This window comes from Scleropages formosus, chromosome 8, assembly GCF_900964775.1.
Source record: "Scleropages formosus chromosome 8, fSclFor1.1, whole genome shotgun sequence".
NCBI classification, from domain to species: Eukaryota; Metazoa; Chordata; class Actinopteri; order Osteoglossiformes; family Osteoglossidae; genus Scleropages; species Scleropages formosus.
The window spans coordinates 24,176,938-24,465,295 of NC_041813.1; the positions used below are offsets into that span (position 1 = coordinate 24,176,938).

General features: G+C 39.6%; 1 protein-coding gene across 7 annotated transcripts; it reads left to right on the plus strand.

Moving 5' to 3' along the window:
- Window positions 1-85,990: 85,990 nt before the first annotated feature.
- On the plus strand, window positions 85,991-229,944 carry LOC108937241 (neuroligin-1). 7 transcript variants are annotated; one of them, XM_029254226.1, is made up of 8 exons: window positions 85,991-86,135; window positions 87,060-87,066; window positions 115,394-115,403; window positions 124,197-124,242; window positions 129,156-129,308; window positions 224,473-224,658; window positions 227,162-227,951; window positions 229,083-229,944. In XM_029254226.1, exons 1-8 carry the CDS (start codon window positions 86,006-86,008, stop codon window positions 229,888-229,890), a joined length of 2,130 nt encoding a protein of 709 aa, XP_029110059.1. In that variant the 5' UTR covers window positions 85,991-86,005; the 3' UTR covers window positions 229,891-229,944. The 7 variants fall into 7 exon arrangements, with proteins under 7 accessions (XP_029110059.1, XP_029110055.1, XP_029110058.1 ...); XM_029254222.1 differs by lacking the exons at window positions 87,060-87,066; window positions 115,394-115,403 and adding an exon at window positions 86,652-86,711 and having other exon boundaries at window positions 124,183-124,242; XM_029254225.1 differs by lacking the exons at window positions 87,060-87,066; window positions 115,394-115,403 and adding an exon at window positions 95,476-95,483.
- The last annotated feature ends 58,414 nt before the right edge of the window (window positions 229,945-288,358 follow it).

Genomic DNA, 288,358 nt, shown 5'->3' on the forward strand with positions numbered 1-288,358 from the left:
TTACGTTTGCCTTGAAGTTAAACTGGCAGCCTGTGTCTTACGATAAAGCAATTTTGAACTTGTAAATTTGTATGTTTCTACCATGGGGTTCTCACCCACCACGCCACAGAAGTCAATGTATTTTAATTAATGCTTTATTTGCATCAACAGACTTATTGTCCTATCACCTCAGTCCAATGCTATACTTTTGTTGAATAATCATACTGTTCTCATGACATTTCCAATAAGAAAGAAACAGAAGAACAACATGTAGAGAGAAAATATTAAGAGATAACGGTTAATGCCTCCAATGAAAATGATGCATTTTTTTTTTTTTTTAATTTAAGTAAAGGTTTATGGGGTTTGTGTGCTCTCCCCATATTTGCACTCCATGCCGTGTGTGGAAAAAGGCGTTGGAAAAACACTTCTGTTGTCTCTCTTGCTTCTGAAACGATGTGAGGAGTCAGTTTTCACCTGATGCTGCTTCCATCTTCCATCTTGGGTGTGATCATGCAACACTTTCTAATGACTTCCCGAAGGGTGTCCAAACATTCCAGAATTCCTTAGAACCGTCTTGCAGATCTAATGTTGTTTTAAGTGGAAGAAATTGAAATTGTCAGCTATCCACATATGGATAACATTACAGATTGAACTTGTGGTGGAAAGCACAACGCGCACACACACGCGCACACGCACACTCTCTCTGAAACCGCTTGTCCCAAATGGCGTCGCGGTGAGCCAGAGCTTAACCTGACAACACAGGACACAAGGCCGGAGGGAGAGGGGACACACCCAGGACAGGATGCCAGTCCATTGCAAGGCACCCCAAGCAGGTCTCAAACCCCAGACCCACCAGAGAGCAGGACCCAGGTCAAACCCGATGTTCCACCGCGCCCCCGAGAGCACAGCAATTTAAAAAAAATAAATAAATCAAGTTCTTTCCCAAATATGTGAGAGTTGTGACCCTATGTACCGTAACATCAGCAAGAAAAAAAGTTTGGGTTGTGATTTAACAAGAAAGTAGATGAGGAGAAATCAAACTCTTTGTTAAAGTTCTCTTGAATGGTTCTCTTGAATACACCTGCAAAAGTCCTCTTAGAAATATGCCTACACAGCTCTCCTTTTCTGCTTAGAAATGTACACATCAAGATGTATTTGTGGGTCTAGGGAACTTGCAAAGTTTCGCTGTTGTAAGGAAAAGGTGATGAGGCTGTAGTTTTTGACGACCCCCCCCCCCCCTTTTTTTTTTCTTTTTTTTTAAATTTAAAAAAAGCCATGTGAACAGAAAATTTGCGTACTTATAGTTGGACAGCTATAACTGAACGTTAGCTATAACGGAAATAACTGTGCCCTAATTCTGTGGAAGAAGCAGGGCTTGTGGTCATTAGCAATTTCTCTGCTGATGGTGAACACATATAAGTTGCTGATAACTTCTGCCTTTTGGGATCAGTAGTCAGTACCAAGGGATCCAGTCATCAGGAGATATGGCGAACACCAGCATTTGGCAGAGCTGCAGTGACAGATCTGGAAAATTTCCTCAGATGTGCTGTTGCTCCTCAAATTGTTCAAACAATTGTGTTTCCTAGAACAAAATATGGATGTGAAAGTTGGAATTTAGAAAAGAGGATGGGGGGGATGAAACATGGACTCCTTTGAACTGTGGTGCCAGGGGAGAGTTTTAAGCATAGTATACACTGCCATGAAAACAAAACAGATGGATATCGGATCAAATCAAATCACAATTCCTACTAGAAGCAGAAATGCTGAGACTGAGGTTATTGTACTTTAGACACACCATGTAAAGATTGGATTCTCTCAGATACTGTAAAGCTCAGGAGAGTCAACAGTGAGTCGATGGCACAGAGTCTTTAGCACAAAGGTCCTGGAAGTGACCCGGCAACAAGATGCTCAGCCAGGAGGCAAGATAGTGTAATTTAACAGTAAAATGACACTGAAACCCCACTGAGAGACCTTGTAGCGGTGTGTTTAGTCATTGCCTGAAGGTCAGGGTTTCATCTTGGGGCATCAAAACATCACTTTCTTCATCCCACTTGAGGACTGTCTGTGCCGCTGTTGTTCCCAAGAGCAAACTCCAGTCTCTGTTACACATACGTTGATATTTCTTACCTTTTTCCAAAAAAAAAAAAAAAAACAAAATTGGTCTACTATAATTAGGCCATTCTGGGAAGTCTCTGCTGACTTGTAAGTCAGTAGAAATGCAATCAAGAACATTTTAATTCTAATTTCAGGCTTTTGTAATTAGGACTGAGGCTGCTTGAAGGTGCTGTCAGTTCTGTTCACTCGTATTTTTAATTTATTTTTTTAAACAAAGAAGCTTTTTTGTTCAGGATGACAAATGGACATACTGAAATTAGTAATTACAAATAATTTATATGAAATAAAGCTTTAATTTTAAGAATGAAGAGGGCAACAGTCTCTGTTATTCTTACCTTCATTATTTACCTTTTGTATTTCATTCCACACACGTTCTTTATCGTCCTGCCTTCTTTCAAGGGTGTCCATGACGTCTGTCATTAGAGCCTGCAGCTGTGGGAAGGAGATAAAGATTATCAGAGCACAATTCGCATCCCGTAATAATTCTCCAAACATGCAGACTTAAAAGCTAATTAAAAAATCATTTGTCGGATGATGATTTTATAACATCTCATACAATGAGCACTGCCATGTTGTCGTCACTCAATTATGGAAAAAGAGGGCAAGGATTCAAACAAAAGGTAATGGGCACAGGAGAACAATGGTCAATTTGACAAAATGCACTGTGTTCATTATTACCAAAGGGAGTAGTTCATACACTCTTATTTTTCTTCCTGTTTGATCTATCCGCACGCTCCAGCTATGAATAAGAACAAAATATTTTTGAGAAACAATATTCAACTTGCATATTATTCTGAAAAACTTGTAGAGTCTGAATGTCAACTTTTACTATTCTGCTGGTAGAAGGGATATTTTTTTCTTGCCTTCTATTAAATCAACAAAAAGCAAGGTCTGAGCTTTTCTGCGAGCATTTCACAAAACTATATGCATGCTGAATTATTAAAAGATTCCCTGGTGGACTGGGGGGGAGTAAAAAGTCGGCTGGCACGCTTCACAAATAAACGTCAAACAAAAGACCGCTGTCGAGAACTACTGAGCGAGGTGGTATTAAATGAGCCTGTCGAACTGTGCCCCTCACTCCCCGCAGCTGCCAAAGACACGATCAAAATAGACCAGCTTGAAGAATGCGTGGAGTATGTTTTGCCAGGCTTCTTTTTCTATGAGCTTTTATATCACCTTTGCAAAGGACCCTGCTTATTATCACGTTTTCTGCAACTGTTACAGCCCCAGGCATCTAGGGGTAGCTACAGTGTAACATGAAATGAATGGTGACCAGTGGTAACAAGGAGCCAAAATCACATGTACAAGAATGAAGTGCTAAGTGCAGGTTCTTTTACTGTGCTAATTAGTACAGATGTTAAAGTGATTATTTACAAGAACGGAAAGCCACTTTCCGAGGAGAAAGGAACTAAGACGGCATCAAAGCCAAGAACTTAGTTTCACTTGGTTTTCCTGTCTCAAGTCAGTAGACCACCCTAGTTATAGACAACAACACAAAAGAGTTATCGGCATCTATGATGCCCTACCTAACCTACTCTACCTACCAATAACCAACAGTACAGAGGGTGGCACACGCCTCCTTCCTAGTGTCTGGACAGGCTGCTGAAACCTGTGTGTTGGGTATGTAGGTGATGTGAGGTCCTTACTTGTCCCCTTTTCCCCAAGATAATGCCGCAAAGTCGATAAAACGAATCATCACAATAAACCAAAGAGACACATAAAAGACCAAAGTCAATGGAAAAATATCAGCCGAAGATCATGAGCCAAAAGTCTGGGGTTCATTTGGCAAATGGTGGGGTTTTCAAGGCGGGAGGGGGAGTCTGGAGGTGATTGGCCTAGTGGGAGGAAGTGACAACACGATTGATGATGATGGACAGGGATGACAGCCAACGGTAGACGACGGACCCGTACAGGAAGTTAAAAAAACACAGAGAAAAGAAAAACAAAATGCTGAAAACCTTTGAAGGGATGCCACAGCAGCAATTTATGTTAATGTCAGTAGGAGTTCCACAGAAAAATATAGTGCGCTCACCTTTAAATCGAAACCCTTAGTTCTAACAAGTCTTTGAACTCACCTGCTGAGCCCATATTAACGTCCTGACAATTAAAAGGGAGACGCGGCCTTCAGTTCGCAAGATTTTGCTGCAATATCGCGTAAATCTCGCAGCATCGATCACGATTAATCTCACCACAGTGCAGCACTAATCTAGTAAAGAGGCAATTATGTGTTTTCATCACTGTATACGAGAATGAGATTTATGTTGCCCCTTCCAGATCTCCTTTGCACTCGCATATGCGCACATGAGGCTCCTGCTTTTGTTTTTCCATTTTTATGAGTCATAAATATTCAGAGCAAATCCCTGCTTATTGGCGTGCATAATTTAAGACTTTATTAAAACCGCTAGCCGCGTTCCTTTGCCTGTGCACTGTTAATGCTCTCCTTGATAATTCCATAGCCGGCCCCGAGGTGATGCTGCGCCGGTGAACTTCAGAGGCGTTGTTAAGGTCATGGAGTTCCCACTATCAGCACATAAAGCTAATATACATTTTAAAAAGGCGAGGTGGGGGAACAAAAAGAAAAACACTTCAGCATGTGGCTGGCTGATGTCCTGCAGACAGGGTGCGAGTGTAAGTTCAGCCGGTGCCTGATGCATCACTTGGGACTGCTCCCACCAACTCTGCGCAGCTGGCCCAGGTAATCGGTGTAATGCAGCTGCTCCATGCACCCCGACCCTGTCGAGAAGCTGGCCTGGTGCTCAGCAGAAACATGGCACTGTGGGGAAAACTGAGTGCGCTAGCGTGGCAGCCACACTTCGCACCTTGTTTGCAAATTTCCGTCCCACACTACGGGTATCTCTCATGTTGTACAACTGTTTTCTTTCACTAATGCATGTTTTTCTTTCGTTTTCACAGAGGTCGTTTCATTTCTACCTTCTTTTGCTGTTATTTGTTACTCAGCATTACGGATCACTGACAATAAAAACTTTATTCCTTCTGCCAATTTTTCAGTTTAATTTCCGAGTAGCTACAGGATAAAAATAATAGAACCTGGGTGCAAGTTGTGTTAGTTATTCTGTTGCCCAATGTCAAATGATGGAGCCAGATATTTAATGCATCATTATGATTCTTTGCGAGAGCTTCGCTTGGTGTCCTTGCTCTCCCTATTGGAACTTTTTGCTTCCAGGGACTTTACCCCAGGCTATAGTCACCACTCTTTCCTTCGGACTGAATACTGTTGATCTGGAATCTGGATTTGGAGTCGTCTATAAGAGAGTGAACAGGTCCTGTTTTCAGGGTTCACACCTTCTGGGAGGACAAACTCTTGCCAGAACTCCTAGCATTATAACAATAAGTTTATCCTGTTTCTGTCTCTGTTTTGCTGTGATCCATTGGTATTCAGTTCTGTTATCAAAAAAAAAAAAAGACAGTCCACCAATGATTTTAAAAGTATCATGAAAAGTTCCATACGTAGAAAAATAAATTATGATTTAATGACATTTTTTAGTATTTTTTGAAACCTTAACATCTTTAATATCTATAGTTTAATACATTTGATTTCACTATCAAACTGACAGTTGGGTATGTTCCTTTTTATTAAGGATAATGTGCTCTAAATTTCCACTAAACTTATTTTCTTTGGTCCCGTTAAGGTCGGCCTGTCATTATTCTTGTCATTCATCCTCTCACGGACGTATCTACTTCAAGTAAGAAAACAAGAGTTTCCATCTCTGCGCATTTTCACAAGATCTGATGGGGACTTGGCCTTTTTTTTTTTCATAATCTGCCACTACACCGGCAGCACAGTCAGTTGTGCTATTGGTGCATATTTATATTTCCTGTATTTTAAAATATAAGCAAATTACACGTCATGCAATAGAAGATAATGCACAAAGTAGCTATATCGTATCATTTCCAATAACGATACTATGGTGTATACTGGCATTACGCAAGTTAATTATTATGATCTCATTACAGCAAAATAGCAGGACTGCAGCTCAAAGGTCCAGATGAGATGCACATTTTAATACAGAGCTGATAGAATTTCCTCCGCTGTTGAATGCCTACAGAGTAAAAGACTAATTGAATGAAGATTGTGTATCTCTGCATCTCTGCTGCTGTAATTGAATCAGGTTTGGCCAAAACACGATAGGAGGTGTGCTTCTTTGTATGAATTCAGAAGCACTTTGTTCACGCAGTGCACCTTTGGAATTCAATAATGCGCGAGCTGAATTATTCAAAGGTGTATGGAAGGACAATGTGGTGGTAGGAGACTGGGCAGTGTCTGTGGCAGTGGGTGGTCTTTCGGTGGCCTGAAGGACACATGGTGTGCAGCGTCACAATCGGGAAGTGCAAACCTGAGACATGCTAAAACTAATGAAGCTCATTGAACTCATTGTGAATGGCAAGAGCACATGATTCAATTTTTTTTCTCAAAAAAATCACAAAATCAGACTGATAGTCACACCATTCCTCTCTCTTTCAGTTTATTGCTTCAAAGCTTACAGCATGAAATTTATTCACCAGGGTAATTTTTGCCTTAGCAAGGGTACAATAAAGGTACAGCATGGGAACCAAAGAAGTTTTTGTTCCAGTGAAAATATTGGCCTCAAGTCTAGGTTCTTAGCTACCTGCTGTTTTTTTTCTTTTCTTACGGAGGCAGTTTACCACGGTACAAAAATAAAAAAAGCATTTTTCTTTGGTCATATGCAGGGAACAGTTGTTAATGTAACAGACAAATTCACCTCTTGAAGTTCTGCGGAACGGTTCCCGGAAGCCGAGAGACCACTGCTCCATCTGTCGCTACATATCGATGGCGGGGTTTTGGTGTAGAGAGATGAGAATTTTAAAAGTGAATTTGTTCCATGAGACGTTGTCAAACAGTGACAGATTCTGAAGAATCTACAAAACCGAAGAAGCAACATGTTCCATTCTTCAGGCTTCAGGCAACAAAATGTTCCCTCAGCTGTAGAGAATAAGCTGTGACTGAAGAGCACAACCAAAGTTTATCTGTAACTCTTTCTAAAGGAATGTCAGCAAAATCTCAACTTTAAAGCTCTATCCCAATTTTGGCTCTTTTGGTGAAGCAGTCAGGCAGCACAGTTTAAAAAAAAAAAAAAAAAAAAAAAAAAAAGAACATCTTGACAGGCTAGTGGAATATGAATATGGAATTTGAAATATGTCCAAATCAATCTTTTCTGTCCTGCAGCATGATGACTTCTAATGAATTATGTGTAACAACTGGAAACTTAACCAGCTGCTTCTGGGATAACTGATGTTCTGTGATAGCATTTTTACAGTGTTCTTGACATGCTGGTGCTTAGAGCTGATTTCATCTAAGCAGCAGACCTCCTGTTTACCACCACCTGGGGCCAGACGGAGAGCTCAGTCTCACCGTAAACGCACCGTATAGTCATTTCTAACTTCGAGCACCCACCCAATGAAATTTAACATGAACAAAATTCCCCTCCGTGGAGTCATTGAAATGCTTTCAATTTCTTGACACATTTCCACTATAAATGTACCTTGCTTTCCTCATATATACTCAAAGGTGAAGCGCCCCACTGCTGCTTTTGACACAGATGCAACATACAGAGTCACAGAATACCGTAACAATGCTTGACGTGATTAAAGCCAAGGCTTCGGCGACCAAGGGCCACCCTTCGATTTGATCTGAAGACCTTCTGCTCCTGCTTCTTTGATATATTACACAAATGCATTGATTTTCTTGCCTCTTTTTAGAACAGCATGCTCACCAAGGCAGATCAAACTATGTCGACCTCTTCAGCACTCATTGGCAAGCGAGCCATTGACAGTACGTATCAAAGTTGCGTGATGCTCGCCTCACTGACTCCACATACACTAAGGTTAATTAAGAAACATTGTGTTGCACCGATCGATGCATCCACTGGCCCCTGGTGAACTCTTGGCCATTGAAAAAAATGGAACGCGAGCCCTTAAATTTGGCCGTTTAAGGTGAGATGTTTACTGTAGAATGGTTGCAAGGCTGTTGTCATTAAGGGATGAATCGATGAATTAGGTGAGAAAATTGCCTTAATTCAAAATTAAGAAAATCAGAATAAACACAATGGTTGTCTTACTGCATGAAATACATGGCACAGTGGTTTTGAAACCCTTGATTTGTTTTCAAAGCAAATGTGTTCATCTCTTGGCCTGAAGAAGAGTGTAATTTAAATAAATAAATAATAATAATAATAAAAAAAAAAACACAAAGCTGGCAATTAAAAAAGATCTTCGATTGAAAGCATTCACAGATATTCCCAGGATCCTTCTGGCGGCATATTTTAAATTTAGTGTGAGCCACCTGCAGCATCAGCTAAGAGGCAAACGGTAGAGTCAGTCACAGCCGGTCTCCGGAGGCCCCCTTTGTTCTCTGTTTTAAAGCGGTGTGTGGGTTTTCGCTGGTGTCCTCTCTGAAGTGTCAGGACATCGTCGATGACACATTGACAGAAAAACTGGCGAGACACTGACTTTCACACTTTTCGCTCCACGTCAAGGGCACCAAGTTGCGTATTAAGTTTCGAATGTTTGCGTAGCTCTCTTTACATAATGCTCGAAAATTTTACTCAAAGTTTCCTCCCAGTTTTGTTCAAATTGCCTTTAACTGGCGGCAGGTTTGTATTTTACACAGTGACAATAACTAGATGCACTTCATGTTGAGCAGTTGAACCACCCAGGGGACTTGAATTACCTGCTGTGTTTAGAGCACATGGGAAGTCAAGCAGAAGTCGGATCTAATATCCACCTTATATTTACCTGACTCTTTTCTCCAAAGCAACTTGTAACGTTAAGGTACTTGAAATTATTTACCCATTTATACAGCTGGGTAATTTTTACCGAAGCATTTCAGAGTAAATACCTTGCTGAAGGGTACTACAGCTGGAGGTGAGACTCAAACCTGCAACCTTTTTTGGCTCTAACCGCAACGCTACCAGCTACCTTACACGTAGCATACAGTATAACATTTTGCAAACATAGTATTTCATACTTTCTATCACTTACACTGTTTTTTATTACCAAGTTATCTGCTTCTGTCTCTTCCTAATAGTGCCTGAAGAACTCAAATTCTCATAACTGCTTTTTGCCATCTCGGCCCTTGTTTTGATTTTACCCAAGGTAAGGGTTGCGTTGTTTTTCAGTGTAAAAACTGTGAGACGGGTAAAGAAGAAATGAGATGACTTTCAATCTGGGGACTCGAGTTCAAGTTGTTTTTTATTGTAATTCCTCTATACAGCTTGTATACAGTAGAACGTAATGTCGTTTCTCCAGAGGCCATGGTGCAACACAGAACATAGCACAAGACAGTAAATAAGACTGCTCCTAGTGCTGAAGGTACCGCCTTTGAGGAACGGTCCAAGGTGATGCTCTTCTCTCGTTTTGCTCCGTGTTACATTCTCTTTGCTTTTATGTATTCTGACGAACCACACAACCTTTTACATGCATAGAGCAACTGCTTTGTCGCACCATGAGATCGAGCGCTATCTGTGTGCGAGTTTGCGTGTTCCCCAAGGACATCTGTCATAGGTGGATTGGTGACTGTGTGTTTCCTATAGTGTATAATATGTGAGTGAGTGTGTGACTGTTTATGGTTGCTTGCATCTTGTCCAACATGTGCTTTGTCTCAAACCCCATGCTTCCAGAATACACTCCAGACCACGTCAACCCTGGAATGGAAGAGCAGTTCTCCAGTATAATGGATAATGGACCTATAGGAGCATAGTTTATGCAACACAAAAACACTGTGATAGAATTAAAAATGAAACACAACAGTTGCTAGATGATGAGAGGCAAGGTACTTGGGTAGCTGTTAGGTGTTTGTGAGGCATCCAGAACACTGTAGGTTGTGGAAATGCAGCCTTTCTGAATTGAAGGAACTGCCTCCTTGCAGAGAAACCCTTTCTGACCCTGAACCATGGCTACCCCAGAGGAAGTCTTTTCTGGGCTTGTTACCCTGAGATGGGATAGAAGAAGTTCTGCCAAACAGCAGGAAACTTCAAAGGCCCCGAGAGATTTCAAACTTCAAACTTTAAAAGCCGTAAGAGATTCCCAGCGCGATGTTCGTGCCCTTTTCCCCCTGTGTTTTTCCCCAACCAGCCGACCCCCACCCCGGCTTTCCAACAGCCTCCCTTGAAAATGGCACCGAAAACCTTCATGTGCGCTCACATTCCACAAACTCAAGTGAGCAGTGAACACTCTTTGTGGTGCTGAGTTAATAACTCATTTAACCAAGCAGCATTTTAAAACACAACCGGGGAGCATTCAGAAGCAGTCAAACAGCGGGCGGTGGGGGTCTTTTTGCAGTTTAATGCATCCCACAGCAGAGTTGAGGTTTTAACGCTGGAGGCGCAGATTTCATAAATAATTATAGATTTTTCACAGAAACAAATCAAAATGGAGCATTCAGACAGGAGTGGGAATGGACCGTGTTTGACCACTGCTGCCCAGTCCTGCTGGATTTCTTTAAAAATGGTTTTGAATACAGGGAAATTGTGGTCTTTTAGATGAGCTTGTTCATGGTCCCTATCACACTTCTGTGGTCTTGCTGATTTATCATGTGTTCTTGTCTGGCGGTCATTCAGCTGACCAATAGGAATTTGAATACAGAATACAGAAATGACTGTAAAAAGTGCTGTAGGTCTTGACTGGAAAAGTGGTAGGTTTGTGCCATGACCCATAGCTACGTGGAAGCAGAGGGTGTCCGTGGGTGCTGCTTCCAGAAGATCTTCTCAGTCTTTTCAGTTCTGCTGCATCCTCAAGTCCTGATGTGTACGTAAGAGGAAAAAAATTACCCTCCATTGTGAGATATTCCTCCAGGATTGCTTAAATAAATGGAGGGGGATTGGCTCGTAAAGTACCCTTGATCTTCTGTCTCTGGCACACTTGGGGTTCGGGGGTCAAGAGCCATCAGGATAGAGGCTTTCAAGACAACCTGAACACTAGAAAGATTTCCAATTTCACAAACACATTTTCTGAGACTCACTTTAAAAGCAGAAGAAATACATTTAAAGTCAGAATCTTTACATTTTGTAGACCTTCACAATGTGCATATGATTATTCTCACTTGATAATATTATAGTTCGAAACTCTCTAGAGGGTCATTTTTTAAGGGAGAAGAAGTATTCATACACCCTGTGAGGTGTGGTGTGGTGTGTTTTAAAGAGTGTTTTGTAGTTTGCCTTTATCTGATTTGAATTTTCTCAGGACACAGGCATTTTATAAATGTGGTATTGTTAGAATTTTTATATGTGAAACATTTAACTTAAGATTAGCTGAACATTAGATAAAACTGGATAAATGTTGGTGTGTGTATATATGTGAGAAGTACAATGCCAAAAAATCTCCCTAGGCGCTTTTCACCCAGCAGAAAGTCACAGTTAAGGAGGTCTCCTCGGGTTCGAGCTCTTGTAAAGTGGCTTATATCAGCTAAAAGACATACTGTAATCTTTAAGGCTTCATATGAATTACTGACCCTGAATATTATTAAAACAACAAGATGAAACAGGTCAGCGCTAGAACATGAAATAATACTTAGTGGAAGATTTTGTTGCTTTTCCCTGGGATAGTTGAGGAGATCAGTGCCTGACTTTGCTTTTTTGCATCAGTGGATGCAGTTAAAGTGCATAAGAAGTGCTCCATTTGTCTAGAAAGCGGTCCTTCTGCAACAGACTGGCTGAGAGCCAAGGTCTTGGCACTTTGCTTTGTTATCGCACAGAGTTGCAGACAAACAAAGAGTGCCACGCTGAAAGAATTTGCTTCTGGAGCCCTTTGCTGGGTGTCATGCTTTTGGAATTGTTCTCCTTTGCTAAAATAAAAAATAGGCACATTGGGATGAACACTACATGGGTGCCAAAATGGAAAGGTACTGTGAATCAGCTATTCGAGCTTTTGGGAGCTGTGATATTAACAGTGAGCTTTCTAGCCGTGGCCAGTGACTCACAAACACAGCTCATACAATACTCACTCATCCCCTCTTACTTGGTCTCCCAGGATTCCTCTTTTTTCATGTAACGCTAAGAGATTATATACAACTTTCCATTGATCGGTCTGGATTTTCATGTGTCCAGTTTGCCATATGAGGTCCAGGCCTGGTGTGATCAGCATCTGAAAACTGCAAGAGAGACCTCAAACTGCAAAACTGTCACATGTTAGTGTTTAGTTTTGATTAATGATGTCAGTGTACAGCTATTTTTTTTATTGTAAATTTCACCATACGCTGTACATATTGCTTTTAGTGTATTATGAGTGTATTGTTATTCTTATTGTGTTTGCTGTTTTAGTGATTTATTTTTTTTATGTGTGGTGTCGGTGACCCGTTTGCGAAGTGTGTCCAAATTGAATTTCTAAATGAGCCAATGAGGCTGAAAAATCATATTTTGAGGCACTGAAGTGGTGTGGGAGGGCAAAGCTTTCCCATAATCCTTTCTAACTTGGCACATACTTGTTGTGTTATGATGTTTAAAAGCTTTTGTAATGTTTTGTTGTTGTATTGTTAATGATTGATGTGCAGGGAGGAGCTGCTTGAGCTTGTTTTGTACTATGGACTGTAATATTTTGTTACCCACCATGAATATCTGTGCTCTCAGAAATCCAGGTTACAATCTGATTCACCACTGGGCAGAAATTCAGACAATTCCAGGTTCTCTGGGCTTTCAATAATGAGGCACAAATAATTTTGCAAGTGGTTTATTAAAGTATTGTACACTTTACGCATTGCAGACTGCCCCCATAACCCCCACTCTACCATATTATTTATTCATAAAACAGACCATCTAAGGGTCTTCTAAACATAAATTATTATTTCAGAAATTTCCACAAAGTAAAAGAAAGGGAAGGCACTAAATGTGATATAATAGAATAAAAATAAGAGCTAAAAATACCATATTCTGAATAATATTTTTATGTATACTATATGTCATTGCACTATGTTCTTCGAGAACAGCACATCTGAGCAAAGCAAATGTTTCCTTTTTAACTGCAAAAATTTTTGCAAAATGTCATGCTTCCTTCATCATTGCGAGCCAAATATGTAATGTAATGGAACGCAGCCAAATGCAAATGTACAGTAAATGCAAAAGGTTGATTGCCTTTATCACTGCTTTACTTTTTGGTGCTTATGGTATTTATCATTGTTTATAAGGTGGTGTTTGTTATTACAAGGTTTTGTGTGTGGTTGTTCATTTTAACAACTATACCAAAGCATTTACATGGTGTAATAAGACAAATTATTTCAGTTTATAGTAACTTGGGAATGACCATGTTTGCACTTTCACATGCAGTGCATAGGCTACTGATCAGAGCATCACCCCATGGGCACATTCACACCGGCCGGACCACCCCACTAGCACTATGTGGAAGGATGGATGAAATTCTGCTACTGTACGCCAGACCTCCACAGAGACGGTATTCCAAAGGGAGGACTTGATATTGCCTGCTTTTTCAGGGTGAAAAATGCACCTCTTTGAGGGCCGTCAAGATAAACATAAACAGAGCTGAATTTAAATCCGTATGGGATGGTAATGAAGCCAATAGAAGCAACTTGATGTATACAGAGGAACCAATCCTGCACTCATCTCCCATCAAGCAAATGCAAATCTAGGTTCCGATGCAGATACAAACCACTTCTTAGGTCAAAGCATTCATTTCACCTTGACAGAAAATCTTATTGAGGTAAATCGGGGAGGAAACCAAAATATGAAACACAACACAACCTTATGTATATACAGTAAATATAAAAACATATATACTGTAAATATCCTTCTTTTGCATACCTTTCTTGATACTGTCTATATACTATTTGTATATATATATAATATATTTATTATAGTACTAGATGTGTATCTTTATAAATCTAGAGAAACATATATAAAGGTATAGGATGCAATATTCTATTGTGAACTTTTTCAGCCAAAAATGATGTATCTCATAGACTATCAGATATTATTGCACTGATGTTGCATCAGCTGCTCAACTGCATCTTTGTATATCATTATAGAATTCAGATTATTATAATGGTGTCAAAATGGCTATTTTTAACTGTAATGGGTAAGTGGGGCCTCAAAGTGTTGCGATGGTTCACTTTCCTACGTATCGCATAAGTTTTATTTTGAGGAAATCAAAAACATTTTTTGTCAAGTTTTTGGAGTTATATTTGTCAACTGTTGCCTGTTAGGGTGCGATGTAGGCACTGCTTGATAATAAATAGTACTGCAGTGTAGTGAACGTGCACGAATGGATATGCATATGTAAATTTTCATCTGTATTGTATATGAGTGAATATCAATAAGCTATATTAAAGGTGTTCGGCGACAAGGCTGGTGCATTGCTCCCGGGAAGTACTCATGTGAAATTTAGGCTTGTTCCTTATAAATAGTTTACTGCTATGCAGGATTCTGACTGATTGATATGCGTGCAGCTACCTCAGTCGGCAGTCTTTTAAGCAATAATCCTTCATTTGCCTTTTGACTGGACTATGAGTCTCTCCTTGGGACTCTGACCATCCATTCTCACCTGCCAATACAGTCTGATGAGCTTGCTTATATGGTGCCCTGTGGCTCGCGCCCCAGCACACGTAGTCAGCACTCACGGCACCCCCAATGACAAGGACAGAAACGCAGAGACGGTGTCAGACAGCCTTCAATCAGAAGGAAACATCCGTGGGCACAGGAGAGAAAGAGCAGCAGCAAATTGCCAGCCCAGGGAGGTGGGGGCGGGGGGTGACGAGATGAGACGCTGTAGGACCCTATAGACACCCACACCACCATGCTAGAGACTGGTGTTCCGTGTAAACATTTATTGTTCCTTCCTTCTACATATGCGGCAGTGACAGCTGTGGCACGTAGAAACAATCTCAAGTGCACCTTGGCATGAAGAGAGATAAAAAAAAAAAAAAGCCTGTTTGTTTTGTTTTTGTCTCATACCTACGATGTCAGGCTAAGTATCTGTCAAAAAAAGGTGTGGCGCTCTGCCAGTGAAATCCTATGCATTTTTTGTGGGAGCTCAAAGAAGTGCGTGTTGCCAGCACAGCATATTGTTTGTGCATTTCACACGGAAGCCAGTCGGAGAGAAGGAAAGAGCCAAAGAGGCGGGAAGGAAAAAGTCTTGCACATCTTGTGCACACTTTAAATTGTTTGTCGTTACTAATTGTTAAAATTTTTTTTTTTTTTTGGGGATATACAGAGTAAATGTATAACAGGTTTCTTTTAAAGCCGTAAATATTTGTTAATGTGAGACATGCTGTAACGGTAACTCATCTTGAACCAAAACCCTCCAGTGTTTGTATTTTTACTGCTACATACTGTGTTGAAAAGTAAATTCAAGAATGGTCTGAAAACTCACCTCTTCTGCACTCACTTCGCCCATGATCTCTCAAAGCTCCTGTATGGTGTAAATGTTCATGCACCGTAACTTTATGATCATCCCCAGATAACCCTTTATACAGCTACTCCTGCATTGTACATAAATGTTTGTGTACCTTATTTAAAAAAAAAAAAAAAAAGAAAAAAAAAACTAATAACTGTGGGAAGGTCATCAGAAATCGTCTATTTTGAGTTTTATGCACCTACTTGAGCGATGAACATCGGTGCAGAACGTGGAAAGAAACAGTTTACCTAAGAATCACACATCTTCAGATTTGTCTCTTTCTCCTAATATAATGCACAAATTGTATTTTCAATGAGATGTATGGAGAAAAGCGTCTGTTAAATGAATAAGTGTAAATGTAGATCTATCTATCTATCTATCTATCTATCTATCTATCTATCTATCTATCTATCTTCCAGCACCCTTGAGCAATGCTTTTAATCTAATCCACCACAGTACAAATAGATATGTCCACAAATGGGTAAAAAAAAAAAAAAACAAAAAACTTTAAGAGATTTGTTTTCTATAGAAAGAGTCGTGCCGCTTGCTGTGAAGTATTTCACATTTATTTTCAATCCCATAAACGCATAGGCAGGAGGTATTGTTGGTAAGGACATAAGTTGCTGGAAGGAACCCTGTAGCTGCACCTAGGGAAGACTTGGTTAACCTTAATTATTGTATAAAATATTGATTAGTATTAATGGGTATAGCTGTAGGCGCTGTAAATCTTTGGGTACAAACACATCTGTTGCTATCCTACTACTGACAGCTTATCAGACACTGTTTTTGTCACAATGTCACCCTTAAATTTCATCTTGCTTCACATGACAAAAAGCATTAAGGTATTATGTGATGTCATTAATGCAGAAATTAACACATAAAACTGCCTCATAATTAAGCACAATGAACAGAGATGGGTAAGAATGCTGGCAAAAATATACCAGTTTATTTGTTGAATTTTGTCTCTTTCAATGACACAATATTGCAAAATTAAGGCACAGAACGACCCTAAATATGATGAGTTAAGATATTAAGTGGTGCCTTAAAAGTTTTGGTAACACTAATGAAAATTAAGTCAGTTTCATTCAAGGAGGGGACAAAATCCTTGCTTCAAATTCTTTATTAAAGGCATACTCTATTTTTTGAAGCACATTATTGCCTGCTCTGAAATTTACCTGAAATTTAGCTTTTGTTCGAATAAGTACCTTTTATAATTCCAACTCATTTATTCACCAGTTACTGTAAATGCAGCTTAGTGCTGGTCATACGCAGGGTATGGTACGCGTATGGTGTTACTGTATGTATGTAGAAGGAGACCATTCCATGTTTTCCCTTTACTTGTTCACCTTTGGTCAGTGCAGCTCAGCCAGTTATAAAAGTGACTGCTTTCCTTTCTACTCTGGCTTGAGAACTCTTCAAGATAATATGTGCAATTAGTCACAAATGATATTGCCCAGTGGAGTAAACCAGGAGCACCAAACCATGGCCCCATAATATGGGTGGGAGTTGCAAACTCATTTTTGGGAAGGGACGTGTTTTGTAATTTTTCCGGAGGGTACTTGATGTTAAATATAAAGGAAATTACACAGACTGGATATAACAGAATCATAGAATCTGAGAATTATGAAGTACAAAAGCTCTTTATTGACATACAATACATATTATAGAATTGTCTTTGTTCTAGTGCAGGTTATTTTAATATCTATGAAACAGTCCTGTGCTTACTGAAATTATTGCTCACTCACTCATGGTAACAATTTGTCACGGTGACGGCCATCCACAACCTGTGCTGGGGACTACGTACGGTTTCCTTACTGCCCGATGGAGGCAATGCGTTAGAAGTGGCTGTACACCGCCTCATGGAAAGTGCCCACCCTTATCCTGGGAATATAACATTATGGCGACTGTGTTATGAAATGTATATTTATTATCTGTTTAGAATCTGGATAGTGCTAAGTACAACTAAGGCTGAGATGTGGTGTATAAGACCTTAATGCTGAAAGTAGTTGTACAGCCCCTGTACATTGTGTTTAGGCTTGTTATGTTATCTCTTGTTTAAACTCAAACATTATGAATAGCCCAGCACAATGACTGAACTTTCGCTGGCACCGCATTTCTGCGTTTGTTACTTCGCCGTCCAAGAAATGGCCCAAAGCGCTCTCTCCGACAATACCTTGTCCTAGGTCAGGGGACATAAAGCGTTGTGCTTCGCGATGGGTCCTGTAGACGGACAAGACAAGGTAGAACTAACTGAGCAACATAAAATATGAGGTTCTTACTTGAAATGAGCAAAGCGCAATTTTGTTATTCAGAATCTTGTCACGTTACAGCACGCTACATTTGCATACAGCTATGGGGAAGAAAAACAGGGTGCCAATAATGTAAATTTATCATTTAATCCACCTTTCTCAGCAGCTGAGGTAAAAAGGCAATAATGGTCGATAGCGCATTAATGTAATGGAACTATCCTTTGAGGGATGAAATGGAAACCAGATGTGTTCGGAACGCTTTAGAAAGTTTGAATACCCCAACTTTCCCATTTCTGCACGTTGGTCGTCTAGCGTTTCGCATGTTGTCGCTCTGACGGCCCTTTCGGTACGGATGCCTTTAAAGAAATAAATCACTTATTTTTGGGCCGGCGGTCAATATGACAAAGTTAAACTGAATGCGCAGCCAGGGAGTCGAGTTAATTTTAAAGTTCTTGTTATTTCTCTTGCTCTGTCCACATGGGGGTGTAGAACAATAAGATGTATGTCAGAAGAACAGGGTTTGGGGGGAGGGGTTGGCACAGCGTGGAGAAAGATTTCCAAGCTGGGGACCTCATATCAAGATAATAACAAGTCTGACAGCCAGGGCCCTTTTGTGACTGCCAAGCAAAAAGTGTCATTAGGGGTGGTGTGTACAGACTTTAGAGTGTGACAGACTATTATAGATGCTAGAAGAAGGAATGTGAAAGTGAGGTCACAGCAGTTTCATTGGCACCGGGAGAGCGGTGGCAGGACACACACTGGCATGCAAAACACACAATGGATGCAATGATCCTATCCCTCTTGGAGGTGAAGCGTTTACTGACCAAAAGCAGGGTTTTATGAGATGCTAAAAGAGCAGCAACACACTTTGGCGTGGAAATTAATCGTTACGTTTATTTCATAAAATGGGCGATATGCAGATATTTAGTTCCCCTGCAGAATTTTCGTCGCAAACCTTGTCCAAGGTCTCCAGCAAAGGAGACCAAGTGCAATGAACCTTTTTAAATCTCCAAATGCAAGAATGTAGTAGCAGAATATAATATTTCAAAGGCATAAATGAAGCATTGAAAGCATCTTTGTGTTACTTATTAATCAGACCTTCCTGCCCTTTCAAAGATGCTGTTTTATTAGACTATCTCAATTATTTTTATGTTAGAAGCATCTTGTAGAGAATTACTTTGTCAGGTAATAAATGGGGTAATTCACTGATGGAAAATCATTGCAATAAATGAAGCACGAAGCAAACGTTCCAGGAATTTTCATTCAGGAATCCTAGTTGCTGAAGTTGAAAACTCGTGAAATAGAATATCGCTGTTATCTCGATCCGTCAGCAGAAAGTTTTGAAGCTGTCCCCTAATTACATAAATTGATTAACTTAGTTAGTACACTTCTAACTGCACATTCTCAAGCCGTCATGCCAGGCGCAAGAGCCTTAAGCTAGGCAACTAGTAATAAATGAGGTATTTCTATTAATTTCATGCATAGAACTAAATCACAGCAACAGAGACGGAAACAGTAGACCTAGAAATTGCAAATACATTAACCTAGCATGCAAGCATGTCCAATTTACTGGATTAAAATGAAAGCATGTCAGAACTCTTGCTACAAAAGGAAACTAAGCAAGAAAAAGAACATCAGAACACAACACATTCCGCCAACTATATACTAAGTGCTTTTTCCTCACCACTTTCAGATATATTTTATGTATGCATTGCAAAATGCTCCTGGCTGATTGCACTTCTTGAGGATTACCGCTCATTTTTGTTACACGATTTTACACCATGTCAGTCCTTCACCACTTAGTAGACAATCTTACAAAAGTATATTTAGGTATTTGCAAAAACAGAGTTGAAGGGAAGGGGCCAGACTTGGGAAGGGTAGCAGTCAGACAAAACAACCTAGACATACGGAAGGCAGTGACAAGGAGGAAGGTATGGAGAACTACCTAGATGAGATCCACTGTGAACCAACACACTACAGTCCATCTATCCTCGATTCCATTATCCAAGCGAGCAGTTATTGTCATAATAATGTTGTAAAGTTTAGGAGTATGGCATACTCGAGACAATGACTGACCCATAGAACCTCATATAATAACAGCATAATCAAGAATTTCTTCTTTGTGCAAACTTGTGCTAGTGAGTGGTATCAACGGCCAATCATTTGTACCTGCCCTGGTACAATGGATTCCTATAATGAGTTGAGATGAAAATATAGGTGTACAAACTTTTCATCCCAGATAACTGGGCTTCTGTTAAATTGTTAAAAAGCATAAATTTCAAGCATTTGTTTAAAGTGGTCACTTATCCCATTTGTGTAATTTAAATTAGGATAAAACATGTACATCTTAGTACATTTAAATATAATTACAGTATTTTCTCATGTCCTTGGTGAGGGCAGAATTGCCAAAAAGAGAGCACTGGGCTCATGGATGTCTTGGAGGTAAAGTCACAGACAAGTACCAGTGGAAAAATGTCAGTGTTCTTGTGGGAAGTGCAGAACATTTGTAAACCCAAGCACATAACATAAACAATAGGCCTGAACACAACTACCTGCCATACACATCAACACCTTTGTCATCTCAACTCTCTTCTGTCTTTCTTTAACTGTACCCTTGAATAGCTTATGTGCGAGAAGACCCACCCCTTTTACAACGTAGACCATACCATATTTAAAATTTACCAGATTACATGTCATGATGTAACATAATCAATACAGATGCACAAATACACGTTGTGTATCGATACAGATGCACAAATATACATTTCACACCAATAGTTACCACAATTACCAGTACATCTGAACACCCCTGCCTTAATGGTACATTCCCAGAAAAGGGTGGACACCTCCCACGAGGCACTATAAAGCCAGTTCATTGCGTTGCTGCTGCTTGGCAGTGAGAAAACAGTAAGTAACACCCTAAAGAGGCAGAAACAAGCAAAGCTAAGTACTGTGGAACTGCAGATGTATATGGTTATAGAAGCAGTAAGTGCATTTTTTCATAACAGCAGGAATTAATAAAATTTACTTTACCCAACACATAATTATATCAACTATCCATAGCAATAACTTTCTTGAGAAGACCAGTACAAGGAACAAACAACCACATATGTTTCCAACCCTTTGAAAATCATGTAAGGCTGTAGCCAATAAAAGACAAATTTAATCTTCCTTTATTTAAAGGAGAGACCCTTCTATTTGCGGCCACTGATTAGGATTTATTCCTGACTTTAGTGCTTCACTGGGATGCCCGAGCAACTGGAGCAGCACGGCTTTCCTAAAAGGGTTCAGGAAATTGATGGAACTGAGGCACATCCTCGTTGAACATGCAGATGACATTGCAAATTAGAAGCGAGAACAGTTCTTGGAATTAAAAGGTCAAATGTGACATCGAGTCTCTACAATGAAACTAACCGAGACTTATTATTATTGTACAGATTGTGTAGGACAGAACTGCCATTAGGTCGATTTCCTGGAAAACTGACATCAAGATAGCGTTATACACCTTTCATTTGTTTTAAATTTATTCCATTTTAAAAAATGTAAAAAATATTGGTTTATCAATATTGTTCACAGGTATCACACTCAAAATTAATTATTTTTTTCTCGTAACGTGTTATTTTGCAGAGTCAAAAATTCAGTTTTTCTGTTTTAAGAGCACAGCAGTGGGTCAGAGCATCATCATAAAGACAAAGAATGTATCGAGGCATTGGAAATACATCCACCTACCTAAAAGAAGCACAAAAGATTAAGTGTTTTACAGGTGCGATCACGAGATGAGTTATTTATGAAACAATTCTAACTTGACTTGACGTAATCTGAGACAATCAGTGGCTTCTCCCGTAGTTATAAATACATGTCATAGAATAAATTTTCACCTCCCAGCTCTAGGGCTGCAAATCTAAATCTGGCCCCTGCTACGTCTGTGTGCTCCATGTGCTTTGTCTGTTTCTGTCGGCTTCTTCCCCAGTGCACCTTCATGCTCATCTATATTGTGTCTGCGTCTGCATGGGAAAAGGGAAAAGATGAATTGTGCCTCATTAGGCCGAGATCTCCCGTACCAAGATTACCAAAAACGGATGTGCGTACATCGTATTCTACCCTGATTGGAGATGGATTGAAATGTGAAGCGAAATCACCTGAAATAGTTACGTTGATTAAACTGATAATATTAGCCGACTAGAGACGGCAGAAAAAAGGAAAATCTGTAAATTTGAAGCAATCCTGAAGCACAAAAGTGGTTTAAAAAAAAAAAAAAAAAGAAGTTTTTCGCAATTTGAAGCAGGTCTTTGAAGAGGTGTATTTATTCCCAGATGAGCGGGGGTCAGTGAACAGCCCTGGCGTTCAAGCTCCCATGGTGCCTAGCACTGGGGGGTTTATATCCGACAGCTTCCCGGCAAACGCAGCGGAATATGAATTCAGGCAATGGTGTCTCTTACCGGAAATAAAGCCCGGCAAATTAATTGCACATTCTTGAGACCTTAAATATGCTTGAGCAGACAAGAATAATTAAAAAGTCCCTGACACAGTGGCCATGATAAAGTGGAGGAAGCGCCAGGTCGAGTCCAGTGACACGGCCATACCGTGCGAATAAAAATTTCTCTTCCCCGAATGAACGTGGGCTGCTTTGTTTCCCCCTCGCCTCTGTTTACTGAATAATTCACCGGGTCGAAACATTACGGCTATCGAGCGTGAGGCCCATTAACCTATAAAAGCAGTTTGTTCGCCCGTCTGCCTCGCAACTGTTCATTGCCAGGTCTCCGGTGCGGCGTATGAACACCGCGCACATTATCCGAAGCTCAGGGAAAAAACTCGGCCCTTTAAGGAACTCTTTGGAAGAGGTTTTTAATGTACTTTCGGAAAGGAAACGCTAACTGCAGATATAAGAGGGGACATCAAACAAGAGCAAAACGGGCAGAAATAAAGAGCTCCAAGTCGTCACTCAGCAAACTATGTTGAAAGCACTGCGCTCATACCTTTCGTAAATCTCACTACAAATTTACCATTTAGAGCATAAAAAAAAACGCTTGCATCTATCTTTTATTGAGTAACTACTTGTTAGAACTCCCAGATACAATCTACTTGTATTACTTTCCTAACAGCGTTTACTGCAGATTGATAAATATTGATGTGTTTTATATTAATATAGAAACTGTTTCATTAGGTAACGCAGTAAGATTTTTGCTCTTTTAAACCTTTATCTGACACCTTTTTCCAAGGTGACTTGCAATGTTAATAAATCGCAGAGTAATTTCTAGCAGGGTATTAATACTCTATGAATGCAGGGAGAGCGGCGTATGGAACCAAATAGGGAACCTTCAGATAAGAGAGTATGGAAAAAAGCCCTCCAACACTCTGCTGCCTGCTACCCCAAGACTTTGCATGGCTGCTGGCCTTGCCGTCGCACACGTTCTGGCTGTTGAGTTGCATCCTTTAAATGACTCGCCACATAGATCCGGGAATGTAATGAGAAAGGGAAATCTGCAGTGTCGGCTTCCCCTCGTTCTGACACGCTTAGCAGCTCAAGCACTGTCGTCCTCCTCCGAAGGTCTTTGCTCTGCTGACATTACGAAAGGCTGATAAGCGAACCAATCACCTCGTGTATAACAGCCAACTCTAATGTTCCGTCAGAAAATTGTCCTGTGGGTTTCATTATCAAAAAGGGCCCAAGATCGAGCATCCAAACCCACTTCCGGAAGACACTCCAGCATGAGCCGTTTTTAACATGTCATGGAGTCACCTCATTTGAAACACTTGATCCTTGGCAGCAAGGACTGGCTAGGACATCATCTCTGTGGGTAAATGATGTGACATTTCTATTAAAAAAGAACCCTATTAATGTTTTGTAATAGAAACTTTTTCTGTAGAAAAATCCTTTTGTTCTTTGCCTGTAAATCCACTGTTTTCCATCTTAATAGAAACAGAACTCTGCGGAGTCATATCAAAAATTTCTCCCTGTGATAGTGAATGGCCTCAGATCAAGTCCTTACCGTATGGCTAATAATAATACTAACGATAATGGTAGTAATAATGGAGGTTAAATACGGAGAACAGGAGGAGCACGCAGACATTGAGCTTAATGGTAATACTGAGCATTTGATTTTCTTTTCAGTACATTCAACCCCAGGAGCTGGCCTTTAAATGTAAAACAACAAACAAACACCGTCATCAGGCATGGTTTAAAAAGGCTATATTTAACTGTGTTGTTTTTCTGCATTCATGTCAGCCGCCTAAGAAACCAATATCCACATAACCTATTTAGTAGGAAGGTACAAAACTCTCTTTGATCAAATTCCACCTTCACCATCTCTTCAAAGCAGATGACTGTGAGGTACAGTTACACAGAGAATTCACGGCGCTCGAGTTAATCTCAGCTGAACAGTAATGATGCGCACACAACTAGAGGACTAAACAAAACTGCCGAGTTACGCTCCGCATCCCTGGGTTTTCAATGGGACAACACCCCAGGTGCCTTTTTGGCACAGGTCATTTCTGAAACTGGAATAGCGAAAACCTTTCTTAAAAAAAAAAAAAAAAAATGTTCTACTCAAAATGTAGCTGTATGCAGAGGTAAAGTGTAACAGGCAAATAGATGAAATCAGTTGCATGTAAGTCTAAAAGTATCCTGATCAATTCCAATGTTTTTTCATTTATACCACATTCCTGTATGTTTCTGAAGTAACGTGCTTGTAATTATGCATATCCACAAGTACAGATGGTCCCGATTTACGATGGTTCGACTTCCAATTTTGAATTTAGATTTCTTCCTGGGAAAGCAATATGCGGAGCGATACTCTCTCATGATGCAGGGCAGCGGCAGTGCTCTGCATCTCCCAGTCTGTCACGTGGAAGTATGTATTAGGTGTATTAAGTGCATTTTCGACTTGGGACGTTTTCGGCTTACGATGGGTTTCGTGGAACGTAGCCCCATCGTAAATCAGGGACCACCTGAACACACAAACCCACAGCTATACCTGAACTCCTTACTAATATTCTGTTGAGCCTTATGTATCACAAAGATATATCAGGGTGAAGATAGACTACAAGTAGCCATGAAATGTTTATAGTTCCGTCATCAGATCTAGCACAGTTTGACATTTCAATTGATTTTAATTGCATTGTATTCTGATATTTTTACTGTACAACTCAGATTACAAGTAAGATGAAGCTGACTTGCTTTTTCCCAGCTCTTCAGCACTGTAGTAAGGATTTTAGCATCCTTAATATGTGAAAAAAGTAAATAAAATAAAAAAACTAGAAACCCACAACTTAATTAAATACATCCAAAGCTATTCAGTGTCTGTTACAAATTGCTTTGCGGTACATTGTTCCCTGTCCAGTATAGTTTTGCTAAAGGAAGTGGAATGATCACACTTAAATGTCAGATCCAAAAATCAGATTCATTCCTTTCTACAAAGCCTTTTTTGGAGGTTATTATATCACTCAATCTATTCTGTCACAGAGAATAGAATGCAGTTTCTGTTATTAAACTCGCACTAAATTGTGCTCTGATCATTACAGAGGACAGAGAAGAGAAGCAAATTATGAACAGATAAAGGGACTGATGAAGATTTTGCAACAAAGGACAGAAAATATGAAGAGATGAAAGTGATAACCGAAGAGCGGTTAAGAGAGAACCATCAGGACTTCCTGAAACTGGAAAATTGGAAAATGAACATCTGAGAAGTAGAACTTTGTTCAAGATAAAAAAAAGAGCCGAATTAAACTGAATTATGGCATCCTCACCCCAAAGAAATGACTGATAACTGCGAACAGGGTGGTAAGGGAACATTCTTTGAATGTTGTGTCAGAATAGGTGATGGCTATACGCCAAAGCATGTATTGATCGAGCCCATCAGCTCTTTAGGAAAAGAATGGAAGAGAAGAGTGATGGACTCCTTAAAGAGAGAAGGGTTGACGGAAGGGATTGTAAGAATAAGGAAAAAGAGCAGGTCATCGCTAGAGGGTGAACTTTGGCGGTCGGGGATACACAGTCTGAACAAATGGAAATGATGAGGAAGGTGGGAAGACAGCGTGTGAGACAGGTGAAGAAATAATCGATGATCAAGAACAATTAATCACTTGTCTGTGCTGTCATTTTTTTCATCAATTTCTTTGAAGGCTGTTAAATTGTCTGCGCTGCTATTTCTCGTGCATTCAAGAATTAGTTAACCTTTATTGCAAGTGTATCACTGCGGCACACTTTCTGTGATGTCAAAAATAAGTTGTGTAACATTTCCCAGTTATATTTATTGCTCTACGAATGGCTCAATTTGTCGAATAACGCATGTGAAAATGAGATGGAAATGAAACCCTATTAAAATGTAAAAAAAAAAAAAAAAACAAAAAATATTTGTAATTCTGTAATATTAAGATTAATCAAGACTTGAAAAGTAATCCAGGTGAAGTAAGAAGGAAAAAGGCTATGTTTATCACAAATATGTCCATAAATCCACCATTTACTGCTTTTTTTCCTTCTGGCCTACTGTATAACTCTATTTAACCGCACTGTCTTCATACACAGCTATGGAGTCATATTCACGCTGCACATGGAGCTCTGCAGGGTTGGGGCTGGTACGGTATCTGGCTTTTCCTCCTGCTTAAATTGACATGACCCTTTGATCGTACTTAAGGCGTAATTAAAGCATGGGCGTACCCTGGTAATTAAAGTACTTTGAAGGGTGCTCTGTAAATAGCGACCCTGGTGAATATCCCTGCTGGATATCCTTATATACTTTCCAGAGAGCAGAGATTATCTTTTAAACATCGCATCTTATTGTCGGTGGACCACTGCGATATGGGATGGTAGACGAGAGATTTTTAACAAAGAAAAAAAAACTGTAACATGAACTTGAACTATTGTGCCAATTTCATTCATGTCTACCTGGAACCACATAGTAATTCTTTCAAAAAATACATTTTTACATTTTTAATAAGGTTAATAAGGCTTTTGTAAGGTTTTATGTGCAGCAAGTCTTCCATGTTATTTATTACTACATATCTTATATCTCACATGGTGCTGATGCCTCAGAGTTCCTGAGCTGTTTGGTGGGAGTGGGGTTCGACTCAAGCTCTGTGTGTGGCGTTTGCGTGCTCCCCTGGTGTTTGCACCCCTAAATAAATAAATACTATACAGGCACTGCTTTTACTTACAGGGATCTACATAAGCACTTCACTATGAGCATAGAGGAGGAAACGGCAGCAAGATTAATCATAAATAGCTGTAGTTTGTTGCAATTATAAATATACTACTTTACAATACACACTGCGATAAAGGTGCAAAATGCCAGATCCTTTGGTAGGACCTGGATCCCAATAATGGAATCATAACGCATTCAAGTGTGATATGGGTTATGATGTGCACTTCAGAGGCTGATTAAGGACACCTGCTGGGGTAGGGGAGGGGAGACTATGTTTATGCCATGTTGTTTGAGTCCTTGTGTCGCCTTTCCAGAATTGAGGGATTGGACCATGTGGTGGTCAGGATGATAAGGGTCTCTGATGATCTTCCCTGCTTACTGCCTGGTCCTGGAAGAGTAGAGGACCTGGAGTTTGGGCAGCTAACAACCAGTGCTCCTCTCTTCTGATTGGATAATTCACTGTGGTTTGTATTCCGTGTGGTCATGTTTAATTCCAATATCTACTATTCCAAAAACAGCCAATATATGAGTTCGTGTTCTTAATCTATAGATCAAATAATGTGGATTCTTTTAAAGTACCACCAATCCCACAGCAGAATACAATTGAGATGAAATACGGGAGAATGAAGAATTCTTCCCCGGAGAGGTACTTTACCATAACAGCTACATCAGATAAGTGGAAGTCATGTCGTTCAGAAACACGGCTTGAGGTGATTCTAAAAGAGTAGTAAAGAAAACCATGTTTACACCACGACAAGAAAGAGACATCCTTTTTGCTTCAGCAGCAATCCATTTAAAGAGATTTTAAGGTCCGTTTAGATGATTTGCTCCATGTTACCATTGGGTGTTATTTCTTCATTGGCATTTTCGCTCAGCCGCTGCTATTTCTGCTAAAAACGTAGAAATTCAGGTCTTTCTTTCCCCTTTCCCTGAACCAGGGAGGGGGTGATTTAATGCTAAGTCAGGTCTCCACATACTTAAGTAACAGGCGACAAACGTGGATTCAGTGAAGTCGGCAACCTCAGAAACGTCTTCATAATCAGCACTAACGGATTTCCCTAGAATGGTGAATTTACAGCAGCGCTAGAAGAAATGAGTATCATTCATCAGCTCTTCTTTTCACACTTTAACACGTGCATCAGCAGCTTCTGTTCAGTGGCGCACAGTTCCAGTACATTTGCCCTTATCCATTTAGCGAATACTTTTCCCCAACAAAACTTACGACATTAAGCTACTTAGTTATTTACTCATTTAAAGAATGGTGTGATTTTTACTAGAGTGATCATATGCCAAGTGACAAGCGTAGAACCACATGAGGTGGCATTTGAACCCAGGTCTTTCAAGTATGAGGTGGTGGCCCTAACCATGATATAACCTGCTGCCCTCCAGTACAAATGTATTCTCAGATACTTACTTACTTACTTACTTACTTATGCCTATTACCCCTCCTGGGGCATAGGCTGCCGACAAGGGCTCTCCAGGCATCTCTGTCCTGGGCCAGTTTTTCCAGTTGTCCCCAGCTGTGGCCCATCCTCTTGACTTCTGCATCCAGGTGGCGTCGTCATGTGTTTTTTGGCCAGCCTCGCTTCCTCTTGCTTTGGAGGTTCCACGGAGGGCTCTTCTTGTAGTGTTTGAAACTGGCTTCTGCAGGGTATGGCCGATCCATCGCCAGCGTCTTTGCAGGATATCTTCTTCTACTGGTTGTTGTCCTGATCTTTGCCATAGCTCTTGACTGCTGATGATCACGGGCCAGTCGATTTTCAGATACATTATAAGAATATGCTTGAACACAATGCTCGCACACATTTTATTGGTTCAAACTTATCAGTGTAGTACATATTTCTAACTGGTAATGAATTAAAAAGCCTGAAACATGTAAAAGATACTTGGTGGTCTCTCCTGTGTACAGTTTAACCAGCCAGGTTTTTGCTCTGAATTATTTTAGATTAATATGCAGGCAGTTCTTTCAACCTTATACCCTCTGTCTAGAAATAAAAAGCAGAATGGGGTAAATGAGATGGGAGTCTGCCAGTGTCAGATGTTCGAGTCTGACACACGTTACTTCTACGACAGGCTTGAGGAATGGCTCATTTCGACTCGGTGATTTATTTAGACGTTCCGTGTACCCTCTGAAACAGTGTAAATAATAGTGCGCCCAGACTTTCAATAATCATATATATTATCTTGAATGTAAGCCACTCATGATTTATCTAACTTCAGCAAATTAAGCCTGTTGCCATAGGCGAAGCTAAACAAAATGGGGCCAATTTAGAAGTCTTGTCACCTTAGATGTAATTAGCACTGGCTAATGTGTATGGATGGTATGGTTGTTCACTTATTCTTTTTTTCTGTTTTTTGGGGGGGCGGAGATTGGCAGGGAGGCATTAATATTTAGCTCACTTGTTCACCACCAGAGGGCATGTTTTTTTTTTTTTTTTCTCATTAAGCTTCTTAATTCAGTTTGCATGAATAAGATGTTAAAAATCCTGATCTTCAGTAAGGAAGCTGCTGCATGCAATGTGTACTATTGAAAATACTCAGTAAGGTAAAGACATAAATAGTTGAATTAATGGTAAACTTTCATTTAATGGCAAGGTCATCTAATTAACATGGGTAACATGGTTGTTATGGAATCGGAGCCAAAGGACACTCGAAGCATCGGGGCTGAAGCACTGCCGAAATGGTATAGGTTTATTATGAAGTTTATAATAAGTGACACATTGGAAAGGTCCGTAGTGCATTAAAAAAGGCTGTTTATTTGATTACAATTCCTAAGCCGAGATATTACACAAACAGGATTCTACATGTTGCTGAGTTATATAAGCAGAACTTTATTTGAAATAAAGAACAGAACATATTCAGCAGAAGAAATTGTTTTTGTCTCTTAAAAAAAAATGATACTTCAGCACCACAACTTTTGCACTGTAAAATACCATAGGGAATGAGCAACACACCACATCCTATTTCTGGGGAACAGGGTTCAAGGCATGTTAAGTGAGCTGCCAAGTTTCATTGTTGAGGTCCACCAAAGGGACATTTAAACATAAAAAAGCGTCGCTAAAATGGCCAGCCTCCTAAAGGCGTCCAGGAATGGGGAGAAGTGAGAGCACTGTGAGGACAGTCGCAGATAAAATAGCAGTAACAAAGTATTATGTGAGAGTTGGCCTCTTTTCAAGTACATTGTAATACCAGGTTTAAGCGCTGCCTTCCCGACCCTTTCCTTTTTCGAAATGACAGAAAGGTCTCCCCAAGGGCTTAGTTTGCAGAACTCACTCTGAATTGTTAATCTGGAAACTCAAAGCTCGAATTCCCTTGTCCTTGAAACACCACAGCGATATTATCATTAACATATTCACATAATGTACAATTCATAACAGCCCGATGCCATACTTCCATTATTTAGAATGCATCGTATTAAAAAATTACGATGCATCAACAATAAAACTCCATGAAGCCCAAGTGTTATAAAAATCATTTTTTTTCCCCCACTTTTTATCTCTGACCTGGGTGTGAGATGTGTCGTGTATTACTGTAACGAGTTTTCTTGAGTGAGTGGCAAGTAGCCCAGAAACTGGTTCCTCACATTTATATAGTCTTCTCCTGCCTTACGAAGGTAATTAGTTCCTGAAAACCCCTTTGTAAGCTGGATTCTCATAAAGGGAAGATGTAATTTCCACTAGTTTGTGGATCGATTAAAAAAAAAAAAATTATGCGTTCCTGAGTTCCAAAACTGACACCTATTTAAACATTATAATTATTGTGACACAGCATAACAGTGCACTTTTCTTTCATTAATTACTCTATAATACAGAGCGGCTGTTTACCTGCACTCATTCCGTTCTTTGGTAGCTATCTCACTCTGTACAACGAAAAAAAGGCCTATAAACAAAGCATATCTGTATATTGTGATGGTGCTGTGGGGGGAGAAGTTGAATTTCCTAAATGTTAAGAGTGTGTTTTTCAACATGGTTGAGTCAGTTTACCAGCTGAATGACTTCCTGATTCTGGCTGGTTCTCTCTAGTATTTACATCACATTTCCCTCACTGTACATGGTGTGAAGTGTGGTGAGGGTGGACAGCTGTGAACGAAAACTGTATGGTCGGCAGGAACCAGGTCATGGTTTTGCGACACGACGTGTAAATTTCTGTCGGGAGGCACGAAAACCAAATCTGGTAGTTGTAAACGTGAAAAAGTCACTTCTCGGCCTTTTGGCTAAGATCAAAGTGTAAATTGGAAAAGTGCCTCATAAAGCAGAAGTAGGGGTGTTAAATTAAACTCTTCATAAAGTCAAATTGTCATTTCTAAAATGAGCGTATCTCAAGGTATGGCTGTACTTGAAATTCCTTTTTCGAGCCTGTTGTAATTGAAAAAGTTAGAAAAAAAAATAAACTGCTGTAAATGAAAAAAATTTACTTGAAAAAATGATTTAGCTGTATTGTGCCATTATTGCTTATTCCCAGTGAGTCACTCCCAATGGCTTGACTTCATGTTAAATATTATCGAACAGTTAAGCACCTTGTCAAGTGCACTTTCTAGGACTACAACCAACAACCTTTACGTTGCAACGCAATTTCCCTTAAGCACTATACTCGCACATATATTGATGGACAGTCGCAGTCACAATTTTGAATACACTTGCTGGAAATTGGTTTTTCATCATAGTTTGTGGTTTGATTGGTCACTTTGAGCAGGAAATGAGCCCATTTGTCTTCCAAGCTCTTTTGCAACAATTCCTGGAAATGTAGGCCACTTCTGGGTTATTTCGCTTTTTATTCTTCTCACCAGTTTCTCCCAGACAAGTGTTGTTCGGGCTTCCCAGGAATACTCAGACTTTCGGATGGTGCTGTATGCATTGTCACAAAACTGATCACCGGATCACCTTTAAAGCCAGGTAAAGTCACTCGGCAACATGCTCACCTTTTACTTGACCTCTACATCTTTCACATTTAATGACGCGATAACTATCTTCAAATGTAGACGTTTCAGAATCAGTTCAAAAAATTGAAGACATTGCTAAAAGATGTGCATACATCACAATTTAGTTATCTATTCCAAGGACAAAGGTGCTCACCATGTAATCACATTAGATTAATTCAGAAGGACTGAGATGACACAAGAAAACCCCAAGAAAACGTTCTGTGATCGCTCTGTAGTCTTAACCCGCATGTATTTTGCATAGTCTAAGGAAAAAAGATACTAGGTAGATAGTCCAGTGAAGGCAGTCCTGTCACAAAAAACAGAATAAGACTTGTCAATACTTTAAGGACACTGTACACACAAGAGACAAAATTGTGCGTAAAATCTGCATTCATGAAACTGAAATAAATACACTGTTTTCCATGCTATGAGATCATACAAGAGTTCTGTTTAAAAGTCTAATTTTTTGTCTGCCAAGGATGCTTTAGGGCTTCTTAGGAGATTCTCTTTGCAGTTTTAATTCAAAGTTTTGAAGCCTTTAATTGGAAATGCTTGCAACCATTTTACTTGGGGAAAAATAGAAACGATAAATAATAATGTAATATATTTCTATATAAACTAAACAAATAATTAAATAAATAAAGGCCAACTTCAGTGAGATTTAATTTAAATAACAAGTACCTCCAGTGCTGTGGTGAAACGACTAGCTGCTATGCCATATTTCTTCTGCCAGTAGTATGAGTCGGCATCTTGTAAGGCAACAAGGAGCCATTTGTCAATTTGAGGCAGAAAGCTGAGATTAGGTCCACTTGGAGGGCTCACTATTTCAGAGCCTTGACACATTAATTGTGAGGCCGGGGACTCTGTGAGCTGGCGTGTAGTGCCTAGTGCGACGCCGTACACTAACCCTACCTCTGCCACCACAAGACTTCGGAGAAGTGAGAAGATGCTGGGCCGGGGATTTGATCTGTTGCGTGACCCCAGCTTGACTTGCTTCTTAAGTATTCCTTCCCCTGTGCTCTTGATCCTCTCTTTCATGTGATGTATACCATCCTTTTTCTTCTGTTTGTGTTTTTGTCCTTGTATCCAGTTAAACCTTGGATCATGTTGGAAAAAGCTTTGTTTTTTGCGCTTCCCTCCAAAATTAGGCAGCCCGTTATAATTGTTTATATGGTACAACACATACATGATCACCTGATGTTGGATTACACCTTTTAACCAACCTCATTCCTAGTCAAGTCCTAGCCTTGTGTGGGTGTAGATGGTGGTGTGGGGCTCCTGAATCTGGCATTTCACACTCTTTGAGCTTTATTACAGTTTGAGCCATTCGTTTCCTACAGCTGGTCAGATCTGATCGCACACAGCGCAGATGTACATAATATGAATAAAAACTGTAAAATTCAATGACACTGGTGATCACTGATTTCATCTGCTCTCATGCCCAGTGTGGAGGATGTTGTGAAACCTTAAGGCAATTGGATGAAAGAAACCATATTTGTGATTGCAAATGGGTCACATCTGACCGAAACACAACCTGAAGGTTAATGGTTTAGAGTGGCCCTTCAGGCTTTAATTTTCATTATTCCTTCTGAGTTCTGCTATAGATGCTTGCCTTGAGATCTCCACAATGGACCTGAAAGAGATCAAAGATCTGGACTGACCATAACTCTTCTCTTAAGGGCACATATGCATATAAGAGTGTTCAGCTGGTTGAAGCTGTAAAATGTTTCCTCACAGCAGCTGCAGAAAAGTGTTTCTGATTCTCCTTGTAGAGCAAGAGGTGCAGAACAACCAGGTTTTCAGAAACCATGTAGGAAAAGATCCTTCTACAGTTGCAAATGGAAGCTCCTGGTTTTCTATAGTCAGCAGAGCGCGTGTGCTGTAAGCATCAACAAAAAGCATGAGGAGGGAACTTGTAAGTTGCTAGACACCATAATTTGACAGCAGAGCACAAACTGCTCATGACACCTAACAACACCTGTTTGCATCCGTAATATTGCATGGAGAAAAACCAATGGACTCCAAGACTGCAGGAGTGTGACATGGTCTGACAAGATGTCATTTGTCATTTCTTCCACAAATGAATGCTTGCATGTATCGTGGAAGTGGGAGGAGGGATCGTCACCCTTCGGTACTAAACTAGTCTGCAACAAACGCTGGCCGACATATCGTACACGCTAAGTATAACATGATACACATCAAGACCTTTCAATAGGTTTGTGCATCAATATCAATTTCTCCATGTTATAACTCATCAATATCATAAAAAGAAAAGCTAAAACCAGCTCATTACAAACTTTTTCCATTTTTCCCTGAGCACATGCAACACAAAAACAGGCGATATTTAAGGCCACGTAAACATTACTTGCCTAAAAGCAGACAAGGCTTGTGAGTCGATACGTAATACATTACACGTTATGCATATCATACACATGAAATGACATGACGGGGAGTGTTTTTCTGCCCCGAGTGTTTGTGTATGACCTGAAAATACAGCCAGTGAAATGTGTGAGCCCTATAAAGTAACTTTACCGTTTGAAATGAATGAGTGATTCTCCTGCCGACACTAATTAATTGGGCCCCTACTTTGTCTGATGGCGTCGGTTAGTTTTTGGGAGCTCAGCCACAAGTACATTTTTCTTGTACATCTGTTCTTTTGTAACAACATGGGTTGTGTATGTTGTTCCTAGTTAAAACCCTCTCATGCGTTTCTTACCTTATTTGTATTCGTCTTATGTTTCTAAACACTCTGCTTTAAATAGGTTTTTGTCCAGCTTTAATGCATGTTATGTTGATTAAGCACACGGCCCACATTTCCACGCTGGGATCTAATCATGCCGTAGAGAATGCTTAGTTTACCTAGGCTCATCAATGTCAAGATGTGTCTGTGGCAGTAGACATGATATTTTATTTGATTTTATTTTATTTGATTGTATTGTATTTTTTTATCTGGCTGTGAAATTTTGGTTCTGCTGCTATCAGTGGCCTTTTCTTGCGGTCTTACGATTACAAGTGGGCAAGACAAGCAAATGATATGCACTGGATTCCCCTTGACCCTATTTTATCAGACCAACATAGGTGGCGCCTTAGTAAAAATACAGTGTAAAGTATATTGCATTGATACATTAAAGTTACCTTTTAATGTGTTCACCTGCCATTGAAGGTCTAGCAAAAGACACAGTATAGATTTCACATGACCTTATTTTTATGAGTACATAAAGTTGTAATGTTCTTGCTTTAGCGATGCAATTTGGATATCACGCTCGATTTGAAAAGTAACTGTTAATACACTTGGAAATCTGACATCCTAAGGACTAGACATCATACCTTCATATCTTCCCTAAACTATGAGCTTTTTTGAATAAATTCTCCTTTTCCCCCCATTTTTGTCCAGTTTATTCATGGCCAGTTGCCCAGTTCTTAGGTCTTACACTTGAAGGGTGACACCCATGGCAAGTCAATTTAGGGAAACCCAGGCACACTCCTCTTCTGATGTGCACCATCTCGGAGGTAGTGGCAACAACTACGTTACGTTGGCCAATATAGACAGTGTGAGGTCCTTTGGCTAAGGTGCAGACACAGCGGTTAATACATATGTTGTATCCGTCAGTATTGACGCAATTTGAGTATCGCGTCAAACGTTGCAAAGTGTCTGAGAACGCAGCAGTGCTTCCTGTGAGGGGTGGAGTGATCATTTATTGTTCAATATTCTGATTGCAGGGGGAGCGGTGGCGCAGTGGGTTGGACCGGGTCCTGCTCTCCAGTGGGTCTGGGGTTCGAGTCCCGCTTGGGGTGCCTTGCGATGGCCTGGCGTCCCGTCCTGGGTGTGTCCCCTCCCCCTCCGGCCTTACGCCCTGTGTTGCTGGGTAGGCTCCGGTTCCCCGTGACCCCGTATGGGACAAGCGGTTCAGAAAAGTGTGTGTGTGTATTCTGATTGCGGTTTCTCGTTTGAGAAAGAATGGGTACTTGATGATATTTATCTGTCCTCAGTAGAACCCTACTCAGGTTCGACTTAGTTCAGCAGTTTGGGTGCCCTGCTATTGTTCTCCGGAGTTTTAACATTGAAACCGATGATGCTCAGCTGCATTGACAGCGGCTTGCTATTTTTATAGACATCACATAACACGCTGTGACACACTACCTCTCCAGCAGCTTGGTGACAGATGTAAAATATTCCCTCTGAGGAGAGCCATGCTGCCATTTGTCTCCAGTGCAGGTATTTAACATTCAAACCACTCAAGATAAATTAATTTACTGCGGAATCAACTTCGGATTATACCCACACGTCTTGTGTTTGCAGCTGCGGAATGCCTGCCATCCTGTGGCTCTGGCAGCGCTTCCCAGCTGCTCTAATAATTTATTACACACTGACACACATTCTCCTTACTAAATGTATTAATCCCCATAGCTGGTTTTGTTTTTCGGAAAGCCACTGAACGTAATTCAGGAAGCTGAGAGAGAATCCTGTCTCTCTGCACATGGACAGGGGAATGTGTCATCTTGATGGTTAAGAAAGGTACAGTATGTTTGAATGTAAGTACAAGATCAAATCTAGTTGATCAAATGTATTCTTTACCGATCTGATACATGCATCCATACATAGATACAGTAAGTACTATGAGTATATTGTATATTTATACTCAACTGTACATATATATGTACATATGTATGTATCCATATAAATATATATGTTTGTGTGTATGTATGTATATATGTCTATATGTGTGTGTGTATGTATATATATATATCTTCATTAATGTTTTTGCATAAGTTACTGCTCCATAGAGTTTTTGACCATTTCACATTTTCGAACAATGTTTCTGTTTATAAGTGAAGTATGTGAAAAACTTTAATAGTTAATATCGTAGTCAGAGATCAAATATCATGAGTTCCAGCCAGAAGCCTGTGTAGGAACCTAATTTCTCAAATAGACATTTCAATTAACCATAACACTGAAAAACACAAAGGGCAGTGTTCAAACTGAGAACTACATCATGACCAACTTGAAGGATCATTTGTAATAGCCTATTAATTTCAAATCAATAATACAGCACTGGATACTGATAAAACATGTTTCATTCATTGAAAATTTTAAAAAAAATTGACTCAAGGTTTGAAATAAAGTGTGTCCAGTCTTTAAAGCTGTACAAATATTCATACAGATTGATGCTAATGTACACATAATAATTTTCACCTGAGTATGTTTCACTTTTGCTTCAAATTTGCAATGAAATGGCTGAAATTTTTCCGGCAGAATACACACACACACACACATTTTCAGAACCGCTTGTCCCATACGGGGTCACGGGGAACCGGAGCCTAACCCGGCAACTCAGGGCGTAAGGCCGGAGGGGGAGGGGACACACCCAGGACGGGACGCCAGTCCGTCGCAAGGCACCCCAAGCGGGACTCGAACCCCAGACCCACTGGAGAGCAGGACGGTGGTTCAACCCACTGCGCCACCGCACCCCCTCTCCGGCAGAATAACACAAGTTAAATATTATTAAGTCAGAAGAATTAAGAAGAAGTACCCTTAATACAGAAGGAATATCTAGACCGATAAGTGAATTCTTTTCTGAATAATAGGTAGAGGTTACACTAATCTACTGTTGAAATAGTAGTTCATATTAGTTGTATGCATTGCCTTGGCTCACGCTGCCAATTATCCGTATAAAACCGAAGACGACGATGTCCGTGAGCTCGGCCTACAAGAGAGATTTACGTATTTCTCTTAGCATTCATAACTGCAAGAGTATTTTTTTGCCAGGGAAGACGTTTTAAACTTTGAAAACTCTCCTTATTAACCTGTATTATTTAACTTCTCAATAAATAGAGGTAATCTTTAAAAGACGTAAAGTAGAAACAGCACTTTTATGCTGTAAATGTTCTCTGAAATGACATCTACAGTATGTAAGTGAACCAAAAGTAAACCAAGATTACTGCGATCAATTAACTGGCAGTAAAGGCATCGGTAATGAAGGAATCACCAGCTATTTTTACAGCTGTACATCTGTTATCATTAGGCAAGTGCTCGTGATGTGCTCCTCACGCTGCGACTCAATTATGTTTTCTTAGTTATCTGCCCGAATTAACTAATAATACAGAGCCGCAGACTTGACATATCAGGTAGATGGCCAAAGGGGGTAAACCGTGTTACTTTCAGGTTGAACTGCCAAAAGAAGTACAAAATCTGACTCCTAACAAGCATTCGAGCGTGGTTGTTACGAAGATGAGGACGACCTGTTTGAGAGGCCAGCTGTGTTGCCTGCAGGGGAAGCAAGAGGAGAGATGATGTGCTGACCAAGCATGGAAATGTTTTTTTGTTTTTTTGATATACAAGGTTCCACTTGCATCACACTCTTTAAGTACCATGGAGGTCAGAATCATTTCAATAGAAATTTTGCACTGAGAAATTGTTACCGTTTTGAAATTATGAAAGTGCTGTTAGTTATGTGTCGTTCTAGTTTACTGCAACCTCTGAGAAACCAGGTTGCACAGAATGTAGATAAGATGCTAAGAGGACTGAAAAACCTTTTATTTTTCTCTCCATAATAATAATAAAAAAAAAAATCACTCTACTAGCTGCTAACCTTCTCAGTATCTGGTCCACCACAATGGAGCCAGAACCGAGAACCCATCTTTGTTTGATGCCTTCTTTTCAAGCGGGTATTTTACCCATCTGTACTCGGAAATTTTTTTTTCCAAACCATTCTGTTACTGCTTTATCAGCAGAAAGTATAAGCCACTTTGCTCACTTATTTGACCTGCCTGTAATTCATAATATTGCCACTGAGAAATAGTAAACTGAGTTAAAGTTCTTTATTAAATAAATGAAGCTAAGTTTAAAAAAAAAAAAATGCAAAATAAACTAAAGTAAAAATTATTGTATGAGACTAATTCTGATTTAATTGATTTAGATTTTAAGTGATTTTCAGAATTCATGGAGATGTGTTTACACTGAAAGTTGAAACATTTCCCAGATACTCTTGGTTAATTAAAACTAATTAGGGAGATGCTCGAAATTACTGAAAGGTAATTTTGTGATGCAATATCCTGTTTCTTTAATACTGCAATTCTCTTCAAAGTTTTTATAAAAGAAAAACTCCGAACACGAGATCTGTAGTGTTTTTTACATCACGTACATGGTTTATTACACTAAACCGGGCAGTAGTGTACGTTTTAAAATTCCATTACATCAGAATAATACGGTATGAGATGAGCTTTTTTTAATACTTGTCAATTAGTTTGGCAAAGGACTAACAGTGTGGTTGTTGCAAACGCTTCCATAATATAGCTTTGCAAATGTCTCCTCCGTGCCCCCATGCCAGTAGTTGTTTGTTCTGATGGCAGGCTGACAGTACCGTGGTTCTGCTGGTACTGGTAGTTAAACTTTGGCTGGTACAGTCACAGTCTATGAAGTACAGTGTGCAAAGTCTGCCATCCTCTCCCATTCACCCGGCAGCACTAATCCGTACTTTTTTCGCAGCACATGCGCCACCTTACTCCATCCAAGAGCCAGCCATCCATCCATCGTCAATAACCGCTTGTCCCAAGGGGGGTCGCGGGGAGCTGGAGCCTTGCCCAGCAACCCAGGGCGCAGGGCTGAAGGGAGGGGGGACACACCCCGGATGGGACGCCAGTCCATTGCAAGGCACCCCAAGCGGGGCTCGAGCCTCAGACTCATCACACAGCGGGCACTGGCTGAATCTGCATTGCCACCATGCCCCCCCCCCCCCCCCCCAGTCCGAGAGCATACATTACAAATTCTATTACCTCAGTGTCCGTGCACTTGCAAGAATACGCGAGCCCTAAGAGGCTGTAACATTTAAGGTTCTAGTTACTGTAAGCTGTATATTTTATTTCAGGTCAATACTTCCAGGCAGTGTTGTGCATTGAGCATCTCATACATCTGTGTTTCATCTGTCTTCTGTCAATAATCGTAATGCTCATGCACAGTTATCGTCGACCTCCAGCAACTTGGTGCCTAAAATAAATAGAAGCATTAGAAATAACCCCAGACCCCCCCAATTATGTGGCTTTATTTTCTCTCCGTAGTTACAACTGCATCTTTTTTTTAACCACTTTGTTTAGTACTTGGTAGTTTTACCCAAAGCAGTTTAAATATTTTAATAGTATAATATTTGGATAGTTTACCAGTGCAAATCAAGATAGAGACCTTGTTCTCATCCTCAACAATTCATTGCTCCCTTCATCCCCTCTCTTCTCCTCTGTTACACACCACTTGTCTGCAGCTCATTCCTTTTACTTCTTCCATTTTTAGTTCATCGCTCTCCTCTACTGTCTTCCCATCTATATTTAAAGCCAGCAGCATCAACAGTCTCTGGACCCGAACTCGGTTGAGAACTTCAAATCAGTCTCTTCTCTCCTTTTCTTTGGAAAAACTCTGGAAAATGCAGGGCCTGTGCCCCGATCTTCTAATATCTCCATATATTCACATCGCACGGTCCGTCCCCATCACATTTGTTTTTACCATCTGATTCAAATTACATAGGCAACTACACATATAACGCACTTTGCCAGAATGGTGGTATCGGATAAATTAACTGCGCAACGAGAGTCACGTTTGTTCATCTAATCCTCTTTCTTTCTGTTCTGAAATGTGCTTTTGTTTACTCCAAGTTCCCATTTACTCCAAGCATCTGTTAAATGAGGAAATGTAAATGCAATGTGATTGGGTCCTACAGCAGAGCTCTGCCGAGATTTAGAGCAACAACCTTCAGCTTACCAGCGCAGGTCCTTTACTCCTATGCTGCTTAAAATGGGACTTCAAATTTGCTTTGCTTAGCTTCGAAAAACTGAATATACAGATTAGATGTACAGTGTGATCACAGTATTGCAGCAAATTTCCTCAGATATATGATCTGATAGGGTACATATGAATTTTAGTGCCCAACAGAAGAGCAAATAAACCTTTGCCAGTGATATTGCAGGTCTTTGTTGATTCGGTACTACAAATTCAAAATTGCTTTGGACCTCCTGAAGAAGGCAATGAAGAAAATATGTGTCCCATATTTCAAAAGCTCTCTACCTGTGCATATTGAAAGTATCAAAACTACAAAGAATTAGAGTTAAACATAAACATAAACATAAGTATAACATAAACATAAAGTATACATAAGTATACTTGAATAGTTTCACTCCCTTGCCATAGCTGCTTGTCCTGGTCAAGGTCACAGTGGTTCAGAGCATATCCTGGATTCACTGACCAGAAGACTCAGGGGTGGATGCACCCTGGATGGGATGCCAGTCCATCACAGGGTAGTCAAACACACACACACTTACTCACCCATTCGCACACTAAGGGCAATTTAAAATCACCAATCTTCCTGAACTGCATGTCTTCTGACTATGGGAGGAAAAGAAACATATTTGACTACTCAATATCAATTTTCGCTCGATTTTGATTTTTTTGCACGTATGGAGTATTAGCAGGTGCGGTGGTGCAGTGGGTTGGGCCACAGTCCTGCTCTCCGGTGGGTCTGGGGTTCGAGTCCTGCTTGGGGTGCCTTGCGGCGGACTGGCGTCCCGTCCTGGGTGTGTCCCCTACCCCCTCCGGCCTTACGCCCTGTGTTACCGGGTAGGCTCCGGTTCCCCGTGACCCCGTATGGGACAAGCGGTTCTGAAAATGTGTGTGTGTCTGTGAGTATTAGCAGTAGTGTCACTTAAAGTAACAGGAAATTTTATATTGAACAGCTTTTCGGTATCTTTGAAGTATCACGAGAACGTATATATACTTGTTGTGCTTAATAAAACATAAACTAATTTAAAATTATTTAAGAGAATCTTAGGGAAGATCTTGAGTGATTTGTCACACAAGTTACATTATGAACTTCTTAATGCGCCACTGACGTTCACTGACTTCCCTCTAACCTCCCAGGGTAGAAATAAACAAGCCCACGCCAACAGATGGACATGAAAAATAGATAAATAACAGATGGATATTTACAAATGAAAATAGATATGAAGTTGCATATTGCATAATTCATTGATGAATTTCAATGAAACTGGACCTTTCAGTCTTTCATTTGAGCCATAGAAGTTTTTGCTTTTTCATAGTCTAGATATGATTGGAATGTACAGTATACAGTATGCACCACTTATATGCTTTATAACCTCAAGAAGCCCCATTTTAAATATTTCCATTGATCCAGGTGGTAATGGTTTAAATTCTAGTGTAATTTTGGGACAGCTGGTTGCATGTTGATTAGAACCGCTGCCTTTCCATCCAGAGGACGTAGGTTTGAGTCCCACCTACTGCTGCAGTGTGCTTGAGCAAAGTACTTACCCTGAATAGCTCCAGTAAAAAGTAAAAGGGCAAATAATTGTAGGTAGTTCAAGACTGTAAGTTTCTTTGGGCTTAAGTGTCAGCTAAATGAATAAATGTGTGTGTTTTCTGTTTCTGGCCGGGAAGAGGTGCTCTACCTGCTGCTAGTCCCTGAGCCGTGGATGCTCTGAAGGTTGGGTTGTGGTAGCGCAGACTTCTGTACGGCTATCACGAGGGGCCCTCTGCGGAGTGGTGCTTGAGGCAGCGGTAGGATTGTTCATCCTTGGTATTGAAGTCTTCAGAACTGGGAAAAGGCCGTGAACGGGAGCGCGGTACAGCGTGGTGAGATTGAATGACTCAGCTCCTAGTCAGCAGCGCAAATGAACGTTCAACAGTCTTGCTGGAAAACTAAGCAAAACATGGACTCAAAACCATCGCTCCACCCCAAAAGAAATCCTTTACAGGAAATAGCTAGGAAAAAAGTTTTAAAAAAAAAAAAAAAAATCTGATATACTCAACCAAAAAAGATTCAATTTTGATCCCCCCCCCCCCACCAGGGACAAGTAATCACACATGTAAGCATAGTTGCTGTAAATTTGTATTTTTGGACCCTTTGCATATATTACATACATTCAATTTCTATGAAAAAAATGTACCCACAACAAGATCTAGGTTCAACAAGTCCTTCATTTCTTTTGCTTTGCATCTGTGATTTCCAATTTAGGCAAAGCATCACAACTGAAGCAACTGAAATCCAGAAGCTGGAACATTGTGCATGACTTTTGGAGAATTTCTTTGCGAATTAAGTGTCCCCAAGCTCTGTCTCAGTTGCGCCTAAATCGTTTTGCAATACATACACAAGCCTACCAGAGGACTGCTGACTCTCGAGAACTTACAAAGTACCTTTAAAGTGAACCAAATTGCTTATCGGCCATCCTTTCTTTCCTCATTAATGTGATAGTAAAAATGTAATTAATATTAAACAGGTCTAGTCTGGACTGGTGTCCCCGTGACCCCACATTCCTGTTTATAATAACAGTGAGATTGAAATAAAGAAACTCCCCTCCCAGGAATGTTGGTTTACTGTACAACATCGCAGACTGGATGAACAGAAATAGATTATGTTAAAAAGATGAGGTTGGATGTGAACGACTGGGTGCAAGTGCACAGGAATGCGAGGATTTTTATTAGTTTTTTTTTTTTTTTTTTTTTTTTTAATAAAAAGGCCTGTGTTTCGATAGTTCTGTCAATGGGAATGCATTCATCATGATCTGTGTAGCTCTCACTGTGTAGCACGGTGGGACTCGCAGCACGGCACGATCTGTCACGGTTATGGATAGTCTTGGTGGGTGAGGTAGTTGTACACTGAGGCAGCCATTCCGGCAGCCCCTCCCCTGAGAAAATGTAATTATTACATTAATAGCAGTTACACTGCAATTTCACGTCCAACTCATTGTTCAGTGGACCACATTTCAGAAAGGAGTTTTGAGCAAACTAAATACAGTAATGCAAAGTATTTTCATATGTCACATGAACAACATATTTTGTAATTAGAAACTGACATCAGCGGTGACGATTTTGTGAGAATGTGTTGTGTTTGGAATTTAGCCGTACGTTTCGGGTTCAGGGAAATCGGAGCATTCATTTCTTTTGCATGTTTAAAGCACTGATTTTTAAGGTTGCGCTATATAAAACCATTATCTTCCACAAGACTGACAAAGCAGAGAAGAATCCTTTCACAATGAGTGGGGGTGGAATCATCCATCAATTTTCGAAACCACTTACTAAAGTGAGGGTAAAGGTAGAAAAGAAATGCTACAATGGAGAGAAATTGTTGCATTAATGCTAGACTAGTAAGTATAATAATAGTTTGTGATGTTTCTTTTTTCCCCTTTAATATGTTTGTGCTTTTCACAAAGAAAATATACAGAGACAGCTTTAATTGCCTAAAATTAATATTCCATTTTTTGCATTATTCATTGGTACACCCTACATAAAACTTTTAATTACAGTTAAGAATTTTCACACAAACCTCAGAAATTAAGTAGATTAGCCATCTATAATCATTTCATTGTACAATGGTGTTGTATTTTGGTGATGTATATTGTCAGAGGCTATAAATGGAATGACCATGCCCCATAAACACAAATTTTGAAGTTTGTCTTTTTTGTTATTCAGTTGACTGAAAAGATCAGTTTATTTTAAGCTGTGGTTTAACATATGACTACATGATTTAGTCCCACATGAAGCTAGGATTTAAGGGTCATGATCATGTCTATATAGTAGTTTCATATCTTCGTAACTAAGGCCAAAACAGACATGTATAAACAGTGCTATCCATCTTTTACACCCATGTCCTTTTTTTAATTTACAGTAAATGGTCTGCTCTTTGGATGTCAAATTATGTAACTGGCCAGTTAAAATAAATCAGAAATAATGAAGATACTGCAGTTTCAAAATACGATGGATCTCAGAATTCTGATATAATTACTGTGTTATAAGGAAAGTAAACTTTTATGGTAAGGCATTTGATTAACTTTTTTTATTAGGTTTGCAATAGTTATGACTGCAATGAAATGGAAAAGCAAAGACCGAGTGATAATTTCGATGTCCTTGTCAAAAGGGCAGCAGGTAGTGTCCTGTTTAGGGCTCTGCTCCTCTACATGTGCATTTCTTCATTTAGCAGATGTTTTTCTCCAAGGCAACACACCACTTCACTCTATCTATCTATCTATCTATCTATCTATCTATCTATCTATCTATCTATCTATCCTTATCTGAACCCTGACTCCCTTCAGTGAAGTACTTAAACTAAACTGATACAGTAAGAATACTGTGATTTGTAAAATGGATAAACCGGTGTAAAGTTTGCTTATCTAACAGTGTAAGTCACCCTGGGCAAAGTGCCATGCTAACAAGGTGAGGACTGGCAGTTGGCAGAAATGATCGGTGGGATTCAAACCTGGCTCCTGAGTGCAAGTGGCAGCCATAACCACTGCGCCACCTGCTGCATTAACAAAATATGGTAAGTATGCAGTTTGAGGACAGCACAGTACATACTGTCATAATAATAGGGGAGTTGTCTTGCTGAGGTTGGAGAAGGCTGTTGGGTCGAATCCCGCCCCTGGTACCCTGAGTAGACACAGTGAGAATACCCTGCTGTATAAGGGGGCTAGTTATTCCAAGTGGTCTTGGGCAAAGGCCTGAGCTAGTAAGGGTGAAGGATAAGAGCAGGAATAAAAAAGGCGGCACCGTGTGTTCCCTTTAAGCTCCTCGCGCGAACCCCTCGGACCCGCTCATGGTTAAAGATCTGCGTCACGGCGAAGTGCGGTTCTCGGCTCGCTCTGGGAACAGTTCGCACCCGGTGCCTGCGGACCACACGGATACCAGCTTCTGGAAGCAAACACTTGTTCCCAATTTATGCCGCGCACGGTAGGCTGTTTGATCGAGTCCCGAGCGGAAAGCTGTGCGCCGTTCTCCTTTTTTTCTTTTTCTTTTTTTTTTGTTTTTTTTTTTTTTTTTTTTTTTGACCGGACTGCGAAGCCCCAGCCTGCGGGGCCCCGCACTCGCACCTTCAGCCGCGGAAGCCATGTCGTCTATGCAGAGAGGGGAATAAATAAGAGGTTTTTTTTTCCCACTCTTTAACGAGCCGTGTTTTCCGTGCAGCGGAGGTCGGCTCTAGCGAGCGGTCGCTGGCGCTGCGCGCGCACTGTCCGGCCACGCGCACCCGCTCGTTCCTCCTTTCCCCGGCACCGGAGCGGCGGCGGCGGCTGCGCGCCTCCTCCTTGCCTCCTTGCCTCCGTGCCCCCCGGGATGTGTGGCACCGTTTCCCCGGCAGGAAAGACGAAGGGACACATTCTCTTTGCGGATGGATTCGATTTGGTTTCATTTGATTTGATTTGATTTGATTTGATCTGAGCGAATGAAACCGGAGCAACATTTTGAGAACCAGGTGCGGTCTTCCTTCCTCTCTCTCGCTGCTCGTTGTAACGTGAGCTGAAAATCACGACACGTCCTCCTTTCCTCCTGGGCAGCGCAGAGCCTGGACGTGGCGGCGCTGAAGCCCGAAAGCCGTAGTTTCACGTAAAGCCGGTCGAATACTTGAATCATGGAGATGTAAGGAGGTGGGTTTTCGCACCGATCTGCTGGAATAATTTGTCCGCAGCCTGAGCGTCACTCAGTACCGAACTCCGCGTTCACTCTCCGCGCTGCGCGTACGTGTAGGCTCCACTTCTCCCTCTTATTTATTTATTTATCTCTTCGTTTCTTATATACTTTATTTCACCTGCTTTTCAGTCTTGGGGAATCGATGCTTTAAAGAACACATTTTTTACCTTCTTTTTTTTTATGTTGTGGATGAGCGCTTCAATGATCCGTTTAAACTCCTCGCGCGGAGCACAAGTGTCGACAAGAGGACCCTCGTTTTTTTCTTTTTTCTTTTTAGAGGTTAAAAATGAATACTTTTGTCACCGTTCTGTTAGTACTTTACTCTTGTTCTACTTCGCATTAGTGTCAGTCCAGTACTAAGAATAGTTGGTTCTGTGTAACAGGACGGGTCGTTATTCTTCAGACATCATTTTGAGGGAAATAATTTAATATTCTCGAAAATCCGATGGAATTTTGGTGTCCTACCCGGAATCCAAGAAAATCTTTGAATGAATGAATGAATGAATGAATCATTGAATGATGCCTTCGCGTTGTTTAGTTGGTCAGCCAGGTTGCTGTGTTGAACCCGTGTTCCTGCCAGTGCTACGTGTTACTCGAAAAATCCGCAAGAGTCGTTTCCTAAAGGCCCTAGTAGAGGAAATAGGAAATGTCAATAAAAAAAAATAAAATAAGATGTACCAAGTAGCTAAGTAAGTGCGGCGGTATCTTGGGCGCACGTGGTTCTTTCTTTTGACACTGTTTTGTGCGGTCGGAGAAGGATTTCGGGCGCGCTACATATTTACTGTAAATGTTGGCAGGTAATGGGAAGGATCCTGTTAAAGGTTGGATACATTTCACTGTACAATCGGATACACTGAATCGCCACCCCGCGGAGGTGTTCCCGCTTGCGGCCTGTAGGGGGCAGTGCAGGTCACACATTGAATGACTGCGCTCTGGCATGAATCTACTTACTACTGACAGCTGTAGTGTAATTGCAGTACTGTTGTAAAATAGTGGAGTGTGATTTATTTTTGCGCTCTAGCTGTGTATCTTTATCCCGGGGATATTCTTTTCTTACTGAAATGAATCATACGTGGAAATGCTATACATTTAATAATAGAAAAAACCCAGTGACCAAGTTTGACATCAAAAATTATATGTATATTCTTGTGTATAGAGATGTGCTGTATTGGCAGAATAAATTAACTTTAATTAAATGACATTTTTAGTGGGGGAATATGAGGTATTAATGATCGTGTCTATAGTACACACTGCTCTCATTTGGTTGACATTTTGAATATGCGTTTTTTATTGTAGTCATTTTCTCATGATGATTTTCTGGAAGAAATATGCACTTCTGTCAACTTGTAAAAGTATTTAAAGGGTTATTCTTGTACTCCCTGTCTCTGCATTAGGGATTGGAAAATGATTCCGTGCTGGGCCATGTTTAAGTTATTCTCATCAGTTAATTGGTCCATTTACGAGTAAATCATGTACACAACAGTACAACATTTCTTCAGAGTAATTGACATAAATTGTTCAAAATTGTTGTAAAATCTGAGCTTAGTTTCCTCATTGAAAAACTAATCACATTTTGTTTTTAAAAATATGTAAGACTATAGAAAAGCAGAAGTAAATGAATGAGCCTTTTTACAAACTGAACTTTTTGCATTTGAAGTGTGTCACTATTTAAATGTATGTTTTTTTTTTTTTTTTTTTCTGAGTGACGGTTGAATACGCATGTGTGATTTTATGCTTTTTCATGTAGTGTATTCAATATGGATAACAAGGTGAACAGAGCTGCTTCTGCATCACAGTTTACCATTAGGCCACACTTTGTTGAAATTAATTATCCTAGCTATCCAAGAAATCGTTACATGGTGGAAAACATGATAATATCAACCTTTACATTCATCTAGTGATTTATGGATGTTTTTATTAACAACATGCTATGGCTGGAGTGTTTCTGTATTGGTCATTTAGTAATGCAACTAGACTGCTGGCAGTGCTGTCAATGCAACCCAGCTGTATTTTTAATTGCTTAGCTGTCTTTTAAGAATCTGGGTTATTAACTCGTACAGGTAAACTGGTTCAGGTTCAAGACCTTGTTCAAGGCACTTAGAGTAGGCATCCATCCTGCAAGAAGGGACTCGATCCATCAACCTTCAGGTTATATGTGTGAACTGTAGTACCTGCTTTACTGGATCTCTCCACATCCTCTATATTTGGTATATTTGTGCCCAGTCACATTTACTTCCATCTTCCTACCACTTAAGAAACCTGAAGAGTCTCCTAAGAAGAGTTAAATCTCGTCATGCAGTAACAGTGAGCAGAATCGGTGGCATCACAATCTGTGACACTGGGGACCAAAAATATTAGCAAATGGAATCTCACACACACACACACTATGGGCAGGTTACAGTCACCATTCCATCTGAAACGCATCTCTTTCAGCTGTGGGAAGAAACCAGAGCGCCTAAAGAAATGTGAAAGTTAAAAACTCAGTCTTGTGTCGTGTCAGTGGAAAGGAATTTTTTTGGGAAACAGTTTTCATCTCTCCTTTATTTGATTTGTTGGTCATTTGAGTGTTAAAAAGAATTAAATAATCCTTTAATGAGGGAAATAAATTTATATCTGCAAAGTGATTAGGCTAATTAATTTAATCAGTTCATCGCTGCTGAAAAATGAGAGTTGTTAACCAGTCTGTTCACCTCAGTGGATATGAACATTATCAAGATGTCAGCTGGGGACAAAACAGACTAAATTTGTGGCCCGCAGTGGCCACAACTGGCCGCATTTGAGTTAGGTCCTGGGATATTAATTTCATTAGTTTAACATCAGATAGAACAATAATGAGGGATTATAATAACTAATTTAACAACAATATGAGAATTTGCAATAATATAGAAATTTTAAATATTTACCTCATTTTATTCGTACAATATGTTAAATCCGTGGGTGTAGCTTTCGGCACGTTGTCATGGAATAACGGAAAAATACAACTCCAATGGAAATAATTATAATCAATGTACATGTAAATGTAAATAGTCCTTTGAAGATCTCAGTCCTCAGGTCTTACAGTGTTTACATTTAGCCTGAAGAATGGGTTAGCTGAGGATCAGAATTCCTTGCCTGATGTGCGTCTGCTCCGTGTTACCTGCAAAACAGTGGCGATTAAACAAAATACAGGAAGGAAGCTGTTTTTCTCGGAAATATTCAGCCGCATGCCTCCTTAATTAACAGAGCGCTTATCTCGTCCTCAAAAGCAAAGTATCCTCTGTTTAAATAATATCACTCATTAGGACTCCAGTCACGTCACCTCCAGGCAACCTGGAGACTTCTGCTTGTGCTTTCCTGGTGCCGTTGTGCACAGCTGGAAATTTCCGAGCCCGATCAATATGTGAGATACCTGTTCGGTAATTAGCTGCATTATCATACGCAGTTGCGTACAAACTCATGAATTGAACTCTTTTTCTTTAATCCGTGCAGATGGGTTGATTATTTCTCTATTATATATGATATGGGTAGAAATAGCCACTTACGTTAGCATGGCTTGGATGCACTTGTGTGTGTGTTGGTGCAAATGGAAACGGTTTGAACTGCTGTGTTTACAGTAATGACTTTTTTTTTTGTGGTCAACCTGCTCTCTTACATCGGAGTGTTTAGGAATTGGTGAGACGCAAAGGTGTTTTTTTTTTCATTTTTTTTAAACTGTAGGCTGAACTTGTACTTGATCTTACATGGGAGTTTTGGGTCATTGGGATAAGTTGCTTTTTATGGGCTGACATCAGTTGAGCGATACACTGCAAACACTTGAAATGGATCACGTTTCCTCTAAGGACAGGTGATTTATAGTACGCGGTGCTCTAATTGGCACCACTTCTTAAAAGGATTATGGGGAGGCTTGGATGGGATGATCTGTAACCTTCCGCTCCCCATTGCCAGATCATTTATGCTCACCTTTAACTTACATCAACGGATCAGTGACATCAAATAGCCATGTAGCCCTGCTGCAGAAAAGACGCCGATGAGTCATATCATACAGTAACTGTCAAAATTCTTCAGATGAAACTACACGGTGGACTTCAATATCCAGTCAGCATGTAATTATTTTTAACAAGGTTTAAGTATTTTCAATTAACCGCTGTACAAAGATCCCCAAATGTACAATTTTTCCATGTCATCTTGCACGTGTCATAAAGGTATTCGCTGAGCAACGTTAACTGGATATTTTGCACATGATGAGGCTCAAAAGGAGACAAAGTAAAGTGAGACTTGACGGTCCGGCTGCTGTTTAATTATATGCAACTTTGATCGGGATTTTTCATTTCTCCTGCTTAAATGTTTAATCTGATATCAAAAGAAGATGATTATAAAGCTCGACATATGTCAGGGCGTTACATGGAAGTGTAGTGCTTAAGCGCGCAGTTTTGTAACCGGAGCGTCAAGTCTCCATAGGGGCCTAGCTCCGGCATCCTTAGGAGTTTTCATTAACTGCGATACCTTGTGAAACATATCCAGCTCTGTCTAAATGTATGAACAAACACAAAGTTGTTGTTATCCAAAACAACAACGTAAGATGGAGGAGGATGCCGCCTGGGACCTGGAGAAGAACTATGTTGCCGCTCTGAATCTCACGTTTACATTTACATTTATTCATTTAGCAGACGCTTTTTTCCAAAGCGACGTACATCTCAGCAAAAGTACAATTTATGCAATACATTGAGAGAAGGAGACATAGCTGCAGACTTGAAAGTCTCAAGCAAACCTAATTTGTTCACATGATGTGTTACGTTAATTATTTGCTCAGCAGACCGTTAAGCTAAGTGACTTACACAGCGGACAGTTAACATTTTTGTACAGCTAGATGTTTAATGACGCACTTCATGTTGGAATGTCATCTGCATGTGTACGACAGCGGCTCCTTTGAATGTGAGCTTGGAAATTGCAGTTTATTATTAATTTTGCCGTTCAAAATAAGTCCAGTAGCTCAGCTTTGCGGCATGAGTCCGAATTTTAACTCTATTTTCTTTCCATTTTGACATGGAGTTTTAGAGAAGCAAACAATAATTGACACCATTCTGTTACAGGAAGGCCTTCAAGTTAGTGTCTTCGAGAAACTCGTGAGCACCCTCTACTGGTTGGTCGGCCATCTGCAAGTAGTCAGAAGGCTACTCGCAGATAGCCAACCAACCAGTAGGGGGTGCAGAAAGGCTTTGCTTTGTGTTTCCAGAGGTCAGCCATGGTTCGCTGTTCTAGTTGGCATTCGCTCTGTGAGATCTACATCCCGTGGAGTTAGAAGACGCCACCGATCAGTCTGGCGGGGCGTTTACTAAAAGAACTCGCACCCTGCCTTTGAGGCATCCAGACAGACGTGGGTGTCGATTCAAAGTCTGATACAGAATTAGAAACAACTGGGATTAGATGCAGGGGGGTGAAAAATGCACAGAAGCTCTTAATCTGAATAAAAAAAAGGCTTTGTTATGCGTTCCCTTTGACTGTTTTTGTAGCTCAACAGTGTTCATCTTTATGGAAAGCACAGAGGATTTTTATCTTGAAGAAAGTTTTTGTTCACGCTGCCTAGTTGCGTAACACGTGGGTCCTTGCTGAGAAGCTAAAATAGAATATTTTATGAAATTCTAAATTTGGCTGGAAATTTACAAGCAACAATGCATTCACATATTGAAATTAGACCTTAAGGTAACATTTAAATAAGTTTATTTATTTAATTACTCATTAATTTATGGGTTCAGTTATTCATTTGAATTTATGGTTTTTAGTGCCGACATTTGCACATTAATGGGGCTTTTTAAAACACAGTTTAAGTGAACCTGAATAGCAAATTTGGGGAAAAAAAGAGATGTTGAATGAAAAATGTAGTCTACAGGCAGGTTTGCCTCCCGCAAGTATATTAAGAGGACGGAATATAATTATGGAACAATTTACTTAACATTAACAGTCTTTTTGATATAATGGTCATGAAGTATTGAGTAAATTTGTAACAACAGCTCTGATTTATGTATGCATTCAATACAGCTGTTATTCCAATGGAAGCCAGACTGTCTTTTTAACCCACTCTTGAAAAGGGAGCTAATATCCATTTTTGCTTGAATTTAATCAGTTAATCGACTTAAAAGACAGTTGAAAGTGCATCATTTATTCATTTTTGATCACCACTTGCCCAGTGCAAGGTCACAGAGGTCCAGAGCCTATCCTGGATGCACAGGGTGCCAGGCATGGTACATTCTGAATGGGATGCCAGTCTGTTGCAGGCCTTTAAACCGAGGTATTGAATTTGTTTCAGAAACATTTATTACAGCATCCTCAGTTTCAGATGGAGTCGATGGTGGCCGTCTGTGTAAATGTGCCCCTGCTATTCTCAGTGAGTTTAGGGAAAGCCTGAAAATTTTCTGAGGCTTGTCTGATATGTTCCCATGAGACTGAAAAAAGGGGTGGTGGGTCTATAGGTGGAATTAGGCAATTATATTTTGAAATATATTGAAATACTTAATGGTATCTATAAACTGTTTTTGGCAGAAAGTGATATGCAGGTATCTTTAAATCATTTGAAGACATCTTAAAATCTGTTTGGCACATCTCCTGGACACAGCTAACATGCAGGCATTTCTCTGAAGCAGTCTGAAGGCATCTGAATATTAATATCATCCCCGTAGGTGTCTGTAAAACAATATTTGAGTTTCTTGAGATAGTTTTCCAAATCTTTTAATTACACAGTTGTTTTTTAGTTTTATAAAAGCCACTTTTAGAAATTTATAAAGAGATCTTGAATTGTTTAGATGCAGGATCCTGAAATGGATATATCTGTTTTCTTTAAAAAATCCAAATGACAGTGTGGTATTTTTTTTTTCTTTCATGTCCCCAAGGTTTCTGAAAGTTAACACTTTGTATTCCAGTTTCGCACAACCAGGCGCACGTATCTCTGCAACGGCTGCTGTAGAGTTTTGCATAAATATCTGTGACTACTGCAAGCATATCACATACATCCACGCCTGATTGCATTAAATTTTCCTCGTTTTTGCATGAAGGAGGCAAGCGGCGACCTGCTTGAAGGCCGGTGAAGCCACGCATAATTTAACACCTGGTTGTGACTATCAGGAGGTGAAAAGCCTCAGTGTAAAAGGTGAGGAGTCATTCTTCCTTTACTCATCTGAAGCTTTCAATACCTTTAAGTATTGGAATGAAAACCAAAACAAACCTTGTAATCCCTCTCAATAGTGAAAATTGTCTATTAATAACCCTACATCCCAAGCAGATTTTTCACTTGCACTGAGGAACTGGTTCATTGCAGGAAAGCTAATTATCCTAATTGTTTACTCTCTAATTCTTCTCCTATATAAAATAGCCAGCACTCGTCAAATTAATTGGTTTGCTCTCTGCTGAAGCTGTTGTACCCCGTTTTTCCCCATGACGGGTTATGTCTTTCCTTGCGTTCCCTCCCGAATTCAGACAACCTTAATACACAGTCAAATATTGACTTGCATTGTTGGGTGCTCTCAAGGTGTCCTCTTGGATTTTGTGAGTTGTGCAGCAGTTTAACATGTTTCAGTCCTTGCTTTATGAAGTTTTTTTTATTTTTAAAATAATTCACCTCCCCGACTGCATCCGAGAAAGTATTTACAGTACGGATGCCGAGCTGACGAATAGGAGAGCCAGGGTCACACGTCCATAACGGAATTCGCGTTTTCAAACAGCTCTTCAGGCTCGCCACAGCTCTCGACGTGTCTGCAATACGACTCCGAAGTCAGCTGCTTTGAAATGTTCAGCTGCCGAACAGTCCGCACCTCTCCGCCTGGGAAAGTAGGGCGAAGGGCTGATAGGTATGTCGATCATGTCGTTCCTGGCTTTTTAGGTCGGCCCGGCCAGCCCTCAGTCCAGGGAATAGATGCTGGAATGGCCACCGGCTGTGTGGAAGTGGTTGGACATGAAAACATAATTGCAATTTATAAAGGGAGCAGGACGACAATTCCTGGATCTCGTGGAGCAACCATTTTACCATTTGCTTTTAAACCGTTTATTGCTTAATGTGCTTCGAGGGTTGTACGCACTATGCATAATCTCTGGACAAATCCAGGCAGTCTATAAAAAGCTCAAACATTATCAAAGCATGTTTTGGAATTAAGATTTATAAAGTGCCCTGAAATGAAAACTGAAGGGTGGTATATAATTTGAGAGGATTTTCCATGAAGGGGTCGAATAGTGAGCGGTCACTTTGATTTCTCTGTCCGAACAGGAAGGCTGGATTAAATTTTTGAAATGGCTTTAAACCAGTGCTGTGCTTGACAGACGTTTGGCTCTTAAAAATAAATAAGGTTAAAACACTTACGGTGAAGGAGTGGACTGCATATTACAGGTAGTTAGGGTGAGGGAGAGCCTTAGGGTTGGGATTAGTATTAAGGTAAGAATAGGGTCAGGGATATTGTGAAGGAAAGGGTTAGGGTTTAGATTATGGTTAAGAAAAGGGTTAGGATTAAGAATAGAGTCAGGAAGAATGTTAGGGTTGGGAATAGGTTTATGGTTAGGAATAGGGTTAGGGTTTGGATTATTGTTAAGAATTGGGTTAGGACTAAGGATCGGTTTAGGAACAGTGTTAGGGTTAGGAATAGGGTTAGGGTTTGGATTATGGTTAGGAATTGGGTTACGATTAAGAATAGGGTCAGGAATAGTGGTTAAGGTTAGGGTTAGTTTTCAAGTGTTGTCATCCTAAGGTTCTATACTGTGTATTCTTGGCCTCTCTACAGGTGTTATTTTTCTTTGTTCAGGGGAAATAGAACCATGGGAATAATTGACAGATCATAACAAACTCATGGCTCAATTAAAAATGACCCGTCATTCCGAGAGCTGTGTTTTTTTTTTTTTTTTTTTTTTTTTCTCTCTCTCCAAATCAAATACTTTGCATTTTTTTTTTTTCTGTAGATGTGTTTTTAAAGAGCTCCCTAAATAACGGTGAAAGACTGTTTTAGCACTACAGCCTCCTGCAAACAGCTTCTTATTTTACACCTTGTCAGGAACTAAAGCTTGCAGTAGGCTGCCTCGGGTTTATAGGGGCCAAAGCCTGCATTCACACTAAGATTTCAGAAGGACATGCGACGCAGAGTCACAAGCCCTTCAGAAAGTTCTCATTAGCGAATGTCCGCGTGCGCTCTTTACTGACGCATTGGTATTCGGCGACCGTAGCCATGCTCATGCTCTTGATGATATCATCTGAAGTGCTCTTCGTTGAATGCTGCCCTATAGTTTACTTGTCCTTACAAAAATTACCCTGGATCGGGGCCAGGTGGCCGGGCACCAGCCTGCATGCATACTTGACCCGAGAACACTATCAGAATTTGCTGACAAGCATTCTTCGGCTGTAAGCCCCGTCGAGGATTGGATTATGGAGGCAATAATATCTACCGTACAGGTAGCCCCTCCCCCAGTGGACAGTGCAGCAGAACGGGCTAAAGACAGGCAGCTGTTCATCATTCCAGATACGGAGAGTGAATTGGGCTGGCAGGATGCTGCTGAAAATTATATTAAAAAAAAATAAAAAATGCCTGAGCCTGTGGTTTCGGACATGGGTTTGAATCCTGCTCAGTGTCTGTGAAGTTTGCGTGTTGGCTGTGTTCGCATGGGTTTCCTCCCACAGTCCAAAGTCAGTTGTTTCAGGTGAACTGGCAACTGTACTTTCTGTAGCGTGCGTGCGTGTGCATGTGTGAGAGAGAGAGAGAGTGAAAGATTGTATGTGATTGCAGTAACCTGCTGAGTGCCCTAGGGTTCCAGGATAGGCTCTGGTTCACCACGACCCTGCACTATACAAACAGTTACTGATAAGGAATGGATGCATTGCAACTGAATAAATACAGAAAAGAACAAATCCGTGTTTCAAAGTAATCACATTTTTGATATATATACTGCATATGTATATTTTAACAAATACATGACCTTTAAAAACACCAAAGAGCTGAGATTTTTTTTTTTTTAAATGGTGTGAGTATGAGTAACAATGTTTAAAATATCACAGTTGCAGGAGTTAGTGTGTATCATACTGCAAAATGTGATTGTTCCAGTATGAAGTGTTGATGGAAATGTATTTTTGGTGTTCAGTTCACACTTAATCTGTGCAGAATGTACAGCGAAGTGATTGTAGTGTACCGAGAAGGTGTGATGAGCTCTGTGCCCAGAACCAGTGGAATTTCAGAGCAGAGCAGCTGTACCTGCGGGGCCCAGTGTCACGCTGATGCCTCAGACAGTCCCGCGTTAGGATCGCTCCCAGTGCCGGAGACTTCAGTGGCACACGCCGTCAGCACAAGAGCGATCGCTGACATCACCACCTGCAGCCTTCCGCAGAGAAAACAGAACAAGGAGAATATTGATAGGTTTATATCTGACAGTGGAATCTACCTGTATGTCTTACTGCAAAGTGCCCTGCAACATACATGTATTCATATATATGTGTGTGTGTGTGTGTGTGTGTGTGTATCCATATCCTCACCTACATACATTAATATATAAAACTGGGCATTAGTCAATTATTAGTTTTCAGCAATGTCAACTGTTTAGAGTCAAGTGTGAAATGCTTCGCGCTGGTGCCGTACCTTCCTCCGGCGTCCCAGTTTTTGAAATTATAAAATGATCATGCTTGCGCTTTCTTTTCTTTTTTAAAAAACCTGTTCATTCCAAGTTTGCATACTCCAGCTGTTCAAAATCTGTGCGAACCATTTATGTAATTTCACTGCGTGATATAGTGTCTTGAAAAGCGTCGGAGTTTCGGCCAAGATGAGATGCGGAAAATAATGGAGGTAAACTGGCGCTGACAAAGACGGAAGCAGATGCAGATGGTGGCGTGTGGGACATTTCTCTGAACCCAATGTGTGGGTGAAAGGAAAGGGGAGACGTGAAATATTACACGATTAATTTTGCAGCTAGTGAGGCCAATGTGTAAGCGTCAAGAGGGATCCGCGTTCCCTGGATGTGTCCTTCTTCAGCCCCCAGGCACCTCTCTAAATTGGATATAAGAACGTGACCTTCTGTTGCACGTTCCACTCCTTTTCTACTCCTCTGGGTAGGAGGGGAGTTGTTGAGGGGTGGAAGTGCTGGGATTTGACCATGCACCTCCTGTACTCGTGTTTTTGCTTTCTAGGAAGGAGGCCCCTCTCCTCCACATGGGCCCTGTGCCAGAGAGGGTGTGTGTGCCAGGCGGGTTGCTGCCAGCGACGCGGCACCGTGTCTGGAACACTCGCGTCTGTGTCCGCCGTGGCCTGTTGTCACCCCAAACAATCAAAGTGCACATGCAGCCTGAAATATCCACTAATTATGGTCATGACTGATGGCACGGGTAGCAAGGATGCCTTACAGCATCTGACTCTGGTAGGGTGTAGGTTTGATTCCCATTTAGTCTGGATGAGGTCTGCGTGTTTTCCATGTGCTAGCATTTGTGGCCTTCAAGTGCTCTGGTTTCCTCCCACACTCCAAAGACCAGTTCACTGTTTCAGGTGGATTGCTCACTCTGAATTTTGTGTGTGTGTGTGTGTGTGTGTGTGTGTGTGTGTGTGTGTGTGTGTGTCTGTGGCTACCATGCAATGCGACCCTGCACTGGCAAAAGCACTTAACGATACTGTGTGTAGTCACAATCGCTAGTCATTAGACCAGTATCCGAATTTTAATTCCCAGCGTTATATTATAGACCGTAATCTCTCAGAATATTACCTGCACAAAGGATATTTTCTCAGAACTTTAATTTTACTTTCTGCAGCAATTTTAAATAAAATTAATATATAATAATATATCAAAGCCTTCAGAGCCGGGTTTTGACTGCATCACAGTGCATGATACTTTGTAGTTACTCTGGTAAGGAGCCAGAAGTGCTAGACAATAACAGGATTATTTGCTGCTGTTTGAACGTACTCTATTCTCAGAAGTGACTCGTGGTCTGGGATCATTGTCTGACTCGGGATGCTGCGTACTTTGCTTTTTGCCGGGCTTCGTTTTGCTGCTGATAGCGGCACAGGATTTACATTTTTAAATGCGCTTCTTGGCAGGTCAGCTGAATGTTCAAGTAGCTGAAGCAAAGCATCTGCAAATAGGAAGCGGAGTTTGGACGAGCTACGCGGTAAACGCAGTGAGTGTCCTGTACGCTCCCTCCGCTGCTGGCATCTCCAGGCGCTGCGGAAGGCATTGGTTTCCATGGCTTTCCTTGCTGAGTGAAGATGACTGCTGACCTTGACCTGATCTCAAGGACGAACACCAGGAAATCAGCAGGACATTTGCTCTCCTGAGGATGTGGGCCTGCAGAAAAACTCAAATGCCTGCAGATGATGTGCAGAAAAACAAAGGCACTGGCAGTATGTCAAGGTAAAGGGCAGCACGTGACATAGTGGTTAGAGCCATCACTTTGGAATCCAAGCACCAGGGTTTGAATCCCTCCCTGCTATAGTGCCCCTGAGCAGGGTTCTTACCCCAAAGTGCTCCAGTCAAAATTAACCTGCTGTCTAAATGGGTAAATAATTGTGAATAGCTTTATATTGTAAGTCACTTGGAGAAAAGTATCAGGTAAATGAAAATGTGAAAAATGGAAACACTAATCAGAACCACAGTCACAGCTCTAAAAGTATCAGTAAAAAGTTATAATGGTAATTAATGTATCTAGTGTAAGATAACAGTAAGTGGATATTAAGCTTTAAAATAATATGCTTAAGAAACAGCGTAAGATGGAGACAGTTTTACGTAGGCACGAAAACGTGCGGAAATGCCCCGTGAGTCGAGTTGGGGTATTCAACGAAACTCCTTGCGAAGCTGAATTCTCGTACCTTGAATGGAAATCTCGACGTGTCACTCTGTTGGCGAAATATTATGCGAGGGGAAATAAAAAACTATGCCGCCGCAGGTTCAAAGAGGCCTAGTTAGAAATTTGTGTTGACCGTCTTCTGTAGTCATGCGTCCAAATGTGTTACGGTTCTTCCCGAGACTGCTGTAGACGGGTCTGAGGGACACACACAGTGTGTGAGTGAAGAGGAGAGGTAGGACAGGCCTTAAAAAAGGGCGCCCGGCTCAGTCGAGTATGCCGACGCGGGACTGATTGAAAGGGGATTGGGAGGCATTACCGCATGAACTCACAAATATATAAACCCTTCAGCAGCTCCATTTGGAAATGTCACTCTGCTCACCTGGGAATAGATTACAGGCTGATGGAGGGAAGGAGGGAGGGTGGGAGGGAAAGAGGAGGGTTTTAATAAAGTCTGAAGGTGTATTTTGGAGGGTTGGAGTAAGGGAGCAAATGGGCCGTCGCTAGGACCGAAAGTACCCAGCACCTTGCTGCCACTGGAGTTGACAGCCCCGTGGGGGGTAAGTGGTGAGGAAAGCACACCTAGTGCTTTCGTCCCCGTCCCAGAGCTCCAATGAGAGGAGACCAGAGGGGGTCAGAGATAGCCCTCTGGAACCCTCTTAGAAAAAGTGATCAACGACCGGATCTCAGACTGATGGCTGTGGTGCGAAGGCTCGCTCTAAGGGTCTTGGGATTTTGGTCCTCCACACATTGCCTGCTGAAAGTATTTTTCTCTTCCTCCCTGGAAGGGTGGGTGTTGACTCAACCGCTTGGTTCAACTTTCTCGGGCATGGCGCCACGGAGGGGGACGCGAGGGGCACGTTACAGATGCGAGCGCTCCGATTTTCGTCAGACACACGGGATGATATTGACTCGGATCTGCTGTTCGTGTCCCGGTGGAAGGGAATTTCCAGAGATGTTGCCCCCGGGAAAGAGGAATATGATTTTTCAGAAAACGGTTGTAAACCATCTTGGGTTGGCGCAAGTGGACATTGAAATGGTCTCCATGAATCACCCTTTGTACAAATCATAGGAGCCATGAAAAATGGATGAATCTGAATGTGAGCTTCATGGTGTTATGCAGGGAGGTGCGTAAAGAAATAAGGCCTTATTCTACCCCCCCATCACATCCACATTCCATGATGAATGAATGTCCTGCCATTCGAAAGCAGTTGGCTAAGAGGTTGTATAAATAGTGCTGATCTTGTCCTTCATCCATTCCCACTTTGACAATAATGGACATCATGCCTCTTTGGTGATGGGATATTTTACCCTATGCACAAACCGTGGCTCTGTGTGTTATTTATGCATCGAGGTTCTGAGGCATTCCAGTTTATTTTACGCTTCCGAGAGCCCCGCTGCAGATTGTTAGCGTGGGACTGCAACAGTTCAGCCCTCCGGCGGGAATAAATGACACTGGGAACGGAGCGTTATATTCAGGCTTCTTACTCCTAAGTGTAAAGGAGCAGATGTGATCTGACCTTTCGGCACACCCTTGGAACCATGATTTGATGTGCCAGATAACAACTAAAGTGACCCTTTTGACACAGATTGGATCAGGTTTTTGAAATACGGTATCTGAACTCTTCAGCTGTGTGTCATAGTGACTCGGTAAGCTATTCTGTCTCCAATTACGTTTATTCACATTTATTCATTTAGCTGACGCTTTACTCCAAGGCAGCTTACGATGTTAAGGTTACAATTTTTTACCCATTTATACAGCTGGGTAATTGTACTGGTGCAAATTAGGGTATGTACCTTGCTCGAGGGTACTTCAGCCAGAGGTGGGGATTGAACCTGGGACCTTTGGAGGCAGTAGCTCTAACAATTGCGCTACCAGCTATCCCCAGTTTGCCGTTTATGTATTTTTTTGTGATATGCCAATGATTCTAAATGATCTGTAATGGGTGAATGTGTTACCCTGGACCGGTGTCACGACCGGGGGTGCTCTGTCCGGCCTCGTGCCCCCATGCTTTCAGGATCGACTTTGGACTAGGTTGGTACTGAATTTTGTGTCAGTGGTTTTTGTAGATTTGCAGAGCTGGTTGTTTTTGCTGGCTCTTGTTCATTGAATCATTATCAGTTTTATTTACATCAATCTTGCTGACAATTTTCTCTCAAGTGTCTTAGAGTGATTTGCATATTTTTGTTATTTTTAGTTTATTTCTAAAAAGAAAAAAAAAATAATGGAAGGTTCTTAGAATTTCTTAAACCAGTTGAAATATGTGACTCGGAGGAGTAATAATAAGAATAATATTTTTTTCCTGGCTAATTAGGGTTGGGTCCTGTATAAATCCTAACAGGCATAAGACATGATCACATAAAAAGTCAAACTGGTACATCCTGCTTTTTTCTAAAGCAACATACAAATGTTAAGCTTCTTTTACAGATTTACCCATTTAATACAGCTGGGTAATTTTTACAACATCAATTCAGGCTAAGTACCTTGTGCAAGGCTACTGCAGCAGGAGGTGGGATTGGAACCTAAGTCCCTAGAGTTCAAATCAGCAGCTCTAATCACTATGCCACTTGCTGTTTGTGATTTACTCTTCTACATCTTACAAGCATGTCCTCATTGTCCACATCTTGGAAATATTTGCTGTTTTATGACAGCATTACTCCTTGTTAGTGTAACTAGAGTTTGAATTCGAAGTGTTGTTTTGAGGAGAAACTTCATGTGCCCCTCAGACTGTTGTCATCTGTTTCTCTTGGGTGGGGTATGATTAACCTCCACTCCACGTCGGGCCGCGCTCTGGAATGCACAGTCTTCCTCGGGTGAGTCAAAATAGCAGGTTTTGTCCTTCTGGCGGCTGAATTCAGGTCTGATGATATGAGGACTGAAGATCCGATGGGTTGCGTAAGAGATTAGGGACAGAACATTGAACTGCTTTTCTTTTTTTCTGCAGTGTTGTGGGTGAGAATTAATGGGCCTCAGCAACAGCTGTAAGGGAGTAGAGAGTACCATCTGAAAACAAGTGAACGGTTCCAGTCCAACTGGGGCTATTATTACCGAGTCTATATCTATTTCATTATTTTGACTATGTCTGTCTGTCTGCTGTTTGATGTTATTTGCATAAAAGTGAGATAATAATGCAGTGTGACTTTTTTCTTTTTAGGTTTTAAAAAGGATGAACAAGTTTTTTTTTTTGTTAATTCTTTCTTGACATTTGTTTGCATAGCCATGGAAGATAAAATTTATTTCGAAATCAGTGCGTGTTTTCCACTGAATTTGCAGCGGACGCTTCTTTGAGGCTAACGGTATGCAGGCTTGGTTAGTAAAGTGAGTTCACAGATGTGACGTGCGTGTCCTTCTTTATCTTTGCCGATTTGCTGAGCATTATACTTTTTTCGGAATGCGCTTACTGAAAATTATTGCCTTTTCTTATATGACTGAAGCCATGAATTCGCATAACATCCACACGTGGCAGTAATGGAGCATGCATGGTTTCACAAAACATGTCTGCCCATTTGCATTGGATCAGAGGGAAGTTGTTTTTCTTCTCCATTTAGCATTTCCGTGCAGAGTATTGTTCCTGATTGCCAAGATCTCAAAGGAAACGGGGTAAAAAGTGCATGAATCGCAGCTAGGACAAGAAGAAATGATATGCTTGGCTTGAAACTAAAAGCGAATGTCCCTTTCAGCTCAGTGTGTCTCGGTCTTTCTCTGTTGCCCTTGTTGAGTCAAATGGTGCGCTGGAGTAACACCGCTATACACTCTCCACTTCCCTCCTAACATGCCTTATCCGTGTCACCCCACAAACACTTTTTCCGAACAGGTCCGTCCTATTTACATTTATTCGTTCAGCTGATGCTTTTTTTCCTCAAAACAAGTTACAATGCTAACCAGTTCACAATTATCCACCCATTTATACTGCTGGGTACTTTTTACCAGAGCAGTTTAGGGTAAGTACCTTGCTCTAGGGTATTACAGCTTGAGACGTGAACCTGCGATGTTGGTTTCCAAAGGCAGCAGTTTTAACTGCTACACTACCAGCAGCTCCTGGATGACGGGTGGTTTCTGACTCGTTCCTATTTACATTTCAGTTGTTAATTTATCCCTTTTCTCCAAAACAACTTGGAGAATTAAGCTACTTGCACTGATTTACCTGTTTATACTAGTGGTTAACTTTTACCGTAGCAATTTGGGGGACCTCCCTCAAGGATACTACAGCAGAAGGTGGGATTCAAATCTATGAGCCCTGGCCCTTGAAAACAAAGGTGTCCAAGCAGAAACTGGTGGATATGAACTCTTCCAAGCGTACGTTTTTTTTTCCAGAATCAGCGCAGTTGGATGCCCTATGCAAATAAGGAGCCTTACTTGTGACTACTTACCCAGTAGCTGAAGGATGTTCTCTGTGCATTATTTAGTAGCTGGGCCATTAAATAAGGAAGAATTTCTCTTTGTGGTTTCGCTGCCGACATCATTCAGCCTGTCGTTCTCAGCGCTGCCTTCCTCATACACAATTTTTGCAGCTGTGAAGCTCTAAAATAATAAACAAGCCTTTCTGTGCAGAGGGCTGTGTCGTACCATAATGCTAGTATTTTTCATTTATTTATTTATTTATTTATTTTTTTTTTCCCCAGAAGTTGTTCATATTCCCAACCGTCATCAATGTGTGTTTACTGTCCCTAAGCAAAAGAGTTCAGAACCATCATGTGCATTAAAAAAATGTACTCTTGGCAGTTGTACGAAGGGTCACTGCACTGTGATGCTGTTTATGAACACTGTTTATATACTCAGGACTTGTAGAGGCTGTGTTCATTATTGACATTTTTTGCTTTCAGAAAGAGGCTGTGAACATGTTTTAGTCAACATGTTTCTTGGCCTCTGTACTGCACTGAAGTGTTAAGTATTCCTCCATAGTGGTGCCATTATTTACGGTGTACTAGAATTTTTTTTTTTTTTCCACCATGAAGAGGCTTGGTGTACATGCTGTACTTGCTATATAGCCATTATTATTACTAATTCAGTTATTTGATGCTTTTCTCCAAAGCGACTGACAGATTTGGGATTGTACCCTAACGTACTTTTTTTTACCTATTTATAAAGCAGGGAAATTTTTCATGGTAAATACCTTTCTCAAAGGTACTGTGGCAGGACCTGGGATTCCAACACAGGTCACTACTTGAATACATGTTGATTGTTGTGGTGGGTATTCCGCAACCCAGATTGAGGGCAGAAATGAATGTAACATGTACCGTGTCGTTTAGTTTAGTCTGTGGATGTAGGATGTTGATTGACTGTGGAGAAGATCTGTAAATCCAGTTTTTCAGAATTACGGTACTTTATGTACCTGGAGGTCTGGTGAAATATGGTCTTATTACAATGTATAGGTTTACTTTTGGCAAAGGGCTGTTGGTCAGAAAAGTCACAGCTACACATCAGAAAATGCATCTCCCAAGTAACGCGTTTGAGTTCTTCGTCTGTAATGGCAACGATGCGGAGATGATGACCCACGCCGAGAATAAAGCGCGCGCGGTTCTTCGCTTTTCAGTTTCCAAGTTAATCTGCCAATATGGACTGTGCTCTGAGATTTACAGGCAGGTGCAACAGCCCGAGCGACTTAAAATGCTTCGAGTTTAGCCTGTGCTGTTGTGCATAAATTGTTTTAGAGCCTTGGAATTCACGTGAAGGAAGACATACAGTATATAGTCTGAGAGAAGGTCTTGCTCTTATGGCCGATTCCCTTTGGAGGGTAGGATAGGATAGATTAGCGTAGGGTAGAAGAAGTTATGGTGGGAAAGGACAGGAAATGCTTCATTAATCCCTTGTAGGGAAACTGTCGCAATGTGAAGGTGTTATGAAAAAATGCAATTATGATTTTTATATACAACTTTGAAAGAGAACATGATGTTTTCTTGCAACAAGGATTTTTGCCTTTTCCAACACGAAGCCCGTGCTTCGTCTCCTACCCCCCCACCCCATTTTACAGTTTGAGATTCCCCCAAATGGCTGCCACTTCATCTCTCTGCTGTCCATTTTCCCCTGGCGTTTACCTGACTTCTGAATTAGACTGGTTCTTCAAAACTTGTATTCCACAAGTTTGAAGAGCATGCGGTATCCATGGCAACACCAGACAGCCGTCTTGGTCTTCAGAAAAGGCATTGTAATTTTGAAACCCCTTTAAACAGCTTTAAAGCCATGTAATGCTAATTGATATTCTAAGAGTTAGTGCTGCTAGGCTTCACTGGATGTTGGAACAAAAGTACGGGGTACTCGAGTCAAAGTGAGACGTTTGGAAATGAAGTCTAACACGATTACTCTTATCTCGCAGGGAATCTATTACATGAACATTCCCTTTTCAGATTTTGTAGTTCTCTAATATGTAGGTGTAAATGAATAAGTAATGCTCCTTTACCGGCATGTAACTGGTGCTTTATTGTTTAAAAGGCGGACCTTTTCGCCTTGTCACAGCCAATTTCGTCAATACAGATTCAAAGTCTAATGGAAGAAAGATACTTAACTACTTCTTGTCGACGTTTTACGTCGTTATGAAGGATAGGAAATGTTACGTATTTATCAAATTTCAGAACACAGACAAGGGTATCTTTTACTGAAAGGCACATTCTTTCAAGGCGAAATCCAGTTAGGTGTGTTTTATACCTTTAGGCCTTTCTGTCTCTGGGATGTTCATTTTTCACTTTGTATAAATGGATTATGCTGCTCTGTGAAGTTCAGTATCCTATGGGATTGATAAATTCAACAATGCCTTCTTCTGTATTGTTTCCCCCCTACTAAAGTTGCTAAAGAAGACTAAAATGGTTTAAGAAAGTTCCTGGCCTGCTGTTCCCCCTTGTTTGTCAGAAACCAAGCAAGATATCTTGAAAAAAAAAATTTTTTTTGACATCAAAGAACACAGAAATCCAGGTTTCATAACCAAGCCTGATCAAGCCCACACCCTCCGTGCTTCGGAATACAAACTACTGCAGTAAGTGCATTGAGGGAGACATTGAGGGAGACAGTCTGCCTCTTCCCGACAAGGGCGTTAGAGGACATTCGGTGTCAGCTGTAGCTTTTTTTAAGGTTGCGCGGGGTTATCTGTGTTCTTTTGCCGTTTTATTTTACGCATTTAACTTTTTCAAAGCACATTCCGTATTTTGCTGTGTGTTTCGTTACACTCAGAAATTATTTCTGTACTATGCGTGTCTTAGAGGTTTTATGTTATTATAATAATCATTTATTTATTTAGTAGGGGGCGTGGTGACGCAGTGGGCTTGGCCGGGTCCTGCTCTCTGGTGGGTCTGGGGTTCGAATCCCGCTTGGGGTGCCTTGCGACGGACTGGCGTCCCGTCCTGGGTGTGTCCCCTCCCCCTCCGGCCCTACGCCCTGTGTTGCCGGGTTAGGCTCCGGTTCCCTGCGCATTTATACAACCGGCTCATTTTTACTGGAGCTATTCAGGGTCAATACCTCGATCAAGGGTACTGCAGCAGGAGTGGGGCTCAAACTGGCTCCTTCTGACTGGAAGGAGTCAACTCTAACCACCTTTGTAAAACACAGCTTGAAATGTTAATAACGCTTGTCTACTTTTCTTGCGGCAAAGTTTCTTTATAAGGATTGAATCTATTCAAATACACAGTTTCAGATGCATCACACCAGGTACCTGAAGGCTCTGAATGACGTGAGAGGACTTGAACCACCAGTCTTCTGTGAATGACAGCGTAGCCATGCGTCATTCTCTGGACTCTCTGCTTCCGTGATTCAACGCTGATACTTTCTAGTCATGTATTTATTTTATTAATTCTTTTGTCAGTCTTATCTTGCTCATAAAGAGTGAAATGTCTGCATGTTGCTACTCTCCAACCAAGTTGTTTTATTGCAGGGTATTGGTTGGTGGATCACACGAAAAGGCGATGGGACTGTCTCAGATTAGACGGTGCACTTTAATTAGTGAACAGCAACATGAATTTGACAAACTACAGTTTTGTTAAGTCTTATCTATTTTAATTTTACTTATGAGAAAGATAAAGGAATATATTAGTGGAATAATCTTTTAAAGATTTTTGTTTGATCCTCTTCACCTAATATCTGATGGTGTAATGGACAGATCTGTTACCTTGAAATTAATAGACAGAGGTTTAAATCACTGCTCCTGCTGTTATACTCTTTAGAAAGGTTATTACTTTGAATTTTTGCAGGAAAATATACCAAGCTGTATAAATGCTTAATCACTGCAGGTATTAATATTTGTAAGTTGCTTTCGTGAAAAGTGTTGGATTTCTTTAAAAAAAAAAAAAACGTCTAAATGTGACAAATTTGACTTCTATCTGTTCTGCTTCATGCTTCTCCGGATTTCTACATGACCTCTGAACCCTTGGCTAAGGAAAAAAGTTGTTGTTAATAATAATAGTAGTAATAATAATAATAATAATAATAATAATAATAATAATAATGATGATAATATTCCTGCTGAAAAAAATTGAGTAATTGTACTTACCTTCTTATACAAATTTAACACCATATGTTCTCTTTGAAAAATGGTGAATGGTCTTGGTGAATAAGGTGTGTGGGCCGATAACACTACATAGAGTTCGTTGGAAGTCTTCCTGGAGAAAAGTGTCTGGTAAATAAATGTAATTGTAAAAATGTCACCTAAATGAATAAATGTAAATGAAATGGTAGCCAAACACAGCTATCCGTCCAAACTGTTTCCAGCAACGTTTGCTTTGAGCTGGTGCTTTAACTACCTGTCCAGCGGGATCCGCGGCAAGGGTTCAGTCTGTGTCAGATGCAGCAGCGCTTGTTGCTGACCAATGAGCAAAGTGCATATGTAAAAACCCTCCAGCTGTCAGTGTTTTTTTTTTTTTCTCTCCCCTCCCCAACTGTCCCACTTGTTGACCCTGCAGCGTGATATAAACAAGATTTAGTGCCTGGTCAATATGTGCCAGGCAGCAACAACTCTGCACAGCCCTCATGTAATTGGAAAGAGCTCCTTGTTTAGGACTCATGGTTGAGGTAAACCGAACGCTCCGCTTATGTCTGCGGTCAAAACGGTTACTGATCCCCTCTTGCTTTGCCTGTGATCACCTTCCTGTGACATATTTTAAGCAGCGTGCAATAATTTTTCATTATCAACGGTTTGTGTGTGTATGTGTGTATGACAGGTGAGTGGTATGTGAAGACACCTTTATTTATACCTTCATTTGCTGCTTATTCCGTAGAATGATTATTCCGTCATTATTTGGGCAACTATTGCCTTATTATTTGAGCAAGTATCCGCTGCTGTCCTTGGCACAGGCTCTGAAAATTGAGGTCTTATTCCCTGAACCATCAATCTGAGTCATTTCGTAAGTACACGTCTAGCGGGAACCTGCGGCTCTTGGAAAAGAGACAGATAGTGCGCATGAAGGACCGAGATGTTAAAAGCAAAGCAAAAAGCCCATCAGGAGAATTAGCTGAGAAGATCATGTGGGACCACAGCAGCTCCCAGGAGGATGTTCTGCTCAGAGCAGTGGAGCTGTGTGCTCCGCAGGATTCCTATGTATTGCATGTTCAAGAATGCTGATTATAATGCTTCCTCCTTCTTAATGTGATTATTCCTGTTTGGTGGGAATATACTTATTGACTTTCCAACTGTGTACCTTTGGTGCCTTAGGGGGACATGACCAATTATTTTCCTGAATAATTTTACTGGTACGATCCAATCCTCTGTGTGACTATGAGCCCAAGCGAATAAGTGCTCTCCAATGATAAATCTGCATTTATTGTCAAAATATTTTTCTCTTGCCCCGATAAGTACGACCATATCTTGAATTTTGCAACCCTATCCGGCGCACACAAAAGCTCACGTGACTTGGATGATAATCCTTACCGCACATTAAACAGTTGTTTTGTTTCTTTGAATGCATCCTCACTAAAATATTTGCATTGGTTGCCATATTCGCTCCATGTTCTTGCATTAGTTCTGCATTCGTATGACGGTCCTTTTTCAACGCGGCGGTTTTTTTTCCATGTCTGCAGAGACTAAATGCTGAGCTAACATATTGTATTCTCACGTAATGGTGAAAGGAAGATAAATTACATTTACATTTATTCATTTAGCAGACACTTTTCTCTAAAGCGACATATAATTCAATAAAATAAATTACTGTGGATACAACTGTCATACCAACCTGCGAAATACACACACACACACACATTTTCAGAACCGCTTGTCCCTTACGGGGTCACGGGGAACCGGAGCCTACCCGGCAACACAGGGCGGAAGGCCAGAGGGGGAAGGGGACGCACCCAGGACGGGACGCCAGTCCGCCACAAGGCACCCCAAGCGGGACTCGAACCCCAGACCCACCGGAGAGTAGGACTGGGGTCCAACCCACTGCGCCACCGCACCCCCTACCTGCGAAATAGTTTAATATAAGTACTGCATACACTCACTAGCCTTACTTACACTAGCCATGACTAGTGGGATAGGCTCCAGGCCTCTGTGACCCTTCCTTGGGATAAGCAGTGATTGAGCAAGTATTGTATGCGATGTATATATTTATATATTTATAATGTATTTGTGTGCATATATGTTATTAGGAAGAAGTATGAAATAACTTCATAAGTTATGTGAATGATATGTATGCAATAAATATGTTATTTCAGACTTCTTGCCGTTAATGTGGCCATTCATGATGAATGCAATTTTAGCAGCGTAGTTTAGGAGTCTCTCATTTGTACAGCTGTGCCTTCAGCTAGGTTGTGGTTTCCAATGTCCCGCAAAGACGTTCCTGTGATTTTTTTTTTCTTTCAGCTATGGAGGGGAAGACTACTCTTCTTTGTGAACAGACAGTGCCCACCGCTCTGAAATAATTCTGGTTTTTAAGTAAAGGTGCAGGGCTGCCAGCTGATCGCCAGTGAATGTCGGTTATTTATAGTCAGCCCGGTTCTGTGGTTGCAGAGGAGCTGGACCAGGCCCTGGCACCCAGGCAGCCAGGCACAAGCCGCACATCGGGGCTTCGGGACGGCTCCGGTTACTACGGTGGTTTGGCACCGGGACTCCCCTCTCTGCAGGGAGCTCCACCATGTGGTCCTGCTTTTTATCTGGGCTTTGGCATACCTGCTTTTGCCCATACACATAGATAGATAGATAGATAGATAGATAGATAGATAGATATACTTTATTGATCCCACACGGGAAATTATTATGTTACAGCAGCAGAACACAAGTCAGATAAATACTTGCAATATATATTTAGAAAACATATACAACAAGTGGAAAAATACAAGTTAAAAATACAAGATAAAAATATATGTGCAATTATGTATACTGTTGGAAAAATAAAAGAATAAAAAGTATATTAAAGAAATTAAAACAGTATGTAGTGCAACAGTAAAGTGCAAGTTGTACAAAACGGTAATACAATCAGTAACAAGATGAACTAACAATAGTGCTGAATAGTTCATCTGTCACACAGAGGTGAGCTGTTGTACAAAGTTATTGCGAACAATAGAAATGATTTCCTGAACTGTTCTTTACGGCAGCGGAGCTGAATGAGTCTTTTTGAAAATGAGCTACGCTGTCTCTGCAGCGTGCTGTGCAGTGGGTGGGAAGGAGTGTCCGTGATGGAGAGCAGTTTGTTCAGTGACCTCCTATTCCTCACCGACTCAAACGTCTCCATGTTCTGTCCAATGATGCTGCCGGCCTTACGGATGAGCTTGTTCACCCTGCCTGCATCTCTTGCGTTGATGCTGCTCCCCCAGCAGACCACGGCAAAGTAGATGGCGCTCGCAACAACAGACTTGGGTGTCAGTGCATCTACGGTCTCCTGGATCTCTGACTATCTGTCAGGCAGGCCTCAGTTTGTACGGCTGGGGAGCTTCCGGTCTGATGTTTTGGTTAGCAACACAGGAGCAACACATAACACTGAACACACACCCACACACACACACTCTTTCTGAACCGCTTGTCCCATACAGGGTCACAGGGAACCAGAGCCCAACCCGGCAACTCAGGGCATAAGGCTGGAGGGGGAGGGGACACACCCAGGACAGGACACCAGTCTGTCACAAGGCACCCCCAGTGGGACTCAAACCCCAGACCCACCAGAGAGCAGGACCCGGTCCAACCTACTGCGCCACCGCGCCCTCCTAAAACTGAACAATTACATGTATATGTTGTATAATTACATGTATAACTGCATAATTACACGTGTGAGCCTGTACTTAACATGAACATTCAATTACATGAACAAATACTAAATATAAGGCTAAACAATTAACATGATGCACGTAAGCTGCTTAAAAAACCAACCAAAAAACAAAATCTTCAGAGGTTAATGGGCCAAGGAGTTGACTTTCTTCTTGTGTACGTAATTACATAATTACTTGTTTGGGACAGTTGTGCTTTTCTTTTTTCTCACATTTTGCACAGCTTGATGTTTGGCATTTTTCTCTTCTCGACAGCACATGTAAATGTTTCAGTCACATTGAAATATTCAGCAGTGCTGGATTTAACAGCAGGGAGTTCTTCTTACCCGTTACATACCACATGTTGCCAATTACAGCATCCCCATTTTCATCACTGAAAGCCGAAACGCGAATATGGTGAAAACATCCGAGGCTTTATGCATGTTTCTTATGACATTGCTTAAAAAAAAAAAAAAAAAAAAAACTGGAAGAAATGTTTAAACTCCATTCTAAGTGAAACTGTGTAAGTCACCTGTTTGGATGGGGCCTCTTTCCATATGGAGACATAATGGAAAGACAAGTGGAGCCATTTGCCAGGGTTTGATAAAATGCATATCCTACTTTTGTGCTGTTCATACATCTATTTTATTTATTTTCAAAGTTTTACAGTTAAGCTCATTCTTACTCATTTTTCTTAACTGTCCTGGTCGGGCTCGTGACGATCCAGAGTTTATCCCAGAATCACTGCACACAAAAGTGGAGGAGGGTACATCACAGTTGGGACATACTCCGCAATGACACAGACCAAGCGTCCCGGTTTACATTTATTAATTTAGCCGATGCTTTTCTCCAAAGCGAATAATAATGTTAAGCTGTTTACAGTTATTTATTTATACAGCCTGGGTAATTGTACAATTTAGGGTAAGTGCCTTGCTCAAGGGCACAACAGCGGGAGGTGGGATTCAAACATGCAACCTTTTTATGTCCATAGACAGCAACTCTAACCACTACACTACCAGCTGTCCCTGATGGCAAACAAAGAAACATAAATAACTATAACTATATTAAACTGATTCTTGAAATGAACCCTGTACATGTGCTGGAATGTGTCATCTACCTACCGTTTTTACCACTTCTTTTCCTTCTATAATTTAGCATTTAATTTTTTCAACTTGTATTACTTATTACTTGTTTTTGTATTTAAACATTTGTCTTTTCTTTAAGTAAGTAACATCCCTTTTAAATGTGAACAACCTAAGCGGCCCATACTCCTTGCTGAGCAGGTAGGGTTCCGAGAACCAACAAGGGGGTGTAATTGACATTGTTCGCAATCCTCCACAGAGATCAGGACCCTGTGAGCAGCTCAATGCCGCGCTTTCATCAGGATATCCGCTAGCAAAACGTAGCTTTTAGACTCAGTGGGTGGAATGAATCAAAGACGAGGTCAGGCCACTGCTCAGCTGTTAATGACTGCAGTGCATTAATGTGAAAAGTGCATTAAAAACTTTCAATAGGCTTCCTAGTTGCATGTAATAAAATATAACACATCATTTAAGGCATGCAATATTCATGAAATGATATGAGACGAGATGATGGCGAAGAAAGACAGACATTGCTGGGCTTTATTTCTCTCAAATGGCAAGTGTGTACTAAAAAGATTAAATGAAATATGAAAGGTAATAAAAGCCTTAAGATATCTGAAATAGTCTTGATGGTGGTGAACCGTGTGTGCCGTAGATGGAAAGTCAAGTAGCTCCTTAGTTCCCCTAGGAAAGAGCTGTCTTGGACTCCCTGTTGGCATCCAAGAAAGGTTCCCTTCAGCCTCATGTCCTTTGCAAGCTTCCCTGTGCTTCTGGGATAGGCTCAGGACCACCACGGCCCTGTGGATGGATGGTTGCAAATGCATGAGGCAGACTGCCAGTTTAACAACAAAATTTATGTAGTTCAGTCCTTCTGGAGTATCAGTGGAGCTGGTCTTCTAAAGGTTGTGGGTTTGGGTAGCATAAGGACTTCTGCCGCATCCTTGGAGAAAGTTTTCAACATACAATGTTGTAATGAGTGATTCAGTACTGCAAAAGGGTCACATTACAACTCACACTGGAGGAAAACATCTGGTAAAAAATGAAGTAAGAAAACCTATAATAGTTAAGCATTTCTGTATTTGTTTGATTACTGATTTTTGGACTCTGATGCTTTGTGGCGTTGGGTTGCTGTGAAAACTCATTTGAAGGCTCCTTCTGCTAAATCCGTTTTGGTATAAATCTATTAAACATACCTATCATCCTGAGGAGGATTGTTAGAATTATTAGACAGAATAATTTGGTAACTTTTTAAAGGAATTATGGATTCAGTTCAAGATGCCACAGTAGGGTATTGTTCGCTGATTTGAAAAAAGAAGTGTGGGGGACACTTCCAAATAGGCCACAGTTACTCATTCAGGAACTGTTGCTCTGGGTTGTGGCATTTCATGTGGCCGCTCTGATGCTTTTCTTTCATTTGCTTTCTTCTCTCAGACTAATAGGATCCCAGTCCTCCTGTGTTGTGTAAACTTTGTTTGATGGGTTCTTGTGCTATAAAGAAAGACAGGAGTGGTATGACTAGGGTGCCTAACAGTCCGTGAAATGGAACACTGGCCAGAACTCTGGTCTTCTGGATCAGATTCAACCTCTTCATGCATTCCGAGTCAAAAAGGAAGAAAGTCACAAGGTAAGCCTTGTCAAAGCTGTACTCCGTCTGGGGCAGCTGGCACCCTGAAATTTTCTGCGTTCGAATCTATGTCTGGCTCTTGTACCCTTGATCAAAGTACTTGCCCTGAATTCATACAGTAAGAATCATTGTTGTTGTCAGATGCCATTGAGTCATTGGCAACTTCTAATACCATCTGAAAAGTGTCCTTAGGAACTATTGTCCTCCACTTGTGTCCTTGGGGTTGAAAGATGTGTGCTCATTGTTGCTGTGATTGAGTCCATCTGTCTGCATGCTCCTCTTTTTCTTGTAACTTTCCTGAGCAGGAGTTTATTTTAAATGTAATAAGTTATACAACAACCCCAGTGTCATGAGAGTCTCAGCCTGTTTTTTTTTTTTCTTTTTTTGTAGTAATGTGGGATGGCACGGTGGCACAGCGAGTAGCACTGCTATCTCACAGCGCCTGGATGGTACGAGAAGGCATGGGTTCGATCCCTGCTCAGTCTGTGTAGAGTTTGCGTGTTCTCCCCGTGTCTGCGTGGGTTTCCTTTGTGTGCTCTGGTTTCCTCCCACAGTCCAAAGACATGCTGTTCAGGTTCCCCCATAATGTGTGATTGACAGAGAGAGTGTGTTCCACTGATGTATGGACAAGAGGCACATTGTAAGTAGTTGATCTGGCAGTGTAAATCATATATAAATATTAATGTAACCCCCATGTGATTGTCATCCCGACAGTCTTTGGTATCCTTAAAACTGTCCTCCAGCACCGCAGTTCAAAATAGTCCATCTCTTTCCTATACCCTTTTTTAAACATCCAGCTTTCACACACTTACTGCATTTACAGAAAATACCATAGTTTGAACAATTCTTTTCCGTCCATCTACACATCTGAGGGCCTTTTCCAGAACCTCCATTGGAGACAGTAAGAACGCCTGCTTCATAAATGTTTAAACTTTTTAGGTTGCCTCGGGGTCGGACTAAGGTGTCAGCTAAATTAATACAATAGGCATCATGTCACCGAGCTGCTGGTGTGAAGGTTGGAAGCAGAAGTTGAGCAACGTTTTTGCCCTTGGCTGCGAGGCCCGAGCGCTGGCCGAGCGCTGGCCGAGCGCTGTCTCTTTAAGAGCGCTGACGCGTTCCGCTGCAGTTCGTCCGCAGGCCGCTAGGTGTCCCTTCGCTCCGTTCCTGCCGGCTCCTCCACACTCGTCGTGCCGAGTGAGGGAGCGGAGGGACTCGGAGGCTCCCCGCGCAGCGCTGCCAAGAACCCAGGAACAAACATAATAATAAAAAATAAAAATAATAATAGTTTAAAAAAATCTCGTATTGCTCTGAGGTAGTGGCGCGTCCTCTATCTGGAGGAAGGTGAATCCCGTGTCGTTTCTCAGGAGCAGAAGCCGACTGGAATAAACCGCCCCAGATTTATATTTTTATTCTCATTTTTATTTCTAAGGGAATAACATGGGCAGATGATGCTTGGCTTCCCGCACCCTGCCGGAGCGAGTGATCAGGAAGTGACCAGCAGCTCCCAGTGTGTGACCTCAGCTGTCAGACCGGACAAACGGACAAACTCGTCTCGCTGCTAGGAAGACTTTTATTATTTTTTTTTTTCTTTAAATAGACAGAAAACACAAGAATACACAGTTTTACTGTAAGTAACGGGAGAAGAGAGGGAGAGCTGGACGTTTGTTTGTACTATTTTTTTTTTTTTAATTTCTATTTTATTCTCATCATCAGTCTTGATGGCGGATGCGGGATAATAAGCAAAGTTTTCACCCTCTTCAGTTTCCCTGCTTGAAATGCACAATAACTCGCAGGGAATATGTCTTTCCGTACTTTTATTCTCTTACGCACGGGGCTCTTCTTCTTGTGCTCGATCTGAAAAGGGCAGATTTTTTTTCCTGCTATGGAATAAAGCAGACAGGCATAACTTTTTAAAAAAATATTTTTTTTTTTCGTTTTTTTTTTTTTTTTTTTATTTTTGACATGCACACATGATCATGATATGTGATATATAATCGGAAAAATTAATCGCGTCGCCCATCGATTTCCCCACGAAGGACCGGCACGTGAGTATCAGTATGCCGCTGCGGCGCTGGTTATTTAATAACAATCAATCATAGAATAAGGTGGATATGCCGGCCAGATGAATGTAATAATTTGCCAAAAAAAGAAGCGTTATGAGACATGCGGGCGTCTGCGCGCGCTTCGGAATCGATATCGCGGTGCGCATCAGACACGATCATATACCATATTATCATACATCATACACCAGCACACACCGTTCGTCGCACACCGGCTGAAATATGCATGAGTGGCGCGTCGCTCTCCCCGTAATTCGGACCCAAGTGTCCGCATTATCTTTATTGACCCCCCCATGTGGAAATATGAAAATCCAAATGTGCGGCCACCCAACACCACCTGCAGCCCTTGTAAGAGGCTTAAGCGGAGCAGTTTTAATGCAATGAGGGATGAGTTATTCATCTCCGAGAAGAGGATGACTGCACATGAGTTATTCATCCCTCTTCACTGCTCGGCAGCCTGAGAGACTGACATTACTAACACAAATCACTGCATGTTAGTGAGTGGCCTTATAATTAGGGCTTAGGGAGGAATGTGTGATTTCCCAGTGGTTTTCATTTTAAATATGGATTTGAAAATGACCACCACAGAATGATATATATTATATGCATAGGATATAGCAAAATAATAATATACTCCCTCCCATCGGTCATAAAATTGAGTTTTATGTACTGTTTAGAGACTATTGAAGGGTGTCAAGGGTATTCTCCAGATGAGATGAGACATTGTGTGTGTGTGTGTGTGTGTGTGTGTGTGTATGTGTGTGTGAATAGTGTTGTATGCATTTATCTGCATATGTACTCTGCTTGCAAGTGTGAGTTTATTCTTGGAGCTCTTCTGAGTGACTGAGGACCCCCAAGGTGTTGGTGTTGAACTTCGGCTTTCCTCCTTTGACATATTACATGTGAGCACTGGATGTCTTACACCATGTTTTTGGGTTGATTCCCTGAAGCATCCTTCCCAAATCGGGTGCCTTTTAATCCAACAGCAGTGATGTAATTTGGGATCACTGAAATGTAGCTTTTTCCAGTAGTCCATTTATTATTATTATTATTATTATTATTATTATTATTATTATTAACTTGAAAGCTGATTGTTGCTGGGTGTGAGGACTTTGTGAGATTCACTGACTCAAGCAAAACTGGAGAAACTAGACAAGCTTTCTCTCGATGGCTTCTCTTTTTTTTCTTTTCTTTGGGCTTTTTTTAGCCCTTTGGCTGAGGAATTGCTTTACAGTTAATCGTACAGGTTTCCGAAACTTACATAATATGAGTTTCACATGTTTTTTTTTCTTTATTCTATATTATATTTAATTTTTTTTTTCTTACATTTTTGAGTATGTCCAGCAGTGTCTTGTTGCTGTTCAGGATCCAACCAAGAGCTTCAAACTACCAGATCTGTACAGGGGAGGGAGCTAGTTCATAAACAATGAGGCAGTGAAAGTTTTCCCTCAATGGCCTTTTCTTAAAAATCTAATTCATCTATAAAACATGAAGAGCGAGAGAGAGAGTATAGTTCTTGTTTTAACTGCCTGCTGTTCAAATGTTACACTTCATACAGGATATTTCAACACTGGCAAAGCAGTAGCAGTCAGCACAAGTGATATGGTTGTTAGAAAAATACCTCTTAGTTTAATGCCATCTTTTCTGGAAAAGTTTGTGTCAGTGGTCAGCCTTCGAGCATCATTACGTGGCGTTTCGCTCAGTCATCATTGTTGCTGGCTGGGACAAGATTTCATTGTGCTTCCCTTCATGATGCCCCTCCCCCGCACTTGAACTGTTGCTTGATTTGATTTTTTTTTTAAATACCGGGTCCACATTGAAGTGGGCAGGCAAGAGCTGTGAACCATCGAAAAGTATTGTATATTGTGAAATTGTAAAATAGAAAGCAAGGAGTCTGCAACGTTTTCTGAGATGCATTTTTAGTTCATAATGTAACCCTTTACGTCCCGGGACCTGTGCAACCCAGAGCTTCAGTTCTGCAGCAAAAGAAGTTGCATCCAAAGTTCTTAGTTGTGTTTGCACCACAAAGATGCACCTCCTTGATCTACGACCGCAGAGTTGTGTCAAAAATGGGCTCTACTCTTTGGACAGAAATTAATATTGACCTGCAGTTTCTTCATTCTCCGTAGATTCTGCTCGATTTGAACAGTTTTTCTGTGTTGCTCTTACTGCAAGTAGCTGCACTTTGCCCTTTGAAGGATAATCATGCAGTACAGCATGTCTCTGCAGCAGCTGAAATGATCAATAATATTGTCCTGCAACCTCCTGGACAAAACTTTTTCTGTCCATAAAGGAAGTGAGGCAGTTAAGAAATAAGTTCATAATTTCAAGTTAGTAGTCAGTGTCAATGTGGTTCACCCATAGTGTGTGAGTGACAGAGAGAGAGAGAGAGAGAGAGAGAGAGAGAGAGAGAGAGTGTGTGTGTTCCACTGATGTATGGATGAGTGACCCAGTGTAAGTTGTGTATCTAGCAGTGTAAGTCACCTTGGTGAATAAGGTGTGTGGGCTCATAACACTACATAGAGTTCACTGGAAGTCATTTTGGAGAAAAGCATTTGTTAAATAAATAAATGTAAAACATCAGTGAGTCATAATTAACAAAGAATAAATACTGCACATCGTGTGATGTTGTTTTGGATTAATAATGTTTTAAATGAGTTTGATTGAGGGTGTATGTGGCTTGAAGTGTAAAACAATTTCAGAGAGACTGGTTGGGTTCGTTTTTGTCGTTTCTCTCTTAAGCAAAACGAAAACATCGTGAAGCTTCGTTGGTTTGAAAGAGTAAACACGGCGACTTTGTTGCCCAGGACCTTCACGCACTTACTGCTTTGTTGCTGTCGTAGTTATTCCTACAGGTGTTAACGCTGTACTTTCGGAGAGTATCTCACATGAACTTCCTGCAGTGGCGGCATTTACCCAATGCTGGTGCTACTTACCCTGGTGCAGCATACCTGATATAGTTTACCACATGTAACCCTAACTCTAAGTTAGACTTCTCTGGCAGTTTTTACATTTCTATTTTGATGATTTCAGTTTTCATTCAGGGGTAGTGTATCATATAATAATAATAATAATAATAATAATAATAATAATAATAATAATAATAATCATATGAAACATCTGTCATCCCAGTGGCTAGAATGTCTTCAATGGACATATGTAGATAGATATACCATAACTTTAGTGCCACTTGAATTGGTATTGTTCAGCAGTGTTTTCTTAGGTTATCAAGACATTGTCTTGGGCATTTCTATTAAATGTAAAAAGAAGTGGTGTAAAAGCTGAAATTTGTCATATTTATTTGTACGATTGTTGCACTTGTGGTGTAATCGATGGATAATTTTGTAGCTTTGATGCTTTCGTAATGCCAGCATGAATTACATGCAGGAGCAATTAGCGCTGAAAGATAGGTACAGTAGTCCGAGCGACGAATGGCTTTCATTGGTGTTGACATGCAGCAGGATGTACCATCTTTTGAAGGATGGTTTTTAACACCCAGCTTAATGAATGAGCAGCGCCTGTCCGGCCAGACTTGACCTTCACTTGAGATCAAGCTTCCTCTTCCAGGCCCCCGGGGCAGGGGCCGTCTGTTGCTGGTCCCTCTAAAAGAAACAAAATTAAGAGAAGTGGAACAGCATGTGCTTGGACGTTGGATGTGCCATAGGCACTAACTGCCTTAATGGCTGTCCGTTTGGTCGAGCCCATAGGTCGATCTCCTACACCGCTCCCTGTTGCATCACCCACTCTCCTGGGCTCCCTTCGCTAGCTTCCCTCTAGGTTGGACATAGCAGCAGCACATTCTTTTTAAGGCCTGATACGGTATTTGCAGGTTTTACCACTTCTCTTGGACTTCTCATATTTTGTATTTGCCCATGCAGTCATAAATTGGTTATACCTGTGTCTAGGAATTAGAATTGTAATTGTAATTTTCTTCCTGAACTCCAAAGAGCTGCACAGGTTTCCGCTAGATATCTCTCAATGAGAACATTCTTGAAAGACAACTCAATGAGAGTATGCTACAATTTCCTGCGTTAGTTGGCAGCAGGTGGCATTGTGGTTAGAGATGATGCCTTCCATTTGAAGATCCAGTTTAAAATCTCACCTCTTGTTATAATACCCTTGATCAAAGTACTTCACTTGAACCGACACAGTAAAAATTAGTCTTCTGTATAAATGGGTAAATCGTGAATAAATTAATGTTGGTTTCAGAGAAAAGCATAAGCATCAAATTAATGTAAATGTCTTCCATTTAATTTTCATTTTGCTTCTTAGGATTTCTAAGAGGTCTCTGTGACCCCAAATGCTAAGGAAAAGTTGTTGTTGGCATTGTTATTTTTTACTACCATAAATGAGCTCAAAAATCAGATAAATATACATTATCGGAGTAATAATTATCACAATAATTTTAATTGCAATACCTCAAGTGAGAGAAAACCAGTGTACTTTACTGCCCTTGGGTCCAGCCCTTACAAGGTTCTACATTTGTACAGCAGTATGTTGGCTGTTATTAATGTTCCTTCAGCATGGTTAAGTCCCTAAGGTGGCACAGGGGGGTAGCGCCAGTGCCTCTCAGCACCTGTCTTGTTTGATCTGATGTAGGGTCGATCCCAGCTCAGTCTGTGTGGAGCCTGCATGTTCTTCGGGTGCTCTGGTTTCCTCCCACAATTGAAAGTTGTATGTTTCAGGTGAACTGGTGACTCTGAATAGTGTGTCTGCTCTCTAAATAGGTGAATGACAGTAGAGAGTTTACTATAGCACATCTAAGAGTGTAGGTCACCTTGGATGATGGTGTCATTCAAACGCTGCTCACTGTACGTGACTTTGGAGGAAAGCATCTTTACTAAATGTAAATGCAGCGTACTTAACAAGCCATGCGATAATTATTCCGAAACAAGGGAACTAGCTCGTCGGTTCGCACGCACATTTTAGCTGAAGCTGGAAACTGCGCTAATTTTGGATAGCCTGACTTTGGAGATGTTGCCTGGGCTGCATTAGCAGGAATGTAATCTAACAACACAATTCATCAGGTCGAAAGAGTATGATAATGACTTTCCCACGCACCCCCCCAGCTTATCCTAATACCCAGTAGTGAGCGAGATAGTGGGAGTCGGGGGCACTCTCTGTGGGCACTGCAGTGGGCCATAGCCCAGCCTCTTGGTGGGGATTTTTCTTTCAGTCTCATGTTTTGATTGTGCGCCTTGGAGTGAAATGATCAGACAGGCATCTTGGGTGAAGCAGTTAACACAGATTCTCCTCCGAGGCGGAAGCCCTGCGTCATCTGGAGAATGAGCAGCTATCATGCTGAAGTCCATATATTGTATATATATTCTGAGAAAACACTAACACTTTATTCAGATTGCTCATATACACGACACATGCATAATGTGTATTACAATAAAGCGCAAAACAATAAATAAAAAAAAAACTTGTATGCATAAATACTACTACACTAACAAAAGTGGATTTAATACTTAGTAATAAAATTTAATTTAAGATATCCAAAATTGAAATGATGAAAGAAGCCCCGCGTCTAACGTTTTACATTTTACTCCTTTTAGGACGACTGATTACAAAAAAATGGGAAATTAGGGTGCACAATTTATGCGTCACATCACCGGAATGACGTGTGTTTATTGCTGGTTTCTGTATTTTGACAAAAGCCAGACATTGCAAGTATGTTATGTGTCTAGAGTGTGTGGGTCATTTGGAAAATCACTGTGCATAATGTATTTACATATCAATTTGTTCAACTACCGATTTATTCTTTTACTGATCATGTTCTTATTATTTTCTCATTTCTTATTCTGGTATGAGAAAATGTTTTGCCTTGCTGTTGTATTAGTCAGAACGAGTCACTTACATTTACCATTTTTCCAAAGGGATGTAGAGCAGTAAGCCATTTATTGAGTATTTGGCCATTCATATTGCTGGGTAATTTTTACTACATCTATTCAGGGTAAGCACCTTGCTCAAATGGACTACAGCCTGAGGTGGGATTTGAACCTGGTCCAGGGGCAGTAGCTTGAGCTGACCTGCTGCTTTCTGGCCCAGTCAAACTGGTATAAAGTAGGAGGTAATGCACAGGTAGGATTTTGATGCTTGTTGACAGGGTTCAGGGACAGACATTCAGTTCAAATGAAGTCAGCAGTGGTTAGGAAACATCTACCTTGATGTCCAAAAGCCATATCTTAATACCCATGGACCCCAAAGGATTACCCCATTTTACCAAACTGGTATTAAACACCATGTATATTATATTCGCTTGTTTATTATTATGAGTAATAGTATTTATTTATTTCATGAAAAATGATGGTTAGTTATTTATGAGCAAGTTTGATTCTTGTCCCAGTTTCCTGTGATGTTCAGCGGTTTGACTGCAAAGTCTGGGCTGGGTTTCATTCACATGACTGAAATCCTGCAAAATAAGCGCACTGTGAAATAGTCATAAGCCCTTAACTATAAATTTACTATTAAGGTCACTGGAAGATGGCATTGAAGTAAAGTATATTATGGAGGAATGTTTAGGCTTTGGACTGACTGCAATAATAATTCTGGTTTGTGCCTCTATATAGCCTGGCCTTGACAGCTTTGACTAAAATAAAAAGCAGTTATTTTTCTGGAATGTTCTTTATGTAGTTGTAAAACCTTCCGGCTGCCTTTGTGGGGGTAAAAAATAATAACATCCCAAAGTATTTTATTTATTTATTTTTTCCCTGCTCCAGTGCATGCATTTCTTTGAATGTCCATAACTTTGGAACTACACAAGGCAACATGTATTTTCCAGGTAACTTGAAAACATACTGATTCTAGGAGTTTAATCCTCTAACCTTCAAAAACTTTTTATTCTTTTGACTCGTGTTTTCAGCCTTTTCTGACTTCCTTGGAAAGCTGTAATAGAAAGTCACTGTCGAAATCATTGACCTGTTTATGTTATTGTTCAGCTGAGCTGCTGTTTCTTCCCATTGTTTGAACTTACTGTCTTATTCCTGATAACTGCATCATCGAAATTCACAAATGTTACCCAAGGCAAAAGTCATTCCACACAGCAGGGCACTCGAATTTTAGTCTTACAATAAAATGCTTGTTATGACAAATAGAAACAAATCACAAATATTTCCCTCAATCATGATTAGATCATGTGTTTGATTGACTTGTTTATTTATTGTACCGACACATTTCTCCAAAGGAACTTGCCATGTTAAATTACTTATGTTTATTTACCCATTTCCACAACTCGATCAGTTTTACCTTGTTCAAGGGTACTATAGCAGGAGAGGGGGTGTTTGAACCTGGGTCTTTCAAGTCCACACGTTGCAGCTGTAACCGCTGCGCCACCTGCTGACCGTAGTAAATATAACAGCAGGTAACAGAGCTTTGGCAGTTATTTTTAAAATGCAGAAGATGTCGTTTTCTGTCCATGGTCACACTAGCAAAAGGACAAGAAACAAATCATGTGAATTATGGCATACCAATGCATCAGGGACAAGTAATTACAGTTTTGAAAAGAAATAAAAATGCCAACACTGATTAAACAGACAAATGATAACACTTATCCCAGGGGCTCATTATGATGGGGGTCTCCTGCAGGGCTTTTTTTTTTTTGTTGTTGTTTGCGCTTTTGGCCATGTGTGAAAATTACTCTTTACACCTGCGGGACTTTAATCTCGACAAATATTTCAGCAAACACTTAGCCTCCATTTAAAAGAAGAAATGTAAACGGCGTTTACAGGAATCCAACAAACCTGTGGATGAAATGCTGACACAGGGGGAAAATCGTCTGGATCAGGGTGCTGTTTTGCCCTTGATTAATGCTGTTTACCCTCTCGCCACAGAAATATTTACTGTACTGTTTTTAAAAACTGCTTCTACCCATTTATTGGTGGTGTGAGTTCTGCCTTAAACGCGAGGGAAGTTTTCTTAGCTTTGCTCATGCAGCATGACCTGATAGTGAATGCAAAGCCAATTTATTAAGACCGTTCTGGAGATTGACAGACATCATCAGTCACATCTTTAGCGGACACATTCATCAGCGTCACGTGTACTTCTATCCATCATGCCTGGTTTCAGAAAGCTGTGGCTGGGATCAGACTGTGGTCAGACACATGCGGGTTACGGGCTGGCTCTGGGCTGTGGACAGACTGGACTGTAGTTTTTCTTCTTTGCTGTAAAAGCTTCAACATAATTTTATAGCCTCATTAACAGTACAGTACAAAATCAATGTAGCAAATTTCAAATTTAATTCCAGTTTGTCCATTTCCCTATTTGTTGTAGAGCATCCTCTTATTATTTCTTTTGTTGCATAAAATTGTTACATGTTTTTAATGGGTAAGTGGTGTTTCGATGTAAAAAAATGACTTTTTTGTCGATATAATGACACTGGTTGTAGACAAATAATGTACTGAAGTTTTTAAGGAATAAATATTACTAGCACCAGGTTGCCACAGTTCTTTGCCGTCTTGTATTCAGATGAACATATTTTTTCTAAATTATTTTCTAAATTTATTTCATGTAGCACATGGTAGTTTCTGAAAATGGACAAAGGCCTACTCATTTAGATCTTTAATATAATTTATATGTGTGCTGCATGAAAGCCAGTGAGTTCATGTGCATTTGTACATACTAGTGCTTATTTTTTTTTATGCATATTTAGGACAATGATATAATAAAGAAATGCTGTACTAAACATTGATACACTCAATGAATGCCTCCCATGGGCACGGCCTTAAGAGGAACGGTAAAATTGTGGCTTTGTGTCTCAGATGGCGGGGAGGGGGTTTCCTGAACACGTTCTGACATGGCGCACACATTTTGTCGAGGAATAATGGAACATTTCATGTACTTGATCAAGCTAAATACTTGTTCTCTTGCCCTCTGCATAATTGGTGGCAAATATTCAGTGCAAGTGTCCCATTGTGGGTGAACTCAAGTTGTACTCCCCCTTCTCGGTCCTTTCTGCAGAGGGACTGAAATAGATCTAAACATGTAGTTTTAACTTTGTTTGTATAAGTGGACATTTTGAAGTGCTTCATTGGGTTTTAGTGACATTTCTACACGTTGACCTGTTTTTGCAATTCTTTTGAGAGACCACTCCAACGTTCTCATGTTCTAGCTGACTAAATTTGACAAACGTTGCATTAAAGCAGTTTCTGCTTTATTAACTGTGCTCTTTCTAATTCTCTTTCTCTCGGACAAAATTGGTGTCCGTAACAAGCGCTTGAACATTGATGTTGTGGGGGGCATGATGGATGGTATGCCGGCTTGGAGTTATGACTTTGGGTTGTTCCAGTTCGTAACAGCGGGGTAAAGCTCTAAAAGCTAATGAAACCTTGCTTCTCTAGCATGTGCTTCTATCACTCCCATGCTAATTAATCATTCTTTATTTTTCCACAGGATATAGACCCACACAGCTGAGCTGGATTTGATTTATCAGCAAACAGCCATCAACAAATGGCGACGGCTTTCGGACGTCTGGATTGGAAAAGCAACATATTGTCTATGGGATCCGGCGCGACCAATGAAACGGAGTGAAGTTCTCTCCGCAATAAGTGCCCGACTACTGGGAGGTCCATGCCATGCGAAAAGCTTGCGAATGTCTTGACCGCCTCATGTCCAGGGGGTTTGTTGCCTTGCCTTTGATTGCCCTGCCCTGTGTGTGGATATAAACAGGATTTTGCTTTTAGCACGGCGCTAACGGAGCCCATCTCCCGGTGCGGCACGGGCACTTGTGGCCGAGGCAGCATGCCCCTACGCGGGCCTTTGGAGCCCTGCTGTGCATGGAGGGGGATGCGGCCACAGCTGCTCGCAGGCCTTGACCTGGCCCCCGTCTTGTGGACGCTAAGCCTCGCGCTGCAGGCTCTGGTGGTGGCCTCGCAGAAGCTGGACGAGACGGACCCCGTGGTGAGCACTGCGTACGGGAGGCTGCGGGGCTTCAAGAAGGAGCTCAACAATGAAATCCTGGGGCCCGTCATTCAGTTCCTGGGTGTGCCGTACGCAGCACCCCCTACGGGAGAGAGACGTTTCCAGCCCCCCGAGCCGCCCATCCCGTGGTCCGAAACACGCAACGCCACCCAGTTTGCCTCCGTCTGTCCTCAGAACATCATGGAAGGGAGGCTACCGGACGTCATGCTTCCAGTGTGGTTCACCAACGGCTTGGAGGTCGTCTCGTCGTACGTTCAGGACCAGAGCGAGGACTGCCTTTTCTTAAACATATATGTACCCACTGAGGACGGTGAGTTGAGAGCAGGAGGAGAGGGAAAAGCTTAAATTTCCTTCATGTTCTGTGCTGGCAACAGAGTGGAAAAGCATGACCCATGCATGCCTCCTATATGATCTCTACGTGCATGCTGCTGCTTTTCTCTATGTGTGTGTGTGTGTGTGTTTGTGTGTGTGTTCGTGTCTGCGTGTGGGTGCGATTGTGCATCTGTCTCCTAACCCTCCCACACACATTTTCCTTTCCACCACAGCACGCCCATCAGGTGAAACTGGTTCCTTCTTGCTTCTCCTTCTCACACTTGAGTGCTAGCAGTCCATCATCCGTCCATTGTGTGTTGCGGGCACAATGAGTTGGGCTGATACGGTGTATCTGATACAGAGTAATGATAATTGACTTAACTGATGAATGAAGACAGAAAGGAACACCTCTGTTTTTTAACGTTATTTTCCACAGTCAGATAGCGGTGTTGCATGCTCCTGCTGCCTGTAATGGAGCTCCATGTTATTTTTTAGTCTTTTATTCATTTTGCAGTAAAAAGAATATCCAAGGAATGTGCCAGGAAACCGGGCAAGAAAATATGTAGAAAAGGAGGTATGTATCCACTGGGGGAAAAAAAAAAAAATACCCACACCAACGTTATGTCACAAGAGACCTTGTTTGGCTCAACTGCAGAGACAAGGACATTGATATATGGCGAGGTCACAGTTCAGAGAATTTCCTGTAATTCTTGACGGCTACAAGGAACTGGCCGGACAAGCAAAGACTTTAAATTAGACGGGGGGATGGTGAACTTGCAGAATCTTAACTTCAATTAAAAGGGGGTTGTGTGTCTGTTCCATTGGCTTACACGGGACTTTATCGATCAACGCTTCATCTAGATAATGTCCCCCCTCATCCCAGGACGGCGATCCGCAGGGTACAGCGCACCCAGAGGGATAGTAGGGATGTTTTGTGACAGAGGCTTTTGATAAGGGGCGATCTGTTAATGTGCTGGGTTTCACCAGGGTTTTCACGGAGCACTTCCTCCTGTCCGTGTGCTGATGGTGGAATAGAGTGACCTTTGGGAGACCTTGGGCCCAGCATTGCCCCCCTCTGTCCCCATGTACGTGCAATGAATATACAGACCCTTCGTAGTCAATGGAGCCAGACTCTACTAGCCCTTTAGGTAGTTTTGTCTCTTTTCCCAGAGATCTCTCCAAGGATGCTGTCAGAAGAGCCCCAGACACCATTGTTTATACTTTAGCTTCCAATTAATAATAATGTCAAGTGGCCGATCCTTATTGTACAGCATCGTCTTGTCTTCAGCAAAGAGGATTCTGGGTATTTACCCTGTACTGGGTAATCTGGTAGGCCTAAATTTACTCCCTTTTGTTTCAAGTTTACTGTCATGTGTACATACAACAATGAAATTCTTAACTGCATGTCTCCCACAGACTGAAAAGAAAAAAATACTGAAAAAATATAAGTACAGGTACAGACAATAAATGCTATATCAACATTAAATGCAACATCAGGAAACACATCAGGTCTGTTCACAGAGCGGTCAGAGCATCAATGGCAATATTAAGTAACCTTCACACTAATTTTTGTGTGAAGATGCCTAAAATGTGTTTCTTGCATATATTTTTTGGTGTTGTATTTATTGCCCGTGTTCCTATTTATTATTATTTTGTCTGTATTTCTTTTTTCATTAGTTTTCAGCGCTGAGGCCGTCATCACAGCCACATCAGATAGACAACCCATCAGTATACACAATATGTATATTATTTATGTCCTACTCTGCTTTTAATCATGATTAGCAACTCCTCTCGTGTGATATGAGATTATTTGACAGTAACAAATTATGAAAATACGCATGTCGCCACATATTAAGTTCTGTGGACCGATAAGATGACAGATGCACGACAGATGTTTTGAGGACTAGTTGAAAGCCTACATTGCGAAGGGTGCAGATTTGTGCCAGAGTGACACTGGAATCTCTGCTCTGTGACTGAGCAAACACAGATCTTCAATATTCATGAAAAAAGTTTGTGAAAATTTAAATGTGCTGTTCTTTTTTTTTTCCTTTAATGTTTTCAAAAGTCCTTGCAAGTAGTCTGATATTATAAAAACACGTTTTTAATGGTTTTGAGGCAAGCACAAACTGTACAACTGCTCAATATAATGTGTTTATCTGGTAATGATTTCTTTGTTTTTTTGCATGTCATATTACTTCAAAAAGTCAGTTAACATTTTACGTGTCTCCCATTTCCAGATTTTTCAGTTTCTGGTAAATGCAATTGCCTTGATGCAAATCACAACTGAAAATATCCCCATTCTGTAGCTTTACACTGTAAAAAGAATAATGAGCATTTATGCCACTGTGACAATTTCATAGGTACAGATCTAGTTTATTTAAGGTCTTTTGCAATGAAATAACTTATATTACATTTTTGTATGATACAATGTAATTTCACAACGTCCTTAGTAGCCAGATGATTTAACGTGGCTTTCCAAACAAAGATTAAGGTTCCAGACTAAAAATGACCTTAAATGTCAAATGTGTGCTGACAGTATAATTCAGTCCTAGACTGGGATTAATCTGTTTCTGGAAGACCATGACTGCTGTCATTCAAGTCTTGAACTGTGTAGTGGGATATTGCGCCATTCTTCAAGAAGAAAAGCCTCCAGTTCTTTGAGGAATGAAGGAGGTACAAAGCTACTTTGTACTGTGTGCTGCAGAACTTCCCATAAAGGTTCAGTGATGTTCAGTGGTCGTTAGGGAAGATATGTTGAATTTGTTCTACAGTGTTTATGGAGGTGTTTTCATCTTGAAATACAGGAACATGATGGGGGAACACTGTTTGCATCATAAGGTGCACGTGGTCCTCTAAAGTGACCTCATATTCTTTGGGCATTGTAAGACTATGCACAGTAATCTTTGGACCTAATGACTCCCATGAGAAGACTGGCCATTATGGGTTCCCTACTATGTTTAACGGTTGGCAACAAACATTGTGCGTTGGTGGCATTCTTTGGTTTTCTCCAGACAAACCCATCCAGATGTCTGAAACAGGGTAATGACTCATCCAACCACAGTGCTTTTTTCCTTTGCTCATTGGCACAGGTTTTGTGCTTTTTACATCAGGTTATGGATCTTTGTGACTTTCCAAATGTCAGTCCTGCAACAAATTCTAGCTTTGTGAAGCTCTTGAAGTACAGTTTTTCTTGAGATTGGGGCAAAGAGGCGTGAATTCAATTCTGTGGTAATTTTTGAGGCTGTACTTTTGTGGCATTGAGAAACTACCCTGTAAAGTACCCTGTTATTCCTGTTGGGTGAGCTTTGATTTGCAATCACCATTTCTCTTTGCCAATGCAGTTTGTCCATGTTTGGCATATCCTGACACTACTTTTGAGACTGTTCCCCATGACGCCTTCAGTAATTTAGTAGTTTTTGTGACTGATGCACCTGCAGTTCGGACACAAAGTACTTCTCCTCTTCGGATCTCTGTTAGCTGCCCAATATTGGTTTGAAAACTCACATATCAAAGTTCTAATTGTCAGACCGCTTCCTTAAATGGGCAGTCAACCTAATATAACTCACCTTTGCTGCCGTATTTGTTATTTTGATAATTACTTTATTAAGTTTAGTTCTTTTTGGTGTGGTTTTCATTGATTTTTTGACCCCCTCCCCGTTGTAAGTGCTCAGATGACTTTATGTTGTGAAGTAAAAAGCCAGAAAAAGTGATCACATTGATCACATTACCGACAATAAACATTTTCTAAAGAATTAAAGATGTTGAGGCAGTGTGGAGAAATTTCTAGAAACTGGCCGTTGTACCTTTCAGTTTATTACACAGAAGAGGACAAAATGAAGCCCTTTGTGGGCATGTACAGAGAGGGTGTCAGTGAACTGTCAATAAGATGGCTGCAGCAGCCTCTAAATATGGGGGCTGTGTCCTAGTTTTGATGTCCAAAGCCAGCCCCTTGGGAGCCCATGATGTGCACACCCTTTGTGGAGTCCAATATAGATTTTACAGCTCTGAGAAGTTCCTGGCCTCCATCTTGCTGCAAAGGTCCTGAAGAAGATCATAAAAATCTAGCAGAAATGTGATCAATCATCAGGATGGGAAGGTGTGGGGGTCAAGGTGGAAGATGATGAAGTATTTACTTTACTTTGTTTATAGCCACATGTATTCCTCAGGTCAGACTGTATGAGCACCTGTTCTGAAAGTGGTGGGTGTGGTACTGTACTTAGTGTATTTCCCTTTTACATGTGCCTTATTTTTCACCCTCTTGGATGTGATATCAATTATATTCAATATTATGTTCAAAATCTCCACAGTTCTCCCTAAGGTTTATTTGATTTTAGGTGGGAGGAGGGGGCTTAACATTTTCATCTCTATAACTTCACTGTATTTTGCAGCAGCAGCCTGAACATTTACAAATCAGTCTGTAATGGTATTAACCAAACTTTGATGGAATTAGAACCTGGCAGAGTGTGGAAAATTCTTATGAGAACTTTATCTAGGGTGGATTGAATTCCAAGCTAAATACACCCAAGTCTGTCTAATGAAAATCACATACAGTGTTTTGCAGGTCTTCATTTGAGTGTTAGACTGCAGAGATGAAATAGAAGTGAGTGATGTGCAGTCAGGCACCAGAATAATATTTTAATACTTTGCTGTGTCCTTCAGTCACCCGCACCACGCTTGCCTCCAAAAGGTTTTAGCTGTGCATTTCCAGTTTGTTGTATTATTCAGTATATGGTTTAAATGTAGACACTGTATTTTGAATGGGGAAAGGCATTAAACTTCTGGATGCACGACCCCAGAAATAGGACAGTGCTGTATTAAAACCATAATGAATAGTAATTGTGGTCTATTTTTGACAATTTTTCAGATCTCCAGCAACTCTCCTCCAAATCTTATTTGGCATTGTAAAACTGTGACAGTGTGGTTTGAAATGTAGCTAGAAATATTTGAAATATTTGTAAATGTAGCTGCACATGTGGTGATTTGTAAAAATTTATAAGGGAATCGCAGTCACCTGAGGGATGTTTTTGTGCAAATAAATTCAACTAGTTTGGGATTAACTGGAATGCGCTGGTTAATTAGTAATTCCAGGCAAACTTAATTTAAATGTCTCTTGTTGATTAGATTCTAACAGGAACTCAGATGGTAGCATAATACAGTGGTTAGAGCTGCTGAATCAACCCTATTGTAGTACTGTTGAACAAGGTGCCAACCTTCAATACCTTCACTTAAAGAGAAAAAAATAATTTGATGAGCTCCTTAAATGTGTGATAACTGTAAGTAGCTGAACATCATCAGCTGCTTTGGAGAAAAGCCAAATAGCTGTAGCATCCACATCATGTGATTTTTTTTTTTTTAAATCACCGCAGCATAGGAAATAGGATGTTACCATGGAGAGTGGTATTTTTCGAAAAACCATATTTACTTTTATTCAATTAGCATTCACTCTCCTCTAAGGTGATGTACATCTCTGTACAGCAGCAGGAGAGATTTGGATGTAGACATGTCATTCTTGCGTACAGTCAATTTGTCACATATCACTATATGAACTGGTATACATCGCATGAATAGCTGCATATAGGATTTTTAAATTAAGTTATTAAATTGATAACATACAAGTATGCATTTATTGAGCACATAGGACATTGGGGAAGCGAGTCTGAAACAGGTGAGTTTTGAGACCCTTTTAAAATGTCAAGAGAGAGATTCAGCAGTTCTGCGTGAGAGGGGAGGTCATTCCACCACATTGGAGCTGAAACTGAAAACTGTTGTTGTATTTGGTTTTGGACCTCTTTTTTGTGGGTCCACCAAGCAGGCAGAGGTGGAGCAGTGTAGTAGTCTGGTTCGGGTGTAGCAAGCGATCAGGTCTTGTAGGTGTGTGTATGCGTGTGAGAGAACTAATTGGCACTTACTACAAAAAGGCAACATGGCAGGTTAAACTGGAAAAAGGATGTGGCAAAACACAGGAAACCGTTTGAATTCTAATACCAGATAATAATTCGGTCTCATTAATTTCTGTTATCTTCCATGTCCTCATAAACTGGGGAAAACTCAAGGAAAATCATCAAAAGGTTATTACGTAACACCTTTAATTACTTTGCCCCATCTGCTGAAGCAGTATCGACTGTAAATATGAAAGTAATCCACTGATCTTTGCCTTCATTGTTCAACGGGACTGAATCACATCCCCAGAACCTTGTAATACCATCGGGAAGTAAAAATGATTATTTTATTTTTGGAAAATATGTTGTACATTAATAGGCCTTAAATTATTTATTATAATACACATCTGTGTATTGATATGAAGGGCTGCATTTTTGATTCATAATCTTTGTCAGCAGTTGCTGGTGTTTCGCTCTTTTGGAAATACAGTGTTGTGCAAAAGTTCCGGGCCCTTCTATCGTTGTGGGAAACAGCTGGAAAGAATATGTAGGTTCCTAAGGAGGAGAAATATCAGTCAGTGTTAAGGTCTTGTGCGTGCTCACATGGGAGCCTTTTTTTACTAACTGTATTCCTCAGTGGCCACAGAACATAAGGAAACAGTTTAAACATGGTTAAAATGCAGTATGCCGTTTCTGCACTGTCCGACACAATCGTGCTTTACAGAGATTTGCAGCATTGTGTTCTCTGTGTGTGTGTGTGTGTGTGTGTGTGTGTGTGTGTGTGTGTGTGTGTGTGTGTGCGGTGGGGCTAATAGACAGCTTTTTTTCATGAATAGAGAAGCCATTACCATGGAGAACTGGTAATCCCCCCCAGTTAATGTCACCACTATTTTTACTGAATTAATTGATTGTGTAGTTTTCTTTTTTTTCCCTCTACTGTGTGGGCAAGGATAGGTCAGTACATTTAATGGCATGCATAAGGGCACCCCATTCACTTTTACTAATTTTATTTTTGAAAATTTTTTCCTGTGTCTAATTTTTCATGTTTATCTTAGCGTATTTCCACTGATTAGTCTATAATTTAGAATAATCATATCAGTTAATGGTTTGAAAATTATGTGCTTGCAATATGTCATGGCAGAATACAGTAAGCCTGACATGAAGCAGGTTATTTAAACCAGATTTGTTGCCTTAGTAACGTAACTTGCTTTGAATAAACCCCTCTTTGTGAAATTGAATTTTTGGAAAGTTAAGTGGATAATGCTGAAGTTATTAGACTAACTCCATAATCTTGCATAGTGAAACCACTTTCCTCTCTCAGCTTGTGATGATGAATCCTTGTTGTTCTGTTGAGGACTGGCATAATGATTTTTGCACTGACAGCCATATTTAAGAATTTATGAAAATGACAGTTTAATCAATATTTAACTTTATTTCTTCTTATTAACAACTAAAAATTTTAATAAACATCGACCCAGATTTGAGTGTTTCATATTCTTGAGCCTTTAAATTCTGAAGCATGGTCTGGCAATATGGATGGGTGTGATTCTGACATTAAAGCATGTTCGTTCTTTTCTGAGTTTTTTTTCTTTTAAATTAAATCTCAGAATTTTGACTTTTTTGCCTTTTGATTGCCGTGTCTGAAAGTACTGCCCAGGATTCATTGCAGTTTTCCCGAGAAACCTCCCAGTGAACAGGCAATGCAACAGCGGCTGCTCGGGGGCGACATGGCCAGTCATTGTTAATATGGTAAATTCAGAAACGTAGAGGCACTTCAGGCCATTTAAACTGACAAAGCTTCTGCTCCACATTTCCTTGTGGTTGGTTTTTAATTGTACACTTGAAATACATGTATATGTTATACATCACAGTATGTTTTTTTTTTTTTTTTTTGTGGAGAGGGGCATCAATGAAACTGAATTTCCTGTGTGACGTTATTACACATGGTTTCACACATTCAAGTATATCAACCACTTCCAAGCACGAGTGCATTTTGTGTTCTTAAGAGAAGCAAATAGGTTTACAGCCTGGAGTGCGGGAAGTTTTGGCAAGGTTAAATATGTGTTGGGGTGGCACGGTGGCACAGTGAGTAGCACTGCTGTCTCACAGCACCTGGGTGGTGTGAGAGAATGTGGGTTTGATCCCTGCTCAGTCTGTGTGGAGTTTGCATGTTGTCCCTGTGTCTGCATGGGTTTTCTCCCACATTCCAAAGACATGCTGTTCAGGTTCCCTTATACTGTGTGAGTGTCACGGAGTGAGTATGTTTCACTGATGCATAGATGAGTAACCCCTTGTAAGTAGTGTATCTAGCAGTGTAGGTCACCTTGGTGAATAAGGTGAGTGGGCTAGTAACACTACATAAGTCGCTTTGGACAAAAGCATCTGCTAAGTGAATAAATGTAAATGTAATGCTGGACATGTGTTGAGGACTACGGCCTCATTCCTGGTTAAAACCCTGTTTTCTCAGACTCCAGGGCTATACGATGCCATGGATTTACTGTTGCACCTGGGATGTTTGCAAAGCAGCTTCCCTTTTTGACGGAAGTATCTTGGTGACTTCAGCATAAGATCATAAATGCAGTATGCATGCCTGATTGATACCTGTGCTTCTGGCATATTGAAAAAGATATGAAAAGATTAAAAAAAAAAAACAACTTATTTTGATGAACTGCTCTTCTGTGCCCTTCCACAGAGCGTGGAAGAAAAATTGAGCACATACAGTGGCACAGTGGTTGAAAGTAAACAAAGAGGGAAACATGGATAATGGTTTTCTAGCAGTTTGTTCATAAGTGAACTGGCGAATGAGGAGAAGGGGAAAAATGTCCCAAACCAAGGAAATGGGAGAAATGAACCATTGGTGTCTAGAGTATTACAATGGGCTCTTGTAGCCAATGTCTGTAACTAAGAAGTCCATTTAATTTACATTTACTCATTTAGCAGACACTTCTATCCAATACAGCCTGAAACTTGGAGTGAAGAGAAGTGCACTTCACAACTGACAGACAGTTGCAGGCATGTGCAGTCAATCCTGAAAGCACAGTTTTTGCCAGTATATATTTTATGAATAGCTGCCCATACATAGCGAGTCATGAGCTCCTGTAGGTATCCTATAGGTCAGTCTGGTGGGTATTGGTGTCGATCACAGCCATGGGCTTCCCAGATGATTCATGAGTGCCTTAAAGGCGTTGTAAGATGTAGAAGGAGAGAATACGGATAATAACTTCCTCAAGATGTAGAGAACGTTGAAGCAGGTGAGATATGAGGCGAAGGGAGATACAGAGTGGATCATTACACTACTTGAAAACCTAATTTAAAGCAGTGAGCCTTCAGTCAGGCTTTGAAGACTGAGACTAATGGGGCACCTTTCACATTGTTTGGTGACTTTTCCCACAGTTTTTGGGCCTTGTAGCTAAAAGTTCTTCCAAGTACAGTTTTCTAAAAGAACTTGGGAACTGTCAGTAGGGTCAGTAGGTAGTTACGTTATGAATGAAGATCATGATTCAATATGTGTTCGGTAGGAAGCTTGATGTGGTAGGAAAGGTGGAGAATGTACACACCGAAAACTAATTGCTATACTGGAACGGAATCATTTCAGGAGACCATCATATTGGCCTAGGCATGTTTCCAACCTATGCAATAGAATGCTATGATGAGCTGCACTTGTTTTTTTTTTTTCTGGCATTTTAAAGATGTGTAGTTTGAAATTAGTCTATCTTAACTAAGGGTAGATTTCTGAAGAAGTGGTCAGTTTTTTTTTTTTTCAGTGAGTGCAGATGTCAGATCAAATGAGAACTATGACATGTATCAATGGTATCTGTCAGTTTAATGACAGGTAAATGAGAGTTTAAGCAGCTTGGCTGGTACGGTATCAGGGACCACAGTAAGTGGTATAGTACAGTAGGTGGTATAGTGGGTAAAATATTGCATTACTGTAAAACTAGAGGACAGCTGGTACCGGAGTGGTTAGAGGTACTGCCTTTGGACCCAGGTTACAGGTTTGACTCCCACTTTTGGTGGTAGTACGCTTGAGCAAGGTACAAGGTACTAAAATTACCCTGCTCTATGAATGGGTAAATAATTGTAAATGCATTGACACTGGAAGTTGCTCTGGGGAAAAGTGTCAGCAAAATTAACAAATTAAATGGTGTTACATTGTACGTACAGTATATTTTTTTTGCATTACCATAAACTTTCTGAAAGCCTCAGTAGCCAGTAATAAAAATTGCACTTCTAAGTTCAAGTTTTTTCTTAAAATGCTCTTTCTGTTCAGTTATTGCCTCATGGCTGAATGTAAACTGCATTTTGGAAATACTGAGGTCTCAGGTGTGAAGAGTTACGCTAAATAACTGGCCCTTCACCTAACATAAAAACAATGCATCGAAAAATCATATAGATGTATTTCTAAATGAAAAATACCTTAAGCATATTTCCAAATTCTTTTGTGGACTGATTTTTTTTTCCCTTTTTTGTTGAAATTGCCTGGCAAGGTATTTTAATTACAGTTTATGCTAAAAAGGGACCACTTGATTGAACATACTGGCATGCTGTACTTGGCTCTGTTCCCAGAGGAGTACAGGCATTTTCCCGTGAAATAAATTAGAAATTATAAAGCTTGATAAAGAGAGGTGAGAAACATGGAGAAACAAGACAATGGAGCCACAAGCTGATGGAGATGCTGGATGTCGTGAAGGACTTGAATGAATGCAAACATCTCCATGAGATGGAACTGAGAATGTGGTGCTCAAGTTGCTGTGTCTTAATTGCCCTCTACCCATTTCTCTCCTCAACTTTTAAAGTGGGGCTTAACTATAAACTACCACATTCCAGAAAAGGCAAACTGAAAAATAGTAGTGTGTGAGAATTCTTCTCCAACCAATGTGAAATAGATGAAAATCTGTGAAAAATTGTTCCTTGGGGGAGCTGAACCACTTTTCATTTATGGAATTGAACTCCACACGGGAGTGTGTGTATGCAAAATAAAATTCTATCCTTAATAAGAGGGCTAACTGGTGTCAAGCCTGTTTTTTTTCATATTTGTGTCACAGGCTGTTCAGTATCTAATGGCAGACATGAGAAGCTTTATATTTGATATTTTGAGATGTACAAAAGCTAGACAAAAATAACATTCTTCTGGCACATCCAAAAAATAACAGTATGTGGCTTTGACAAGGGGGAAAAAAAAAAAGTTTTCCACTGATTCTTGGTCATCTAGTCTTGAGACAAGACTGAAGAGTCCACAAATTTTAAGAGCACAGTCGGCAAACCTTTCACATTTTGCCGTACATTTTGTTATTGGTTAAGAGTTAAAGGCCATAAATAGTTTAACCCATCTTCAGAAGCGTGACTAATTGGAATTTAATGTATCTGTCAGTCAAGTGAATGACAAGTTTTGGTTTCCTATCATTTCTTTTCCCCACCAGAGTGAGTAGATCCACCCTGTCTGACCAGAATCAATACCGGTCCTTACGGGGATTAGGAAGTAGCAACAGCCATGTCGGTTTCTCTAATTAGATGAGTGCTGTCAATAACTCATCGCTCCCATCATTAAGCATATTGGCATCTAAGAAATTGTCTGTAATCAGAATTTGCTGCTTCAAAGGCTTTTGGTGCACTTATCTGTTTCTTGTCATGGTGCGTTTGACAAAGGTTTCATCAAATACTCACAAGAGACACGTAGTTGAGGGTGGATGAGCTCTCGGTCTATTCCAGCTGAAAATGAATGAATGTCTTTGGAGATTTCAGGTAATGGTAAATAACGGAGAAACAAGTGGCACATTAAGGCACGATCAGTAAAATATAAGAGGATTGGATAAAATCGAGGGGATCACGGCAGAGCACAATTAATTGAAAATGAGAGCTTATGAGTCCTGTTTGTTGCATTTGGCTCTAATTAGTATATTAGTGATAAATTTCCTTCATTATGTTTGTTTTCCCAGATTGTCCACTCTAGCCTCTTTTGCACTTTATTAATAGTATTGATGCATCTATAGAGCAAAGTCCTAAAGACTTCAGAGATTATTTAAAAAGAAAAAAAAAACCCCATATACTTCATACCACTACTCTGTACCTATCTTATTTGGGTAAACATAAAGTGTGGATGAAAAAAGGTATTTTTGGTGTCAATAGCTATGCTGTTCTGTGGAACTGAGACAGAAGGGAGCGCTGATTGTTCTTGATATCAGGAAAATTGTCTTTGTTTCATGATTGACTGTCAGAATGATTAGTGGTTTGAGTGTCATTGTCTCTTGATACGAAGAAGGAACTTAATGTGCAGCTGACAACGATCAGCTCGCTGTCAATTATTATTTCAAAGCACATCATGTGACATGCCTTCCTGGAAACGTCTCATTTTGTGAGCAGCGAAAGCAGGATGTCGCATTGCAAACTCTTGTTACTAGTGCATTCCCTCTAGCAAAGGGGGCTTCTGAGAACGACTCAGATATTGACTGGTGTGTTCATTCGTGGTCGAGGAAATGCGGTCCTGCATTAAATGTGATGACATGCCCACCAGCCTGATGCTGGTGCGGATCCGGTCCATAGAGACGTATATAGACCATAGTGGGACTGCTGGAAGCGATCCTCTGATGTCACCAGAAAACAAAGGACAGTTTCTCGCTGCTGGCTCTATTCACAATGGCTCACTGTCGTCATTGATTGTAATATAAAATTCTGACATTTTTACAAATTGGTTGAGGTCAAACATGCAGTACTTTGTATTATGTATTAAAATCTTTTTTTTTTTTTTTTTTTAAGCTGTATAATGATGTCAGTGACAATTAACATTCAATTAGAAGCCTGAATACTCAGTACTCCAAGAAAAAATAAAAGGAAATGCATACAATTTTTTTAGAGGATCAGTGCTGCAGCTGTTTAATAATGGTTAAGTAAATGGTCTTTGTATGGCTGTAAATATATAATATTAAGAATTATTATGCACTGTAAACCAGTGAAATGCATGAATGCTTTTTTTTGTTTCTTTTAACTGTTATTGCAAAAGCCACCACAAAAATGAATATACAACACCCGCATAATTGTCATGTTGGTTGTAATATATGATATTCATATCATATTCTATATGAATATACATATGTATGTATGTATCTATCTTGTTGTTATTCTGTGGTATTGGTCTATCCTTGCTTGAAAATTATTTTGGAGTGCTGATTTTTTTCAGATGCCATATCAAAATCATATTTACTGCCTCTGTGTTCTGAATTTTCACAGTGCTGCAGTCAAAGAATCGGATATCGTTGGTGTTGCTGGAATTTTCAGTGTTTCCTTTTCTGCACATGCGCTGTTGCGGCGCAGTGATTCAATCGCTATGTTAGCTTTGTTCCTGGACCTGCAGGTGATTGGGCACTTTGTGCAAATGTACAGTCACACAATAACAATAATCCTGCAGCACGGAGAAGTGGGCAACTCCTGTAGCCTGAAAAAGGACGAAAAAGCATCTCTTGACAACACATAAATATTGCTTTTAAATCAAGTTCAGTTTGTACTTTTGTGAGGCACTGTTGTGCGTTCAGTGCTTTTAACAAGCGGAGCTTTTGTTGGGGTTTCTTTTCGGGGGGCGCTCAGCGTGCGGCGGGCAAGAAAGGCCAAAGAATGTATCGCGTTCAAGGCCGAATTGTAGTATCTTTGTGAATCATTATCTTGCAATGTTCTTAGATGCCTTTCGATTTATAGCTCTCTGTTGCCTTGAACCTCAAAATAATGACGCATAAAAATGCACGCCTCACTGCGGCGTTCCTGGTTTTTGCTGTTATCTGCCACTGTCATCCCTTGGCGGGCACCCATTGATCAGGCCCGGATTTCAACCCCGCTTGTGGAAACCAATTTGTTTGCCCGGCGCATTGTTTGTGAGGTAACATTGCAAAGGAATCGCTGGAGCCACCTCTCGTTGCCATGCCTCCCCGCCCCACCCGATTTACTCTGCATTAAAAAAGCCATTTAAGGGCTAATGATGATTTGACAGACTTAATAACTGAGTAACTCTGCCCCTTTGCCATTTGAGGAATTATGTTTTTGACACAGTAAAAGGAGGGCCAATAAATCATTTGCGTTTCACTAATTATATCATAAAGAGGAGGGGAAATGATGAATGAGAGCAAAGATATTTTGAAGGACAAGATGCCAAAAGTGAAAAAGAGGGGGAGAGAGGCTGGAATTTGCAGAAGAGAGCAGCATAAGGAATTCTGTCAGTGGTGTGGAACACTCCTCCCGTGTGATTGCACTGCCGTAGTGTCACCTGTAAGAATAGTAAACTTTTCATTCATTGGGGACCAAGTATTTATTTATTTATTTTTTTAAAATAAAAATTCGTGTTTTCCGTAATGTAAATTTGCACTATTTTGTGCCATGCCTTTTCAGACTTCGGAGCTGGTTGAAGTGCAGCTGATATGTGAAATTAATTTCAAGTTTTGCAACTGGTGCTTTGTGCCTATGAACTAGGAAAGAACTGAGCAATGAGATTTATTTTGCAAAGGTTTGCCAGCGACAGATGATTAAAAGATCTGTATATGTATGTGTGTGTGTCTAAATATGTTCATCTTGACAATTCCCAATTATTCTTAGAGGTCCACACTAGTAGTACCATTGTGTTTTAATTTATTGATATTGTGCAACTGTACCAGGGGGATATACCACCCACTGAATGACAAGCAAATCATGTCATACAGTTACAAAAAATAAAAATGTAAAATATCTACAAGTATACCATTCCGTTTGAAATGTTTTCTTTTGTCTCATAAACTGTATCAGTTAGGGAGACCTTTTCTGGTGGGCAAAATAACTTGAAGAAATATGTAATTTTCAAGACAAGCTTTGCACAACAAGCCTGGCAGTCTGACCTGGCAGATTATGGCTTCTAGGGGAAGGGAGATGGTGATTTCTATGGATGTTTGGTATTTAAGACTTGAGAGGAGAATAAAGCGAGATTGATGTTGTGATGGGTAGTCATTGACTTCTAACCTTTTCCCTGCATCCTAGTGCAGTGAGCTGTTGTCAAATGGCAGAGGAAATTTGCAAAGCTATTACCTTAGTGTCTTTCTAAATCATATGCCTGCACAGAGGAGACGGCTCCAGTAATATTTGCCATTTACAGGCCAAATTATCTATTATTCTGCTTCGTCCAAGGCATGTTTTGTGTTTGCTTTTAGGAAACATAGGGCGAGGGGAAAAAAAGCCCATTTCATTCCCAGCACACGTTTGTTTTAGCAGCGATGTGTTCCATCCATCTCGAGGAGCAAGTTCAAATACACGTCGTCATACAGCCCAAACAGAGAGGCTTTAGCAGTAGGAAAGGATATGTTTACCTTTGGCACTCCCATTCTGTTCGAAACAACTGCTCCCCACACACAAGTGGAAAAGTGGAGATTTAGAGCAAAGCTCTGTCATATTGCTCATAATGGCCTCATTGTTGCGGCATCATCCGCAACAGCTGTGCATTTGCTGAAATTATAATTGTGTGCTGAAAGGACAATAATTAAATTCATTGGTGTAGAGGCTCGTGCATTAAGCCTCACAATGCATGTTTTCCAGGAATTAAAAAGCTTAAAATAAACCAAATGGTAGAGATTAATTGAATTAGACTGCAGATTCTTCTGGAGGATTCAGTTTTTTTCCTGATAAGCGTTAATATTTTTTCGTCTTTTATTAACGCAACCTGTTTGGGGTTATATTTATCAGTTTTTCTGTGGGAGGGGAAAAAGCATTTTCTGTTCCTAATTTTGATATTATACGTCTGATGAATAAGGACACATCATGAGTGACGTAATCTGTGATTACTGAGTTTTTTTGGGTCTTTCGACATCAAGCACCCTTGCCTTCTTTCTTTCATTGGCTTCTTCCATCCATTCTTCCCAAGAAACTGTAAGCTCCAACAGGATCCACCTTGTTCTCAATCAACTTGTGCTTCTCTTTCCTCTGGACCTTATTGTGATGGAACACCATCCACTCTTCCAGATGCCGCTGCACTCGCTTTCATGCTATGGGGAACCAGGACTGTGCCTCACTGCAGCCAGTGCACTCGATTTCCTACCTGTGCTTACCTCAATAGGTCCTCCAGCAACTCAACAGTCACTTAATAGTTTTAGCTTGAAACTTATTCCAGTCCATATGATGAGCCCCCCATTGCCTGCATAATCCAGCTGCATCTTGGGCGGGAGATGTAGTCAGTATAAAGTCATCCATAAAGGCTCTGGATGGTTGCCTGACAGCAGACTCAGTGCCTAGACCTCTACATTCTACCTTTGCTAATTTCACAAGCATATTCATGGCCAGTAAAAACTGGATGATGCAGTGATCCCCTTCTCCAGCCTATGCCATTCAGATGTTACTCATTCCAGTGTGATGTTCATATTGAATTTATTCTAAGAGTGAGGTTCTTGATCTTTTTCAGGACGTGGTACTGCTGTAATACAATGTACAGTATCTTTTATGGAATTGAACCATAGGTGTTTGTGAGATCTAGCAACAGCATTGCAAAGTCTCTCTTGTTTTCACAAGCCTTGCTAATCACCTGCATCACCACACCACTATGCTGTAATCTGCACCGATGTGTTATTCTACAGGAGGAATGCTGCCACATGCTGAGTGACAATGCATAAGAATCTTACCCTCTACCTTGAGCTGAGAGATAACAATTTGCTTATCCTGCCTGAATTCTCCTCTTCAGGGGTCTACATTCCTTTAGTAAACCTTCTCTGTGATGTAACTATACCTCTTCTTCACATCACCTTCAGGGATTTCCTGAGCCTATGTAACAGCTTTTGACAATACTTACGAACCTTGTAGGGGACTCCGCTTCAGCCTGCGGTTCATCTAGCTCTTACCTTCCTTCCCAGTCTTTTGTGTCTCCTTGCAAGTAGGACCCCTAATTTCTCCTTGACCTGGGCTTGTGCTAGATGAAGATTCTGGCCAATGTGGGTTAAGGTAACGTCAACCTGTATGCTTATGCACTCCCTGGAAGCATTTCATCTTAGCCTGGTGAATTGTCACCCCTTCCTGGTTTTTGCAAATGTTTGGCATTATGACTCATCAATGTTTGTAGAAAACCAGTTATCAAAAACCTTTGCTTTGACCCTGTCAGTCGCTCACTTTATATAGCTCACAATTAAAAAATAAATTAAAAAAAAATGCTGTGGATTTTTTTTTCTCTCATGCATTTTTAGTGCTTGATAGTTTTATCTTTATCACAGAGCAGAATTTTTGCTGGAAGTTTTGTTTCATATCCTTAAATTTGCTCACTAGGCACATATCGGCAAGAGGACTGAGTTCAGAACACAATATGCTGTCAGCAGCAGAAGTGTTATCACATTGTTAACATCAGGTTCGACAGTTGAATGACATGCAGCATGGACACATTAAAATTTAATCAAATAATCTCCAGTGATCATCTCAGTGAAGAATCAATTAGACCAAAATTTGTCATTGCGACAAAGGACACAGAGATAACAAGGAAGGGTTGACAGTTATTAATTACAGTACCCTCTTGAAGGAAGCAAAGGAGACTCCCTGTGGCCAGAGTAAATCTCCATGTTTACGTGGCTGTGGACAGGATGGACTCTATATATATATATATATATATATATATATATATGCTTTTATGTGGTGTAATGTTATGTCCTGTGTTACTAAAGGTTTTAACGTTTTGATTTATTCTTTGGACAGTGCCATTTTAAACCTTATGTTCCTATTATAGTACAGTGAGGTCTGTTGCAGCTATTTTGGTGTCTTTGAAGTTGAGCTTCAAAGAAAAATGTGTAAACCCATTGTGGCACACTTTTACTTTTGTTGTTTTACATAGCAATTAAGTGAACAGATTTCACTGTGCTATTGACAGGTTGTTTTTATCAAATACAAGTATGTTCACCTGAATTATGAATAGTGTAGGTTTGTTACCAGTTCCAGGGTACTGATGGTTGAAATTCTTTTCTGTAAGTGCTCTACTTTTTGGCCATTAAATGCAAAAATCATCTATCAGTCTCAATTTATTTTTTCTGTTTGGTTTTATATGTTATTAAATAACTACAGAGTAATTTCACGCAGTGCTGTTGAGGGTTACCTGAGAAACCAAGCTTTTGTACAGACTTAAGGCAGTGGAGGAAGTCCTTGACCTGAAGATGTACAATTCTCAAACCTTTTGACATATAAACAAACCTGACTATATGAGCTGTATGTTCAGTTTCTTATGCTGATCGATGACCTTTAGGGTCAACTACATCACTAAAGTGTTGCCAGCACTCCCAGCACTTCTCACTCGAGCCATTTTTTTGCAATTTCATGTTGATGTCATTATGATGTGCTCCTTTTTTAATAATTTAGAATTAGTGACTCACTGCAGTATATCTGGGAAGCACAGATAGGGCTGGTAAAAAATATGCACAGCCTCCAAGAATTCAGAAATAATGCAATTGAACGAGAAGAGAAAATTGGTGCTGTTGGCTTGAGTAGTTCAAATGTCTAAAATATCCATGGCATTAAGGCTGTGCTTTTGTCATTTTTTGCTTATAATGGAAGTACACTTCGACTTGGGCCTCTAGGCCTAATGTTCTCAAACTCAGGGCTGCTGTACACCAGTCATAAATTTTCCACAACAGCTATGTACCGTAGCAGTGTGTGCAAATTTGGTAGCTGGATATTTACATATATACACACACACACACACATTTTCAGAACCGCTTGTCCCATACGGGGTCGCAGGGAACCGGAGCCTAACCCGGCAACTCAGGGCGTAAGGCTGGAGGGGGAGGGGACACACCCAGGACGGGACGCCAGTCCATCGCAAGGCACCCCAAGCGGGACTCGAACCCCAGACCTACCGGAGAGCAGGACTGCGGTCCAACCCACTGCGCCACCGCACCCCCTTATTTACATATATAATTACTTAATTTTTAGTCCAATCAGTGGGTCAGTTTTTTGTTTTTTATTTTTTTTTAGCAGAATGAATCACTTTCTTAAAAACTTCTGATTATGTGAGCATGCTTAATGTTCTTGTCTTTATTATTAAATGTATAGAGAGGTACTGTCACATACAAGTTCACATATAAGCTGGTGTGGTTGAAATGTTTTTGTCCTCTCACTGGAACTGAACACGCATGCTCATCCGAGACTAGAATAGCTTACATGTCTGTGGACGAGGGTCCCATTTCAGTGCAGGTATTTTTATATGAAGTCTAGGATTCGGCCAAGTGCTGGTTCTCAGGGAATCGCACCATAGCGACCCAACTTTTAATGAAAATCAGCCAAGAAGAAAGGTCAGAAAGGGCCAGTTGCTTGCACACCAATGCATGGAAGCTTTAGGCAGCAGTCGGACGCGAACGTGATTCTTTGTAAAGCTCTTTGCCCTTTGTAGGCCCTTATCCTGCCAAGACAGAGTGGTGGGTTACGGAGCAGCTGGATGTCCTCTTGTAGCTAAGCTGTTCAGAATGGTGGAACCGCCATGTTTGGCCCAGAGTCCCCAAAACACCCAAAGTAATTAAGCAAAAGCAATCTATTTTTATGGGTGATAAAACAATACTGGCTTAATCAAAATAGATGTAATGAACATAGTTATGAACCATGGTGGTCCAATACCTCAGCCTGAGAGAAGATGTTGTGTATGTCAGGAAAGATAAAATGAAGTTCACTCATCCCTTATATAATCGAGTCCCGTACAACAAAACAACTGCTATAACAGCTTATGAACATGTTTACCGTTTTTATTTTTTCTATTTTATGTTTTCGTGCCAGATATTTAGTTTTGTACAATGGCTTCGTTAGCCATCTGGTTAAATATAGCATGCTAATCTTTGCTAGCCTGGGAACAGTGACCACTGGTGTGAGTAAAGCCTTAATCGCTTCATCAAATGAAAAATATGTAACATAAAACATTACCATTAAACAGTAAATCTGACAGTTTAGTGTCTACCCACCTTGCATGGTGAAAAACATAGGCAGTGATCTTCGGGAACTTTATTTCTTTATATTATAAATAGTTTCACAGTTCCATTAGAGGGGGACGCGGTGGCGCAGTGGGCTTGGCCAGGTCTTGTTCTCTGGTGGGCCTGGGGTTCGAGTCCTGCTTGGGGTGCCTTGTGACAGACTGGCGTCCTGTCCTGGGTGTGTCCCCTCCCCCTCCAGCCTTGGTCTCTGTGTTGCCGGGTTAGGTTTAGGTTCACCGCGACCCTGCTCGGGACAAGTGGTTTCAGACAATCTGTGTGAGTTTCATAGTTTTGCTGAAGGATATCTTCTAAAAAGACTGAAAGTACAAAGGGCATTAGGAAAGGCTGCAAAAATTTAAAAAGAAAAATACAGCATGCCCTGCAATGGGCTGTCATGTTGATGGTGTACCTTGTCATATGTTTCCAGGATAGACTACAGACCACATAAGTGAATGAAAATGTAACGTTAGATTGTTACAAATTACACATTTTATTTTAAATTTATTATTAAATTAATTTTAAATTACAAACATTGTAACAAAGATATTCTGGTGTTATCATTGCTGTACATTTACAATTTTTGGTGTCACATTTTTGTCCAGGGACTTATTATCCCTTTGCCCACTATCAAATAATGGTACTTGGTCACCCTAATGGGATGAATAAACTCTATTTTATGAGTCACGTGGTTTTTGCTTCATACTGGTGTCAGGCTAGAGTTAACCCTGGGATAAGGATGGGATGCAGTATAAGCTTTAGTGGCGTGTTTACAAAGGACTCCAGAAGAATGAGAACGTTTATAAGGTTTTGTAATTAATTAAATGAGTTGAATGTTCTCTCCTCGAATCAGTGGTCTTTTCAAAATATTTTCTTAGTAGTGTGAATTTTCTGCCTTTTTTTTTAAAGAAGCCATTCTGCATTAGTTGAAAACAATCAGCTTTTTTATTTGTTTCAGTTAAGAGCAGTCTCTTAATTGCTTTAATTTAATAGCATATTATTAGTGAAGGAATACGGTGTCTTGCTTTTTTGTTTTACTGCAGAAGTGCATATTGTGTGTTCCTCCTGTTGTAAGCCAAACTGTATTTTAAGCTAAGCGTTTCATGGGAACGTCCCTTTCCTTGGATACCACACCTGTGGTTTAATAACATCAACAACTGTTCTGCAGTATTAGCGAAAGCGCTGTGTGTTTTTAACCTTTTTCCAGTGAGTACTAGGCAGTTTATTTTTATTAAGCAGACTGAGACAAAATTTCCCAAATTGTTTCATTTATAGTTCAATGGTAAGGTGCCCTTAGAAGCAGTCCGTTATTAGCACTAGATATTGAGTTTTAGAAGATGTATGAGGCCAACTGTTAGATTTAGAACCCATGTTTTTTTTTCTTTTTCATTTTTTCAAATTTTTATCTCTATGGTCTAATTAAATTCAGTGGAGACTAATTGTTAATGGCATAGGCTTTATTGCATGGGGTTTCCTTTATACTAAGTGGAACAGGTTGTTTTTGTGAGGTATAATTAGGTTTTATAGCCTTATTCACACCAACGCTTTTGTGGCAGCCCTTGTGCTTTTACTAGCCAGTGCTATGACAGCAATTAGCCAAGCTGCAGCTCCTGTCCTGCGGAGTTCTTTGCAGTACTTCTGTGTTTATATTCTTATTTAATTTTTTTTCCCATATTTTTTTTTTTTTTTACCAATAGAAAGTTGGATACCTTTGTACTCTCCTCCCTCAGAATTTCAGGGATCAGTGTGTTAATGTTGAGGCTGGAAGCTTTCATTAACACAGCAGTCGTGTTCGGGGCGCTCTCTTATTCTCAACTTTTGACGAGAACAACAATGGCGCGCTGCTGAAAAGAAACCCGAGTTCCTTTGAAATCCGAAATGAATAAATCAATAATTCATACAGAAAAGTACAGTATCAAACAGTCATGAATGTCTTATATTTTGTTGCAAGAAGAAGTTATGGAATTTTTAAAGAAAAGTTTAAAGGGAAAATTACATAAGAGTGACGAGTTTCAAGACATATGTATTGAACGGTTTGGCGACGCTCTTTATGAATGCCTCGGTTCGAAGACTTTGCTTTCCATTTTCAGGGCGTCACTTTATATCAGCTGTAACCACAAGTCTCTTCTCACCATCACTTGCATGATTGTAGGGGGTATGTGGGGAAGATGTTTTGTGAGAATCAGCGTTAAAAAAATTGTGCATTCACCTGTCTGGCATGACATGCTCAATTGTCCTCCTTTGGTTCCACACACCTTTCAGTTTCATGCAGTGCTTATGATACCAGTACTGCAAAGTGAGGTTCATGAGATTATATCTGAGTTATCTTTCTGCCGTCCATTGATTTATTTTTATTTATTTATTTTTTTTGGTGGTGTGAAGTAGCTGAAACCCTTCTACACCAGTTACTTCCCCTGTCTATTTTTTTGCACTGTAGTAAATATTGGTGCTTAGCCGACATTGATCACAGACCTTGGATCGGTCCAGTGAAATCACTTCTCTGTCATGGTTTATTAGTTGTCAGTTGTTTTAATTGACATAATTAATTTGCTACCGATCTACTTCATTGCATTTTGCTTTTTAAATTGGAACTAAGCATTTTAGTTGGTTAATGAAGCAATTGCGGTTCCTGTGTACACTTTGGAAGTTGTTTGTAAAACTAATGACTTTTTCCAATATAATTTATTGATGAAACCAATCTGAAAAAGCAGGTTCTTAATCAAATGTGACAAGGGAAACAGGTTCCACTCAGAAATTGTTTGGTGTAAAGGAAAAATCACTCGACAAATGATACACTTTGGCATATCTGGGGGGGGGGAGAAAAAGTCTCTTTGAGGCTGATCTCAGAATAGACCTTGTAAATATGTATTAGCTTGTTAGGCTGAAGTGTTGATTTACTCAGTCCTTGAAGTAGAGGCTCTGTTATGAACAAAGCATATCATCTTCAGTAGGGCCTCTGAAAGGGATTATCCTGAAGTTGTGCAAAGATCCAGGTTATGTTAACTGTTTGGTGGAAAACAACTTGTTTTTTCAGGACTTCATTATTTTCTTAAGAGATTGCTAATGTGAAAGATGTTTCAGGAAAAAAAAATTATTAGAGTTAAGACTTTTTAGTTCCTCTTTTGGAATAGCATGGCGAAGGCTGCTATTTACTTCATGAAATCATTTAACTTCAGCGGTCATTGAACAGCATAAAGTCCAATTAGTAGCTCCAGTTCAGCACTGGTACCGTACTTTTTTCCGGAATTCCTCTGTGACTGTTTTCTAAAGGGCTGACAGCTGCAAAGATGATGAATTTGGATCACGTGCTACTGTATGTGCATCTAGACTGAAGCTTAAAATACGAGTGAAATTATCTGCGTTTCAAGAGGATGGGGTAATTTTCGGAGTGAGGGAACAGTGTTGTGATATGTTGACCATGGTAAAACCATTCAGATGGACAGAGTTTGAACATTTCTTTTCTAATGAAATACAGACTACAGATTGATGCCATTTCTCCATCTTATATACTGCACAGTCATCATTCTTGGCCTTTTATTGTGAGACTCACACAAGCAAGTCATATCTAAACATAAAAACAACGGTCATGTAACCCCCCCAAGAAAAAAATTAAATGGTTTTTGCATTTCATTTGGCACAAAAGAGGGAAGTGTTAACTACTACACCATATTTTGTGTCCTTTTCGTTTGCAAACAGAGCTCTAAAAGGGTCATAAACTAAACACCTGCTGGATCCTTTCAATTATAACAACTCAAAAGCTACAATTAAGATTTCAGCCACTTCTCAAGGTTGATAGCAGTATGTCTAATATTTCAGTAATTTTTCAGTTTCATTTTGCATTGCTCTGTTCAATATTCTGTGCACTCAATGCATATTAACGCATGTAATCGATACTACTTGAGTTTTTTTTCTATTTTTTTTTTTTAAATGCCTTGTAAGTTCAGCAAAGGGAGAAGAGATGCAATGGAATCCGAACAGAGGACTGTAGTGGAGCTTTTTTGATTCTTTTGCATAATCATCTCCATTCCCGCATTTGGACGTTTAAGCATTCTGCTTGTCTGAAACAACTACTTTGACCTCCACCTCAGCTGCAATCCAAAAATCTCAGTTGTGGTTTCAGCAGTGTTTCTCTTGCCACAAGCAAAAAACAACTTATGCACTTTCTTAACCATCCTACACCATTGTGCTGCTTGCACAGTGAGTTGTTCCTACTTTTTTCTTTACAGACAAAGGCAGCGATGTACTGTGAATTTAAATGCTCAGCAATGGTTTATCCTCCTAAAATCACCAGCAATGGAGGAAATGTTCACTGCTATTGTGCCTGTCATACTGTCCCATGAAATGCTATGACATTTAGGAATTACAGTTGTGGAATTGCTACATACAGTTATTGCCTTTGGCCAAGAGGGTGAACAGCCACAAAACTGGGCAACTTTTGTGTTTGTTCCAAAAAATAGAAATTCAGAATTATGAATTACTATAGAAACAAAGCAAAAAAAGTGTTGGTTAAAAATGAACAGATGAAATAAGAGACATTAGAGTATATAAATGACTAGAAACTCAAGGCATCTTTAAGGTTCAAGCCAAGATTGGTCTGCCTTGCTGTGCTCACAGCTTAATTTCAAGTTATGGTTTTTGAGTGAAACTAGGAAAAAAGTCTAGGGTCACTATATTTACAGTAAGGGTAGAGGAGCGAATCCAGAATCGTGACTGGTAAGGCTGATCCAGGAGGCCTGCCACTTCTTGTGAGTAGTTAACCTGATCCCTGTCAGCAGTGATGTTCTGGGCCACTGGCCTTTCTGGAGACTGTGTGTTTGAGAGCCCCTGCCCCTGCCCCCCCTTACAGAATTCATTGTGACACGGACCGGTCTTGTTCACATGTTGAAACCGCTCGCCTTGAGCCCTCCTGTCAGTGGCAGCGTTCCCAGGTGTATCATAGCAGGTGCTGATTGCGGTGCTGTTTTACCCACCGCTGTGCTGTCGTGAAAACCAAAGCAAAACCCAAGGCTTCAGTCCTCTTTATTAAGTTTTGCCACTTGCGTTCCTTTCTAGCAGTAAGATGGTAATTGCATGGTCAGATTGCAGAGAGTTAAACCTTTCTCAGGTCAAGTCTTCATTTTTTCAGATTTAATATTTTCTGAGGTTTTCTGCTTTTCTCAGTTTGCTGTGTTACATAGGCATGTGGATGTATCTCCTACTTCACTGCAATGGTCTCTATGCTTAGGATTTCAAGAATTACAATATTGCTTTTGCATGTAAATAAAAATAATCCCAAGTTATGGGAACCGCTTTTTTTTTATTTACATTTATTCATTTAGCTAACCCTTTTCTCCAAAGTGACTTTCAGTGTTAAGTTACTTGCTGATATTGTCCCATTTATATAGCTGAGTAATTTTACTGGAGCAATTTAGGGCAAATACCTCGTCAAGGGAAATACAGCTGGAGGTGAGACTCAAACCAATGATCTTTGGGTCCAAAGGCAGTAGCTGTAACGACTATGCTAACATGCACACGCTGAAACCAGTTATCCCAAGTGAGGTCACAGCAAACCGGGGCCTAACCCGGCAACACAGGACGTAAGGCTGGAGGGGGAGGGGACACACCCGGGACGGGACGCCAGTCCGTCAGAAGGCACCCCAAGCGGGACTCGAACCCCAGACCCGCCAGAGAGCAGGACCTGGCCAAACCCACTGCGCCCCCCCACTACGCTACCAGCTGCTCCTTATTTGGATTGTCTGCGTCATCACAACTGTAACTGTATAAACTACTACGTCCATACGTATGTATGTATGTATGTAACTTGAAAGCATTGTTATTTCTACTCAGGTACTTTTCAGCAAACTGGGAAATTGCAGATCACCCCGATTATGAAGTAAGAACTACAGTACACATTTGCTGTGGTCTTAAGTAATGTGCTCCACTAATAAACTGGAACACCACAACAGGCTTATGCTCATGGATGCCTGAAAATGTATTCTTAATAGCTTATATTTTGTCTTATAGGCTCGGTGGCCCACAGAACTCTCTCTAGGAGAGGAAATAAATTGTGCTGGAATTGAGCCTGCTGGAGGTATTTAGGACATATCTGCAGCGAGTCAAATTAAATTGAATTTATGTGATCATGCCACAACTGTAAATCAGTTTTAATCCTTAATTTTCATTGAATTTCATTGCAGTCATTAAAAAGTCTTTTGCCAGAATTTCAGTACTTTGTTTTATTTTTTTCGTCATATACTGTATTAGAACAAACTTCCCCATGTTTTCTTGAACTCCCTACTATGCTTTCTTGTACTTTTTCAGTATGCTTTGCTCACTATAGATAGCTGGAGACATAAGGGATGATGGTGCTTTTTCCCCTTTTATTTCACGATTGATTTAATTTATTACAGCAGTGTAATTTCAGTCCTAAAATTGGAACTCTGCAGTACTCCTGCAGCCTTTGTTGCTTAACGGAGTTTTACCCGTATCTGCCTCTCCGTCATTTAGGTAAGATGTTTCTCAGAACAAACGGTTCATGTTCCAGTCTTTCATTTTTTTTTAAACCCAGTGCATAGATGCAAAAATGATTTAATCCTTTATGTATGTCTGCTTCATCAATCATGTTCCTACAGGCCATAATGTAAGTGCTTCACTAATAAACATATTTGATATATGAAGGCTGTGGAATGTGTAAAAACAGTCACACTGACATTTAACACAGCTATAGCTGTTATTTGTAAAGTTTTGGGGCATGATACCTGATGCAGTAATAGCTATTATTTATATATTAAGCATAATGGTGCAATGTATTTAAACTTGGATTTTTTTTTTTTTTTTGTTCTGAGCAACGTAATGGGAATTTTAAGCTAGTTTTGAGCGGACGTCTCTTCTAAGCGGTATTATTCATACAGGGCCTCTGTTGATCATAACTCAGCTGATCTGTTATGAATGATTGATCGTTGAGGTCCTGAATTCTCTCCCTTTCTGCCTCAGGTATCAGATCTTAATTAAGATCTTGATTTCCTTTGGTTTTGTCTGTATTTTTAAGAGCTCTTTAGGTAGGCTGAGTACGTTCTACTTGGCAGATTTTGGAGGAAAACAGAATATGTCAGGAACCTGTCACAAAGGACAATGATGATAAATGTCAGATGGATTATTTACTGTCTTCCTACATGGATTCTGTGGTAACAAGAGAAAAAAAAAAAAAAAACATTACTAACAGGGAACAAGCACAGAGAAAGCGTTGTAATAAATGTTGGTTTCCTGTGTGTGTGAAGAACAGAAGTCTCAGTCTTAACATATTACTGTTATTATTTTTTCTTTATTTGAAAACATTAAACAGTATAAAGGGTATCAGGTAAATCTGCTGCAGCCTAATATGGGACATTGTTTGCCATGTGATTTAAAAAAAAATAAATTAATTCTACAGTATAGACACATCGAATTGGCTGAAATGTATTGTCCAAAGGCAGTTCTTATTTTAATTTAACTAATTATGTTAAATTTAGCCATGGAGTTTAAAGTGAAGTCATGGAGAAAACATAAACATTTATCCCAATAGCTTGCTTGAAATCTGAGTTAAAAATGTCTGAATATGCAGCCTCATTACATTATGCAAATTACCAGAAGTTGTTGCACAGATTATTTCTACCTAAGATGATAAACACTTTTCCCGTTTGCACAGATGTCTATACAATATAAATTCACCCCCCCCCCAATATATATATATATATATATATATATATATACTATATATATATAAATTCCCCACTGTGTGGTTTTATTGCTGTGTGGTTGGGTCATCCCTTCTTGCTGCATGCCAGTGTTCCGGTTTCTTTACGGTTCCCTGTCCGAGACTGTTTGCCCACTTGTCAGGGAGGGGAGACGATGCGTCCTGGCATGTGGGGAAAAGCTGTGACCCACAGGCCCTGCAGCTCCGACACAAAAACCAAATCCCTCCCGCTGACGTGAGAGGCACTGCAGAGAAATGGCTTTAGGATGAAACACACACACAGACACACACTCATTCAGTGATGTAAGCTCCTACCTTAAGCCACTAATGTCAGATTACAACTATAACCATCCTCCTCTATCCATATATAATTTATTAATATCGGTGGGGGAGGGATGTAAGAGAAGGGACTAGGAGCTTAGAGAATAAGTAGAATGCAGTGTCCATCTGCTGGTTCTTTTCCTCTCTAGTGCAAAAAAAAAATACATATATATATATATATGTTTTTTTTTTTTTAAAGTGTGTGGGCTTTAGCAGCAGGCTACCATGGAAACCCTTGGCTTACCTGTTTCGCTGAGTGGGAAGTGTGAAACTAATGAGGGTTTGAGATCACAAGGGGATACAATACATACACGGAGATGGAAAGGGTCTCATGCTTTTCAGAGAGAAAGACCACTTTTTTTTTTTTTTTTCTCCTCTGCATGTTTGATGGTTTTCAGTCACTAAACGTAAGCACAAAGTATTCACTTTAAAAGGACTAAAGCTCTCTACACCATATGCTCTGGCCTCCGTTTCAGTTTTCAGGATATTGTAGCCCGGTTAAGGGTTATATATGCTGGATGCTGTTCATCTGCTTCTAGTTTGATATCCATCCATCCATCCATCCATCCATCTATGCAATTTAGAAAAAAAAAATAATACACAATCACCCAAAAATGCAATCAGCCATAAAGGTTTCTTTTTTTTTTTTTTTTGGTCAGCCTGGCAGTTTCCAGCATGTGATTTTTTCCTTTTTTTTTCCTCCCCTCTCCCCTTGGAGAATACAAACCTTACAAATGAAACAGCATTGAATTTGTGTGGTCAACTGATGTTTTTTGAGAAAAATTACTACAGGACTTGAAATTTTCAAAATGAAGCTGGATGATGCAACGGTACATGGATAATGATTTGTAACCACGCGTAAAGTAAAACTAAAACTCATTACAATATAATGAGCCTTGTAAAGAAATAAAAACTGTTGGATGGATGGATAGATTTTTATCGCTAGAACCTACATAACCTGTAGAATTAAGCAGAAATTGTGCATTTCTGAATAAAATTTATGAGTTTCCAAATCAAGACAAACCAGATACATCTGTTTTGCTTTAAAGAACTATTTGTGTAATTATTGTAATGTAATTACGCAAATTATATTTCAGTACGTATTTAAGACCATGGTAAGATGCTTAAATATTTCCTTTGTATCACATGTTAGACATATGCTTTTCAGTTTGATGTGTTCCACCTGAATGGGCATGATGTTTTTAATGCTCCTCAATGGAATTATTACATAGGTTTGTATGGTTGCTAGCATTTTCACCTGGATACACAGAGACTGATGAATTGGAGGCCTACCTGCATGCAATCTCTAGCTGACTGCATGCTTAATGATTTCCTGCCAGCTTTTTAATGTATCTATAGGAGAGGTCAATGCCTGTGTGCGAAGAATTCTATATTTTTGTGGGATGAGCTACTTAATCTTTTCCAGTCATACTCATGTGGGGAAATCTATAACAGTTTCCCCTTTGTCTTTTATTGGGTCGCACTTTCAAAGTCATCAAAAAGGAGAGAATAGATTTATGGTTTGACTTCGGTTTGGCATACATTGATACTAATTAAAGCTTTCTGCGACTAATTTACTAGTTCATTACCTTTCCCTAGAGTAGTAATATGTGGGCGTTTCCAAAGCATGTGGAGCTCCTAGCTTTTGATGGAATATTTGTACTGGGTCCTTTCTGCTTTTATAATGCTCGGTCCAGAAGCTTGTCAATTATGCTTTCTGCTATTTCCATGCCAATTCTGTTATCACCCTCTGCAGAACAGAGAATGTGTCATTGTGTGAACTGCCCCAGTACATATTTATACAGTTGAGGGCAAACACCAAATGCTTTGAAATGGATTCAACAACTGCTTTTTTGGCTCTCTCTTCTAAGGTTTGGATTTTGCAAAATGTCAAGCTCTCCATATTTGCGATATCAAACAAAATATCGAATGCAGTGTGCTTGATTTATGCTTGATTCCTTGTATAACAAAGCCAGATATGTCACTGCCCTTAACTTTTCAGACTTCAGTGGAATATGGTTTGGTATGCATAAATAGGCTGTATGCTGATTTGAATTCAGTGGTACCACGAAAAATATATTTGAATTATTTTCAGCAGGTTTTCAGTTTTCTTAGCAAGTTGAGATTAGCTCAGAATAATAGATGTTATGAGCTTCATAAAATGTTTAATTTTATTAAATATCATGCTGGAATCCTAAAAGTTCAGTACTTGAAAAGGCAAAATGGAAAAAAAGCAGTGTGCTATTGGCATAACAATGGTCAGGGTATTCAGACTGAGAGCTTTCGTTTATATGCGTTCAGCACATCATAACCTGCGATGACTGTTGAAGATACCACATGTTCTTTCTTTCCTCCAGAAATTTATTCCAATCAATTATTATCATGAGTTATAATTAATCAAATAATTATAAATGATCTAACGTCACATAATCAGGACAAGCACATTGTTAGCTTAGGTAAGAAGAAATATAAGAATACTATCAGAATCTTAAACACCTAAGCTTGAAAAAAGAGTTATGGACACCAAAAACACACACACACACACACACACACACACACACACACACATTTTCAGAACCGCTTGTCCCTTACGGGGTCACGGGGAATCGGAGCCTACCCGGTAACACAGGGCGTAAGGCCGGAGGGGGAGGAGACACACCCAGGACGGGACGCCAGTCCGTCGCAAGGCACCCCAAGCGGGACTCGAACCCCAGACCCACCGGACAGCAGGACCGTGGTCCAACCCACTGCGCCACCGCACCCCCCATCACACCAAAAACATTTATTGAGAAATGTACAATAATAATGCTGAGAACATCAAGCTCATAGATTTAGACAAATATGCTCTGTTCAAAATAATGGAGACATAAATATTGGGAAAAGGTGGCAAAATAACTTATTTTGAAATGTATAATATTTTCATTGTTGCCGATATGTGCCTTCTTTAAATATAAAGTATATCATTCTTTTCCAAAACACCATAAATGCAACCTACATTTTTGGTATTGCTGATGTCAATGTCATTGTCAATGAAAATTTTCACTTTATTAAATAAATCTGTATGGCGTCTTTTTTTTTTTTTTTTCCATTTTAGGGCTCAGGCCTTTTAATTTGTCTACAGGTATTCCGAAATTACCAGGGGGTGCGGTGGCGCAGTGGGTTGAACCACAGTCCTGCTCTCCGGTAGGTCTGGGGTTTGAGTCCCGTTTGGGGTGCCTTGCGACGGACTGGCGTCCCGTCCTGGGTGTGTCCCCTCCCCCTCCGGCCTTACGCCCTGTGTTACCGGGTAGGCTCCGGTTCCCCGTGACCCCGTATGGGACAAGCGGTTCTGAAAATGTGTGTGTGTGTGTGTGTGTATTCCGAAATTATATGAACACAACTCATACAAGATATGACTGGTTTGACCTAATGGATTATTTATTTATTATTTATGGATTTGAAATTAATAAAGGATGGCAATGGTTATTTTTTTGTGGGGGAAGAAACAATTTCTCCCAGTTACCCATTTTAAGCACCAGTCTTTGAGTTTTACACAAAGGCAGATAAATAAATAATGGATTACAGACAAGCTTTGTGATTTCCATGACGTCATGAACAGAAAGTCCTGTGTGCACAGAGTGAGACACATCAATGCGAATCAGCTTGGGAATGGTACACGCTTCTGGTAAAGGAAAAAAATTGAGTATCTGCTGAGACTGCACAGCGTCACCCATCTGACATGCTGCCTGTATCCCTTCCACTCTTTGGGGCAGTAAAGACTTGGTAATATCCCATCTAGTAATGGAGCAGTATTTTCTTTCCTTATCAAATGTTAGGCTATTACCAAGTCATTACTATTCCTATCCAGTATTTCTATCCTTACAAGCCGTAAGTAAAGTAATGGCTTGTTAATATATTAGCAAGTACAGGGATGGTGTTTCTACCCTATGAAGAACTGAGAATAGTAATTACTACGTCATATTAGTCTAGTACTGGGGTAGTATTTCTATCTTTCAGGTACTGGGAATAGTGATGACTTGGCAATGTCCTTTGGTGGCCAAAGCACTTGATTCCAACTTTGCTGATGCTGGGGGTCCCTAACAGTTGCTCTGCCTGTTCCTTGTAGTCCAGTGCTGGCGTTTTGTGCACTACAGCTCTCGCCAGTCTCAACCTCTTGCCGACATTATATTAGAATTAATCAATGCCATAGCTTCTGAACAGAGTGTCGGGTACGAGCCAAAAGGCTGCCGTGATTCCGCTGAACTCGCTGCCAGCCAGAGCAGTCTCTATGGCAATGCCCTTTAAGGATGAAGGAAGCAGGGCTGTGCTGAACAGGCACATCAGGAGAATTAAAATCAGGAGCACATGTCCCCTTTTGAAACCCCCCAGCTCGGGGTGTTTGGTTAATCCTGGCAACATATCAGTGAATTGGCCAGCTTTGTCTTTCTCACTTTAATTATGTTGTCAACATCAGCATGGAGCAGAAGCCTGCACCAAGCTCGGATGATGCTCCGGCTCCCTGTTTTGTCTTGCTCGGCTTACTCCTGTGCGACTTTGTACCATGGCCACTACAGGTGGCACTTGATGAAAGGCATTGTGGGAAAACAAGCCTCCTCTGTTTGTCCTCCTCTGGAGACGGAGGGACGTCAAGCACCTGCAGGGGTGTAATGAAACTGTGGCCCTCTGCCGTTGGTCAAAAGTAAGTTTCAAGCGCACTCCGATTTTCTCTTCCCTCCGAAATCTCCTCTAAGCCGTCACATGAAAGGCGGCAGGGAGAGCAAAGGAACCAAACCAATTTGAGAGGAGTGCATCCTTCTCAAAATGCCTGCTGCATCAAAAGGAATTGATCCTCACAAAGAGGACCATTTACGATTAATAACCGAAAAGGGTTCTGCACTTGGGGGATGTTTAATAGGTTCAGCTGCACCTTGAAGGTTCTGATTGGAGGTATTAGCCTGGTGACTGACGCATGGGTTCGGCACTAGCTGCACATTTTACAGGCTGGTCCCCGGGGCGAAGTTTGCATTTTCACTCCAAGCGGTCTGACAGTTTTTTGAAGTCTTTCTCAGTGCATCACATGGGGAACAGAGCTGATGTATAATGATGCAAACTGAGGATTATTTTTAACGCTCAAATTTCAAGACAGGTTTCATCTCAGGAGCAAGTGATTAAAAATGGGGAGAGCCTGTGTGAAGAAAGAATAAGGTAGGGTGAGTGCTACTAAGTCGAACTGGGCTTATGGTGACCACTTGCGTGGTTTCCTAGGTAACCGATGATATGGGTGAGGTTCACCATTGCTTCTTCCTCGCATGTCTTTGAACAGCGGGAAGAGAACTACCCAAACACAGACAGAGCATTCGAACTACACACAGACTGAGCTGGATTGGAACCCACATCTGAACCAACAGCTCCATAGTCGTGAAGCATCAACACTGTCTGATGAGAGAATGCAGCTGCAGTATTTAATTTACTCAACACGGTGTTCCAGGTGATTTTACAAGAATACTAAAAATCATGCAGTAGTTATTTCTTTCATTAACCTGAGAATAATTTTGTTTGGAATTGTCGTAGTCTCATTAAACTGAATACATTTGTATTCCACTATCTGTCAAAACATCTCAGATCTTCAACATGATATAATTACAGGGAAAATACAACTTTTTGAGGGCTCCTTATGTCTTGTCTTGGTCTGCATATAATTTGTTTTGAAGCAATCAACTAAAAATACTAGTCCCCCCCTCATGATGCATGATGATGAAGTGTAAGGTTTGAAACTGAGCTGTGTGAACAGGTCTGTGCATTCATTCAAAAACACCTGCCAGAAGACGGCAGCCAGAGAAAGACCTCACCAAGTGTTTGTTTGAGTATTTGCCTTGATATCCACTTGTGGTCCTTTGACCTGAGACGATAGGAAGGAGGGCTCATTACAAGGTTTGTCATTTTGCTGTGTTGCCCGTTATCATTCTGACAGCTACTAATGACACCTCTGCAAATGAGCCTTCCTTAAGTCCTGTCACTTTTTACTCTAATGAGTGCCAGGCTTTGCACAATTGCAGTCTTGACATTTTGGTTCCATTTTTTCTGTTCTGTCTGTTGGGAGTTTCTAGGAAAATAACCTACTTTTTTTTTTAATGACATTCAGTATTGATGTCTGAACATAGTACAAGATATTTTTCTTTGTTATTGGGGGGGGGGCTTCAAAGGATATCGGTAATGTGAGGGACATCCAATATTAATGATGTTCCATTTAAAAAAAAAGGAAAAAAAAAAAAAACATAAGTCAAAGTCCCATAGAATAAGATCTGCAACAGCTTATGAAGACGTATACCTTGTTTTCATACAGCGGCATTTTTTGCTGTTGCACAGATAATCACACAATCTTGACAAGGATGCAACAGGCAGTACAACCAAATGTATGCAAACATACAGGTGATTTTCAACAATTTCCTGCATGAATCTTCAATTTCTAAATAAAAGTTGCACCCTATTGAAAAATAACCCGTTAAGAAGTTTTCTAGTTATATAATCAAATTACAATAAAAATTCCAAACTCATTTTCTTTTTTTTTTTTTGTGTATTTCTGAGAATTCAAACTTGTTTGCTGAACATTTGTTTCTATTTAGTTTGTCACCTTAACTTTTTGCTAATTCAAGCATGCATCTTCCCTCCTTACACCTCTAAAGGAGGTGTAATCGATTCCCCAACTCAAGTGTGTCTTTTATGACTTCTGGAAAACAGAAATGTTCAAAAAAATCTGTTGAAATCAATGTGAAAAGATTTCAAGGGTAGAGCTGGTGTGGCTGAAGACATAGAAATTGGCTTTAACAAGTATGTTTGAATTCCAGATTAAGGCTAAACTGTATTTTTGGAAAATTAAATTTAAATTTTTAGTTAATTTCACGATCAAGAAAAACTTGGTAAACTTTTGCGTTTCATATTCACACATCACTCTATATAGTTAGGCACTTGTGCCGTTACATTACATACATTGGTTTTAATTTTGATTTCTGATTGAAGTAATGCACAGACTTTACTTTTTGGCATTATTTCATTGAAATGCTTTTCTGATATACAGTTGAGTACATTTTTCTTGCCGGAGAAAAATTATGTCAGTGAAGGCTCATGTTTGCTTTCTCGACTGTTTACATAGCATTTAGATGTCATACACCTCGGTAACCTGCATAGACACATTTCCTGGATGAATGGTCCAGTTAAAACTGCTTAAAAAGTGTTCGTTCTAGTGTCACTTTGGCCTGATCTTACCAGTGAGTTGTAAATCATCATTTGGTACCATGCATTCCTTGTTCATAGTGCTTCTGAGTGCTGGAACCAGTGCTGGGAAACGGCCACTTACTTTATTTACCTGTTCTGAAACATTAAGAGGCTTTAAGGTTTGAAGCAGCTCTTGATCAGTTAGAAACAGATGCAGAGAAAAATTGGCAGAAGTGGAAGAGAAGAAATGCATTTTAAAGCATAAGCTCATGCATTATGGATTACAGATCAATCATGAGTTTGCATCAGAAGTCAAGTTATAAAAATACATCTGAAAAACCATAGCATGTATGAGTCTCGGTAGATGAATTAATTCCCCTGTGGGAGGGATGGAAGCTGGTAGACCTTCTCATGTCGGTCTACTGTCCACTCTGTAGTCCCAGTTTAATGATAAAATATAACAAGGCCAGGAGACAGATGTTCTGCAGCCTTCCTGATATTAAACCTCCCCACTCAGATTGATGGTCAGCTGCACTGGACACGTGATGGAGAGAGTCCAGGTTGTGTAAGCAGGGCTGCAGTCTGTTCACTTAACACACTCTTCAGGATGGGGGTGTCAAACTCAGTCCTGCTGGTTTCCATTCCAGCCCATTCCTCTAGTGTACCAGTCTAGTTAACTTTTTTAATACCAAAGCATTTGCCCCAAAACATGGCCATGAACTACAATACCGACCATGTACTGTATATTATTATATAGCCATCACTCTCTAATGGGTCACAAGCAAAAACATTGAAATGTATCAGAATGAGAGGGTAATTAGTTATTTAATTAATTGGTGTGCTGTTTTAAAATATCTTTCCTGCACATGATGGAAGTAATACAGGAGGGAGAGCAGAGAGTAGGGAGGGGTCAGATAGACCAAGCAGGAAGGTACTGTACAGGAACCAGTTCTCCTAACAACTGTTAATCAGAAACGATCACTCCAGTTGCTCCCCCCCCCAATAATAACGGTTTAGTTGGGCTCACTGCAGCACTTTAGTCGATACTATTCATAATTCTGAAAAACCTGGAGCATGATTTGAGTTGTTTTGTGATAGTAGTTATGGAGTAGCTGCAGTTATATATCTATCCACATGAGCAAAGTCAAGCTGATTTAATACCGCACGAGTTTTATGTTTTTTTTTTTTTTTCTGTACAGTTCAACTTTTTACTGTTCACATTCAGCTGTGTATATTGAGCATGGTGGTAATGGTAATGTGGTAATACTCGGAGGTATTAATGATCATGACAAATAGTTTGGTTTATTGGCAGTGGCATTTTTACTTCTGTTCCATGCTAGATTGTTTACAGTTCTTTCTTTTGTGTAGCCCCATGTTTATATGCAGCACATTTTTTTTCTAGGTCTCCTGTTGCGGAGGGACAATACTGCCTTTTTCCTCTCACTGGGAGACTTGAATACATCAGGTGTAACATCTTTGCAAATCACAGGAGATGCACTGTTTTCAGTGTTTTGCCAAGGAAAAAAACAACTTTCTTGAAATATGATGCTTCATGTATTTGTCTTTACTGTGAATGCTGAATTGCACCTCTGATCAAATTATTGAGTGTACTCAATTTCACTCAGATTAATTTAATGTCCTCAGTGGTTAATCTTACACCAATCCTTTTGTCTTATTTTGACTAACCTGTATTTTCTTCCCTCATTTTCCACCGCTGGAAAGAGTGACATGCCTTCTATTCTTGAATCCTAACCATATGGAAAAAGTGAAAAGAAAAAAAAAAAAAATTACAACGACAAAATAAAAGCACAGTTGTCTTAGAATTCTCCACACATTTTCTTATGTGGAATTGGGAGTATGTCCACCTTGTCCCCAAGCCGTTGCATGATTCATGCGAAGTGATGCCGGGAGGCATCCCCATTCTCCAGCCATCTAGTCACGTGTTTTGTTGCATGATTTCCCATGGTCTGCGTGTGTGCGCTGTGCTCGTGCATGACAGTCGTCTAGCCGTCTTTGCGTTTCTATCGTCTTTAACTTGTATCTGGTCATTGCTGTATGAGTGACATTTACTTTATGATGCATCTCTTAGAATTAATCCTCTATCATGAGTGACATTTTTCCATAGCCTTTGACTTACTTCCTGCTATATTATTTTGCAAATGAAAAAACTAATGTGGAGCATAAAAAAACAATTAACCTCTCCACATATCTTTTAAACCACTAATTAAATGGCTTTTTCATCTGCATTTTAGTAGCTCACAGCCGAAGAAAGTGCATTGTTTAATTTATATTTAATATTTTTCCCTTCCCAACTACATTCATCAATTTTTCTAATCCCTTTCTGCAAATTATATTCATAAAGCATAAACTATGATTAATTTTTTTATTATTATGATATGATTTCATACTTTGTACAGTCTTTGTTAAAACTTTGTTTAACGGTGGGGAATTGTTTTCAATTTCTGTAATTATCACTCTTAAATGGTATTTCTCTTAATCTCACTTTTCAAATGAGCCTTGTTAAATGAGCTTTGTTAAACGAATAATAAAGCAGCTGGTAGTCAAAGGTTCACTAGAAAAAAAATATGTAGTTTTATTACCTATGTTATTTCATTATACTGATCAAAATGAGTGTGTGTGAGAGGGAGGAACAGAGAGAGAAATCAACCTCTTCTGGAAATGTATGTTTGAAATATAATCTGACAATTTTAAATTGTTATTCTCCAATTTTGGAACAACTGCAGAGAGGGTTTCTTTTTTAAACTTATTTAAAATAATGGTATGCAATTCATACGCTATTTCAGATGTTTTATTCTCCTGTGTTTGTTGATAGCCCACATCCTTTTAGATTCTGTATTGTTTCTCTCAACATATTTCATTATTATAGACTTTTGGCATTTTTGTCAGTGATGCTATTATTCCTGATGGAGAAAAGTATGAAATATCTATCTTTTTAGAACTTTTTTCAGGTTTGTGTTTTCTTGAATGCTTTGTTTCCTCCATTTTCTCCATTCTTGATCCTAGGTCCCCTAACAAAGAAACAGAATGATGATTTAGGTGATAATGAAGGTACAGAGGACGAAGGTATTTTTGATGACAAAAAAACTGATATGCATGGCAAGGAACCCTCCAGTTTTTTCTTTCTTTTTCTTAAATCTCTTGTCCTTTTTTTGAAAGTGAAGATTTTTTTTCTTCCTAATTTTTGCTGGATGTGTTTTGTCTTTTTTGCTTGTTCTAAGAGTTTGTTTAATGTTTCTCGTAATTCTAAAACACTTAACTGTACCAAACGTATATTGGCCTTTGCTTGACTTCTTTTTTTATTTGATTTATTTTTTACATGTTGCATCCCACTAAAAACTGAATAGATACTGATAATTAATCCTTTTATCAATTCTTAACACCTTTTTTGCATGTTTTTTTAACCCCCTCTGATTTTTTTTTTTTCCCTCCCCCACAACACTGAAAATCAGTCCAGGATAATTTTATATGAGAAGAAATACTAACATCTAGGATAATCTCTGAAATATATTTAATGACCAAAAAACTTTTAAAACATTTCCTGTGCAACATTCTGTGTGCCTTGGATTGAGACTGGCATAATCCTCCAGTGATATATAGAAGTCTGCTGCTTAAAACATGTTTAGTTCCTATCAGCTAAATATAAGATGAACAGAATAGAATGACACAGCAAATATTCCATGACAGGGTTATCCGATGCACATAGCCTGGACAGGCTTGGGGCTGAATAACAGAACTGTCAACCAGCAGGTAAATTAGTGTGGGAAGTCTCCCTCAAAAATTATACTTGTACAGGCGATAGCTTCCCCTTATTGCATCGAGCCTGACTCCTCCTTCCTTTTACAATTGTATATATAGCTGATGTTTTTTTTCTCCAAAGCGACTTATGTTAATCTACTTAAAGTACAATGATTTACCCATTTATATTGCTGCATAATATTTACTGTATCAGTTGAGGGTGAGTACTTTCTCAAAAGTTTTGTAGCAGGTGGTAGGATTTGAATCTGGGTCCTTCAAGTAGATGCCGGCCACCGCTACGCTACCTGCTGCCCCTCTTCCAACCTAATGGACAGAGCGTCCTCATCTCACTTACAGAAGACACCGAGATACCTCTGGAGGTATAGACCGACAGGGTCTCAAAACTAAGATTTGCGGAATCTCTGTAAACAGCATAACAGAGCCTGCAAACGTGTGCAGTGGCATCAATCCATGCTGAAGCACCACAAACAGAAAAAGTCCTCATGAAGATCCAGCAGTTTTGCAACCTCAACTGACAATCCGTGAATGAGAGCGCACCGACATACAAAACATGTCGGAGGAGACCATGACATGTAAGCTCATATCTTTGTGGCTCAGCATGGGGCAGGCGAGGCTGTCACCAGAGTGACATGGTACATGAACTGCAGCTATAACCTGAGAAGTATCACATTTCCACATCTCCAGCAGTGATACGAAATGAAGCACGTTTGAAAGCTCCAAGAGCAACACAAGCTCAAGACCAAAGAGAACAGATGTGCTGTCTTAAGCAGAAGTCTAATGGTCACTATGTGAAAACATTCATATACTGCAAGCACAACCACCACGGTGCTCCTGAGGGGTTTTGAACAGCTTGCTCTATGGTTTCAATCACAGATGTCATATTATTGTTGGATTTTGGAAAAGGACACACAACTTCCAATAGAATGGCCTTTGTAGACATCCTTCATGTGAACTACGCCTGCCAGTGATCAATCACACCTCTGCAAGGTTTGTGAAAGGGATGTGTTTGAAATATTACAGGAAATGAAGATATGAAGGATGTACACCTTTCTCTCATAGAACTGGAATACATTTCAACTGCTATGACCACATCTGACTGGAAGTACCTTGAAGCCAAGTCCTCAGCAGGGTGTTGCAGTGATGTATTATTTGTAACATTCCAGATGTGGGAATATGTCATGTGTTGGAGTGTGCAAGTTGACAGATTGGTCTTGGCTTTCAGTAACAACTACAGCCCTAACACCCCCCCCCCCCCCCCCCCCCCCCCCCCAACCTCTACTGAATTCATAAACTCAGAACTAAGTTTTCAGTTACCAGCTTTTTTTTTGTAGGACTAAGTAGCTCCCCCAACTGCGTGGCAATTAGGAAAATTAGCAGGCCTCAGATATTTGTTAACTAATCAGCACTGCAACAATAGGAAGACTACAAGTTTTGTAATGTGGGATTTTCTTTTTTTTTTTTGCTGGTTTTGTGACATAAGCTCCAATTACTCTCCTTCTAATCTGCCTTCTATTAATCTGTGACAACGCGGAGCTCCCTGACTGTACTCATCAAGAGATTAAGGAGTTAGAAATGTAAAGAGAAATCCTTATGAGCTTCTCGAATGAATTTAATATAGAATCTGAGCCAATCGGATAATCCTCTTTAATACGGAAGACAATATGCTGTGAAAACAATGCACTGTGGCCCCATTGGGGACTTTTCTAAGAAAAATATGAATTTTTCCCCCCCAGCTGTGCTGCAGATAACACCTCACCTTGGACTGGATGGGAGAGTCAGACCTGGGGGGAAAAAAATCAGCAACGGTCTAAATTTTTCTTTTCAGTAGTGATGGAAACTTCATTGCATCACGTTACTGCAGAAGTTGTGATGTAAGAGTGATGTGTAAAATGGGGGCTTTCTCTTGGTTTTGGTGCTGAGTTTTAGCAATGTGCCCCATTTAGGACTAATTATAGCAATCGTAAAATCACTGGACACAGGCTTCTTGTCAAGAATAAAATTATGGAATGGCTGTTTTTTTTTTTTTTTTTTTTTTCAATCAGTGCACCTGTGCTAATGGAATATGCATTTCCTTCCAGCCTCTGGTTTTGGGCAAATCCCTGCAAAAATGTGTCATTTTCCTCTCAGCACCAACACCTTTTGGAAGTCTTCCACTGGATCTGTTCCTACGAGCTCTGGATTCTACTAACACACTTTGGCATCTGTGCCAGGAATGAGTTAGTTTGATTAATGGGATGGACATAACAAAACCCACGGATTAGTCTAACTGGTCCCCTGCTGTTAGTTTCACTGGAAAGCCCTGCAGTGTGCTGGCAAAACTGGTTGCATCCCATCTACTGCCTACTCAACTTGGAATAAATGCACATTTTCCATTTATGATGTTTCTCTCTAAAGCTATTTACAATATCAAGCAACTTACAATTATTTACCCATCAATACAGCTGCGTGATTTTTACTGTATTGATTCAAGGTAAGAACCTTCATCAAGGATACTACACCAGGAGGTGGGATTCAAGCGTAGGTCCATTGAATCCAAAGACGGTGGCTCTGAATACTATACCTCCTGCTTCTCCCATTCAGAAAGCAAAGAAGAATCCTTGCACCAGCTGATGTATAATGTCTATGGAAGGTGGGTGAATTGTGTTTGTATTAGAAGAAGATGGAATATGTATAGAGAAGCCCTCCAAACCCTTGAATTAATTTTTAATCCAACTTGCTTCCAGGTGACCAGAGAAGCGACTGTGACTAGAGGGTGCGTTTGATTCTCTGCTCAAGGCTGATGCGTTGGATTGGACAATGTGGTGTGATTCCCTCACAGAGGTTGAGTCTATCACTACTTGGCACTGACCAAATTTACTTTGAGATGATGTGTTGCTCCTGCTGATGGCACTGATGAGTCTCCTGGTTCCTTTGGAATGCAGATCCCTGTCCCTGTTGCTCAAAAGGACCACATATTATTGTCTGTGGCCATAGAAATACATTTTAAACTCCTGTTATTAGCCAGCATGTTCACACGAAATGGTTATTTTTACTTGCTGGCCCCACCTACTATTTATAGACAGGGATTCAAAGCGTTTGTTTATGTGTTGGCCTTCAGAGCAGCTGGTTTGTGGTGTGATGAAAGGATAACTGCACCGATGGAGGCTTTCTATCTGTCACAACGTGCTCCGCATCGCTCCCGCGCAGGATCCGGCCAGTCCGGTATGATCCAATTAATTCATCAAAGGGTATAAAGGATTCACAGACTCTGATGTACAAATGACAAAAGCGGCAAAAAGCGATCAAGGTTTGTCACCTGTCCCCAAATTCGCCAGCACCAGCATGCGCACGTGTCCCGAAAGTGTGACGCAGCCCTTTTCAATAATGCAGCAGACGTGGCTTTGTGTGCCGAGGATGCAGAGATGAAAAGCAGGAGGCTCTTTCATGCTCCCTTGTCCCCCACGCCTTGTCTCATGCGGTCACCCCAGAGACTGCCCTGAACCAGGAAATCCAGCTGAACCAAAAAAACAGACCGAACACCTCTCATAAGTTGAAACTGAACCCTTTCCCACTGTGGTGCCAAGAGGAAATCGTTCTTAATTGCCATTGGGTTGCTGCTAAACTCTTGGCTTGGAGGCCTTCCACAAACACGTCTAGGAAAACTGCAAACATCAAATGAATATGTTTACCGATTTTGTTCCCACAATAAAAGAAGACTCCCTCCTAATGTGGATCTAATTAGCATTTTAAAAATCCTCTAATGGAAATCTACCAAAAAGAATAATGTAAAGCAGCCACAAAGTTGGTGCGATTTTGTCGCTTAGTCTTGTTTAAGGGTTGGAGAGGACAGAAAATGTAAAAGCATATCGCATTATTAAGAATGTATCCTATATATTACACCATGAAGTGTTACGTCTCATTTGCTGTGTCATTTTATCTATTCTGGAGACAAATAATAATTTTTGGTTAGAGTACTTGCTATACATGATAAAAAAATCTATACAGCCATTTATGTAGAACATGTTTTATCCAGGAGACCTTAGGTTACCCTAAAATAATGTGACTTTTTTTTACCCCTGGAATGATGGCATACGTGTTGCCTAGGAAATGAAAATCTTGAAGTTGTCTTGTCTGTAAAACCAGTCCAGTGTGCTGTACCACTTTAAGATGACCAGATTTCAGATTTAATCTTGAGGCTGTCAGATTTAATTTGTTCTTAATTATTTATTTTCCTTCTATAGACATCCGCGAAAGTGGTAGCCCGAAACCAGTGATGGTATTTATCCATGGGGGATCTTACATGGAAGGAACTGGGAATATGTTTGACGGAAGCATCCTGGCAAGCTATGGCAATGTCATTGTGATCACCTTGAACTACCGACTTGGAGTACTGGGTAAGTCATCAGTTTCCTTTTTACTTTGCGGCCCCCCGCTGTCATATCATACAGCCTTTTAATACACTGCCCTGTTTAAACCATTTTTTTTTTTCTTGAAAGCTGATATGGCTTTTATGAAATAGTGTAAGGATTATAAGCATTGTGGCATCAGTGGCAATTTCCTCATGTTAAACACTGACAGGAAAGAAGTTTGCTTGTAGGAAGATAATTTAAGATTATAATAAATAGTGCAGGTATCTAGATCAATTTAAACTTAATGGTCCCTGTTTCAGTTAAGACCATTTCCTTACAAATTACATTCTGCATTTTGTCCTCATTTCTTTTTTTGAAAAAGACACTGTTAACATTCTAAGATAACCATTATGTTCTTAGCCTCCCTGAGCTGATAATGGGATAGTTATCTTAATGACAGCAGACATAAGAAAACATTTCATAGCCCATTCATAACTTTAAGAAGCTCTAAATGTTTTAAGTATTAATTATGTGAAGATCTCAAAGTAGTCTGTCTGGAGCACCAGGTAAGTCTAATATCTGGTGTGAGGATGTTTGCTGCTGGCCATATTGGGTATTGTTGCAGTTGGGAGGGAGAGCAGTGGTTCCTTTGTGTGCGATATCCTGCTGGATGCAGCTCAACAGTCTTTCTTGAAATTAATAGAAATTCATGAGCCTTAGAAAGGGTTTGCTTTTGTTCCTCAAAAAATCAATCGATTGATCAATTGCTTTTGCTGCTCTTGTTTCTGAAGAAACAGATCTCAGGCTGTATATCTCCAGTGACTTTTGATGACATGTTTCTATGGTTGATCTGTGGAATGGCCTCTTAAAAAAAAAAAAAAAAACAATGGGTTTGCTTAACTGTCCTGTCATCTACACAGAAGTGAACAGGTTAGACGCAATTGTGTTTCTGTTCTGCCTTGCTGATGCTGTCCTTTATTATGCATTTATTTATGCATTTATTTGCATATATTTTTTGAAGCACACTGTCCTGCTGTTACTGTGTTAATTTACATTTACATACAATCTGAACAAGTTCAAGAAGCTTTAGTGCCATGTAGCTATTATAAATTTTAGACATCTTGCATGGGGTTGGAAACCAGGAAGTATAAGAAGTGTAAGATGCATTTGTGTGTAGAAATGTTTATAGTAGTTCACTTGTTATTATGGTAAAATTCATTGTTGTTATTGCACTAATGACAGAAGTGACCATTTGAAAGCATTTGATAAGATACTGTCTGTTGACTGAAACAGAACTTTTGCAGACGTTACGTGAACATATTTCCCCAGAATACTGCCAATGAATTTTAACAGTCCATACATAATCTAGAGAGAACTTGATCTTAACTTTGTATTTTGTAAATTATTTTGTTATTGAATTGTGATTGAATATAAAGGCAGTCTAGTTGAAACTGGGTCCCCTTCCCCTCTGGCCTTGCGCCCTGTGTTGCCGGGTGGGGCTCCGGCTTGCCGCGACCCTGCTCGGGACAGGCGGTTGTAGACATTGTGCGTGTGTATGTGTGTGTCTAGTTGAAATTGTAGTTGAAGTTTCCAATATGCATATATATTTCACCTTTATTTTATAATTTTATTGACATTACTGTTACATATTTTTGCATTTTATTTAGGATAAAAACATTATTAGAAATTGTTATGACCGGTATTATTGTATTATTGCATATTAGTGTTTTATCTCACATTCATTTTCAGCACAGTAAACAAGTAAAAAAAAAAGAACAGGCAGAAATAAATGTTTTCCCATAGATCGTTACCCAATAATCAGGGAAACTACTGATAGTTACTACTTAATTATTTAAAAATATATTGTTTCAATAAATGATTTCAGTTTAGGCTTGTACTTTTTTCTTTTGAATCAATCTCCTAAGTATCCAACATTTATATAATCCTATTGCAATAGCAATCCTACATACAGTATGATCTTCAACCATCTGGGCAGATGTGTACTGGGGTTTGTCAGCTGCCATGTGCAGCTACAAATCCCGCATACATAGCACATACTGCATTTAATTGCATTTTAAGTGTTTGCTGGAAGGACTGTTGTCCCTATCGTTTACCCTTTAAAATCTTTCCCACTAGCTTTTTGTTCTCCCAAAAATAAGTGTTTTTTTATGTTCTCTTAAATCATTCCGTGCAGTCATTAGTAATTTCTTTTCCCCAAACAAAATACCCTCGACAGTTTGTTCCATTACTCTTCCCTCGCCATTTATATGTGCATTACCTTAAGCAGTTCTTGCACACATGTTTTGAATAATGTTCAGCTTGCTATAAGGTCTTTAGCACTACATGTGCAACTATGACCCTTCTCAATAAGCAGTGTATCTAGGGAAATGCTTCATTTAAGCAAATGTGTTTATTATCCTACTTGCAAGAATTAGTCTCAGGTCAGGATTGTGTCTGCTTTGCTCCTAGTGTAGGCAGAAAACCTAACCCATTTAACTAAGAGAGCACTTTTTTTTGTGTTGCATCGACTGTTAATGAATGTATGATTATTCAATTACCGAGTTTACATGAGTGTACGAAAAGTATGAGTGGCATAGTATAATTAAAGGTGGTTCTCAACAAAAGCCATGTCTCAGCTATGAACTATTCTGGGAAATCAATTACACATATTATGTAATAATTATTAATCTCTAACTTCTACATGCACTTTGCAAGCTTTCAGTCATGTTTTTAATGTCTGACAACGGGAAATTAAACGTGTTTGGCCCTGATTGAGATGTTCTGCTAAAGGGCCCACTTACCTACACCCGTATACTGTATTTATCATTAGTCCTTTCCCATATCCAAACATATACTGTATGCATCAATTATTTATTCATTTTAAATATTCCCTTTAATGGTTTCTCTCACTGGAGTGAGGGCTTTGTGACCCATACACATGTGCCATCAGTATTCCTGACATGTCCCTAGGGTGGTGGCAACAAAATGGACACAGAGATTAGTTAGGTTGAAGGGAGCAGCAGATGTCCATCTTTGTGCTCTCAGAAGATGTCCTTCCCATCCTCTCATTCCACGTCTGAGGCCACGGTGCATTTGCCAGGCTTTTCTCTGTGATTAACTGGACCCTCTGCATCACTTTCCCATGGAGTTTATCTACAGTCCTTTTTAAGCCCTGCTGGGAGCTTCTCCTTCACTTTCACTCTCGGTAGTAGTGCCATCGGGCTGGTCTTATTTAATGCAGTCCTTTAAACCCATTGGGATCTCTGTCAACCCGTTGCTGTAATGGTATGATTTGGAGTTATATCTGATCAGGGAATGAATGGATTGTGTTATGTAGTGTGTCTGAGATTACAGGTTTCTCTCAAAATTGCATTGTGGTACTTTTCTTTCCACTTGAAATCCTTGCAATTTATTGCCAAAGCCCTGGAGTTATCTCCACTGGAGCCAAAAGGGGTGTTCCTGTCAAGCTGGCCACCATCACCCAAGCATTCAACAGAATTAATTTTGCTCTCGCACTGTAGATATTGTGTTGTTATGGGCAGAAGCCTCAAACAGATGGATAGATGCATGCTGACATATCCATCTCACCCCAATGAATGGATTACTTCTCAAGCTTTAGGGCCTTTGTTTGAATATGCTGCCGCAATAGACGATTGAGGTTCATCTGCACTTCACCCCGAAAGAGCAGTTTGGCCAGTTTAACACCTTAAAATATGACTTGTCAAAAGGGCTTCAGAGGCCTTGGCACATATGCACATGTGGCAGAGATAAACAATGTGACTCAGCCTCCGTGTTAAGTCTTACAACAAAAATCCCTGTGTAATCTCTCTTCAGAACACTCAATCTACTCTTAGTTGCGGATTTTTTTTGCCCCCCTCCCCTTACCAATTTTAATCTGACCCATGTTTGGCTTGCATTCGGCAAAAACCAGAGGCCATTACGCTCCTCACCCGCTCATCCTCAGAGGCAATGAGTGGTCAGGCGGTGTAGCATGTGCCCACATTATTTGGCTTTTTAACCTGCACTGTTTTTGGATGCCGGTGTTTTTGTTCCCTGAAAACTACAACTTACAGTTTCTCTTGCACCAGGTGTCCATTGCAAATTGTTAATGTGCATGAAGGATATCTGCTTGCCACAGGATAAGGTTCTTCTTCTAGCCAAGAAAAAGAAACCTGCTTCGAGATATATCCCCTGTGTAACATCCACAAGCTCAAATGTCTGTGTTTCCGTGTATGTTATGCTGCATCTTGCACAATAAATTGTAGGAAAAAATCACTCAGGAGAACAATTGGACTACTACCTGGGAGTCCATCTTAGGCCTGCTACCTTATTTCCATCACTGTAAGGTTATATGCGGTGATCAATGCTTTGAAATTAATCTCCTAAGGGTCCATTGTGGTCAAGTGGCATGAGCAGTTGAGTTGTAGTTGCGTGCTTGATGCCGTATGCCATGACGGTCCGCTGTGCCTCTGGTGGCCTTGATTACCAAGGATTAAGATTACTAGGCACTGCAAACCTTGCAGCAATTTATTTCAGGCCTTGCACTCTTATGGCTCCCCCCAGACCCATTTATGTGCCCATTTTAACAGTGATAGGCCACTGTAAATTGTCCACAAATATGGTTAGTTAGAAGTGCAGCCGGGCCCAAGTAGATAGATTTATTTCTCCAGCCACTGGCTCGCAGCCTGGGTTGCTTCTCGTAATTTGGTTTACCTGTTCTGCAGCACTGTCGACGACAGCTGCATATTAATGAGATCAGATACTAATTACTAGAGCTGCACTATTCTCTTGTTGTCCTAGTCCTAATCAGTTTTATTCAATTGTGCTGTCACTGATTGGTCTGCGCTCTTGGTTTCGATGGTTAAACCCCAGAAGATGCAAACATGTTGAGGGGGGTGTCATGCGGTTGCAAAGTTCCTTCCCAATCATTGCTAATCTCTGGGAGCCCATTGTGTGATAAAAGCTTGTAAAATATGAATAGACAGTGCAAACTGATTATTTTTTTCACCAGAACCCAAGGAGAATATTTTTTCCATTAGGCTGCATCTTATTCTAAATCTATATTATTAACTTGCCGCACAATTGTAGCTCAGTCAACTTGCCGATGCCAATTTCTTTTCGTGAGCCCTCAGATAGTTTTATAAGAGATGAAGGTTTATTGACATTGAATGTATTCGCAGCATTTGCTTTTGTGGTCATTCATCTTCTTATTTATAGCTGAATATTTAAGTCCACAATTATGCATGTATCATCAACAGAGGGGGGGAAAAAACTAAAGCAATGCTGAAGTAGTTAATGTGCATAGAAATATGGGCCGTTGTTAGCAAAACAATTTTTTTTTAATTCAAGTTTATTTTTCTGAGTCATGAAGCCATAAATAAATTAGCTGTAAGACATGTCCTCATGTATTGAAGAAAAAAATATAAGTGATTTCTACAGAGCTGATTACCGGTATGATATAATAAGACAGAAATACCCAGTGTCTTTTTAATATGTCCATCACGTACATATTTACATGACTAAATAATCCCTGAAAAACAGACCGTTTGGTGTTCTTTGATTTGCGTTTGTAAATATGCTTGACCCTTGTGTTTATCATTCATTCTAATTAGAGTAACAATCATTACAGAAATTTGATTATTTTCAGTTTGTTTTTTTTAATATAAATAATGTGAAATCAGGATTATAGAGAGCTGCAGTGGTTCATACTTACGAACATCTTTTGAACAGCTGTGTATTTTCATAGAGTGTGTGTTCACTGGGGGCTTAAATCCACCGAGGTCAAAGAATCACTGCTGCAGGTAAGGTCTGGCCAGAAAGGAAGCCCAGATTACACACAAAACACTGCTGTCATGTTCAACGATACATGTGAAGGACAGCACCGATATTACAGCAGAGGTCTGTGTTCCATTGTCTGATTTCTTTTGTGAAAAGACCCTTCAGGCAGAAACTTCACCCAGCAGTGGTGGACTGTCTTCAGTATCCTCAGTATGCTTTGTGTCCCGTGCCTGATATTGCTCGACAACGGGTCAGAAAACTCATATGGAACATGCCGCTGAGGGTCTGAGATATTCTGCAAGTGTGTCCTGTTTCCCCAGATGCTCATTCACAGCGAATCAGTGAGTCCCGTGACGTTGCCCGCAGAGCAGATACGTGATGATTCCCAACTATGTGAATCTTAACAGCAGTGCAGGTTCCCCTTTACCCACTGTGAAAATGATCTGCCAATCAACGCCCTTACGGGTGTTTACTGCAGATGGAGGTATGAATACCCAGGTTTTTCACCATGGATAAAGACAGCAGGTTTCATTTTTTAGTTGACATTCTGCTGAATGTGTTCTACCCTTAGGGATCCTTGGTCTTATATAAATAGAGTTGCTTATACCTGACTGTTTATCCATACAGGAACCATGTTACTTTATGCCAAATCATACCGTTTTTGTCCCTGTATAACACCTTTACTTTTACTGTACCATGGTCATTTAACTGTTTCAGAATTTCTCATGTCTGGATTTCTTCAGGGGGTGCAGTGGTGCAGTGGGTTGGACCGCAGTCCTTCTCTCCGGTGGGTCTGGGGTTCAAGTCCCGCTTGGGGTGCCTTGTGGCGGACTGGCGTCCCGTCCTGGGTGTGTCCCCTTCCCCCTCCGGCCTTACGCCCTGTGTTGCCGGGTAGGCTCCGGTTCCCCGTGACCCCGTAAGGGACAAGCGGTTCTGACAATGTGTGTGTGTGTGTGGATTTCTTCAGAATTTCTTTACCTCACTCCATGATAAGTCAGCTGTAGGCTGCGGGTTCAGATCAAACAACTGAGCGAGATACGTACCCTAAAAAATTGCTCCAGTAAAAATTTCCCTGCTGAATAAATGGGTAAATCAATGTAAGCAGATTAACACTGTAAGTCACTTTGGGAAAAGCATTAGCCAAATTAATTTTTGTGAATGTAATATAAATGGATTATTATGAGCTCTTTTTTCGAGATACTGGTTCCAGGCAGTAGTGCAGAAATGGGTTGCTCCCCAGGTGGAATGCCAGTTTGAAACGTCAGATAGAGAAGTATTAGGCTCGGCAAGTGTGCGGATGCCCTGTAGCTTCCAGATGTTTCCATCCAACCTGTGACACTTCCGGACACGCAGGCCTCACATGCAGACTGTATTTAACCCAGCTGCTCCTATATGGAGTCGAGCTCACTTACTGCAGTCATTTAGCTGCTTCGTTTAATTTATATTCTCCCATGTAAACTACATAAAACAAGATGCATGAACTGGAACCTTTAAATGGGAATGAGTTATAGAAATTAGTTAATGGAATTTGGTCTACGATAAGAATTTACTAAAATATAGTTTTGTGAGCAGGCTTCAGTTTACGAGGGCTGTAAATACTAATACTGAGGTGGAAAGCCATGCTTACTGGGCTTTTACATTCAAATAAATCAATACTGGGCTGCGGTAGTCGTGTTCTCCCTTCTAGATGATATTTTGTTGGCAAACACAGACTTTCATCCTTAAATTTCCATGCCTAAAATTTACACAACATCATAATACCGACAATGACACTTCTTACCCAGTACAACCGGCAGTTTCGCATGTGAATAAAAAATGCACATGGTAATGTCGACTGGATATTGGAGGCTGAAATTTGTGATGTTATTGGAGCCTTTTCTGTGGTATGAAATCATGAATGGATATGTTTTTATTTACGTATTTATTAATGATTCATGACCATGCTTGGATCAGTCCTTTACAGAACCACTCCTGCAATGTAACGTAAATGTTTACATGTATCTCAAAAAAAAAAAAAAAAGCTATTAGGAAGATGATTAGGAATCGGCAATATTCTGGTGAAGTTTTATGTGGCTACTTGTGTGATGAACATCAGTGCATATGGAAAAGGATATTAACTATACTTAAGAGTCACACATCTGCAGCTATGTCTCTTTCTCCTAAGGTAAGGCACAAATTGTATTTTCTATGAGATGTACATCACTTTGGAGAAAAGCATCTGTTAAATGAATGAATGTAACTGTATTATCTTGAAAATATATTTAAAAAACAACGAGCATCTGAGTGTCAGAGGAGGGAAAACGAATATAAAAAATGAAAAGGAAAGGTAATGCAGTGGAACTACAACTTAATCTCTTCAGCAGCCTTTGGTTCACAGAGCCATGTCCTTAACTACCACACACTTACCTGAGTGACCTTTCGATCTGACATCGGTTAAGAACTGTTTTTAAAACTACTTTGGCTCTCAGGTGGGTAGCTCAGTTTCGAAATAGTTGGGTTATGATGACATTGGCGTTTTGAAGCAGAAATAAGCATAAGCAGAAAACCCTGCTTAAAGCACAAATTTAATCACAAATGTGCTTTTCTTTTATTATGACCATAGTGTTTCCATGCCATTGACATTAGGTGTACACTGTGTTTTGGAACACTTTAGGAACTGGCTTCCTCTGTTAAAAATATACAAGTAGAGTCATTAAAAATGCTCAAATACCTGATAAGGCCACATTGGAATGCTTTTTTCTGCAGTGTACATTTTCATTTTTAATACTTGTAACATATTATTAATTTCTTACTTGTATTCCTTCAGTCTGTTCCTTACAGGTGAGATGGCAAGTTGTTCTTTATTATTCAGCACAGTTAAAATTTGTGTCTCTAGGTTACAGGGACACAATGCATGCTATACTTAGGTGTTTAAGATTTAAACATATTACTTTATTAGTTCTAATGTGCAGTGCATTGTATAAAGGTGATCTGAAATATTGTCTTAAACTTCACTGACAAAAAAGTGTACTGGTTACAATGGCAGTATACTGTAATGAGACTAAATGAAGTGTTTAAAAAAGATACAAAAATGTTTTACCACCAAATGAATGGCCAAATCACAGAAATAAAAGAATCACCTTCTCAAAAACATGTAGAAGGCTTCTGGCTCCAGTAACAACACAAGTTGATATATATATATATATATTTATTATTTTCCCCACATACCTGCCAAATTAAAGGCACAGTTTGAGTTCAACCAAGGATGACACGATGCGCAACAAAGTGGTGTGTCACTTTTTTCATGACTCATATTTGACACAATATACACCATTGAGACAGGCTGCATTTATCATTGCAATCCAATTATGTGCAACTTTACCATATGTCTGTTCTTGATCTCTTTTAAAGAAAGGTTCCTGGCAGTAATGTGGATTAGATGTTGGGGGTTGAGCATTTCAGAGTTAAAGGAGAAAAAGTAATATAAAAATGAAAGCGAAGGTAATAAATTTGTTCTCTGTGTCTGTGTCATGGAAAATTGTGCCAAAGATCAACCTGAAATTATTTCTGTTACTCTAGATATTGTGTGTTTCCTAAATGAATGAGCGGGCAGTTAGAGTTTTATTTTGGAAATGGTAATTGAAACAAGTCTCTGGGTGATCTTTTCCTCATTTATATGCATCTTAGGAACAAAATACAAAAATAGATAGATTTTCAGGTTATTGAAATGCAATCTCTGCTCCCTGAAACTTGGCAGTGGAACAATAATAGGAAGAAATGCAGATTCAGTCATTTCCTTTTCCCTCCCTCCCTTATTTCATCAGTCAGGCACTCTTGGTTTATGTATTTTTTATGCAATTTGGGCTATTCAATTTTAACGGTGAAAGATTGTTTTCATTAGCGTGTGACAATAACACTGATATTAAAACAGATGACTGGGTTTCAATTTCAACTTCTTGTGACAAAAATGATCTGCTTTATAGCCCCAGCCTTGTGAAAACCATTAAGGAGCGGGACGGTGTCTTATAAATGTGTTTCAATCAAGCCCCACTTGCTTTTAAACAGATTTCCATCAGGTTGTCCTGTGTGATTAACATGATCAACAGGCCTGTGCATCATGGCACTATTTGTTGTTAACAACAATAGTAGTAGTAGTAATAAGAAGAAGAGTAATCACGAAATAGTTATAACATTCTGACTGAAATATTTGTGTTGCATTTTTTAACAAGATTTTTATTTATTTATTTATTTATTTATTTATTTATTTATTTATAGCAAGCCAAAAAAGTCCAAGTATCCCCAGTGTTAGAAGTCTGGTCAAAGGACAACTATTGCGGACACTTTTGGACTTGTTGTTGTATAATGAATTACTTTGTTTCATTCTTTCTTTCCCTCAGTCTACGACTTTAGTTCAAAGCTAGCTTGAACTGACGCTGGAATGCAACAGCCAGAAGGCAGCCTTACATACGTATGTATTGTGAATTACATACCTGATAGCAAATGAATATTTTGATTAAAAAAGACACCGCTTTTTTACATGAGGATAATCATAGCAATTCTTTGCGTTCTTTTAAACTGTAATGAGCATAAAGTACGAGGAATGTTCAGGAAGGCAATTTGGAAAGCTGTAAAAATTTTGGTGGAGCTGATATAGCCAGAAGACCTTTTTTCATGACGTGAATAACATTATGTTTATGAAATAAAGCGAGTTAGTGTGTTTATAACACTGCGGTTGTACTGTATAGGTGCCTAGTAAATTCAGTTTGAAAACCCCAGATGAATTCTTTGATATGGCAGGCTTTTAAAGCTGGTGGAACATGAAAGGGGGTCCGAGTGCAGGCTTTTCTAATTAAGCAGCACATCACTGAGTCAGTTTATGTTGGGACTAGTTTTACAGAAGTTTTGAAAAAACTTCAAATGGGACCGTTTCTGAATGCAGCCTTGACGCAAGGTGCATTGTGTCTAGTGTAAAAGAGAGCAGTCGGTGTAGATGCTCTTGGCTCCGATGTTCAGTTCCATGTGTGACCTAGTGATGAATGCAGTGCAATTACTCCTTAAAAAAGGTCACTGATCCAGAGGCTATCTTTCCTAGCTATGGATTCCGCTTCGCTAAAATAAGACATACTGAACAAAATTCAATATTATTAGGTACAGCACATTCTTCATATCGTCCATCTTATTAACAGTTTGCTGGTGCATGTGGTCATTAATCTCCTTATTTTCTGTGAGTCACACTGAGGATGGTTATTGTTACCAAGCAGTAATAAGAAAATATCAGAAGTTGATGTGTTTTCTAAGGAAAAAACAAGTTGCCTAATACCACTTGTGGTGTGTTTGTCTGCGATCCTCAGCACACGTTTTGTTGGGACTTGAGCAGCGGAGAAGGAGAGATGCAAGGTGTAATGCAATGTTATGGAGATCCAAGGCTAACCTCCAGGGAAGCTCTTTGCACTTGACTGGGGGCTGGGCTGAGGGGCGATCGGCAGGAGATCTCTCTATCTGAAGAGCGCCGAGAAACATCAAGAGAGTTTGGGCCTCAAAGCTCAAGACAGTTGACTGACAGCAGAAGGCAGGACTAAATACCACGGGAATATCTACAAAGCCTGTGTAAACAGCTCACTATATTAGAAACGCTGAAAGCTGGTGTTGGTTCCCCAGGTGCATGATGGTCCTGTGTCAGTGCAGCCACCAGACCCACTTTTTAATTTAGTTTTCATGGAAGTGGAAAAAGCTGCCTGGGTCAGGGGACTGGATCGATTGTATTTGCAGGCAGTTCTTGGCCAAAAGTGCATGTTGAATGGCATACATATTGTAGGTGACCCAGCAGGGGATACAGAGATGGGGTTTGACATTAATTTTTTGTTTGTTTGTCCATAGATAAGGTACATTTTATATTTTTTTTTGTGCCATCAAATTTTGGAATACATTGGAAAGACTAAAGTAACTAAATATCTTGGTTTAAAATATCCTTTGGTGGACAGGAACTGGAAACAGGTAATGTTCAAAAGTTTTTCGCAGTAAATTGTGAAAGCGAGGCAATCAATGCGTCACGTACAAGAAAACATCTCCAACATAAAAAAATCACCCAACCTAGCAAGATATTGGAGCTATTTTGTGTAAAATAATTAAAAAAAATAAATTCTGTTGCTTTCACACACAAACATGCAGATGATACATTTGGTAATGTCACTTTTTTTCTTTCTTATGATCAAATTACATTGAATTTAAGTTTTTCCCATAATTTATTGCCCACCTGTGCAACGGGTAGGTACCAATGCAGTTCCGTTTGTCCCACCATGAAAATTTCAGTACATTTAAGCTGTTCCAAGCATTACTGTCAAGTCCTCAGAGATGCCTGAGTGTCTCCTTCCCCCACATGCTCTACACGTGGCTGAGCTCTGTTCCCTCAGACAACAAAATAAATATTGCTGATTTAATATGGGTGCAAAATATATGAAGAAATTGACATTTTCTGACAGTACTTTTTTTTCCTTTTCTTCTAGTCACGCTGTTTCATTTGATTACTGTGCCGCCCTTGTAACAAGAAGGATGGAATTGTGCAGGAGAGGTTCCCGAAAAGCTATTCTTTCCCATAATGAGGAACCTTAATTGATGTAATGGTCTGCGGTCTTGTTTCCTTGGTTATCAAAGTACTGGCTATGGTGGTCTTTAATGTTCTGCCATTTAAACAGAGATGCTAGCTCCCCCATTGTTGGATTTTTTTAAAATGGATGCCAGCCTGTCGGGGGGGGGGGAGGTATGGCTTGAAAGTCTCTACATACATGCTGTTGACAACGAGTAATAGTTTTTTTTTCTAGTTATCGGTGAACTGTTACAAAGTAAGTCAATGTGAACATTACAGTTATGAATTTGCATTACCGTTGCTTTATAAAACAACTGATCACATTCTATGTCAGGACCTGGCTACAATTTTTCAACAAAGCCTTCAGTATGGCTTTTTTTTTTTGGGAGGGGAGGGTTAATAACGCATGTTATGAGTACCCAGTCGAGAAGGAAAAAACCTGGTAACTTAAAGAGCTCTCTGTTTTACCAGTTTTGGCAGGCTGTAAATGTAATTGGTAATTGTTTGTACTGAGGCAGGCTTTCGGCCGTAACCTAAATTACTAGATCTGCTTTTAAAGCTGTCTAAAGGTACCTGTGGCAATTTTCTCGCTCAGCTCCTAGAAGTAACAATAATAATTAATAATAATCATCTTCATGTAGAGCTCCTTTCAAGACACTTTCAAGGGCATTTTTTTCCCTTTACCACTGCTGGATGAACCTTGCCACTGCTATAAACCACTTCTATGGATAAACCTTCACGCAGCTACTCCTGTAATGTAATGTAAACATTTCTATGTATATATCATGTTCCTAGTAATATATAGAATCACTAGGAACACGATTAGGAAGTTTTATGCAGCAAACTGTACGTAAGTATCGCACGTCTGCATCTATGTGTCTCTTTCTGCTTTGCCCTCTTTCCATGTAATGCACACATTGTATTTTCTATGAGACGTATGTCGCTTTGGAGAAAAGTGTCAGCTAAATGAATAAATGTAAATGCTTAGCTCGATGCTGCATTTCCAGTAATGATATTAAAAAAAGAGGGTATCTTTGTAAATAATGTCCGTTTTTCATGTAAATATGGCTTATGTAATTGTAAATGTCTGTGTTTTGAAATGTTAAATGCTGCCATTAACACGGTGTTAAAATAGAATGGATAGTCGGGTACGTGTGGTCAGCCAAGTTTCTGCCACCGAATTGGCGCTGTGCTCCACGCTCAGCAAGATCGGTGATATTTTTCTTAATCGCGGTAGAGAGTTAATCCTGTTTGTACCTGTCACCAATAAATGAAGGAGCGCTTTGTGCATTCACCGTTCTATTTCTCCTAATTGAGGGTCCTCATTACTATGCCCCCGGTGTCATTGCGCAGAGGGCCTCTACTTATCAAAATGTATTCGTTTTCAAATATGTATGCATTAAATATGCTTCATTAAATTCCACATTTCCTCATTTTAAGTGATAAGATTGCTCTGCTGTGAGACGGCTCCTCCTATCTACGCCTTAGGCAAGATGCAGTAAAACCGTAGCAGCTCAGTTTTCCTAAGTCACGGGCGAATCCGGTTATGGCGTGGCAGGGTTTCCGAGGGGAGCCGCTTGAGACGGGAATCTCACTCATCCCATTTCACTTGCAAACATAATTCTTATAAGGTGTGACACATGCGTGTTCTGTGGGGACGTTACAAGCTACCAAGGCCCGGAATCCCAAACATAATCTTTGCAGACCGATGCGGCTTCTATGAAATGGGTCTCCAGTTGTAGATTGATTTAATATTTTAACTTATAGCAAATATTTCTCCTTTTCAGAGTAACATATTAACGTTTACAGTAACGTTTTAGTGGTGATGGCTATTGGTCATAAATGCATCGCATTTCATTTTCCTGTGTCTTTTCTAATCACGTGTCCAATGCAGAGACCCGGTGGTTCGGAGTCTGTTTCTGAACCATCGGGCGTGAGAGCGGGTGTCGTATTAGTGCATCGTAGTACAAGTGGAAAATCTCTGTCTGTCTTGAATGATCTGTTACGGTTTTCTGTATTTTTATTGTGCAGAAAATTAATATTTCTTTTTTAAAAGGCTTTTAATCTTTTTTGAATAGGTAGATCCAAGGTATCATAATCACTTCTGTGAAAACATTTTAGTTGTGTGGAGAACCTCAGTATTGTAGAGCACCTGAAAAATTTAAGTATTTAGTCCGGCTGACTCTATCAGTAATATGTGCACAGTTGGTGAACAGACAGTTTAACCTGTGATGTTGGTTAGGGTCCTGGGTGGTAGTTGGAGCTGGATGAGTGTCTGTGAGCGGAAGACGGCAGCGTGACTGTGATCTCCGCTCCGAGTCCGCACTGCGCACAGGGTCGCAGACCCAGGCTGTGCACAAATGAGGTGTGTTGCACTTTGGATTGGACTATGGGGCATGAGGCTGGTTGAGCTTATTAAGCTTGATGGAAAGACCCTGTTGTTAAACTTCTACATCTGAAGGTCACAGGAGTAGCGCTGCCCCGCATCTGGAGTTGGGGCATTTTAATGTGGAAAAACAGTCCGCAAACAGGTTCAAACTTCTGGTCGAACCTGCCGCTGGCTTCGAGATGGATACCACTAATAAAGTCTGTCTGGCAGTACACTGCTAAGCTTTGCTTTCTTTACCATCCCTATCGTCAGCATAGGCATGGAGCCAGATAGAGACATTTTTGTCTGAAGGTGTTATTATTAAATAAACATGTAAAATTTTTTTTTATTATTATTATTTTTCTTTATTTCTTTTTTTAGATTGAAAAGATCTAGATGTACTCATTGAAGACAAATAGAGATAATAACCATTATTGCCTCTTTAGCGCTATTCGGGGGGACTTTTTATATTGGCTTAATTGTAATTTTCTTTGGAACACCTTTTTGCATTACATGTTGGCAAATTATTTCCTGCACCACCATTTCCTGCACCATTATTTTGCCGATCTGCTAAACCCACTGAAGATCTATTCTGCAGCAGTCAGTAGTTACTGTAAGTAGCCGAGACTAGTGAGGCAGATCATTTAAATGGAGAGAGGGATTGATTAATATCTTTAACTCTCCTGTCAGTATGCCTTGGAGGGTTTTATGAAAATGTGCAGACCACTTGAACTTTCACAGGTGGGATTCTAAAATGCAGCCAAAGCTGAACTACAGGTGACCTTTGATATTCTCTGGGCATTTAACCAAAGGAGCTAGCGATGAATCAAGAATCTCATACCGTGTACTACTACCATAGGTGGAATCTGTGCTCATGTCCCTAGGCCTAAAATGAAGGTGGAATAGCCATGCATCTCTAAATTATACAGTAACTCTTACTGTTCTGGTGCTCATTTTGTGATTGTTGGCAGGGTCACGCAGGCAAGTCCATAAAATCGGCTGTTTTATTAATGAAGGTTCAGGCATGAATGCTCAGGCATGGATAGCTGTTGATGTGACGTCGCACCCATGGTGGAGGAACAGTGGTCAGTGCTGCCCCAAACTTACTGGCCTTTGCCTTGCTGATGCCGCAGGCACATGGCCCAGGTTCTGTTGCATCCGTGTTCTCTTAGGAGTCTTGAATATATCTCCCAAACAAATGATAGGTGCTTGGGGAACTGTAACAGCCTTTATTTCCTCAGCTGTGTCTTTTGTGCAGCAACAGGGGGCATTAAACACATTTAATGTAAGAGGAATAAGCAAAGTGGGGTTGGGGGGCGATGAGTTTCTGTTTTATGACCTTCAGTGATCCCTCCGTTGAGGATATTGACTGAAATGCACCTTAGGGTCAATTGTAGTTCAGGAACTGAGACCTTATTTATGATGATCTATAAAAACACAAGCTTCAAAATATAGTGTAATGTGAGTCCAGTATTTTCTTTGATATTGATCTGCTTTTACGTCCTGTTTTTCCCCATAGTGTTTTGTCTGGTTTCCTTTTGTTTTATTGGTTTAATTGGGGATTTATCGCTCCTTGCCTGCTCCGACTTTTTTTTTTTTTTTTTTTAACTCTTGAGAAACTGCTGTAAAACATAATTAACATTAGTCACAATTGTATTCTTTGTGAAAAAAAGGGTGAAATGGTTCCAGTTGTGTTGGTCAGTTGAAGTTTTTATTTACTATTTATAGGCTACACAGGGAGTGGACGAAATAATGGAAACGTTTTGTGAAAAAGGAATATAAGTTTGAAACAACCGAACCTCAATTACAAACATTGCTGCAAAGGTGAGTCATATTTGGCTGATTGCAAATTAGCAGTATTTGTCAGCAAAAAGAGGGAGACAGATAGATAGATATCTGATTGGGTTAATGGCATTTTTTTTTTTCAGGAGAAAGAATGGGAAATATACAAATGTGAACTGTTTTTTTTTTGCCATCCCCATCAGTACATTTGAAGCTAAAGCTGACATTTTCCAAATGGGGCTTTAAGCAAGACATAATCTCTGCATTTCAGCCAGTGAATCCCAGCTGTGACATTCATAAAGCAAATTAAGCAGGAGGGCATAAGTGCATGAGAGGAGGTGGCAGACGAGAGGCAGACTGGATGGAGGCGGCGTACTGCTTGGTTTCCGGTAAATCCTGACCTATCGTCGGGGACACCTGTAAGCATCGTCCTGTGACATTTCGTTCTGCGATCGGCACGATTGAAGCGAATGTAACATCTGAGCTGGCCAAACCACCTGTGGTCCCAAGTGCAGCAGAGGTAACTTAAAAAAAAAATAGTTAGCAGATAAAGCAGACCCGTCAATAATTTATCATGCCCACCTCAGGTTGTAAGTTTTGGCCTCTCTCCTTAACCCTTTTGTCTTTGGCGTGATTTTCCGCAACTAGTGCTGTCCTTTAATTTTCAGTTCTCTTGTCGTTTGGAGAGACAGCTTTCCTGCAAGCACTGACAGGACCCCACTGTCTCCTCCTCGAACCTGAGAGCGCCTGTATGCCTGTCCTATTGCGACCCGCTTACATAATGTACCAGAGAGGGATTCGGAGAGAGGAGTGCACTAAAATACGACTCCCCCAGGAGAGAGCCTGTCTTCGTCTCCTCGCCGCATAGGCCTTGCTGGGGAATTATTCATGTAAATCTACCCCCACAAGTGTTGATCTGCTGAGCGGTCAAGCCTTCTCGCATAAACGTTACAGATGCACACTTGTGTAAACACTAGAACAAGAGTGGCTTGGGAAATGTAATCGGAAATGCAGTGGGAAATGTAATGAAATTTGGCTCAAAACTGTGCCGCTGTAGAATAAATAAACCTGAACTGTTTTAGATGCGGTGGCGCAGTGGGTTGGAATGGGTCCTGCTTTCTGGTGGGTTTGGGGTTCAAGTCCCGCTTGGGGTGCCTTGTGACAGACTGGCGTCCCGTCCCGGGTGTGTCCCCTCCCCCTCCTGCCTTATGCCCTGTGTTGCCGGGTTAGGCTCTGGCTCCCCGCGACCCTGTATGGGACAAGCGGTTCAGACGGTGTCTGTGTGCGCTTTAAATGCACAAGTAAAGTATAAATATGAACCCTTGTGCTGTGTTCAAGATGGCTTTTTATTTTCTGTGTTCCTTTCCAAACTTGGGTGACGTGTAATTGTTTATAAAGCAGTTCTAAAACATAGGCGTTCACCTAATGTCACACCTTTTAGCCAACTTTATTCCCAGTCATTATCTCACGTTCTACACTTGCTTTTACATTTATGGTCCGTAGACCTCATTTACTTAAAATGATAATCTGTGTGTGTCTATATGAGTATGCATGTGTCATCGCTACTGAAAGTGCCTTTTGATGCTTCTTATTGTAATGTCAATCATTCATTTCCTATGGCTGGACAGATGTGATCGGGCACACCACAGATGAATAACAACTGTGAAATCCAATGAAACTGGTGATCGTTAATTTTATGTGTTCAGATGCCAGGAGCGGAGGATGTCATGAAACCTTTCGGCAGTCACTTGAAAGAAACCATATTTGCGATACGCAATGGTTGCGAAGAGCTCTAATTTGACAGGAAGACAACCTGAGGTTTAATTTCTTGCAAGGTTACGTTTTTTTGCGGCGGTTACGCTGTCTGAAGCGGAACATGCTGGAATATATTCATTTTCACTCGCACTCTGCAGTATTTCTCTCTATCTCAGGAGAATACGTAACGATGGAGGTTATCTATATCGGTACAGTGGCTGGATATCGGCCGGATCTTATCCTTGGAAGCAGTCCGCAGCTCTGTTTCTTTTTTGATTCAAACCCCTGTTTAGATCCTGGCTCTCCAGCTAACCTCATATACATGACAGGTCGACACCTGTGTGTCGTGAGTGATGACAAACCCCAGCCTCCCAGCTTCTTCCTTCTACAGATCCTGAAATAATGGTGAGAGTCTCTAATAGTTTCCCGCTTTATATTTTCCTCTGGTGCCTCGCTAAGAGGACATTCTTTGTGTGAGAAACGGCCGCGAAGACCTGCTTTTCTCCCCAAGCCGAGGAGTCCTCTCACTTCTCGGTGGAATCGAGTTGCAGCTGAGGCAGCAAATCCCCCTTTTTTGTGTGTGAAAGGCGCAGGAATTATTTTCTTAGACAGCTTAGGGTATCTTTGTTAGGGGGGTGATTATCATGTAAAGAATAAGGAAGCGGTGACATTTATGTTTCTTGACAACGCATTCTGATTAAATCCTTACTGGGGAATTGTTTGGGAGTATTCCGTTGAGGGGATAGCAGGGAATTCTTTTCATCCACTGCGATTCTGTCCTATTGTTGGGCTTCATGGTGTGCAAAGATAACTGAAGAGTTTTGTGAAATCTTTTTACTCGTACACAACTTTTCAGTTATTACAAAGTGCTTAAAATCGAATTCTTGCATATAGAAATACACACACATTGTCTGAACCGCTTCTCCCATACGGGGTCGCGGGGAGCCGGAGTCTAACTCGGCAACACAGGGGGAAGGGGACACACCCAGGACGGGACGCCAGTCTGTCGCAAGGCACCCAAAGCGGGACTCGAACCCCAGACCCACCGGAGAGCAGGACCCGGTCCAACCCACTGCGCCACTACGTCCCCCCCATATAGAAATAAGAAATGTTAATTCTCTGCAGTGGGCTGCTATCTCACCCAAATTGTGCCTACTTAACTGTGGGCCCTGTGCTTCTGGGATAGGTTCTGGACCACCACAACCCTGACTTGGACAAGTGGTTAAGGATCAGGAGTTTATATAAATGGAGACTATGTATATTGCTGTAATGAATTGTTAACTGACCTTCTCCATTTAATAAAAAAAAAAAAGAAAACTAGCCCCAAATCAGTCTATCGCCATCTCTTTGCCAATACATGATACCTTTTAAGCAGTGCAGATTTTTATTTACATTGAAATACACAACTAGTTATTTTAAAAGGGAGTAGAAAATGTATGCAAGTTAAAGTTCATGCTAATTTCGTGGTCATGCTTATTGTTATCAGTTAGAATTTTCATGTTCTAGTACTACGTAGATGAAATAGTATTTTGAAAGACTTACTGCAACCAACATGTGGCAGCATGTTATCAGTAAGAAACTGAATTATGCTATATTATGTAAAACTCAGGGGGTGCAGTGGCGCAGTGGGTTGGACCGCAGTCCTGCTCTCCGGTGGGTCTGGGGTTCAAGTCCCGCTTGGGGTGCCTTGCGGCGGACTGGCGTCCCGTCCTGGGTGTGTCCCCTTCCCCCTCCGGCCTTACGCCCTGTGTTGCCGGGTAGGCTCCGGTTCCCCGTGACCCCGTAAGGGACAAGCGGTTCTGAAAATGTGTGTGTGTGTGTATGTAAAACTCAAGGTTTTTTAGCTTTTTACATTTGTTTCTGATATTAAGAAATATGTTCTTAATTTTTTTGCTGATATGATTGTGCCATCTGTGTGTTGGAAGTCTTTTAATCATTTGCATCTAGTATTTTAATAATTAATAAAAAATCGAAACACCTATGTGAACATACCCCTCTTTAAACTTTCTGTGGTTATTTTCAAATAACAACATAACTGTGTGTTGTTTTCTAAGTTATAAAAATATGTATGTTGTACTAAAATTATATATTTTGCAGTGGGGGGATGTGGAGGCGCAGCGAGCTTGGTCAGGTCCCGCTATGTGGTGGGTCTGAGGTTCGGGTCCCGCCTGGGGTGCCTTGCGGTGGACCGGCGTCCTATCCTAGGTGCGTCTCCTCCCCCTCCGGGCTGGTGCCCTCTGTTGCTGGGTTAGGCTCTGGTTTATCGCGACCCCGCTTGAGACAAGAGATTTCAGACTCTGTGTGTGTGTGTGTGTGTGTGTGTGTGTGTGTGTGTGTGTGTGTGTTTGTATTTTGCAATACCAAATAATCATTTACAGAAATGTTCAGTAAGTAATGTACAGAGCTTTGCAATGGGTTGGATTTATGTACAATACAAATTGCTACCAAGTACCCCATTTCTAAAAAATGAGAATTGATACAATGTACAGTATCCTGCCCATTTATTAAGGCCCTGTCACAGTGAGAACAGATCTGACTGTACTTATAGTATTTGTTACCGGACTCATTCAGTTTAGTCTTCACATTGATTTTGTACCACACAGGACTCACTGTTGGTTTTTTTTCTCAGAAAGGCACTAACAAGAATTAGGCAGAAAAAAGTAGATTTTTGCAATGTTTTCATCATTAGCATTTCACAGAGTTAAACAGATTTATGGAAAAAGAATACTTTGGTTTGATTCTGATTATGTTTACAATACTGTTGGCAGTTTAGTTAATTATTCAGACATTCTTTTTACTGTACAGAGATGGATTGTGACAGATTTTTTCTTTTTTAGTTACTCAGCTTTTATTTTTATCATTGTGACAGATCAGTATTTTGTTGACTTGTGACACATGTCGCAAGAATTGACAGTCTTAATTCTCCTGGAGCATAACAATCAGCCTGACTGGTTAACCTCATTAGTTTGACTTTTTTTTTTTTTTTTCGGGGGGGTTTCAAGTCCAAAGAACTTGCTTTAATTTGTGATCTCACTTGATCTCACTTGGAACATGGTATTTATAGTTCTGGAATATAAATTCCAGCAGTTTTAGATGTATCTTCAGTGGAATCTGTGCTGTAAAGGATTTAAGATCAAATCCTTTTGACAGAAACACTTACTCTACCCTCAAAGAAAAGCTCCCAGTGAACTTGTTAGTCAGATTTTTTGATGAGCCTCTTCTCTTGGTTTATCGTTGAATTGGTGGGCATTTGTAAGTGTGATAAAACAAATTTGAAAGTAAAATTGCAATCCATGCAAGATTGTTTCATTCGTAGGATCTTCTCACCCTGAAACCAAGGATAAAGAAAAAAGGGTGGATAAGGCTGGCATCATCCATATATGAATGGATATGAAAAAACAAGTTTACATTTATTTGGCAGATGCTTTCCTCCAAAGCGACTTCCAGTGAACTCGTTGAATCTGGAAGTGTTACATGATCTTACAATTTTTAATAGTTTGCAAAATTTCCTTTCATACCAAGAGCTCTAAAGCTGCAGTGTCTGTTAAACCATGAATAACAATCTCATTGGTACCAGGGGATTTCAACATTTTTAGGTGTAGCTGCATTGGTAAAAACAACATTTTACTGTATGGAAAGCTTTAGAAGAAGGGTTATGATGGCTAATTCTTTCATAATGAGGACTGAGATTCCTGTAATTGCTGAAGTATCACTTCACCCGTGGAGCGAGCAATGATGGTTCGGGAGAGTGGGAATAACAGGTACTGCAATGACAGTGTTATTCCTATTTCGGGACTATTAAAAAGTCAATTTCCTTTTTAATATTTGACTTTATCAAAGTAATGATTCCAGCCTGAATTATTGATCCTCCCTCTGGGCGTCGGGGATGGTGTTAGCTCGTGCAGGCGGTTAAATTAGAAACTTCTGCCGCATTGTGTTTAATAAAGAAAGTGGTGAGACCGGTTTGTATGAGGGTTGCATGATTTACTTGGTCCTGTTTTGGGAATAGTTGAACCAGGTGTGCACATAGTTGTGTGTACTGGGCTGAACAGATCTTGATACACCATGCAGTCAAAAGCTAGATCTTTTTTTTTTTTAACTCAGTTCCCCTTTGAAAAAGGAAATCAGTTTATTTTCTGTAGTTCATGAGGTTTTTCCTGATGCTTTTAATTGCACCCAGTGCATGTTGTGTGGTAAATAAATAAACAGAATAAGTTATCTAGAGGAATCTATAAATGAGTTACTTCACAGAAGCAAAATCTCATATTTCAGCACAGCCTTTCACAGCCTTTTCTTTCTTCACAGTACTCAGTGCAGGGTGAAAGTAGTGTTAAATCATGTAGAGCAAGTAGCATCGTAATTTTAGAATTCAGGTTGCCAGCTGAACTCTGAAAATTAAACTAGTCTGAACCCAAAAACAATAACTTCTATAAGTAGGCAAATGAAGAGACAGTGGCTTAAGTGACAGGCAGTGGCTTGGGGAAGGAAAAAAAAAAAAAAAAGAGTAATAGAGTAATAGTATCGTTCCCACTTGTACACAGGTAATGAAACTCATGTTTCAGCATTAGTGCAAGCACTAAGACTGCAATGAATATTCAAACTCTAGTCATTTGGAAACAACAATAATCACAGAAACTGTCAGGCTTATGATTTTTGGAGAACAGGGAAAAAAAAAGGGATCTGTCATTTTAGAGAACAATACATGGTTAAGGACAGAGCACAGCTTTTTGTAAAAGACATAGCAAGTTTACTGCTGTTTACTGCACAGCTTCCTTTGACTGACTTCCTTTGAGTGTAATTCTCTTCATGTGGATCAATTTTTGTCAGTTCATCAATGACCTTGTGCGTCACTGGCAAACGCAATCCGTCTACTCTGCGTGGGTCTGATGCAAATGTTCGCCATGCAACGGTGCTTAGAGGTCCTACTGGTGTGGTGGTGATGCCTTCCAACGCCTCATTCTGTTTCTCTATCTTGAGAAATTTGCTACGTTAGAATAATAGAAACAATCATACATTTTTTCGGATCTGAACCTAAAACCCATTAGCGATTGTCATCTTCGGTGACCTGCTCCCACTCTACCTGAAACCTCTTTATGCACTAGGGGAGATTCGTCATGCCTTTTAAAGGCAGACATTTTGGTCGCCTCTCTAAGATTATACCACTGTGAGCTGTACAAATGCGTAAATTCAAAAAGAACGTTCACACTAATTCTGTCCCTGCTTCTATAAAGCTACATCTGAAACAGTTTTTGCTTTTTAATCTTTTGACAAAATTCCTAGATCCTCTTAGTTAATTATTTGAAATGAAGGCTTGTGGTTTAAAAGATCTTGTTTGTTTCCCAAAGTTTGGACAATCTGCCAGTTCTTGATAGTTTTATGAAGCTCAGCCAGGAGAGATCTGCTCATATGACCATTAGTCTGTTTCATCTGCATTTGAAATCCCTTAATAAATAAATATGCTAAATTATTCCATAGCAAACATCACTGCATGGTGTCCTCGTTTAGCAGACCAACTTGCGCAGCTCTCCAAAGAAAACCTCTCCAACCATGATTTATTAGTTGTGGCCCGGTGGTGGTAGAATAAGAGAAGGGACCGCAAGTTTGCATGCTGCCAATATTTGCGGCACGCTGGCTTCAACAGTTTTCACATGTAAATGGCCCAAAGCACTTGACTATGATAATCTTCACCCAGAAGTGCTGCGACATTATTGTTTTACAGATGGAAAAACAGATTTCACGGTTTATGACCCATTCCCGGCCTTCCTGTTGGGACCCAGTTAGTCTGCAAAGTTAATGTTATTGACGGGCTTGTCAAGTAGAAGTACCAGGTCATATGACATGACACTTGTGCAGTTTTTTTTTTTAATTTAGGTACAGCGTGAGGGTTTTCGAATAGAAACAAAACAAAGCCAACAGTGCACAGGAGACTGATCCCATCTCATGGTGCTGAGATATTTACACCCAATTTTAAAACAGACTGTGAATGATGGCTTACGTAAAAATGTATATATTATATAGATTAGTAGTTTCAACATTGGCTTCTTTTTCTGTCATATGTGTAACATAAACCCATCAGAAATCCAAAAGACTGCATTTCTTATTCTATTATAGAAGATTCCCTTTAACAGGAAATCTCTGTGTTCATTCAGTGTTTGGAAGCAGCTTACAAAGTGGTAGAAAAAAATTACTTCATTGGCTCAATGCTCTACCATAGCACAAGCCTTTACAAGGACACAGAGTGCTTTTTCCTTTCATCTGTTTTAATACATATTTATATGCCCCCTGACAAGTAACCATTTCATACTTTTTTTTTTTAAAAAGCACTCTTATTCCCCACTCAGAGTTTTGAGCCCCTGAAGTTTGCAGAGACGGATGCAGACTTGGCATATCACATGTCACGTTGTGTAATGCCTGCTGTCAAACGACTGGTTGCCAGGGTGACGGCGTCTCGAGTCTGCAGAGACGCGAGCTGAAGATTACCGGTGTTGACACGTGTGTCGCCGTGATTAGTGAAGAATTAGTTGGTGCTGCACAAGACGGGGTGGGGGACCATTCATGACTAGAGCCTCGTCTGTCACTTGTGCTCTTTGGCAGAGGAAGCCCCCCCATCAGTGTAAATGCTTTCCTCCCCGAGCCATTAGTTTCTGCCATTGTGTAAGTAGGCCAAGGGGAAAGAGGGCCTTGAAGGTGGGGGGGAAGCTGGGTACTAAGGACGGGGCCACGATGGATCCAGTGATGCCTCATGAAGAGAAGTTGTACCAGCCACACTACCAGACAACAGCAAGACAGACGAATGCCTACCGGGTGTCATATCTCTTGACGATGTTGACCTTCTGAAGGAGCTTTATGCATGAATAGTTGTGGGAATTCACAGCCCTCAGATCTCCTTAATGACTCAAGTACCATATGATTCATCATTAAACATTATGACTGTAGTGTGGAAAGAAACATTCAACAGTCTGATCTAAAATTCCAACAAATGCACTTTACATGCACTTTACTCATAGAGTTCTGTATAGTCTTTTCTCACCACAAACATTTCTGTTGAGTTTAAAAAATCCATCACATTAAAAAAGGTTTAATTATACACTGTAAAACAATGTTGAAAATATACTTTTTATGCACCTCACTACACTACTACTATGTAAATGATCCCTGTTGCAAAGCGTATGCACTGCGGTTCATAAAATCCACACCCTTTAAAGAATGCATACAGACGTGCAGCGTTTGTGCATTGATGGGCTGGAATGACAGCTAGAGGGGCTGGAGACAGATATGAGGGTTTAAGACTAGTTTGCTGTGCGGAGGCTTTGTCAGGATTTAGAGCCCTTCTTTGCTGCAGTTTATGGTCTATGAATTAATGTCAAGACTGCTGTGCGCTACTGTTTATTAAAAACAGCCACTCATTATTATTCATTCACAGCTTTCATTTCCTGTCCTGGTTATAAACTCTTGGTAATCGATACAAGACGGAGGGCAGTAACAAGTTTTGTACCCCCTCCCCTTCCCTTTTTTTTAATAGCCCAGGTGTTGTCAATACAAAGTGTAATGCCAACTTTATTGACAGCTACTGTGTGACTTTCGACCATTTAAGCAGTACCCCTTTACAAAGGCAGATCTGTTTTGAAATGGTGGAGAGGAGTTATTTAAGAAATCTAATCAACACAGGCAAACACTTGAATTATGTTCGGATGCTGCGTTTCCTGGCTCTTTTGTCGAGCCTGTTGTACACTAATGAGTCATGGAAAAATGCACACGAATAAATCAAACCAGAGCTGCAATTAAACTGATGAAACCAGGCCTGAGTGATGTGGCCAGAGCAAAGGGAGACTGTAAACAAAATTTGGCTGATATTAGAGAAAAGCTTAATTATATCTCGACTAATTTGAAGTTATTTCATAGAGCTGTGGTAGAAAACAGTGTAGTGGCTGAGGAATTTAATTTAACATTTTATATTACCCTTGGCTAAAAAAAATGCTCAGCTGTATGGCTCAAAGTGAGTATTTAATTTAGAAAAAAAGGACAAAGATAATTATTTTATGATTTTAAAAGGGACTCAAACTATTTATTCATTTATTTGGCTCATTACTACAATTGCCTCTGCTGACGCGACATCTTGTCAAATTGGTATTTTAACAACTTATTCGACTTTATCAAAGTCTGTAAGCAAAAATGATTATACAAGCATGTTCTTTTTTTTAGCCTTAATGATAGCATTTGCTTTCTTGAATATTATTCTGCGAAAAATTGAAAGTGGACAAAGAATGTGTAGTTTGCCTTCTTTACAGAGATGTCCCTGTCCTTAGAAAGGCAACAAAGGAAAAAGAAACAAACGACTGTGCATCCTTTCATGCAAACCACAGGTAGTTATTAGGGTGTAATTAAACAAATAGAAGAGTATGAACATATTCCCCAAAAACTAGAAAAAAAAGAGCAAAATGTAACAACATCACCATCCAGATAAGCAGACAGTTCATAATTAAATTGTCCAAAGGACTAAAATCATGCTTGCTGGGAAACAAATCCACCCCAACTGGTTTTCTCCGTGAAATGCTAATTGTCAGAGAACAAAACAAATAAGTTGCATCAGGAATTGGCACAAATTTACAAAAAAAGAGGGGGAGGAAAAAAGCTTCAAGCAGGCACCTTGCAGGACAACTATGTGAGCAGAATGCTTAGCGCAGACAGGGTAATTTATCTTAGTCCTGTTGCCAGGGTAACAGGGCTTCTCGGAAACCATGTGATCCGGAGCAGTTTCTGTTGACTAGCTCGGAGTGAATGTCGTCTTAGAGAAGGTTCCTGGGTTGTGCTCTGGAGGGGAAAATAGTACGGACGAGGGCTGACATACTGTATTACCGCAGGGTTCATTAACAACAGTAGAGGCAGTAGGGACAGCAATCCTTTCTCTCTAATGCCATTAGTTTTGATGGTTCCTCTTTTTAACGTTGAGTCTAACAAGGGTCTGGTATTTACGGACTCATTTGTGTGTGTTTCTGCGCAGCGCAGATGAATGTAAATCGCATTCATGGGAGCGCAGACGCCGAACAAGGCTTTTTCTTAGTGACGAACTGGCGCCACGCCGCGCGCATGCCTCGGGCCTGATGTCTTTCTATCTCTGGGTTAGTTCAAGAAGGGTCTCGAGCCAGAAACCCAGCCGTATTTTTGCTGCAGGATCTCCGCTTTGTAGCAGACAGTCTCTGCAATTATGTCCCCTCATTTGCGGTGACTTCATATGAAAGAAACACTTGTATTAAAGAAGTGCACGCTGGATCTGCCATATTTCGTGGTTGGAAGGGGGCCTAATAAATATTTTAGTCCGGTATTCGTTTCATTTGAGCTCCTTTTTTTCTTTTGTTGCTGGCTTATACCTTCACCGAAAGCGCTGAACTCAGAATTCTGGCGACATAGAAAAGAAGGAGTGGATACATGTCCTTCCCCATGTTCAATATACAGAACTACATTCCTGCCTCCTGGTAACCTCCACGAATAATACAAAAAAAAAAAAAAAAAAAGTGTGTAGGCTGCATATTCTTTGAATTACAGCAGCAGTCAAACTACTTGCACAGGATGTGTCATTAACAGGTTCTGAGACGCTGGTTGTCCTGATGGTCTGGGTGATTATTCATTCAGGGAAATTTCACACCTTCCTTCAAATGTAATTATAAAACTCACCAGGTTGGGTCCAGAGTGAATTTTTAAAACTAAAGAGAAAGAGAAATTTGGCTCGTATTTAAGCTTTGGTGAATTGAGCTTGTATGCAGCGTCTTGGGTGTTCCGCATGTGATGCTTTGCATAGCATTTCTTGCTTACATTACCTGTGTTTAGTTTATCAATAAGATGCTTAAAATGTGAAATATATCATGAATAACCTAATTTATATTGACGCTTCAAACAACAATCACAGCTGCTAGTGATAAACTGATAGTACTCCAAAAATAAGGTCGCCCCCACACAGTCACAAAAAAAATTGATTCATAAAGGACATTGCTCTCATTGTGAAAAGAAGGTTACCTTACAAAAAGAGAAGGATTATGCCTGAATATTTTAATCAAAGAGGTTAGCCAAAAAAAAAACGTTAGTTTGAATGTATATTTATCAATGCCATTATGCTTCTGTTTGTGATTAATTGTGTTCAGGTGTTTTAAGGAAAACTGTTTGGAAGTCTGGATTCAACCGCATGTTGAAACTGCTGCACCGGGACTTGAGCTATGCAATAAAGGGAATAAATGTATGCTTTAGTGTACAGAAACAATTTTGTTACAGCCCTTAGCGGTGAATGTGTGTTTAAAAAAAAAGTTAATTCCACTGCTCCTTGTTAGATTAATTGGTCTTGGAGGAAAGTTTGCAGTGGTGCAGATGTTTTTAATTTTTTTGCATATTTTAATGTAAATCATAAATTAATGTACTAATGCATGTTTTCCTGACTGTGGATATTGATTAGTTGTGCATGATGAATTCAATCGATATCTGCTCACTTAATGCCATCTCTCTTTGTTTAGATTCATGCCATATTTTTTTTTTCCTCTCTCCCCCCAATGATAAATAAACCATTAATGTCCAAACCCAGCAAATATCTCAAAATGTGCAGAGCATTTGGAACTCCACCAAGGTTCATCTGTAGTTATAAGCAGGGATGCAAAAGTGGACGCATGTTCGAAAACCAGATAATCCAGACATATCTTGTACCACAGCCAGAGCAAAGAGGATTGGTGTATAAATGACAGAAGTTACAAGCACAGTATAAATCTGCAAATACATATAATATGCCTGTGTCTAGGTAGAATTCTTCTAAACACATAGCCTTTTCATGTGTGTGTCCTCAGACATCTGCAAGGACATTTGTTATGCACGTGTTCCTCAGTTTACAGCCTTTGGGAATAACACCCATTGCATCCATCTTTTTGGTGTGTTTCTGCATTCCTCCGGGGACCTTTGGTGGGTACAGTTCTGTCCTCTCTGCAGTTCTGATATCATTACTGTAGAAAATGTAGATTCTTTGTAGTTGAATTTCCAGTAAAGATTTCACTCTTTTACCGACATCTTCACGTCTCTGTGGCCTAATGAGATGGATTTTGCAGAAGCTTTTTTATTACTCAAAGCTGTCGCTCAAACCTGCAGAATGGAATTTTGTTTAGAAAACTATAAATATACTCTTTATTCAGATTGGAAGAATCACTAGGGTGCTGACAGAAAACAGAGCTGCCAATCTGTATCATGCTTTTAGATATAAGGAAAATATTCCACATTGTGTGTGTTAGATGGCATTTAATGTATAAAAGGCATTTGTTGACATTGTGATGAAAATATAAAATTATATGTTTTCTTTATAAGCTTGAATTCCTGTATATTGCAGTGAATTGTTTCTGGCAAAGCCATTGTGTTTTCTGCTTGAGACTCATCTGTATTATGTTGCTTCTTTTCATGCATGAAGACGTGACTGTGGTAAATAACACGGGCCTCTGTGCCGAATGTGCCACGTGGGTTTAATTGGGTTAGGCCATGTGGCATGTACGTGAGCTGTCGTTTAATCTGGATATACACTGATTCAACATTAATCAGTTTTGCATGGCCATTCTTGCTTTACCTTCTACTGATATAATGAGTTTGTCCTTTTCAAAGAACACCATTAACACAGACCTTTTCTCCAAACCGACTTAGTGTTATTGTAAACACCTCATGTATTTGTTGTTATTCTATCCATCTGTTTATTTGTTTATTTGGTTATCCTTTTGAAGAAGCACAGGACGCAAGGTAAGGTAGACCCCAGGCTCAACACAAGCCAGATATACTGTATAGATACATGAATGATTGCATGACTGCATCTAACCCTGCAAATCACCGTGGATAAAGCAACAGTTAATATTTATTGTAAGTTACTTTGGAGAAAATTAATAAATGGAAATGTAAATGTCTCACGCTGCTCAGCCTATGAGAGGTAAGCACTGTATGGTCCTCCTACAGTTGTGTGCAAAAGCTTGGTCACTCCTGGTAAAATTGGTTCATTTTCGATGCAAAAAGAAGTTAACACAACCACTGGAGGAAACGAACTTAAACATGACACGTTTGTGAAAATTTTAATGCACATTTACTGAATTTCATTGAAAAAAATGCAACATAAAATGTGGTGTGTGCAAAAGTTAGTGTCCCCTTCCAGTTGATCAGCTAAATTGACACCTTAGGCCTTGATCCGTGTCAGGTGAAGATAATTTCAGATGTTAACAAATTCTCTGAATCTTCAAACAGCTCAAGGTGTTGTGCTTACACTCAGTAGCATTGGGCTCCTCTATGAAGCTGACTGTGGACCCAAAAATAAAGACAACTGATTTCTACAAAGCAGGAAAAAGCTATAAAATCATATCAAAACACCCCCAGCTTGCAGTTTCCACTATCAAAAATGTCATTATGAAATGCTAGCTGTTGAAATCAAGACAAGATCTAGAAGACCAAGAAAAATCTGATAAAAGAGAAAAATCTGATATAAATCTGTTGTAGACTGGTCAGGTATCCAAAGCAAAACCCTCACATCACTGGAAAGGACTTGCAGGAAAGTTTAGGTGGCATAGGAGTAGTGGTGCACAGTCATCAGAAGGAAATCTTACCTGCAACCTCAACAAAAAAGAGAGTGTCTGAAGTATGTAACACTTATGTTAGCCAGAGGCGTTTTGGAGCCAAGTACTGGACTCCTTTACTGCCCAAAGGAACATTTGGAGAGAAAGGAGAAGCATCTGAAGCAAAGAACACCTTGTCAACTGTTCAGCATTATGGTGTATCTGTTGTGGTTTGGGGTCGTGTGGCAGCCAGTGGCACAGGAAGCACTGCATAGTTGGACGGAAGAATGGGTTGTCCTGAGTATCAATTCAACTTGGAAGTTCATGTCATTGTCAGTGAACAGACTGAAGGTGAAAAGGGGGCAAGATATTACAACACAATGACCCAAATCATATCTCAAAATTAGCCATGAATAAGAAACAAAAAAAATTGTTTTGGAATGGCCTTCACAGTTCCTGGACCTGAACTTTATTGAAAACCTGTTTGTAGCTCTCAAACACGAAATGCATTCAAGCCGACCTAAGAATAGCAGTCTGAAGCAGAAGTGTCCTGCGAGAATGAGTGAAAAAAATTCCTTAAGCAAGAACATAAAGACTGCTGGCCAGCCACAAGAAATTTTTGAAGCATGTGATTTCGAACGGGGGGTGGGGTGGGGGTGTTACTAAGTACTACCCGTCAGGGTGCTCAAATGTTTGTACATACCACATTAATTTTTCCAAACTGTTAAATTCAGCAAATAGATAATTGCACATTTGCAGGAATTTTTCATGTGCCCTGTTTGTTTTCTGCAGAGGTTAAGTATTTCACTTAGAAAATCAGCAAAACATATAATTTGACCAGGGGTGCCAAGACTTGCCAAAACTGTAAATGCAAAGAGATGCCTCCTAATTCAGGGAGATCAAATGAAATTCCTTGATAAGGAGAATTTCCTTGTTAATTCTCGTAACCGGAATGGTCGTATCGAGGTATATGACCGTGTTTTCCACAAAAGGGAACATTCTTTTTCATCAGTAAGTGATTAAGTATTTTCTTGTTTTGCAGAGTTTCAAACTAAGTCTTTCTTGGTTTGGTGCTTTGGTTATCTTTTTTTTTTTTCTTCTTAAGTATTTGTGCATCACGTAACTCCTAAATCTGAAATACGGGTTAGGTTCTTCTTCCTGGCTTCCTTTCATACAGCTCAGAAAACAGCATGATTATTAGTCTGATTGCTTGGGTATAGTTGAGGGGAAGGTTATTTCTCTCTACTTCTTTTCTCCGGAGATGGAAATTTGTTTACCCTGCCCTCTGTATAGTTACTTCCCTTACCATTAGGGCCCCTGATTAAGTGAAATAATGGCAATTTCTCCGCAGGCAGAGCCCCACTCAACCTGTCGGGAACCCTGTCCAATTAACAGGCACAGAGTGGGCCCATCTGCGTGTTCCTGCCACGCCAAGTGACATTTCATTCAGCCCTATGTGACAAACACGGACGAAATTGGGAATTAATTTTGCACCTGTTTAGTCCGGGGCCTTATCAAAGCGACAAATTCCTTTGTCTGCAAGGAAACAAGGTGTAGCGCTGATAGATCCAAATTGGCTCCCCAGTATCTTCATGCAGGAATATGAGTGACAGAGACTTTAATCATATTCAATGGAATGGAGGCACGGGAAGCTGATGGCGGGACTGCAACAATGGGCTACACGATATCGGCGTGCACAATCAGCATGCTAAATGTTAGCAGACAGGCTGCTCCTCGGCACAATGCTTGATAAGGCCAAAAAAGAGAGAAAGAAACGGAAAAAATGGTAAATGGAACCACAAAAGGACTTTTACAGTACAGAAGCTTTGGTAATTTGCTGCCTCTCCAGACATACCTTCACAGAGAACTTAATTTAAGGGAAAATGGCATAGCTAAAGTATGCTAGCGATTTATAGTGTAGCAGATTGCCTGAAATAGATGAAAAACCAGATGAGGGATGACACGCAGCTCCTCCAATTTTATTCAGCACAAATAACTTTAGGTATGCCGTAATTATCTTTGGCTGCACCCATTAAGATTTACAGTGAGCAGTAACGGGCGGTATTATTGCTCGGCTGCTGTGAATTCAGAAAGGTTGCCTGGTTCAATGTCTTTTCACCCACTCTGGAACGTTTTATGACAAAGTATACAGTACATGCAAAGAGAAATCTTCCGGCTTCAACCCTGCATGATTGTTCTTGAGTGCAGCTCAGATGTATGTCAATAGACGAAATATTAATAGTATTGAATGGAAATTTGTTTCCCTTACTCTGTCTTTGTGATTGGTTGTGACTATCAGTGTGATAAGCAGAAAGTGGGGGGGGAAATGCAGTAGTTGGGATTGTTATGAAGTTTTAAGGTGTTAATAAACCGAAGGAATATTTTTCCATCCCGTGCCTACACCAAAAGCGAGGAGTCTGAACACCACGAGTGGAACTTTACTTGTTGTTTCACAGTTAAAGAATTTTTACACACATCTGATGCTGAACTCAACTTCTTGTAAAATTAATAAATTGTGAACCTCTACTCTCAGTTATTATTGGACAGATTTTGCAAAGGTTAGTCAATGAGCATCTGCAATATTAAAAATCTACTTGAATGCAAATATTTGCAATTCTCTTTGACTTGTATACAGGCGGTGAGAAATTGGCACAGCAGATGGGTAAAACTGATGCTTTGAGTTTAAAAGACCCAGGTTCAAGTTTCCACTGTGGTACCCTTTCCCAAACTTGCTCCAGTTAATACTCCCCCTCCGTATAAATGGGTAAATTTATATCAGGTCAGAGAAAACCATCAGCCAGAGGAATGTAATAGAGATGTAAATGCATTCTCCAGGCTGGGTTCTGAACTACAGCACTCCTGAATTGCACAAGTAGTTGCTAATAATGGACTTGAACCTTTACCATAGTAATAATACATTTTTTGATGAGTGATTTATTTGTTTATATTTGTTTGTTCAGAAGTTCAGCCAAATAGCTGAACTGAAACAAACCAAATTGCTGAAAATGTATGCAGAATAAATGAAAGCGTCAAGCCTGGATCTACCGTTTGGCACAGATTTATCCGGAACTGTTATGTTGTGGCCCAGATGTTATGTGTTAGTAAATGTGCTGCTAAGAATTGTTTCTAATTTTGTGTAAACAAATACATTTAGTGGCTATAACAAACAATGATCAATAATAGTGCATTTCAAGAAAAAAAAAAAATACATAGTCAGAATTTACCTCATGTTAAGCTCTGAAGCTGTTGCCACTTAAATGACCAAAATTGTCTTCATTTTGTAGCTGTAGTATATTGCAAGATTTTATATCTATATAGAATGTGTATTTTATGTATGTTAAGCACTCTGTTGTGGGAAGTAATTTCTGTTTCTTCTGAGTTGTAGACTGCTTTGGAGAAATGAACATGCCAAATACATAAATGCGGATGTAATAATTTTTACATCTTTTTGTAAAACATATCAGTTGAATTCATATATGTTGTCAAATATACTCTATATGAGAAAAAAGTATGCCTTTTTGTCTCCTGCATAAATCCAACCGAAACAACCAAATATTAGTTATATAATTAAAATTGCGCAATTTGAGAGGTGGTTTGTTGTTTGCTCATCTATCAGTGTTCCCCATGGTTAATGTGTGAGTTTTCTCGTATAGATGTAGGTGAGATGTTGCATGTCTGCATTTTTCCCCCTTCTGTCTCTTTGCTTATTTTTAATATATGGGCCAGCTGCAAAGGAGAGTGATAAATTAGAATATGAAAAGCCGTGCATCTATCTCCATGAGGAATTTTGTGCTCATAATAAATCATTATCAGCAGCATGATCAAATGTGACATGGCAGAGACTGTTCAGCAAAATAATATACCAGCATCCACTCATAGAGTATGTTTATGCTAATGATATTAAATGCTCCACCCTATCCATAAATGCTTTGGGTGGTTGGATTATTGCTAATACTGTTGAACTAGGGTGGTGCCTCTGTTGAAAAATATCATTTCCGTTTTGGAAATTTTAGAACTCTGTCACTGAACTACATGAAATTTGTCTCGATACTGCAGGCCAGTGGCACAACAGGTAGCCTGGATTCCTTCTAGCACCTGGACTGTGGCTTTGGATGTAGCCTTTATCCCCATGTGGTCTTTGTGGAGTTTGCACACACTCTGTATATTTGCATGGGTGCTCTGGTTTCCTCCCATGGTCCAAAGACATTGTTACAAGTGAACTGGTTATTCTAAAATGCCAGTAGTGTTTGTTAATATGTTCTCTGCCTCAGATCCTATGCTTCTGGGATTGGCTCTGGATCACTACAATCCTGCATTAGTTAAGTTGGTTTTTAATAAAGAAAGAATGAGCGGTGCAAAGAATAAACAGTACGCTTGTTACTGCAATGGTCCTTTTATGTCCAAAGGGTTTACAACAACATTTTTTTTCTTTATTTTATTCTTTGAGTGTTCTCCTCGACACTAAAAGAGAGAATAAGTATGATGGCGTTACACTTTTTGATTTACTTAAGACCCTTGACACTTTGTTCAGCAGATGATAATTGAATTGTAAGGCTTTGTAATAAAGGAGAGGAGAAAGGTATGTACTGTAATGTGTGGAAAAGCTGTGCTCTGTAAATCAGAGACTGGATTAACTTCCCTTCTCAGAATTAATTTCTGCTTCTTTAATATAAAGAGCATTCTTAACAATAACCCATTTAAGTAAAAGGGGCCTAAATTATCCCCTGGGAATTTGCTTTTATTTGATATTTTACATTATATCTTGTTTTTCATTGTCACGCTTATCTTACTGGAATTCATTGTTTTGCATATTTTTCTTGGAAAATTTTTTTGCTATGTGACATCACTGTCTTGCTTTTATGATTGGTTGTTAACTTTAAGAATGAAATTCTTATGGGTCGTCAAAATAAAGGGTGAATAATCCAAGGCTTTCATCTTGAGGTCAGCATTTAAATGGAAAGCTGCATATCAGTGATTTGCACCAAATTGCCTCTGGTTTCCAGATCCTAGGAATGGGAGTGGGGGGGTCATTCTTCAAGGTACCTTATAGCAGGAAGGCCTGGTTTCTAACAAGACTGTCAAGAAGAATTCCATGCAGGTTTGTGTTGTGATTGAGCTTCATTTCCAGACGTTTGTTTAAAGAGTTTTAGCCAAAAAATGTCAGCTCAGATGACAGGTTCAGTCTCTTTCTTTCTCCTTTGGTGCATCTTTTGGAGGCCTCCTCACTGAACACTGTTACACTTAATGCGATGCACTGACAGACAGGCTGCTTCTACAATTATATCCCTCAAACCTTTGGAGCCTGTTTTTGAGCTCCTGCAGGTTTCCGTTCACAACCACGGAGGTCTTTTGAAAAACCTGATATGTGCTAAACGCTCAAGAGTCGAAAGTGAACTTGGGTCTCAAAGTAGAAGAGGGAGTGTAGGGTTGTGCAAAGCATTGTTTTTTTCTCACATGAATAAGTCATATAAATCACTGATAAGTCATATTTGTTACCTTCAGTTTCCCTGCTAATATAGCTGGCATTATTAATAGTGATGCTCATGTTGTGCAAAATGTTGCAGAGAAAAAAGAGAAAGTAAATCAAAAACAGATTCATAAGACAGTCTACTTTTAGGCTTCCTTTAGAATCTGTTTGTATTTCTGACTTGCATTTGTCTTTCCAGAGATTTTCAAGTGGTGGGATTACAGGACATTTAATGTCAAGTCTTCTTGTCTCTCATCCAGTGCAATTTTTGAATTCTCAGGGCGTGACCTCTCTAATCCTACAACCTCATTTCAAACACTTCACCAAAGAGTTTTTGTGGAGGATGTCAAGAAAGGATTCCAACTCTACAGTGGGGTTCCAGTAAAACAAGAAACATGTTCCACACTCCACTGCTGCCCCTGTTGCTTCATTCAGAATGACTTTTAACTTCATTACAACATTAATGGTTAAGGACACAGACTAGTAGTCATCTCAAAGTTGCTGGTTCCATCTCTATTACAGTAGCCTCCAAAGTTGCTGAGGTTTAATAACTTTAGCAACAAATCCAAATGCTCCATTTCATCGAGGGTGTTCTTTTTTAAAAAAAAATAAATAAATAAAAAATGCACCTAAGCATTTGGATAATTCCAACTGTGTCTGTGTGGGGCTGCAAATTGAACTGTAAATTAGTTTTACAAATTCATACCAGATCTTGTACTTATATAAGGTTTCATGGGCCACTTGTTTTCCGCAGTGGTCCCAGGAGCATATGGCTTCATTTATTCAGTTTTGCATTTATTTTTACCTTGAAACATATGCTTGGAGGTAACATTGAAGAGTGGATTCAAGTATGTACTGAAAATACCTGGGTCACCTTTAAATATTTATGTACGTGGTATTTTCCCCTAAGTAGTGATGAATTACCTTTTGTATCTAACCAAAATTTATAAATTAGTCAAATTTGTCACAAAACCTTGTGCAACACTGGAATATTGTAAATCAGGAGGAACTGAAGCAATCATGACATATGGATAAGAAATAATAGGAGTTTGATTACTCATTGATTACTTTTGATTACTCCTTAATTACTTTTCAATGTAATGTTACTCAATAAGACAACTTAGTAATGTACAATTTAAGTAAGTGTGCTCAAGTACATAATCTTGTCCTTTCAACTCAGAAATTTTAATATTGTAATCCACTCTGGTGATCAGGTGTTTGACATCAACCAAATATGTAAGGATCTGTTTTCCAGGTTCCAGTTTTAATAAAACTTTTCAAATCTAAGACTCATGATAAAATTAGAACTGCTGCCTGGGTTTTCATGGACTACCAATTATTACACATTATAGGGTTATGCAGAAAAGTACCATACTGGGTACATTATGATTCTTTTCTATTTAATGGTGTCACAATTATCTTTAATTTGAGTTTTCATTAGTCTTTGATGTTCTTTGCTGGTTAATTTGTGGTCACTGTTGCGTGTTCCTTTAAGCCAAGCTCATTATGATTTAGTGACACATAAGAGAAGAGGAGCCCCCATTCGTGTCATTGGCGTTGCAGGAGGTCCTAGATTTTCATTTGTGAAGCTCCTATTAGGAGGACTCTTGTCACCCAAACAATTTCAAAACAAATTAGCTTATGCATCTAAACACCAGTGATCATCTTAGCCCCCTGCAAGCAAGTGCACTTCAGCTTAAATGTCAAAACATTTAACAAAAGCTAAAGCCTTGATTGTTGATTATGTGGGAAATGCTTGGAATTCTGATTGGCTCTTCTGCATAGCTTTGATAAACAAGGTATCTGAAAGATCCCTGTATTACACATATCCCAAAGTGATGGTTAGAATCAGAGCGTAGTACAGTGTTGTATTACGTTGTGTATGTAAATGTAGGGAATGACACTAAAAGTAATATAAACAAAATCTGGCAAGAACATGTATACAATGGATTACCGGGGTTCAGTCTGTGCTGCTCAGGGTTAGCTCACAGGGGCATAATAGGTCTTCAAAGAAACATGATGTGTCATTAGTTCCAACTTCTCCTGGCAGAGCTATCGAATTTGAGTAAAGTTTTAATATTTACCTCTAAAAAAAACCCTGAATGCTAGGGTTGTCTACTTAGCTACTTAATCATGTACCCACGTATAAAGCATAGTAATTTTTACTGTATCAATTCAGGGTAAGTTACCTTACTCAATAGTACTGCAGCAGGAGCGGGGATTCGATCCCACAACGTTCCAATTGGAAAACAACAGCACCCCTGGATAAGCACTACTGTAAACAAATGCCTAGTTTTTAATGTGGAGATTTAAAAAATAATAGTATGGGTGTCATTGGAAGACAAGGGTGGTCCACTTAGTCTATAAACCAGGGTGCAGAAGAGTAAAGTGGAGCAATGCCTATATGCAGGGGAAGCTGGTAGCATAGGGGTTAGAGTTTCTGCCTTTTTGTAGACCCAAGCTGAAGTAACCTTGCGTAAGGTACTTGCCCTGAAATTGCTCCAGCAAAATTACCCAACTGTATAAATGGGTAAATAATTGTAAGTTGCTTTGGAGAAAAGTTTCAACTAAATGAATAAATGTATTCCACTGTGTAATACAATGCATATAGTTTGACTTGCTGCTAAGCATTAAGGCAGGTCAACAGCAAAAGCAAGACCAACTGAAGCAATATCAGATCCTGTGGTTTGAGTACAGAACTCTTGGAGTCCTATTGAGGGTATAGTTGATCTAACAGATACGATAATGATATTTCAGGTTCTGCATGTGTCACTTCTCTTATGTAAATTATAACAGATATTTCATATATTGTAAAAAATCAATTTCTCTATACAGTGATGATTTTTTTTATGGTACCAACATTTCAAAAGCAATGAATATCTACGTCCAAGAAATTCCTATGGTGCTAGATACATTGAATTCATTTGTTTCTGTAGAAGCTATAGTTTGGTTAAAACGGTCACAACAAATAAATAGAATATTCACTTTATTCTTCACCTCATGCATATTGTTCTGCTAGGATTGGATTATGTGTATTGTTGGGTTGTTGTACAATGCAATACTGCATATTGCATCATGTATGAATATTTAAAGGGCATATTTCCTTCACAGCTGAAGTTATTAGACACATAAAACTGATTTTCCAGCCAAGACCAAAGACAGAAGTCCTAGTATAAACAAAACAGAAATCCAGAAGAGCTTTTGGATTCCTGTTAAATTTTAAACTTAAAGTAGAAAAGGAACTAACTGGACAGGTAATGGAGCCTTCAGATGAAAAGTAACCGTAATGGAGCGTCACTTTACTTAAGCCATTTTTCACCCACATTTTTTGTTCAATCATATTTGAAAGAACAAAGTAAAACTTTGATATTTGACTGGTAAAAATCACTTCTTAAAATATCGACACCTAAAAGGAAGGAAGAAGTGAATCCAGTTGAAAGACCAGCGTATGATCTGTGTGAGATAGAAGGCCGGCTATAAAAGCAGTCATGAATTAGGTATGGTTTTTCTTTTCTTCTGTCCCTTTTTTCTTCAAGAAACACCTGCGTACTATCATAGAGGGCAGCTGTGAATAATTCATGTCACTCCTCTTATAATTTCACCACAATGGTCGCCTTATTTTCTGCTCCTATCAGAAACCCCAAATATAAGCTATTGGCGCAAAAATCAGATATTGTGGCATTGCAGTAATTTTTCTGCAGCTGTATCATTGAAATACATATGGATGATGCCTAGATCTGGTGACTGAGGAAGCCAGGAGAGGTGTTTTGTATATATAAAAAGGACCTTCCATGGCCTCCTCAGGTAACCAGATCAAAGAATCAGCCATATCCTGCTATGCATTTAATTTGTTATAATAACCCATGTGACCAAACTATGAGACAGTCTGCACTTATTTATCTACATAGTAGGTCAGAAATAATTTTATGTAGTGCAGCTGTTCACAAGGAAGTCAGTTGTTCAGAGTACTGCTTTCTCGATCCGCTTCTGTTGGTTGACGGTGTCAGCGGCGGGTCAACTTGCCAAGCACAGCTCGGTCGTATTCAGAAAACAACTGTATAGTAAAAATACTCGTCCAAAAGTTTACTTGAGTAACAGTGAAAAAGAATTCCTATAAAAATTTCCCTGAAACGTATAATTTTTCCGAAAAACTTACAGAACAAGTAACAAAGTAAATGGAACTCAATACTATTAACTGTTGTGAGTGCTGAACTTGACCGTGTGTCTCCAGCCAGCAGTTTGTTCTCTTCTGTGCCAACTAGTGATTTTTTTTTTTTTTTTTTTTTGTATGCAGAGAATGAGGTACCTTATCAGGGTAACAGGGGAACTCTTGTGGGCTGCTGTTGATTTTTTTGAGGAGAGGGAAGCTGGTACACTCAGGCGGGTTAGAAAACCACTCACAGTGAGCGCTGGGATGAGAATCTGTGAAATAACAAAAACCAAAACAAACAAAAACATTTCAGTGTTTGTGCTTCATGTCATTTCCCTTTTTAATTTGCTGTTTATTTCCTTAAAGGAACACATTTGACTTTGCCTGTTTCGCAACACTTAATTTACTGGAAATGTGTTCATGTAAATTAAGCCAAAAAACAATCACACTCAAGAACTGTGCCAATGTTGCAAGAAGGATTTTTGGGCATCTAATCTTAATTTCTTCGTATTTTTACTTGCAAGTAAAATTATACACACTCCTTTTAAAGCAATAAAGCATTGCATAGACTTCATAAAATATGAATTTATTAGCGAATGTGCATTAAATGTTTTTTCAAAGTTTTTTTTTTCCCCCACAAAACAAGGTATGAACATATGAAAATCTATAAGCCATCAAACCATTTTTTTTTTAGGAAAATTAAGTTTTTTTTCTTAACATAAACTTAAATCACGTGCCAGTTTTGGTGTTGTATTCCTGTCTGTGTTAAAATGATGCGACTCATTTGGTATCAGTCGAGGTGACTCTACTTCTTTGAGCAGCAAAACTTACAGAAATAATTTTTAATTCAGTGCATTGTTTTACAGAAAATTCTCCATAGCTGAATCGGTCCATTTTCTGAGGGACGCAATGTTGTGACAGAACGTGTTCAAGGTCAGCTGAAAGATTGAGACCCAGCTGGTTGTTACAGGTGGTAAATTGTGGGCCTTTCGGAGACTAATTAAATTAGTGGAAAGGTTTAATAAAAGAGATTTTTAAAATCAGGGACACTCGAAAAAAAGAGCTTTCTTTCCCACCCACAAAAAATGAAAAAGACATATCTCCGTGAGACTGCATGGAACTAATCCCCCCAGTTCCTCTCTCCATAAAAAGGACTATTTTGCCCGGATACTCAGCAATGCGTCAGTTTAATGCTTTACATCATGAAAGGAAGAACTTGGTAACATGAAGAATTAAGTAGTTTCATTAAAAAAGAATGCGATGATATTTTAAGGACACTTTTAGCAGCTCCTAAATAATAAAACTGGTGAGAGTTTTCTGACAGCAAAGCGGTTCTTTTGCATTATTTTTGTACATAATACCTCCCAGAGGGCCTGGTGATGATTTTGTTACCTTGTCTGTGCTGTGGCACTTCTGGTTACTGGATGCTGGTGTTGTGCTCCTTGTGAATATGAAGAAGATTTGGACCCATTGCCAGAGGTCTGACCGTGATGAAGAATATTGGGCCGAAGCCAAATGGAGATGCCTAAACTGCAGGTAACATGTTGTTCACCTGGGTGGGTGTACTGCCGTCATTTATTGCAACGAAAAACAATAATATTGTCAAGATTATCAAGGGCAACAAGAAGAAATGTGCTGGGAAGCAACATTCTATGATGCATTAACACCTTATGTCTTTGAAATGTTGCAGCTTTGTAGGTGACATTTGCTATGAACTTAACAGTCTATGGTGTCAATAGTATATATCTATTTTTTTCCTTTACAAACAATTGTGAAAACGAAAACCAGTTTTTCGGTTTTCAGTCCCTTTTCAGTTGTTACAGTATAAATTTGTGGTCTACACATACTGTATATGCTACATTAAGTCATCAGGCTGCAAGAGACGACCTCTTAATGGTAAATAAACCGTGCATCACCTCACTTTAGTATGTCCTCTCTTGGATAAATATGCTTGCTTATTTACCTAACTTATTCATGTATGGGGGGTGCGGTGGCGCAGTGGGTTGGACCGGGTCCTCCTCCTCTCTGGTGGGTCTGGGGATCGAGTCCCACTTGGGGTGCCTTGCGATGGACTGGCGTCCCGTCCTGGGTGTGTCCCCTATGCCCTGAGTTGCCGGGTAGGCTCCGGTTCGCCGCGACCCTGTATGGGACAAGCGGTTCAGAATGTGTGTGTGTGTGTGTGTGTGTGTGTGTGTGTGTGTTCGTGTACGTAACTTATTTATCCCCATGTGTTCATTGTATGTCTGTGTGTGTGTGTTTGTGTATGTGCAGCAACCAGATGGTTTGCAAATGTGTTATGTACAATTCCATAAAAGATGTATAAATTCTTGTTTAATTTTCCCTTCATGTATGTAACTATATATATTATATATATTATATATTTATTTATTTATATTTGTGTACCTTTATTAAGATTGTGATAGAAGTCTAAGGGGTGCTGGACTGATTCTTGTGCTGAGGCTCCAGAAACTCTAGGGCTGACCCTGGGATAATGGCGACCATTGAAAGACTAGGGTGCCGAAGAAAAGCCGAGGCTGCTCGGGACGGCACGTTTAGCTGTCTCTGCAAAGACAACAGGAACGATGAGACGCAGCTACACGTCCATGTCAGCGAGGTGAAGGCGGAACACTGCTCATGCACCCACTCTGAGAATTAGGTTCTTGTTACTGTCAGGCCTGCAAATGAGCGTGGCGTTAACTTTCAGAATCTGTGCCCGCAACTCAAACCTTCGCTTGAGGCCACGTCTGTCTCACTGGAGATATAGCCACAGCTGTATCGTACGGGTATGACAGAGTAAGGCAGGTAGATGTGCAGCGCCGGTTCAAAAAGTAAAGGTGGGATGAGAACATTTACTCTACATCTGCCATAAATCTGCATGTTCTGTACAACTCTGAGTACACAATAATGCAAGGACACTTACACATTTTTTATGTTCATTCTCTTCCAAGTTTTCAGGGATTGTGAAAGTACCCAGTAAAGCACAACAGGTGATGTAGTGGTTAGGATCTTGCACTTGAATGACCCAAGTTTGAATCCATCCTCCTGCTCTAGTAGCCTTGCTCAAGGTACTTAGCCTGAACTGATGCAGTAAAAATTACTGGTAGTGTAAAGTGGGTAGTGTAGTGGTTAGAGTGACTGCCTTTGGACCTGAAGAGCATGGGTTCAAGCCTTACCTCTAGCTGTAGTACTCTGGAGCAAGATACTTACCCTGAATTGCTCCAGTAAAATTGCCCAGCTGTATAAATGGGTGATTAATTGTAACCTTAACATTGTAAGTCACTTTGGAGAAAAGTTTCAGCTCAAAGAATAAATGCAAACACTGTAAGTCACTTAGGTACCAGGAAACTGAAAAAAATGTAAAGTGTTTAACTAGAAACAACCTATTTTGAAGTAATTCCTAAAAAGCAGCTCATATCTTGCATATTCTAGAGGAATACAATGGTGCTCTTATACAGTGTGCAGCTTAAGTTATTCTGGATGAATTTAAATCAGTTCTTTCTGCTTCTGATTGCAGTGCTGAGTGAAGCTGATCTGCCACTGTAAACCTTTTTTGTTGTTCACTGGACCTGTGAGCTGTAAAAATGCCTCCCCTGGCGTTCCATGGGAAAGACAACGCGCTGATGCGCAAAATGTCCCTGAGTGGAAATGATTCCCATGTTTACATCCGAGAGCCCCGGCGCCTCCCCCCTCCCCCGTTTCCTCTATCGCCGAGTGTGAGTGCCCATCTTTTCCCGAGTCGTGATGATGTGTGGCAGGAAGCGGGTCTGGGGCACCCCAGCGGGTGTGAACACGTCACTGCAGCCATGCTGTGTTAGCACTGAGAGGCAGGGAGGAGAAGGGGACCTCGTCCCACCTTATAAAAGGCCAGGTCTTCAGCTCGAGAGGCCTCCCGTTTTACCCTCCCTGTGAAGCAGGAGCCGAGTCACTGTGAAAATGTCGCTTTCGTTGTACCTTTTCGTTTATTTATTCTCTGCTCTGCTTAGCCTTACTGTGTGAACTTGGCGCCTTTTTACATCATACAATAATTAATGAAAAAAAAAACACCAACTACAATTGAAAAGACAAAAACTGAGGGATAGCGCTGACAATCATAGTGCACTCGTTGCTCATTTTAAAAAGTAATTCAGTGATGAATTTGATTATTCGTCCTTTTATCACAAATGCACTGAACAGCACATTATAAGTCAAAATCTCTAAAGTTGAGCCTGAAGATCAAAACTTGTGACTTTTCACATAAAACCCTAAACAAAACATGCTAAAACTACTCGTAAGCTTATCTCACTTTAGTTCTAAGATTACACGTGACTTCCACTACGCCATTTAATTATATTCAAACACAGTGGCAAGTACGCGCACCAACCAACACTTATATCTGGTTGCCATGCCTCCCTAACATACATACACCTAGTTACAGTAAACAAAGATTTAGTTGCGGCGGCTCCCAGCTTTCCTTCTTAAATTTAATCTTCCTTTTTCTGGTCCTGTAGTTTTTTGACATGTTCTGGTCCCAGAGTCGTGCAAATGAAACGCGCTACTGAGTTCAACAAATCCACGCCCCTCAGCCTGAAACACGGAAGTGTCACACACGAACACAAATAACAAACCTGAATCGTTATAATAAACACAACATTAAGATAACTGCTACACTTCCTATTAAGCTAATAAGTTAATTAAACTTTAATCCGGTCTGAAAACACTTTTTTATTAAAAAAAAAGCACATTTCAAGTTTGACGTAGTTATAGATTTCCATTGATAAGATTTGAATACTTTCGCAATATGCGGCCGGGTAGAGGAAGCTGCAGGGCGGACGCTATGATGAATCTCTGTCGAAGAAGGCACTGAATGCAAATATGTGCATTTGTGTCGTTTTGATTTAAAATGGAAATTACTGAAACAACTCACAGCTGTTGCAGTGTGAAAAGGGCTTATCCAGTAGCTTATTCGCTCCCATTTACATTTTCTTGCATTAATTTATTGCAGCAAATAAAGGCAATTAAACCAAGTGCCAAAATGGTACTTTTCCAATACCTTCCAAAATTGTGTTTGCTTCTTGGGTTTGGTTGTTCTCCATTTCCGTGGTGTGGATACGATAATGCCGGTTAAATAGCGGCCCTGTTTTCGAATTCATGTGAGAGGCTGTGGCTCACACAGTTTTAAATGGGGTTTCACAATTTGTTTTTGAAGCAGTCACTCTATTCAGTTTTGTAGTGTTGATGGGTACAGGGGTATTTCCAGCACTAAGATAGTGCAACTGGAATATTAAGTAAAATTCCACAAAAGATTTTTTTTTTTTTTTTTTTTTTTTTTTTAATTTGTTGTCAGCGTATTAGCTGTTATGTTCTTATTGTGGGTGCTTGAGTGCTGCTTACTGAATTGTTGCTGTATGCTGTATTTGTGACTGCAGGATTTGTTTTTGGTTAAGTAAGTGTCACAAGAAACAGTTAACATTCATTTCAACAGTGACACTTCTGTTAACCACCAGTGACTTTTCTCCCCACCTTTTCTCAGATGTAATACTCTGGCCTTTAGGGTTACGGTGTGTTGAGAGCTAAAAGATGTACTAGAACATGTGAAAATATGAGTACATTTATCTGAATGCTTGTACCTGTACCCTTGGGACCACATGTTTCTACAGGTCACATTGTCTCACATGCGAACTCCTTTCTGTACTTCTTTTTAAAAAAAAAACTTATTTACTTGCTCAGGCACCTGCACAGTCTGTTATGTGAATATTATTTAAAAACAGCAGTCTGCTTTAACGTCACTTAATTTCTCATTCTGCTTTCCACATGCTTTTATAGTCCTTACAGTTCCACTTTCCCTCTTTGTTTCCAAGGGAACAGTTTCTAAGGTTACTTGTTATTTAATTCATTTTGTTTTTTGTTTAGTCCACCAAAGTACGTCTGTGTTCCTTGTGTTATTAAAAAAAAAAAAAAACAAAAAAAGAAGTGGTTACGTTTTTATGCTTTTACTTGCTAGTACCTTCTTAATACTGTTTAAAAAAAACACATGTTCCCCCCTGTTGTTTGGTAATTTCTTTCACATGAGCCATGGTAGTCTGCATTGCACATTCAACTTGTCTTCTGTACCTTGAGTTTTGATCCAAATTCTTCGCAACACATGTCAGGTTAATTAATGGTCCTTTGTTTGGCGTAGGTGGCGTCCAGTAGCTTCTGCTGCTTTTGCCAACATGTATTAATGTACCAGTGGTGCCATTTGTTACTGCTGTTGGCTAGAATGGAGAACAAGAAAAGTCTTCAAAAAATGCGGTGAACGACTATGTGTGGGTGACAGCTTGCAATATTGTTTTGATAAATAAGCGGGTAGGAGGTAGCCCGACACAACGGGAGTGAGCTGTCTTCGTATTGATTGGATTGCCTTCCACTGCCTCCTTTGAGAGAGCAGAATAAACTTTCAAGCTCAGTCTGTAGGAGGTGAATGCCTTCATGGGTGGAGCAGGTGAAATTGTTGCTGGAGTCATAGAGTAAAAACGGAATTCATGACGCAGCGTGGCTCCATTTCATATATGCAGCATTTGAATAATTGAGATGATTTCTTGGATGTCTGGCGAGAAGAGTTAGCATTGGGAACAGTGCAGCCGCAATGGTGTGCAGCATTTATCATTAAATCTCCCATAGGAATACTCATTTTCTAGAGGAGGGAGGGCAGGAAAAAAAAAAAAAAGTGATCAGTGCTTGTTTTTCCCCACATTTTTGGATTCTTGCAAAAAAAAAAACAACATATTTTGCATGGGTTCTACTTTTTTGTAGGATGCTCATCACTTCTTTATAACCAGAAACTTATATATTCATCAATATTTCGTATGCTTTGGGTGTTGATAGAATCAACAGCAGCTCAATTTTTCTGCATTCTTTCTCAACATACTGCAATGATCGATTTGTACCAGGAGACCAGGAATGGCATTCCTGGGTAGTTAACTTGCTAGTCTGCATGTACCTGTGTGTCAGACACAGGAGTTCAGATGTTTCTTTTTTAGAAATGGTTTAGTACTTACTGATTGTCATTTGACTGTTATGCCCTATACTTGTGTACTTTCTGCCAGCACTGTTGAAAAGAATTTCCTGCTTAACTTTTAGGTGATACGAGGGGGCTTTCAATTAAACCATCCTTAGTTTTTTAAAGTATAGTAATTGCACTCTGTGTTTTTTTTTTTATTTTTTTTAGCGTCCTTATTTGAATTTCTGTTCTTCTTGCATTATTCATAAGTATCATCAGCAGACAAAAGATGAAGAATCTGTAACCATGTATATGTATATAGCATTGGGAACAGTGCAGCTGCAATGGTGTGCAGCATTTATCATTAAATCTCTATAATCTTCTATTATGTATGTGTGTACGTATATTTATGTATATAAAGACTCTGTCCTCTTTCCTTAACTGCTTGGCGAAGTCATGGACACAGTGGTCCACAGTCTATCCTGAGGACCAGAAGGCCACGTGTTTTTGGCTTGTGAGAGGAAATCTATGCAAACTACATGCAAAGTTGCATTTCGGCACACACCCTGTGCTACCTGCTGCACCACTGTGCTGTCAGTAAAAAATAGCTAAATACAGAATTTGGTGACTTTAACCCTCAGACAAATAAATCCGATTGTTTAAAAAAGTCTTATTTTCTTTCTTGGGTATAATTGCCTTAATTGTGGATGAACATTTGTTTATCTGCTTGTATTCAAAGCATGAAATTAAATTATACAGTGACAGATAAATTTTCATTATAATGAAATTAATTATCCAAAATTTTACAACTTAATCTGTTGTAATTAGTTGCTATATGTACACAATACCTTCTCAAAAGTGTAATATCAGTCTGCAACCTTCGTTTGAAAAAAATCCATGTGTGCTACAGTAAAATTCAAAAAGGGTTGTACTGCAGAGTTTTATGGACAGTTATATGGAGTGCTTTCCTTTACGTGTAGAAAATTACAGTCAAATTAAACCAATGTCCAGCCAAGATGAGACAAAAGATATGACGTTACACCAAAGCTCAACTTTTTGACTTGCAGAAGTGACCTTTGTCTTATATCGTTAACTAATGCACTTAATTACTGAATAATAATGAAAATCCTACAGCATTTTGAACTAATCGGCTGTGAATTGTTATGTATTAATAGTACGTTTATGCAGAGCATAAACATAATTTCAAACTGAAAAATTAGGCTGAAACACTGAGGATTGGGTTTTGTCCCATATTAGCCCAACGGTAAACTACTTTCCACGTAAACCCCAGAAGGAAACCCCATAAACTTTCCATGTCTTATGGAAAAACACTACTTAGCAGAATTGTTTAATGTTTCAAGGATCGCCTATCAGAATGTTGCCTAGCCCACAGTGAAAATATATAAATTCAGAGAAAAATCACTTGGATATTTATTCCTTTCAGAATAAAGTGTTATTCCCAAGGCATTCCCGACAACTTTTTTCTTCCCCCCATTCTGAGTTTGCCTCTGTACCGTAGCCTGCAGTATGTGCAGCTCGACAGTTACATGGCTGGAAGGGAGGAGACCTTTATTTACATTAAACACTCAATTAGGCAGATTCTATTTACTGCAATAGTTTTTTGTTGTACAGGGTGGCGTGGTGGTGCAGCACGTTTGGCTGGGTCCTCTTTTCTGGTGGTGGGTCTGCGGTTGGAGTCCTGCTTGGAGTGCTTTGCGACGGATTGGCATCCCGTCCAGGGTGTGTCCCCTCCCCCTCCGGCCCTCCGCCCTGTGTTGCCGGGTTAGGCTCCGGTTCATCGTGCCCCGCTTGGGACGAGTGGTTTCAGACCCTCTGTGTGTGTGCTTTTTGTTGTAAGGCAGTTGAATTTAGTTTTGGCTCCACATTTTTATCTCTATCTGTCTGTATTTCAGAGTTTCTTTATTAAGATGTTTGTTTCAGGATGGTTGCCAAAAACAACAAGAAATATATCTTTGTTTATCCGTCCGTCCATCCATCCATCCATCCATCTTCAATAATCAGTTTTCCTGGGCAGGTTCACAGTAAGCTGGAGTCTATCCAACAATCACTTGGTGCAAGACAGGGACGGGGAATACCAGTCTATTGCAGGTGAAAAGGATTGTAATGAAGCTCAAAAAACATAATTTTTTTTGTCTTGGGTATATTGCCCAAAAGGGGCGCAGAAGAATGAATGCAGTATTAGCCATATTTTACTGCATTTTGCAGCCTATTCCACACATATTTTAATTGTGTGTTATGTTTTGTCATACTGTCTTTTGCCATATGATAAAATGACTTGTTGTAACTTGTGCATATTGTGTAAATATATGTATAAGTTGAGCAGTACCAAATACTGCTTTTTATCGATGCTGTGAAAGGGTTAAAATAGAGTGTCCAAATTCCAGCTGCAGGGTCACTGGTTAGAAGAGTCTTGATGTGAACCTTGGAAGCTCATGCATCTTTTTATGTGACCCCCGGCTGCACTTGCAGTCTGCATCAACGCAGCAAGCGGACGCTGGGATATGAGGTGTCCACCAAGCCCAGAAAAAACCTTGCCTGACCTTGCAGCTGTGTCAGACTGCTGCATGACTGACAGACCTGACAAGGTACACAAGGAATCACAAGAGCCTAATAGCACATCACCCAGATTTTGCTGTCAGGCAAGCAGGTAGCATAGTGGTTAAGGACATGCCACTGAAATTTGAAGGTATCACAGGAATCCCAGGGATGGCCCAGCTATTCTACCTTAAATGAGACTCAACCCGAATTACTTTGGAAATAAATAAATAGGTAAATAAATAAAATTTAAAACTGTACTTTTCATAAGAAGAACAATCTTTAAAGCTTAAATATTGTATATTTCACAAGGAGAACAAACTTTTATTTAAGCACCTTAGCGCAAGAATGGTCTTCAACGTATTTAAATGATTGTGTTTATTTCTATGGTTGTCATGAGTTTTACAGGACTATTGAAATCCTTTTAGCGATTCGCACTTAAAAGAAAAAACAGCGAGCAAGCAAGTAAATAAATAAATAAGTTTCACACGAAGTGCTGTGAGAGTAAAATGTCGGTGCTCAGTGAATACTTTGAGACTCGATTTCCCTTTGTTCTCAATTTATTTTACATAGGTTGGAAACCTCTCTATTTTAAAATTTCAGAAGACTTATATCTTGCATTTATATTCCGGTGTTGTAAAATGAAGGACGTTTTGTGGGATTTTAGTTCTTTCCTTTTTTCTTTGAATGGTTCAGTGCAATTTGCATTAATTTATTTTGCCTGAGATGTCGGATTTGTTCCTGAAAGATCTAACTGAATGAACTTTTACAAAGAAACCATTAGACTATCGCCATTTGGAGAACTCTATATAAATGTTGTGTGTGTGCATGTGCGCATGCATGCATACATACATGTGTGTGCGCGTGTGTAATCCTGCGCAAATGCAAATTTAATGAGTCATCTACTTTTAAATGTCCATCAATTAACGTTTTCTGTTACAAGGCTTTATCTTTCTTAGGTCATACGACATTTTCTGACTTCAAAACCACATCTCAATAGAACAGTGAACAAAATCCATCACCCTTCAAATGAAAAAAATAGACCGCAATCCTAATCATTCATGCCAGCCATATACAATATGCCACTTAACCTTTTCTGAGTGGTTAATGAAAGTCTCTGATTTGTGAGAAATAAACACAATTTTGAGTGGAAAAATGAATTAGAATCAGCCTGTTTTATTAAGATAATAATATTGCAGCCATGTATTGTCAATTTCATTAATATTGATATAAATTCAGCATGCTGTTACGCAGTTACAATATTGACTTCCTTACTGTGATAATTCAGATTAATAATCACCTCGTTTTGATAATTGCTGTGGAATTGTGGAACTGAACAAGACAAAAATTATGCATTGATGTCACATGTATTAACAAGTGCGAACCATTCTCATCTTACATTCCTATATGGAGCCCATTCTGTTTGCTGACACACAGCATCACACTTGAGTTCTAGTTTGCTTGGAATCCATTTACAGTTATTTATTTATTTCATCCAAAGCACTTTATGTTACCTGTGATGACATACCCATTTGTCCAGCTCGGTCATTTTTTACTGGCGCAATTGGGTAAATACCTTGCTCAAGTGTACTATAGTAAGAGGTAGGATTCAGACCTGGGTCTTATGAGCACAGTTCTAACATCACACTACATTCTGTTCCTCTTTTTAAATTTTTATTTAAATACTCTAAATTCTCTAAAATGAAAACCACACTAAAAGGTTAACAGAAATGGCAATTTGAGATTGAACGTCTCACCTCTGTCTCCTCTCAAGGTGGCATTACGTAACCCACCAATTACTTTTAATAATTATGCAATCAACCATGTCTGACTTGTGAGGAGGTTTAATTAACTAAGTAATTAGTTGAATAATGTGATTTTTCTCTTTAACAGAAGCACAAATCACCCTCCCAGTGTCTGAAATGAAATTGTAATTAACACTTTTAACCACTAATCCCCTAGTATCAAGGTAAGTGAAAACATTCATGTAAATTCAGCTTGGTCAACTTCAGCAGACATAAATAGGTATAAACAGGGTTTGCTTGCTCTTTTTGTTGTTTGTCTGACTGGTCAGAAATGCTTAAAGGTATTTGTACTTCCCATCACAACAGCTAATAATTGCCTTAATTCTCATAATTATTTAGGGAAAGATTAATCAAGGTCATGTAATTCAGCTTAAAAATAACAATATATTCATTAAATAATAAATTAAATTAAGGATAAATCATTGTAAAATAAATTTAAAATTAACAACTTTTCCTTTAATCATACTATCATATTTTAAGAACTTTTTTTGCTTTGGTATTTGGAATCCCCCCCCCCCACCTTTCATGACTATAGTGAAATTCTGTGCTCTTATCGTGCAATGAACAAAGAGAGGACGACACAAAAAAAGAGGGAAATAATCTTATTATGAAAGATTATTTAGCTTAATTCTACAAAAATGTGTATTATTTTACCCGTGCTAATGCTGTTTTACTTTACTGTGGTGCTTTGATTGTTTTTCTCTGTGAGGCCGGTAGAAAAAAGCCATGAGGCAAAACTGGCTTAGCTTTTTTGTTTGCTTTAATTAATTATCTTCACCTGTTTTACTGCTCCTCTTACTGAAGAGCTGGACCGCGTCTTGCTGTTCTGCTCGAAGGCCGATGGCTCCCGGCCCGTTTCGCTGCAGGAGCCACAGTGGCTGGCAGTAAATGAGCCATTGCTCTTTTTCGATTGGGAACTGGGTGGTCGAACCGGTCCAGAGCGACCACTTCTGCCATTGTCACTCCTCCAGCCTTTGAGTTCTCACTGCCGGCAGGTGCTGCTGGGTAGCTGCTGGGGAACAGTGAAAGTCCAGCTGGTTCTCTCCTCGTAGGGAGGTAATCTAAGCTGTGTACTGTATGCCTGAGGGGGACAGACCAACACATTTCAGGATGGAGGGCCACTGCCAGTAGGATTTGGTGTTGGACCCAACCACAGAGAGTCAGGCCTGTCAGCTTGCGCTGTTGCCACGGCAGCCAGTACCCCCCAGTGCTTATGGCTTATACGTCCTTCTTCTGCATCTGGGTCAGCTTGTGTGCAGTCTGGTAGCAGAGGTGTCAGAACAACATTAGTGATCGCGCCCTGGTTTCAGCACCAAAACTGGTGGGCCGGGTGTCAGATCCAGTAGTGATCACAGAGAGGAGAACTAATGCTCGGAAGTGCTGCGTGCGCTCCTTACGCCATGAAACAAACACGCAGCCCTGCCAGTCGAGCCACAGAATTGTTTAAGCGACCAAGAATGCACTCTCTGAAAACGACATCACCTCAGGTCTTTTCCTGTACAAAATCTTGTACTTTTAACAGACACAAAAATTAAACTAATTCCGGTTTCACCAGTCGTTTTACCACCACGTCCATGAAATTGGTTACTACTGTACATACTCAGATTCAGTATTGACATTTATTTTTGCTAACTAGGCCTCTAATAATCAACTTATATTCCGCAAAGACTAGGTCAGCTTCACGTGCTTTTTAGAAAATCTTGATCGCATTTCATTTCTATTTCGATACACCCTAACAGACTCTCGGCTTGTTTTGATATGCAGACAGTTAATCCTATTAATTTTAATTGGGCCCTCAATTTATCTGGAAATAGTTAGGTCCCCCTAGGAAAGAGTGAACTGCCTTTCATATATATATATATAAATATACACTTAACCCAACCATAGAGAGTCAGCCCTTAAGTTTATGCAGGTTAGGTTCTGTTAAACATCAGAAAAAGGCAAAATGATCTAGAAATTTCTTACACTTTAATTCATATCATGTTTTCTGCCCGGTGCAAGACAATGTGAGTTTGATCCCTCCTCAGTCTGTGTGGAGTATAAATGTTCTCCCCATGTTTGTGTGGGTTTCCTTCAGGCACTCTGATGTCCTCCCACAGTCCAAAGACATGTGTTTTTGCACTGGCAGCCTGAGTGAATTTTCCCAAGGAGATTAAAAAAACTGCCATTATTATTATTATTTTATTATTATTATTATTACTACTATTAACAGCTGGTGCTATGCTGTGTGTCCCTTTATACTGGAATCATCACGGGGAATATATGTAAATATGTGGTCTAAGCCCATGCTTCTCTTTGTTTAAATTTTGTCCCAGTAATTTGCTGATGATGCCATCATAGTCAAGGCCAAACATATATACCATTTTCTCACTTAGCCTGCTGAATGTTCTATGTACTGCTTTGACGCTAACAGGGCAAAATGGAGGGAAACGTCTCATTATTTGCAGGAAGAGTGCTGCATGTTTTCTGTTGAACATGCAGCCCTGTGGTTGTGCCTCTGTTTGTCTGTTTGACCTATAATTACACATAGTGGTTGGGAAATGCATTAATGGCATGTTTTGTTTTTAAAAGGGTGCTATTTAGAGGCTCGCAATCACAGCCTTTCGATCTGTCTAAGGTGTTGCATCTCCTGCTTTGGAAACTGCCCATCTCATGTACCTGTTGTGCTTTACATGGTGGAGCACCATGCTTTTATTAAAGGGAAAAGAGGGCAAAAGGTCTCCTAGTAGTGATGGTGGAGGAAGTGGGATTTTGTGAACGAAAGCGTTGGCCTTACTTCTCCGGAAAATTCCTGTTGTAGTCATTTGATGCATCGAGTGTCTAGATGTTTAAAATTGTGAGCTACTTTGGATGAAAGTTTCTTTAAAGTTAAGAAAAGGAATTATAATAGCAACAACATTTGATTAGAAGGCTTAAGTTCATCTCCTAGGAAATCTAGTACCCTTGGGCGATGCAGCTCTGAATTATGTCTCTAATATTTCCAGCTGAATAAATGGGTAAAAATGTTGAACTGGCAGTTACTTAAGAGAAATGCACCAGTTAAATAACTGAAAATGTATTTCTGAAAATCCTAAATGGGAATTGTTTGGATAAATAGATTATACTGCAACTCGACAATATACCTTCTGTTTTTCAGCAACGTCACATTTTTGAACAGCTTCCTTGGGTTGGCAGAAGTAGTGAAATGTACAACATAGAAAAAAGAAAACAACAAGCAAGTGAAGTATATTCATGTTAGTCTCTGTCCCAAGCTCGGGAATGTTATCACGGATAAATGTAGCGCCCCTGATAGATTGCAATTTACTCCATCGTTGCTCTGCATCTCCCTTGATCACAAGAGAATCAAGAAGCAGAAAAACATCAGCAACACTTTTAATGGGCAGGATTGATTATTGTTCATTAGTAATGTGAAGGTGTGGTGAATGATAATAATACAGAATAGGCGCAAAGTCATTTATTAATCGTGATAAATACACCCAGTGGACTCTTGGCTTTCAGTCATTGTGCCACATTTTGTGCATTTATGCATTCATTTGGTCTTTCCTTCCGAGAGCTGGAAGCATTCCATTTTTTTTCCATAGAACTATTGCTAAAGTGTTTAACTCTGTTTTGAATAGCAGCCAATGTTGAAGATAGTCAATTAACAGAAAAATGCAATTTTTTTTAAAACTACAAATTTAACTGTAAGCCACCCCCACCTCCCGTTTTTGTTTTTCAGTGACTAACTATGAAGTGCATTAGTTTTCATGTAGGCTAAAATCTATGATAAATGGGTATCATAAGTTACCTTGACTTTAGCAGTACTGAAATACATAGTGGCATAGTCAAAGCACTGATATGATGAAAACTATGGCCTGTTCAAATATCTCAAAAGCAGTCAGAATCATAAGTCTTTGCAAGTAAACCCACTGTTGTTAATTTAAAATCACATTACTGATCACTTCCCCCTTGTGTTAGAAGAGTGCATTGCATTCACTGATACCATGTGTGGTTAGGCTGTCAAAAACACTACAATAAATATAACATTGTAGTAATGTACTTTGTTTTAATAGATTTTGATACTTGTGATGATGTTCTACACCACAGATACAGATTGTTACTATGATGGATGGAATGGCCTTCGATCTGAAGTTTACCCTGCCTGTCTAGTGTCCGATGCTTCCAGGGTAGGATCTGGCCCACCACCTGTACTGCACAAGTTTTATGGATAATGAATGTATTAATAAATGAATGAGTGAATGAAGGCCAATAAGAACAACTGACATCACCCTTTTTCTTGTGAGCAATAGCAGACTTCATTGTAATATAACATACGATAAGGACAGCAACACTAGAAGCAGGGCGGCTGGTGGCGTCATGGTTGGAGAGGCTGCGGAGGTTGCCGGTTCGATCCCCACCTCCCTTGAGCGAGGTGCTTGCCCTGCAATTGCTCCAGTACCTTCACCCAGCTGTGTGGCTGGGTGAATAGTAGTGGCCCTGCGATGAACTGGTGTCCCGTCCGGAGTGTGCCCCCCCCACCCCACCTATTCAGCCTTGCGCCCAATGTCTCCGGGATAGGCTCCGCCTCACTGTGACCCCGCTCGGGACAAGCGGTTATTGAAATCGGTTGGTTAGTACCACAAGTACTGGGCCGAGCAGATGCGTGTGGAGGCATATATACAACATGCAACATATTGTTCGTATACAGTACATCTTTACCAGGTTAACAAGGCCAGAAGAAAATCTTGCAAGGTTGTAAAGTTGGATTATTACTTAATTTTTTCTGGTTTCTTTCCGTTTAAAACAGGGCTCATTATACATTCCGGGTGCTCTGAGAGCACTGGGGCTTGGATCCCGCTTTTCACACCCTCAGCAATCTGCTTATTTTCAAGTTGGTTCTGGCTTCTTTAACAGCCAGTCAGGCATGCTCACATTTAGACCTTTGTAACTAAGAAGACATTTTTAAATGCTTAGATTCAGCAAAAATATCCATATTTTTAAAAGTTTAAAGAATAACTGAAGCGAATGGCATCAGGTTAAATGCTGGCTGCCTGCATCTATGCGCGCAGGATGATCTGTATGCATTGAGCTTTGTCCTTTTTGGCCCGGCTCTCTGGTCTGCATGTCAGCATCTATATTCCTCTCATTATGGACAAATATGGACATTTTCACATCGGAACCGTCTGCTGTCGAGACTGAGTATTGGTTATTATCTGGAAACGCCTGCTGAGGTTACATCAAGGTTACCGGTCTGTGCTGTTCCTTCTATCCTTACTACAGCGGACCTATTTTAGGCCTCCAGCAGTGTCCTAACCGCACGGTCGACATGGTTTTTATTCTCTTGCAAAGAGCCGGTTGCTGTCAATCATGCTGTTTTCAAGTTAGAAGGTCAAGTTTGACATTTGTGAGTCTGCCAGTTTTTATGTGAATGTACTTCTTAATGTGGATCAAACGCGGACGGTGGTGTTACTAGGCCTGATGAGAACGGCAGGATACCTCCGTTGACCCGAGTAGCAGAAACGCTTCTGTTGGCAATCATCTACCTATGTGTACAACAGAGCAAGGAAACACACACTCACAGTCACACACTTTGGGCAGTTCAGAGTTTGTGTGTGTTTGGACTGTGGGAAGAAAGCTATGTGATGATAGGAAGAACATGCAAACTCCACACAGACTAAATCAGATCTGAACCCAGATATGAACCCAAAGCTCAGCCCACATTACTGGGTCACCAAAGGCTGTGGACATCTGTCCCGGACTGTCTCCAAGCCATGGGGGGGGACTCTGTCCGTTCGCTTTGCACCAGGAGGCCGCAGTAGCAGTGACCTCTTCTCGATCGTTCGGATCTCGTTGCTCCGCACCCCGATGAAACGCTGTGGTGTGTATAGTTCAGAAAGCCTGCGGAGGTCGGCCCCCAGCTGTTTGCACACCCCGATCTGTGAGCTTTTTAAATTCCTTCGCTGCTCTCACCCTGTACTCTCACTTCGCAGTGTTTGACGCCCACAAGGCTCTTAGAAATCATTTGTGCCTATTGCTTATGTACAGAGTGCAGACGAGTCTGTTTGAATTTTTGAAATAATTGATTCTGAGTGGGCACAAAATAAAGACATTCTCTACCCCCTCATTTGTATTTCCTCTCCCTTTAATTGCAGCGCTAGAAGGTTTTTGTGTTTTTTTTTCCATGGAGTTACATGTTTTGTCACAGAGCAGCACTGGCACACATTGATAATACATTTGTTGATATTTTATTTTCAGAACTCTAGGTTATGGAAAAGGCCCAAAATACACTGAATGGGTCCTTTTATATCTTTTAAGTGCACTTCGGTGTTACATAAAGCGTGAAGTAATGGCCATTTAAAGCACTAACTTTGCGGTCGTAATGCTTACGTTGAAGAGCGACTTCTTTACGGACGAACATGAAAATGGACGGACTCCTGACATTCAGCCCTTTGGGCCACTTTTCAATGTTAGAATTCTATTTTAATTGCCTATTTAAGCAAAGCTTATGTGTTTTTAGCCATTTTACAAACCGCAGTTGTAGAGAATGTGAATTTTATGGTGTGTTCCTTACAAACTGTAATAGAAATAGTGCTGTTGGGTGCATTGCAGTGCATCCAAGATGAGTATGTGAAACGTTTAGGGCTGTATTGGGTTCTACAGTACAAATGGCTTTAACCCTGGTTGTACTGGTGAGAATATTGCAATGCCGTGACATTTCTGCTGATATTTTAAGTGGCAGGGGGTCAGTTCCAGCAGATAACAGTGTAAAACAAATACAATTGTTGTGCAAAATAGCCGCATAAACCTGAAGTGTTAGTGATTTTGCTGTGCTGTGTGCATACTGTGTGTTGAGAGTTTTATTTGTAAGGCTGTGTTTGGATAAATACTGGGCCTAGAGCCACTCCAAGGACTTCAGGTGGATTAAACGACAAGGGAGATTAAGGGTTTGGTCAGGTGACCAAGCCCTCGGTCTTCATTCGGGTGAGAAAGCGCCAGTTGCGCAGGAACCGGTGGCCCTGGTGCCAAACCCGTTGAGCTGCAATTCCCTGCCATGTTAATCCCGGAGGTGTTTGCTCTGCTTTTTCTTCTTTTTTTTTGTATCCCCTTGAATATTCATCTAAAAATTCTCATTAAACAGGAACATTCAAGTGTAGATAAAGTATTCAGTAAATGTACAAATATTGTCAGCTTTTTTTTCCAAAAGCATTGAAAAAACTTTGCTACCTTTGTTGAAAGTAACATTGTACATTATACAGTGCTAACTGCAGTTTAGCAAGTTTATGTTTGCAACTGAATACGTGGCCAAATCAAAGGAATTTAAGTGTCAAGTGGTTTTGATTTTAAGGGAGTATCTGGTCATTTCTGTCTTTAAAATGCTCACCTTAAAACCTGAGGTGATGTGAGTGACTTTTTACATTATAAAGTTTTCCTGAGCAATATTGCTTAGTTATACATGATACCTCATACAAAAGGGGTGGTGTAGTGTGTAGCACTGGTGTCTCACTGTTTAATTGTACATGGATTTTTCCTTGTTCGGTCTGTGTGGAGTTTGCAGGTTCTCCCTATGTTTGTGTCAATTTCTTTTGGGTGCTCTGAATTCCTCCCATATTACAAGTTGTCTGTAGTACGTATGTTTGTATGTACATATATGTGTGTGTGTGTGTGTGTGATATGCTATGCTATGCTGTATGAATGGATAAATGATTGCAGGGAGTTCAGCATAGTGTTGTTGGTTCTATCACCTTTTTTGAAAAGGTGTTTAGTTAGAAATCATCATATACTACTTTGGAGAAAATTACACATTCCGGAATGCCATGACAATCAGAGACTACATGACGGAACGGTAGAACCTTCACAACTTTTACCATCTAACTATTACGTACGCAGGCTTAGAAAGGTGTATTATTTGCTGAACAGACCAACCTTCTGCCAAAACGGATCTCTGAGACTCGCTCACAAATGAGGGTTAAAATAAATTAACTCGGTATTGAAAATGTCCCATTCTTATTTTGTTTGAAATTTATTTGAATTTGTGTTTATGTGGCCCAGTTCATGTGCAGTATAACAGCAAGCAGGCTGAACTTTGCTGACCACCTCCTTTGGGGGTACCAGGTGAAGGCAGGCAAGCAGTGTCATTGCAACTTGGAGAGGGTCCTCTACCATGTCCTGGAGCCTGGAAATGTCAGGCCACATCTGGGGGAGCTGAAGGGAGCTCCCTTCCTCCCACGCCACCTTGTTCCACCGGTCACAGAGGGGGAATCATTTGTCAGTGAGTGCGCCATGGCTGATCCGCCAGGGAGCCATTCAGCAGAAAGCGCACAGTACTGTACGTCTGCATTTCTCTCAAGCTCAGACTATACAAAATCATGCTGCTATATAAGCAACACATGTTGGTATGATATCGGAAGGCAGCCAAACACTGTCACCTCTTAATTTTTAAGCCTCAAACCATCTTCAGATCTTTATATGTATTTGCAATGTAATTCTGAGGTGCACACACACACACTTTCATACAGTATACTGTGGGTCCCCGGCTTACGTGTTTTTAAGTAAAACACTTTTCAGAACTTTTTTGAGAAATATTTCGCATTTATTTTTTCACAAGTAGCACACACCAGTTCAAATTGCATGTCGAAACTTCACCCGTTAGGGTTAGGGTTCTAAGTTCACCCAAAAAATTACACCGAATGCCTCATATCATGAGCAAAAACTTGTGTAACATGACAACATAGGTTAGAGCTGCTACCTTTGGACCCAGAGGTCATAGGTTCAAGTCTCACTTCCAGCTGTGGTATCCCTGAGAAAGATAATTACCCAGTTGTATGAATCAGTAAGCAGTTGTAAGTACCTTGACATTGTAAGTCACTTTGGAGAGAAGCATCAGCTAAATTAATAAATGTAATAATGTGTGAAGTGGCTTAAGCAAAAAGAATGAGGAAGGAAAAGAGAGGTCATGGTGTTATGCAAGAATTTTCTAAGCTTATCACAAGCATGCACATTATGAGCTCTTGCTATAATTTGTTCTCTTGATACCTAGATCATGTTCAGTGTCGATTTTGATAAGCCGAAAGCAAAAGATATCACCTTCTGTGTTTCTACAGATTCGGTGTGCTTTAACACCTCAACCTTTAGTTTCAAACTATCAGCAGCTCTTACATTTCTCCTCTTTCTTCCACTTTTCCCATGAGTTTTTTTTTTCATCTCCTTCTGTTCTTCAGAACCCACGCTTACAATAATCTGCACACTAAAAGCCCAGAAAGGTAAATAAACTCCTCTCTGCTGTTCACAAAATGTTTTAAACACTTTAATAATTATGCCCAGGTAGTAGTTACAACAGTAAGAACTTAGGTTTGAGTCCCACCTCTTGCTGCAGTATGCTTGATCAAGGTATTTGCCCTGAATTGATTCAGTAAAAATTAATCAACTGTATAAATTGGTACATTGTAAGTCTCGTTAGAGAAAAGCATCAGCTAAATGAAAAAATAATAATTCTTTTCCCTTATAATGTATTCCCATTGTGAAAATCAGAACCTCGAGCAAAGCAGCCCTTCTGAATACTGTAAGTTAACTTTTATTCATAACACAGTGTAAAGTGGTAGTTTTAGCCCACGATTGAGGAAGAATGCACAGTAGGTGATAGATATTATCCTTTCGCAATGATTTATTTCTTCCAATGAAGTAGTAGCCACACATGCTCAAAATGACTAAATTCCTAAATGTGTCTTATTGGGAAGCCCTTGGAAAGTCCAACTTGTAGAGAACTTCTTGGAGCTGGAGGGAAGCGGAGTTAAATGCCAGAGTGCCCTTGTGTCGGAAAAGCTATTGAGCATTTACAACTGTCCTGCAAATCTCATTGTCGGGATCCTGTTGCTCTGGTATGATTTTATTGCGTCCCCTCCACCGTCGAGATAGAGGTGATAACCCTATCTCTCCAGCTGGAGTGCTGAGCTGCAAACTTTCTGATTCAAGTCATAAATTGCATTTTGTCCTATGAAAGAAGAAGAGAGTGAAGGAAAGCCTAGGGAAATATTGAGAGGGCTGTTTTTGTTTGTTTTGTACCCACAATGCCCTGGTTCAGCTAATAGAGCTTTTGAAAGAAGCATTGTAATAAGATTCCTCAGCTAGTTCTTCACCTGGAGCCTTAGAGAATGGAATGTTTTCATTAAGTTTTGTTTGTTGTTTTCTTTAAGTAATTGTGTCTAAGGATTTTTTTTTTTTTTGGTGTGAAACAATTTATATTTAACTGGAAGCTGTCAATTGGAAAACAGTGAACAAAGTGTTCAGTTATTAATGTGAGATTCTTGCTCTGCAGATTAGGGAATAGCCTTGTGTTTGAACTGGCAGCAGAGAAAATTAAAGAAAAAGAAAATTTTCAAATTGAGCATCTTTTTCAACAATCACGCTGTTTTCAGAAAAATACTTAACTAACTGCTGTTTAGTTGTCAACGATAATATTGCTGAATAATTTTGCTGCTTTGTCCATTACTGTGAAATACCTCACAGAGTTTAATGTTTTTAAATCCCCTGGTTTGGAGAAATATATAAATATATTATGAACGGTTCGGAGGAAAAAATACACATGCTTATAAATAATTATTTATATTTCTCTTTAGGGGGTGCGGTGGCGCAGTGGGTTGGACCACAGTCCTGCTTTCCGGTGGGTCTGGGGTTCGAGTCCTGCTTGGGGTGCCTTGCGACGGACTGGCGTCCCGTCCTGGGTGTGTCCCCTCCCCTTTCGGCCTTACGCCCTGTGTTACCGGGTTGGCTCCGGTTCCCCGTGACCCCGTATGGGACAAGCGGTTCTGAAAATGTGTGTGTGTGTGTGTGTGTGTGTGTGTGTGTGTGTATTTCTCTTTAGAGTGGAAATTAAGAAGTGGTTGATTGAACAGCAGGTAGACCAGGCAGAAGTCCATACACATTTTTTTCTCCCTGTAGAAAGAGTGTGTGTCTATATATATATATATATATATATATATATACAATGTATATATCTACTTTTTTTTTCTCCCCTCCAAACCATTTGTGATGTATTTAAATTTCCACAGGGAGAACATTGCGTATGAAGTCCTGCCTGGTCCACCTGCTGTTTAATGTCCACTGTAAAGAGCGAGCAAGCATATGGACTGGGGGGGCGTGGATTCAGCTCCTGTGTGTTTGTTTTGATGCGGTTTTCACTGAGGTGTGGTGCTCTGTTTGCCAGTGACAATTTGTCCACCCTGTTCCTTTCAGCTCGCTAATTTTGCCAACCTTTCCTCGTCACCCTCTGCTGTCCCAGCTCGCCTGGAAAGGCGTGTAATGACCCTGGCACAGGAGTCGACTTTCCGTGCTGCCGTGTCAACACTTTGTGGAAGCCAGATTGTGTTTGTTGCGTTGGGTCCAGTACAAACCTCCCTCCCCTTCTTCTAAGTGCCCCTTCTCTCCCAACCTCCCACCAAGCTACCCTCTGAAGTCTCAGTAATTAGGCTCTGGCTTGCAGCACAGCCTTCTGCGCGCCCATCGCCTTCCTCTACAGAGTACCTACATTGACGGTCACCACCTTTGGAGATGGACCAAGGGGAGGTGCTCCTCAAACAACTTCAGCTCCTTCAAGGCAACCAAGAGTCAGCAATGGAAGAGCACTAATTCTGTTTCCTTCCGCAACCATCCCGGTGACAACGGAGAAAAACAATGGACCGACTGAAATCCACCATTTGCCTCGGCCCGTTGGCCGGCGATGTGGGGTAATGTATTAAATGCTTTGTGCACATTTATGGATTGGCAGGGCTGAGTCAATAGAGTCTCCCATTAATCTCTGGATCACTTATGGTACAGTGCAGAGTGTGCGTCCTCCACCCCCGGGGATACAGGGTTAATTAATTTCCTATGCCGTTCCCGTACGGGAAGGCAATTTAAGAGCATGGGCAGCTGTTGTTGATTTCGACAATAGAGTTGTTCTCCAGCAGAGTGGAAGATTGAAGGAATGAAAAGCAGTGGGACAGTACAATCACTCTCTGTGTTGTGCGTTCATGTATGCGCCAATGTAAGTGACGGAGTGTGTGTGTGTGTGTGTGTGTGTGATTGCCGCGCAATGGACTGACATCCCATCTGAGATGTACAATGTTTATCCTGGCACCCGATATATCGGAGATAGGCTTTGTACCACAGCAACCTGTCTTTAGCATGCATCGATACTGAGTGAGTGACATAGCTATGAAAAATATTACATTCAACAATATAATATTTGACATACCTATGAAAGAATTTTAAACAAATGGCTTTTCAGTTCTCTCTAAATGTTTGATCCCAAAAGAATATGACTAGTATAAACCAAATTTTGGCACTGCTTATAGAGATTTAAAAATATATGGTTTTTGCAAATATGTTTCAGTTTTCGTTAATCGTTCATAATTGAATTGTGTGTGATTCGAAAGTATTGGCTTGCATGCTTTCCATAATTATTGACACCCCATGGCAGCCTCCTGATCAGATTGAGTGCCGGTTTTGCATGTAACTTTAAATTAATGATAGATATAAACCTGAAATGCCAGCTGAGATGACGTCAGGTGTTTCTTACTGTGATTTCCCTTCGGCGTGGGATCTAACACTGAAACAAATGAGTTTACTGTATATTTTCGTGCATTTTCCATGAGCCATTGGCAAGCTTGCTGCATTCCACTATTCCTTTAAGGAATATTTTGTCTTCAGGAAACACTAGTAAACCTGCTATATAGAGCCCCATTCATGACCCCAAAGCATCTCTTGAATCATCTTGGCACAACATTGGATTAAGGTTAAGACACAGTGTAAAGACGAGTTCCAGAGGGGTCACGGTTTTTGACAGCTTGGCTGGACTTTGAAATAGAAGGATGCCACCTTTAAAAATCAATATCCATCAATGTCAGGAACATCTGCAGAGCTGACATTAAATGGAGGCCCGAGGATCGATTTTGAACAGAACGCGTGACATTAGTCGTTCTGGGAAGAAAATGGAAAGGCTGCCACTGCTAACGCTGAGTGATTCATTAGGAGTTCATTGCAGCCGCAGTGTCAATGCATCGTAAGTACTTTGATATCTTTATTTTGATATTTTCTGAGCCGCATTAAACTCCATCATGACAAGTTCAGATTGGGACGCGGGTGTGAGGAGCATCCTGAGAAAAAGAATGAGAATGGACATCAATCTTACAGCCAATTTTTGCATGCAGACCTGAACTCTCGACTGGAATAATACTGTTTTTCACCTCTTCGATTATAACCTTGAGTGACATCAGTTTATTTTGCGAGGCTGACGTAATGTATGTGTATTCAAAGTCACTCCCGTTTTTAGACACTCTCCTGCAAAATTAAAGGAGTTTGTTCTTGTTAGCAACCCGAGATCTTATTGTGAGTCGGGGAATTATTTCAATGGCTTCCTGTTCTTCAAAAAATTTAAAAAGCTTTATTAAATTATTAAAGTAAACCACCTTATTAAAACTTAGGAAAAAAAAGAGGAACAAAAGAGCAAAAAAGGAATAAAATGTTTTGAAGTCCAAAACACAGTGATACCGAAAATAAATATGACTTTATGGACCTGGCTGTTGCATTGATTATCATTCCACTTTTAGTCTTTATTAGTATTGCCTGTTAAAAGAAAAAGAAAAACAGAAAACAAAGGTATACATTATTAAGGTTATTCTGCATTTTGTTTAGCCCATTTATTCCATTCCATCAAAGTTTTTCTCACTCTTACAATTTTTGACTGTAATATAAACATTTTGGATTGTCATGCCTATATTAGATATAAATAACAAGAGATGAGATAAATACAGCTATAACTGTTTGTAACTAATTGTAGCAGTTATTAGATAAGTATAGTTGCACAGACATGGCATTTGACATGGTGGATGCTTTTTGAGACACATTCAAGATACAGAATCACAACAGTTTGGCAACCATACAGTCGCACATTTTGAAGAAGGTGCCATATGTGGAACATGAGTAAACCACAAATGTTTACAAAACCATAAAAGACAATAGATAAAGATCCATGTGTAGAGTAGCCGCTCTCTAAAGAGAACTCGTGAACTCTTTCCTCCTTATATAAGATGAACAAAAGTTCAAACTGCAAAGCATTTGCATTAAAAAAAAGGGGATGGTGGGGATCATGTGGTGGTGGTGGGGATGTTTGAGTTTTTTTTTTTGAGCGATTACCTTTTTAGTGGGGCCGTGGTGGTGCAGTGGGTTGGACCACAGTCCTGCTCTCCAGTGGGTCTGGGGTTCAAGTACCGCTTGGGGTGCCTTGTGATGGACTGGCGTCCCGTCCTGGGTGTGTCCCCTTCCCCTTTGGCCTTACGCCCTGTGTTACCGGGTAGGCTCCGGCTCCCCGTGACCCCGTATGGGACAAGCGGTTCTGAAAATGTGTGTGTGTGTGTGTGTGTGTGTGTGTGTGTGATTACCTTTCTGAGGCCACTTTCCTGACATGTGCCACTGAGACCGATACCGGGAGAGAATCTTCTTAGATTTTGTCTCATTTAACATACAGTCTCAGCTGGTTGGGAAGGACACATTATTGATAATAATCATATCTCTTTGTGGAGACATTATTTAAAATCTCACAGTGTCCTGCGTGCAGGGTTGGAGGTGGACGGCGAGCATGATGCTGGGGGGTGGTGCCGAGGTGTGGGGGGCTGCCCAGGCGCTGACAGGCTGTTAGGCCAAGGAGCTGCAGATAATGGACAGCTAATATCATGAGTGAATGGTAAAAGTGGAGCCTGATCCGTCTGAGGATGGAAAATCAATAGTCTATTAGTGTCGACAGGGCAGGGGACGAACGGTGCTTGTGGTGCTGGTGCTGGTGGAGGCGGGGGGGGACACCGGCGAGGAAGCTGGCTCTGACTGCCAACGCGCCCGATCTGCCATCCTGCGCTAATTAAGCTGCCGCCTCGAGACGGAGAAGAGCCAGGAGGATTGAAATGCTAATGATCGAGATGGAGAAAGAGAGGAGGTAAGAGGTGGGTGAAACCACCACACCATGGGGCGTGCCAACAAACAATTAAAGCTTTTTATGAACGCGGCCTCCCCCCCATTCCCCACATTAAAATCTGCCGCAGCAAACAGGGCGTAAGTTAACGCAACATTTCCAGCCCCGGCCACGCTCCTGCTATTCAAATCCAATATTCAAATTCTTTTCCAAAGTTGTCTGGGCTGATAGGAAAGTAACTAATAAGTAGATTGATGAAAAATAAATAAAATGACAACTCTTCCACACCGAAGGGAAACATTTCCTAATCATGCATTCTTTGACTAACTACCTAAGTAGTCAGATGCATAAGCTAATAACAAACATAACATACACAGTTTGATTTCTTTAAAAAATGGCAAATCTCCTTCATTGTTGGGAAGGCACACCACATCTCATAACAACAAACTACTTAAACGAATTTATAAATAGATAAATGATATATTTGAAAAAGGCAAATCTTCTACACTGAAGGGAACATCACATCTCATAAGCATGCGCTCCCCCGCCTCACCGCCCTCGAACCTCATGTTAGTGGGGTTCCCTTTGGGCACTGAGCTAGGATCACAAGCTCCTGTTGCTTTGTCCCATGGACAGGCTGGCTCTGGAGATGTGAACCTGAGGACTGGTATATCTGATACGACTCCAGGGCCCCCCATGGTGTGTGCACCTCTGGGAATGTGAGTATTATGAACAGATGTTATTCAAGTGACAGGCAGCAGGGGCATAGTGGTTAGAGCTGCCTCCTTACGCTTGAAGGACCCAGGTTCAAATCCCATCTCCTGCTGCAATACCCTTAAGCAACATACTTACCCTGAATTTCTCCAATAATAATTAGCCAGCTGTCTAAATGGGTAAATCAGTGTAAGTAGCTTAAAAGGGTAAGCAGTTTGAAGAAAAGCATCAGCTAAATGTAAGTGCAGCACTACCTGTTGAATGAAAGGGAAAGACAACCTTTGATGAGGATCATCCCCTGCTGCTGTAGTCTGCCCGCCCTTATTGCGTGGGCTTACGTCGCCTTCAATGGATTACCATGCTATACCCTTCAGCAATGTGATCTTTCACCTCTTGTGACTCGGTGCTCATTTAGAAAACATGAGTTACAGAGTGTGTGTGTGTGTGTGTGTGTGTGTGAGTCTGTCTGTGTATGTGAAAATGAGAGAGGAGGAGGAAGCGCTGCATGGAGAACTTTGTCCAGGGTAAATAAGTATTGACCTTGAAATACCTCCACATGGCCCCTTCCACAGACCCAGGAAGGGAGACATAATGCTATGAGGTGCTCATGAGTGTGTGTGTGTATGTCCCCTAATAAGTGCATGTGTGTGTGCGCGCGCAACCTAAGGACACAGCACTCTCATGGGTTACGTAACGAACCGTTGCAGTCTGAACTCCTCTGACCTCATATCGGTTCACAGGAGCGGTGGAAGTGACCATGGTTTATGTCTCTAAAAAGCTCAGGACTGACTTTGAAACATATCTGGCAGATCCTTACTGATGCAATTCATAATTCTACGGAAAAATTATTAATATCTTCCCTGATGTGAAGTTTTGTGATAATATTGACAGGTATTTGCATAAGAAAACATCCTGATTGATGCCACATTGATCCCACATTATCCAATATTTTAAATTATTGTTTAATACGGAATGAAAGGATTTTTGAATATATTTATTTAGTCACAAAGGCTTATGAAATCAAACAGTTACCGCTTATTGCAGTGATGCACAATGCATGATGGTTGTACTCACAAGTGGTCAGCGGTATTTAACTGTGGTTTAGGGTTAAGAATTGCGAGATGTGTACAAGTCATCAAAAGTTATTACAAAAGTCCTTTCTGTAATTATACATTTCCAACTGAGGGCAGAAATGTTGTTTGCTTGTAATTTAATACAAATCCAATAATAATAAAATCCAGTGTGTCCTTAGTAAGCCATAACCTTCTTTTTTAGAAAGAGGTTTAAAGGGTTTTTGTTATATAAATGTATTATACGGATCATAAGTTGTATGCTGACCTGCCAGTTATTCGGGAAAGTGAAATACCAACCTATTGTTGCACTCAGCATGCATGTTTTGGAGTCTTTATGGTAGTTCTTGAACCCAGCATGGGCAAAGAAACCCCTGAATGGTTGTGAAGAATGTCTTCAGGAACAACAAAACAGTGTCCTTATTTCGGCAGTGAATGACTCACCCGGATGTGACTGAGCTCCAAACCCTTTGACAGGTGTCTCTTTAACATAGGGTAGACCTATAATAACCACATGGTGGTTATTTCTTTACCAGCTCTCCTGGGTTTAGGTTTTCTGCTGCACTCTCATCATTAAAACCTGTGGAATGTGGATGCTGTGGCTTCACACAATTCACGTTCAAGGCCACAACTCTCATTGTTCTATACTGGTTCCTATTTCATTCATCCATTATTAATAACAGCCCATCAACTGCATGGCCATGGCGATCTAAAGCTTATCCTGGAAGCAGAGGCACAGCAATCATACAAATTCATTAACACTCTTTCTTCTCTCACTCTCTCTCACGCACACACTGCGGCCGATGTGGAGTCACCGATCAACCTGAAACACATGCCCGTAGACTGTGGGAGGAAACCAGAGCACTTGGAGGAAACTCAAGCAAGATTATAGGGAGAACAATGCAATATGCGCACAGACTGGGCACTGTTCAAACCTACAGCTGAGTAGTTATAGGGCATTCATGCTACCCACAGGGTCACTCTGCCCACCAAAAATAATTCTGTTTTTTGTATTTTACTGCTGGTAACTGTGGGTAGGACAGCCTATTGATGCAGAAAGTATCAGACACTGCTTTATTGAGTACAGTATAAAAAGGGGACTAAATAGTATTATTTCTTAATAATATATTCGTCATTTTGATTATTTTTTTTACATAATAAGAATAATAAGAATAATAATGGTTATGCTGGAAACTGCAGTTGTGAGTGTTTTGGGGTGTGTGATAACCCCCGGCAACAGTCATGAATTCACAGTGTCGCACCATCAGATTTGACAGTTGACCTTGAAGTCAATGTTAATGGTAAAAAATGTTTTCCTTCCTTCAAGAATGCACTACTTTCCCCAAACTGAGCTACATGCACAGTGACACTGTGTGACTGTGTACTGTACCCCCCCCCACCCCCCAACTGTTACTGTAGTCCTTTCTGTGGTTCTCCACCGTATGATTAATGGACAAAGTAAAGCTAATACTGATCCCCTTCTGCATTTCACATCATTATTCATGATTTTGTGAATACAGGGAGTCCACCTGGCTCCTATTTCGAACATTAAGGTCCCATACCTAAATTTAATTATTTATGTGGTTATTGACATTCACCGCAAGGTTTCTTGCGGGGCATAACAGTACAAAGGTATTGATGCATCGATGTATATGCAAATTCTGACACCTAACTGCTCTCTCCATACTGTAACACGGCAACTGTTTGGGGTGCCCGTGACCGATTATTAAATTGCTCGATGAATTGCTGTGCTCGATACCACCTGATGTTTGCGCAGCACGTCCATCCAGAGGTTGCGGACGTAATTAAAAGTGCGACATGTAATCAGAGCCCCCAGTTTAACAAGAACACACACACACACACACACACACACACACACACACTTTCAGAACCACTTGTCCCATACGGGGTCACGGGGAACCAGAGCCTACCCGGGAACACAGGGGCGTAAGGCCAGAGGGGGAGGGAACACACCCAGGACGGGACGCCAGTCCGTCGCAAGGCACCCCAAGCGGGACTTGAACCCCAGACCCACCGGACAGCAGGACTGTGGTCCAACCCACTGCGCCACCGCACCCCCTTAACAAGAACATTCGTTTCTAATTATACGTTGAAATTCGGGTTTTAATTTCGGTTTAGACGGCTGATCGGAACCGGAAGCGTGCTGATCTCCGCTAGCCGTGGCCCGACAGAAATTATGAAGCCCTTGAGACACATTAGCTATTTAGACAGCATAAAACATTATATATCCAGTGTGTATAGTGCTGTGTTGTGTTTATGATTTCAGTTTAGCAAAGCAATGGATTTCCCCTTATCCCACTTTTTCCTAAAATACCTTATTTGATGCGTAGTTCGTGACCTGCTGATGTGTGACCGCTTTGAGAATAATAATGGCTTGTTTGCGAATTTTATTATACGCTACAGTCGCTCCCATAGTTTATTGACTTACCTGAGGGAGCAGGAGCAAACTGTGCCAAGGAAGCTTTGTAACAATCCAATTTCCAACATTTTGCCTAAAATTGCTGTTTAGCATAGAGCACCGCAGAAATGCAGTATATAAGAGCTAAACGTATGGGAACGCGGTGTGTACACTTTCAATATCGGCTCACGTAAAGCTGAACGTCTGTGTGCGCTGGAGGCTGGCAGTGACAGATTACGCTGAATACATGAAGAAGAGCTGCGTTCTCCAATATCCGCTGCTGTCAATATCCGTTGTTAATTTTAGGCGTTCTGAACACTGGTGTTGCTCAGAGCCCCAAACAGAGCGGATGGACTGGCCTTGCCTCTTTAAAGAAATGAAACAGGGGTAATTAAACAAGCATGTCGTGCTCAAAGACACAAAATCCTAAGCATGGGGCTGATTCTTAGGAGGAAAAAAAAAAAAAAAACCACAAGATTCTTACAGAATTATTGATGTCCTGTTGCGGGGGGCTCCTGAAGTAAATAATGGCAAAACATAAACTCCTCTCATGCAGGCTAAGAGCTTTTGAGCAATTAAAAACCCACGCCTCTGGACATGGATTCAAAAAACATCGAGTTCGGATGGTAAAAACTTATGTGGGGGTGTAAAAATGCTTTTTTTTTTTTTTTTTTTTCTAATGTTGATGCACATGCAATATCCTCAGCTGAGCAAGAGAAATTTTACTGAGCAGGAGATCATCTCAGGCTCTGGCTCTTGTAAGGACATGCAGTTAAGGTTGCCATAGACTAGCATTCAAGAGTGGCGATTTTCAAAACTATTATTATTATTATTATTATTATTATTATGGTGTTGTTTCTGACCTACAGCTTGCCAGTTGTAGTATCCCTGAGCAAGGTACTGCATCAGAACTGCAGATCATCCAGCAAAATACCTAGCTGTGTGTACAAGTCTGAACACTGAAAAGTGAAAAATTGCTAATTGCTGAGCAGAAGTGTCATTTACTTTGCGTTAAAATGGTAATAATACATTACAACTCAGATTTCTCAGTGTTAATGAAGACAGAGTGTAATTGGAGAACTAATAATAAATGCTCTGTAAAGATGTTATAGGGAAGCTGGATGCATTTCTATTAGTCATCTGTACATCACAAAGGCACAGACTCAGGATGATGGAGTAAATTAAATGCAGTTACACTCTCAGTTACATTATAATAAATCATTGTACTGCACAGTAATGATGCAAATATAATGTTGGTTTGATGTAAAGTGATACTTTCCATGATGTATTATTTAACATTATACTCTTCGTTGCATTGTAACAACAGGTTTCACTGATGGATGGATGGATGGATGGATGGATGGATGGATATTTAATATTTGAAGTGACTTCTTGCAGAGGAAAGAATGGCCTTGAAATTTTACACCAATTTCAGAGGTTGGTCATGTGGCTGGCCAGTGCTGAGCGCAGTCCCGCACCATATACACACGCATCTCGTGAACGGCTGCTGCGCAGGACGCACTTTAATGAATCCGCAGCGCTGCGGAGATGAAATTGCACTGGCCTTTCTTGTTTCTGAATTAATTGGCTGATTGTGCGGCTCTCTCGCTGGCCGTAATTCACAGCTCCTCCCGCGTGCAGGTGGGTCTGCGAGGCGAACGGCCGACCTTCAGCCACAAGGTGGGCGCCTCCACGGCAGAGTGTGTGATTCACAGAGGAGCAGGCCTTACGATGCGACGTCCCTATGTTTTATGCCAGAGTACACTGTGCACGTGGCGCTCTTTTCTGCAACGGTGTAAAGCGTTTTTAAAATATAAACGCAAGAATTCCTTTTACGTGAGCTAACGTGGTTTAATTTGGGCTTCTTATAAGGATTTATTGAAGGCAGGAGTCTCAGAGAAAAGGGAAATTACAGGAATGAGCAGATGAATAGATGTATGACCTTCATGTGTTTAGAATGCACACATCGTGTTTAAAATTATACACTCTATCCGCTTATGACCGTACCTGGGGGGACGGAATATTGAAATGATATTGAAATTGAAATAGTGGATCTGTCTAATATGAAACTTTATTAATTTGTTAAAAATATATGTATTAATTTGTTATATATATATATATATATATATATATATATATATACATACACACACACACATTTTCTGAACCGCTTGTCCCATACGGGGTCTAACGGAGACTAACCCGGCAACACAGGGCATAAGGCTGGAGGGGGAGGGGGACACACCCAGGACAGGACGCTAGTCCATTGCAAGGCACCCCAAGCAGGGCTCGAACCCCAGACCCACCGGAGAGCGGGACCCGGTCCAACACACTGCGCCACCGCGCCCCCTACTATATGCATATATATATATATATATATATATATATATATAAAAAATTATTTCTAATTTTCAAATCACTTTACTATAACATTTTAAGTGTTGTAATTGCATAAAAATGTGTGCCACCGAAAATGCAGGTGTTGGATCAACTGCCTACAAGCCTCCATCTAAAGCTCTTCATTAGTTGTTTACTCTGAGTTGCATGTTGCTTTTGAGAAAAGTGTATGGTAAACGGGGGGGGGGGGGGGGGGGGGTGCTGTGCTGCAGCGGGTTTGGCCTGTGCCTGTTCTGTTCTCTAGTGGGTCTGGGTTTCGAGTCTTGCTTGCGGTGCCCTGTGGTGGACTGGTGTCCTGTCCTGGGTGTGTCCCCTTCCCCTTCAGCCTTGCGCCCTGTGTTGCCGGGTTAGGCTCCGACTCGCTGCAGCCCTTCTCGGGACAAGTGGTTTCAGTCAGTGTGTGTGTGTGTGTGTGTGTGTGTGTGTGTGTGTGTGTGTGTGTGTGTGTGTGTGAGAGACTCACTCCTTATGTTTCCTATGGTGTTGATATTTTTTTCTTTAAGCAAAGATACATCTCTAGGTTTAGGGAACAGTCGAGTAAGTTTGTATGTATGCATGATAAATGAATGTACATGTAATGTTAAATGTATAAGGACATTACTGTCATGACAAAATGCTTTGATGAAATGTCAGTTAGTTGCGTAACTCTTCCATTAGTCTGGTCATAAGAATATTCCGTGTATCTGTGTTTGCTTGCTCTGTGATCTGATACAAAAGGTGTGCAGACCTTCCACCACCGCAGCATGAGGTGAAACTCCCCTCCTATCTCTTCTAACACTGTCTGTCCCGATGGCACCACCTCCCCCAGCTGCATGTTCTCTGACAGATGACTCTGCTCAGCCCGTAAAGGGCACTGTCCCTGCGCATGGAGGCGACCGCTTGACAGATCGAGCCCTGACAGGATCACGTTCCAATCAGGCTGACCGAAACCAAGGCCGACACGATGCCTTTGTGGAGCAGCTGCGCGCTGCCGCTTCGCCTTCCGTTTATTGGCCCCTCTTCGCAGCGTGGGGGCCTTCCCTCTCGGGTTCGAGTTCCATGTAGGCTCATCCGCTTTTTTTTCTTTGACTCTTATTGCTCCCCAAAACATGCATGAATGTCATGGCAATTTGAAACCCTTGTCTTCCCATGACTCATCCTGCCCAATTAACCTTTTCATACAAAAAGCAAAAAACTGGAAAGAAGCTGGCAAACACTTCACGTCAATTTACTGTTCTCGTCTTTACAATACGAGCTTTGCCGAAGCCTCAATTCCAATTATTCCCTCGCTGTTATTTTTGTTTGTCGTCGTTAACGACGTAAGGAGCTGGGAACAAGGATGGGAAATTTTGATGTTTCAAGTGAAAATGTATGGAAGTGTTTTAAATGAAGAAGGAAAAGTTCATCATCTGGTGCATCTCTTGTTTGAGGTGCTTAATGATTTCCCTTGGTAGCACAGAGCTTGCTGGATGTACCGAAGTTTATGCAGGCTAAGGAAATGTTTTTAACACCCTCTGAGCCCCCCCCCGCCAGCTGTTTAATTTCTAATTTTTCCATATTTCGCTCTTTGATTCTATTAACTTCCATAATGGGGGGTCCATTTCTGCAGTGCGTCTGTAAGAATTTCTTACAGCAGATTGGAGTGCGGTATTTAAGGAACTAAGTAAATGTACTGTTTACCTAAACAGGACGGGCTCTGAATAATTTATCTGCCAAGAAAAACGCTTCGGTATAATATCCAGCTCTACAAGTGTATTAATTATTTATAGTAGTTAGTAATGTACTGTCTGTTTATGTAAGTACCTGTTTAAGCAGCTCAATAATAGCAATTATTATTAACCGTAACGGGGGGGGGGGGGGGAAATCAGCTTTATGCCCCTGTGAAGTAAGTTGAATAGAGGTAGAGGCGAACAGCCACTTATACATTTATCCTGGGTTAAAATTAAACACTTAGACGCCTGCCTTAATTGGAAGCGTTTGAGGTCTTTATTTTTCATACTTGGATACATTTTTTGCTGCTCTTAAAAATTGTTAAAATCATTACTGGCAGATCTTTTCTGCTCGTGTCACTTGTGAGGCTCTGTAGAATCCTTGAGTGTGACATCTGGCAGCTGTTTTCTTTTTTTTTTATTATTATTTCATTTATTAACACCTGACGAGAAGTCTTTCTTGGCTTGTGCTTGAAGAGCAGGTGTATCCCCCAAACCGAGGGTAAATTTACATTAACTGGTGGAATACAACAACACTAGGGCCGCTGTTGCAGTTCCAGGCCACTGCACACACCCACGAGGGTCAGAGAGCAGCAAACTACTCTGGTTCAACATGATAATCAAATGGTAATTTATGGGAAAATATAAAAATGTATAATCATAAGGTTTTCCCCTGCTTCTGCTACAGAGATTGAGGGATAAAAGAATGACTCCCACCATGAGACCCAGCAGCAATTTTAAACTGAATCATCTTCTTACAGAATGTCATTCACATGTCACACTGTGGTACGCTATTGGATTACCGGACCGGTCAGTAGCCACTCCATTGGCAACAGATACACGGCGTCCAGTCGAACACTCTTGCGTGCCGTATAATTATAAAATGTGTGAGTAAGATACTGAACTGTCCAGTGGGTGTACTCAATCCATAAGTGCCCCAAAGCGATGACTGTAAGTAGAGAGGTATTAAGTGGTACCTGTGGAGGATGACAAGGATAAGAGTGAATTTGAGACTCAGCTCTATGTGATGTTGAGGTTTTTAGCTATGAAGGAGAAGATTGGAGCAGCATCGGGCAGCCAAGTGGTTCATGATCTTGACTTTTGAGTCTTTGGAGTTGCTCTTGCATCCTTCAGAAATATACCTTGCATCTTTTCATTTAGCAGACACCTTTCTCCGAAGCAACAGTGCAGCACAGTGAGTATTAACTAGTATTTAGCAGACACCTTTGTCCAAGGTTACATCTGTAAGTTACAGTGTTGGATACATAGAGTAAACTCACTACTGCCATTTCATAGAGCAGAACGACACACTCAGTAACACACACTAAGGGCAACTGAGAGACATGAATACACCCGAAACACAGATCTTTGAAGGAAAGAATTGAAAACACATCGAGAACGTGCAAGGTGTCACGAACTGAGCTGGGTTACAACCCACGTCCGAACCCCTAACCCAAGAGCTACCTTGTGCGGCACCGTGACGGCCTTGCCTAAGCTGTGTCAGTACGAGTATTTAAGTGAAAGCAAAGAATCGGTTTGTTATTGTTATTACTATTATGTTTATTTTAAAAAAAAAATAAAATCATCAGCTAACCAACTAAATAGTAATAATAATAATAACAAATTGAATGAAAAATCTGATTATAGACCAGAACCTGCAATCAACAGCGTGAAAGAGAACCCATTGGCAAGCTGTTTGTTTTCTAATCCTGGAAAGCTGCTTATCAGCTCAGGTACTCGAAAGGGAAGATCAAGACTGGGCTTTTGTTTGCTTGTTTATTTATTTATTTATTTATTATTTTTACATAACAAGAAATAGCGAATAGCAAAAATAGCATGTTTTATTTCAAACTTAGTGGAAATAAGTTGTACTAGAAATGTTGTACCAGAATAACAATCTTATTGTTATCGTTCATGTATATATGTATGTAGTTATGCATGTATTCTTAATTTATTTAAATTAAATGAAATCATACCAAGCCAGCTTGTTTGCATCTGAATGAGAAGAATGTAATTCTGCGGTGACTGATTTGAAAATCTGTTCATGCATACAAAGGGGAAAACAGATGTTTTGTGCACATTGGTCCACTTTTCCAACAGCGGTACCTCTGTCTCATTATATAACTTCTGTTCTTTAGGTTCCAATATTAAATTATTTGACAGCCAGCAAAACTGCATCAGTGTCCTCCAGGAGAAGATAATCTGACATTTCTACTGTAGAGCTGTATTATAGAGGTGGGATAAAAAAATTGCTTGTCTGTAACAAAGAAGAGAGTCTCACTGGTGTTTGTCTAAATATCCAGAGTTGGAGTAATGCTGATCCTTTATGTACAGTATTTTTCCTTTGGCTACAGTTCTGATTCATCTTTATGTTCTTGGACAGCTTTTTGAGGATGTTAAACGTCATTAATGGTAGATATTATGTAACAGGGTCACATTCAGAAGAGTTCCCTCCGATTGTCTGCCACATCTGCTTTTTGGACGGTGTTCCCAGCATGGGCAAAGTTTCTATGAAGCTTCATCTCTGGTGACAAAATTACACCTTCTCCTCTTGTTACTGTCCTTGTATTTTCTATAACCACTTGTCAAATGGGGCAGGCCAGCATGCAAGCTGAAGTCATTTTTGCACCTCTTAAAGCGGAATAACGGATTTATTGGCGGGGCTCCGAGGCTGGGGGGCAGGGCCAGAGCCAGACATGTCCAATATCTGTGCACGTAGCAATAAATGAATCCAGTGCATTGGTTCATTGATATTATTTATTAACCATTTGCAGGTCAGGATCAGTGGCAGTCACCCATCACTGAGAAATACTTAAGTATTTTCACACATACACACACACACACACACACAATGTCTACAACTACTTGTCGCAAGCAGGGTCGTGGCAAACTGGCGCCTAATCCAAGAACACAGGGCGTAAGGCCGGAGGGGGAGGGGACACACCCAGGACGGGACGCCAGTCCGCCGCAAGGCACTCCAAGCAGGACTCGAACCCCAGACCCATCACACAGTGGGTCCCGGCCAAACCTCTTGCGCCTCATGCCCCCGTGTCCCCTATCTGTATTTTCCTCCTAAACAATTCTTTCAACAGCCACGTAGAATTTTATAAGCACTTGTATTGCTGGGCTAGTGCAAAATAGCTTGTGCTTGACATAGCCATCAAAGAAGCGATGTGACAAGAGCAAAGCGTATGAATAAAGCCAAGGTTCCAAACTTGAAGTCCGTGGAGCTTGAGGGAGTGTGAAAAGCTTAATCTGAGAGTACATGAGATACATTTGGAGGTGCAAAGAATACATTTGATGCGGGCAGAATTTTACACATGTCACATTGGAGAGTGATGATGCCTTTCTCATTGAGATTTCAGGATATGGAACAAAAAATCTGAAACTGAGTATCTCATTCATCATATCCCTCCCATTTTTTGAACTCTCTTTGGGGTCATGAAGCTTCCACCAAAATAGTTTAATGAGTCCAGAACTGAGTTCCGATGAATATCCAGGCTAGTGTGCGATGGTAAGCGGCAGTGTGTGGCAGTTTTGAAACACCAGAGAGTGTGTTATGCTGGGTGATTTTTAGATGGCGTATTTGAAGTGTGTTGCCCATAATCATAATGCGTGAGGGGTTATTGTTTGGATGATAAAGTGGTTGACTTGATTTGCTTTGGTGAAGGAGGCCCAAGTGGAAAAGGTGGTGGAGGCTGGCCAGAGCGGATGGGGTTGTCAGTCATCTCCCAGCACATTCCCCATGGACGCTCCTTCTGAGATTAAATTTCTAATATATCAGGTTGTATGTACCACAGGCTGGGAGAATTCTGTCACAGGGAGGCTTAATTACATTACTACATCACAAAATGCCATCTTAGCACAACAAGAAGTCTAGATCTCCAGCAGTACGTCAAGCTTGAAATACAATAAAGCTGGCATAAAACGAAGAGTTTGGCTACCTTACCTTTTCCTCCTGTCTACTTACATCATCTAATGTCATAAATTTAAACAGTGCAGCGATGCCAGAGGAGGGATGCCTGCTTCTTTCTGGGAAATCATTTACCTGTAATTTATTCTTTGCTTGCATGTTACCTCAGCCGAAGACCTATATAGTAAGAAGTTGTGTGGCGATAAGGTTACGCATGGGACCAGTGCTAATGTAATGCCAGTACTATTTCAGTTTATAGCGTTTTATGTTTCCCGTAAAAATATTGCTCACTGCCAAATCGTGGATTTCTTTATTTTGCAATAGCATCCTTGAAGGCTCAAGGATGGATGGATGGATGGATGGATGGATGGATAAAGACAAGAGAGAAGTGACCTGGATGTTGTTTTTTCTTGTCCAGAGAATGATAGATAGATTAATGAGGGGTGTAACTCATTTTTTTGTTGAATGGCCTTTTTTCTATGGTGTTGATAGGCATCCCTATGGTAGCATTGCTTGGTTTAGACCAGGGCCTCATGCAACCACTCAGCTCAGATGAGGATAAGTGATCGTCTTTTTTGCTCTGCAGAGTGAAGTCAGACAGTCTGCCTCTCTGGGGGGAAATAAGAAACTACTTCACAGCTGGCACTACCTTATGGCAGAAGAATTAACATCGGCCTTCAAAGTACCCTCCGACTACAGTTGAAGGAACACCGCTGGTCGTCTTATGCATTTGGCTAACTGCGTGTGTATTCTAAATAATTTTGCCCAAGACCTTAGGCCCAAGTTGATGACCAAACACCTTGGGGAGGACACTGATGGGGCGCTGGGCTCGTTTTTAGACGTTTGATCTGCCGCTTTGATTTGGCAGACCCAACCCGACAGTCAAACAGCTTGGTGGAAGACATTGATGGGGTGTTGGGCTCATCCTGAGACATCAGATCTGGAGTGAATCCCTCCGTGTTGATATGCCCGGAGAGATTTCACTGGAGGGCTCTAGGAAGGCATGTTTGACTTGTCCGTTGCATGCTGGGAATGCTTTCCTGCTAGCGCGCAAAGTGTTTGCCATGTCACGCCTGGAACAGTTGGCACAGCATGTCTCTGTGGAGTCAACATCTGTCAAGCCTTGTGAAGACGTGGCCCCCCAAAGCCAAAAATAAGTCTGGCAGCAAGTTTTAGCAGATGCATTCAAAGGGGTGTATTGAACTATTTTTCATTCTTGATTAGCTGTGCACTTTTTTGTTCTCTTTCCCCTAATTGTTCATGAGTCACTGATCATTCTCTTTTGCACACTTTGCTCTGTAGTGTCATGATTAATCATTGCGGATTAGTAATATTGCTGTACTACAGCTTCCATCCCCACACTACATGCTGCTGCCCCCCCCAGTAGATAACATGTAGATTGAAACTTTGTTATAGTCACAAAAGACAAATGCATTCTTGCACAATATTACTAATAACATGACTTTCTATTTGATCCTCCATAGCAGTGATGGAGAGGTTCTATTAGTCAGAAGAATTTCAACCCCAAATGTTTTTACTTGACAGCATCATGTGCTCATAAGTAATAGACAAAAAGTGTATGTCCATTCATTATGCGTCATTTTGGACATATACTGTTTAAACTGTTACCATGACAACAGGTCAGCAAACACCAGGTCCCATTATCTTTGTGCTGTTAGTAAAGGCTTCATACTGATGTGGTGGCTTATTTTGACCGTCTGCTTTCAGCACTGGTTGATGCAGTGTTAATGATGTACTCTTTCTTTGACATGTTTTTAAAATATATATTTTATTTTCTGGTGTTTTTATTTAGCATTCACCATTTCAGCCTAAGTATGCACTTCAGCCTTTGTTTTACTTGGTGGCACATTTAAAAATCTTTATTTTTCAATTAAAATGAAAAATATATTCAGGATCCACAATGTTTTCTAGGTGTGGGAGGTTACTTGAAAACATGTTTAAGGGTACAAAATGAGATTACTCTAGTTTATTTCAAACAGGACAGAAACAGAGCTTTAAACCCAAAACCTCACCCTGTGTTCTTCCTCTTGAAGCTGTACTGTACCTGAAAGTCTTGACAAATTTCTCATTTTTAGCACTATAATAAAACTGCATTTTCTAAAAGGATATTTTGAATTATTGTGCAAAAAAAAAAAAAAAAGAGACATTTCAACCTCAATTTTTTTTTTTGTCATCTTTCCAAGTTTTTTAGTTTGCCTATAATTGGGGTTATTCTTTTCACAATATTTTTTATTGGTATTACTGGTGCAGACATACTATTTAGCTAATACCCCGTTAATTTTTTGTATAGATTTTATTATGAGTATCATGTTGTATACTCCTATTACAAATGCATTGTAATGATGCATTGTTCACTTCTTTAAACAGTATTTTTTAACTACCATATGTCCCGTTTCTGGTTTTGTTTTTTTTTTTTTTAATCTGCTTTTTGAATTTGTATACTGCGTATATACACTGGTTTCTCCATATGGGCCTCTGTCATATTTTGCTATACCACTCAGTCCCTCCGTTCTGTCCCTGTTCTTTCTGCTTCTGCTTTGTAAATATAACGTGTGTTGTAGGCTGGGATATAGGGTATAAATAATGCTGTTTTACCACACGATTGACTTTGTTGCCCTTTTGTGACTTGGGCAATCAAATGTGATACAGCACTATTGCAAATGATTACAAAGATTTTTGTCGCAGCAAAAAATATGTAACTGGACAGAAGTATAAACATTAGTTGTTCGCGGAACACCCATGTTTTTGAAAGCATGCAGCCCTCCTGGGAGTACAAAGGTGTGTTTTCTGTTTATTAAATACCTGGGTTTCTCTCACCATTGGCTAGAAAGGAAAATTTACATTTTCTTTCAAAATTTACATTGCATGTCTAGGAGACACACACACCCACACACACACACACATACACAGTAAAGGCAATATGTTGCTGCACACCTTCCAGCCATCAAAAAACATTAAATTTAAAAATGGAAATCTAGTTACAGAACCGAGACTTGACATGTGACTGGTCTTAGCATCCATACTTAAAGAAACAGTCATTTTGGCTTTTAGGCAATAAATACATAACACATTTTAAAACTCTGGCATACTTCTCTCAAAATATATGAATATATGAATATTTGTAAAGGGATGTATTCATGCCCTTCAAGATACTGCTATTAAGCCTCCATTCCTCTAAGCATTACATTATTTCTTCTCTCTTCACTTTCCTTTGTTCTGTACCACCATTAATGGAATTATTTCAGTTCCTTGAAGCATTGAAGACAGACCAAGAAATTATGTTGGGCTTGAAAAGATTAGTTTGAAACCCTCTAGAGCAACAGATTAATTCTTCAGGTTATTAGACAGGTATGTGCTGTCTTCCTTTCAAAGGCTCCTAATAGAGAAAATGCTATTTTCTATGAATGATCCAAGGGATAATGCAATTAGAGCATCCTCTCAGTGTTTCTTTTTCATTTCCTAATCACCAGTGATCGTGGCTGAGGGGAATGGGGAACTTAGTCCCCAGGCCTGCTTTTTTATGAATACAAATGTAAATTTTTTGACTGGTATTGCTCACACATGTGTTTTTGCTTCTTGATAAATAATGTGATCTCTGATGTGAATTATCATGGCGGTCAAGAAGCTTTTATCTACGAAATGAAACAGAACAAAAACAAAAAATGTGGCTCTGTCCCAATTGTGCTAAGGTTCTATTTTGAAAAACTGAAGGTTTTAGCAATAGGCGATCCTGATTTTTCTTTTTGTTGATGGACACACTTTCTCATTACTTCTTCCCGGTCAGTTATCCATCCATTTATTATCAATAACCCCTTGTTCAATACAGGATTGCAGGTGTCCAGAGCCTGTTCTGGAAGCATGTGGAATGAATCAGGGAACACCCTACACTAGATGCCTGTCCACCACAGAATATCCATTCACTCACAGATTATGGGCAGTTTTGACTCACCGACCCCCCCGAAGCACATTATTAGATTGTTGGAGGAAACAAGAGCACCTGGTTGAAACCCATGAAAACTCTACGTTGACATATCCGGATTAAAGCCCACGTCTGCCTCGCTCAGTCGGTTATGTTTTTTAACTTATGGGCCTTTGTTACTAGCATGTAGTTCTGGCTTTATTTATATTCTCTAGAGGAAAAAGAAAAAGCAATTGACCTTATCACTGATATATGGTGGAAAAAATTCCAAGCTTGTAGACACAACACGAGCGGTGTTGACTGTCGGTATTGTCACACCAACAAACATCTTGGAGAACTTGATGAAGGTTATGAGGTTAGCCTGACAGTTATGCTTCTAGCCTCACAATGAAATTCCTTAGCAATATTAATTTATGTGGCGCTGACTTACTGTTTGACCAAGCTATATTCAACATTGCTGATGTTGCTCACCATACCGTTCTGTGAGTGACAGGTATTTATGAATAATCTATTGTGACGTTGCCATTCTTCTGTTAGTCATTAGCACATGTTCAGGTAAACAGCACTGTATGGCCGGGTGGACCTTTTCAGCGAATTCTCCTCGGTAGACAGTATTTGAAAGAGAAAAGTTTTATTTTCCAGAAAGTTATTGCCAGTGCTGTCTTGATGCCGTCTTTCAGGCTTTGAGCCTTCCGCCCAGACTCTTGTGCTGTAGCATTTTGACAGGCTGTCACTGCACTCAGGCTCATGTCCCCAGTGTGGGAGACAGCAGCCTTGCAGAATCCCTAAAAGGTCCAGCCCTGGTGTCTTAGGCCTCACCTGCAGAGACAGCTGCTCCTGGTGCATTATGCAGGTACCCGTCTAGACTCTCTTTTCCATCTCTGGAACCGAGAGCACTGGGCCGTTTTGATTTTCTACAAGGCCTCTGAGATGGATCACTTTAATTTTTATACTCATTTTCACTTTTTCCTATATTGACCCCCCCCCCACTGCAAACTACAGACCATTTATATTCACAGTTCATAAATAGCTTATGTAAATGGACGTTTCTGTGTCTGATTGTTTCGGAGGAATTTTCCTTATCTGTTTAACAAAATTCTGGAAAAAAATCTACGATGACAGCCCTGATATTCTTCTTTGAAGCATGTAATAAACATGTAATCTCTTTGGTTTTTCTCTTATCTTGGTAAAAAGACAGCACACCAGTCCAAGACAGGTAATAAATATTTATTTTACCAAAGATTCTCTGAACTAGAACTGAAATAATTAATATTTTATTTCTCATCGTTGTTGTTCTCCTTATTATTAATATTATTACAATGTATTTAATAGATTACATTATATTCTGGTGTGTGTACACACATATATATACACACAGTATGCATTAAAAAAGTCTACCTCTCACCCCTACATGGGGTGGTGTGTGTGTGTCTTTCTCAAGCTTGGGTCCTCTACCAGAGGCCTTGGAGTTTGAGGGTTCTGCGCAGTATCTTAGCTGTTCCTTGGACTGCACTTTTCTGGACAGAGACTTTAGATGTTGTTCCTGGAATCTGCTGGAGCCATTCTCCCAGTCTGGGGGTCACAGCCCCGAGCGCTCGTTTTGACTGGGACCCCTCTGGACTTCACCTTCCACATCCGTTCCAGTTTATCCTTCAGCCCTTGGTACTTCTCAATCTTCTCATGCTCCTTCTTTCTGATACTGCTGTCACTTGGGATTGCCACATCTATGACAATTGCCCTCTTCTCCTCCTTGTCAACCACCACTATGTCTGTTTGGTTGGCCACCAACTGCTTGTCAGTCTGGAACCTGAAGTCCCACAGGACTTTGTTCTTTTCAACCACCTTTGCTGGTGTCTCCCATTTGGACTTGGGGGCTTCCAGTCCGTATTTTGCACAGATGTTCCTGTACACTATCCTAGCACCTTGATTATGCTGCTCAGTGTACTCTGTCCCAGCTTCCATCTTACACCCTGCCACTATGTGCTGGGCTGTTTCAGAGGCGTCTTTGCACAGCCTGCACCTTAGGTACTGTCTGCTATGGTAGACCCTGGCCTCTCTGGATCTGCTGCTTAGAGCCTGTTTTTGTGCTGCCATGATCAGAGCCTCTGCGCTATCCTTCAGACCGGCCTTTTCCAGCTACTGGTAGGATTTTTTGATGTCAGCCACTCCCTCTATCTGTCGATGGTAGAGCCCGTGAAGGTGCTTGGTCATCCACAATGTCTCCTCTTCTTCCTCATCACCCTGTGGATTATCATATGGAATTTGCTGCAGTGCATCTAGCACAGTAAGTGACCTAGGTATCAGCAAATACTAATTAATAACCGTTGTATTTCTTTTTAGGGGGGTGTGGTGGCGCAGTGGGTTGGACCACAGTCCTGCTCTCCGATGGGTCTGGGGTTCGAGTCCTGCTTGGGGTGCCTTGTGACAGACTGGCGTCCTGTCCTGGGTGTGTCCCCTCCCCCTCCGGCCTTACGCCCTGTGTTGCCGGGTAGGCTCCGGTTCCCCGTGACCCCATATGGGACAAGCGGTTCTGAAAATGTGTGTGTGTGTGTGTGTGTGTGTGTGTGTGTGTGTGTGTATTTCTTTTTTTTTTTTTTTTTTTTCTGGAGAAAAGTGTCTGCTGAATGAATAAGTGGACATGTAACTGGAACTGCCAGAAACTTGCATAGCAGATGCTCAAAATCAGTGATACTTTCAGTTGGGGGGCATGTTGTTGATATGTAGTGCTTGCAAAGCAGTCTTTAGTTATTGCTGATAAAGTTTTTCTAATTGCTGGTGGCCTGAGATTGTTATGATTTAAGCAGAGTTTAAATGCACATGTTTTTTTTTTCCCCCCCTTTTCATTTTGTAATGATCATTCCATTATTTTGTCTTTGATTCACAACATTCAAAATATAAATGTCTGTAAAACAATATCCAGTTGTTATGTAAAAATTTTGATTTTATCTGCCTGAATGTCTAATTTTTGCAACTAATATGTTTCAAAAGCTGCTTGCATTTTTTGCTGTGCAGTTTTAACTTCTTAATTAGCAGGATTTGCATTTGTAAGAGTAATGTGTATCATTTACATATTTTGATCTGGATCACAGCCTCTACTAAACAGCATTTGTACCACAATTCTTTTTTATTTTGTAAATATGGTATGATTATGTTCCAGTTGGGGGAAAGCAGATATTTTGCTTGTTGCAAGAAAGAGCTCAGTTGTTTTAGAAGGAAAACGTGCAATTGCATTTTCTTTTTGGTGCTTTGTTCTTCTTAATTCTTCTTCTATAGGTCTGTTCATAGGTCTAGAAATCTATACATAGGTCCACGTACATAAACGTAAAAGTTTTGATAATGACTCTCAATGAAGTTGGTTAAAAGCAGAGGTCAGTGGAAACATGAGTCTGAATGCCTGCTCCTGCTGTAGTACCCTTGACGAAAGGGTTAATGTTTCTAGTTTGTTCGGAACAGTCATAACAGAGTTTAGATTTCTGTAAACGAATTATTCAAGACTGGTACACTTTGAATGTATTATAGATAAACGTTTAGCTAAGAAGCACGTTTCATATCTGCCTAGCTATACAATTTCCTCCGTTCAGCTTCCTACACATGTATTGTTAATAGTGCATACATTTACTCTAATAGTTTAGATTGTTATTTCATAAAAGTAATTTCAAAGGCCTCTCATTATAAAACTTCTACAGCAGAACCTATGAAAATGGGGATTTAGCAGAATTTGCGGGTCTTTTATTAATGAGGAAATTTAATAGTCACCAGAGGGAGTTTGATCGATACATATTTACAGCCCAGTAGTCCTTCTGGGGAAGTTATGTAGATGAAGCAGTCAAATCTCCATGAACAAGACACGCTGGGATAGACACACACCAGCAGGCAAGTGCAGCAACTCATACGACATGGGAGATCCCATCCCTGTAAAAGCTGGTGTCTAAGGTGTTGGGAAGAGATGTTGTAGCTGTCAAACACAGTTAACCGCACTGGCCCCCGTAGCACGGTTCAATATTGTTACGGCCCCTCGTCTCTCGTTGACATCTCAATCCTCGTTCCTCAGCCGGGCGTCTGTCACAGTCTGGAGATGACGGACAGGGCCACGAGTGCTGAAGAGTACCCTTCATTTTCACCAGACCGGAGTGGCAAACAGATTACCACATATTTATATAACAATAAACAGACAAATTACCCATCCTAAATCCTTCTAAAGTGTGCAACAGCAATGTGTCAAATAGGCAAGCATCGATGAACAGCCATCTGCATTTATAGTGCATTATCCTACAAGAGATTCTGGTACTTTTAGGATGTCAGAAATGTTCTTGATGCCTTTCCACATCATTTTAAGCACAAATAGGATTATTGTGTCACATCAGTAATCTTCTTGTATTGTATCAAATATAACCTAGGGCATCAGACAATGCAGTTGTTAAAGCTGCCACCTTGCACTTGAAGGACTTGGGTTAGAATCTCACCTCCAGCTGTAGAATTCTTGAAGTACCTAAAACTGATACCATTAAAATTACCCTGCTGTGTAATTGGGGGAATATTTTTGTTGCTTAACACTGTAGGTTGCTCAGCTAAATAAAACAAAATAAATGACAAAAATAAGAATAGTATCAAATCTGTCTGTTTCAGTTGTGATATTAGGTTGATATTATCCAGTGTTTGTGTTTGGTCAAGACTGTCAGAGTGATAGGATACTGTCCCATGTTGCCTTGTGCCAAACCTAAGCTTTTCTACAAAGTTAAATTAGTTTTTGTCTTCTCTAATTTCCCTCCGTGTTTCCATGCATGTTTGTCAAAGCTGCCGTTTTTGATCCAGGGCCACAATCAGAACTGTGAACAGCCGTGAGGGCAGCATATATAAAAATCATAGTAAGTGACAATACTGAATCAAAAATGTCTAAACTGAAAAAATCGTATTTTATTTCGGTGCTAGTTGTGTTCAACTGTGTGTTTCTATCGATTCGTCAAACAACAAACCGCATTACCATGTGATTCCATAGAATTCCTACCATTTATAATAGATATAGCATAAGTTCATGATTTCACAGATGATGTGGGCCACGTGCAGCTCTTGGTCTCACGTAAAGATGCCTGGACTGACACCGTGACCTTGAAGAAGCAGGTAGATGGCCTGTACTTGGCAGCTTTTCCTCGTTGCTCGTGTCCATTAAGGGGGTACTGTGGGTTTCTAATGTGCACTGCAGCTTTTACAGCAGCAGCAGGGTGCTGAGTTTGTGTACGGGGGTGGGGGTGCATATCATGTAAAAGCAACGCTGAGGATTTAATCAAATGGAATGCCCTTGAGTCAGAGGTGCCTTGGCAACAGACCCGTTCTATTTGGACGCGGGAACGGTGAGCTGCTCAGCAGAAGTGTAACAGAGAAGGTGACAGAGCAGCAGCCAAGCAGAGCTTCACAAGAGAGTCTTATAAAACAGCGGTCTCGTGTTCTTACATTAAGGTCAGGCAAGGTTGTGTGGGTGGCCAAACACCTGCTGTAGCTTCTTGTGATGTTTGGTCTGTGTACTTAGAGCAGCAGCAAGACTAGTCTTACATTCAGTTTCGTAAGTGTTGCAACATTCACTGCTCATCTGTTCTTTTACCTGTTGAATGTGTCCAAAGTGACTTATGATGTTCAGCTGCTTACAATAATTTACCAATTTATACAGCTGGGTAACTTTTACCGGAGCAATTTGGAATAAGTACCTAATTTATCCTACCTACCTCAAGGGCACAACAGCAGGAGGTGTGATTTGAACCCACAACCTTTGGCAACAGCTCTTACCACTATGCTTGCAACTTGAAGAAAACTAGGACGTAAAATTGGCAGATATATAAGTTTACTCATTTAGCAGACACTTTTCTCCAAAGCGACATGCTATGATTATTAATTAGTATTTAATCCTCAACAGACAATGACATTCCCTTCTGATGACCTTGTCATAAGTCACAATTCCCATTGTATTGTCTGAACCATAAGGATGAATAAAAAATGAGCATGCATGGGAGCTATGTCGACCAGTTTCACACATTATTCGTATTTTACAAATGCCAACGTAGAAAAATATATATAAATATATTTGCCTTATTATAATAACATTTGCATTCTGCGCTATTATTTTCACTTTCAATTCTAAATTTGTTTTCTTTCTTTTTTCTTTTCAGAATACAGTTTTTTTTCCAAACATAGGGACTCAGAAATAATGCATAAATTTTGATGGGATGACCATCATAATTTGTGTTCTAAGTTGAGAACCACCTGTTGTTCTAAAGTTTTTTCCAAGGTGACTTACAATGTCAGATACACTGCACTCAGTTTCCCACAATCATTAACACAGCAACAATCACACAATACTGAGGAAGAAACCAAGAACTCTTACAACAAATTAACTAAAATGCCTTATTGGTAATATTCCAATTCAACAGTAGAACAAAGGGTACACTGCTCCTGCGTTAAGGAGTCTTTTAGCCTCAGACAGGGAGTCATCACAGATGTCCTTTGGCACTGTTTTCATTATAGATAAAGATGCTATACATGAATTAAGTAGACTCACACCTCATCCCAGAAGAGTTTTTCAGGGTTTTCCACACTATAGAACGAGCTAGTTTCAAACCCGTGTCCAGTGGCATAGGCCATGTACTGTGAGGCAACGGTGTGACTCACTGTGCTGCCCAGTATTTTCTAAATGTTTTGCGGTTCCTAAGTTCCAACCTTCACATTTCATAACATGTCCCAATACAGAAAAGGTGGTTCTGAAGTAACAGTGTCTAGATGGTCTGAAATCCACCTTCATAATGTGAAATGTGCATTTATATGGATATATTTTTAAAATTCCCCAGCAAATACCCATGTTCCTGGCCTGCACTTGGCAGACCTGCATCATCTTCTCTTTGAGGTCAGCCTCATATACGATCATGTTTTCACCCGTCATTTGAGTGAAATGCCTTGGTGTTATTTTTTTGGCTTGAAGTCCTAGCACACATATCTGCAATATTTCACTGTCACCCATACATGCTAATATATGCTGTTCTGGTACAGCGAATAATTTTGAAAGTCTTCAGATTTAGTTGAACTATAATTAACATAGAGATTTTTAGTATTAAAAAGGACCAAATCTAAAGGAATCATTTTTATGTTGAAATACAGCAAGTTCTTAAAGAGCACACTTCCCAAATTATCTTGTGGATTGATAATTGCAAATAAAGATTACAAAGGGAGTCCAACAAATGCAGATGAATTCTGAAAGCTTCTCTCTTAATTTTGCACACAACCAGAAACATTTTTGTTTGAGCCCAGATGTGTGGCCATGGTCTGACCTTACTTTTAATTGCACTGATATGCAGATTAGCATGTCGTCAAGCAGCTTCTTAATTATTGGACGGACAAGGAGATGTGCCTGTCAGCATCACTTTTACACCAGTTCTAACCACTTCTAGGTTTAATGTATCCTCCCAACAGTTTGCACATTCCTTGTCATAGTCACTTGATTTATTTTGTTTTCCGCTTCCAACTCCAATTGTAGTTCTTTTCCTTCCGCAGTCCACAAGTAAAGGAGTCATGGAACAAATCAGGATTAGGAAGAATGCTGTCAGAATCATTTCCAAGAAGTAAGATAAGGGAATATTTAGAAGCAGAGGCTTTCTTTGTATTTGAAAAAAACAATCTCCAGGTTATCGCTGCCTTGCCTTACTCTGTGCTTTATTAGTATTAGTGTTTATGTTAGTATCTATCCACCTACATACCTAGCTGTCTGGCCATCTCTTTGTCTGTCTGTCTAATTGTATTATTGTCAATGTATTTGCTTGTCTGTTTGTTGGTTTGTCTTGGATTTTAAATGTAGATCTTGTGATTATATATGAAATTAATTGCACCGTAGTGGGCTGTGAAGCTTTTCAATCAGTATGACATACACTAAACACAGTGTATATGAGCAAAGCCTGTGCTTCGTTAAATGTGGGGAGTCAGATTACTGATGAATGGCAACTACTACGTGTGCTCGATTCGTCTCGATGGGTTTCTGAAGCCGAAAGTGCTACATTATGTGTATAAATATAAGCTGTTTGGAATTTTTACCCATTAAAAATGCCTTACTGCCATGCGTTGTTCTGATGTCATTAAACTATTAAGAAATAAGGAAAAGAGGAAATACATCCATTAATATTTTAATTTGGAATTTGTTCCTCCGTGAAAGCTATTGGTGGCCCTTATAAGGTATATGTTCTGTTCAGTCAGAAAATACAAAAAAATACCACACACACACATTGGCTGAAGCCGCTTGTGCTGTAACCCGGCAACACAGGGCGTAAGGTTGGAGGGGGAGGGGACACACCCAGGGCGGGACGCCAGTCTGTCACAAGGCACCCCAAGCAGGACTCAAACCCCAGACCCGCCAGACAGCAGGACCCGGGCAATCCCACTGCACCACCGCGCACCCGCTACAAAAAATATATTATTTTTTATTTCTATAATTTTATATTGTATATAAACAAATTTTAAAGGGCGAGGATGCAAATACACAGCCCCAGTTTGTGACTTTGATTTATGATTGCCAAGAAATGTATTGACATTTGCTGAACACATGTACACATTTGGGACCAACAATTAGCGTCAAATTCTGCAGAACGTACTACTTGTGAAACATGAGCTTGTTGGTAAGATTGCACAGGGTAACAGAAGTGTGATTACTATCCATAAAAGCGCTGACATTTTGCTTTTTCTCCTGCAGACATTTCCATTACACATTGAGTTACTTGAGTCACTCAAGTGAAATAAATGCATTTTTGGATTAACTGCAAACTCCTCAGGATTACTAACTCTGTATAGTGAAATGTGTGGAAAGAGTGCGGCTAAAATATAGATACAACTGACATCTTAAGAACGCTGTACTTTGTTTTATCTGTGACAAACAAGGACTGTAAAAAAGTACGTATAGCACAGCACACACCCTGTAGTGCTAAGAGCTTTGAAATGGCTACTTCTGAAAGCAAAACAATCTGAAGGTCTTTTTTTGTTAAGAAATAAACTGTATAAATAAACCGAAATAAACAGGCCAGTTTGTTCAGATAAGGATACCTCATAATCTTTAACAAAACCCAGCTATGTATCAGGAGACATTTTCTTCTTGTACAGTGTTCAGCTGCTTGAAGTTTCATAGCATCTTGTGGGGTCAATAGATGAGGTGACCAAGTCTATCTATCTATCTATCTATCTATCTATCTATCTATCTATCTATCTATCTATCTTTATTTTCATCTACAGTTTTCATTGATTTTTCTGCCTGTCTTCAACTGCTTCACTCTTTTTACATGACTGACCTAACCAGCAACCACAAGGGTCAGGAAATGTCAGAGTGAATATTATTGTAATAATATTATACTGTAACTTATAGTATTTTAATGCTGCAGATACTTTACCTTGAATTGTATGTGGGACATTTGAGAATGGTCTTTCAAGTCATGCAGATGCAGTTATTAGGGTTTCTCACACATAGAAGTGAAAACGCTATTTTGCATGCATCTATTATATAACGTGTGACAGCCTTCACTTTGTTCACTTTCTCTTAGCCACTTAGGAGTAAACATTCTGACAATAAATATTCATTTAGACTGTTAGCAGCTGTGCAGTGGAAACCATTGTGGTCTTTGAAATCGCTGTTGCAGGGGATGGAGTTGTGGAAGCTGATTAATGCGGTAATATTGGATGAGGCATGTGGGGGTAGACTGCAGTGATTGCGTGCGCATATTTCGCCTTGGGTACGAGCCTTCATTAGTGAATTTTAAATTGCTGCTTTTCTAAGGATTACATTTGCGTGGAGTACTGTCAAGTCTAATCCCAGATGGATAATGAAAAGGTTCACTTCTCTTAACCTTCCTATTAGAGCCACTAGTCAAAGTCCTTGCATGTAGAGGAAATACATTGTTTTGCAGTGTTGCTGAAGTGACACAGTGAAGTAACTGGGATGCACTCTCATTGATGGTTCCAAATGTTGCTCCTGTCCCACATGTACTGATGCCTCTACTGAATCCTTCAGATCTGTTGTGCTACAAAAGCTCGAATGAGGCAAAACAGATCTTTTTTTTTTTTTTTTTATCATATTTTTCAAACGTGTTTTCCAAACTGCACAAGCACTGACCTGGCCAGTCCGCTTGCTGGGTCAGTACATGTGATCAGCACTGCGGTTTTGATTTCCATAAAACTGCTTGAGTCCTCATTCAAAGCAAAGTAGTGTTCAAATGATGGCCTCAATCATTTTACCTGCACAGCCAGTACCACTGCAATTTACCTTTATGTTATACCTTGTCTCTAAGTGCTCATGAATACTTTCAATAATTGTTTGAGAAACTCTATCACTGCGTGGCTGTTATCTGTATACGGTTAGGTTAGCTTGTAATGCTCACATGGTCCTGTTCCGAATAGTTCATGGTTGCTTTTGAAGACTTTTATTCATAGATGTCTCTGCAGTTTTTGGCCAGGAAGCTGTGCACCAGTTTTACAGTGACCTTTTGTGCAACGTTTAGAAAACAGTAAACAACACAACACTGTAAGTAAACCCAATGAGATTAAAAGGTTTAAAACAAGACATTTCACTAACCTGTCCCCTGCTGTGCCAGTGTGTCTCCATCTGATGCTGTGTGATTATGATAACAATTGTCTGTTATTGTTACAGTGAAGTTAAGGAGTATTCAATGTCTTCTAACAAAGACTGTTGCAGGTTGGTGGTCTTTGGTAAACTAATCAGAATGAGGTAAACCTGCAAACTGATGCCAGTAGCGATATCTACCACAAAATCGGCCTTGAACACAGTAGCCTGAAGTTTTTTTAAATAATTGTTTATTGAAAACTTCACCACATACAGCTACTCTTGTGGTCAACAGCACTTTGCCAGTTAAGCACAGATAAGAGAAGAGAAACCATTTCTGTGACAGCTTTTGAAATTGACTCACAGGGAGAAACCTGGTTGCTGACTTAATGTGTGAATTCTCATGTAATAGGCATTTTAGAATGGAAATCAAAGTTCGGGGGAATGGGAATGCCATTAAACAGCACGAGGGCTCCTCTGCAGGACCACTTTGGCTTAATCACTAATTTTTTCTGAAGTGACATCTAATATATGAGTACAAATTACTTTTTGGTTTTGCTAGTCATTGATTGAGGCAGAATATGAAGCAATCATAGTGTGTGTCTATACTGTGTTATATAGTGTATAGTACCGTTCAGAAGCCTCATAACCTAGAAAAGAACAATGACAGACATCAGACATTAATCTGTTTTTTGAATATTACATACTGTAAAATTTGTCTTAGAGAACTTTAAAATACCCCTAAGCAGACCTTGTTTGTATGTATGTTTTTATATTATATTCTCTGTGACTTTATTGGCTGCTAAGACGTTTTGTCATGCTGAATACGATGTTTAGCAGGAGGGTAGCCAGTCATTAATTACATAGACAGTATGAGCATAATCAGATGTTGACATCTTACCAGCTACTGGCTACAATTCAGAGGTAATTGTGTAGTAAAAGTATTTGTTTTCCCAGTAAGAAGCAGTTTAAAAAAAGTTTCTGATTGAAAAATAGTGTAATCACATAATATGGAACTGTATCACGGTGTCATGTACTTACTATAGTGCTATTAATAAAATATTGAAATGCATGTTTCCTCTCTTTCTCTACTCTTTACCCTTCATGTATTCTTACTAAATCTACAATTATTGCGTTACCTTTTCTGTAATATCCTATATTTGCTGTTGTCATTCCTAGCATGACTACATGTGCAGGCACTGTACCGAAACATTGACTCTTACAATGATCACCTTGATGACTGCATACCATTCTTTTCTCGCCGAGAAAAGTTAAACCTGAAGCTATTAATGTAAATAATTTTATATTTAGACCAGAACATGAAACATTTATGTGCGAAAATTATTTATTTATGTTCACAGTATAAATTTAATAGTCACCAAGGTCTACAACTGAGAAACTTTAGTGGTGAAAAGGATACATTAGTTCAGCCATACATGGTTGCATTTTATTATTTTTTCCATAAAATGTTTTATGTGATGTGAATTTGGCTCTGTCTTTTGCAAGATTGGATTTCCAGAATTGCGTTTTGCGTACCGGAACTTAATTTAATTTATAGAGAAATAAGTGGTGTTTTATTGGTAAAAATATTAAATGTACAAGACTGTTGCCTTTGCATAGTCAAGTGTGCTATGCTTAACCTCTCCTTCAGCAAGAATATATTTTTGCAACAGCTTTGTGAGGCATAATAAAAGTAGTTTAGCTAAGCAGTACTCTCTACGTTTAAATAGTTTTATTCCCTCTGTAAACCTTTACAGGAAAAAATTTGCTAAATAAAATTTCACTCATTGCGCCACTCCATGCTGTGTTTTATTTTTCAGTTACCATTCCTGTTTTTCTTTTCTTCCAGGGTTTTTAAGCACTGGTGACCAAGCTGCCAAGGGAAACTATGGACTCCTTGATCAAATCCAAGCGCTGCGCTGGACTAGTGAAAACATTGCTTTCTTTGGGGGTGATCCATTACGCATTACTGTTTTCGGATCAGGGGCCGGTGCCTCCTGTGTCAATCTGTTGACCTTGTCCCATTATTCTGAAGGTAACCGTTGGAGCAATTCAACCAAAGGTATAATGCAGGTTGCAACTTTTGACAATTTTGGTGTCTGCATGCCTCCGATACTAGCTTTTTTTGAGTTGGTGTTTCTTTTTTCTTTTCAGTTATGCTTTTTTTTTTCTTTTTTTTTTTTAATGACTTGTCTGCATGATTGTAGTTTTAATAGTACACACACATCTGACCTTGTAAATGTTACCAGAAAGAGTTTATTGTGAACTTTTGGAACTTTCGGATTTAAAACCTGCAGAATTATTTTATCCTCCTCACTATTCTTCAAAATGTGGGATCTTCGTATAATAATGTATAAGAACATAAAGATCTAAGAATTGGATGCAGTTCGTATTTCAGTTAAAGGTCTCTCTGTGGCCAATGAATTTACATTAATCCCACTTTTTAAAGATAGCCAATAATTGTATCTCTCCAAACTGTAGCATAAAGCACATTTTCAATAGGTTTCACCTCATTCAAAATTCTTAAATATGGAAAAAAAAGAAACTGCATGGATATTGCATTTTCCCTGAGAGATTATGTACTGCATGCATGATCCAAAATTGTCAAAGCATTGAGGTCACAAGCAAGATTTGTTCTTCTCTGTGTCTGTATCAGTTTTGTCCTTCCTCGCCTTCTTTGCTTTCCATAGTCGTAGCAAGGCTGTAGACAGTAGTGAACTCAGCAGAGCAGTCAGTAGAAACACAGTGTAAGAAACATTACAGCTTGTAACACCATGTTTTACCATCACATAACCTCTTGCAGTCTTTGGGGATTTATCACAAGCCATTATCAAAAATGATCTTGATCTATTCTACTCTATAGTTTTTCAATATGTTCAGTTGAACCCCTATTAATACAGATTAATGATCTAGCAGCTCCAAAAAAAATACATATGGCATTATTTGTGGCTTCAATCCTTGGTCGTTATAGATTTTTCTGTTATCCTCCGAGGATTGTTAAAATATAATGCATTATTCCTCTATGTTGAAAGCATTCCCCAAAGGTTACAGATATGCAGTTGTTAAGGGCTGACTCATGATCTGCATTCCATCTTCTAAGCTGCATATGGCATTAATTTTTCATGTTAATCATTACCCTGACATGTCCTCTGACTGGCAGTAGGCTTCTTATCCAAAATTTCAGTTTTGTAAATTAAGAGCTTAATTGTGAAACCAGTGTTATATAACACATAGAGACAGTGCAATGCTCTGTGCTTTAGAAACTGGAAGCACCTGCAGCATCTGTATTGTTATACTGAAAAACGAACTACTATAGTTCATAATAATAAATTATTATTATTATTCTTATTATTCTTCTTCTTCTTCTTATTATTATTATTATTATATACAATACTAGAGTTTCCTTAAGAGGTCTTAGAAAATCCAGGATTCAAATTCTTTGTTTACCTTGTCCTGCTACTTCTGCATAATTTCAGCATACTTACTATTTAGTTTTTTGATAGTGCTTAATTATGTTTGATAACAAAGGACAAACATGCTTAGGTTTGTCAGCTGGGTACAAATGCAAAAAAATGAAACTTACTGTAATCCCTATGAAGTGTGGGTGTGCGATGTTACTAAGCTGTTCAGTACCACACTGAGCGAAAAATGCACTTCATGGTTTACTCAGCTTCCCTCCTGGGCAGCTGCCAAAACCATTGCTGAGATTTTCAGCAGTGATTCAGGAGAGCACCTAGGCAGCCGTAGAGAAAATACAGTGACTGTCAGCTGTTATGGGGTCTCGGACTGATTTGCTAAAAATATACAAGACAATAACATACACTTCCATTTGCACTACTGTAAAGAAACTGTCTATCCAGCTGAGCTGGGCAAGTAACTGCATAGCCATGAGCGAAAAACATTTAAATAAAATAAATGGAATACCATAGCCTGCATTTATATACAAGTTGAGGACATAGACAAACCATTTCCTATGTTTTAGTAGTATTTATCCAAGCTTTCTTGCACTGAGTGGCTCAGTAATTTAACACATCCCGATCTTTTTTGAATTTTCAATAATGTTGCATACCTACAATGTGGTGATTTTTTGCTTTTAATGCATAAATATTATTTATTGGGGTGGCAGGTGGAGCAGTGGTTACAGCTGCTTAAATCCACTTGAAAGAGCAAGGTTTGAATGCTACTCCTGTTATAGTATCTTTGACCAATGTATTTACCCTATACCCAGCTAAATATATTAAAGTATAAAAGGATTTGTGCCTTACAAAGAAATCAGCCTTCGAAAACATAATTGGAATGGAACCCGACTGTAAATTGAGGACTACCTGTGAAACAGCTTAACCATTTTATTTCAGCCTCTTTTTTTTTTCATTTCTCTCCATTGTCCCATGATCAAATACGAGGAGGGATCTGCTTTGTATGTTGTGCTGAGTGAGATGCCAGCACTTGCTTCCCCTCTACATCCTTCCATTGTCTTTCAGTGTAATACGGTGTTGGCTGTGCACTGGTTCACATGTATTCTCTGTTGTTCTCTACAGGACTCTTCCAGAGAGCAATAGCACAGAGTGGCACCGCGCTCTCCAGTTGGGCTGTCAGCTTCCAGCCTGCCAAGTATGCCCGCATGCTGGCCAAGAAGGTGGGCTGCAACCACAAAGACACTGTAGACCTAGTGGAGTGTCTTCAGAAGAAGCACTACAAAGAGCTTGTGGATCAGGACATCCAACCTGCCCGGTACCACATTGCATTTGGGCCAGTTATCGACGGTGACGTGATCCCTGATGACCCACAGATCCTGATGGAGCAAGGGGAATTTCTCAACTATGACATCATGCTGGGTGTCAATCAAGGGGAGGGGCTAAAATTTGTGGAGCTCATTGTTGACAGCGAGAATGGGGTACAGGCAAATGATTTTGACTATGCTGTGTCCAGCTTTGTAGATGACTTGTATGGTTACCCAGAAGGCAAGGACATCCTCAGGGAGACCATTAAGTTCATGTATACTGACTGGGCAGACCGACACAACCCAGAGACCAGGAGGAAGACTCTTCTGGCCCTATTCACAGACCATCAGTGGGTTGCACCCGCGGTGGCAACTGCTGACCTCCACTCCAGCTTTGGATCTCCCACCTACTTCTACGCATTCTATCACCACTGTCAGACTGAACAGGTGCCGCCTTGGGCAGATGCCGCCCATGGGGATGAGATCCCATATGTCTTTGGACTACCCATGATCGGCCCTACAGAGCTCTTCCCTTGCAACTTCTCTAAGAATGATGTCATGCTGAGTGCTGTCGTGATGACTTACTGGACAAATTTTGCCAAAACTGGGTAAGGCTGTAGTTGTATTATACAGTAAATATGCTCCGGCGCTATTTAATCATTGAGTTCGTTCGTTCATTCATTCATTCATGGTCTTTCACATCCATTAATATTTTGGCTCAATATTCATCTTGACCATCAATATGCCTTTTCTCTTTCGTTAGCATATAAATTGGATTACATGTGTTGAATTACAGTATTACACATCCATGCAGGTGCAGTTTAATCTTATTACAGTCCTATTGATTGTAGGATGCTTTATAATACATGAAGTTGGGAAAAATCAGTATATAGAGTGGCCTATTTAGATGAAACAGTAGGAATGCATTAATTCCTATGGTTCCATTTATATAAGGCACCATGGGAAATGCAATTATGCAATAAATGTCTGGAAGATGAGGAACGGCCTTCAGGGACTGCGGGTTTTTTAACGCTTCAGTTTTAGTTAGGACAGCTCTGAAAAGGTTTTTACATAAACCTTTTTGAAAATGGGATAGATGAGCCTGTTTCCAAGTCGCATCAGATATCTTGGAAACATCCCAAATAATTTAATCCAAAGCGTACAACTCAGCAAGAATTAAAAATCCTGTATATGAAACAAATAATCAGAATAAAAGAAGTTTTGAAACTTTTTCTTTCTTTACTTCTCCTTGTCTATGTCTTGTGTTTCAATTTTATAAATATGACACAGCTAGTGTGCTATAAGTGTATATTCTCTATTTAAATGTTTTTGCCAAGCAATAAATATGTTTTTTTGTTCTTGTTATTTTCCTATATAATAACCTGTGTCAGAGCACTACAATACACAATAAAATATGAATAGGTTTTCTGGTTGTTGTGTTGAATGTGATAATGTAAGTAATTGTCTTTTGTAGGGTAATGGGGGACAATGGCAATTTTCATCCATAGTCTGTTGGGACCAAAAGCATACTAATGGTGCACATATATAATGCAGAATGCTCTTATAGCACAGGGCAGTTTTGAGATTTATGCTGCCATTTTGTATGGTAAAACCAGTTTATGATGTGTTCTGACATACTCCATATGCTATTCTGAAATAAAGGTGCACATGTTATGGAAATAACAATTGCTTTCAGATTACACTGGTTTGCTTATGCTAATTTGTCTTTTCCCCTGCAGTGACCCCAACCAGCCAGTGCCTCAGGACACGAAGTTCATTCACACCAAACCCAACCGCTTTGAGGAAGTTGCGTGGACCCGCTACAACCAGAAGGACCAGTTGTACCTGCATATTGGCCTGAAGCCACGGGTGAAGGAGCACTACCGTGCCAACAAGGTGAATTTGTGGCTAGAGTTGGTGCCCCACCTGCACAGTATCAACGAGGTTACCCAGGTCCTCTCGACTACCACAAAGGTCCCCCCACCGGAAGTCACCAGGACACCAAAGAATATTCCTGTCAACACCAAGCGGCCTAATCCCACCCCTTTCCCTACGGAAAACCAAGGCAGTCAGAACCAGCCCTTCCTAGTGGACCAGAGGGACTACTCCACTGAGTTGAGTGTCACCATTGCAGTTGGGGCTTCCCTACTCTTCCTCAACATTTTGGCCTTTGCTGCGCTTTACTACAAGAAGGATAAGAGGCGGCATGACGTGCACCGGCGATGTAGCCCACAGCGCAACACCGCCAATGACTTGGCTCATACCCAGGAGGAAGAGATCATGTCCCTTCAGATGAAGCACACCGACCTGGACCGAGAGTGTGATACCATCCATCCGCACGAGGTGGTCCTGAGAACTGCCTGTCCTCCCGACTACACCTTAGCCATGCGAAGGTCCCCAGATGACATCCCCCTCATGACCCCCAACACCATTACCATGATCCCCAACACAATGTCTGGGATCCAGTCCTTGCATACGTTTAACACCTTTTCTGGACAGAACAACACGCTGCCCCACCCTCATTCACACTCGACAACCAGGGTATAACCAGTGGGACCACAGCACACAAGCAGGACCCAACTGGGAAATGTGTCCTGGAACTCTTCTCCACCTGTGATTTTTCCAATATGGGAAAACAGAAGAAAGGAATTATTTTATAATAAAACATTAGTATAAAGTAAACAAAAACTAAAGGATAATTTTTATTTCTGGTATTCCAACAAGCGGTCTGTAGTCCAGTTAAAAAGGTCACGTGGGGAACCTTTGAATGGTTCGTTGGCACAGTTTTCAGAAGAACAATAAGAGAAAGTGGGGAGTCGAGGTGCTTCAGGAAAAAATGCAAAATATGTAATTCTGCTGATGCATAAAATTGTAAACGACTCATTCTGGAGCCAAAAGAAGATTGTGATCATTGAATTTAGGCATGTGTTACCCAACAGAAGGAAGCATTGTAAGGTGATATTTTAAAAGGAGAACTGTTCAAGAATGTGCACAAAGGAGACAGTCAAAGAAATGTCTTGGATTCTTTTCATCAGTTTATTTTTGGGAACAGTTTTATTGTATAGAACCTATTTACATATCTAAATATGTACAGAAAGCACCAATGCTGTTTAAGCCCTGATGGGCACTGATACTGCAAGCTGCCAGCAGAGCAAAACAGATAAGGACGTCCTGGCAGATACAGCTTCATCACATAAGTGCTGTCAATAACGAGAGCTGGTGGACAGGGGAACTGGTTATTTTTAGCACGATGCGCATGACAATTTATCTGCTTGGTGGCTGTTCTGCTGATTAAGTCGTAATTAAAATAATTTTCATCCCCATTGGATTTGTTTGAAGAAATACTTCTCTGATTGGCTTTGAACCTTGGAGGTATCTGGGCAGGGATAGTGGGAAAGATGAGTATTTGAGAAGGGGTGGGTTGGCCGCAGTAATAGAAGTGCATACACATTAGCTCGAGTAAACATGGACATGAGCACTACTTTTGTACAATGTGTGTTGGTACAACTTTTTGATAGTGGTGAAACACTCTCTGTTCAATCCCTTTGAAGGAACCATCATTGTCTTCTTTTAGCTCTCTGTTCTTTTACTTTCATGCATTTTGTATTAAGGTTTTTGATCTCATCTTGCTAATGACACATACATTAGGTAAAAAAGCAGCACAGGAAATTATTAATTATTATTTTATGACCGCACTCTTCTGTAATGCCCACAGCTATAGGTATTTCGTCAGTGCAGGGAATTGCAAACTTTCCACTTTAGGTTTTGATTAACTGCACTGGATGTTTTTTTTTTTTTTTTTTTTTTGAAAAGATGCATGTTCCATAAAACTATTTAAAGATTGATGCTTATAAATTTGTAATGAAAGTGGGGAAGTGCTGACATGGTAAATTAAGATTTCCTCACCCTATACTTGCCACAAATTAATGGGTGCATGAGAAACAGCACAGACTTTGCTTTGTGAGAATCCTTCCCAAGTGTTACTGCTGTATATGTCACCTGCCTCCTTTTTCAGTCCTGTCTTAGGTTCTCTAAGAGAGTAATCATTTATCACGTAATTTATTTTATTTTATTTTATTTTTGCGATTTAACACTGTAATTTCTTCTTTTTTGCACTATGGTTAGGAACCAGTTGATCTGTAATACATCGTGAGACAGATGAACTTCATCGAAACTCTGGAGGAGGTTGTCCGTGATTCGCATCATGCTACCATTCCTGTTGCTTGTAGGTTTTCACCTTCGCCATGCAGGCCAGTTCAGCTAGCTTGAAACGTACATTGGTGGACACATCATATTATTATGCCATTATAAAAATTTTAATTTTATCCCCTTCCATCACTGGAAATGATCTGTAAAGGAAATGTATGCTTGTAAGCAATGTTTAGTAAGAGAAGATGAATAAGTAAGCAAATAAAATAACAAAGGTAACTTGAACCCAGACAGAAGAGGTGAAAATCATGCAGCGATTAATTACCCCGGAATAAATGATCGGTATTTGCAAGGGGATGTCAATTATTTGAGGTGTAACACGTAGAAGCCAGTTATAACTGGCTGCAGACGTGTCTTACCTGGCCCTCTGCCCATTGTGAGACATTCCCTCCCAGGGAATCCCCAGGCTCTTCAGCTTCAGAGTGACTCCTTCTTTGTGGCAGCTCTTCCGCTCCACTGCAGGAGGACTACAAACAAGCCCACCTGCACCCACACAACCAGCCGGGGTGTCCTCATGTTCAATTAACACGAGGTTGAATATGCAAAGTAAGTGTTAAATGACAGTGCTCAGGCACACTTCCTTGAGTGGTATTAAAAACTAATGAGGTGTTCATAGGCAATAGTTGTAAAGAATGGCTCCAGATTCTGCAGGCCAGTCAAAATATAAAAGGTGTTCAATGAGCCCTGCTTTTCTAATGAAGGCTAAAGACGGATTATGTTATATTATATTCTATTAGGCTAGATTCTCCCTCTTACATGTTACTTTTTCTGTTCTTAAAGGCAGTAGTGTGCTGTGTGTCATCTATACAGCTCCAAAGGTTGTATACATAAGCAGGTCCTACTAGGCTATCAGTAAAGTCTGCATACGTCTCGTGAAGTTTACAGTTATTATTTTTATCACACCGCATTTTAATTTGCACAACTTCAAGTGGATTGAGTATGAAAAATGCTAACAAGGCTTGGAACTCAGAAATGATAACCTGACAGCAGAACCTTGGACTTGGGGGGCCATTGCATCTTGAGAAAATAATAGACAAAATGTTCACTAGACTGTTTTGTGTAGAGCTGTCAGCAGTTTTGCCAAGCTTTTTTGATACATTGTATGCGGAAAAAGTAAATTAGTTATGCAGTCATGCCAATGTCAGACAGTTTTAATTTTACTAAATCATGAAAATTAGGTATTGCATAGACCCATATGGAAGAGATATATGTTTACACATTTGGCAATGGCCCCAGAATTTTGTGGCATGTCTTTTAGCATCTATTAGAGTGTCTTTTAATTTATTTACTGCTGAAATACACACATACAGAAAATGTATTTTCTATTACTCACACATTTTAAAATGAGTTCTCATACTTACAGAATTTCTTTTAAAGGAGGAAAAAAACTGGTAAAAACTCTAAAAAGTAGTTATGTCTTAAGACTTCAAATGAAACAGCAAAATATTGAGATGTGCTGTATTTACGTGTTTACAGACAAATTATTTGTCACTGCAGCTATGTAGCTGGCATAGACCAAATCTATAGAGGCCATATCATATATTTAAAATTTTGTGAAACTAAATTAGTGGTAGGATTTTTTGAAGTGATTCTCAGAAAATTCAAAATGAGAGTAATCCATTATGGTAGAATATATATATATATATATTTTTTTTTTTTTTTTTTTTGTGGATTGCTCTGTGTCAGCAAATTGTTAGACTTATTCCCACTGGATTAATCTGTTATAGCTATTACAGCATCACAACTGAGCATACTTTTCTGCCATATTATTTGTGTAGAGGAGGTTTGTAGGTAAGGAAGTGTTCACTCCATTTTGATTAGCAGTGTAGTGATACTCCTCTAAAAACATTATTTTAATTTTTGTTTTCAGGCAGGTCTGGGAGGAAACAGATTCATTTATTATGGCTATTTATATTCTATGTATAAGAGTGACAAATGGCTGCACAGGACTGATGTGGGTACTGGCTCTCCAGGACGAAAGTAATTGGCACTCTTAAGCCATTATCTTGCATGCTTGACCATGTGTTTGATTAGAAAACCTGCAGTTTCAGAAAATTCACGTTTTTATGACTCCGCTAAAACCATATTGAAGGTGTCCCCAGTTCCAGCCAGACAGGTTCATTTCACCATTTTGTGGTAAACATTAATAGCAGACTGATCAATCCCACATGTTCTGCAAAAAAGACGCATTTGGGAGTTATGTACAAATATGAAAATCGATTTAGAAAGTAGTAATTTCTGCTTAGAAAAGCTGAAATAAAAATATTATATACAAAATGCATATTTTAACTATGAAGTTATGAAGTTTTCTATTGTAAACACTATCGCTATTCATCAGAGAAGTGTAAATTAAATTGTGCCCCATTTCAACTTTGAAGAAGTGTTTCGCATATTTTTTCTATGAAATTATTGGTATTGTCAACTCACTGCTTTGACATCTGAGAAGAATAAGTTCACCATAGCGCTCAATGTTGACATTTCAGAAATCTTCATTTTCAGGTAAAATTCAGAAAAATGCTACAAATTTTGATTGCAATTGTAGTTCACTTGGAAACATTCCTACCCCTTACAGGACATACCATTCAGGTCAAGTTAAAAATCCTAAGCTTGTGTCTGTCTTCTTGTGTGTCTCACAGTGTTGTCCTTGTCGGAAATTGACTGTACATAAATTGTACATTGACTGCTTGAGGCATTATCCGTGACAAATGGCCATTCTGTATTGCATAAGAGCACAAATTAAGTAGTTCTCCAGAACTTGTATATGATCCAATTTCCAGCATTACTGTAAGTGTTCAGTTCCTGTCTTTTGGGTGGACCAAAATCTGTTTCCTATTTACTGACACTGCATCGAAAGGAAAGTCATTTAATTGGGGATGTGAGTGACAGCCAGTTATGCGGTGGCTTTCTGTAAAACTTTCTTTCAGCCTGCCAATTTCCAGGACGTCACTGTCAGGATGTGTATGCATTGAGCTTGTGCACACAGACAGCTCTTTTACGTTTCTCTCCAATTTGCATTCATTTTAGCACATTTCCTCGTTCCTTTCTTAAATAATTGAATATGTATTTGTTTACAAAATGTTCTTTGTACAACATATTTTATGTGACAAGTCTGCTGAGGAAATGACTGGTCTCTGGTAAAACATCCAGGACATAGATTTTCACTCGAGTAGCTGTATATTTGTAGCTTTTCGGTTTCAGCTTTCAGTTTTCCTCCGTTTCCTCAGCAGAATATCAACCAATTCAATTAAAGTGTGGCGTGTTGGACACTGAACATCAACAAATGAGCATGAACAAAATCTAAGAACATTCACTCATTGTAGAAGTTTATGTTTTCCTTTTTTAATCTGAACATACTGGCAATGATGGAAGTCAAGGATATCCGCATTCAGGTGCCTGGGAGTCAATTTATAGTCTCCTTTGTTTAAAAATAAATGAATAAATGATTGATAATGTTTATTTTCAGTGTGGTAACAGTGGGTTCTTACTAATCATTTATTCCCTTTTCACTTTGTTCATAATAGAAATTTTAATTAACATGTAAAACATGCTATAACTTATGCAGTTTCATTAGCCTTTTAAGACTATGTCTCAATTACCGGGAAACGGCAGCCCTCTCATGTGTAACACTGAGTTCCACAACAGCTCTACTATTTATTATGACATTTTATAACACTTGGGAAGCGTTTTCATCAAAAGCTACTTAAAGCTGAGTAACACATATACAATTATTCTTTTTTTTGTGGATAGTATGGTAAAAGAAACAAGCTCTTGCAAGCTTCTGGGTGCCAAAGAGTTGCTCATATGTTGTTTAGTAACAGTTTTGAAATTTTTCATTGCGGTGCATTTTGTGACATGAAACAGTTTTTGTTCGGATTGCTGGTTTTTCATGTACCAACACTGTTTTATCTGCTATTTTTATCCCCGGCCCTTCTACAAGCATTTAATAGCCTTAGACGAAAGCTAGTGTGTATTTAAGCAATGTTTCTTGGATAAAATGTATGAAAAACTCATATTTTAGCACGCTTTCATATGTTACTGTACTGATCAAAGCATAGTGAACTTTGACACTTCAGTGTGAAAAAGGCAGACAGCACTGTACAGTAATGCTGCCTGTGCTGGCATGTCAAGGTTCAGATGACTGTAAGGACATGGGCAATCTCTGATGGGGAAAAAAAAAAGGAAAAAAAAAGCAAAATCAGCAGAAATCTGAGTTCATACCCAAATATTCTTTGTAATTTTCTTTCATCAATACCCTGAAAAACACACAGACATACACATTTTCTCATTTTACTAGTATTTGTAAAGACTGTTTGCCTTTAGTGACTAAATTTGTGTTTTGACATTCATGGCTTTCATGAACATTTTTAATACCATTAATAAATATCATATTTCTTAACTTTTTGGCTAACTGTACTAATGTTTTATTTCAGATTTGACAAGCAATATGGTCAGTAGGGAATAAACTCTCTTGAAGTTTGGCTTGAACAGTTTTCACTCTTTAAAGTGTCTTATATGGAAACTGACATAAAGCCATGAATTAAGATAATCAGCAAAGCAGGTACTGTTACAGATGTAGCACATCTTGCATGAATGTTCTAATACATCTACAACAAGAACAGGAAAAAAAGACTCATAGATCAAAATGGTTATACACGTCCCTTACATCGGCAGATAAGATTTTCTAAATACAGCAACAGAGGGAGATATGAGTAAATAACTGGAAGCAGATTGTGTACTGTAGAAGTGACTCTTCAAATTCAAACTGATTACACTTTCAGAGTTTAATAGATGTTGAGTTAATAAATAAATAAGCAAATAACACCAATAAGAACTAATAACAATACGAAGAAGATGCCGGAGGTGGAGGAGGAGAACATGGGGACTTGCACTTGGTCTCAGTTGCCTATTTGTTTCATATTTGTTGAGGATTGCAAAACATGACAGTAGTTTGGTACACTGATATTTAACTGAAAGTATAATGTTTTTCTAAGCTCTACTGGGACACATGCCAATTTCTTTGTATTTGCCTGTGCTTTCAGAATGTTTTTCACCCTGTTGAAATCCTTTTTTGACCTTTTCCTGTGTAACACCCTGCAAATTGAATTCATAGAAATTATGCTGCATTTCCCACTCCTCTCAGTCATAGCACATTCACGGGGGAAATGTATTTGTTCAACCTTCAGAAAAATGAAAGACTTTCACATCTCACAGAAATAATGACAGTGAGGGTTAATAATTTACAGACAGGCCTGTGTGAGTCTTTGCAGGTAATTCCGGATAAGCTTTGCACATTAAGATTTTATGAAAATTTATTCCGGCGCTGTCATTTTAGAGAGACAGCACCAGTGTATAGAAGGTTTTTAATGGTGTTTAAGTGTGAACTTTAACTGAGCCATTCCAGACCTTTTTTCTATTACAGGTCCTCCTGCTGGATTTGGCTGTAATCGGTTTTATTCATCTTGTCGTTAATGGCAATCCAGTCCCACCAGATGAAAATCACTCCCATAGCATTATGCTCCTACCACCAAGTCTGAAGACGTGCATGTTAAGGTAACAGTGTTACCTGGGAGATGTGCTCTTTGGTGTTTTTCATAACTCTGTTGCTTTCATGTCAAAGAGATCTTTATTCTCATCAGAACACAAAGTCTCATTCCAGAACATCTAGTACACAACTTCTCATAAATGGTGAGCTTTCACAGAAGCCTCTTTCACCTAGCAGCTCTCTCAAAAATGCCAAATTTGTTTAAGAAATTGTTAATCTCTGGACAACTCAATACCAACTTGGCTCCTGGTCCTGTTTCTGACAATTGTCCATTTCATTCATTTGCTCAGGTTGCTCGAATTGTCTGGTCTTAGTGTATTTAATTTGATCTTTATTGCCAAATAGTCTTGGGAAAGGTTTCTTGAATTAAGAAGGCTTTTTTGCATCTTTTTATAACCTTGTCCAGCTTTTTGCCTCTAACTTAATTTCATACTTTGTTCTCTATTCATGCAGCTGTTAACATTTACCCGTCTGTGTTAACAAATATTTATATTGCAGTAAGTGCTGTAGACACAACATAACGTAACCACAAATGCCAGTCAGTCATATACTTTTTTAGAAACATTTATAGATATTGTCCAGTCCATAGGGGGGGTTCGATGGCGCAGTGGGTTGGACCACGGTCCTGCTCTCCGGTGGGTCTGGGGTTCAAGTCCCGCTTGGGGTGCCTTGCGACGGACTGGCGTCCCGTCCTGGGTGTGTCCCCTCCCCCTCCGGCCTTACGCCCTGTGTTACCGGGTTAGGCTCCGGTTCCCCGCGACCCCGTATGGGACAAGCGGCTCTGAAAATGTGTGTGTGTGTGTGTGTGTGTGTGTGTGTGTGTGTGTGTGTGTCCAGTCCATTGAAGCACAGTGATACATGCAGTATGTCAAATTGGCCACCAGTTCACCTCAAACACATGTCTTTGGATTGTGAGAGGAAACTGGAGCCCGAGGAAGAAATCCATGTGAAAATGGAGACAAAGTTCAAACTCAACATAGACTGAGCTGAATTTAACACTGTGCTCACACACACAGCCAAGCAACGGTTATGTACAAGTGCTACTCTATCATGCATAAGTAAATCTCTGCTTTGCTGCACCTTTCCATTTCCATCTCAGAGTAGTAAGTTGACTACGATGCACTTTCAGCGGTGTTTGAGTCATATAAACCCATTTCAAGCAGCTTTGCCTCCCAGCTTGGTTTCTTCTTGTTGTAATTGTAAAGACCTGCTCATTTCCACCAACAGACACACAGTTTCTCACTTTCACTGCTTTAGCAATATAAGAAAATCACAGTTAATTTGGAAAAAATTCTGTTAGAATTCATGAGCTGCAAGCGGTCACTATTAGACAGTGTTAATTCTGACCCCCCCCCCAGGTAAGCAATTAAAATACCAAATAAATTATTCTTTCCACAGCAGATTTATTGTGCACTTGCAGATTATATATCTGCAAGGGCACAGAAAATAGGACTGCCGCTATGCATTGATCAAAGCTAGCTTCTTGTAAGACTTTTAAATCAGTGTTAATGCAGTCATTGACTTCACAGATGTTTCCTTCTAACTTATACATGGTCAGCGCAGTTACTGTTGAGTTGCAGGAAGACACCTTTTATTTTTCCTTCTTACTGATTTGCAGTATTGTTTGTTGATCTGATTAGTTTATAAGCATTGTACATGCAGTTGTTTCACTTCCTCATATTTAATATATCAACTTCAAAATCATTCTCCAAATGAATACATAATATACCATTCCAGCTACAAATGGATTTTTTTTTATACCAGGGATCTGTAAAGTTACACTGGGTTTTATTCAGCCAGAGCTTTTAAAAAATAATGCTGAAGTTTTGAATAAGCAAACAAGCCCATTAAGTGAGAACTTCATGTAGTTTTTCCAGTTATAACAAATTTATATTATCAGAGAAATAGGTATTAAAATATTGTTCATAGTCGTACTTATTAGCAGTGCATTGCAATATCTATGTCTACCTTACATTCTCACGTTTTCCAAGTCACTTACTCCACTTCATATCAATTTTCCCCTCTAATAGAATAGCACTATCACACACCGTTAGTACCATGGGCCATAGAAAACATTAATTTTACTTAAGTTGTCTTGGAGACTCTCAAGCTATTGCAACTCCAGAGTGAATCTAAGCCTGCACATTTCACACCATTTTTGCCCTAGAGCAAGGATCTCATCCCGGGGCAAAACTTTTCAGCCATGGTGCCAATCAGTGCTTACTCACCCTGTGTTGAAAATATCGCCCTAGGTTGAAAATGCCAAAGTGAAAACGTACATCTGCTCACTATGGGGTTAGCCAGAGTTGAAATTGCCAGTGCGAAAAATGCCTTTTGTAATCAGCTGCAGTGCACAGGCTTTCTGAGAGCTTAAGCTCAATGAAAAAACACATAAGTGTCAATTTTACACCTTGCCAAACATGGCTCTTTGGATAATGTGGCCAAAAAAGATGCCTCTCCTGGTTTCTGTCAGTGTTCAGCTGGAAATGGCAAAGGTAAACCTCTGGTTTTCATAAAGGCATGAACAAGTCAGTATGGAACCGTTCGCCTTCTGGTCTTTATTTCACCTACCTGGCTGCACAAGGTAACTCATTCTCCTAAACAATGAGGTGTGATGTTAGTATGTTTAGTCATAGCAATGCATATGAAAGTGGCAGTTATTATTGTATTTGTATGATCGCACCTCTTACAGATTTACACTGCTTCTTAGGTCTTATGTCTAATTGATCTCTTACATACATACTACATGCGTACGTATAGATGCATCGCTTAAATTTGGGTGTATCGCTTAAATTGTGTGCAAGGATTATAATATTACCTCATGTTTTAGTTATTGATGAAAATGGTATCATTTTGAAATGTTTTTTGGGTCCATCCATCCAATTTTTCTAACTCCTTGTCCTAAGCAGAGTTGTAGCAAACCTGAAAATAACCATATAAGTAAAGGACAAATCTGCTGTACTTTCCTGTGTATGATCCTTTTGATCTGTGGATAGCAGAAAGCTTTTCAGTGGAGAGTATACTTTATCGTGTAGTAAAAGACAGGGCAAAACATAAGATAGCAATGGATTTTTTTTGTCTTACGGAATTTAGTTATTATATATGCATTCAAATAAATTAGATGTTATGGCAGGATTAGTGCATGAACAGTCTGGTCTTTTTCAGTCACAAAATCACAAAACCTGAATATGGTAAATGGGATTCCTATTGACCCAGTGTAGCAGAAAGTATTAACATGAATTGTTGAGGGAGAGAAGTGTTGTGTTATTACCAGATATCCAGATATACCCCTTGGCAATGCTTCACTCAGAGTACTTTTACTAACGGACAGCCAATTCTCTTGCATGATTTACATTTTAAGAAACTGCATAAAGACATGGAACATCAACAGTGATCTGCTTTTTACCTTTGCTTAGGAATCTATTAAGTCAAAGTTTGCTCAAAAGCAGTTTTCATCACTGTGTATTGACAGGTAGCCAAAGGAACAGCCTGCACTCTAAATAATAAAGTAGGAACCTAGAGCAGGCATCTGTTGTGAACGATGGAAGTGCAAAGGCTCACAGTTTTATACTAACCAGTACAAGACCATACCAAATGATAAATGAACTTAATTGAAGTCATCCTTTATATGTGCAAAGGCAAGAAGAAAAAGCAGAAGAAAGAAGCCTGGTTGATGCTTGAGAAGTCTGTTTATCTGAGTGAGAAATCGAAAAGGAGAAGATAAAGGAGGATTAACACAGAGCTGGAGGGGCACGTTTTTCAGAGGTCCTGTTTCAGTAAACACTCTTAAAGCGCTTAGAATTGTACCACAAAATGTGAAGAATTTGCAATAACGGAATGATAACATCCACTGGTATTTCACTATAAACTGAAGTACATACTCACACACATATGTATATTTCACGTGATGATAAAAAGTGTAGGTTGGAGCTCTAAAGGAGACTTCCATTTGTGTGTGAGTACTGAAAACAGTATGTTTTAATCTGAATGTAATTGTCAGATCAAAGAGAAAACAACTTTAGTGAGAGGTATTTAGAATTTTCTGTTTTCAAAATCCCACTTGTACTTGAAACTGTAAAACCGATTAAAACTAAAGGGCCTTTATTGTGATTCAAAAATCAGTGTACTTCCAATTTTTTGAAGGATTATGAATCCTCCCAGAACAAGCACACATAGGTGTACTATAAAGCATGAGCTTTTAAAACTGAGTATTATACCATAGCCATAAAATGTGACCTTAGATGGTTTTAGTTTTACAATAATACATAAACCCTCATTGATTTTTTTGGTGGATTTTGTCAGTGGCCTTTATTCTACTTTTTATGTTATCAGCCTTTTCAAAAGACAGGCCTTACTGGTAACACTGAAAGTGTAAGACCTAGAGGCATGACGGATGGGGCATAAGTCCTGTTATCACTGATTGAAATACCATCTATTAATTCACCATAGTAAAAAAAAAAAAAAAAAACTTAGAATCCACCTAATGGCTCTTCTACCTGTTCACTGCAGTTAATACCACTGAGCTGATCAGCGATTAACACAGGTTCACATGGGTACATTCAGGGAAATGGATCATTATTTTGAGAAAGAAAAATTAAAATGGCCAGGGCATTTCAACTGCTGTTCAAATGACATTTAACTGATTTGTGGGCATATCTTGAAATGTCTAAGAGATTAAGCTATTGTTTTTCTTTTCAATTCCCACAAAGCTCCAGATACACTTTAATTTACTGGATCTGAAGAAGATTTGATGAGTTGAACAAAGAAGTGTAAAGTCTTTTAACTGTCACAACCCCAGGGGGTGAAACCCCCAATGTTCACCAGAGGCACCACTTGTGCTCCATATAACTAACCCAATGCATCGCTTCTCAGTTAACCCCATCACCAGTTCCCAGCCCTATAAGTGGGAAAAGGTATGCAACTAGTTTATGGAATGATCATTGCTTAACTTCCAATTTGTCTAGTGATGCCTGTTCACTGACTTGTTCCTCTTCCAATGTGTTAATTAGTTCTGAGCTCCTGTCCTGTTCACACCAGTCGTTGTTGATCTTGTCCAGGTCCTGTGTACCACAGCATTGCTGTTGTGGTTCTTTGCTTTAACTCTGTGCACGCAACACAGTTTCCCCTTTTCCCTGTCTTCCGTGTCACTCTTGCACTTTATCTCCAGGTTTGCAGTGTGCACTAGTATATACTCTGCTCTTGAGATCATTCTGCATTACATATATGTCTGGACGTTACAGCAAAACGTGTCCGTGTTTGCTTCATTCTCGGACATTACATTTGTGGGTCTTCCCTTTGTGGACTGAAGGTCAACATGTTTTTCTTATTAGGTGGACAAATTTTTGCCGTAAGAGCAATACAAAGAGTTAAGGATGAGAATATTCCCAGGAATCTGAAGCAGGGCAAGAAAAACAGTTGTCGCTGCTTGCATCCTACCCCAACTGAAGAAAAGTGGATGACTGATCTTCTGTCAGGTGAACTCACCCTCATCTAAGACATACCCATTGGATGGAGAGTGTGTGCACTCTGCAACAAACACATTTGCATCAAGAAGGGATTCTTTATTAAATATTTTGATTACAGAATGCAGATTAATTAAAATTAATTTTAAATGACTGGAAAATATAGTGTTGAGTTTACAAATTCTGACTGCCGACCCATAAACATGTGCAACATTCACTATACTGTTATTGACCGCCAACGTCCACAAATAGAGGACAGGAGCTATAAAAACACTTTTGAAAAGTTTGGGTGCATTTTATTAACATCTATCCCAGGGTCAGTAAAAACAGCTTCTTTGTTTTGCAACAAACTTGAATTTTATTCAGTATGTAAGTGGAGAAAATGAAATATCAATAAACTGGAGAAATGTCCATATCTTGGAATTTGCAGCTTGGCCATCAATTATATGAAGAAATAATGTACAAAAATTTGAGCCAACTAACTTTTTAAAAAAATTATTAAACCTGCTCTTAGTAGCTGTAATTTCAAAATACACTACACTTAGAGTAAAATACCATGTAGTAACATTCACATTAATTACTGGCAACTGAGTGGGAACAAATAGGCACAATTAGGACATAGAAATCAGCTGCATAGATTCATTAATTTTTTACATAGTGCCTGGATGGTGTAAGAGGACATGGACTTGATCCCCCGTGGACATGTGAATCTCAATCCTAGACCCTCAAATACTTTTCGGTCTCCTGCAATACAATACATAAAATCATGGAACATTCCCTAAAGTAACGGAAAGGCCACGTGTCAGAGACTCGATTGATGAAAGATACAATGGATTTCATTGCCGTGATGGTGTGCAACACCTACCACTGCAAGTCCCATATGTCTCTTATCTGACAGAGGCTTACGGAGTGCCCTCCACACTGGTCTCAGTTCTCCTGTAGGTACCTGGTAGAGTCTGCCAAGGTGCTTGACATGAGACACAATGGATTCATGTTCAAATCTCATTTAGCTGAAGACTTAAATTTTTAAAATCCTTACTGCTTCTAGCATCTTCTTGAATTATAAGATCTGGTCAGCAAATGGTTTTGTTATGTGGCCTAGTGGTTATGATGCTTGTCTCCAGTCAGAATAGTGGGGTTCTCGAACCTTAACTAAACTTTCAACATATTCATTTAGCAGACGCTTTTTTCCAAAGCAACATACATCTCACAGAAAAATACAGAGAGTACATTACATCTACAGAAAGAGAGGCCTGGATGCAGACACGTGATTCTAAAGCACAGTTAATTTACTTTCCACCAAATTAACCAACGTACATCATACATTGCTTTGCAAAAGTTGTGAAACTTTACCTTAGTGGTTAAGGTGAATGACTGAGGTCAGTGGAGCATGATGTTCCAGTTCCCTTTAAGAAAAGACTACTTTTTCAGTCCTTTCTACTTCCTGAGTCTGGTTTAGCAAAGTTGAGATGCTTTGTCCTAGTGGTTAAGGTGGTTGGCTTGGGTCTTAATAGTGTGATGTTTGACTCTATTTTAACCAATGCATCAAGTTTTTTAAATACTCTCTACTTCTAGGGTCTTGCTTTGCAAAACCCATGATAGTTTGATCTAGTGGTGAAAGTGCTTCACTGAGATCAACTGTGTGTGATGTCTCCTTTAACCAAAGACTCTGTCTTTGTCCTTTCACAGTACAAAACCTGTATGGTCAAAGCCACAATTTTTTGGCCTAGTGCTTGTCTTACATCAGAATGCTGTCGTTTTAATATCTCCTTTAGCTGAACACTCAATTTCTTTTAAATACTTTCTTCTTCTCAGGTCCAGCTCCCCAAGTGTTGTGACCACTTGGCTTAGTGGCTGAAGTGCTTGCGTAAAGTCAACAAAAAGTGCTGTTGAAGGCTTCTTGAACTACATTGTGCCCTTTCTTAATCCTCTCTACGTCTAAGTTGTTTTCACACCGCTAAGTAAATGGTGTAAGACTTTGACCTAGCGGTTAACTTGCAAGGCTTTGTTTGGAGTGCGGTGTGCGAATTTCCTTTAACTAGGAGCTCTTTTTCTTGAAGTATGCTGAAGAAGCATGGTCTCTCTCCTAGTATTTAAGGTACTTGACTAAGATTAGAATTGTGTGGTATCCAAACCTCCTCCAACTAAAGGGTTCATTTTGTTGTTACTTCTCATTCAAAGGTCTTTTTAAAGTATAAGACATGGCTAGTGAAAACTGTGTGTTGTAGCAGTTAAGGGTTTTTATTGAGGATGGTATGATGTGATGTTCAGATCTCTTCTTACCAGATACCTAGACCTTTTTTAAATCTCCTCTATTTCTAAGGTGTCCTTGAGATGTGAGACAGGAAGGCTAAATGATGTTGCTCTTTTGCCTTGTGGTTACACTCCTTGACTAAAGTCTGAAGGGTCTGGTGTTCAAGTTTTCTGGAATGAGATGAGCCAGTTTATTGATGGCTCTACTTTGAAGGTCTTTTTTAAATATAAGACATGCCCATGGGAAGGAATCACTTGTTGAACTAGGGGTTAAGGTGTTTTATTGGGAGTGAAACAGTTCAGTGTCACGATAAAAAAAAAAAAAAAAAAACATTTCTAGCCATTTCACAGATAAAGCCTTACATGTTCACTAATGTAGTAGCACTACTTTCTTTCCATACCATTCCCTATTTTTACATATTGTTATAAACAGCATAATCTTAATACATATGTGGAGCAACTGTTCCGTCACAGGACTGTACTGCATATGTGTGTTGTACTTGGTAAATGTATATAAGCAGGTGTACTGTTGTAACACATGAATGATTAAGACATTAAGGGAGGGAACCCTGCATTCATGACTGGATGTATGACCTGTTAAAATAGTTTTTTCATAAATACACACATATTTATTCCATCTGTATGAAACGTACACTTTGGTATGAGCTGGATAAAGCACCTGAACTGTATCTGCCACCTGTGCTCGTGTAGGGTATGGACCTTAACAAAACTCCTATACCACACAGGACTTCCTATAGGACTCTCCACCATGGTGTAAGAAGATAAATCATGTTTAAAACACACCTTCAATTTCAGCACAGCAGAACCCGTCACAGTGACCTCCAGTGCGCTTATAAAAAGGCCCAATGTCACCAACTCTTTCTCTGTGAGGAAAAGAAAATGAGTTTGCATGCTGTAATTTGTGGGAAGCTGACATGTTTACTGTGTTGCGATCTGCCAAGTGTGAGTGATGAAATGACACAGCACAGTAAAACTTTGATCCAGAGACATGTCTGTCATCTTGTTAAGTCCCAGCTGTACCAAAATAACCTGATCTTATGTTCCCCAGTCCTGTTGGGTACCTGTGCTCTTAGTGCCCCTTTGTTAAGTTTTGTCATAAAAAGATATTTTACTGTATGTCATAACCTTGAAATACATTATGAGTGCTGCAAAGCTTCACTTGAATTAATCAGCCATTGCATGAAACATCCAGCGAAATGCCCTAGAATCTTTTCATGGATAGATGTAGTGTCCAGCAGTGGGTGGTACAGTAGCACGGGGGTAGAACTGGTGTCTCAGAACACATGGTCTGTGGGTTTCAATCAGATTCATCTGGGTGGAGTTTGCATGCTCTCCCTGTGTTAATATATAGGTTTCCTTCCACTGGAAGAGGGGTGAATTGGTGACTCTGAAATGCCTCCCTTGTATATGTGTATGTGTGAACATGACATGTCATCCTAACTCTTTTACAGCAGTTCTCAGAGATACTGGACACATGGACTGCTTTGCTTGGACTCTTCTGTCTTGTTTGTCCCATACAGGTATTGTCCACATTGCTCAGGTATAGTCACACTTTTGACTAGTACTGCACATGCATGTAAGACTCAGACTGAACGGATACAGGTCTGTGTATCTTACAGACCTGACAATCCCCCAGGTTTGGTTAAAACCAGCTTTTTCTTTAAAACATCCATACTAGTCCCATATCAATACAGTCCTGCAAAAGATTTTGGGGGCATTACCGCAGCAATTATTGCATCTTTTAATTTTATGTTGATATGGTGACATGCAGAGTTTCTGAATGCTTACTGTACAAGATATCATGGAATGGATTCTAAGAACCTTTCCGAGTAAGTGGATATGCTAATTTAAAGAAAAACATTTTTGGATATCGAAAAGCGAACTGAAATATAAGCAGAGAACCAATTAAAGGGGCTTTTGTTCTCAAAGCACATTTGAAATGAACCCTTTATGACATAAATGTCATTAAGGTTTTTTCAGCTTTCAAACATGAGTGTCTGGCATTGTACTGTGTAAATTAAATTATGAAAAACTACATCTTACATTGGAGTGTCCCTTGAGTCCCCAGTCTGGTGGTTATGAAACAGCTCTCAATAAATAGACCTCTGACTATAGCAGGGTTACACAAAGGCCTTTCAATCTCATCAGAAGATTTTGTTTATAATGTGCTGTTTGTTTAGAAGAATGGATGCTTCATGTTTGTTAAGATTTAGATATACTGAAGTGCCTTTGAAGAGCTAAAATGCAATCAGACATTTTATAATTTTACAAGAAGAGAACTCGCTGATAGCGTACTGGTTAGAGCTGCTGTCTTCGGACCCCAAGGTTGCAGGTTTAAATCTCACCTCTGGCAGTAGTACCCTTGAGCAAGGTACTTATCCTAAATTGCTTCGGTGGAATTACCTAGGTGTATAAATGGGTAAATAATTGTGAATAGATTCACATTGTTTTGGAGAAAAGCATCAGCTGAATGATAAAATGTACACAAACAGGTAGATATGACTGAACATAGTTTTTTCTAATCTATTATTAATTTAGATTGATTTCTAATACTCTATCTTAAACATGCCATTCCTGCACTGTAAAAAAAGTAGGTTATTTAACTGAACTTTGATAATTTTTGCGTGGGGCTCGGTGGGTTGGACTGGGTCCTGCTCTCTGGTGGATTTGGGGTTCGAGTCCCACGTGGGGTGCCTTGTGACGGACTGGCGTCCCGTCCTGGGTGTGTCTCCTCCCCCTCCAGCTTTACGCCCTCAGTTGCCTGGTTAGGCTCCGGTTCCCCGTGACCCCATATGGGACAAGCGGTTCAGAAATGTGATTTTTGCAACACAGCCGTGCACGTGCTCAGCACGTGGTTACAGGCTGGAGTAGCGCGAGTGGGGCGGGAACACACCTAATTTGCATAATTTTTACATGCGATTTTGGAAATCAGAATGACAAAAATGGAAATTACCTATGTTAACATTGTGTCTGTCCAGCATACACACTCAGTTGAACACAAGAAACTCTGCAAACTCTCACCACAGAGATGATGGCGCAACCCAGCGCACAACAAATTGAACAATATATGCACATGATCGTTGTCCAAAAATCAGCACGGCACGGACGGACAAATATTAATATTTGACAAAAATTTTCGATCTACACCACTTCCAACATATTGAAATTAACCATAGTTTTAAATAAAGAACTACCACCTAGCAACACAGCGGTCATGTCAGCACGAGTAGACGAGGTAAAGACGAGAATAATATTAATGCAGGTAGGTGGTGGGTACGCAACTTATTTGCATAATTACAATCCAAGCGCCGGCAACATGGGACCACCCAATATCTACTTTCCAACTCTTCCCAGACCACCACTATTCATGTGGGGTTACATTCAGCTGGACAATTTGAACGGTAAGATTTAGAACAAAGATGGGAAACACTCAAGCTTAACAATAAAACGTATTGATTTTTCGGGACGGAGGCGTTTCCGCAGAAAGCTACGTCATCGCACCAGTATGTTGCAGAGAGGAAATGACATGAAAATGCACTTCTATGACGTCATACTACAATATGAAGGTTTCTGTAATTATTAACAAAGTATTCACGTAAGCACATCCACTTGGGTGCGTAATATGTGGGGAAATATAATATATGCTATGTATACATTATAAATAGGTTACTTGGATCCACGTTAATTGTCAATGAGGCTGATAGTAAGTAAGTTTTAGTTATCTCTAACCTCACCCTTAAGACCTTTTTCGTCAGTGTTATTACTTAAGCCTCAGAGACTCAACGACTTGTATGCTTTTAGTTTTCAGTAACATTTTTTAGTGAAATGCATAGTGTTCACTTGCATGACTTGCTGACTGTGGGGTCCAACAGGAACGCGGGGCAGCGGCGCGCACCCGCAGAAGAGCAATGCAAAGGAGGGCGTGTTTCGGGGGCGCGCCGGGTGTGTCCGGCGTCAGCTGTTCGCTCGGTGGCGTCGCGAGGGAGCGGCCGAGAAACCATGGATCTGGTGAGGCCAGTGTGTTCCCATCTCCCTCTCTGTGCGTGTGTTCGTCTGTCCGTGGCGTTTTGTTCTTCTGACTGTGGGCCCCCTTTCGGGTAGTTCCAGAGCCGGCTGTCTCGCTTTCACTTTCTCTTTAGCGCTGCTTCGCTTCGCTCCCCCCCCTGCAGATGGGCGCTTCTCGGCGTCGCTTTCTGGAGTCAAAGTTGTGCAACGTCGCAGTTGTTGTTTGAACTCCGAACCTCGAAATGGATGCTTTAATGTTATTAATTGTACTTTTTTTTTCCCCCCCTTGTGTACTAGTATTTTTTTAAATTCTCCCAGTGTCCGGGGAGTTCTGACATGATTGCCGGGAGAGCGGCTGCGAACTTCCAAACTTTCAGTACCCAGCAGCGCAGTAATTCACTGTGGTTACGTCTCAACTTAAATACACCGTGCATCATATGCTCAAACCCTTTTCTTCATCTCGCTCGCTCGTAAAAGTGCTGCGAATAAACTCATAATTCAGTTGTTCACACGAGGAACTTCACACTTGAACCCCTGATTTAATGCTGCGACTTTTAATGATTAACTCCTGGTTTATGGCTTATGCAGTTTTATTGTTTTTTGAAGTGTATAAACAGGCTGCTTCCGTGACTATATCAGAATGAACTTGCGTGTTTTCAGTATTTCTGTTTTTAAGCTTGTTTATTTAAACATCGTTTTAGACACATATTTGTATATTACTAGTAAACAAACAGTTTTATTTGATAGAATAATTGAATTAACTACCATTCTGGCATCACACTCAAAGACTATAACCTGTATATTTTCATGACATACTTAAATATGTGCACTTGCGTGCCTAAAATGTCCACAGCTGGAATAAGACCTGCAGATGAATGGTGCGCCAGCATTTCAGTCCTGCCCTCTATGATCAGTGACATTATGTGGCTTCTCCATGCTTTACTGCTCATAAACATGTGGCATGTACAAGGCAGCAGTGTAATCAAATTAAAGTGACATAAATCTTTCTGGTTTGTTGAATAGATGGGTGGGATGGCAGGCCAGTGGTTGTCTGACTCCTGGAAAAGAAAAGAAAAAATTTCTAGTGGACCTGGAACATCACTCATTGTGCTATGTAATGTCGCGAGCCACATTATCTAGTTTAAAATCGTCCCGACTGACTTGTGTCATTTCGTGCAATAAGTGAAGGATTGCTTCTCTTCTGGCTGCTCTTCAGTGTGCCAGATTTTAATCAGTTAACACTTGGACTCAGTGGGAGTCCATTATGTTGTGTATCCAGTTATATATTACTTGTGTAGTTTAATTGTTTTGCCGACACTTTTGTCAAAAGCTGTTTTCCCAGCTTGTGCAGCTGGATACTTTTTTTGAAAGAGTTCAGGTCAAGAACTTCTTTATCAAGGGTACTGAAACAGGACCCCTTATGGGAAATGATCTGCCAACCTTCAAATTACAAGTCAGTGTTGTTTTCCACCACACTAGCTATTGCTCATGTATACGATGTCAGCCCAGCACTCCTCCTGCTGACTATAAATAAGCAAGCTGCACCACCTCGATGCCATACTGCAAAAGCTGTGATAAATTGGCAATGCTTTGAATACCCGTGCGTTGCAAAATGAAAAGGCAGCACAGTGCAACATGGGTCTTAAAAATGTTCGATTCTGGAAAATAGAATGAAAGTTCACAAGTATGAACAGTATAACCTAGCTGCTGTGCTAACACCATGTGATGCTAGTAATATGCATTTCTGCACTATGGAAGAGTTTCATAAGGTTTAACCAGTTGTTTTTTCCATCTTCATTATGAATGGGTTTCTCTCTCATTAAATGCCTGTTCCAACAGTAAAAGTTTTGTTCCTCTGCAATGTTGCGGGGCAGAATTCTTTCTGAGCAGCTGTATAGAACCCATGTTTCTAACACAACAGAACAGTTAATGTGATGAAAAACTGAAGCAATTCCATCTCATAATCCAGAGCCCACAGAAACTGAACAAACATGTTTGTGCTGTTGCTGCAATCATTGTCACATGACATAATGCAGGAAAAATGTTAGAGTACAAGAAACACTTGTGAAGCCTACTTTATACCTAACATGGGTAGGAAAAGAAAAATGACTTTCCAGAGCAAGAAGATGTCTTTCTTAAGATAAACAGGGAAGGCCCAGTAATTGGAATTAACAGTCTCACCATTTGATATTTGAAGAATTGGAGATGCACTCGCTGTTCAAATACTTACATAATTCAAATATTTATATAATAAAAGAATGACACCCACTCACTTTTGCTATTCACTTGTTCCGGTCAGGGTCATGAGTCTAGAGCCTATCTTGGGCACGCCTTGTGCGGGACAGCAGTCCATCACAGAATAATCTATTAAAAAAAAAAAAAAATTGTTTCAAGTGTTCTTAAATGAGAAAATAAACATAAATCAAAATAGTAAGGCTTCTTTGGGTATTCACCCAGGGACATGCCTTATCATATCTGTCAGTCTATATTCTGAGATACCAGGCTTGACAGCAATACCTTTTATTATAACTGCATTGTGTTCCAGTAGATAGTGTTGTGAATAAGGACTTGTTTCAAAATGTCTGTTTTGGTAATAAAAAGTGGCTATTGTGATTCTATTGCCCAGCTGGAACTGAGAGCAGGGTGTGTGTTTGTGTGGATGAGGGGGTTGCAGGGATTGTCTTCTGTACCGTGGTAGATGAAACCTTGCCTGCATGTAGCACAGGGACCATATCTCCCCTACATTGTTTTCTTTCATATGCCAATGATAACTGGACTGGATTCCCACGCCTGTTTCTTTGTTTGAAATTTCTCGATTGTTGAATTGTTAATGATATCATTGCATTCAGAACAAGAGTGACAGACTGGTATGAAAGTAAGAAAAAAATTGTATGAAAGTAAAAATATGTTTTTGTCTGTCTTTAAAATGCAGTATACATCTGGGGTGACTATCTAAACTGATATAATGCATCAGAAAATGCAGATGAAAGTTGCAGTATTTACATAGCACATATAGGATTAAAAGAGAAAATGTCTTAAAATGAGGTATTTGTTAAAAAGGCTTTAAAATAGCTAATTTGCTCACCTTTTTTCAAGTTGATATTAAAGTTGCACAAAAATTTCCTCAAAGGGCAGGTGGTTATTTTCAGTAAAATCTAATGTTTTCAACCAGTTTCTGCATATGTTCTGTGATTTGGTTGGGAAAAAAAGGCGGTACAAGCAGTTATAAGAATTATCTGAAAAAGCATATTCATCATTCATAACATTTCTTTTTAGTTCTCTTTAGCTGTTCATTAAAATTAAATAAACAAAAATCATAATTTCAATGTTGGTATTGGTGTTGAAAAAGAGAAGACATTCACACCTTGTTATTTTACTATGATGTGAATGTTGTCGCTGTATTCTTTGAAGAATTATCATGCAATAACCGAAAAGACACTTCAGAGTTTAACTTTGACTAATAATATTGATGTTTTCTTAATTAGTTGTTTGCCAGACAACTTTGGAGTGATGCAGTGAAGGCAGCAATCTGTGAGCTCTGTAAATTTGAGAACTAATCATTAGCTATGTCACTTTAAATACCCTTAGCCCTTAACCACAAGCCACTGATTAAGGCATACTATTTATCATCAGTTGTTAGTGGAAACAGTGATTAATTTATGTTCAGTTATGGTTTTGGAAATGGCTGTCAATAGCTTAGTCTCTACCCAGCTGCAGTGCTGTGGGTTTGAGCCCGACCCCAGCTATTACCTTTTTTCCCCCATTCATTTTCTTTGAAGCATAATCTTTGACTCATCCTGAATGGGGAAAATGATGTACTTGTGGCAATGGGTGAGCAGGTTACTCAGTTTTCAGTAAAAAGGAAGGAATTGTGTCAATTGTATGGTCTTCAAAAAATATAGTATGGCTTAATGTTTATATTTTTGTATTTGGTAACTGGAGGTGGTAAGTGGCAGAGCAAGTATTAGCAGTCACAGTGGCTCAGTCAAATTTTACAATCTTAAGTGGACCTTTTAAGCTAAAGGTAAATGGGAGCATAAAATTTTAAGGATTTGTGTATTGTTTAGCTTAATTCAATTATGTGACCATTTTTCTTATTTTCTGGAAGCGTTTCCGAGAGCATGGCAGATTATACATTTACAGCAATTCATTTAGCAGACACTTTTTGCGAAAGGGGTCTACATTTTAAGAGCATTAAGATCGAGAGCTGGGTAGTAAGTAAAAGCAGAGTTACTATAAGTTGTTCAGTAAATTGCTGGTGAAGTTGTTTGTAGCAAAATAATTTGTGAGAGTTTAGGCATACTTTTTCCTTAAGCACATTTATAAATAACATACTTTTACTCAGTCACCCCCTTCTTATTACCTTTGAATATTTTGTGTTTAATATTTTTACTTTCTCTCCCTAAAATAAGTTATCACTTACACCATGAACCCACATCCTTACTGTCAGCCAGTTTTGTAGATTTCACTGCTTATTATTTATTCTTGACAAATCACAGTTTATTACTAAGTGTTGCTGAGTTGCTTTTACTTAACATTACTAATATTTTAACCTTTGTTCTATGGCAACAGGACAGGCATTTTCCCTTTTGCTAAGACGTATATAAAAAGTATTTGAAAAGAACTGTGAAAACTTAACGGACAAAACACTGGTCCTGGAACTGGATGAGTCTCCCTTTCACAGGCACATTACAGCAACCTATTTTATGTATGCATGCATACTTTATTCATTTGTTTGTTTATTTAGTGTTCCTGATTGTGGACATCATATGCTTTCTTACATTTACCAGAGTGAAGGTTTTCCTGTTCTGGTATGGGTCAATTTACCTTGTATGACACATTATTTCTCAACTAATGTGTTGCTACAGGGAGTCTTGCTGTTTTGTAAGGTGGTAATGAGTTGGAACACCTTCTTTTAGATTCTAAAATGTTTGTTTTCTTGCCTCAAACTTTATATTTAGCATTGTGCAATTTTCAGTTTTAATGCATATAATTAGTATAATATGTAGTGCACTTTTAAAAATTTCAGTTAGTTTAGTACTTGTGTATGATAAGGGATTTATTTCTGCATTTAGATGTTACATCAGATTTTTTTTTTAAAAAAAAAAATGAAAGTGAACAACATGTATTTTTATTTTTAAAGCGCACATATAGCTGATACATGAAAAATAAACATCACATTTTGATGTTTGCATATGAATGTTAATGAATATACACATGCAAGTATTTTATAGAAATACACTTTTCATAGAGGCAGTCTCCAGGGATTAACTGTCTTTTAATTTAGTATTCTGCTCTTGAGCACACATAAAGATTCATTGTTATATATGGTTGTGGTTAATAGTGGCAGATAAACCCAATTTTTATTAAAGGAGACATTGCCAAAGCTCAGCATAATGGGGCTACAGACATCTGCTCTGAGAAAATGGCCAGTCACGACAGAGGGACTTGGTAGCGCTGACCTTGTCAATGGGTAGTGAAATAACAACCAGCATGTGGTCCAACCAAGTCCCTATGCAGTCCACTATTAAAGAGAAAGGCTCATGGTTTTACAACTTTCCTTTTGCTCTCTAACGTGTCATTGGGCTACAGTAAAACTTTGTAGTGGATGGTGTGCTGCTGAAGTTAAGATGAGTACCAATGTACAATACCATCCCTCAAAAATGCCAAAATATATATTTTTATGCATATTAGACTCAAACGGAGTAAACTAATTTTTAAAAGTCATTCTGGATCTTTGAACCCTTTTAGAAAGCATGTTAGATTGTAGGGGTTATTTAGTACATATCTGTACTTGCACTTGCTTGTGTCAATATTTTAGACAGCTTTTAAGTCAGTCACTTGCATTTTTTATTATTTTCTATTTTTCTGCAGAATGTAGTCTGAAATAACCTCAGATGCACAAAAGAGTAGATTTCCTCTGCAGTTAACTTTTTTCCCCCAGTATTTAAAAAAAAAAAAAAAAAAAAAAATCCTAGGTCTTCCGTATTGTTCTTTGATACTGAGAGATGAGATGCAGGAGGAACCTCCTTATTCAATTGGTCTTAAATATTGGTGGTAATCAAGGAAACAGTTCATATGTAGCTAGCTCTCCAATACAGCAATAGACACATTTTCTTTGCAAAGACGTACGTGGTGTGTGCTTGCAGTAAAAGCACTGGTTATGTGGAAATGGTCTGCAAATGTTTGCCTTTAGTTTCAAAGGTGGCACATTTTGTAAAAATCTGTGGCGCAAAGATGAAATACAAATTTATGGATTTCAATAGTCAGAGTAACATAATTATATGACACCTTTGTCTGAACTGCAGAAATTGTGCTATTGGAAATATTGTATTAAGAATTTTATTCCAGAATTTGTTGGAGCCATGGGGAAGAAATGGTGTGTTTATTAACAAATGGAGGGAGTTTATTAGTTACTCTGTATTTTTAGAATACATTTTTAATGACCAGATTTCTTAGCTTCTCTCTCTGCTTTGGACAGGCATTCATTTTAGACTTGTACTAATTTCTGGGAGTGTTTTAAAAAGCACTCGAAGGCCCAGTTTTATGTGTTCTCTGCATTTTTACATTGTTCTTGGTGTAGTAAGTCTCAGTTTTATCTCATGTCCAGTTTTTAGCTCAGGTTTTTTTGGACTTCCTGATACTCAGTACACACTAAAGTCGATTAAATTTCTTTACTGATTTATCCTAAGACTGCATTGGCAATCATTATGAATTTTTATGGCACATTTAAATGCTTTTTTGATACTCGCAGTCATAAAATTGAAGGCTGCAAAGTGTGGTGTTATTCTGCTTCACTGCTATACCACTTTATAAATGACATCTTTTTTTATTTTTATCTTACTGTTGTGGAGGTTTAAAAGAATGAAGACAAAGCTTTCTTTAAAATAAATAAATAAAAAGCTCCATATTTTTTCCTCAGTGAGCCTCATTCAAGTGGGAAAATTAAAAGTATAACCTGCCATGCTTTGACAAAGCAAAATTTTAGCTGCTTTACTTGTGTTAAAGGCATAACCTGCAACAGGGTAATGGCGCTTGTTTTAAGTAGTTCTCTTGTTAGCAACTAATAGGTTGGTTATTTTGCAAGAAATTTCTTTTTATTGTGAAAATGTAAATGTAGCACTTTGGTTCTTCTTTGGAAAAAAATAAACTAATTCATTTTTAAATAGGATTTGTGGTTTGAGAGAGTGTACTTTGAAGACAATAAAGCATAAAACTGTATGTCTGCTGAAGTAACCGCTTGCGTCATTGTCGTATTTTTTGTACTTTGTTGCATTGTAAAATTTGCTCAACAAGCTTAGATCAGTTAATCAAGTTTATATATAAATTTTCAGCTGTAATGTCACCACCAGTGCAATAACTTAAGCCACATTGTGTTCCTCTGTAAATGCTGTTTTATCGATGAACATGGGTTATTTTATAGTTTATTACCCCAGTTCTGTAAACAGTAAAATTAATTGGTATGACGACATGTTGAATCTAATTATTTAATTGATAAAATCACGTTGATGCATTTAATAAAATGTATGTTTTAATACCCATATTTCTAATGAAGAACGGCTGTTTCCTTATTATTCAAACTTTATTCAAAGAGATTACTTGAATTATTCTGCAAATTAAAATGTAAAACATAATAATGCATTAGTGAAAACAGCACATGTAAACACACCTTCCATAGTTGGGCAAGTACAGATGGAAGGCATTGGAGAATGACTGGCAGTGGAATTGATAGTGACAGCTGAGAGAATGGCATGGAGGCACATTCATACCAGAAACACTCAGATGTAGATTAACAGGTAGTAAGGAAATTAGAAATGCAAAATGCCTGTGATGTAAAAATTCAAATCGTACTATTTTTTTCTTATTTATCTCACATCTTTGTCCAAGGCACATTCCAATGTCATTAATGATGCAAACAGTGGTAGCAAATGACATTGAACAAAGTACTGTACTTAACAGTTGGCAACATCAAAATATTGATAAGAGCATTGCAAGATAGATTTGCTGGCTAAATAACTGAGTGGAAAAATAGAGCAGCAGTCTCAACATCTCGTGATGAGGTGGGTTTTCAAGTGGAAAATGAAGGTCAGGAAACGGCATGGGACGTTTGGCTAGAGAAGAAAAAGTGGCAATGGGCAAAACTGTGTTAGAATTTGTTGGTCAGAATGAGAGACTTAAACTGGATCCTTGCAGCTGTAGGATGCAAGCAGAGGGACATTACTATTCTAGAGGAGCTGAAGAGGATAGGCATTAGACACAAAGTCCTACCTGGAGGAAGTGTCAATAGTTAAACCAAAACCTCAAATAAAGAGTTGAATCACATAGTTTGAGGAAGGCTGTGATTCCCCCCCCTCCCCATAATTGCAAGGAAAAGGCATTACATCCATATACCTGGAAGAAATGTGATGATTGTCAGTCATCCTGGGTCACTCCATGGTTCTTAAGTGTATGAAAGAGTGACATTTTCCACAGCAGTTTTTCTGTGAATATTTATCTAAGATGAAGAGGTTAGGTAGTAAATATTGGTTTTTGAGAGATTTTGCTATGAGTCACGATCATGGTCATTTATCTGTGAAGATATGTTGCGGACGTAACTAGAAATCAAGTTTTAGATCTGAAAATTGAAGAAAAGATATATTTAAGTAAAGGACTTCACGTAATTTGAATAGCTGTGACAACAAAAAGCCGGAAAGAATATCAGTGTCTATGGGGAAAATGTAAATGGAGATTCAGCACCGAGTCTTCAGGGACACCTGTGGAGAAGTTCAGTAGGAGACAGACCAGTGAAAACAAAGGAACTTAAATTGAGACAAGAACATCTGTGGCCAAAACTAAAGCCAGGAGCTCCGTTTGAGAAAGAAGAATTAGCAGGGAGAGGTAGAGAGAAAATTAGAAAAGCACTGTTGGCAAAAGGAATGCTGAGGTAGGATTACCATAACGTGATAGGTGCAGGAAGGAAGAGTCTCATAATGAGAACAATCTGGTGGTAGACACCATGCTTGTTAAGAAAAATCCTCCAAAACATCTTATTTAAGTGCGAGTCACTGAAATAGTTAACATAGTCCAGTGGTCATTATAGTTCACCTGGAATGCAGCTCCACTGAGCTGTCAGAAGAAACTACCAGTGTAGACATCTGTATAATTAGTGTAGCGAGGAACTGCCTGGTGTTGAATTTGTAACCATTGGTGCAGTTTTAATTAACTAAAATGATGATCATGTGGTGATCAATACCACCTGATATCTTTAAGCACGCTAAGAAGCACAAGGACAGTCATAAATGTTATACAGAGCAACATTATTAAATAAACTACATGGATGCTGTGAGCTTTGTTTTGAATGACAGCATAAAGAAGAAATGGTTGACCTTCACTTGTATTGCAGTTTACGAAAATCTCATGATTAATTATGCTTCATGTCATATACTCAATTTAAATGTGTTTTCGTACGAATTTAAACACGTAGAGAAGCTTGCAGTGTTTTAATCAACAGCGCCATTCAAGGTCATATGAAGAGCTCGATCTTGAGAATAATTTCAGAGAAAATTTTGATAAGGAGGTGGCAGCAGGTAACACTAGTGCTTCAAAATGCCTGAGCTGTGAGTTTGGATGGAATTTGAATCTGTGAAGTACCAGTTGAGTTTGAAGTGTAGACGATGTGCGGGAGGTAAGATTTTTGTTCATTGTTCACTTTCTTGCATAGCTACAACTGCCGTTTAAGCTCCTTAGCCTGTATGGAAATCGTCTAACATTCTGTAATAATGGTGAAAACAAACAAATTTTGGTTCAAGCAGTTTGAATTGATAGGGTAGACAGCTTTGAAGTTATAATAATTATATATACTGTGTGTGTTTTAAAAAATACTGAATGGTGGAAAATTCAGTTTGGAGGCTTTAGTTCTCCTTGTCTCACTGATGTATTCTAGAGCAAATTAGCAAGATTGCAAACATTACATTTGCCATTCTGAATATTGAGTTTACTGTAGCATATGGATATCATTACTTTGAGGAGTTATTTTGCAGTAAACAGACATTTTCTTCTGTTGTACTATGCTTTGTTCACATTTTAGTACTGTGAGTTCCTGAATGCAGAATTTACACATACATAAATACTTTCTCACATAAATTTTATGCATAATTTTAAAACTCTTGTATGTGATAAATATACATTGTAAAACATTTTTAACCTATATTTTCAGAGGAAATGAGGGAATGCCATGCAATGCAATCACATTTATGGAAATTTAAAGGGCAAGCTCATCCAGTAATATTGGTTTATTCTATTTACTTTAAGGGTTTACTTCTTCAGTGCTTTCCCAGTTCATATTCAGCAGCATATGGCGTATTCTGCTTTGTACTTTAGTACAATAGGACTACTGTTTTCCATGCACCGAATGTAAGATTTTATCTGGATGTCAGTCCAGGGTTTATAAGGAGGACAAGGGCACCTGCTTTGTGATCTGAAGGCTGTGCTTGTAATCTCCACAGTTTAGAAGCTAAGAGCGTTTTTGAATAAAACACATATGCATATTCCGTTTGTCTTTGATTATGGACCATTCTTTTAAAAGGGAATGCAGGGTCTTTCAAATTTAATTGGGGCAGGGTGTGGAAAATACCAGACTTATGCAAACCATAGAAGGGTTAGTTTAGTTTTTCGTAGGGTTAACATTTTCCAAATTATTTGGATGCAAGATTGAAAGTGAAGGGCGTGCTCCTAGTAGAGGGTGAAAGTGTAAGAGAACGGCCCTAATGCAGAATCTCATTACAGAAGCTGTCAAGATTCTTCTATTTTACCATCATCCTGCTTATTCTGTAAGAGCTAAACTGTTGTTTCGAGTGAGTGTACTGTCAAAGAAGCATTTACAAATAAATGAAAAATGTCACAATTGATTTCGCTGCTCTAGGACTACACCGTGTCAGCTTTGTCACAAACTGTCTTTGTTGTTCCCTCTTTCGCAGGTCCTGCTGTCGGACGTGGTCGATAGTTTTTGACGGATTCAGGCCCTCTTCATTTGACCCAGGGTAAGCTGCCAGCTAATGACCTTTCATTAATATCGGTGGAATTTTTTCTGTTTCTTTTTCCCTTTAAATTAATGTATTTCTAAAAAAAAATAGGAAGTTTGTAACGTTGGGGAGGGAATGGAGCCGAAAAAATAAAGAGCTAGAAACATGGCGTGCCATCCCGTGTGCATTTTGAAGCGAGCGTATAAAAAAATTTTAACCCTTTAGTCTCAGCTTATCTGGAATGTGTGTCGGCTGTAACGGCAAAAGTTAAAGAAACATCCCACCGGTTTTGTTCTCTGCACATTTTTGGAGAGGGGGGGGGGACCGACATCGATACAACACTGGGAAGCAGTGCGTTGCTGTTAGAGCTCCGATGATGCAACTGCGGAATGGCTACATTGGTGCCTACCTGGCACAGGATAACAGATTGTACAAGTGAGTACTGGCATTGTGGAATGCAGCAGCATGCTTTTACTAGCCGTTAATTTCCGGTCACTTCTTGTTTTAAAGTGTAATAATGTCATGGCACGATTGTCTTAGGAAATACTTTCGACAATTTGATTTGCCAGCATCAAGCTCTTTTGCGATTCTTTTTTAATAGTCATGTTCTTGAAAATTATCTTCCAATGCACGCTGTTCTAGAATGTTTCCGCGAAACTGCTATAAATGTTCTGATTTGGTACATGTGTTTGCAGTATACTTGAATGTTGCGTTGATCTATATCTTACCGTGTTTCTTTACATTGCATCATTTATATTATCACACATAGCCATTACTTTCTCTGTGGGTCAACATTTTTGAGGTAGTAGATTAACTGTAGTAAGCTTGCCAGATGTTATTAGAAAAAATGATGTACATACTGTATATGGTCTGAAAATATGAACACATGAATTCAAATATTCTAATTCTCCTTAAGGTTGGACTGTAAAACCAAACAGCTACACCTGGTAAGAGCTCTAGTCATATCTGAATTCCCAGATGTTTTGCAGGTGGTAGACACTTGACTTCTGCAGTTTTAGTGTTGGTCTAAGTAACATTTGGAAGCAAATCATTGAAGTGTTTTCTTATGTGTACTTTAATCAGCCTAGACTTCTGTACAGGATATGCACATTGTTGAAACTGTGCACTGTAATGTGGCAAACATTTGAAAGTAACGTATTATGAGTTTTTCTGTGATTATGTGATTCACAAATGGCTTTTCTCTGATGTCTTTTAAATTTAGTCAAAGGGTTGCTGTAAAATATGCTGTGACTTGGTTCTTTGTCAAGATAACATATTGACCTGTGATGTTTCAGGGCTAACAAAATTGCAAACATTACTTTATTCTGCATAGTAAGGGCACACTTAAAGAATTTTGACCACACTCGTCAGAAAACTGTAAAATGTTAACCTGGTTTTAGCACTTAATTATCTGAAAAACTGTATTGCAAAAAATTACAATGGGATTTGTTACTCAAAAGTATTTGACCTCAATAAATGGAAAAAGAAAAATCAATTGAGGTAAATTTAATTAATAAAAGTTTTGACCTACCTAAAGTAACAGCGTGGCTAGTATACTCCATGGACGCAGGACATTTTTAATTTAAGAATCCCTTTCCACGAGTAAGGCTTACATGTCGTCTTACTGGCAAATGTGCCAGTTACATCTGAGAGCATGAAGTTGGAGGAAACACAAAGGGTGCAGAAGAGGGAATTTTACGAAAGAGGCCGGGTCTAGGAGTGACTGCTGTGATGTTGGTATATTCAAAGTGTGCTAATGATGCGTGGCATTCAGACAGGAAACGATGGACAAGAGCCAGCTGCTCTTAAAAGGGGGCCGAAGGACACCTGTTGTGACCTATCCTGTCTCAGGGGCTAAAGCTGAAGTCTGAATAGGCTCAGTGGGGGGGAAAGGGGGGGAAAAAAAATGTTCTACACTTCCTGGCTTTGTCACAGGGCACCTTGGGTACATACTTGAAATCTAAAAAAAGCAAATGTGCAGAGCATTGTCCAGTCCCTGTCGTGTGTTACCTTACATCCCCTTATAATACAGAAAGATGTTAAACTGTGCATGAAGCTCTCATCGATCAGCAACATTAGACTAGTGTAATGATATTACATCGGCTATTGTTCTAGGTGCTGTAATTAATATACAACATGGCCCCTTAGCCAACATTTCTTCTGTGATATGTGTGGTTATGAAGAACACATACAACCAATATTTCTATGACAAGTGAGCGGTCTCAGATTTGTTTGCACTCTATCAGCACTAACAGCAGGGAGGTCAGCATTGGCTTATTGTTTTCAGATAAGCAGTAACAGCTAGAAAACTGACCTCTTGCTTTAATCACTGACCTTAGACATTGCATTTTATCTCTCAAATTGATGTATGCAGTCCGTTCTGGCTTTAGTTCACCGCAGAAAGTCTAATTATTAAGTTGTGATATTGAGGGAAGACAGAAAATATCTTCACTGAAAATCACAATTTAATACTAGAGCACACTAAAATGAGAGTAGATATTCAAAGAAAATGTTGATCGCTAACAGATAACAGTAACACAAAGAGCTAATTTTCTAAAAATAAATGGAGAATTGTGTTTATACGCTTTCTAGGCTTGTTTATGTATTTTGGTTATTCTACCAGTAGAACACTTTAATTATGGAATTAAACATGTATTACTTTTATTTCATACAGTTTCTCCTTGACTTTCTCTGTAACTCAAAATTGTGAATTAGTTTCTTATTCATAATGTTTTCTTTTTTTTTTTTTTTTTAAAAAAAAAAAAAAAAAAACTACTAATTAATAAAAATAAATAAAATTGAGCATGACAATTTTCTAAGCACTCTTCAGTATTCAGAAGTTTGCTGTTGGCCAGGTCATGGTTACCAGTAGGGAAGCCATATGTCTCTTAGCATGTGATGGATTTATCTTTCATATTCAAGGTCACTTTAGAGATACAGTGCATTATTTAAGCTTATCCCGAATTCAAGAAAACAATCCCCGCAAGCATAGCATTAAATGTAATCAGATAATGATGCTCAATTTCCTGTTTTACTATCACAAAATATGGAAAAGTGAGATGTCAGTAGAATATCTTAACAGAAGAATGACAGATAGCTTAATGTGAAAATTTAATTAGATAAACTATTGGTTTATTTTCATTTCTCTATCTTAGCAGTTCTAATTTGCTCATAATTACATTGTTTTGATCACAATGGAAATGTTAAAATTGTTTCTTGTGTAGTGTTTTTACATCTTGTTAGAAGGCTAAGTGAATTGACCCTTTTCAGATAGTTTTTTTGATCTAACTGTTCATTGAGTAAATCACACAATTCAAATAAATGTGTTACTTTAAAATAGAACTGACAATGAGGAAAAGGTGTTGTACTGAGGAACGTTTGCAGGTGCAGTTGTGCTAATAAACGTTCATTATATTTAATTACGTGAAACAGAATAAATTAGTATTTAACTTAATTAAAGGACTGATTAAAATGAAATGGGGAATATAATTCAGCACAAGCTAATAAAGAGGATTCCCTCACAGTGTTATCCATGGGTGAGGAACATTGACGAATTACTGATTCACAAAGTACTGTTGTGTATAAATGCAACTTTTTTTTTTTTAGTAATGATGCTTTTCTCACTTTGCTTAGAGTCATTTGCCTAAGGCTGTAGTATAGCCTACTTATATTTTCCACCAGCCGTCTATGAATCTTTTTCTTTAAGTTATTAGTCCTGCTCTCCGGTGGGTCTGGGGTTCGAGTCCCGCTTGGGGTGCCTTGCGATGGACTGGCGTCCCGTCCTGGGTGTGTCCCCTCCCCCTCCAGCCTTACGCCCTGTGTTGTCAGGTTAGGCTCCGGTTCCCTGTGACCCCGTATGGGACAAGCGGTTCTGAAAATGTGTGTGTGTCTGTATTATTCACCCAGTTGTAAGTCACATGCACAGTGACAGCTTTTTTCATATACACCTAACTAGAACTGGGTGGCGGCACATTCGTTCTTTCAGCATCGCATTGCACCACTTCCCAAAGATGCCTTATTATTGGCTTCAGAGCTGCGTGATGTCTCATCTGTGCGTGCACTGTCATGTTTGTGGAACCGTCCTGAGATGGTGATCTGCTAGAAGTACCAGTTTGATAAAGACTAGACTAAACGTGAAGAGATCCATCTCGTCAGCAACAATATATAGGTGGTTTCTAGCATTCAAACAATGCTCTGTTGCTGTGAGGTTTGAGTTGCCAATGCATTGTGCAAAAATTCTTCATTGAAGGCACTTGAAACATAACAGGCAAAGAAGAGCAAATGAAGACACTGGATATTTCTTGACCACTGTCTATGGGACCACACGTTTTATTTTTTAATTAATTAATTTACTCCTTTTGTTACCTGTTAATTGATGTGCAGCACAGTGACACTGTCAAGAGAACAGTGACATCCTTAACCACTTTGCTACTTTCTGGGTACTTGCAGTAAGAACTAATGGTACCTTATTTGGCGTGATTCCCTCCTTTACCTATACACTATGTTTTGTAAGCAAAGTCAGTCAAAGTCTGTGATTTAATCATGTCTGACCCATTCAATTCTTTCCCAATGCTTAATAATAAAGAAATAAGGGGTAGTTTTTAATAGGTCATCAACAAGGCCTCCTATTACATGCTGTATGGTACAGTTGTGTAACTTCATTCATTATAAATGAGGTCATCATGAGGAAAATTGTCTAGCAATCACTGTAGTTTAATATAATTTTCATACAATCTTGCCCAAAAAGGAAATGCAATAAAAAGTACTTGTCAGCCAGTGCAGTGATTTGCCTCAGTGGTAACCTTGCAAGGACACCACTGATGCACCATTTAATCAGAACTTAAAGGCTGTTTTTTGGTGCCAGAATATTTACGTGCTCACACGTATACTTTGTGTAATCATAAAGAAAGGGCACATTTAAATGTGCCATAAACAGCTCCCGTTCAGATAATATAATACTTCATATCTGTCATTATTTTCTAAAGGGCAGGTAATTGAGCTTGTATCCGATTAGATATTAGTCTATGCATCTGTGTCATCAGCTTTATTTTTGATGTCTCTGTAAAGTGCACGTTGATGTTTGATACGTACAAAACACAATTTTTTTTTCTTTTTTTTTAGTTTAATTGCATTCGTAGTTTTTGTATAACAGTGTAATTAAGGGGTATTTTAAAAATGTTGAATATTTAACGCTAATTTTCAACACCCGCTGTAGATGAACACTGATACATGGGCAAACATGCTATTGTACTGAATACTGAGCTTGTTGGATGAAAAAAGGGTATTTATTTTAAACAGTTTTAGTATTTTTTTTTTTTTTTTTTGGTCATATGGGACCCCATTATATGAGGGCTGAGTGTGCAATACAAGGTGTATTACACCAGTATACATGTTTCTATATATACTCTGTGTGTGTGTGTGTGTGTGTGTGTGTGTGTGTGTGTGTGTGTGTATATATATATGTATATATATATATATATATATATATATATATGTGTGTGTGTGTGTGTGTGTGTGTGTGTGTGTGTGTGTGTGTGTGTGTATATGTATCTATTATATATAGATATGTATATGAAAAAGATTTGCCTGCTAAGAAGTACCTTTTCTTATTGCAGGATAAATCTCTGTATAAAAGTTTACTCCCAGCATCTTCAGGCTGTAGAACGACAATGTTCTTTTCTTTTTTTTTTTATCAGACTTTAATGCAAGTTTGAGCAGATTTCTTGTGACTTCATGGTGATATAGTTCAAGATTAACATAGGCTGACTCACCTATTACTTAATACCCTTGAAATAGACCACAGAAGTGGAAATGAATTTGTGATGAATTTATGAGTGTGTGTAACCTACAGAGCTGGAAAATTTAATATCTAGGAGATGTACAAATTTGTAGCATCATTTTCATTTTGTATCACCATCTTTTTGTTTTATGTCTGAATTGTTGTTCATTTCTGTTGCCACACTTGGTCCAATCAGTTTAATCTGCCTTACCTTCAAATTCAGTTTCGAATCACAAGACATAAACATAGGCGTTATTCAGAAATTGGGGAAAATCTAGTAATCTGTAGATTGCTCTGGTAAAACATCCTGTTTTGTAGGTGACTCAGCTTGTAACTTGATTTAGATAAAACCATCCATGCAGCATAATGACAATAACTGTATTCTGCACATAGTTGTACTAATGGGTATTTATGTTGTAAAAAATGTTGTTAAAGATGTTTAAATCTGCAGGATATTTCAAATTACCATGCATTTGCAACAGCAGCGCTTCCGGTAAGGTGTAATTTCTCCAGTCGTTAGCTCGGACAGCAATGCATATTGTGGCTCTCCTTAGTAGGAACACGAGGCTCCTAATATTTTTTTTAAGCTGCACTGATTACAGTTTTGGAACTATTTCAGTTCTCAATCAGTTTCAGGAGTAATGTAATAATGTTTGAATGTAGGAATAATGTTTTTTTTTTTTTTTTTTTAAGAAAATCACATTACTCAAAATATGAGCTACTATGAGTAACCAATTTTGCCAATTCCAATTGAAAGTGATATATACGGAAAATATTGATACCCCATTCCTCACAGACTGGACAGGTGTGTGGGGTGGGACGACCCAGGGTACAACCTGGATGGGACACCATTGCAAGGCAGACACGCACACAAGTGAGTTTAATGCAGCTCATTCATCTGCACTGAACTGTACGTCTTTGGACTGTGGGAGGAAACCCTTGCAGACAAAGGTGAAACTTGCAAATGCCACACACTCTCAGCTGGATTTGAACCAGTGCCCAAAGAGCCCAGATGCTGTGAGGGGTCAGTACTACCCGTTGCATCACCATGCCACTCCTAGTGGATTTTTGTTATTTCCGTAATTAAAAGGTCTCTTGGAGAACTGTTCTGTTAGCTTATGTTTCATCAGACTCAATGTGTTCTGGTCTTGGGGAGTGAAAAAGTATAAATGCCAATATATTGTTATAAATAGTAAGGATATATTATTTATAAGATTATAGATAATAAGGTCATGTTGTTAATAAATAATAAGGTTGCTTCAATTAATAGTGCATTCTTCATGTCATGCATTTATAATTATTCTTGTTAAAGCCTAGATTGAATAACCTTTTTCCAGCTTTAGTAAAACATTGTTGTGAGGTCTGTAGTTGACCTGACAAAAATAATTTCAAGTTGCTGGGTGGTAGTGACACCCACACCATTTTCAAAGCAATCATTGCAAAGAAAATATTTTCTCGGGTACAGAGCAGTGCTTGAACATGTTTATAATTTTGTGATTTCAGTTTATCAATGCTGTAACATCAGGAACACACAGGCGAAATATACCCACTTTCTCTGAAACAGACATGGGCGAACTTAGAACATTAGGCTCTGCAACAAAATGACACGCATTTGATAAGAATCCTGGTGACTGTTTCCATGGAAATAAGTTCAGTAGATGCAAGTCCATGACGATAATGTGGTGTGAGGTCTTGCTTGTAGTACTGTGCATCAGCTTATATTGTTAAGAGTGTAACACTCTTATGAGTTCCAGCCCTAAGATTACATAGTTTTTGTCAAGGGGTTGTATCACCATACATTTCTTCTCACATTTGTATTTTATTTTTGTTATACGGGTTACAGTCTCAGGAATTTTTTTTAATCAATTTTAATGTATCTGCTGTGCACACATTTACATTACATGTGCATTTATTCATTGAGCAGGCACTTTTCTGCAAAGAGACATAAGTCTCACAGAAAATACAATGTGTTTACTACGTGATAGTATGATGATAGCATGACGATGTGTTGCAACCCCTCAGCAATCCTGACAATGTACTTTCAAGGCTCTAGTAAAGCAACAAGTGTAGGCATTGTGCTGGGGTTTTACAGAGGAGTATGATTCATGTTTACCGTATCATTGTACAGTATGTTGGTGAAACTACATTTTCAATGGCTTCTCTTGTTTTCTCAGTTGGTTTGGTTTCATCTTGGCTTCTGCTCAGCGCGCTAAACTATTATACCAGACTCCGTCATGCCTTACTTCTGTCCAGTAAATAATCATGCATCAATTTTAGTGATACAAACACAAATGGCAATTTTGAAGCATGACACGTCTATGAAATACCACCTTGTCAACATGTAATTAGAATACCTTTTCTAAATCTGACCTACACTAAGTAGAACTCTTGCTGTAACTTACATTTACTCATTTAGCTGGCGCTTTTCTCCAAAGTGACTTACAATGTTAAGGTTACAGTTACTTACCCATTTATACAGCTGGGTAACTTTACTGGAGCAATTTGGTGTAAGTACCTTACTCAAGGGTACTATAGCCGGAGGTACAACCTGCAACCTTTGGATCCAAAGGCAGTAGCTCTAACCACTACACTACCAGATGTCCCCCTGATTCTTGCAGACCTGTACCCATATGCCAAAACCACCTTAAAATAACTTTTCACCCAGTCTTTGCTTTCAGACTCTTTTAAAGTTGTTATAAAAAAGTGCTTTCCTTCAGGGAGTTTCCTTAATATACCTGTTAATATAGCTTAAAGTGCAGCATGAAATGTACATTTCTACTCTATTAACTCCTGATCATTTAAGCTTTGAAGATTTTGCTTTGGGAAAACCTAAATATTTGATTTGAAACTGTAAACAAAGAAATGATGATAAAACATTTAAAAAAAAAAAAAAAAAAAAAAATCACATTGCAACCTAAGATGCTTTGGATGTGTTCCTTTAAAAATGTTTCATGTAAGTAATTACTGAACAGCTGTGTGAGATGGCAATTTATTCAGTTCAGTTTATTTTTGTATAGCGCTCTTCTCAGGCAGTGACACAGAATACCGACGTTCTTCTAAACAGACAGGATTGAAACATTGTTTTTCTATATTAATAGTTTTGATTCTCAAATCTTTTGTATATGTATAACGAGATGCAGGGATTGGGGATCAAGGGTTGTTATTAAAAACTGAATATATGACAATAATAATTTGGCTTAATATTTTGGAGTACTAGTCTGCTACTAACTGGTTACAAGGTCTTGAAGGAAGGATCAGGCTCACCTTCAGGAGTTCCCTGTGTGTTGCCGCATCAACGCAGTCTTTGTGACCAATATAAATTATGTATTATAATTCATCTGACATTTCAGCTTGAATGCGGAGAATTCTGGGTGTACCCGTGGAATTGCCAGGAGTCACTCCGTTGCCCTCCTTTTCTAGCCTGTCGTTACAAATAGTTCACCGGTACCTGGCTACCAAGGTGGCTGAGAAGTTTTTGCTGAGATACCTTGGCAGAGCTTGCATTAAGCAGCAAGGCCCATGTGCTCCATTAGCTTTGTGTAAAATGAACTGGCGGAGACATGCTGTTTGACTTGTAGCGGCACAGGTTTCTACCGCTGCTAATCCAGGGGATGCCGCTGCGGCAATGGACTGTGAGTTGGCATGGATCCAGCAAAGGCACACACGTTCTGCCAAGCACGCCGACTCAAGTTTGCAGTCCCTCGACAGAAAAGAGGGGTCAGAGGGATGTTTGCGGACAATCTGGGCAGGTTCCTGTTTGCTGTTACTGTGCACATTGGCTGTAAAATGCGTCCACCACCTTTGGTTTTTTTTTTTTTTTTTTTTTTTTCCCCCACGTTATTCGAGAAGAAGAAAAAAAGAAAAGGGAAGACATGCTCAACTTGTAGTTTAATAAAGAATAAAAAGCTTTGGGTGTTTTGAAACCTCCCCGGTGTACTTGATTTAGAGCAAATACGGGAGAGCACACTCAAGCTTACCGAAAAACGTTTTTATTTTTCTGACGGATGTAGATTTTATTGACATATTATACTTTGACTTTGATGCGATACTGTATAAACACAGTGTTAAAATAATTCTAGTTTGGGTTGCAGCTATGCAACTACTTCTGCCAACCCATCTCTTTACTGAAGGTCCCTTGATTTTGTTTATCATTAGCAGTTATTGTTTATTCTTTGCACGTTTGACCTGCTCAAGGACCTGACCATCTGTAATCTTTCCCAAGGCTTTTCTTTTTTCTTTTGGTTTTATTCTCCAATAAAGGGAGAGCTGTTTTTCTTGTGACACTGTAGGGGCATACATTTACAGTCTCAGTATGACCGCTCTGACCAAGATAGTAATCTGACCGCTCGGCAGGTTATCTTTCCTGTATTTTCTTTGAGTCATGTCCCGTCTGTTGGGCTGGGATATCTCTATTCAAGTCCATCTGGCAATCTACATTGTTATTATAACCAAGACCCTTTTAGAGAATATACATAGGGGGGCACTTTATGGAAAAGGACAAGGTCAGAAGTTTAATATGCACAGGATAATATACTCAAGTGTGCACTTACTGGAGCCTTATAGGGGACATAAAAGGAAACCCAAAGGCTTTTACTTAGAATTTCATTTGTTTAACTGATGGATATGGATTTATTTAGGAATGTTTTATTAAATCTGCTGTCTTTCGAGAAGATGTGTGTACTGGATGCTCCTAATTTTAGAATGCTTAATCTGAAGTCAAAATGTCACTGAAGTTTGACGTTTGCTGTATTTTTACCAGAACTGTTTAGCAGTGGCCTGTGTTGTTCTCTGAAGATCTTCTTCGAGTGACAGAGCAGAGTATATTTAGCCACGTTATTCTGTTATTGTCTGCCTTGGTCGTTCACAGTCAGTATCTGCGATCTCACTTGTAAACACCAAACAGAACATGGGTTTTCCAAGGCTTTCAAGACATTTTTACAGATTCAGCTGGACTCACAGAAAGCTAGAATACTAAATCCTCTGGGTATTATTTATGCTGCATCAGTCAGTTTAGACCTAAGGACTTTGGGTTGTTTTTTTTTTTTTTTTTTTAAAAAAAAAAACATTAATACATTTACATTTATTCATTTAACAGAAGCTTTTCTCCAAAACGACATACATCTCAGAAAATACAATTACAGTTAAACTTTCACACAGCGCAGGCAAACGACGGTTATAAAGTAATTGTTAGGGTTAGATATATAAACTGATGTTTGTAACAATGGATGGATTTGGTATGGATGAAAGCAGTGTAGTCGAGCGGCAAGTAGCTCTGTCCCCTTACAGTGCCTGGGTGGTGCGAAAGAACGTGGGCTTGATCCCTGCTCAATCTGCATGGAGTTTGCGTGTTCTCTCTGTCGTCGTGTGTGTTTTCTCCTGGTGCTCACGTTTCCTCTCACGATGCAAAGGCATGCAGTTTGGGTTGATTGGTCACTTGGTGACACTAAATTTTCCTTGGTGTATGAATGGGTGACTGTGTGCATGTGTGTGTCTGTAGCTACCTTGTGATGGTGTCCAATGCATTGCCCCTCTCCAGCCTTGTGCCCAGTGATAGATTTCGGATCACCGTGACTCCGATGAGGACTAACAGTTATTGAAAATGGATGGTATGAATTATGGAATGGAATATTAGATACTTAAAAAGTAAAATCTATGGTTGGCTGTACAACAAAGAGAAAATCTGTATGTGAAGAAAATGTATCAGTATGTTCAGAAAATGTAGACTGTTTCTGGCCATGTGTTGCACCTGCTTTTGTCCTTTTTCTCTCTGACTCAGAACGATGGTAAAGGGACAGTGAGGCTTTGCCAGCACAGTTACAAACTCTTGTTTTTCTCTGAGACAATGTCAAGAGCTGCCAGAATGATAAAAATCTGTGGGTTTTTCTATAGTACTGCGGTGTCACCATATGTAATCTGTGGTGGGTGAAATCCTGCCTCCCACAAGATAAGAGCAGACATCATATATAATCCCCATCGTGGGGAACTATAAAAACCTACAGAAATACCCTGTGGTCAGTTGGTTGTTTCTGGAGTACAAGTGTGCGTGTGTGTTTTTGTACAAGTTAAGTTTCAGATAGGAAGTGTTTACGTTGTTTTAGTTGTTGCACCAGGGGGAAAAAAAAAATACCTTAATGCATCTTTTTTTTTTTTGGTACTATACAGGAAAAAAGCGTGAGTTTAAGTTATTGATCGCCTAGGATTTCCAGCTTAAGGGCTTCCACTCGAAGGTTCTCTGGGGCCTCTTTAATGGAAATGCATTACTAAGAATCACAAGCTGTTCCGTCATGATTGATAGTGTTGCTTACAATTTACAAGTCGCTGTCCAGAGATAACGCCAAGGATTGATGAAGACTGCAGATCATCCAAGCTCCAAAGTGGAAATGAAGACCAGTGTTTACTGCTTTAGTCAAACCATTTGAAAGCATTATACAGCGGAGTGTGGAGGAATTTGTACTTCACATCTTAAATGATTAAAAAAATCAATCAATAGTGTTGATTTGTTTTTTCTTTTTTTTTCTCTTTTCTCAAAAGGAGGATAAAGCAGTCTGATTGTTCATTGAAAGGCTATCAATAACAGTGCTGTGAAAAGATTGCACGTACCTTAACAGCTTTCGTCTATTTTTGTTTTTGGGTACCTGCTCGGTTTGTCGTACTCTGACCATTTGTCATTATGTGTGTATGTACAGTATGTACTGATTTATCTGATGTGACTTGAGCTTACACTTCAAAATGGTTAATATAATAAGAAAAATCTTCTAAGAAATTAGACTTCTCAGTTGTTCATCAATAATTGCCGTACCAAAGTCATACCTTTAAATACTGATAAGGTCATTTCTAAATTGCATTTATTCATTTAGCAGACACATCTCATAGAAAATAAAATTTGTGCATTACTTTAGGAGAAAGAGACATAGCTGCAGCTGTGATTCTTAAGTACAGGTGATAAATGCGACTAGTGCAGTTTCACTCACTCATAGCCCATAATTGCTTATTGCAAGATAGGCTGCACACCACAATGTCCCTATCCCGGAAGAATAAGAAGCTATGCTAATCAAGGTAAACCCTGGACATTGCGCAAGTCTATTCCAAGATAGCCACACACATTTACTTAGGTATTAACAAAATGCCGTTCAATTCTGTCACCAGTTCACCTGAAGCACTTGGAACATCAGGAAGAAACCCATGCAGACATGGTTTTGCCTGCATTTAGGTTTTCAATAGAACAAAAGTGTAGTCTTATTTTTTTTTAAGCTGTCATAAACGGTAAATGTTCTTAACGTATTCTTCAACATCATACCCTATGTAAATTAGTATTTTGTTTAATCAATATGAATCTCCAGGGGGTTGTCGTGTGTACATGTGCGATATTGAAGGTTACTGCATATTGGGGATGGTGGAATAGTGACACCAACTTGCTGGTCATTGTAGTTGGGAGAACTGGCAAGACGGTGAGATGTAAGCTGGAACATACCTAGTTAAGCGCTTTTCACCTTTAGGGCGCATGATGTCCTTAAATTGCTCCAAAGTAAATGAAAAATATGAACATGAGTCGGAGAATAGCTCACAACACCCGAGTAAGTATTTTTCATAGCGAATATAGACACAGCACCCATGTTTCTTACAGGCTTTCCATGGATTCTCCGGCACAATTATCAGTGGACAAGCAAACTCTCTGACTCATGACAAGTAGAAAATTTAATTATCTTCTATAAATTTAAATTTGCAGTTGATGTAAATTGGCGTATTTTAAAAATTCAAGTAATTTATTGAAAAACTTGATATTCATGATTACAGATGATATAGTATGCTTATTGGCAAGATGATAAACCAGTTTTACATACACATGTGCACTGACATGTTCAGTTGTGGTAAAACATATATGTACCACTGACAGACAATTGTAAGTTTGGTTGAGTCATTTCAAAATTAAAAGTCCATTGCAGCATTGCATAGCAGACATGTCCTTAAGGCTAAAGTTATTTTTACTGCACTGTCCTGGGTTGAGAGAAGTGGCATCTTAAAGCAGATTTCCAGAGGAAATTTGCCTTCAGTTTTGTCAGATACCGTTTCAGTTTTTTAATCCCTTAATTCCCAGAGCGTCTCATTATCAAGCCAAGACTCTCAAAGGTAATTAATTCAGGAGGTTTTGATATTGGTTTTGATCCACCAAGGGACTGCCAGGCAGCCCATCGGTGCATGAAAAGAAGGATGTGAGCTGAAGACAGGAAAGGGAGCTGTTCACGTGACGGGCTGGACTGTTCTCTACCATGATACTTATCATCTTATTAGGATCCCCTGTGCCTTGGACTGCTGTGAGTCATTTTTGACATGTTTAAGTCCAAATGTGTTCATTTACTATACAACAGTATCTACGACTTGAAACAATTACTGTGCTTTGATAGATGAATGAGGCCTTTTAAGTAAATGTAAGGCCATTAAAGGCTGAAGGGGTCAACAGTTACAGAAATTGCATTAAGAAATTATTTTCATGCTTGAATCATGTATATATTTGAGTAAAAAAAAAAAAAATTGAAATTGTTTTCATGATATTGAATTAATGTTTATAAATAACATGGTCTCCTTTAGTAAGTATCTGGGCATATTTCCAAGATTTTCTTAGCTGTTAATGTTTTTTTTTTTTTTTCATTTAAAAGTGAGCAAGAGACATGCAAAATTTGGAAGTGAGGAAATATGGTCATTAAAGTAGAGGTCTTTAGGCATTTGATGATTTAACAGCTGCCTAGGGGGAAGTAGCTAATTGCTTATTGTCCATTCCTGTTGTTTAAATGCCTAAAATATTTTCCTTTATGTAAATGAAGAAACTGCAGTGGGAGGGAGCACATGTATATTTTTTTTTCAATTAACTTCAACATTATTATTGCATTTAGTTGATACACTTGATTATAATTATACGTTACTTTCATTACTTTATGCACAATTGCAGTAGCTATTACCTGCACACAGTTTTCACTGTAAGCGTTTTGTACCTTTCTCATTAATGTACAATTCCTGCTTCTGTTTTGGCAAGAAAGTAAAATATGCTTATTCTTTCAGTCTGACTGGGCAGAAGTCAATATCGACCTAATATACTTTATATTTGAGCTGAAAAGGTTTAACTTCAGCAATTTTCTTTATTAATTAGGTTCTTTTGTGTGTATGCATTCACTCATCGCATTTCCTGGACTACCCATTTCCTAAAATTTCTGTTTGTTATGAAGAAAATGTGCCATTTTTTATGCACCGACATTTAGATATCAATTAAACTCAACCCAGACTCAACAGGAGTCTAGGCACTCTTAATTCGACTTGCTTCCCTGGTGTTTACAGCTCCTCTCGTGTATTTGTCGGTGCTGCTGATCAGTAACAAGATGATAAATCTTGCACATTTATGGGATGAATTGGATAACAGTCAGCACTGAACAAGAGTTTGCAAAGAAAATATGATTTAATTTTCTGTCATTTTAAATTAGTTTTACTGTATGTATAGTTAAAATATAACAGTAATATGTAATTTTATTTGTCACCATAATTTCACAGAACACAGGTTCTATCTTAATGCATATAATAAGGGGTGTTTGCATTACTCAGCTTTTAACGATTGTGACGTACTAGAAAAGGCTCGTTTGTTATATGTGACTTATGCCTTTCAGTGCCATGTGTTCAGAAGCCAAGGAACTGGTGTTTAGTGTTGCCTGTCCTTGCATTTCAGATCTATGTTGCGCTTGCCATAGGTCTGTAGTAGCCTGTGTGTGAAGGTAGTGTTTAACAGCGCACCAGTTGTACCGCACACCTCCTTTCTCATTGGTAATCAGAGCAGATGTCTCATTTTATAAACGAGTTTATTTCGGCTCATCCTGACCTCTTTGACAGGTGTACTATGGAGGGCAATGCAGTTGCTAATAGTCTTGTGTTACAAGCAAACACATTTATACAGGTCCCAGTTTCATGAGACACCACAGAACTAAGCAATACTTTGTTACCAAGTGGGGTAGCTGTAGTGTCTGAGCTAAATACATGCAGTAAAAAAAAAAAAAAAAAAAATTACTCAGCTTTATAAGTAGGTAAATCACTGTAAGTAGCTTAATATTGTGAGATGCTTTGGAGAAAACTGCCAGATATATGAATACAAGTGTGGGTTTTCTAGGGCTTGGACTGCTCTATTATTCACTTCAGTTAACAAGCAGTTTATTGTATTTGTTAGTCACCTGCAGTCCACACATGATTTCAATGTGAAAAATGATCATTTCTGAAGCTTTCCACCATACTGTATGGATACTTTGATTCATTAATGATGTCTTATATTGCACCCTTCACACATGTGGAATGTACATGTGCTATAAGGCCAAGTTTGCTGCTGAAAAAAACATTTGAAATATCGCAAATGCAATTCAGGTGCCTGGTTGAATCGGGAGGTGCAGTACAGTCCTTGGATCATCAGTGTATTCTTTGCGACATGTTGCACTCTGCTCAGCACTGCTCTGAGCCATGGGTGTCGTGTAAGTCTCCCCAAGGGTATATTAGCCAACTGTGGTGTCACACAGCAGAACTGTAAACACTCCATTTAGACACGGATCAAGCCATTCAGAGCATGTGAGTGAGCCCTGCTAGCTGCAGACACATGTTCCTAGTAAATACCATTATGCATGGATTACACAGAATAAATCAGAGGCAGATAGACAAGTAATGAAGTTATCACATGAGGTAGTGTAAATTTTAGTTGCCTGACCATAAAGGAAACTACAAGTCTAAATGAATGAATGAATTGAATTGATAAAGACGTCATATATACTGTATACGCACACACATTTCATACTGACAAAACTAAAAGTAATAAAAATATGAAATTGCTAATTTTCATTCAGTCATTCTTTTAGTGCATATATCAATATAATTTATATTCTCTCCATACTCTTTAAAGCAATTTTGTTTCCTAGCATTATTTTAAATTAGTAAATTGGGCCAATGGGATCTTCCGGCTTTGTGTTTCCCTGCTTTCAGATTACAACTTCACATAAAAATTCACGGTCTAAGATATGGCCCTAGATACTAACAAAAGTGGGCTCAGGGACTCAAACAGAACTGCACAGTACCCCAAGGGTCTTGTGCAGATGACCAAGCTAGGAAGAGAACAAAGGACAGCCTGGTTGAAACAAAGAAATGAACTGCGAGTGAAAATACTATCTAGGGGATATAGAGCAGGCTGGCATATTAATGGAGATATTTCTGAAGATGGGATCGTGCTGAAATACTTCATATCCATTCATATTTAGACAATATGGCAGTGAAAACATACTTTTTCTCTTTCTTTTTGTTTTTCTGCACATGTGGTTTAAAGTGGTAAATGAATGTTATTTTACCCTTACTCCCATCCTCCAACTGTGTTTAGTCATTGATTTTTTTATTTTATTTTTTAATAAATTTATTTTAAAATTTTATGTATTTGTTGTTTTAACATTTTGAAGTTGAACTCCAGTGGACATGCTGCCACTTCAGGTTTACATTAGTTGTTATTGTTATGGGAAAGCAGGAAATTTCTGCCTGTTCAGTTTAATCTGAATGCATTTGAAGGCCAGTTTTTGAATCTCCCCTCCCATGCAGTTGTAGAAATGCATTTGTAAATATTATTTATGCTGCTTTGATCATTTGGTGGGATGGATATCCAACACTTCTTAGTTGCAGAATGTTGATACTGAAAATACAGCTGTTAATGTTATATGAATCATTGCAAACATCCACAATGTTATTTTCTGAATGATGTTCTCCCTAAAGCAATATTTCCAGAAATACTTGCATCATTATCATTATATGCGAAGCTCTGATTTCCATTTTCTTTCTAATATTCTTAGCTAATCATTTGTCTGCCACTTCCATCCTCTTCATTGCTCCTAAATGCTACTGCACCTCATACTCCAGTGAGTGCCGCCGTCGAACTCGCATCACGTTCAGCAGCACAAAACATTTCCTAATTAGAACATTCCTTCTACAATATGCTCATATTGTTGCAACAGGTATTTTGTAGAGTGTATTGTTGTGTGCATGGACTGTATACTGATATGCTGTAATCTAATTTGATTAAATGAGTGATTTCTTACAGGTAATAATTGGAACAAAGGAGCTGATATATTATTCTTACTGCTTTTGGGAGACTCACAACTTGTGGGTATTGGTTTAAATCCAACTTAGGTAGTGTGTGCTGAGTTTTCATGTTTTCACTTTGTTCACGTTTGTTTCCTCCCTTCATCTGATTTCTTCCAGTAGTCCGAAGACATGCGTTTCAAGTGAACCGGTTTCTATAAATTGGCCCTCTGGTGTATATCATTATGGGTGAATATGTGAATGTTGTTGTCCTGCGATTGACTGGCATCATGTCTTGGGTGTAGAATAAAGCAGTTTCCAGATTCTGTATCACTGCAATTCTTCTTTGTACAGTAGTTCTTAATAATGGATAATTACTATTATTATTATAATAGTAATAGTTATTAATATTCGTAGTAGTATCATTATTATTCTTATTACTCTGCAGTGGACTAGCATGCCATCCAGAGTGTACCCCCATCCTCTGTCTTGCATCCAATGCTTCTAGGAAAGGCTTCAGATCACCATGACCATGATTAGAACAAAGTTGTTACTGAAATAGGAATTATTATTTTTATTTATTCAACTTTAACAATGTTTACCTTTCTCAGCAATGTTGCACAAGGGGAAGGATTTGAACCAGTGACTTCTCAAACTGCAAGGTGACAGCCCTATTTCAGCTCAGGTTAGACGAGGCACACTGTGCAGCTTTTCTCAGTTTTTTTTTTTTTTTTTTTTTCTCCCTCTCTTCCCCAAATTCCAAAACGATTTCACAGGAGTCAACAGGTTATCCCAGTCAGGGTCTTTTGGGGGCCCTACAAACCATCTGCTTGTCCCTATCAGTCAATTTGGCACATTGCTTGTCCTTCATCGTGTCAACGTTCATCCATTTCTTTCTTCTTCCTCCAGCTGCTCAGCCCATAACCTCTGTCACAGTGTCCACTTTCTTCTTCAGGAAGGGGGCGGACAGCTCAGCCTTGTGTTCGTATAAACCTCCTCTTCAAACCAGCCTTATCCATTCAGTTGTATAATCCATCTTTTGTGGACAATTCGTGGCCGTCTGAACTTTCGGGGAAAACGAAATCCTTAGATTTTATGACTGACTACCCTAAATCCAAGGTGATGTTCCACAACTGCCCAGTCTGCTCAGCTTCATCCCTACGCTAACCCTTGTTCAGGTCACCAAGGATCTTTTGTGCACATTTATGGAGGGGCAAACAATTAGTGTAATAGGTGTAATAACACTAAGCAATTATATATAAAGCACTTATGTACAGCCATTTTAGATATTTAAGGGAATTATATATAATACAGCCTGTTTTCCCTCATTGATATGTAAATGAAATGCAGTTTTGCATGTGTTGGGAAGTCAAACCTGGCACCGTCAGTAAGATATGTTAACCCTCACCCCTGGATAAGAGTTACCAAAGATTGCAGTTGCTCAGTCAAGATTACTTTAATTGGCATTTGTTAATTTGCATTTCCATTGATTGTTATTTTTAGGAAGCAGTTGGAGAGGCACTGTTTGGTAAAAGGAGATTTGAAGAGTGCTGTGAGACATCGCAAAAGACTGGAGTGGTACGGCACACCGAGCAGCAGAAGCACAGATGAACAGACACTTTTAGACTCCCACTCAAATTCCCAGTGGACTCTGATGCAATGTTACCACTATTCATTAGGTAACACATATTATTAGATCTGAATGCCTCTACTGTACTCATTGCTTCCTATTGATCTCTTTTCAAAATACACCTCTGTACAGTGGAGTCCATTGTTGGATTTTTGTAATATCACATGTTAATAGTGCTACGCAGTCAGTAATACTTTAGTTTTAATGTGCGGAAGTGTAGAAACCTGTAGCCTATTTTTGGGGTTGTTCAGAGTTTTTTTTTCCTTTTTTTTTTTTTTCCCTGGTTATGCTGAAGGGCTTTTGATAATTAATAAGATTATGCAGTAGTTTAATTGATGGAACAAGCTGTCAGTGACAGGAAAGATGACAATCAGTCAATCAATATGTCAGTTTCCAAATTTCACACTCTGCCCTAGAGGCTCTGTTTGTCTTGCAAGGTTTCTAAAGAAACATTACAGCTATCAGCACCTTATAATCACCATCACTGCCAATATTAATGTCAAGGTTGCATGGAGTTTATCCAGTGAAATTATTCACCAGGTGGTTCTGTATTATGGAACTCATGAAGCTCAGCTTTGATTTTGTCACATGAGATTGAAGAAGAAAATGATCAGTGATTCGCACTTTTTTTTAGTTGTGGTGGTCAGGTGGCAGAAAGCCAGATATATGTCAAGACTTTAGTGTCTTCACTTACGATCATGGAAAACAGACACGATATGATAGCTCATTATTCCCAGTCAATGGAATCAGGCGATGTATCTGCAGTGGCTTCTATTTTTAAATACCTCTAGCACAAACCTTTTTAAATTGAGGACAGATTTATTGAAACTGTCATGACAATGCACATTAGTACTGATGCACAGATTAGTGGTGTGTCCTGAGACAGTGATAGGCATATCAAATAGGTTTCGTTCTTGGCTTGGCTTCCCACAACAAAAGTCATCACCTAAAACAGTTTTAAAAAAAAAAAAAAAAAAAAAAGGATAGTGAAACTCCTGTTCTGACACCCCTCCCTAGTAGTCACTGTGATGTATTTTTACTGATCGTAGAAAAAGAAATAATAGTAATTAATAAACTCTTAGTAATGTGGTGGTGGGTCCCCTTTCAGATTCTTGCTTGCAGGACTCTTACTGAATAGTCTGTGAAGTTGGGGGATAACTGTATTTTCTGTTCAGCAATCTGCAGGTAACATTGACACACTGAGGAATTTTTCTCGTATGTTTAGGAATTTTTTTTTTTTTTTTTTTTTTTTTTTTTTTTTTTTTAAAATCCTTTTCTCAATTTAGTCAAGGCCAGTAAAAATGTATTTATTGGTAGGGATGGTCATTTAATTCATTGCTACAGAACATTTGTTACGTTTACATAAAAATGTAACAAACTTTTTTCCAAACCAATTTACAGTGTTACAACTTACAGTGATTTACCCACTTTTGCAGTTTGATCATTTTTAGTATTTCAATTTGAGATAAATACGTTGATCAAGGGTACTACACTAGGAAACCATGATTCAAACTTGGTGCTTCTGAGTCCGAAAGTAGCAGGTCTAACCACCGTGTTATCAACATGTAAGGCCAGAAGATCTTATATTACATTTACATTTATTCATTTAGCTGATGATTTTCTCCAAAGCAACTTACAAGTAGTATTTCTAGCCAGGAATTCATCTTAGTCAGTTAATTAGACAGAATACTGACCACGGGGACGATCTCCCCAGCTGACCACTGGTTTTGGTTCACATGCTAATTTGCTTCTTTAGAAATCATGTATATAGTAAATGTTAAGCACTTTCCTTCAGTGGGGTGGGGGGAATATTTGTTTACTTTTTGTGTTTAGCACAGTGATTTCTCAAACAAACTGCAATTGACAAAATGCTTATGGTCTCTGTATGGAAGACATAGGCCATCCTGTAGACCGAAACGAAAGATGTCCAGGAGGAAATGGCCCGTTCGAAAAAAGAATGATTTGGCTTAGCCAGTGATCTGAGGGAGTAGTTTGGACGAGACATTATCGAAGGAAACACAATGGGAAAATGCCGGAGAATAGAAGGACTTCATTTTAGTTTAATCAGAAAGGGAATGATGCGCTACGTCGAGATTCAACTGAGGCCGTAATGTCTGCACAGTTCTTTGCCACAACTTGCCGAAAAGTTCAGAATGTCTGTAATGCAAATTCTGACAAAAAAAAATGACAAATATTTTGCGTTGAATCAATACGTGCAGGTTCCGTATAGTGATATCAAATTAGGTTATGAGTTTTGAAATGTGAAGCAACCATTTTAGTTCACCATGAACAAAAATATCAACATGTGCCGAATAATATTAATAGTATGCAGTTTATTTAGCAGTAATAAAATACTCATCTCTCCCTCTCAGTGACAGGATAAACGCTGAGCTGCCGACTCTCACGCAACTGGCATGAGGTCCATGCTTTTAAATCAGCAATAATTTTTCTTTGTCCTATTCGTTAAAGTGGTTCCTCCCACCCTTGGCTTCAGCAATTATTTTAAATTCCATGCCAAATGATGGGCAAAGGTTGGCAAACCTATAAATGATTATCTTCCTTTCTTAAGTGGGCATAAGCTCAGCTGGTACCTTAATCATAAAGGAAGCTGGCATGGTTATTAAGGATCTATTTTAAGCTGGAGGCACTCACATTCGGCACTCTTTTATGCTTCCAATTTAGTTAAGAGAGTCTTGTTAAAAAAAAAGAATAAATAGAAGAAAGATAAAGAGTACTAAAACTAATGGCGATATGACGTATTAATTTATAGATCTTGAAGAGCTGTTAAATTTTCCACTTGGCCACAAGACTTGGATTTGTCTTTTGGTCTTGTTGTTTACAGTTGTTAAGAGTACTTTGAATGACACTTTCTAAAAACCGGATAGTTTTCTGGAAAGGTATAAATGACCGAGTCCAATGATCAATTATATTTTTTTCCTAAATGTTTTATTGTTATAATAAACCACCAAATTAAAAAAGTAACAGTTCTTTAAAAAGAAAACATTCCTATGCAGTCCACAGCAAAAGCTAAATTTGTTAGTTTTCTTTCTTTAGAAATGGTTTTAAAGTGCAGTGTATTAACCGTAATGTCGCTTACTTATTTCCACTCTGTGCCGTATAACCAACCTACTGGAGCTGTTTGATGCCTCTTTTATGTCCCATTGAGTCAGTATAGAGAAATTTCTTTCATGGCTGTGTATCGATGGTCATACAGAACTCTATTAGTGCTGAGGACTTTCAACATTTTCTATTGATGTGTCCAAGGTACATAGGCAGCATATGGATCAAAATGAGTTTTGTCCACAACATACTTGTACCGCAAGATTCAGGGATAGCTTTTACCCCAGTGCTGTAAGAATATTCAACACACACGAATGTGCAGTATCAATAATGATACTGGACTCTACACTTTTGCAACTTGACATTGTACTGATCTCTCCAAACCCATCACTAGCACTATCACTTTGTTGTCTGGTAGTTATTTTGGCTATTCATTGTTATCTCTGTATGTATATTTTGTACTTAGTTGTACTATCTACTGTATCTTGTTTGTGGAGAAGCATTGAAGCAAGAATTTCATAGTACTTGTACACAGTACTTGTACATATGACAAACTTTGAAATTGAACTTATGTGACAGTCAAAGTAAAACGGAAGTGTCTAAAACCTGTAATGGTAACAACACCAAATTTGCATAAATTAAGGTTTTTTTTTACATTTTTTAAAAATTTTGTTCATGATATTGCTATTCATTTATCTCTTCAGTTTTGGGTCATTGCTTCATGTTCCACAGACAGCACCTTTTGGTGATTGGTATTTTACTTGCATGTGTGCATCTGTGTTTTTTATTATTTATTTGTTTAACCCTGTTGATTTTTCTTTGGACTCATTCTTGGCGTTCCCTTTAGTTAAACTGTTCTTACGTATTTCCCAATGTTCAGCGAGAAGGGCGATGTCAGATGATGGCTCTCCTAAGGTTATTTGTCATCACCCCCCCCCCCGCCTTATCTGTGCTGCCCACAGGGGATTATTTACTGTTCTTCATAAAATCTGTATAATTGATGGGAAAAATTCTCCATGGAGCCTGGGTTACAGTTTATGTTGGTTTTCCTTCTTCATACTTGTTTTATTTATTTATTTATTTATTTATTTATTTTTTTTTACCAGTATGAGTAAGGAATTTTAGATGCATTTTTATGTGTACGTTGACTTCAGTTTACAGTTTTAAGCAGAGTAAGTTAACATCATTTTGCAGTCACAGGGGAGCATGAGCATCTGTTGTCTTTTTAATACTCATTTTCATGTTTTTCTTATGTCCTGTTGTAATACACTCTGACAACAGTTGAGCACGGGAACTTGATGGGGATGATGTACTGTGCCCCCCCCCATATGTTTAACATGCTCCCAGGACCAGGTCCATTAATACATTTGGTGGTTTCTCATCATGCACATATTGCCCTTGGTGATGGTGGAACAGTTGCTTTACTACGGGGCCAGGTCAACCTTAAGCTTGGCGTGTTTGATGCATGGATGACGATGGGGAGCCAGTGAGTGTTACTCCACTCTCATGTCTCATGAATTCCTTATAGTTGCATCATGCATTGTGAGACACATCAGTCACTTCATCCAAATTTTTACACACAAAACAAGAAATATTGGTTTATGGTCTGTTCCTTGGAGGCGTTATCTCAGCTGCCTGTTGCTGCTATTGGACAGACATGCATGCCTCAGTCATGCTTCATGAGTGGGGTCCAAAGGGACCAGTCGCCCACAACCTTGTATACCCTTCATGGCAGTTTCAATAACATCTTGCTGCAGAAAGTTTCCTTGTGCAAATGCCCGGTGTATTGTTGTAAAACACCAGCACTCAATTACAATCTGTCAGAAATACAGGATGGACATGCCAGTGTTGTTTATGATGCTGAAATGAAATTTCTGCTTCCCACTTTACAGAGAATGAGCAGGCAAGATAGAAACTTGCATCATAGTAATGAATATGTTCAGTGACTGATACCTTCACAATAATGCCACATGGGTTCTCTTATTCTGTTAGTGTCGACTTGGATCTATTGGAAATATACATTTAATGGAGTATTTTAGTATTTGTTCATTTAACTGATAGTTTTATCCCAAGTGACTCAGAGTGTTAAGGTACATGAAATTATTTACGAATTTGTGTAGCAGGGTAATTTTCCCTGTATCAAGCCAGGGTTAAGTGCCTTGATCTTGGGTACTGCAGCAGGCAGTGAGATTTGAACCCAGCTTCTTTGAGTAGAAAGTGACAGCTGTACTGCAATAAACTGCCCTACCTGCTGCCTACCTCTGTCCACTACACTGTCTCCTTGCCCCCATAATTAGGTTTTTATTGGGTCTGTAGAACAAAAACTCTATTTTGTTCATTTGCTTATGTAGTCATGGTTTAATTTATGTTTTTAATTGAAAGCAGATTGCTAAATTTCTTCGGCTCTATGCATGTATTAAAGCATTAAACAAAATTATGTCTAGTGTGAGCTTACAAATTTCACACCCTGATTGAGTTAATATCTTTATTTGTGGAATAAAGAAGTAGACATACATTATTAATCAAAACTAGAGTAGCTGTAGTTTAATGGGTGGGATTTCTGTGCAGTGTCAGGCAGGCCGAGTGTTAAATGTTTCATTTGATTTACACTTTTATGTGAAGCACTCTCCGAACAAAATAGTCCATAAATGGCACAGGAGAAAGAGGAAGCGTTCAGAAATAATTGATAAAAGAGCTTCTTCAGCATGACTTTTGTCTGAGAATGGTTGAAAAATGAAACCACAGAAAACCTCTCACACTTGCTTCTCAGCTTTTTATTTATTTATTTATTTATTTATTTATTTTTTTATTTATTTATGTCTTTGCAAGACCTTCATCGTGTTTATTCTGCTCCACTAAACTCCCTTGTATGCCTTCGATCCCTAAAGTGCATGTGTCGCGACTGAGGTTCAACTTGTGGGGTTTTTGGTACTATCGATTCCTTTGCAATGAATGCATATTGTACAGAGGGTATTCAGAGGAGTGTGGGGGGAGGTAGATGACTTCCTTATCCGTCACATCTCTGTCCTGAGAAGCAGCCAGTGTGTCACTGCCAGGACTGTGTCACTTAGACACAGCTCACGGTAACATGAGACAACTGTATCACTCCCATTTCAACATCCTTTCAGGATTCGCCCTGGGGATGTGAGCAATACTTTCGTGACAATAATCACAGGTTCTTGGTCCCTTTGCCCTGCTTTGCATTGACCTGTTGCCGAACGAAGGCCTGTATGTTTGCTGCGCTTTATCCTTCAACTGGTATGTATGTTGAGACATAATCCCAAATTATCAGTCTTGTTTATAATAGAGACAATGACATGCTTGCAGACCCTTGAGATTTTGGTGAAGTGGGTTTCCTTGCCGAAAGAGGTCACTGGTGATGTGAAGGCAGTCCTGTTTCATCCTCAGCTTTGTTTGATATGGAGATTTACTTTGGTCCGAGTTAATTTTCTGTATTTCCTTAAATGCAGTCTTATCTGCTTGTTGAGGTAAACTTCATTTACACCCAAAGAAAACTGTAATCATCTTGACAACCAAATATCAATGTCGACATGCTTTCTTATTCCAACACTGAGCCTTTTGATGGATGTTCTTGGATATTAATCTGTGATTTGCTGAAACAAGTCATGAGCATATTGTAAGTCTTGCATGAGATACAGAATATTTGACAATCCAGTTCATAGCTGCAGACAGCCACCTGCCACCCCAGACATTGTGGATGTAGTATGCATCAGCTACGGTAAGCGCCTTCAAGGCAAATTTGACTTGTGGCAGCCACAGTTTTCATGATAAGGAAAGGTAGAGAATTGGTTTAGAGTTGCAATGTTTCGCATGTGTTTGGATTGCAGGAGAACATTTAAACTCCACACACCAGTAATGGCGATGCAGTAAATTGCACATGCGAGGTACAACATGTGGAGGAAGTGCACAGAAAACAAGGGAATGGCTTTGGAATCGACAGGATGTTGGTCGAACAGAGCTCCAATTTTTTTGTGTGCCCTGGATTAACAGGTAAGGAGTGTCAGGTCATACAGGAATATGCTGGGAAAATGCTAGACAGGAAGAAATCTGTGACGGGTTTGCCAGCAAGACGACGATGATTTTCAGCCCGTCTGTCATCAAAACTGAACATATTTTTCATATACGCATGACATTCATGCACGGAAAATGAAATAACCTCTCGACATTGTGAACGTACAGGTCATAGTACAATACATGGTATGCTCAGTCCCTGGGGGAACAATTATACAAATATGTTTTGCTCCATGTGTTCCATTAAATGAAAAGAATTGTCCTCAATAAAATGGTTATTCCATAATGTCATTAGCTCTGGTATGATTTTAATATCGTAAAGCACAAGTCTAAAAGATATAGTGTAGTTGTTAAACTGTAAACTGTATGACTTAATGTAAGAAATATAAATGAGTAAGTAGTTGCAGTTACATTAAGCATTTGAAGCAGATGTGAATATTAAAATGTTCATATGACTTGGTTTTAATTTCTATAAAAAGTGCTGTTTTACACACACACACACACACACACACACACACACACACACATACACGCTCGTGGCAAACCGGAACCTAACCCGGCAACACAGGGCGCAAGGCTGGAGGAGGAGGGGACACACCCTGGACGTGCTATTTTAGACAGTCAGATATAAGTGGTAATACTACAGTAAATTATATGTCAAACCTGTAAATGTGATGTTCAAGAGCAGTGCACAGTGACAAAACAAACAGAACAATGCGATGCTGATGTGGTTATATACAGAAAAAAAGTGTTTTAAGGTGACTTAACGAGTTTATTATATTCACTGTAAATTCAGTTAGGGATGAGTAATGAAGAGATTTACTGGAAAGAGACCTAAAGGATCACAAGGGTTGGGTTTAACTGACTCTGCTCGTTACAGAGACCGAATCGGGTCAGTCAGATTGTTCTAAACACATGCCTTATTTTCACTTCGAGTTTACCATGTTGTTATACGTTATTTTATCGGTTGTATATATACGGTACATGAAAATTATGGAAAAGTGAGTATTCACGTCAAAATACTCCCCCCCCATTAACAGCTCTAAAGATGAAAGATGCCAGCTGGAAACTACTGATCAATCCATAATACAAAGTATATTAACTGGCAATTACTGAGTTAAAGGCTGGAGATGACAACATTGCTTCTGTTGGGAAAGGACTGAGGTGCTTGTTGCCAAGTAACACATCTTTTGAAATTGGCCTTCTGTCAACGAGTGCTACCTTTGTTTCAGTCATTTTCTGTTTCTTGTGCTTGTTTGCAGACTTGTTCTTCATTTTGCTTTTTTCTGATTGTTTCAGGTCCCCCGCCACAGTATTTCCTGGACTTATAAAGTAAATGTGAATGCTCCATGCACCTCATGAAAATATTCTTAAAAAAAGAATCAAATTTCACAAAATCATTTTTTATGTCATTGTGTTTTGAAATCTTACGCACCTAATTTATCCTTTTCCTGGGCAATTTAACTTTTCTATTTCACTATATTCAATGTAGCTAGATATTGGGTGGTATGGCTTGTTATAGGTTGGCAGTCAAGGTGCAAAAACTGCATTAAAATGGTAGTAGTACTTTGTTAAAAAGCTAGTAATGATGTGCAAAGTGGCTGTGATTTATTGTATAATTCAGATAATTTGCTAAGTGACTCACTAAGGCAGTGTCATTTAAAAACAGTCCCTAATAAATACCATATACACATCTGTGCCAAAAAGCTGATGGTTTTTTTTTTTTTAAAAAAAACAAAACAGCTCTTTAATTCATGGATTTTATAACAATACTATGGCCTGGGAACATATAACAGTGTAGATTTTTTTTTTTTTTTTTTTTTTTTTGCGTTTGCTACCTGTTCATATCAGTGGGAACAGCTGTATAGTTGTACAGTTGTGGCATTTCTCAGAAGCCTCTTCTGCCTACAGATTGTTTTGTTATAGTTAATCCAGAAAAAAGCTAAT

What these genes read in the sequence shown, in the direction of transcription:
- LOC108937241 (XM_029254222.1), top strand. Translation starts at nt 86,006, where the DNA reads ATGGAAGGGAGGCTACCGGACGTCATGCTTCCAGTGTGGTTCACCAAC. An exon ending in ATATGTACCCACTGAGGACG is followed by an intron (nt 86,136 to 86,651) that starts GTGAGTTGAGAG and finishes TTCATTTTGCAG; the next exon opens with TAAAAAGAATATCCAAGGAA. An exon ending in CTTGTCCCATTATTCTGAAG is followed by an intron (nt 224,659 to 227,161) that starts GTAACCGTTGGA and finishes TGTTCTCTACAG; the next exon opens with GACTCTTCCAGAGAGCAATA.